The sequence below is a fragment of the Cavia porcellus genome, unplaced genomic scaffold (genome assembly GCF_034190915.1).
Source record: "Cavia porcellus strain 051 isolate PalLab524CR breed Dunkin Hartley unplaced genomic scaffold, mCavPor4.1 scaffold_1, whole genome shotgun sequence".
NCBI classification, from domain to species: domain Eukaryota; kingdom Metazoa; phylum Chordata; class Mammalia; order Rodentia; family Caviidae; genus Cavia; species Cavia porcellus.
This window is the reverse complement of record NW_026947484.1, coordinates 173,191,332-173,440,577: the sequence shown is the minus strand read 5'-3', so window position 1 is coordinate 173,440,577 and position 249,246 is coordinate 173,191,332. Positions and strand designations below refer to the sequence as shown.

The 249,246-nt window shown below is 42.6% G+C and overlaps 4 protein-coding genes and 1 long non-coding RNA gene across 9 annotated transcripts; 3 read left to right on the top strand and 2 right to left on the bottom strand.

Annotated features, from left to right (window-relative positions):
• Nucleotides 1-47,635: 47,635 nt before the first annotated feature.
• Nucleotides 47,636-56,988, top strand: Atp6v1g1 (ATPase H+ transporting V1 subunit G1). The gene is made up of 3 exons (XM_003479146.4): nucleotides 47,636-47,839; nucleotides 52,946-53,046; nucleotides 56,076-56,988. Exons 1-3 carry the CDS (start codon nucleotides 47,758-47,760, stop codon nucleotides 56,247-56,249), a joined length of 357 nt encoding a protein of 118 aa, XP_003479194.3. The 5' UTR covers nucleotides 47,636-47,757; the 3' UTR covers nucleotides 56,250-56,988.
• Nucleotides 56,989-65,228: 8,240 nt separating this feature from the next.
• On the top strand, nucleotides 65,229-151,474 carry Tmem268 (transmembrane protein 268). 5 transcript variants are annotated; one of them, XR_010051245.1, is made up of 10 exons: nucleotides 65,229-65,355; nucleotides 69,646-69,832; nucleotides 73,249-73,358; nucleotides 75,325-75,432; nucleotides 76,656-76,805; nucleotides 80,445-80,555; nucleotides 81,792-81,872; nucleotides 82,455-82,640; nucleotides 122,098-122,304; nucleotides 124,328-126,468. XR_010051245.1 is itself a non-coding variant. In XM_063260087.1 (9 exons), exons 2-9 carry the CDS (start codon nucleotides 69,721-69,723, stop codon nucleotides 146,589-146,591), a joined length of 975 nt encoding a protein of 324 aa, XP_063116157.1. In that variant the 5' UTR covers nucleotides 65,229-65,355; nucleotides 69,646-69,720; the 3' UTR covers nucleotides 146,592-151,474. The 5 variants fall into 5 exon arrangements, 4 of the variants coding, with proteins under 4 accessions (XP_063116157.1, XP_012998536.1, XP_012998535.1 ...); XM_063260087.1 differs by lacking the exons at nucleotides 122,098-122,304; nucleotides 124,328-126,468 and adding an exon at nucleotides 146,475-151,474; XM_013143082.3 differs by lacking the exons at nucleotides 122,098-122,304; nucleotides 124,328-126,468 and adding an exon at nucleotides 101,456-101,680.
• Nucleotides 110,387-121,166, bottom strand: Tex48 (testis expressed 48). The gene is made up of 5 exons (XM_063260114.1): nucleotides 121,111-121,166; nucleotides 114,568-114,661; nucleotides 114,204-114,326; nucleotides 111,894-112,004; nucleotides 110,387-110,698 (listed from the first exon to the last, which is right to left on the bottom strand). Exons 2-5 carry the CDS (start codon nucleotides 114,569-114,571, stop codon nucleotides 110,595-110,597), a joined length of 342 nt encoding a protein of 113 aa, XP_063116184.1. The 5' UTR covers nucleotides 114,572-114,661; nucleotides 121,111-121,166; the 3' UTR covers nucleotides 110,387-110,594.
• Nucleotides 151,475-163,010: 11,536 nt separating the features above from the next.
• Nucleotides 163,011-210,510, top strand: LOC134478543 (uncharacterized). The gene is made up of 3 exons (XR_010051252.1): nucleotides 163,011-163,128; nucleotides 201,419-201,512; nucleotides 210,381-210,510. It is a non-coding gene; the product is annotated as an uncharacterized LOC134478543 (long non-coding RNA).
• A 4,463-nt stretch (nucleotides 210,511-214,973) lies between these two features.
• Nucleotides 214,974-234,761, bottom strand: Tnfsf15 (TNF superfamily member 15). The gene is made up of 4 exons (XM_013143168.2): nucleotides 234,271-234,761; nucleotides 225,349-225,391; nucleotides 224,276-224,323; nucleotides 214,974-220,354 (listed from the first exon to the last, which is right to left on the bottom strand). Exons 1-4 carry the CDS (start codon nucleotides 234,553-234,555, stop codon nucleotides 219,903-219,905), a joined length of 828 nt encoding a protein of 275 aa, XP_012998622.1. The 5' UTR covers nucleotides 234,556-234,761; the 3' UTR covers nucleotides 214,974-219,902.
• Nucleotides 234,762-249,246: the final 14,485 nt, after the last annotated feature.

The following is a 249,246-nucleotide window of genomic DNA, read 5'->3' as shown; positions in this document are numbered from 1 at the left end:
ATGGTTGGTTTTTCTACCTTAAAACCCTGTGCACCCCGCTCCCCTGCACGCATGCCGACACTCAAGTTCAACTGTTTATGTGGACGATGGTTGGGCACCTGCTGTGTGCAAGAAACGAATGCAAGTGCACACAGGTGCCTCCTTGTGGGTGCCAACTGCTGCACACGGTAGATCAGACGGGACTGATCCGTGTCCACTGGGCCGTCTCCATTGAGGAGAAGAGCCGCTTTAAGAAATTCAAAGAATACGCCACCTACGCACGCGTACTTCGCACTCACACACGCACACGTAAAACAGACGAGGTCTGAGTAAGGTGGGTAGGGTGATGTTGCTCACACTGACGGACACTGGGTGAAAGGTCAATGGGCGTCTACCTACCATTTCTTACCATTGCCTCCAGGTCTACAGTTATCTCAAAATTACATGTAATTTTTATACACACACACACACACACACACGAAGTGGGCTGTGAAAACAGTATCCTTCACCTTCCCATCCCAAAACACAGTTGGGAAGCTGCTCTGAAGCATGGCCAGTCTGTTATCAGGAACCCACTCCCCAAACAGTGTAACCGTACTGTCCCATGCTGTGATTCAAAGATGGTTTTCTAAGGGGCCCACAGCGCCATATCCACACACCTCACACACATGCACCCCTTCCAACCAGAATTGCCTCTCCTCAGCTGTTCTACAGAAAGCTGTATTTTTCCTGGAACTGTTCTGGAATTGCCAAGCCAGAACCAGCTGACTCTGTGGTCGGGGTGTGGGGAGTGTTACCTTGCTTAGGTTTGAGCTCCACGCTGAAGGATGGAACATTTACTGTTCATTCATTCATTTATTCATTTTCTTATTCAATCAGTCTTCAGTCAACATTTTCCAAGTCCCGATCTGTGCTGGGCCACTGCCAGGTGCTGGTGAGCCAGGACAAAGAGATAAAACCCCTGACTTCCAGGAGGTCACTGTCTAGCAGGGGAGAAAAATTATACAAATAACTAAAGTTTAAAACAAGGACAAGAATTCTAGTGACCTGGAATAATGGAGAGAGAATAGGACCTTATTAATAGGAGAAGAGACCCTGAATGAAGAACCTTTACAAATAAATTTCCTTCTCTGGAAAATGCAGATCATGGAAAGATTTCTAGCACTGTTGACTTAATGCATTCCCAAAACCAAGATTAAGAGTTGCAGCTCTATTTTCCCTAAACATCTTCACTTCTCTGCCTCACTTCCCTAATACAGATTTAGGTTAGATTAATACCCAGTGAACATACATGACAGAGTGTCTAATGGAAAAAGTTAATAGCCGGCTGGACCACCCTCCCACTACGTACCCTACTCCACCTTCCTAATTCTAGTTGAAGCCTTTAATGTAAGTAGCCCAAGATATTTAAGAAAAAAAATTAATCTTCTCCATCCTCCAAATGTATTAATGGTATTTATCAAAATGCCACCAAACAGGGCTTAAGTGTATTCGGTTCAGGGTTTCTGCAAATGTATTTCATGCCTAGCTTTCACTTAGTTAGTGCCCTAATTATAATTACTGTGGTTGGCTTGAAAGATGCATCCCAGGAGATGAGATCCCCATTCCCAACATTTTATTTCTGTGCAAAGGATGTTTTTGGGGAAGGTATTTTGCTTCAGGCAAGCAGAAGTCGTGTTGCCCACAGACTTCATAGAAAAGGAAACACTTTCTTCTGCAAACATCAGCGACCATCTGGGATGCCGCACCATTGTTTAATTTTATAGAGGCCAAATGCACACAAGTGCGAAAGCACAGAAAAAGAAAGCACTGCCTTTCATCTTGCATAACCACCTCAGGATCAGTTTGCACCATGTACCCTCAGATGAGAGGGAGTGTGTAATGTGCTCAAACCTCGAGAATCCTATTTCATGTCTGAAGATGTGTTTGTTGTTCAGAAATAAACTCTTGGAAACCCAAGCTGCCTGGGCTCCTGTGTGCTGCACAACTCATAGGACCTGAGAGGAAACTACAGGTATGCAGGAGGCCTGGCCTTGGTTGCACACTGCCCTCTTCAGAGGAAACGCGGTATTCTCCTGTGGCTTCCTCGCGTGGCCTTGGCGTGCTTCAGCAAAGCCATTTTAATTGTTCCGTGTCACTCCTCAACTCAAGCCAGTCAACGCCCTTGCCCACGGATGTTTCTGGAAACTTGAGCACACTGTGGCAGGTGAAAGACAGAGAGAAAGCAGAGTAAATTGTAGTTTGTGTTTAACAACTTACGAGTGCTTTGTGCTGAGCTGGCTTTTTGTTTGTGTTTGTCTTTTAGGTGTTTGTTTTCACCAAGCAGCAACCTATTGAGCTGAACACCGGATACCCAGCAGAGCCATAATTCTAGTCTTTGAACTTCCCTGTAGCCAGTTGTGTGACCACAGCAAGTGGCCTTACCTCTCCTCTGTGGGACAGGCTTCTAACCTGTTTCTGTCTCCTGTTTTCCTGGCTGTTCAGATTCTGTACAGTAAATGAAATCAGGTTGCTCATCCTAGAGTAGCATAAAGTTGCCAACTATTGCCTCCATGTTTTATGGCAGTCTTAAAAGACTTTTCCTGTTTCACAATCATTTGGGGCTTCTTTCCTTTCTCTCCTTTCCTCTTCTCTACTAGAATATATTTTTAGAAGGTGATAGAGATTAATTTGAGATGCATTTCCCATGGGACATATAGAAAAATATAGCTAAGGCTTACTGATCATCAGTGTTTGAAAGATCCATATTTTAACTGACTCATTCTTTCCATTAACCCATAATTGAAGTAGCATCATCATCATCATTATCACCACCATCATCTTCCTGGTAAAACAGAGAAGAGGCTCAGATGGAGAGAAGCAACTATACTCAAGGTTACAGAGGTAGTTCAAGACAAACTTAAGATTTGAAGCCAGAGTCTGCTCCCCACCTCCAACCTCTGATTCTCACTTTATTGTGTAGTCTGACAAATGTTTGATTCAAAGACACAGAATTGCACCAACACTCCTGCTGGGGCTGGTTGAGGACTATATTTTCCCATGGATGGACATAGTATGAGGACTACTTTTTTTTTTTCTAGAAAGCTGGATTTGAAACTCAGAAGTTAAAAACAAGTCATACACTAATGATTCCTGATAGATGAGCTGACATTTTGCAGTGGAAGAAATGAGCAGGGGTTTAAAAAAAAAAAACATCATTGAGAGAAAAGGATATAGAGGAAATTTGGGGACCCCTGAGGATCTCAGTTGGGCACAGGAGGAGGAGAAGGTTCAAAGCTATCTGATGCCAGGCATTGTGAGGAGCACTTTCCAGCTCAGGAATCTCTGCAGAACGGACATTAGCAACTGGAATGGTCACTTTTGCTCCAGGACCACAGACTGTTTTCCCTGCAATGTCAGCCGGAGGGGAGGGTATCACAAAGAAAAAGAAAAATAGCCGCTTCTATGACTAGTAGATAATGCAGACAATATTGATGGAAATGCAGGAGATAAGAGAGAGGCAAGAAAATGAGAGCACAAAAACATCAGGAGAAGAGACACAGGTATTTATCTTGGCTGGGCTCTAATCTGCAGAGTCAGTTTCATGGTTATAAAAAAATCCTGCGATGTATACTTAAGAAAGGTGTTAGAATATAGAATAGATCTCTAAGTTCAAATCCTTCTGCTATCTGTATCTTTGTGACCTTGGGCAAAACATGGGGAAATCTTGCACCTGAATTCACTTAAAATTGGGTCAATTGTGCCACTGTGGGCATTATTGCGAACGTTGCTTCTGTTCACATACACATGATGTTTATCACAATGCCTGGCACATACTATGAGCGCCTGGAATATTTAGCAACATCCATCCCAGGTATTGCTCTTCATAATACATTAGCATCTACTCTTGAAAAGGGGCCATGACTCTTTTTTCTGTGTCTGGTGCTCAGCCCAAGGACAGGCACATGGGAGGTACTCAGTAATTATTTGTTGAAAGACTCCTTAGCTCCCTCCTCCTCTGGCATTTGGGTTACAGATAGAGCAATCAAGAGCCAGAGAAGACTGCTGCCTTGCTCAGTCATCCTGTAGCCACCAATGTCTGTCTCAGATTCTTTCATAGTAGCTAAAAGGAAAATGTATTGAAAACTAGCAGAGGACTAAGCGCTTTGCAGGCATCATTTCCTTTGAAACAGATACTACCACTACTACCACTGCAGACAAGGAAACTGAGTGTCTGGGCTAGGAGTAGTTTCCCCAAATTCTGTATTCTCACTGCACTCTGTAATAAGACAGATGGAATTGAAGCTGATTTCTTACACAGCTTTGGGGGAAATAGCAAACTATCATGATAGCAAAAATAAATCACAGAGAGCCAACTTGTGGGCTGTAAAGAGGAAGAGTGGAAGTGACCTTATCAGGCCTGCTGTGCTGTAATCCCCCTGTTACAAAGTCTGGGAGAGCTCCTTTAATCAGGGATTATTTGTTGGTTACACTGGGACACTCACTCCAACACCAGCTGGGTTCAGATTAGCAAGCACCTAGTGAAAACATCCTGGCCCAGACACACATCAGTAAGGTTAACTGGGGCACACACGCGAGCATTTACCCTGTTCCCTCATTCATCATTCAGAAGGTACTTAGCTCCTCTGCTGTGTCAGACGGTATTCTGGGGATTCAGTAGGAGTAAGACCCCTGTGGTCCCTACTGTCCTGGAGTTGAAAGTCAGGATGTATCACACTGTGTGCATCAGATATGACCATGGGTGGCAGGGAAGAGCACCAGGAGATGCAAAGTGAGAGTCCCAGGCAAGTCTTTCTGGGTGACACTGCTTTCTCGGAGCCTTAGCCCCCCAACTCACTTTAGCCTCACAGCGCGATGGTCAGCACTACAGACCGACTTGGTTAAATAATTCCTGGTTATGTAACTTGGAGAAATTGCATCATCCTTCTGAGCCTCGGTTTCTTCACCTATATAAAGGAGAGCTAAGAAAGGAATATAAAACGAGGTGGTTGGAAAGTTAACAGATAGCACATGGAAACAGAGAGCGCATCACAGTGCTTGGGACCACAGAAACACTGTAAACTGGGGCAACCATGAGCTGGCTGTAACAAAAAAAAATTAAAAATCACTGCTTAGCTTTGCTTTCTGATATAGCGCCCATCAAACTCCTTTGTTTTTTTCGATACTGAGATATCTAATGTTCTGTAATAATTGATTGCTTCATTTCTGCACTGCTCCTCAGGGAAGTTTTTTGTTTTGTCTTGACTTCTAACTTCAGTTTTCTGAGAATTCTGACTGTGACTGCTGTTCTGGAGACCCACTGTGTCCTATTGACCAAGTCCTTTCTGTCTGTGCCTCAGTTTCTCCATTTGTATAATGAAGGGCTTGGAGGTAGTGAGCTGCAGCCCTTCCAGCTCCGAGAATCAGGATTCTGTCTCTACTGCAGAGAAGTAGGGGAAAGGGGAAGAAGGGGAAAGCAAACCCGGGCTCAGGGGAGCATGGAGAGTTTTCTAGGGGTTCTTGGCCGATGTAGATTTGGAATTCTGTCCCTGGCTCTACAGCTGACTGATCAGTCTTCCTCTGACTGGTTCCAGGCTCTTAATGTCTCTTTGCCTCCAGGTTTCAAATAGCAACTAATGATCCTAGCTGCCTTTCAACCGTTTTGTGATTTTTGCCTTTGCCTTTGACCATCTTCAAAGGCACTCGTCAGACATTGTTATTACATTTACAGGGCCCAGTGTGCCCAACAGCTTGGCAAATCATGCCAAAGAATCTATAACTGTTACAGAAGAATGCCTGTTCTCTGCATTCATTTTTATTCCTTGTGAATTTGATATTGTCATTGACCTTCACTGAAGGTAACAGTAAGTGGAGTTTCAATATCCTAGAATCATAGTTCTGTTTTTTAAAAGCCAGATGGAATCTTAAAATCACATTTGTTTTCATGTACTAAGTACCTACTATGTGCTAGGCACTGAATGGGACTGAAAGATCTGAACTCCAGTCCTTGCTCTTACACATCTCATCTAGTCAGGAATAACATAAACAACTCTGGCTATGTCCTCATTGGAGTATATTAGTTTCACAAATCGTTTAACAAATTGTTACTCATTTGATGGCTTAAATAATGCACTTTTATGTTATTGCAACTTTCCTGAGTCAGGAATCTGGCTTGATATAGCTGGCTTTTCTGCCCAACATCTCATAAGACTGCAATTCAGACATTGGCTGGTCCATGCTGTCATCTGAACTCTTCACTGGTGTAGGGTACACTTGTAAGCTCAGGCAGGGGATAATAGTGTCCGTCTTACGTGGCGACGTGACAGAGGGCCTCACCTTTTTGTTGGTTGTTGACTTCAGGCTGCTGCCTGTCCAGCAAGTCACTCACAGTCCTTTGACATACGGCCTGCACAGGTAGTCAACATCTTCAAAGCCAAGGAGAGAATCTTTCTCTTTCCTGTCTAAAGTGGCAAATGGTGTCTTCTAACACTGAATGGAATAGATAGGAACTGCACCCCATCCTCCTTATCATGTAAAGTACCTCATGAAAGCAGTGACATTCTGTACCCTTTACCATAGTCTATTAATTCTAGCAATTCACAGGTTCTGCCCAAAGTGAAGGAAAAGAAAATGTACAAAGATTTCACTGTGGTCACCTCTGGGCATGCTGTCACACAGAAGATAGTGAAGAATAGCATGTGCCAAGAGAAAAACGACCCTGGCTCTTCTAGACTTACTGAGAGAGGGCACACTTGAAGGTTGAGACTTGAATGAGGGAGGGTCACCAGATGGGCAAGATAGAAGGTCACTAACTAGGTAGAACATGAGCGAAGACATGGCCAAGGGGAGCTGGGCAAGGGCAGAATCATGGCAGACAGGGAAAGCTAGGCTAAGCCATTCTGACAGTGATCTGAAAACAGCCATCAGTTTGCAGATGCAGGATCTGATTCCTCCTGGAGAAGCATCAGGCACATTCTCCAACAGCTCTCCAAGATTTATAGACACATTTGCAGCTCCATAAAGATCTTCAGTGAGGGTGGCACCCTTTCAAGAATGTGATAGACATCAAGGCTTGCTAAAAATATGCCTGAGCCTCCAAGGCACAGTGAGCCATACACTGATCCTGTTGGAAAAGACTTTCAAAATTCATTCCAGCCAGTTGCTGCCATTTCCCTACCTGCGTGGGGTGTGGCAGGTGTCAGTCAGGAACCTGGGATCAAGTTTTCATTCTGCCACTTGTCACCTGGTAATATCTTCAGCGAGTGACTATTTCCTCTGGCTCTGTGTGCTCATCCTTACACTGGAGATCATAGAGGATGCAATGGAGATAAGGTCCAAGCTTATGTGTCCAGCAGTCATCTGACAGATTGGTGTCTATTAGTGGTTATGGCTGCCATAACACACTACCACAGGCTGGGAGGCTTAAACAACAGGTATTTGCTTTTTGATAATTCTGGAGACTGCAAGTCTGAGATCCTAATGTGGGCAGGGTTGGGTTCTCCTAAATCCGCTTTTCTTGGCTCAAAGATGGCCACCTCTCCCCTATGTCTTCATATGGTCTTTCACCTGGTTGTATGTACATCTCTGCCCACTTTTCCTCTTCTCATGGGTCATATTGGCATTAAGACTCTTCCTAAAACTTATGTTAGTTTAATTGTCTTTTTAAAGACCTTATCTCCAAATGTGGTTTCATTTTGAAACTCTGGGATTTAGGACTTCAAAGTACAAATTCAATCCTGTTCAGCTGCATATATTCTCAACCAGCATAAGATACTTCCTCCACTTCCAGTGAGTGAAAATCCTCAAGCACCAATTCCATGCATGATTTCTCAGCCTCTTCCATTCTAACTTCTCCAAGAAAGCACGACTGTCTTATAAGCAACCTTCCAGAAGGACATGTGTCCATCCCTCATCCTGTAAAGAACAGCAACGGCCACAAATAACAACATCCCCAGCATTGTTGAAATGTGTCTAGCGAATCAGCTGAATAACCTTCTTTTAACACAATCGATGGCGGTAATTTTCTGGAACACACCATTACAAGGGAGCAGTATGATCTCCAGGGCTTTGTGATGCCTAATTAAAAAGCACTGTAGCAGGAAGGAGATTGCAGTCGTACTTCAGAATCACATTGTTGTGATTTCAGAGTTGGAGAAAATGAGGATTTTTTTTTTTTAAAGAACTGTGAGAAGGTTGGAAAAAATGGTCCAGGGAGTCTGTGGCAGTCTTTGTTGGTCACGTGGAGAAGACCTTGGGCTGTAGTTTCTGCTTGTCAGAAGAAACCAAGGGCATCCAAGTCCTCTTTCCCTATAGGCAATGAGCCAGGAAGGACTGACCAGGGGCTGGGAGGGCCATTGGCTGAGGAGTTTCTGGAGAAAGTGATCCATTTTCAAAATTAACTCATTCAGTTGTATTAAACATTTATTAGGTGCTGCTGATAGAGGGCGCATTAATAATATGATGGACATTTATAAATATCTCTAAATTATGGGCTCTTAATTTGGGGCTGTGGCTTTAGAGCTTCTGTGAAGTCCCTGAAATTGTGCACGATAGTCTGTACATGTGTGTATCAATGTTTTATCTTTCTAAATTCTGCAACCCATCACCCAAAAAGATTAACACCTCCCTATTCTAAGTCTACTTGTTTCAATTTAGTGACTGCTTACTGTATGTCAGGTATATCAGACTCCTTCATTTAAAGCTCACATCAACTCTCAAGAGCTACATCATTCTCATTTAACAGGTGAAGAAACAGGCTGTGAAGCTAAACTTTAAGAAGTAGAGCAGGGGTTTTACCCATCCGTGCAACAAACATTTACTGAACACCACACAAGAAGGTGTGATCTCCGGTAGCATGAAGTGCCTTGGGGCATGGACCAGGGCAGCTGCCCAGGGTGGGGGCCCCAAATCAAGAAAAGCTTCCTAGGTGAGGAGACTTCTGCATTGAGTCCTAGAGGAGCCACAGAGTTGGCAGAGACTCTCGACAAGTGAAGCTTTGCTTGCCTCTCAAAGAGCATGTGGGAGCTTGCCAGACTGAGGAGGTGAAGAAATATAAATTTGACTAAGGTTGCAAAAACCTCACTCAATCAATAAACTTCAGAAAGGATTCTTAGCCTCACTGCAAGTTAAAACAACAATGAGGTACACTTTCACACATACCAGTTTGGCAAAAACCAAAGCATATGACATTCTCAAGAATTGCCAAGATTGTGACAAAAGAGGACTATGCTTGCAGCACTGGTGGGTATGTAAATTGGCTTAACCACAACTGCCTGGCAATTTATAATAGACTTGAAAACATTCCAATTTGATAGCCAGGAGCTCCATATTCTGGGATATTCTCTGGAAGAACTCACACACTTGTACCAGAAGTGTGTCAGTTAGTCTCTGCTAACAACCATCCATTGTAGTACGCATGTCTGTGCATCAGGTGGGCAGTTCTGCCTGGTGCTGCCTGCCTGATCACTGTTACGGTTTTGCACATGACTGTGGTCAGTTTAAAGGACAGAGGATAGCTGAATGGCTTAAGAGGGCCTCATCTATAGGTTTTCTGGCTGTTCCCTGGGGTTAGAGGAATAACTAAGTCACTTCACTTGTCTTTTGTCCTTCGAGTCTATGTCACACCTTTGTTTGGTATATAGGAAAGGACATCTTTACAGGACACCTGTCATACTGGATCAGGGACTCATCCTACTTCACTATGATCTCATCTTGACTAATTTCATCTACAATGGCTCCATTTTCAAATAAGCTCGCAATCTGAGGGAGTAGGTGTTAATATTTTAACTTTTTTGTGCTGGGAAAGAACAATTCTATCTATAACGATAACATCACATTCCATTGTTTTTTGATTGCCAGTAAAATTGAGCATTTTCCCACATACAACTTAATTCAGTTTTTGCAAGGGTACTATTTATTTATTTACAAAAATTCTTTATATAATAAAAATACATTCTTAAACCCCAAAGTTTTTTCCTTTAAACAGCAACATCAGTCCAGATTGCAGAATATTAGTAAAGTTGTCAGTGTGTAGTGTGCTCTGGGGGTAGCTTTTTTTCCTACCGAAGGTGACTTTTATGGTTTCCTATCAGTCAGGACAGACTAGATTATTTCCCATCAAAAAATGACCCCAGAAATCTCCATAGGCTACAGAGCTCATCTAAGAGCTCACACTTCCTGAAGTTTGGCTCCGACTCTGTTCCACATCACTGCTCCAAAATGAGCCCCACCCAGGACACAGCATTAGGGCCACAGAAACAATGCTATTACTTCAAAGGAGAGAATTTAGCACAGGAGTTGTTTTAGGAGTCCTAGAGGACCCCAAAATCCAGAGAGAATGATGAAGGAACACTAAGAAAGCTGCCTGTAGGAATCAAAGACCACTCTGAGGTCTGGGAAAAGAAAAATCAAGTTAGGCTGCACTGGGAGGACTGGAAGACCTGAGGATTCTGCTGTGTGTGTGTGCTAGGAGGAAGAGCTGCTGCCGTGGCCACACTGACAGTTGCCAGGCACACAGATGTAAACAAGACCCTTTCCTCGCCCAGCTATGCAGCTTCTGCCAGTGCTCACCATGGCAATGCTAAGGGGAGCCCCAGCCTTACAGATGGAGGAGTGTGTCTGCAACTAATCACTGGCAGAGCCAGCCTGGGGCAGAGAAAAGAGAGAGCATGATGGGCCAGGCAGTGGTCTGCTGGTCGCTTCCCAAAATGATGCCATTCATATCTCCCTGGCCAGAACAGGACACTGAGACAAGTCCTGTTGTTGATGGAGCAGGATAGTATCACTCTACTCCATGAAAAATCATTCCATACTGTGGAAGCTGAATACAAAATAGTGTAACACAGCATTGGTGAACCTATAGCATGCAAGCTGCAGCCAGCTGTTTGTGTCATTGAAAGCTCTAAAAGGTTCCCCATCACTGGTCTAACACAACTTCAATTTGGCTCCAGATTCTAGCAAGCTTGCACCTGGAGAATACCCATCTCATCAGCAGAAACTGGGACTTCTACCTATGCCTACACCTGCTACTGAAGCCATTTAGGGCCTTGTTCCCCAAACACCTGATTGTAAGGCTTCTGAAGCTTTGTTATTCAGGGCACAGTCCAGCAGCTGGAATCTTTTGGGAAATGCAGACTCTTCACCCTTCTTCCAAACCTGCTGAATCAGAATCTGCCTTCTGCCAAGGTCCCTAGGTAAGCTGAGAGCATTCAAGACTGAAAGGCTCTTCTCTGGGGCTGGGGTGTACCTTGATGGCAGAATGCTTGCTTAGCATGCACCAGGACCTGGGGTTCCTACCCAGTGCAGCAGAAGTGGGTGAAGGCTCTTCTCAGGCAGTTTCTCCTGGGCCGAACTGAAAGAAGAGAACAAGCTGCTTTGGTCTAGGTCTGGTTCTATAGTTTGTCCCTCTGACACTCATGGTGAAATTTAAACTCCATTATGAGATATTAAGAGGTAGAACATTTAAGTGGCGATTAGTGCCCTATCCTCATGGATGAACCAATCCATTTATACAGTTAATGGATTAATGGGCTATCTCAGCAGAGGACCTGCTAGAAAAGCCAGCTTGGCTAGCTCTCTTAAGTGCTCCCTGTCTTTCAACATACTGTGCTTGGCAGCCCCTTGACCTTGGGCTAGAATCATGAACCAAAGTAAAACAAGTTCTTCTTTCTCTTCCTCCTCCTTCTCCTTCTCCATCTCCTTCTCCTTCCCCTTCTCCTTCACCTTCCTCTTCCTCTTCGTCTTCCTCTTCTCTTTCTCCTTATCCTTCTGTCTCTTCCTCCTCCTCCTCTTTCTTCTTCTCCTTCTCCTTCCCCTTTCTCCTTCCCCTTCCTCTTCTCTTTCTCCTTCTCCTTCTCCTTCTCTGTAGTGGCAGTGCTAGAGATGGAACTCAAGGCCTTGTGAATGCTAGGCAAGTGCTCTATCATTGAGCTACATCTTTGGCTCAAGTTTGTCTTCTTTATAACTTGTCTAACCTTGATACTGTGTTAGTAGCAACACAAAACATACCTTTGACACCTGGACAGCGTTTTCCCATTCTGTCCATATCAGCAGTCTTGAATTGGTTCCCTCTAGATTCTGGTCTGCACTGGAGAGCTTATCTTAGTCTCTCACACTGACAGGAATTTTTTTGTCCTTATGATGTCCCCATCATAAGGATTTAGTGAGAAGCTGGGAGTTAGACCCGCGATGGGGAACCTTTTAGAGCTTTCACACATTGAGGATTGTTAGCCTATTACCACTACTTTTGAAATTTCTTGACTTTAATCCATGGCTCTGTTTTGCCTGGTACCTGGTCTGTAACCTCATCTGAAGGCCTTCTATACCCTCTTAGAAATATGAGGTTTGCTAGTGCCGCCATAGCCAAATACCACGAGCTCGGTGACTTGCAACAGGCATTTATTTTTTCATGGTTCTGGAGGTGAAAGTTCAAACTTGCAATGCCAGTAGGGGCTTCTCTGTCTGAAGGCTCTGGGGGAAAGCTCTTCCTGTCTCTCCTTAGTTTCTCGTGGCTCCCAGCCATTCTTAGCTTTTCTCAGCATGCAGGCACATCCTTCCCGTCTCTGCCTCAGCTGTCATAGCTTTCTTCCCTGTGTCTTTGTGTGTCTCCTCTTCTCTTTTTACAAGGACATCAATGATTAGATTCAGAGCACACCCTAAGCCTAGGATGATTTAATCTCTAAACATTTAGCTAATTACATTTTCAAAGACCCTATTTCCAAAGATTGCAGATAGACCTGGCTTTTGGAGGGGACACTATTCAACTGACTACAGGGTATATGGTAGGGATGGGGTTGAGACCTACTCCAAGTCCAAAATCTTTTTATTGGCTCCATGGTTTTTCCACATTGCTGCTCTGGAACCCCCAGTCTCTTGTCATAAATCTATGCAGTGACAGGGCCAAGTGTCTCCCCTGCAGCTGGGATTGCACTAAACCTCAAATCCAAATACTGTAAGATAAGTTAATTAAGAGCAAATCCTTTTGCCTTTACAGCTTGCAAATCCATGGATGTCTACGGCAATTGATTGTACAAAGCTAATTATTTTAAAAAGTGCTTTTAATTTTCCATATGCTATGGATTCCCTTCCAAACAGCAGTCTTGGGCAGGTCTGAGGAGCAAGGAAGTTGGGGCTGTCAGTAGAGTGCTAGGGACACTTCTCCCTTCTTGGGTGATGCCCAGAGGTGGCACAGTTATTCGCGTACAAGGGCCCAAAACTATGTCTTCCTTCTGAACTGAGCCCGAGGTGGGAAGAACAGTGGAAACCATGTCTTGTTCTTATTTGGACGTAAAGAACAGTTTCCAGAACAGGGCAGTGATTTTTGGTCAGATTTCTCCAATCAGATCCTGAGATGGAGATTCAGGAACATATGGTTTGTTATAGAAATACCCCTGGGAGACTCACAAAAATGCAGAGGAAGTAGATGGGGAAGAGAAGGAGAACCAGAAACTAGGGCCAGAGCTGGGGACCAAGAGGTCATGTGCATCAGGAGGCTTGTATGTGAGCTGAGAGTCGTGCCTCCTTACACCTTGCGCCACAAGGTCTCACCCACTTAATCCTCAGCCCAGCCTTCTGGGAAAGGATGTGATTTCAGACAGAATCACTCAGAGGGCCCCAGTCTGGTCCTGTGGGGACCCCAGAGTATGTATGTTACACCTCAGAATTTTCCCGATTAGGTCAGGGTTGTGGAGTTTTAAGATTCCTATATTCCTCAGTTCCCAATTAGAAAAGCACCTTGGGGAGGATATAAATCCCCCCAAATAATCCTCCTTAAAAGAGCTCTAGGTGGCAGCTATTGGAAGGGGAGGCAGCTCTAAGGAGCCAGTAAGTAGGGAACTAGGTAGAGCATTTGTGAGGGCCACACAAGGTAGAAATTCGTAAGTGAATCAGCAATGGAACAGATGGAGAAATGCACCAAGATTGAGAATGCTCATCAAAATCCTGTCTTACCACCAACCGGAGCTCTCACCCCACTCATCCAGTGGCTTGTGTGGAGTGAATAGTTATTTAATGGGAGGTGGCAATCGAGGTGGTGGATACCCTTAGGGCAAAGTCCATCTCTGCTCACTAGGAAACTTCCCATAATGGGTGCACACACAGAATGTCTGCTGATGCAATCCAAAAGCTGGTGTGCACAGCCAAAAAAAGACAGCAGGGCAGAATGTCTTTGTGGTTCCCGGGAGAATCCCCTAGAGAGGAAGGCAGTGGAATGAAATCCCTGGCTTATTAGTACCTTGGCCAATGTGGTCTTGCTCTCCCGATCCTTCCACTCTGCCAAAAGCAGCCTGACATACTGTGTCACCATTTAAATCCCACCACACCTTCTTGCTGACTGTCACCACATTCCAAAATATTTATTCATCTGATGGCTTAGAATAATTTTTTCTCTGTCACCCACCTCTGAGACTGGCAGTACAGAGCAGAGAGAATTCCTACCCTTGCCTGGCTCTTCTGCTGCAGTGGTGGTGCCACAAGTTGTGGGGGCACATGAAACTTGCAAACAGTTGTCCAGCAGAGCCCTTCTCACCCTAAGCTGCTTTCATTATCCATGCTTACTTCCCGTTGGGGACACCATCATTGCCCCATTGCTCAGGGCTTAAGGCTCAGAGCCACCTATTAATTCATTCATTTACTGAGAAACTTCTTGAGGCTAAGTCTTATGCTAAACCCTTATTCTGCCCATTAGCAGTTTTACAGATGACCTGTACATAAGTACTTACAGCTCTTAGCATAGAAAAACCTCCAAAGAAATTCTTCTTAGATACACAAATGGACAAATATCCATAGGTGGATGGATAGATAGATGAATGGAAGGACAGATAGGTGGTTAGGTAGATGAGTGGGTAGATGGGTACATGGATGGAGGAGTGGGAAGATGGATGGATGGATGGATGGATGGATGGATGGATGGATGGGATGGTGGAATTTGTGAGACTGATTGATTGATTGAGACAAGGTTTTGTTATGTAGCACAGACTGTCCTTGAACTCTTATGTAGCCCAGTCTGGCCTCAAACTCACTGTGATCTTCCTGCCTTAGTTCCCCAAGTGCTGGGATTACAGGCATCTCAGGCATGTGTTATCATGCCTGGCTGTGAGTTATGTTTAATCAGTATGATTTCTCCAGTCTTCTGGAAACAAAGTCTCTCTTTTATAATGCATATACATTTCCTGTGAAGAGGTGGGCTGAACTTGACCCTACCCTGGACACTTTCCACCCACGGCCTGTGTCTCAGACCCGGCCCATCAGATTGTTACAAACCTCTGACTGCAGACATTGGTCAATGCTGTGACACAAGCCAGATCTAGAAGCCTCCCTGGGACTTTCTGACTGATGTCAGCAGTAGACAACCTTTCTCTCTTGGGTTGCTAAACTGCTAGGAGGTTGGTTTTTTGTTTTTTATTTTTAGGATATTTCATCCTCTTTTACTTGTTATAAAGAAAAAACCTGGTGGGGAAAAGAGGCAAGAGAAGGAGGGAAAAAAAGAGAGAAAGAAGAAATTAAAGAAAGGAGCAAGAAGAGAAAGAGGCAGAGGAGTAGGAGAGAGAGAAATGCACTTAGCAACATAATCTAAATCCCCAATGTGGAAAGTCAGTGGAATTATTGGGCTTTCCAGCTATATGAGCTAATAAATCTCCTTTCTCTGACTTATTTCCTTTCTCTTGTTTAATCTTTATTTTTATTGGTACGTGTTTGTAGTACAGAATGATTGCATTCCTTGAGGGGAATCGGTACATATACAACACATTGTAATTCTTTTCATCCCTTCCTCCTCGCCTCTCTCCTTCCCTTTTACTTGAGTTTTTTGTTTGTTTGTTTGTTTGGTTGGTTGGTTTGGTTTTTTGCTTGTAGCCAAGAGAAACTTGTCAGTACAGAGAGTGAGTAAATAAGTGAATGCATGATTAAGTGATTGAATGAGCCGCATTTGTATCCACCTAATTGATGCTACTTCCTCTCTTACCGGCTAGACCTGCAGATAGGACTTAATGAGATAGCCATGGTTTCCACTGGGGCCTACCCACTGGCTTCTCTGTGTCTGGTGTTGACTCTTACTCTGAAAATAAAAATGGAAAGGAAAACGCAAAAAACAGCACACTAAATTTTTAGACTGATGTTTAACTCTGGCTGCAGATTGCAGACTCAAGAGTTATTATAAAGGATGGACTGGGGATAGAGCTCAGTGCTGGAGCACTTTCCTAGAGTGTACGAGGCCGTGGGTTCAATCTGCAGCAGCACTACAAAAATAAAAGAGGAATGATACGCAGCCAGTAAAACTTAAAAATTACCTAAAGGCCTCTTCTTCAGTCTCTCACCTCTATTCAAGCTGAAACAATGGAAGTGGGAGAGCGGGCAAAGCTGGCCCCATATTCATGTCTCTCTCTCTTCTTAGAAAGTTCCCCCATCAGAACTTCTGAAGTACTCCCTGCTGGGCATGGGCCTTGCCTGGAATCCTAGTACTCTGGGAAGCTGAGGCAGGAGAATAGCAAGTTCTGCCTCAAAACAAGAGAGAGAGGGAGACAGAGAGGCAGAGAGAACAAGCACTGGGGATGTAGCTCAGTGCACACATCCTGGGTTCAGTCCTCAATACCACACACACACACACACACACACACATGCACACACGCACGCACGTACACGCACACGTGCAACTCCTCAAGGACTGATAACAAGCCAAGCCTCAGAGTTCATAGAATTCTTCCCAGATGCCTGAGCTGCATCTTATAGCCTGAAAAGGATCCAGGTCCAGACAGTGAGAAGGGTCATCTGAATGTGAGAAATTCTGGGGAAGTGTAGGCATTAGAAGCTCCAAGAGATAAGGCTGAAGAAGTGCAGAGGCCACATTTAAATTCCCGCTGAATTCAGGATTCATGTGCTTTGCTAACTGCCTCATTGCGGTTTTTCAGAATTTGGCGTTTCTTTCATTGTCCCTAGTGGAACATCTCAGCTCTCTTGGCAGCTTTTAAACAATACAAGTCTTAAGACTGGCATGTCTGCTTAGAGGGTCTGTTGGTGGGATCTCAGCTGTGAATTTGGGTAAAATGCCCCAGCTGACTCGGATGCCCAGCAAAGTTTGTGAACTGCTCCTGTAGTTGATGGGACAGTGCATTAGTTTAGAGTGAACCTGAGCCTAGTGACAGAAGCCCAGATGTAGTTACTAAATCAAACCAAGGTTCAGGAAATAAGATGAACATTCCCAAGGATGTACAGCTAGTCAAGCTCAAAACCAGTAGGTGAATCCACGTCCAATTCCAGAGTTTTAAATTTTAGCCACTGTGTGATACCACTTTCTAGCCTGATACGTTTTCTACCACAGGTTCCAATTAGGTACATCCTTGTCTTACATCACTGATTGAACTCCAGCTCTCAGAGAAAAGGAGATTATTGCAGAGCCTTCCCTATAACTACTGAATGGAAGAATTAATGCAGCTCCAAATTATGATCCCAGGTCTACAGGCAGACCTGCTTGTTGAACATCGTGGATTCTTTCATTGTCCAGTAAATGTACCACCTTCGTCAGGCCCAGATCCAGTCCTTTTTGTGAAGATTCAGCTTGTGATTCTCATAATTTCAGAAATGAAAAAAGAGCAAGTGCCAGTGTGTTAATGAATTGCAAATACCCCTAAAAGAAACCAGCGTTCCAAGTGTTTGCTGCTGATCTGAGATAAGAACTTTAGTTTCATGATGACAAAACATCTTTTCTTAAACAAGAAAGAACAGCTGAATAGATACGAGTGGACATGTGCTTCTAATGTGAGTTTCAGGGGGAACTTATAAGCCCCTGAGACACAAGTCTTTACCCCTTATGGGGAGACGTGGACTAAGAGGAACAGACCCTGTGTTGACGGAAGCAGAGAGAGGGGAAGGGCCTTCAAGAAAACTAAAGTGTGACTTTGTCTGAGCCTTCCTGGCATTCGGACAACGCACTGTAGCCTACTTAGGCCTCAGGAGGCTGTGGTCAGGTGTCTGGACTACAGAGAGCTATGAATATTGTGTCTGAGACCAACCCCATCGGCACTGAGGGACAATTCTAAAGGCCAGGGCACAAAATTAAAGGGACGGCAGGTTGGAGCCAGTGTTTGCATCTTTTCAACTCATATCCCAAGTAAGTTCCTCTCCTTTTCTTTCTTTTTTAAAAAGCACTTTGCTTTTGTTTTTATACCACTTGCCCACGTGGCTAGTCTGGGAAGGACTGGAGTAAGTCCTTTCTCTCCTGCCCTGAATTCCTCCAGCTCAGCCAGAGACCAGCCACCACTCTCATGGATTAAACTCCGGTCTGCTCTTCAGCATACCCTCGTTACATTAATTTAGGGAGCATTATAAATCTGGAGTGAAACATGTTTGCTGCAAATGCTAATTTTCTTGATGAGAATATCAATTAGATCTCCCGAGGTACAGAAATTATGGCTGTTAAAAATCTCAAAGGTCACTCTTAGCCTGTTCTAAAGTAAGAAGATAAGTGATTATCTGCCAAAGGAATGGGGTAAGTAGAGTAGATGATGAACAAATATTTAACACCAGTGAGATGTCAGGCACTGTGCAGGGGACCAAAAATGCAGGAGTCCCCCCAACATACCCATAGGTCCTGGTTATGTCTGACAATGACAACAACACTGATAGCTTCTACTTATTGATCAAATATCAAGGACTAAATAGTGTACTAAGCACTCTATATTAGCTTATTTAATCCCTGTAACAGCTCTGTGCAGTACTAGGTATTGTTATTATTCTCATTCTGTAGGCGAGGAAACTGGATCATAAAGGATTTAGATAATGCCTGTGATTTCTACTTCTGGCTAAACTGGAAGAATGACAAAGGTAGTTATTTTTCCTCCTGAATAAATTGAAATAACAAATAAAAGCTCTCAAAACACTGGGCTTGAGTCAACACAGTGACTCTGGACAAATGGGAAGCAAATGAGTGGGCCTGATCATTGCTGAGCTTACTGCCTGGGGAGTTTTTGTCCACACTTCTGATGGACTCTAGGAACAGCCTAGCATATCCCCTGCATTGAGGTTGTGATTAGGGGGTCATTGCAACTGAATGTGCCTTGGAGTCCGCTCCAGGGATTGGTGGAGCAAACTTCTAAATGTGTCTGGGTTGCATAAGTATCAAGTTCTAGATTCCATACTATTCACGGATGCATGAGTACTGTATCTTGGGTACTGTGTCTGGTCCCTTGCCCCTTCCTCTTTGGTGCTGTCCCCATCCTGTGCTCCCTGGCCACTGTGAACTAGGCAGTTTTCCTGCACCATGATTTTCTGCTGTGATGCCGCTGCCTTGGAGCCAGCCAGTCATGAACTAAAACTGAGCAACTAACACCTTCATCTTCAAGTTGTAGGTGTTGGGCATTATGTCTCAGTGACAAGAAAGTTGACTAATGCAGTTGAACATCCAGAACTGGGAAGTTGAGTCAGTGAGAGTTTGTAAAGAATTCCAAAAGAGTAGAAAGAATTCTGCCACCCTGCAAAAGTAACCCACAAGTGCTCAGGTTAATGATCATCAAATGTGTGTGACAATAGCACCAAAGCCAGTGGAAGATGCCCTAAAATAATTACAGGGAACATGACTCAAGGGCCACAAAGACCTGGGAATAGTGCCTGTTTCTAGCAGCCAGAGTAAACTGCCCTGATGTATGGCATATGGGCTAGAGGAATGAGAAGGTATTTCCTCATTAGGTGAAACATGATATGAAAGGCTGCTCTGGTCATGCCTTACATTAAATAGCAGCCCTGAAAGGACCAATCTGCTTCCAAGGGCTTAACCACATCCTAGAAAACCAGCCCAGTATGTTGGAAACAAAAGCTTGACCTGATAAAATACTGAGAAACTCTTTTAGATTGTCAGTGAGAATGTAATCTAGTACAACTACTATAGAAATCAGTATGGAGATTCCTCAGAACATCAACACTAAAAATTCTATTTGATTTAGCTATTTCCCTTCTAGATACTTTCATGAAAGTGTTAAATACATCATGTTACAGAGATACATGCATTACACAATTTATAGTAGCTAAATCTTGGAAGCAGCCTTTATGTCCATTAACAGATGGACAGATAAAGAATGGAGTACTAGTCTTCCATAAAGAAAGATAAACTTGAGTCATTTATTTAAAAAAAAATGAGTGTACTTTGAGACCATGATGTTAAATGAAATAAATTAAACCTACAAGCCTAAATACTGCATAATTTCTCTTATATAAAAAATCCAAAATTTAAATAAAGAACAAAATAAAGGATAACAGGAAATGGGGAGACTGATCTTTTTCAAATGGCAAAGGGATCAAGAGATGGAGAGTGTGGGGAAGGAGAGGAAGCGGATGAAAAGAGAATTGACCAGCGTTATGTGCGTGCACCAACCCTCCCCACAGACTGCAGTCATTCTGTACTGCAGATATACTAGTAAAATATAAAATTGGGAAAAATTATTTTAAAAACAAAATGAAAAAGTTCAGGTGCAAAAAGTTAAAAGCTATGTTCATTTTATCATCTCTGGTGGTGAGTATACTACCTTAGTACACTCTGTCCAAAGTCCTGTAACAAAATGCTCTCTACTAGGTATCTTACAGTTACTGCTCAACTCTTGGGAGATGGGAAGGCCTAGACTAGGATACTGGCAGATTCCGTGTCTGGTGAAGTCTTGCTTTCCGATTCACAGATGGACAGCTCCTTTGTGCTGTGTCCACACATGTTGGATACAAGGTGGAAGAAACCTCTTGGAAACAAAAGTTCAAGAAGTGGCTACATATACATGGTTGATTGTGGGTTGTTTTTTTTTTTTTTGACAAAGATGTGAAGACAATTTGATAGAAGAATATTTTTTCTGCAAATATTTCTGAAACCTCTGTGAAGAGATGGGCTATAGTCTATACCTCATTCCATGTACCAAAATTAAAATGAATTACAAGGCCTAAATGTTAAACCTAAAACTATAAAACTTCTACCAGAAAAAAAAAAAAAACCAGGAGAAAAATCTATGTTACTCACTGTATTGGGCCAAGTGGTGTCTTTCCACATGTTCCTCTTGCAACCTTAGAGCAAGACCTTACTTGGAAATAGGGCCACTGCATATGTAATCATTTAAGCTAAAATAAAATCACACTGATGTAGCTCGGGTCCTTAATCCAGCATGTATAATCCATCCAATATGTATAGTTTCCTTCTAAGAAGAGACACATATTAGGCTTGGTGACACGTGCCTGTGTTCTCAACACTTAGAAGTCTGAGGCAGGAGCGTGGTGAGTTTGAGACAAAACCAGGGCTACAAAGCAAGTTCAAGGCCATGCTAGGCTACATAATAAGACACTGTCTGAAGGGAGAACCATTTCGGAGGCACACAGATTGGACTAATTCGATTGCCAGTAGCCACCAGAAACTGGGAGAAATATGGAACATACTCTCCCTCAGAGCCTCCATCTGTGGAAGGATAAATTTGTGTTTTTTTCAGCCACCTACTTTGTAATGCTTTGTTAGGGCAGCCTTAGGAAGCTAACACATTTATGTTCAGGCTAGGAAAAGAGTTCTCAGAGACAACATAAAGTGCACAGTCTGTCAAAATAAATTGACATATTGTCAAAACAGCCATTAACAAAATGTGTGTGTAATATATATATATATATACATATATATATATATATGTATATATATATATATCCCAATCAAAATCCCAGCAACATTCTTTACAGAAGAAAACAGTCTTAAAATTTATATGCAACCAGAAGAGACCCTGAAGAGAGAACAAAGCAAACCTGGGCAATAAATGTAAAGCAGGAAGCCTCACAATCTCAAATTTCAAACTACAGCCACAGTGGTGAAAAACAGCACAGTACTGGCGCAAAAATAAATATGTGAATCAGCAGAACAGAATGAGGATGCAAAAATGACCTCAACCACACCATGAACTGAGCAGCTCTGTTCCTCATGATGCTTTGGCCTTGGAGCCAGCTGATCATAGACTGAAAAGTTACAGGTGTCAGATATTATATCCAGCAATAAGGAAACCCCCTAACACAGCAAATGATGTGCGTGGAAATATGTTCAACAAGAGAAATACAGATTCCAACCTCAGTAAGGTTCCAGCACACATCAATTACAATGTTCAGAACTAAAAACAAGGACCACATTGATATGGTCTGAATTTTTATGCTACCTCAAATTTCATATGTTGAAAACCTAATCACCAATGTGTTGGTATTAAGAGAAGGCACTTTGGCGAGATGATTAGGTCTTGAGAGCCTAGTTTAGCACATTTGCTACGGCAACCCAATCTCAGACACATATCAAAGAAATGTGAAGATGTGGCCCAAGCAGAGCTCATGCTGATGGTGGGTTGTTTGGAAAACAATGTGGCAGATTTTGTTTTCAGCGCTGGTGACCAAACCAGGACCTCCTAGGCCACTGCTCCACCACTGAGACCTGAAAGATCTTAAAAAATTAAGCATGCACATGTAACACGACCTAGAAATTCTTTTTCTAGATATTTACTCAAGAGAAATGAAAGCATACATCCATATTACCACTCATGTGTAAATGTTCATAAAAATATTATTTGTAATAGATGAAAACTGCCTGTAGCTCAAATGGCAATCAACAGGTAAATGGATAACAAATTGTGGTATGTCCATATAATGGAATATTACTTGGCAATAAAAAGCAATAAACTATTGATACACAAAACATGGACGAATTTCAAAACAAATTATGCTGCTATGTGAAGTCAGCCAGTCTAAAAAAGCAGATACTGTATGATTTCATGTGTGTAAATTTCTTGAAATTATAGACTAATTTATCATGGCATGAAGTAGATCTGGGCTTTCTGGGACGAGGGTAACCAAAGAGCAGTAGTTATGTGCAGGATGAAACTTTTGGAGGTGGTGGATATTCCTTAGTCAAGGATTATATGTGTGCTTTATTGCACATTGATGCTACCTCAAGAAACCTGTTACGAATTTTAAATGGCACAAAAAAGGCAAACAAAACCAAGCCTCCTAACATAGTACATCTAATAAATGCTAGTCTAGATCCAGATACTAAATATTCAAGCACTACTTTATAAGCAAGATAGACAGATACCACGGCCATTTTATAGAATGAAAGACTGAAGAATCAAAGGGACGATGTGACCTCTTCAAGGCTACATATCTGGTAAATTACAGAGCAGGAATTTCACCCACATCTGATTTTTTGCAAACCCAGTGCACTTGCTACCGCCCATGCTGTACGTTTTGCCATTTATTTGAAGCCTGGAACAGTGTGCCCGTGGACTCCGCTTTCCGTGGGATTCAAGTCCCTCCTCTTGGCACGTCTCTTCCTTCACAATAAGCCCACCTGGACTCCAAGTCCTCACGGAGCTCGCTCAGCTGCTTATCCTTCATACCTGGAAACAGGGAACAAATCAATCTGTAAATGCCTGGAAGAGGACAGGACGCTGAGTAATTGCCAAAGCGTCTTTGTGAAAGCAAGAGCTTGCTGCGTGCCTGGAAGGCAGCCCTTGTCCACTGTAAGAGAGGAGGCATTCAGACTGAGACAAATAGGCCAGCATGCACACAGTGCTTCGCGTTGCTGAGCCTTCTCTTCTCTCCCATCTTGTTATACTCAGTGAGCTCAGTCTGTTCCCACTGTCCTCCCTCTGTTGTTCAGACAAGGCAAGACAACCATTACTGCTTATGAGGCTTGGGGAAAAAAGCCTAAATAGTCAACCCTGAACTCAGACTCATCCCTGTTAAGGAAGCAACAAGGATGCTCTGTAGTCTTCTAGGTCTCTTGTAGGTCATGGCAGAATGGACGTCTGAGGCTATTGTTACTGAGGTCCATGCAGAGGCCAGGTGGCTCCTACCAAGAATTATGCAAAGGAGACACCCCACTGACCCCTGCTCCCGGCCCCCCCTCGGCAAGTGATGGGCAGCTGACAACTTCCAAGGTCCCTTCCAGGAATCTGGACCTGGTGGTCTCTGGATAGCAAGGGTGCTGAGCTCTCTGTTAGAAGGCTGGGCAGTTACATGGAGGCTAGGGGTGAAAAAGGATCTCCACTTTGTCCCTCATCCTCAGTAATTCAGCATTGCTCAGCCCCTGTGCTGTCTTTATCTGTGTGATACAAAGCTTTCGTCATGTTAAATTGTTTTCCTTACACAATAATCAAGAAAAGGTGCTGGTATTACTGTCTGTGGGACAGAATATGGAGTGTGGTGGTTGCCAAATGTACGACAGCACAGGGTGAGCCATTTCTTGTTTCCAAAGATAAGGGATTCTGTAAACTGAAAATGCTGTGATGTAAAACACAGGTAAGCATTCATTTTGTGTGCAAAGTTTAAAATGATGCAAGTTCTTCTTAATTGAAGAAAGCACACTGTGCAAAAGAATAACTTCCAAATTAAGAAGGGGTTGGGGTAAACTGTGTCCTGGGTTTACACACTGGCTCAAGGTCCTACCCACTTTCTTTGGGCAGGGTTGCAATGGGTTAAACATGGTTTGAGAGTGTATCCCCCAGGTTTTAAGTGTTGAAATTTAATCCCCACTGACAGGTATTAAAAAAGCAGACATTCAATTCCACAGTGGTGTTTAGAGGTGGGGCTTTTGAGAGGTGATTAGGATTAAAGCTATCAGAGTCCCCGTGATGGAGTCCTGGTGACTTTGTAAGAAAGGAGTTCTGGGTGTAGGCAGGTGGATTGCAAATTCAAGCCCCATCTGAGCAATTTAGTTACTTAACAAGAGTCTGTCTCAAAATAAAAAATAAACAGATTGGGGATGGGCTCAGTGAAGGGCTTGGGCTCAATTAACTACCCCCCCAAATGAAAAGGAAGAAGAGGGAAAGAGACACAAGAGACAATTATGATGCTGCAGGATGCCTAAGATGCCTTGAGACACTGCCAAGAAGACTGTTATTAAATGTAGCCTGGCAAGGTTTCACCTCCAGAATCATGAGCTAAAATAAACATTTTCTTTATAACGCACCAAGTCTGTGGAATTGAGTCACTGGCAACAGAAAATGGACTCATAAATCAGATTTGATGGTGCATGCCCGTAATCATAGCTACTTGGGAGGTTGAAGTGGGAGGGTGGTGAGTTCAAGGCCAGTCTGGGCAGCACAGTGAGATTCTCTAACCCTTTCCAAAAACTAAAAATGAAAGAAAGAACAAAATAAAATAAAATGGCATAATGAACAGCATCAGTCTTGCTGTCTCCAGGAGCAACACCCCTGCATCGCCCTGTTAGACACTAAAGACATCAAACTAGCTTTAGTGGAGTGCTATCAGTTTTATGGAGCATAAGAGGACTTGGTCCTACATCAGTGCTTTCCAATAAGAATGGCATAATATACACAGCACATGTCATCCTAAATCTTCTAGTACCCATATCAAAGAAGTAAAAAAAGAAGCAAAATTAATTTTAATAATATATTTAGTTTAACCTGATATAATTCAACACATGATTTCAATATGTAATCAATAGAAAAAATAGTTTTTGAGTTATTTTATATTCTGTCTTTCCAATAACATTTTCAAAATCATGTGTATAAATTCTCTATGATGAATGTGATCCTCATGGATATCTAAAATGTACCAATAAGGTCTGATTGAAAAAGAAAAAAATACTGTGTATTTAATTCTTAAAACATGTCTCAGTTCACAAAAGCCACATTTTAGGTAGGCAGTAATCACACCTGGCAAATAGTACAGGAGAGGGAGTGTGAACAGGAAACAACGTGATAACTTCCTCCTTGAATGATGTTCTAGAATGTTCTCCTACTCTCGAGCAGCCACTGTACTCTAATTATTGCTTTCTTTCTCTTGTTTTTGTAAATCTTTTAATCTCTCTACATAATCTGTCTCAACTCTAGTATTCAAATCTGCTCACACAAGAAAATAGACTCACTAGGTGCATTATTGGAAAGCTCCAGATTAGGTAGCTAGCTTTGCCCATAAACTCCGTATCTGTGGGCCAGTGGCACAGACTACCCCAAGAGGATAAAATGAGAAGGCTAATGTGGAAAAAATTTCAGGTAATTTTTAGATTCTTTATCATCATTTTAGAAAGATTGACATTATATAATTTGATCATAGTTGTGAGTGGTTAAAATTATATTCCTTGGCTGCACTGTTCTGTGGATATCTGCACATGATTTTATATTTATTCCTAACTTCAAAGTAGGAATTGGACTCAAAGTAAGCAAAATCACCAAATGAACCCCAAAATGAAATGCTTATTGTTTGTCAAATCACCAACAAATCAAATCCAAATATTATTTACAGTTTAACTGAGAATTAGAACCCACTTCAAGAAAAAAATAAAACAAGGGGGCTCGGTGAGTTATTTTCAGTCTGATGGTGCTTTCATTTGTGTTTCTGAATTTTGGTCCTTCCTCTTTGGTGCCTGACCTTGGTCTCCGATTCCACTCAGGTTCTCCACCCCCATTACAGGACTCTTCTAAGGCATGAAAAATCAATGTTTGTCGCTCTGGGAAGTGGGAGAGGGAGGCTTGAAGCCATCAACCAAATAATCATTATTTTCTTATGATGTGGATATGAAGGCAATGAGGCTTGTGTGTTTATTTTACAGAATGTACAGAGGGAAATCATTTAAAATGAACTTCTAAACTGCCAGGACAGGGCAGACTGTCCCTAGTCAATCACTGCTGTCTGTGCAGGTGTCCTGATTGAGAACTTGCTTAAAGGCTGTTGCCCTAAGCAAGAATCCATCCAGTGGCTGGGGATTTAGCTCAGCGGCATAAGCGCCTGCCTTGGAAGCAGGCAGTCCTGAGTTCCATCCCCCGGTACGATAAAAAAAAAAAAAAAAAACGAAAAAGACAAAAAAAAAAAAAAAAAAAAAAAAGGGGGGCTGGGGATTTAGCTCAGCGGCATAAGTGCCTGCCTTACAAGCAGGCAGTCGTGAGTTCGATCCCTGGTACCGATAAAAAGGAAAAAGACAAAAAAAAAAAAAAAAAAAAAAGAATCCATCCAGTAACCTCTGTCACTCTGTCCTGCTCAGAAGCAGATTTTCCCCCTCTCTTTTGAATGACAGGTTATTATTATGTACCTGGAGAAAGATGTGAGGTAACTGGATGTGGGTGTCATACAATCTTTTACTCAAAGCAGTTTAATGAGAAACAACCAGAATAAGTATGTTTAATCTCCTTTGCTTAAACTACCAATGGCATGGCTAAGGGCGAGGCTGTCAAGGACTGGTCTGTGTGCTGCAGTGGAAATTCTCACGGGTTACTGCAGTGAAGCAAACCTGCTTTATATCCTATTTTTGCTCCTTTCATTGTATCTGAGTTTTTCCATCAGGAAATTAGGGATAATGGTGGCTGCCCAACAAGACACAAAATGAAATCACAGAAGTAACTGCTTGGCACATAGAATGTGCTCAATAAATAGTTTCCCTTCCTAGTTGGCAAGCTCAAATTTCCCTTCCAAGCTGGTCTTTCAAGTAATGGCTGGGTCTTTGCCAAATGGGACTGCAGATAATGAACCTGTTGACTCTCTATAAATCATGACCAACTTCATTCTCCAAAAATGTTTCTGCAGGCTTGCGGCCAAGAGTGAAACCACTACCAAACCAAAAAGTTTCCAGTGTCCCTAAGTTAGTGATATTACTAACCCTCATGACTATTAGTTTGTTCTTAGAAACAGAGAGATCAATCAGAAAATAATGAGAAATTCCTGACAGCTGTATGTGGGTTAGCAGAGACTGCACATTTTAAAGGCCTTTAAAACACATGGTACAGTGGAATTGAGGAGTATGCTGCCAGCAGTGTGACAATGTTACTTTCCCTAGCAACTGTCCCCTTTCCCATAACCTTACTGAAACCATACACTGCAATTTTTATTTATTTTTACTAATATGAAACATGAGATTGCATACTGTCTAATTTGTAATGGCTTATTGGATACTTTTTCCATATGTTTATTGGAAATTTGTGTTTATTCTTTTTTGTCTGTGTATTTAGTCCATTGTTCTTTGGGGACTGAGATTTTGCTCATTGCTTTGTAAAACATTTTGTTAGTGAAATATAATAGCCCTTGACTATATATGTATATATATATATATTTTAACAACTGTTTAGGGGTTTTCCTTTTATTTATCTTTTAAGGCTTATTATTGTTTTTTGGAATGGTCTAGAAAGCAATGAGCAATGATTTGTGAATCTAATGGACATTTACTAATTGTCAACCATATGCCATGTTATGTGTCAGGCACTGGCATCAGAAGAGAAAAAAGCTCAAATCTCTGCCCTCAGAGATCCTAGTTTACTGAAGAACAGATATAAAATTTGGTGCCATTCACAGAATTACACAGCTCAAGCATCCCTAATCTAAAAATCTGAAATCTGAAATTTTTGAGTCCTGACATGATCGTTGCCTATCACATGCCACTAGTTAAAGAGAATAATCAGCAGAAGGCGATGGCTGGTTGGCTGCCTGTTTTATAAATAAAGCTTTATTGAAACAGCAATGTCTTGTGTGTGTGTGTGTGTGTGTGTGTGTGTGTGTGTGTACTTTGCTGCTTTTCTTCTGCAATAGCAAATCCTGTATTCTTGGTGGCTGGTGTGACTAGTGAAATTAAAATTGAGGGTGGGGATTTAGCACAGTGGCATAAGCACCTGCCTGGCAAGTGTGAGGTTGTGAGTTCGATTCCCCATATCCAAAAAAAAAAATTACAGTTGAGGCAATGGCATGAATTGATAGGCAAAAGCTTTAACTGGAAAGTTTACTATAGGAAAAAAACAAAGCTGGATGTCTCGTAAGTGGCCCTGATAGAGAAGTTAGCTACTCCACAGACAGGGAGCCAGGTCTTCCATTGATAGGAGAAGCACCTAATGAAGGGTACTTTCCACTTTTACAGGATCCCAAAGCAATGTCCTTAATGCTTTATGGTACTTTTTCCAAGAGGGTTGGGATCACTGGACAGAGTGGATTTTAGTAACTGCACAGGAATGTGTTTGCATATGGCTCAAAATATGCTTAAAATAAGTGATGTCCACCTTTGGGTGGAGATCTTACTATGAAAATGTAGCCTTCATGAGTGTGAACTGAAGTTAAGGGTCAGTTTTAGGTCAGATCCCTCACCTTCTTTGCTTGCCCTGGTCTCACAGTCTGCTTATTTTTACCATCTCCTACTGTCAAGGACGCCAGTAGCTTGTTCACTTAATTAACAGCTTATTTTCCTTCACTTGTTGCCAAAAGTTGCCTGCCTGCTTTCTCTCAGGCTGCTGCTTAGAAGTCCTACCAATGTCCCCCTTCTAATTATGGCAACAGAGCATAAAATACTGTCTGGTTGTTTATAGGAAAAGTTTACCAAAGTCTGTCTAGTAGGTTAGAAAGAGGACCCAGGATAAGAAAGTACTACTTGATCAAAAACTTCATGCAAGTGACAAATAGCATCCAGAAAGAAAGTCAGGATTCTCTGTTCCTTGGTCTGTGCTATCATATCATTCCACTAATATTTCTTTCTGGATGTGGTGGCACAACCTGTAACCTAACCTAACTAACCTAGCACTTAGGAGCTAAGGCAAAAATTGCCATGAGTTCAAGGCCAGCCTGGGCTATATAGTGAATTCAAGGACAGCCTGACATACACTACATAACGAGATCCTGTCTCAAATCCACCCTCACTCTCCTCCTAAAAAGATTTCTTAAACTCACACTGTACAGTAGACCTGGAGCTGCAAGTTTAAAATAGCAAGGGTTAGCTCCTCGTGGTGGTGCACCTTGTAATCCCAGCACTCGAAAAGCTGAGGCTGGAGGATCCTTGTGAGTTCCAGACCAGCCTGGGCTACAAAGTGAGCTCAAATCCAGCCTGAACTGCATAGCGAGATCCTATCTCAAAAAGACAAAAAAAAAAAAAAAAAAAAAGATGGCAAGGTTTGCAGCTGCTGTCTGAAAATAGATAACTAGCAGTAAAGACAAGCAGGTAAAAAAATAACCAACTGGGAAAAATCTGTCTTAGAAGAGAACACAGCACACAGCGAGACCAGGGCAAGGGATTTACTTCATGCTGTGGTGGTGGGAAGAGCTCCTGCATGCTTTTCCAGCATCTGGTCCCCTTCCTCAAATAATAGCACCCGAACTGTCTCTTAGGGAGCCACTGCCATCATGTCAGGCCTGTGTTTGAGTGATATCAATCTCATCCCTCAGCTCCAAGCCTGTGTTCTGTCCAGAGATAAACAGAGGACACCAGTCTGTCAAACATTTGCCAGGTCTTCTAGGTCAAAGCGGCATTGTTTCCTTTGAGTGGCCAAGCTGGTGAGGTGTCAGCCTGGAGCCACTGGTGGTCCCCATTGAAATGGCTTCACTGAGACATATGCTTCTACTGCAAAATCAGAATTAGTAACTGCAGAGTTAGTTCTTATGACACTGAAGCAGATGTAATTCTGGGCTCCTCTGTGACCCTAGTGCATTTCTATTTTCCCTTAAGCCACCTGGAACTGGGACTCTGTCATTGTAACTAAACAACTCTAGCCAATGTCTTTGTTTTCCTAGCCAGCTGTCACCCAGATCACTTCTGAGACCTTCCCTCCTCTCACCTATCTCAGCTGCCTGCTGCCAGCATCTGCATTCTCCATCTAGGAATGCAAATTGCAGGAGCCAATAATGCCAAAGGCATGTTGGAGAAGAGTAGAGCCAAGTCTGATAATGAATCCACACGAACTGTGTGAACCGTTCCAAGGTTATTCAAAAACCCTTTCAATGTTTCTCTCCAGTGACAATAAGGGCACTGCTCTTTGTATTGTGTCTGTCACCCGCTAAGTGATGGTGATATTTCTACTCAGGATTTTGATAGGCTCATGACTCTGGAAATGGTGCCTCTCAGAGGAGACCAGCAGCAGATGCTGTGAATTGAATGCACTTGGGACATCTGGAAGCAGGCAATCTGCTGCCCTGGGAGGTTTTGCTGGAGTCTAGACCCCATTCATTGTTCAAGAAAGCTTTTTCTTTCCTTTTGAATTGTGGAGTGCCTCTGGCATTTGCATCTCCAATGGGACAATAGGTGGCATAGAAGGGGTCAGTTAGCAGCACACTGGGCTGGCTCTGATCTTGGATCTCTAATACTTGTTGCTTTACAATACCCTGGGGAGCTCTTAGGGTTTGGGCCTGAAATACCTCCAAAAGCTCCTGCATCAGAGATTTGATCCTGATCAGCACTGTTCAGAGGTGGGCATGTGAGAGGCGCTATGCTCATCAGGTTGTAACCTCATCAATAGATTATTCTATCAATGGATTTGTAGCTTACTGGCCATTGGAACATAATGGAAACTTTAAGTAGTGAGGCATAGTGGGGGAAAGTATGTCCCTGAGGAAGGTGTGTCCTTGAAGGATATATTTTGTCCCCCAGCCCCTTTCTTCTGTTTCTCTTTCTGCTTCCTGGCCACCATAAGGTGAGTAGCTTTGTTCTACCTTGTCCTTCCTGCCGTGAATCTGTTTTGTGATAGGCCCACAGAAACATAGCCAAGAGACCCTGGACAGAACCTGTGAGCCAAAGAAACCTTTCCTCCTCAAAGTTGATATTGTTGGATATTTTGCCATAGCAATGGAAGCCAGCTAGCACAGCTGCAGTACGAATGTCCAGGTTCCAGTTTCCATCCTATGCAAGACTCAGAATCAGTATTTCTGTGAGAAAAGCAATCTTGATTTTTTTTTCTTTTTATAAAGCTCTCCAGCTCCCAAGCGCACAATGAAATATGATTGGAATTATTGGAACAAAATATCAAGGCCACAGAGTCCTTCTCCTTCAGGAGACTTCTCTGTTGTCCTCTATGATGCCAACCCTTTCATCTTCTAAGGCCCTGCACTGGGAGCCAGTGTGGAGTCACCTTTGTTGGGAAAGCAGTACAAAAAATCAGCAATCTAATGTAACCATGTCACTTCCCATTAGGGAAACTGGCCGAGGACCAGGGAGGCCAAATGCATTTCCTGAGGTCTCATGGGGATTTTGGGGCCCGACAAGCAGGATGCAAACCTGGGAGACTGGATAGTAAGAATGCTACTGGGTTTGGTCTCATGCTCTTTGAATTCCAAGGCTGAACACATCCTACAATAGCTCATTCAGGCTTCCCATCCCTACTCAGCAGTCATTTTTCCATCCTGGTAAATAGAAAGTCGCTGCTTACAGAGGTAAGAAGGGGCCTTTCCTTCCCTTCTCCCTGCCCTCACCCCCACTTACATGCTATTAGTTAGCTATACAGGGGCTGCTTGGAATTTACTATTTATTGTACAACTCTCTGGTGCCAGCATTTATAAATAAAACCCCCTTCTCTCCTGCAAGATATGGTAAGGATGGTGGGCACCTGCTCTATCTCTAACTCAGCTCCCCACCCCCATCCAAGTTTTGTGCATTCACTGAGCCACTGACTGACTCAGGAGCAGCTCTGTCCAGTCCTGTGTGTCAGCAAGAGTGAGTGATGGTGCCCGCAGACCATTACTCAGGGGAGGATGGCGGTGAGTCACTATGAGAGGCTCCTTCCACGGTCTGGCCACTACTCCAGGCTGTGCCTGGAGACAGAGAATAATAACACCCTCTGGACTAGACTCCTAAAAATAGAACAAATGAAGTCTGCAGCTATGGCAGAAGGAGGCCTGGGAATCAGGTGTCTTGGGTACTCAGCCCAGCTGGAATGCAACTCACTTCAAGCCTCTGGCTCCTGTTCGGTGCACTTGTTGTTAGAGAGTGTGCTCTACGCCATTTGAGGTGGGGTGTCCAAGTCTTGGAGTGGGGAGTTGCAGAATCTTTCAGAGTGCGACATAAACCAAAGACACAACCCACTCACAATTCAAACATGCCTTTGTGCAAAGTATTCTATATATTTTTGGAAGTTGATGAAATTCCCTGACACACTTAGTTCTGGCAGAGAGCTTCTGATCTAGGGGCTCTGTTTTTTTCCATAAGTATATAGAATACATTCCTCCCACATTCTGTACCCTTCCCCAACCAAATGTTTTGTTGTTGCTTATTTTGTTTTATTTTCATTCTTGAGTCTTGGTGCTGACCAATCCTTGTGGAAATTGTAGTACTCATGAGAGGGAGGAAAGAGGAGGGACCTCCATTTGGGGTATCTGCAAGAAGGGTTCAGGCATTGGAAATGCACATAAACTGGGAAGGTGACTGACAAGGAAAGAGACAAGGTCAAGACTGGGTAACTTCAGAACTATCACCCACCCCTTGGCTTCTTGTAGGATCAAGATCCCTCCTTCAGGACCAAGAACAAGTCATCATATACCAGCCCTAGAAATCCCATCACTCTTTGTGAGTGTTTCAAGCCCATTTCTGGCCAAAGGGACATAAGAGAAGTCTGCTCAGGGGTTTTTGTGCCTAGAAATGAGGCAGAGCCTCAGAAGAAGTTTTTGTTTGTGTCTTTTTCTTTCTTCTTTGGGAGATTGGTAATAGGTTTTGCCTAGCTCCTATAGCTATCTTGAAACCTTAAGATGACAAGAGTGAAAAAAAAAAAAAAAAAAAAAACAACAACTAACATTTTAAGAAAGAGAAACCAGAAGCTAGGAAGACCTGAGCTCTAGGTGAGCGCACTGGACTTCTAAATCACCCTGATCCCATGGCTCTTAGTCTCCTTCTAAAGAGACATAGTAAGTGGCAGTTTCCTCTCAGCCACAGATGAATGGGATTCTGTTACTTGTAGTCAACAGCATTTCTCACTGAAACAAATTCAGTTTCAGGTTTCTGGTAAGGATACGGCTTTTGTGTACTATCAGAGCTAAGAGAAAGAAGTAATCCTCTTTGGCAGAAGGAGGGGAGGGATGGACAAAATCATTGACCATTGGTGACTTAATCTCCAGCTTCTCTTCCCTCCCCAGGGGTTGGGTGAGCCTGAAACTTCCAATCCGGTAATCTCCTCACTAGTTCCTCCAAAGGTCAAGCTCCATCCAAATGCTATCAAGGAACTCACTAAGATTTACTTTATGAACATACATTTTTATATATAGTATGGTTGGAAAGGGCTCTTATGAACAATAAGAGATGTTCCTACTGCTCATGAAATTCCAGTAGATTTAGGAGCTCTTGCCATGAACCAGAGGACAAGACAAAGATCAAATATATATTTCTAATTATATCATAGGGTGCTTCACCACGTATTTATTGAGAAGTCTCAACCTTTTAGAGTATAAATGGGCTTCTAGGACTCATTTGAAAAGGAAAGGGAGCACATGAACCTGGACTGTGCTGGGCACATTGGCATGTGCATTCACCTTAATCTAGAAACAGCTTTATTTCTTTCAGTACCACCTCTGCCCTTTACCTTGTCTTCCCATTGAGTTAGGGTCTCATGTATCATTTTGACCAGATTCTTTAGTTTATTTTCTCTGGCACATTGGACTGTGAAGTTGCAAGGACTTATGGAGAAATGGACTCCCTTTGCCTTTAGAGTAGCATCCAAGAGCACCCAGAGATCCTGGCCAGTTGTTGTGGATCAAGAGTGTTTAACCTATATCAACCTTTCCTATGAGGTTTGCTTTAGGTTATTAATAAAGTCCTATTTGGACATGTTATGGCTTGTGTCTAGATATACCCCCAAAGCCTCATGCATTCATAAGTGAGCTTTTTCAGAGGTGGTTGAATCTAGGGTGTGTGGTTGATTCATGGTAAATGCTAGGATTAAGGTGCTGGAATTAAGAGGTGTGTGATTAGTAAATCAGTTCACTGAATTTCTTGGAAAAGCTCTGGCTAGGATTAAAGGTGGCAGTGCTACATCCTCAGGGCAGGGTGGCCTGCTTACAATAGAAGGACAGAAGGAGGTTGTTCTCCCTATCTTGCTTGCTTTTTTGCGTTCTACCTGCTTTGATCTGTTCCTCCTCTGTGATGCCACCCAGCCTTGGAACCAGACAACTATGGATTGAAAGTCTACCGACTATGAACTGAATGAACCTTTCTTCTTTTAACTTTAGGTATCAGGTACTTTGTGTTAGTATGAAAGAAAAGTAACTAAGACAGGGCATGTAAAGGACACTTCTGTGCATTAACTTACGTCAAGGCCAACATAATTTAAACTTCTTCGCCCCTTCTTTGATGTGCGCTGAGTTAAGAATTAGAAGTCACTCAGGGTGGCGAACAATATCACAGGCGTGGTAAGCAGAATACACAGCCCTGGATCTCATACACCCGCATCTCACTTGAGATCCTTGTGCTGGGACCAAAGCAGTCATGGCTCTGTAGAGAGCGACTTTGCAGAACACATACTGCATGGAATGCCATAAGTTCCAGCCAGCCTGGGCCAGTTAGGGAGACCCTGTTTCAAATAAATAAAAAATCTAAAATAAATTAATAAATAAATAGATAGATAAAAGCTTCCTTGCCTTGGTACAGAATTTTTACTCCATACCACTCAGTTCTGTTCAGTTTTGGGCAGCTTTCTGGTTTTATCTAGTGTGTCTTACAGACAAAATCACACACAGGCAAATGCAAAATTTGCATTGTGCTCAATTGTCTACTGTATTAATTGCATCAGAACAAAGTTGCATTTTCAAAACAGGTATTAAAGTAGAATAGACTATAGACATCTGGCTCAGGTGTTCTGTTGTTCAAAGGCCAACAGAATTTGCTTGCCAGGGTTTTGGTTAGAGGATTTTTTTTTATAACTTAGAGAAAAAGAGGTAGATGTCATGTGAGTGTTTTGATAATATTTACAAAAGTCTGTGACATTTCTATCGTCTCCTGTCCTTATGTATTTTTCATCCACAGAGCTTCGTCCAAGAATTGACTACACAAAAATCATAGGGACTCAAAGTTCAAAGGGATTAAAAAATCTAATCTAACCCCTCCATCTTACAGAGAAGAGAAGCGATGTTGCCCATGAGCTGCTTGAGATAGGTGCTGGCTAGATGCATTTCTGAAACCTTCACGCTCATCTCATGACTTGGGGAGCTCAGACTGTGCTTACTGCAAGGAATCAAAATGAATTAGGAAACCCAAGGGAAAGTGGAGAGAGGGCAATAAATAGAGGAGCTTTCTGTGGTCCTTAGATGGAACCAAGTGACCGAGTGTTCCTCCTTCTGTGTGGGTCCATGGCTGGGGTTTAGCTCAATGGTAGAATGCTTTCCAACAAGCATGAGGCATGCAGTTTGTTCCCCAGCACTGCAAAAATGAATCAAAATAACTAAATAAGTAAGTAAAACAATACCAAAGCAAAAAATTCCCCTGGTTCTCAGCTCACACTCCAGGTGTTTCCTACACAACCAAAAATACAGAGGGAGCTGAGTGCTCTAGGAAGATGGATGGAGCCTCCTCTATTTTTCCTGTCGAATTGTTTTTGCCTCTATCATAGAGCTCATAGTTGGTGACACGGATTATAAATGGTCAGTCACACTGTCTAAAATGCTCCTCCTATGGGAGTTTTCAATCTATCCAAGACCCAGACAGGCACAGCAGGGAAAAGTGAAAATATCTCAGCTTCATTAGGGAAAATTTATAGCCTGCTTAAGGTTTCCATGGTGATCGAAAGCCAGGAACTATTTGTAGATGCCAGTATAATACTTGTAAAAGATCTCAGGTAAGAGCGAGAGCTAGACTGACAACAGGCTCTGTATACACCAGGTTGCTTAGCACATTCCTCACAAGTACCCACGAGGTGGTTGTCACCATCCTGTGTAAAACTGAGGAAACTGAGGCTCACAGGTGCCAAACCGTTTATTGGAGACCACACAAAATTGATCTGAACTCGGGACTGTCTGACCCTGCAGTCCCCATGCAGCCCTGAAGCTGTGGGCCAAAATAAATTTTTCCTTTCTCAGGTGGTCTTTTTCAGGTATTTTGTCCACAGTGAGGATACATAGGTATGTATAAAAGAATGCATAAAAGGCTCTATTCTATCTGAGGTTTCATGTATCCTGTGAGTGCATAGACTGTGCCCTCAGATAAGAAAGGACTTCTCTATTGAGCCGGCTGCCACCATGGGAAACTGGAGTTCAATTTCCTGAGAGAAACTCAGCGCAAGCATATGCCTGAGAATCATCTCACTCCAATGTAGAAGGAATAGAGATATTTATACACCAATTCCCTGAGCTACTGGTTGAGGACTTCTCTTTGTTCATATTAATTTTTGGTCATTTTCAAGATGCCCCATTCTGGGAAGGGCCATGTTCCTTGATTCTGGGAAGAAAGAACTTTTTGACTGATATATGCAATACTGGCAATGGCCTAGAATCTACTAAAAGGTTCCAGGGAATTAGATTGGATAATGACAACTTCTGCTACACAAGGGTTATATTGTTCTATGAGCTAAAGTGTAGTAACCTGTGTGCAAGGAGCTCTCTCTTAAATGGGCTGGATGAGTGGCAAATACTGAGTATGACTCTGTTCTTCTTAAAGTCAGAGCAAAATCTTTTTTCTGTACTCACACTGTCACTGGATAGGGTCTGAAGAGGCTCCCCAAAGAGGAGGTGGGGACCTCAACCACCCCTCCCACAGGGTAGGTTGTAGGTTTTCTGACTTCTGTGGCAGAAAAAGAATTTTTGAGATGTGTCAGTGAAAGCACAAAGAGGCTTAATAGGTGGAAAGAAGTTTACATTCAGAGGGACGTGCAGGTATTTGCAGGGTGAGCTGCACGGCAGTCTGGGTGGGGTTTTATGTGGTATTGGGGGTGTCTTTGAGACGAGTGATCTAGGTGAGGGATCCTCAGCTCCCAGGCCACAGAATGACACTGGTCCATGGCCCAGTAGGAACTGGGCCACACAGCAGGCAATACAGAGAGGCAGGGGAGGGAACTGCACCCTGTTGTTCATGGTGCTGCCTGGACTCTACCTCCTATCAGATCAGCGGTGGCATTGGATTCTCATAGGAGTTTGAACCCTACTGTCAACTTCATACCCAAGGGATTTAGGTTACACAACCTCTTTTGACTCTTTTGCAAGCCATCCTTTGGTAACAAAAGGCTGGGGACCACTGGTCTAGGATATACATTTCTGCTGCCTTTTTGGCCACTCATTTGGGGAGCTAGGTTAGAATGCAAGCCATTGGCATGTGTTTGAATGTTAGAGATCTTCTGTGCACTTCAGAGTGCTGCTTTCTAGGTAGTCGGGTTCTGTGAGAGGAAGATCAATTTATAAGGTGAAAAACATGGGCCATGGCCCACTTTACAGGCTCCTGCATCTTAAGACTCATAGGAATTTTTTTTGAAACGTATTTCTTGGAAGGGAAAAAGGCAGCGCAACCTTGGGTAACTTCTGGGTGCTAAGCTACAGTTTTTCTTTAAACCCACAATTTTAAAATTATGATTTCTTTGTCTCTTTTATATCTTTATTTCTTCTATTTTACCTCAATGCTCTTAATATGTAGAGTTTTCCCTCACATTAAGCAATTTCCCACTGGAAGCCAGCAGAGTGTCTTGCAATTTAATGGTGACACTCATTGCCCAGGGTTAGTGCAGACTCTGTAGATGAAGGGCTCAGTCTCTTAAGACTTCCCCCCCAACACAGTGGGCTCCTAGGTACACACGCTCCTGTTTGACTAACTAATGCAATGGGCAAATGTCCCGCTAAGGCTCATGTGGTACACGACTTGTCCCTACGGTGACACTACGGTGCAGTGTGGTGGAACAGGTGGAACTTGTAGGCAGTGGGCCTGTGTGAGGGCCCTAAGTGGATGGAGTTGCACCCTCAGAAGGGACCCTGGGATTCAGGGCTCTTCCTTTTGCTCTTCCTTTTTTGCTCTTCTGCTTTCTGATTGGTGCTGTTCTGCTGCATGCTCCTGCAATGAGGTGCTGACCACTCCAGACACCCAAAGGACAGGGACTACCTGAACATGGGATGGAGTCTCCAGAGCTGTGAGCTAAATAACCTTTTCTGTGTATAGCAGTTGCCTCAGGTATTTCATGGTAGTGTCAAAAAGCAAAGAAAGCAAGAGGCTGTCCTGAGGAAACATACACATATTAATATAGGAAATGCATCACATTTCTGAACATGCTCAGTTCAAGGCCATGCATCCCACATTTTAAAAATGGATGGGACAGGAAATTTAGCACTGTAATGAATACATTTTAATGTAGCTCACCTGCAAGAACCTATCACAGCAACTTAGTGGTTTAGGTTGGTTTTTTTTAAGCTTCCCTGAAGGATCTTTGCTAAAACAAAAACAATTTTCCAGGAACATTAGCAGTCCTTTAAAGGGACAGCCTTCCTTTCCAGCACAAATAATTGCCTTTACAAGTACCTATCTGGTGACTAACAATTTCAGGGCTGTCTCATTGACTCCTCCCTACCTCTCTCTAGAATAGGTGCTATTATTTTCATTTTACAATTGAGAAAACAGATAACAAAGATACTAGCTATCTGGGAATTTCTTTTTCTGAAGGGTGTTGTAAATGCTCAATAAAAGTTTGCTGATGATAATTTACTTGGAAGGTGATAGTATATTGCTCCTGGCAGGTTTTTTTTCATTCTATAATTTATGGACTAACAAAGTGCTTTGTACACAGATTATGCTCACCCAATGGTTTGTTCCACTGGATTGAATCCACATTTGCTGAATTGCACGTAAGGGCCAAGATCGGATTTTCCAAACCAAGAATTTCTGCTTTATGAATTCATTTATCTGAAAGATCTTGTCAAAGACAAACCATGGGGGGCAATTAAAGAGATGACTTTATTGAAGCTGTTGCAATAGGGAGAGCCATCCAGATGGCAGGATGGAGTGTGGCAGTGAGGTGGTTTGCAATAGACTTGTACAGGAAGGATTAGACAAGGGCGGGTGGTGTACAGTGCGATTGCTTGCAGACAAAGAAAGTCTCAGCAGAGCAGGACATGTTTATCTAAGCGTCTGCTGGGGTGGCAATCTAATCTTTAAATTTGGAAGCTTTGGTATGGCCTTTATCTCAGATAAACACGGAAATGAGGGCAAGTGAACAATCTTAGCTAAAATAATGCGAGGAGTGATTGTTGTAGTTCATCACTTCTAGGGACACAAAAGGATAGGGAAATTTTGGAAAACAAAAGGTTGAAGGATTTTTTTAATCATTGCTGGTTCCCAGGTAATTTCAATGTAACCAGTCTCTTGAAAAGAAATCTGAAAATTCAACTACATTTTATTACCTATTAAACCTCACTTACAAAAACAAAACAAACCCCCTTCCCGTCTTACCCCTCCACTGCAGACGCAGCAAGAGCAGTCTTCAAATGCATCGCTAGCATATTCTGCTGTCTTCTCAGACTTGCAAAATAAAGATCAAAGTCCTTGGCAAGGTCTCTAGGCTCCACCTGAGCTGGGCCCCAACTGCATCCCTGGCCTCACCTCAGAGCCCTCTATCCGCTCTCTGGGCATTCCAACCTCATTGCTCTTTCTGGCATATTTCATGTTTGCTTTTGCCTCAGGGCCTTTGCCCAAATTGTCCTTTCTGCTTCAAACACTCTTCACCTTTCTGACTGAAAACTATGCCTTCTTAAACTCCTGAAGCTTGACTGGTTATCTCCTCATTCTCCACTCTGTAGGGCAAGTCCTTTTGTTAAAAACCCTTGGAAATTAGGATTCCTTTCCTTAAATCAGATATCTTATATTAAATTTTCCCTTTGGAACATTTTAAAAGTAGAGAGAAAAAGTGATGTTTTTATTTTAGAATTTTTTCTATTTTTAATTGAGGACAATACAATACACATAACAGTTTACCATTCTCACCATTTTAAAACATATGGTTCATTCACACGGTTGTGGAAGTAATCTCCAGGGTTTTCAGAACTCTTTTATCTGGCATAAAATGACATTCTATCTCATATAACAGTAATTTTCCATATCCTGCTTTCTCTAGTTCCTGGAAACTGCCATTGTATGATACGTGAATAAAACTGTTACGGAAATGACACACAACCTCCAAATTGAAGTGGGTTCACGAACAATATAGGAATCCAATCAACCAAATTGATAAACTTGGAATTTTATTAGCTGAGCTCACCAACCACCTGTGGATCCCTGTTTCAGAGCACCAATGAGTGGCCCTGAGCTGGAAAGTTACAGAGCTTTTAAAACAGAAAACCACAAAAAGACATCTTGTAATTTTTGGTTGACACCTGTATCCTGCTTCTTTGTTGAGCAGGTTAATTTTTCTCTTGTGGGTGCAGCTCATTCTGCTTTTCTCATGGGACTTGTACCCTCAGTCATTTTTCAGTCTTCTGGATCAAATACAGAGCACAAGATGGCATTAGCTATGCCAAGCTACAGCACAAATAACATAAGGGAAATGTACTTCTCAGCCTGCTAGATGTCCAATATGCCAACATTACACTCTCCCAAACTGAAGAATGAATTCTAAAGTATAACTGAGGTTAAGAGTAAGAAATTATTTATTGGAAGATAGATGCTTCCTGCCTAAGAAAGACAGGAGACAACCTGGAAAGTGGGTTTTCCACAAGCTCACTTCTCAAAAGAAGTTTTATAGAGTAAAATTGTGAAATGCACACAAAATCATGAAGTGACAAAGCTATGGTCAACCAATAAGATTACAAATATAGTCACTTAGGTAGTATTGATCCAACAGGGATGCAAGTCACCAGCAAATGTGCATAGAAGAACAAGGACCTTTTCTGGAAGGTCTTGTTCCCTCACCCAGGTGAATGATGCCTATTTAGAATATCCATCATTATTGTTTGTCCCTGGGGAAATATGTAGGTGTCATCATTCCATCTTTGTCTTGAGGCCTGGCCTTTAACAAATGTGGTGCCACTCACAGTTGTGATGTGTTCTTACCTTCTGCACTGACTTCTTCGAGGGCATTGCCCTGTCTACCTACAACAATTTCTACCTAACTTAGTTGCCTGTAATAAAAATATGAAACATGTTTAAATTTAAAAAGTGTTATAGTAAGAGATGTATTGCTATTATTCTTTGTCCAAATGTTAACAGACAGCTAAGTTAGATAGACTATTACAGGCCAAGGCAGAAGACCAGTTATCTTGCAACCTTGGAGGAGATAGACAGGACCCACTGTGAGCCAGATCTCAAGACAAAAAATAAAACACAGGCACCTACACCCTAAGGATAAACATCATGGACTGATCATCTAAATAGGTATCATCTTGATACCTTGATCACCTTGAGGAAACCAGAAGGAACCACTAATCCAACCCTACAGGCAAAGGATCTATTCCCACTTGCTATGTGACTTGTTTCCCTATTGGATCCCAATTTAATCAGTCTTACCTGAGCAATTATATTCGTAATCTTATTGGTTGACCATAATTCTGTTCCACTTCATGCCCACCTTGTGAGTTCCCATTTTTCCCCACCTTGGACCAGCCTCACCTTGTGGTTTTGCTCTATGAAAGACAGTCTTTGCTCTAGAAAAGACAGCCTTTGGCAACCCACTTGGGACTCATTCTTTTTCTCTCTCTCTTAGGCTTTCTCTCAGTAAATATATTCTGCGCTTAATCTCCATTGTTCCTAAAATTCAATTTTTCAATTTTAGAGAACACAAGTCATACCGTCCATCTAGTAGGTTGAGAGTTTCTTTCCTTTATAACACAAATGCTCCTCTTAATTTAGAGCACACTTATCCCATCATTCTTGCCACTTTAAGAAACAGCTCTAGAAGTCCTTGCTGTATCTCTTTTGTTTGTTTACTTTTTGTCTTTTTGAGACAGAGTGTCACTATGCAGTTCAGGCTGGCCTCGAACTTGCAGCAGTCCTCCTGCTTTAGCCTGGGATTACAGGAGTGTGCCACCATGCCCAGCTGGTGTGTTTCTTTCATTTTACAGTGTGGCTGCCTCATTGTTCTAAACTGATTCAAAATGTCTGCCTTTCATGGTCATTTGGTGTTCAGGAAAGAGCCAAAAGACACACAGTGCCCCATCTGGTGAAGATGGTGAGTGAGGACACGCTGCAGTGCTTTGACAAGCCAGCCCTTCTGCTGGGCAGCATCGGGCAGCAGTATTCGCTGTAGTTTTGGTCATGTATTGTGAAGATCCTCATGAAAGAGGACTTCCAGAACTGCTTCACAGAGTGGTAAGGGTATTTGAAGTGAGGGAGATTAATGACAATGTGTCTTTTACTATAACAAATCTTTAAAATTTAAGGATTCACCATATATTTTGATCACACTTTGTGTGTGTGTGTGTGTATGTTTTTGGCCTTTGGAGACAGGGTCTCACTTTGCAGTGTAGGCTGGCCTTGAGCTCACTGTGTAGCCTGGTCTCAAACTCCCAATGATCCTCCTGCCTTAGCCTCCAGAGTACTAGGATTACAGATGTGCACTACCATGCCTGGCCACACTTTATATCCTTATGAGTTGTGAGCAAATTATAAGATACTTCTATATATTAACTGATATAATCCTAATAACCCACTGTATTATTATTAACCTCATTTTCAACATATAAAAAGTCTGGACTCATAAGCCAGGCATGGTGACACATGCCTATAACCCCAGCACTCAGGAAACTGAGACAGGAGGATCCTTGTGAGTTCAAGACCAGTCAGGGTTACAAAGTAAGTTCAAGGCCAGCCTGAAATGCATAGTGACACCCTGTCTCAAAAAGACCAGCAACAAAAAAAAAAAAAGTGTGAACTCAGATACGTTAATTCAAGGTCACAGGATAAATGAAGGGCAGGACTGGCACTATGACCTAAGCCATCTACTTTTTAACCTCCTTGAGTTACTACTGAGCTTGTTCCTGTCATCTTGGTTCCAGCTTGCTTCTCATCTCACCTGAGAGGACACACATTTTTTTTTTTCTTTTTCATTTTTTTTGAGATAGGGTCTTATTGCATAGTTCAGGCTGGCCTTGAATTCTTTATGCAGTGTAGGCTGGCCTTGAATTTGAGTGATTCTCTTGCCTTACCCTCCTGAATGCTGGTATTATGGATCACCACACTGACAGCACATTCTTTTCTTAGTTATGCAAATACGTTCTTGGGTCACAAGGGGCACAAGGCCTGGAACTGGCTCCCTTGAAATGACTATAAGTTTTGCAAAGCATGGTAGTACATTGTAGTAATCTCAGCACTCAGGAGGCTGAGGCATTAGAACATGAATGAGTTCAAGGTAAACCTGGGTTACATAGTGAGATCCTGTTTTAGAACAGTAATGATTTACATCTAAAACAGCCACTAGGCTGGCACGGGGTGCACTCCTGTAATCCCAGCACTCAGGGAGGCAGCGGCAAGAGGATTGTTGCCAGCTCAAGACCAGCCTGAGCTACAAAGTGAGCTCAAGGCCAGCCTAAACTGCACAGTGAGAACCCGTCTCAAAAAGACAAAAATAAGTACAATAAAATGGCCACCAAGGCCTCATGTGGTTGGAAGGTGATTGGAGTACAGGGCAGAGAACGATAGCTGACTTTCCTGTAGGAGGCAGGGTCTATCTAGCAGGAAGATGCAGTTCTGGAAGTGCTCTTTCATGAGAGTCTTTATAATAACTGAGATATGATCAAAACCACAGTGAATGCTGCTGCCCAGTACCATCCAGCAGAAAGCCAGGCTTGTCAAAGCATTACAGTGTGCCTTCGTTGACCTTGTCCACTGTTGGAGACCACTACCCAGCGGCTCTGAGCAGGATTTAAATTTTATTAATTGGCTTTCTATGTTTATCTGTGAGTCTGTCCTAGGCCTAGGCCCCTTGCCTGACGACTTGAGCTGATTCATAGTAAGTAAACCTCTGTGAATCACTGGTCCTGGCTGAGACCAGAGATACCACAAAGGGCAAGATAAGGCCACAGCTGCGGGCACTCTGGCTCCAACCCCAATTAACAAGGTAGAGACTGCAGCTGCAAAGGTTACTCCTACAGTCTCACTTCTACCATGTCTTCATGATAAGATAGTGCTACTAAATTGACCTGATTCATGACTTGGAGATGTCCTTGAAGTGCTCCGGCTCACTGCCTGCACTTTCCTCAGTCTCTCTGACCTTTATCCTTGGTCCTAATATAAGCAGACTGATCCAGAGAATCCTTTGTCTTTACCCTGGAAGTCTAGAGCTTAATTAAAAGAGTTTTGACCCTCCTGGAGCCCTAAAAATCATACAATTTGTCTCTTTTTATTTAACCTCCGCCATACACTCGTTTGGGAGATCGGGGATCTAGGACAGAACCTGATAGTCCACCACACTGGCAGTGTGACCTAGAAGGGTGTATCCTTCTTGCCAGTTCCTTTCTCTTTGCTTCCTGGCCACCGTGGCCACCGTGATGTGAGCAGATTTGCTCCATGCTGCCAGCAATCCTGCCCTGGAGCTGGATGGTCTCCGACTAATCATCAGCCAAAACAAACCTCTCTTTGCTTAAATTGCAGGTGCCGGGTATTGTGCATTGTGTCTCAGTGAGGACAAAGTGACTAAGACACAAACAAAGGCCTTTGTGAATCTAGCCAGCTGGCATCCCCTGTGGGGCAATCGCTTCCCCCTCATTTCCTAGTTATTGTGGCACGCCTCCTCAGGGTACCCGAGTTCTGATAGCAAACACCCACTCTGATCATTGGGAAATCCAAACCAGTATGACATTTCAGAGGAGAGACTGGCTAGTGTTTCTCTTGCTAACCCAAATTTGGAATGCTTCCAAGAACAGAATTCTGGAATTTGTAGATATGTAGATGCTCTGAGGAACCCTAATGTGAAGGCTTTTGTTAAATATACGGCCAGATTTGTAAATCAAACAATTTTCCCTCAGTCAGATAAAAACATGACTCCCATGTGCTGGTGCTTATTACAGATTAGAAACTCTGTGAGGGTCTCATAGCCAACTTATTTCTCCCTTTTTTGAATAAAAAATTTATTGAAATTTAATTTGTATATCATACTGTCCATTCTTTAAAATGTACAACTGAGTCTTTTCTATATATTCATAAAGAGATCTCAACATCACTATGGAGGTCTGGAACATTCTTTTTTTTTTTGTCTTTTTCATTTTTATTGGTACCAGGGATCGAACTCACAACCGCCTGCTTGCAAGGCAGGTGCTTATGCCGTTGAGCTAAACCCCCAGCCCCTGACTGGAACATTTTTGTCACCCTAAAAAAAAATTCCTACCGGTGAGTTGTCATACTCTACCTCTCTGAGCCCTGGATAATCACAAACCTATTTTCAGTCTCCATAGATGTGCCTATTCTGCATACTTCATATACCTACATACATTTATTTACTTTTTGAGACAGTCTCACTCTCTTGCCCTGATTGGTCTCCAACTTGTGAACTTAAGTGATCCTCCCACCTTAACCTTTGGGATGGCTGGTACTGTGCAGCGGGGCATTTCATGTACACGGAACTGTACAATACATGGCCTTTCACATCTGGCTTCATTTATTATTTATATAATATTAATATAATATTACCAGGGCTTTATCCTTTCCTTGACCTTACCTAGTACTGATCATTGAATACAGAGGTGCTCTACCACCGAGCTATAGCCCCAGCCCTTTCAAAAAAATTTTAAATTTTGAGACAAGGTCTCACCAGATTGCCCAGCCTGGGCTTGAACTTGGAATCCTCTTATCTCAGCCTCCTAAGTTGCTAGCATTTACAAGTATGAGCCATTGGGCCAGCACTTTCATTCTATGTAACAACTCAATTTTCCTATTGCATAGATATGCCACATTTTATTAGGCTACTTATCATAGGTGGAGATTAAGTTTTTTTACTTTTTGGCCTCCTTCATCTTTTTTTTTTTTTTAAAAACAGGGTCTCTCTGCATAGTTCAGGGTGACCTCCTCTTCCTCCTCAGATTACATTTTGGAGGTCTTTTCCTTCTATGTCCTCTTCTTCTTACTAAAGGTGTTTTTAAAAGCGTAATACATGCTTTATTCATTACTTCACTGCAGTCTCTAGTTGCCTATTTGTTTTTTTTTTTCCTTTTGTCTTTTTCGTTTTTATCAGTACCAGGGATCGAACTCACGACCGCACACTTGCCCCCTAGTTGCCTATTTGTTCTAATTAATCAGTCTTTTGTCAGAATCCTTGTCTGTCTTGGTTTTTACTCTATCCTCAGTACCAAAGGTCATCTAGGATCATAGCAAGCATTCATTAAACACTGATGAAAACAGTAAAACTCTTTCCTAAACTCTGAAAGGGAGAGCAGCTAATCCAAAAACTACATGTAAGCAGCATATTTAATCCTAAATCTATCTTTCTTTTCTTTTGGTGATACTGGGCATTGAACCCAGGGTCCCACTCAAGGTGGGCAAATACTCTACCACTGAGGCACACTCCAGCCAGAGTCCCTAACTACTTCCCTTGCCACTTCACTGCCCATGCTGGCATCAAACCAGGGGACTCTGTGACATCCCAGGCTCTTTTTATTCATTAAATTCTGAGACCGCGGCTTGCTAAATTGCTCAGGCATGACTAGGATTTGTAACTTTGTCTCAGCCTCCTTAAATGCTGATATTAGAAGTACGGTGCCTCCACACTCAGCTCAGTTCCTACTTCTAATCTAGGACTCCATCTCTACAGCCGGCAAGGATTCTCCTGAACTGCTCAACAGACTTGAGTGCCAGTGTAAGCTCCACGGAGTAGAAAGTGGTATGGTTTGCCTCCTTGTCTCTGGACACTAACGCGGGCATACTGTAAAATGACGAACCATAAGGAAGGAAACAGGGCTCACAACAACGAAGAGACAGCAGTACACTCTAAAGGACTAGGGTAGACTAGATCCAGAGTTTACAAAAAGACTTGCGCAGGCGCACTGGACTCGCTCCGCTGTTTCCTTCCGCCCCGCTCCCGCGCAGGAGTTACTGGCCTCCTAAACGGTCAGCTGACAACTCTGCGCGGGTCACGTGACGGAGGGCTGGGCGCCTGCGCCCCGCGCAGGCGCAGATCCTGCGTGGCGAGTCAGCTGATTGGCGGTTCTGTGTCTCTGGTTTAGGGTGCTCAATTGGCCTTGTGAGCCGCGGCAGCCATGGCCAGCCAGTCGCAAGGAATCCAGCAGCTGCTGCAAGCCGAGAAGCGGGCCGCGGAGAAGGTGTCCGAGGCTCGCAAGCGTGAGTTTTGGGGCGGCCAGGCGTGGCTGGAGGCTAAGGCGCCTAGGCCGCGGAGGTGGTGGGCAGAGAGACCCGGAAAAGCCCCGGGAACAGGGGATTACAGTGGCGGAGGCTGGCGTGTTAAGAGGAACTCTGCTGCTGAGGCTCTGGAAGGCTCGTGGGTCTCCTGGGAGAAGCGGTGTGGGATTTAGTAGGTCGGGTGTAGCGCGTTCTTTTTGGGGAATGGATGCGTATGAAATGGGCCAGTTCAAAGGGACCTCGTCTGTGTCCCTACACCCCCCCCCCCCGCCAACCCCGTGAAGCTCCAGCCCAGTGAAGGGGCCGCCATCAAGAGGATCAGACTCGAGATCTGGAGCCTCTGTTCGTCCTCGTTCGTTTCGTAACAAGAGACAATGCTTGTGTCCCTTCACTCTGTTCCCGTCATTACCGGCAGTGTTATACAGTGTTATAGTGCAGGGCAACTTTTCTGAAGTTCCTGCAGGAGCCTGACTTGCTAATTCCTTTCACGTATGTATTTTTAAGTGCAGGTAACAAGTGCCAGCGCAGTGCCAGGTGCATCACCATTGTGGTATCCCATGTCCCAGTGAAGGAAGTAGATATTGGATAGGATAATTGTAGGTGGGTGGGAAGGCTGGAGTTGAGAAATACAAGATTGCTAAAGAATGGGACACCTGGGTCCAATCTAGACTGAGGAGTGGATGGAAACCAGTCTTAGTGTCTTCCACATTGTTTTCCTCATTATAGTCAATAATCTGTATGAAATGCACAGATGATGTGGCACCATCTTAGGAAAACGGTGTTGGGTGTCCCCAGAATAAAACTTCAGATTCTTTTAGGGGGAAAGATAATAGGAGATTGAACCTAGGGGTGCTGTACCTGTGTGCTACATAACCTTTTTCAAATTTTATTTATTTTTTAACATTTTGAGACAGGGTCTTGCTAAGTTTCTCAAAAAGGACCCAAATTTGTAATCCTTCCTCAACCACCATAAACGCTGGGATTGCAGGTGGGTGCTACAGCACTTGGTCACAGTGAGTTGGACGAAGCTTTGTTGCATCACCATTTTGCTTTTTTTTTGGTGGTGGTACTGGATATTGAACCTTTGTTGTTGGCACTGAGCTGCATCCCCGGCTCTTTTTACCTTTTTTTGGTCTTTTTGAGATGGGATCTTGCTATGCAGTTCAGATCGGCCTTGAACTCATTTTGTAGCCCAGGCTGGTCTTGAACTCATAACAATCCTCTTGCCTCAACCTTCCGAGTATTGGAATTACAGGCATGCACCACCACACCTGGCTGTTTTTACTTTTTGAGACGGGGGTTGGTAAGCTACCCAGAATGGGCTCGAATTTGGGATCCTCCTGCCAGCCTGCCAGAGTGGTGTGGGATTATAGGCAAGTGACACTACTCACAGTTTACACTTTTGAATTTGATCTGCTCTCATTTATGAACTCTCCAGTCATACTGAATTGTGATTTCTCAAAAGTAACTTCATTTATTTTCCAGGGCCAGCCTTTACATCCCATTTCTTTGGGTTGGAAAGACCTTTTCTTACATACCTCCTCTTGGTTCTTTAACCCAACTTTTCAGACCTCAAGGTTAGGCAGTACTTCTCCCAAGAATCCTTTCCTCATTCATTATCCTGCCCTCAGACTAGGTTAGGTATTCCTCCTTAGTGCTCATTTCTGTCATTATAGTATAATAGCTTGCCTATCTATATGTCTTACTCAACGAGTTTAGGCTACTGGAAACAGGTAGGTTTCTAATTTATATGTCCGGTGTTCCATCGGATGAGAAAGATGTTTTTATCCTTATTTTTACAGGTGGGAAAACGAAGCTTAGGAGGGATGATTTGACCAGACCTGGGAATCAGTAGTTGTGATTTAGAGACCTCTTTTTCTATGCTGGGGTAAAATACCAGGAGAATTCTTGGTGTTTCTTCTCGAATAATACTTGTGTGTTGCTTAGAGTTTAGCTTAGAGTTTGATCCCTGTGATTTAGCTTAGAGCTTGATCCCTGGTACAAACACACACACACACACAAAAGACTTGTGTATCTTCAGGTAGATTTCAAACATGGCTCTGAGAATGGTTGTAATACTCTTTTATTTCCAACAAAAAGCATTCTTCCAAGGTGTTGGGGATAAGGAGAAGGCTTTTCTTTCTGCTCTGGTGACTAGAAGATTCTGTATTCTTTGTAGAATGTTTCCAGTCATAACCTTGATACAGTAATTCCTGAATCACTTCTTAGAATTTTTCCAGTGATGACTCACAATGGCAAGCTGTTGGAAAGGATGTGAGACTGTATGAGGGAAGTGCAGTAGCAGGTACTTGCACGATAGTGAGAATAACTTGAGTTCCTTGAAAGTCATCTTTCACAGCTTCCTTTTCCTTGTGGCTGTTAATTATTTGTGGAATGAGTTTGTTTTAAAGGGATTATTAGCTTATGGCGAATGCACATTTCAGGGCTTTCAGTATTTGGGAGGACAGTATTCCAATGAGCTACAGTTTGAAAAAAAATTGTAATTATGGTTGATTTGCCTAGTAGGAATTGAGAAGAGGGTACATGGTGTGATACAATGGTGAAACCCAAATTTTTCATTAAACTAGTGCATTGCACCTTGAAGGAAAAAAGTGGGCATTGTGGTACATCCATGTAATCCTAGCACTTTGAGAGGCTGAGGCAGGAGGATTGAGCCCAAGGCCAGCTTGGGGAATTCAATGACTTAATGAGAACCTGTGTCAAAATGCAAGACAAAGTCAAAAAGGACTGGCAATATAGCTCAATGTTGAGGCCCTGAGTTCATTCCCAAGTACTGCCAAAAAGTACTAGGGTTTATTTTATGGGCATGCAACAAAGCATTAGCTCCCATTTGTAAGGCTCAAGAAAAACTAGTAGAAATGCAAGGGCTGAGCTCAGTAATAGAGTACTGGCTTACTTAGGTTGTGCAAGACTGAGGGTTCAGTCGCAAGCATTGCACAGAAACATTTCTCTGTGTGATTTTCTGTTCAAATACGTTTTAGTTTTCAGAAAAACATCAAAATTTTACTTTGAAGATGTTTGCCGAAAGGTAGCAGCGCTGTTACCTGGAGTGATTCAGGGAGTTGTGAGTTAGGAGTGATGAGATTTGAAATTATGTGGGCTGTTGCAAAGGATTTTTACTGAATATTGTTTGTAGATTGTTGGTTTGGAAAATATCTTTGGCTTTGAAATATTGACAAAAAGCTGAAGGGGAAAGATAACGTGAAGGATTGGGGTGCAAGAGGACTGAAGGTCCTCAGTAGTAGTATAGTAAATACACTTGTACAAGTAGATCTTGGGGTGTTTAGGGGGAGATTTGTCATCTTAGTTCTCTCTCTTTGCTGGGACAAAATACCGGACACCCAAAATGAAGGAAGGAAAGGATTATTTAGCTCACAGTTTTTGGAGGTTTCAGTCCATAATCAGTTGGCTGCAAGGCAGGGTGGTGTGGCAGGCAACACTTCAAGGTGGCAGAAGACAGCAAGAGCAAAAAGGGTAGAGCACAGTCTCATATCCTCCCTTATATTGTAAACAGACTACCACCCCCATGGCCGGGGTAGTACTCCCACTTCTGGGTGCCTTCCTCTTGCAGGGGCTGAGGATATTTACAAAGTAAGGGGCCTGGCTCCCTGCTAAGTGTTTTTAGTTAGACTTCTAAACATCTCAAGTTTACACAGAGTACTGGCCATTACTGCCTGTTAATTGTTTTAGACTGGCCACATGAAATGTTCATGTCTTTACAGGTTCAAACTTTTCTTATCTTGAAGTGGAAGATTAAATTCAGTTTTTCTTTTTGCCCTTGTACTCGCAGTTTAACGCAGGACTTTGTGTTGTAGCACTGAGTTATACCCTTAATGCCCTTTTTACAACTGCCCAGTCTGGCCTCTAACTTCTGTCTCCCAAGAGCTGGGATTACAGGCATGTACCATCTTGCTAGGTTTAAATTCAGTTTCACTTACCTACATGGGTTAAATGGACTGGATAGCTTATGTATAATCATGTACAACAAAGTTTAGTTTTATTTACAAGGTGTTTTTTGCTGTGCATTCAGTGAAAACTTGGGATAATGATCTAGCCCCCCACCTGGTGTCTGTGCGCGCTCGTTCTACCGGACCTGGAACTCGTGGCCTGTGCATGCTAGGCAGATGCTCTTCCACTGTGCTACCTCCCCCTCCCTCTTTCCGTTCTCCTTGGGTCTCCATGGAGCTTGGTGAGCAGAGATGCAAAGCAGCGAGTCTGTATTGGCTAGACTTGTGGTCAGTTTCTATGCAGGCTCTGCCAGAGCCTAGAGATCTTTTCCAGCTGTGTGTTACACTGTTCTTTTGCTCTTTTCTGGAAACCAGACCCAGATCTCCTCACCTCTCAGTCACTGTTTTATTTACTTCTTGTCTGAAGTGTGGGTTTTAAGTTTCCAATATTGCATCATCTGTTTTGTTAGTTACATTTTAGAGTTGCATCCCTTGGGAGCACATTAGGGTCCTTGCTAGTCTCCTGAGCAGAGCTCTGGTCATCAGCCGCAGCACTCTTAGGTGTGTTTATTTCTTGGGAAGAGGAAGAGTACCCTAGATGGCTGTTCCTCATGTTATGTTGGTTCTTTTAAAATTTCAAAACAGTCTTGCTGGGTTGCTGAGCCGGTGTTGATGCTGTCACCTTGCCTTACCCTCCTGAGTGCTAGGGTTATAGGTTTGTACTACCTTGCCTGTTGAAGTTGGCTTCTCATAGTTGAGGTTGAGTGAATACTCTGACACATTCCGCAATTTTTTTCATCATTTTTATGGGCTGTAGCTACAGAAACCAGGCCTTTTTGTTTTTCTTCTCTGTGATGCTGCAGATTAAACTCTGGGCTCACACATGCTAAGCAAGTACTCCACTGGTGAGCTGCGAAGGCATTGCTTTTTATCACTCCTTACAGCCTGTAGAGGCAGAAACCTCTACCTTTAGCTCTGAATTCCCTTTTTATTTTGTATTTTACGATCACATCTTAAATATTTTTCTTTATTGTTAAAATTCACCATCTTAGTGTCTGCTGACTTTTCTGCACGTCTTTTAACCACTTCCTGATGATAGCCCTCTCTCGTTTGAAAACAGGAAAGAACCGAAGACTGAAGCAGGCCAAAGAAGAAGCTCAGGCTGAGATTGAACAGTACCGCCTGCAGAGGGAGAAAGAGTTCAAGGCTAAGGAAGCTGCGGTAGGACCTGTTTGTTTTATTGATTTCATTTTCTGAGCAACACACACACACACACACACACACACACACACACTATCCGGCATAGTTTAGAGATTCTGATTCTGGAAGTTCTGAAAGTTGGATTATTGTATTATTTGTATGTGGTGCTAGAGACTAAGCCTCACATGCTAGCAAGTGCTGAGTACCACAAAGCTACACTCTCCCTTAGTTGCTGGTTATTACCTTCTTTGTTGGAGGCTTAAGCTGGGTTTCTTTAAGATGATCAGTTTTTATTTACTTATTTACTGATATCGCATCCTAGTCTCTGTGTACTCATTTAACGAATAATCCTTTAGACTGTTAACGTGTACCTGTGCTGTGTATGCACAGTGCTGGAGGGTCAGCTGAGGGCAGAAAGAGACATGGTCGTTGCCCTTGTGGAGGTGCTTAAAGTCTGGGACTCAGTAACAGAATGCATGTCATGCCCACTCACAACTGAGAAGTGCCGGGACGGCTGTAAGCTTAGATAAGACAGAGCCCACTCCAGTAGAGTGTGCAGAGAAACATTTGTCACAGTGTAGGTGCTACGGGGCACATGGTAGTGGTACAGAAGCAGATCTCAGCAGTGCAGAGGGTGCAGGGAAACTTCTGGAAAGGCCAGGAAAGGAGGGAGCCTTCCTAGGGAAAGGAAACACTGTTCAAACTGGAATAATTTATTACCCACATAATTAGAAACCCAAGTGGAAGACAAAAGCTTATCTTGATTCAGAAGCCTAAGTAATGCCGTCAAGACTGTTCTATCTCTCAGCTCTGCGTTTGGTTTTATGTCCTGCAGTAGTTTTAGGCACATACCCTGGTCCCCAGCGCTGCTCCAGTGATTGCTACCCATGTTTCCTTCCTAGCATCAAGTAGCAAAGGTTTCGATCATCATTGCACTGCAGGATCACGGAGCCTTGAAAACTGAAGGTGTTTCTCTGCGGTCAGTACTGCTGGCAGACTACACACCTGTTACTCTTGGGCCAAGGCAGCCGTTTCCTGCTCTCTGCCGTAGTTGCCAGTAGAGGTGGTGGCAGTGTTGTACTGTAAAGCACATGTGCTGAGGTGTTGCTTCCTAGCACTGTTCCTTGGTGACCTCTTCAGTTTTGAGACCACTTACTGGGGCTTGGCATAGATTATATTCCTAAAACAGAGCTAGTGGGGCTTTTCTCTCCCCTTCCTCAGAGTTTTATGTATAAACGTTTGAGGTAGCATCTGAGCTGTTATGAAATGCTCAGGGTAGTCCAGTGTGTGTGGTGAACAGTGATGATAAAGTGTGAAGAGCCCACTCAACTCTGGGCTCACATTTGAATCTTTGCGTGTTCATGTTGCTCTAATCTGTAAAATGCGGAGGGACAGCCTCCTGCCTTTTGTGAGGATCAGGTAATGTGCAAGACTGCTTCGAGAGCTAACATGTTTCCAAATACAAAGGGACATTTTTAGCATATGTGAATATGTGTGTTGATGTTAATACAACAAGGCACAAACGGGTTAAGCAATAAGAAAAATAAAAAATGTGAAAAATTAATTCTTCCAGAACTTGATTGGTCAAGTTCTCATGAGGTGAGCATGGCATTAACAAAAGCCAGCCAGACATGAACACAATAGAAGGTAAAAGGGAATTCGTGAATCAGGGCTTGTTAATTTGTGAATGGAAAAGGGATAGAAAAGGTGTGCAGTAAAGAGTTCAAAAAAGAGAAGTGGTTAAAAGGAAAAAAAAGCTGCAGTGAATAGTTTCCCTCTCATCTAGACTTGCAATTCTTTCCAGGGCCAGTCATTTTTGTTTCCTGTGCATTCTCCTGGAAGTATTTGAAGGCACAGATACATTCTCTATTTGTGAATCTGCTGAATTTAAAAGAATTAAAATATTAACCATTAATGATGAAATTCCTTATATATTCCTATAGAATTGTATTTTTCTTACTGATTTTATTTTATTTTTTCTTTCTTTCTGGGACAGTAGAAGACATTGAACTCTGGGCCTTCCTACTAAGCTGCATCCTCAGCCATTTTAAAAGTTTTCTATTTTGAGACCGGGTCTCACCGAGTCACTACACTGCCCCACTTGGGTTTGAAGTTGCAGTCCTCTTGCTTTGGCCACCCAGAGTGCTGGAATACAAGTGTGTTTTGTTTGTTTTTTTAAATACCATGTATAGTATCTTCTCACTTTTAAAGTCACACCAAATAGGGGCCAGGGTTTTAGCTCAGCAGCATAAGTGCCTGCCTGCCTGCCAAGTACTAGGTTGTGAGTTCGATTCCTGGTACCAAAAAAAAAAAGCACACTAAAATGTATAAATACTAACCACACTGATACATTGTATATCTTGCGCCTCCCTCTTAACTGCATATTTTATGGTTTAATTTATATTGCTGAGCAGTTTTTCTTGTTAAGATACTGGGGATTGAACCCAGGACTCTGCACTGAACTACATCCCTAGTCCTTTCTTAATTTCTTAAATGGTTGAGGGAGGCTCTCACTAAGTGGATAAGTTGCCCACACTGTCTCAAATTTGTGACCCAGCATCCCAGAGTGCTGGGACTAGGTGTGTTCTTTTGCACCTGGCTCAGGATATCCTTCTGTATGAGAGATTATGTAATTTGTTTAACCAGCCCTCAGTTTTTGAATTCCTGGGCTCGAGCCATCCTCTTGCCTTATCCTTCCCAGTAGCTGCAGTTACAGGTGTGTGCCACTGTGCTGGTAGCTGCTGAATTGTTAGACTGATACCAGTCTTCGGTTAAAGCTGACCATTTGATTCTAGAGTGGTGTGTCTCTGGGGTACTTTTCTAGTAGGGGACTGCTGTGCACTTTACATGAAGATGCATTTGGCCCCGTTAACTTTGGGAATGCATCTCTGTTCACGTGGCCCTTGGTCACAAGATGACATCGTCTGTTACTGATTGGTTGTTACTGATGAACTTGGGAGTCTCCAAACTCAACGACTTGCTTGCTGAATGTTCCTGGCTAACAGGAGCATCTTTCTGATGCTTCCTGGGTCTTCTCTCCCCCACTGCAGGCCTTAGGATCCCATGGCAGTTGCAGCAGTGAAGTGGAGAAGGAGACCCAGGAGAAGATGGCTGTCCTGCAGCACTACTTCCAGCAGAACAGGGAGGAGGTCCTGGACAACCTCCTGGCCTTCGTCTGCGACATCCGGCCAGAGATCCATGAAAACTACCGCATCAATGGATAAAAGAAAGAAGTACCCACTTCGTGGATTGGCATTGCAGAGGCTCTCATGGAATATGAAGCTTTAGCAAAGTTGATTTCTCCTCTTAAGAAATGCATTAAATTATTTCTTACATTGTATAATAGTTCCTTTCTCCTTTGGAGAGTACCTTATCTTGCTTCTTTGGACAAACATGTACCTTTTCCAAAGATTTCATCTTTTACCTCATATTTCTTAGAAATGTAATGAGTATATGTTGTCTATTTTCCTGTACCTTTTAGCTCAAGCAACATGTATATCAGTATTGACTTTTTCTTTCTTAGATTTAGTAGGAAAAAAGAAAAAACAATTCTTTAAAGAAAGGAGGGAATAAATAACTTGTTTCCCTTACACTTTCTTCAAGGTCAGGAGCTTTATCTATGAAAAAGTAGTAAATAGTTATCTGTAACTTGTGTGAAGCAGCAGCCAGCCTTAAAGTAGTATATTCTGAGGAAGGATTAGAACAGTGAATATGAATATACTTCCTTGGGCTGCACTTAGGTTTTTTTAACCAAAATTACTAGCTGAGCGGGGCGTGGTGGTGCATGCCTGTAATCCCAGCACTCTGGAGGCTGAGTGAGGCCAGAGGATCACTAGTTTGAGGTCAGCCTGAGCTACACAAAAGAAAACAAAACAATTTACTAGATGATAGGACTCCAGAACTTGTTACTTCTTGTTATTTGGTGTTATCATTTCCAAGTAAAAGTAAAGACTTTGTCATCCATTTTTATCCCTCTGGTTCATTCTTTTTGATACTGCAAAGTGTACTTTGATCAAATGTTCTACAGAATTTCACTTAGGAAATTGTATGTGTCACATTTGCATACATCAGAAAATGTTCAAGCGGTGCATTTTAGGGGGAAGGAAATGGCTTGTGATATCACTGTTTTTGAAAAACTGCAAGCTACCAGACAGTGATGTCTTTCTCTAGAGCACCTTGTGACAAGGAGCCTGCTAGAGGCCCAAGGGGAGGCTATCTGGGGGGGGGGGGCACTGTCTTTAGTGTCTTTATACTTCACTCCTAGGTGTAAGTGCCCTGTGGGTCTTGTAGACTGACAGTCTTTCCTTTGTTGCAGAATTCATTTCTGGTAGGTAAAAAGCATTGAAAAAGAACATTAGGGGTTTTCCTAGCTTGTTGTGAAATGGTATGAAACAAGTACATAATGTTTTTTTTTAAACTCCTGTATTGTCTCAGGGTGGTCTGATCTTAGGCCACTTATGTCTCTGGTTACTATTTCACTTCTGTTCCTTTTTATAGTTGAAGGCTTGTTTTGTACAGTTAAACACTGCAGATGTGCAGCTCCACTAGAGCTGCCTGTGCAGCTCAGCAGTGCTGTCCCAAGTGCGGAAATCCCGTTCTGTGCTCCCTTGATCTCCAGTGCAGTTTGTGAATGCTGGCCACTCCTTCCTTGGACCTCTTTGCTTCCTCTGCATGGATGCACTTTTTCTTTCGGTGGTTCTCTTTGTTCCTCTGCCTTTCTCAGTGTCTTGTTGGACTTTACATTCCTTGGTCAGATCATCTTCATTTCATAGCTTTTAGTACCATCTGTATTAATTGCAATTTGTATTTCCAGCCCAACTCTTGGATTGGTTATTTGATTCCCCCCCACCCCCCACCCCGAACTGGGGAGTGAACCAGAGCCAGGACACTGAGTTACATCCTAGCCCTTACTTTTTATTTTGCAACAATCTCATTAAGTTAGTAAGTTACCCAGGCTGGCCTCAAGCTTTTGATCCTTCTGCCTCAGCCTCCCAGAGTGCTGGTATTACACACATGTGCTACCTCACCTGGCTGCTGGCCTGATGAATATCTGGCCTGATCTGCTCTGTGGGCCTAATGAATATCTCCATCCTCTCCTGTCCCAAACGCTATGCAGTTTTTGTTCACTATTTGTTTTTAGTATGGTAAACGTTGGTAGTACCTAACCTTAACATACTGCCTATACAAATATCCCAAACTAGAGGAACATGAAACAGTATCTTCATTCATTTAGAGCTACTTTTTAAAAATTGTGCTGAGAATAGAACCCATGGCCTTGTACGGCCAGTCAAGTGCTCTGTCATGGGTCCCTATTCCAACCTTTAAGAAAAAATTTTTTTACTTTGAGACAGGCACTGGCCCAGGCTGGCCTTTGTCTTTGATCCTCCTGCCTCAGCTTTCTGAGTAGCTGGGATTACAGTCCTGTGGCATCGCATCCAGCTAGTATAATTTTTAACCTTGTTGATCCCAGAATACTTCCTGTGGATTAATAGGGTTGTGCGTGTGTGACTGCTTTTCTGAGCCAGGCAGCTCACTGAAGCCAGTGGGAGTATTTTAGAAGCACCTGCAAGGACAATGTAAGCTCTGGAAAGTAAGGAGTTTGATAACGTGGAGAGGAGCCTGAATGGTTTGAATAAATGAGTGAAAAAGTGCTGTGGAGAGCAGCTGAGCAGTGGCTGGTGGGGCTGATGTGCTTTAGTGCTGGTGGGGAAGGTTTAGGATGAGGGTGTAGGAGTGAGATCCCGGAGTGGGCTGGGGACCCTTGTAGCCAAGGGCATAGGTGAGGGGGTCCCCATAGTCTCCCTGACTGTTCTTGGGGAACTGGTGGGTGCTCAGGTCTTCGGTGGGCCATTTGGGTCTTAGGATGGGGCCAGGGAGTTTAAGGGAAAGGACTTGAGTCTACTGAGATTTTAGGTATATAAGGCTAAAACCACCGGAGATAAGTGAGGTAGGTGGATAGGTTCTCGGAATAAACTCAGGATACATAATGCAGAAGAACATGTAGTTTATTTTCATTTGAGCATAGAAGGATAGGATATGCACATAATTTACGTTTAATGCAGAGTATAATGAAGTAGAAGAAATGTAACGGTGAACCCTGAAGACCTTGGACCTCAAGAGGGTTTTTGTTACAGTGTACTTAATCCGTCACAGCCCTAGCAGTGTCCCTGATCTCTTACTGTAGATGCCAGTAAAAACCAGTTAACAACAGCCATGACAACCAAAAATGCAATAGGACATTGTGTCATATCCTTCAGGTGCCCAAAGTATCCCCAGATTAGAACTGTTCTTGCAGCAACAAGAAAGGAATTATTAAAAATAGAGCAAAGGACTACATATGGTTCCTGGAACATTCTAAGTGCTCAACAAATGTTTCCTGTTTCTGAAATAAAGGTTTATTTCTTGCAAAGTTTGGTACAATTTGGATGATTTCAGTGCAGCTGTTCTCTGTGTGGTGACTTGGTGGTTCAGGCTGCTTCCAGTTTCTGGCTCTGCTGTCTCATTCTTCTTATGACTGCAGATTCCGGAAGAAAAAGCTGGTGAATGTGCACCAATTCTGCTTCAGACCTGAAATGACACATGATAACCTGTGGTCAGCTTGTTGACCAATACAGGTCACCTGACCCAACCTGACTGTAAGGGAGGCTGAGCAAAGGGAGCTGTGGATGGTCACTGAAAAAGAAACTTTCTAAAGTGCCAGCAGTCACTTTTTACATGGCAGCTAATGTTCTAAGAGCTTGTAGCTAACAAGTTTAATCCTTGGCCACTCTTTACTGGATTTGAGGCAAAGGTTTAAGGCACCAGCCCATGGTTGCAAAGTAATAGCCAAAGTTTTTAATCTGCACCCTGAACTGCTGTGCATACAGCGTCTAGCTTATAATTGTATGCGTTTTATGAATCTTGTGTGATTCTTTACCCTCTGCTTTCTCCGGTTTCTAAACTCCTGGCCCGTAATAGTCCTTTGGGCAAGATTGCAGTTGCCTGCAGTACTGCCTGTTACAAGCATAGAAACTGACCATTTCATTTGGTGTCATAGTTCAGACTTCAGATATCCCTGATGGAAAGTGTTAAATAATTTACAGTAAGGCATTGTATAATCTTGTGGGTAATTTACACAAATTGCCTGAATATTTGGAAGAACACATTTTTTCCTTCTATATGAAGATGGAGAACTTGGGACCTCATGCATGCTAGACAAGGGTTCTGTCACTGAGTTACAGCCCCAGATTCGTATATTTTAATTTGAGATGGAATCTCGCTAAATTCCCAGGCTGGCCTTGAATTTGCAATCATCCTGCTTCAGTCTCTTGAGTAGCTGGGGTTTCAGGCGTATACCACCACACCTGGCAAAAACAGCTTCTGACAAGGCATATATGGAATCCGCATGTGTCTGGCAGAAAAGACTTGTCAGGTTATGGGAACTTCATAATTACCATGGCCTTGCAGGTTAGGCATTGCAGTCCTACCTCGTGGATGAGACAGCTGAGGCCCAGAAGCTTGTCTGATGATCACAGTCAGACAAAGGACAAAGAAAGGACACCCAAAGTCAGATGAGCAGCCTGCAGGTTGAAGCAGAAACCTACTGTGGCTGCGGCGGCAGGCTGTTGGCGAGGCCCAGGGGCTGCAGGGCTCAGCGTCCTCTAACGGGAAAGCTGCTGGGGCTGGCTGAGTGAGACCTGCAGCTTACATTCTGCAGTTCTTGGCACACTGGCCTTTCTTCCACTCAGGAAGACTGATGGCAGCAGAAGTCCACTAAGACTGTCTGATGGCAGGATGAGCTGCGATGAGTTCTTTATGTTTCTCATTTTTCACTGTTATTTTTTTTTTTTTTCTCTCCTTCAGGGACAATCTGTCAGATGCCAGTGTCTTTCTTGTCAGCTGATCTCCCAACACTTCAGTTACTGGAAGTCCTGCAAAAGCCTCCAAGCAGACGGTTCTAGCTTTGCTTTTTCCTCCTTCCCATACTAGTAGGAGATCTTGGAAGGGTTAGATACATTCTTTACTGACCTAGCTGGCCAGTGATGAGAGGAGAGGAAGCTGCTAGAGCACTGTATCAACATTTACCTTCTCTGGCTTTTTAAAAAGCATCAAATGATGCTGATTGGCTCCTAGATCAAATGTGAATTCAAAGCCACAGCTTAACTACATTTGGGGGAATTTCTGATGGAGGTGGGTGGGCTTGGAGGGTTTGGGGACAGCTTTCCCTTTCCTCTCTGCTTGACGGCTTACGGAGGAAAGAGTGGCAGCATTCTGGAACAGATGGCAACCACAGTTGAAGATGCATCAAGAAAGAAACGGGCTGCCTACAGTTCTCCCCTGTGGTTTTGTGGAAGAGGCAGGCTGTCTACTGAAAGCCTGGTTACTTGCGGTTCCCCGCCCTCCTCTTCCCAGCCAGGTGTGAGTTCTCCTCTTCTGTCTGCCCCACTTTTCTCCTTTGTATCTGCCCCTGGCACTCTTCTTTCTTAATGTTACATAGAAACAGATCTGTAACACCCCTTGGGTGGATTGTGGCCTTTCTGACAGAAATTCAGAGTACTTTTTTTTTTTTTCTGGTTTTGACCCCAAACTTCAAACTTCTCTGATGAATAGCGTGTGATTTGTCCTACTCCTGGTGTGCTGAGTCCCAAGTTCTCAGGTGCTGTCAGCTTATATCACGCACCCCCACGATGGAGCTCATCATTCGGCCAGTGATGTCCAGGAGTTGAAATGGACATCATGGAGCCACTAGCAGTGGAACCGTCTGTGAAACAGTGTTGGAAGTAACTTTTAAACAGTTCACTTTTGTAAAAATCAGTAACAATTCAGAATGCTTTTTATACATAATTACATTCATTTTCTGTCTCTCTGAGATGGGTGTTATTCCTATTTATAAATTAGGAGGATGAGGCCCAGAGAGATCAAGTCAGTTGCCCAAGGTGAGAGAGGTAATTAATGGCAAAACCTCGTCTGAATCCAGGTCTATCTAACTTCCCAGGCTGAACTCTGATTGATGCTATTTAAGTAACCACAATGTTTCATACACTATGTTTCTAAAAACGTTTAGGAATGTCATTGAATCTGTAACTGGTAGACTAGTTCCAGAAAATCAGACCTAATCTTTGATCTTTGCCATTTCACTCACCCAGCTGTTCTCAGGCTCCCTCCAAGATTATGTTGTGTGACACTGAGATTCTGCAAAGCCAGAACACAGTTCATTCTGTTACTTCATGCAGGTTGCTAAATAGGGTTGGCAGCCAGCCCTCAGTTGTAATCTGTGACTCTTGCAAAAACAGCCGGACAGATGGAGCAATTGCTGAGTAATGGTGGCTTTGGCTGGGATTTGTGATTATTTGGATTAGTCTGTAGGTAGGACCCTGATTTTATTTCTACCTGATTTCATCCCCGTCTGTCTAATCAGTACCTAGATGCACTGGAGGCAGCATGCTGGGGTAGCTGTGAGCATGGGCGTAAAGAGCCTGGTACCCCAGAGGTTGGTTCTGTTTCTGAGAAGGGAGAATTGCATGATGACTAGACACTGTCTGGTAGGGGTAGTTGGAAGTTGAACAAGGGTACCACTGAGAGGGGGGACTGATCTAGGCCCAGGGCAGAAAAGGGCTCCCAGATGAAGGCCCTGTGAATGAGGTGATGAGGTGGAGCTGAGCTCTGGGCACACATTCCAGATGGTGAGGGAATGGCAGCCCCTGAAAAAATGAAAGTGAGAGAACTAGGGTAGAGGAGGAACTGAAAGAGCCTTTGTGTTTGTGGAGCTTAGGGGTTTTAGGGACTTGGGAAAGCCAGATTAGTCCAGGATAGGTCTGGGATAGGGAGTGGCTTGATGTCACCACAGAGGCCCTCTGAGTCCCTTATCTCTGAAGGGACTTTCCAGCAGTCTTGACTGGATTTACTCCCCTTTTGCTGGATTTTGTTGCCATTTTTTCATGAAACCTCCCCCCACCCCCTTACCCCCACCCCTGCCCCCATCCAGGGCACAGTGCCAGGGCTGAGCTGGCCCACCAGCTCCAGAGGCCCGCCTTCTGCACCTCCCTGGTCTTGGGGGTTGATGTGTCAATGTGTCAGCTGGGGCTGGGTGACCAGCAAAGGGGAGGAAGTGTGAAAGTAGCCTGGCAGAAAGGGCAATAGGACCGGCTGGCCTCATGGAGGAGGTAGGTCTTGTTGGATCCAGGGGCCAGGCCGCACCCACTGCATTATGATCCTTTTCAATACAGCATCAGCATTTAGTAAAGCTCCCTGGGTCTCTTGCTCCTATACCTTTCAGTTGCTTTTTGTTAAACACACTTCATAGGGACCTTATAGGCAGTCTTCCCTGCTGTCCAGTACTCAGCTGACACTCATGTGTGGCTTTGCTGGTAAAGAAATGAACTTCTTTCTTAGAGCCCTCAGCTTGGTGAATAGTAACGTCGGGGTAGTATCTGCTACTTAAATTTTTTATTACTGCTTGTTGCCTCCAACTGCTGAACCTCCCGGCTGGATGTATATGCAAGAAACTAAGTCCTGTGGTCCTGTGGTAATTTTGCAGAATTTGTTGAAATTAAAACAGTGCAAGTACCCTAGTATAAATGGAAGTAGTGGTAATAACATGAGCATGTACAACCTTGAACTTATCTGGCTGAGTGGGAACCACTTACAGGCTCATCAAGAGGACTGGGCTGGGAAAGGCGAGCTCTTTGTGCTTGTGGAAGTTTAAAAGAAAACCTTAAAAGAAAATGAACTTTAAAAGAAAATGGGATAGAGTGTTTTGGCAAGGGATGTACACCCCACTACTTTGTTGAATAAAAAAGCAGGATCCCAGCAGGTTGGGACACAAGCCTGTCATCTCAGTGCCTAGGAGGCTGAGGCAGGAGAATCCAAAATTTGAGCTTAGCTTCAGCAACTTAGTGAGACCCTGTCTCAAAATGAAAAAAAAATTTTTTTTAAAAGGTCTGAGGCTGTAGCTCAACGTAAAGGTCCTGAGTCCTTTCTCCTATTCCTCCCTCAAAAAAACACAAAAAACAAAACAAAAAAACCCCCAGCAACTGTTTGCTTTGTATAAATACACACACATGCACACACATACACATGCACACGCACATGCACACATTCCACATATGTGATCCTAGGAAAAATGCACAAGATCAGTGCTTTCCAAGAGTGACGACATGGAAGATGGTAGGCAGCATGCAGTGCCAGTGCAGTTGTGACCATCAGTGAGCAGGTATAACATTCCAGTAGTTTCCAATACTCCGGATTATCTCATATTTTTACACAACACCATGAATCTAACGAATGACTTTTAAAGATAACGAAGACATTGAGAGGTTAAATAATTGCCAGAGATGATGATATTATAACAGGAATGAGAGGCTAGGCCTGCAGATGCCCAATGGGTAATTAAACGCGGGGTACAGTTTGGCATCTCTACCTTCAGTTGAGTACTTTATCTTAAAACTCTGAGTAATCTATCTTAAAAACTGAGCAGGACAAAGCCCTGCTCAGCTCTGTGAGGCAGGTTAAACATTTGGAATGTGTTCTATTACAAGGTTTATTAGCCCTCAATTTACATAACTTATCCCATCTCCCTTCAAGGCAGCAGGACATCAAAGTAAGAGTAACACACATGATTTTCAGGGTTTGCAGGGACATGTAATTTTTTTCTATAAAACCCCAAAGCTCTGCCAGGCTTTTCCAAGATAGATCTCAAAAGTCTATCTGTGCTTCCTAGCAGGCCATGATGAATAAAGTTGGAGTGCTGGGTCAGCCAGCCTAGTCTGGTTTGTTGGGACCCCAGGGACCGCGGCTTTTGCCCCCAAACTCCAGAACCAGAGGTGCAGAGACCTGGATTGACACGCAAATAAAAAGATCCGAAACCCATCCTCTTACTCATGACCCTGGGTACCAATTTTTCATTATAAACAGGCCGCTGAAAAACTTTTGATCTCAAATGTTGCCTCAGCCACCGTATCCCGTGGTTCTGTGTCATCCGGGAGAGGTGAGCCCGCGGGAGCGCGTCCTGGCCCGGGCGCGCTGAACCCCAGGTCGGACGCACGAGGTCGGCGCGGGCGCGCGGGCCCTTCCGGCGCCCAGGGGGACGCGGCTGATGAAACGCGGCCGCGCAGCTCGGCTGGGCCGCGGGCCTGGAAGACGCGCTCCCTCCGGGCCGGGGCAACCTAGCGGGCGCCTCCTCCCGCCAGGGTGACGGAGCGCGCCTGCAGGGCCGGGGGCGGGCCCAGGGGCGGTGCGGCGCCCGGGAGGCGGGCTGCGTGAGCGGCGGAGCGCGGACGCTGCGGAGCTGAGGGGCGCGGTGCCCCCGACTTTCCGCGGCCCGGGCGGCGGCGGCGGCGGCCCGTAGAGGCGGTGAGTGTGCGCGCGCCCGAGCGCCCGCGATCCCGGGTCGAGGCCGCGCGTCGCCTCCGGCTCGGCCTGGTTGGCGCTAGAGGGCGGGGGTGGTCCGGGCGGGCGGCGGTGTCCGGGCTGCTGTGCGCGCCTCTGGGCCTCCTCCCGGAGAGTGGCCGTGGCAGCTGCTCTCCCTGGGGCGATTCCTGGGGTGAGGGAGACTCCTCCATCCCTGTCCCAGGCAGCTGACCTGCACAAGACAGGGGGGCAGAAATAGGGGCGAGAGCTGGCTGGCCTACGCCGTCCACAGTGGGACATCTCGAGCCTCCAGGAAAGGGGGTTTCAGTTCTGGCTTGCTCTGGGTGGCGTCTTGATGTTGGGTAGTTCACTTTGCTTTCTGGGTGTTAGTGTGCTTATCGGTAGAACCGGGAGTTGGACTCAGCTTTCCAGGTTTTTCCACCGCAAAACTTTTGGTGACAGGGCCTCTTATGGTCTCTTGTTGGATTACTGGTTTAAAAAAAAAAAAAAAACAACAACAAAAGGAACCAGGCTGGGGAGGAAGATGGTAGTTTCTCTTTCCCTGTGAGGAATCTCAGGCGGGCACATAGTTACTGGGGAGTCTGGGCAGCCGGTGTCAGGAGAGGAAACCCTCTGGGGAGTTGAACCTGTGTGAGGAGGTGGAAGAATGGAAAACTGCACTATAATGCAGAATCCCCCAAAGCAGCTGTTAAGTCTAGACTGTGCCCAGTTAGTGACCCAGGTCTCAAGACTCTGCTCTGCCGTGTTCTCTGCCTGCACCCTGGTGCCTGGCGCTCGCCCTGTGCTGCCCCAGGGCTGAGGAGGATGGAGCCTTGAACACCTACAAGGGTAATAGTGAGGTCCCCTTCCTGTCTTGCCATCACCCCATTCTATCCTCTGCAGCTTTGGTTTGGGAGAGGGGCTGTCTTCAAGGTGGGTGTATAGAAAACTGGGGTCACTGGGCACAGTCCCAGCTGCCCTAAAGGGCCCATCTTGGCTTTTGATCTGAACCTGTACCTGCTTGGCACTGGCTGCTCTCATCTCTGCCTTTGCCGAGCCCCGGAGCCTCCTTGAGGAAGCCTGCAGAACCCGTCCCCCTACCCCAGGCTTCCTTCTTACCACCTTGTTTGGTTCTTGTCTGCTTGGTAGCTCTGGTGAGTCCGTCTTTCCCCAAGCCAATGGTGATCCCCAGTACAGAGGACTGAATGGGAATTTGAGATTTTATCTCTGGTTTCTGTAAAAATAAAGACAACTATATTCTTTTAGCGATTGCTGTTTTCCCAGTTCTGGACTAAGAGATTTACCTGTGTGGACGCTGAGCTTCACAGTTGAAGGTTGCTGTTATTATGCCCACTTCCGAGGAAGGATATTGAGGCAGAGAGAAGTCCAGTAATTTGCTCAGGGTCACCTAGGTGGGAAGTAGCAGGACCGGGCAGGTTACTTTTAGCCACTGCACAGAACTGCATCTGATGAATAAATGAAGTCTGTTGGTTGGGACTTCATGGAGCCAACTGCCTTTGGTGGAGTCTGGAAGCCCTCAGACCTCTGTGACTCCTGCTTGTGTGAGGTACTTCCTCGTAACTGAGTCCCCCAGGAATCTGTGAGGCTCCAGTACAGCTTCTCTGGTTGCAGGCTCCTAGCTACAATGTCCCTGGGTTCTTTGGAACTTGAATGCTAAGGTTCTGTTGCCTCATGGGCCTAGCAGGTGATTAAATGAAGCTGAGAAGGGCTTCAACAGTTATCTGTATCTGTGGGGGTACAAGGTAAGAGGAAGGAAGTGAGGCACCGTAAGATTGGCTGGTAAGTGCTCAGTGTTTATGAGAGTGCTGTGGCACGGTGAGGAGAAGACCCTGCTCTTCCCAGGGAAGCATCTTAGGCTACCTGGAGTTTGTTTCTGGATCACACCTGAACATGTGGTCTTGTCTGTCCTGTTTTGCTTCAGGGTATTCTAGGACCAGTCTCAGAAACAGCCGGGCCAGGCTGGTCCAGAGTGCAAGGCTTGGAAGTTGTGAGCCTGGACGCTGGAGCCACACAGCTGGAGTTCTTCCCTGGCTCCTGAACTCACGTTGCCCAGCTTATACATCACGACATTTTACTCTCAAGTTTTCTTTCCTCTGAGAAAGGGGAAGTATTTTGAGGAAAGGGGCCTGTAACGTAGACAGAATACTGGATGTCGTGCTTGAGGTACCTCTGTCACATCTCTAGCAGCCGAGCCAGGCAGATGCCCCCACCGCCTTTTACAGATGGGAGCAGCAAGGTTCAGGTTGGATTCCTTGACAGTGACTGTCACAGGCTGCGTGAGTGGCTGAGCAGAAATTCAAGTCCAGGCATTTTGAGTGAAGTCTTTAACTTCTTTATACCATCTTGCAGCTTTCTGGCTTTGGAGAATCTGGGCAAATGTATAACCACTGTTTAAAAGATCTTTTATTTATTCCCCTTCTCCCCTAGTAGTGAGAATTGAGCACAGTATTGCTCTGAGGAACATTTCCAGTCTCCTTTTAAATTCTAGTTTTTCCTTTGAGACAGGGTTTCATGTCACTAAGTTGCCTGGGCTGTGCTTGGTCTGCAGTTTGCATGCCTCCCAGAGTGCTTGAATTACACCACACCCAGATCCATCTTTTATATATTTTTGTTGGGAGATGGGACTCCTGAGTAACCGCTTGCAGCTGAAAGTCAGGACCAATTTCAGGTATTATGTAACCAACTGATGCCCCCTATCCCCTAGGCCTCTCCCCCAATTTGTTTAATTTGGTTTGGTTGCTGTCACCATCTTGAAATTCTTCATTTCTGAACAAGGGGCCCACACATTACGTGGCGGGGCCTGTGTTAGGTGTTGAGAGAGGTGGAAGGTGATGGGCGCATGGGTGTCCTGGGTCTGGCTTGCTCTCCAGCAGCATGTGCCGCCCGGATACTGCATGGCCTCCATAGTACCATCAGCCATGGCCACAGATTCTGCTGGACTCTCAGCAGGACTTTGCGGAGGCCTGGGTGCCGTTCCAGGGAACTCATCCTGATTTTACCAGGCAAAGGGAAATTCTCAGATTCCTAGGTGGACTCGAAAAAGGGTGCAGTGTGCAAGCAGCTACCTGAACACGTGGTCTGGAGGTCCAGTTTTTCATTCAAGAGAGGCCCACAAAGAGTGTCGCTGCCGATGCTGAGGAAAGTGACCAAGGGTGGTGCCCACTGTGCTTCTCAGTGTCCTGGCTCTGGAGGCTTCGAAGGCGTTTCCAATCCCTTTTAGAGCCAAAGGCTGGCACGATGCATTGTTCCCCTTTGCCTGCCTTCTTCTTTGACTGTTTTACTGCTGCTGTTTCTACATTAGCTTTGGCTGCTTGGGAGCTCAAAATGAAATTCTGGGCTCATGCACGGCGGCTCGGTCACATATCCAAACAGCAACCAGAACAATGTGTTTTTAAAGAGCTAATATCCATGTACTGCATCATTTGGTCCAGATGCTGCTGCACGTCCTTTGATTTAGTTATTTTTGGTGGTCCTGGGGATTGAGCTACTTCCCCAGCCCTGTTTTTTATTTTTATTTATTTTTTTATTTTGAGGCAGAGTTTCTCTAAGTGTTAACTTTTGCAAGGCTGGATTCTGACTTTCAGGCTTCATGCTTCAGCCTCCCAGAGTGCTGGGATTGACCTGGCTGTGCTTTGTGTTCTTTATTCCTTTATTCTTTGCAGAGGCCCAGTGAGGAGTGTTTTTTGATTTGCAGAGGTGGAGGTGTGAGGTTAAACCATGTGGCTAACTTTCCATAATCAGTAATGGGGCTAGGATTTTACCTGGTTAGTCTGACTCTGGAGTCCTCCTCCTTGAACATGCGATCTCAGCTAGGGAGCCTGATTGCTGACCATCTGGGTATTTTTCTGATGCTTTTCCTGTGTAGTTTGCAGTGTCTGGGAGAAGCTCCTTGAGACCTATGGGTAAACAAGGTTCCTGTGGTATCTGTGCCTACCCCCTGCCTGGTCACCTGGGGCATCCTCAGGAAGTAGAAGCTCGAGACCCCTGCGGGTGGGACCTGGTCAGCCTTCCAGTGACCAGCGGGTCTCTGGCGTGTCTGAGGAGCTGCGAGACCAAAAGGGAAGTTCTCAGTCAAGGCCTGGTGGGGCGGGTGGTAGTTAGTTCCTCTCCTTCTCCCTCTAAGAAGTTTCCTAGGCCTGGTCAGAAACACTCAGGTCAGCATGAAGACTCTGGTGCCCCTCCGTGGCCTTTTCTGGCTTTGGTCTCAACTCCAAGAAGCCCAGCCTGCCCAGACCCCCACCTGAAGTTCTTTTTCGTGTTGTATTCTGCCAGGAAGTGGAGCTGAGCTGACGGCTCCAGCAATGAAGCACAACTCTGGGAAGAAGTAGAATCCGCCTGGCTCCCTCCATGGCCTGTGAGCCGCAGATGGACCCCGGCGTGGCAGCCAGTCCGCTGCCCACCTCCTCACCCAGCTGGGGCACACTGCCTGGCGGGGGTCCTCCTCCAAGGTGGGGACAAGGTAAGGTCATGACCTTGCATCTCCTTTCCCCACTGCCTGCTGCTGATTTGAGCTCACTTGCCAACTTCCAGGGCAGAGGAGGGGTGCAGAGACCCTTCCATAAGGGTGGGTGGCTTCAGAATCACTTCTAGGCTACTTTGTCTCATTTCTAGTTCTCTGTATCCCCACATCCCTTCCTCACTCTTGCCTCCCAACTGGTCTTCATTTCTCTTTCCATGGCAGCAGGAGAAAGCGTTCTCAAAGGCACATCCACTTCTGCTTCAGTGTCTCCCATTGGGCACTTCGTGAAGACCCATCATTCACCAGCTTGCACGGCCTGCCCTAATGGCTTCTGTTGCCCTTTTGTTTTTTGCCCTGCTGTTCTGCCACAGGGCCCTTGTACATGCTGTTCCTTACATTGTAGAGTACTTGCCTAGCACTTGGGAGTCCCTAAATTCCATGTGTAGGCTGCAGAAGGGCAGGGGCTTTGTGCTGTGCTGTGCATGCTTATGTATCTGCAGCACCAGTGCAGGGCTTGGCCCGTTGCAGATGCTCAACAAGTGTTTTGCGGAATGAAGGAGTGAATGAGTGAATGTGTGTGTGCCGGGTATAGGCAGGGAGAAGCAGCACTGTGAATTGTGGGGCGTCCACAGGAATGTGGCTGGTCACCTAGAGAGCTGGAATCTCCACAGCTTCAAAACAAGGGTTTCTTTTATGCGTACCCTAATTAAGGAAGCAGTTTATCCACGTACACATCCAGCAGTGATGGAGCGAAGTGGTTTACCTGCAGGACTTTAAGACTTCGCTCTCCTGGTGTTTGGCAAGCCCGTTCTTGCTCCTCTGTAGCAAACTGCACCATCCCACATGCATATGTCTGCGTGTGCACACAAGTATTTTTCTTTGGTAGCTTTTCTTAGCCTAGGTGTAAAAACAACTATTTCTGAACGGAGGACTTGCTGTCCTCCTTTCAAAGGGACGTAGGAGAAGCAGGATTGCTGAGAATTCAGAACTCTTGGTTTGAAAGGTGAACAAAGACACAGTGAGAGGTTTTTGCACACCTGCTGGGCAGAGAGCGTGGCTGGGGAGAGAATCGAGCCACGTGGGGCTCTCGCCTGGCTGTGCGGTGGGAGCCAGGCTGAGACAGCACCCCTTTCCACGTGAACACCCCTGACTCCAGCGTCTCGGAGGAGTCGGGGAATATGGGATGAAGCTCGCAGCCTGCTGCCTGGTGCAGAGTTAGGCTGCCACGCCCAGGGCCTGTTCTTGTTCTCTGCCTTTCTTTTCTCTCTGTCTAGTCTTCCTTGTTTGCATATTCTTCCATTTCATTTTTATGAAGCCCCTTGCGATCCTTCTGGGATGGATGGTATGGGAGGATCAGAAAGAAAAAAATACAGCTAAGTCAGTGCTGGTTTATGGTAACTTTAGAGTTCTGACCAGTTTGGTTTTTAGATATGAGAGCAGCAGGCCAGTGATTTGGCGCCTGTTTTATCGTCTTGTGATGATTGGCAGTGTCCTCTGCAGTGGCCGTGACTGTCCTCTAAGGGCAGATTCAGGCCAGGGCTTTAAACTGCGTCTTTAAGTTTGTGATGTCAGTAACAGGTTGGGTTGTGAGTGGAATCTCAAGGCTGTTTGGCTGTGCTTTCTCTGCGTCCCTCATTCCTCCTCAAACGAGCGGGGAGAAGGGAGAGGGGGAAATAGAAAGATCCTTTTGACAGGATGCAGACTTTCAAATGTTATGGAATCCTGAAAAGAACCCTACCAGCGGGTGTGGTGGCACAGGCCCGTAATTCCAGCACTCAGGTGACTGCGATTGGTAGAGCCTAAGTTTGAGGCCAGCCTGGATGAGTTCAAGGTCAGCCTAGACTACATAGAGAGACCTTCTGTCAAACAAACAAACAAAATCCTATCAGGATTCAGGATTGGGGACCAAAGTCCTTTCAGATTTTTTTTTTTTTTAGTAGACAGGGTCTCACTTTGTAGCTCAGGCTGACACTTGAACTCACTGTGTGGCCCAGACTGGCTTTGAACTCAGGATGATCATCCTGCCTCACTCCCCTGAGTGCTAGGATTATAGGCGTGTGCCACCATGCCTATGTTAAATGTTAATTATTTATCATCAGACCTGTGTGCTAGGCACTGCAGTCAGCTCTGGGGATTAAGTGATGAACAGTTTTATATGGAAGTGTATAATCTGATGAAGGAGGAGGATAGACTTAACCAAGTCATTGCATACTTACATAACGGAACCATTGCATGCATGTGCATTGTGCGAAGGAGATGAGTAGGAAGTTGTGGGTAGATTGTAGGACCTGATCTTCTAAACGTTGTGAATGTTGCTGAGGGCCCCTTGCAGAGTGATTGGTGAGCTGGCATGTAGAACGTACACAGGATTTAATCAGGAGAAGCTAGATGGAAGTGTTCTAGGGAGTAGAAAAGTATGTACAAAGATCCTGGGGCAGGAGCGAATAATACTATTTAAGGACCAAAAGCAGCAGGTGTGGCTCAAGGTATCTGGCAGAGGACTTTCTTCCTTTCAGCATGGTCAGAATGAATCTTGTAAGCAGATCTCAGGAGAGCTAGAGAAAGCTTTCCTTGAGGGACTGGTGTCATCTGATTTGTGCTGCATCTACTGATTTGTGGGGAATGCATTGTAGGAGAAAGAGCAGGTGTGGAGAAGCCCACAAAGAAGCCTAGTGCAGAGGTGAAGGGAGCCCTAAGGATGCTAGGAGGTGTGTGGAGTTTGCCGTTTCGTTGTACCTAGTAGCAAGACTCAGCAACAGAATGAATGAGGCAGGGGACAGGATTGTGCTTGGTGGGCAGAGGAGTCATTTGGATTTAAATCCTCTGGTATAGCTGGCTGATGTGATGGGAGCTTTGGGCCAGCAAAGAATCTGTTTATGGTTCATTCCCATCTCACTGTGTAGGTGGTGGCCACAGCCAGGGTACACAAGAGTGCATCTACAGCTGTGGATGCTCAGCCTGGGATCCTGCTGTCTCAGGGCTGGTGGACCCATGATTCCTCTGGCTGCTGACCAGGGTTCACGGTGAGGGGAGGAGATCCCAGTGGTTTGGTCTGGAGGCTGAACAAGAGAGTTGGACTTGGGGGATTTCAGGTCTTTCCCTCAAACCGGCCTCACCCACCACTCTAGGCAAGACTCTGGGTAGCTCTTTTGACCAATTGGGTTGATGGTGTTTTTTAAGTAAAGACTTCATATGTTAAATGTGCCGAAGATATGCTTGGAGCTAGTTGGAGTGTCCCCTCCCAAACTCACGTAGGAGCTCTATCGCCACTGTCTTGTGTCAAGATGGGGCCTTGCAGAGGTGATGAGGTCAGGGTGGTTCTGCACCCTGCCCCCCAGCATGGATTGGGTTAGTTACATGGAGAAGCCCTCCATGAGGCTCTCACTCTGTCAGCTGAAGCTCTGGTCTCCTTGCAGAGCTGCACAATGGCCAGGTCCTGTCAGTCCTCCGGGTGGACAATACCTGCGCACCCGTCAGCTTTGACCTGGGAACCGCAGAGGAGCAGCTGCAGACCTGGGGCATTCAGGTGAGTGCAACTTTCATTGCGTTTCTGCTTTCTACCTGACCATCCATCTGTTCATCTGTCCATCCATCTATCTGTCCAATCATCTAGTTACTCAAATGTTTGTTGAGCACTTTGTGCTTGTGTGGGCTCAAGCTGTCCTGACTTCCCAGTTTGTTGTGTTAGCACCTGTGTGCTCTGGGCTGCCCACTCTGTGCTAGGCACTTAGCTGAATGGCATAGAGGTGGGCAGGACACAGTACCCACGTTCCTGTGTCAAGATAGATCAGGACAGTAGAGGAAAGTGCAGGGTTTTGAAGACAGTCACAAGAGAAAATGATAAAATGGCCTGCAGATGAGTGGTTATGAAAACCTCCCCGAGGAGTGGAGTTGCTGTGGGGTCTGCAGGATAAATAGGAGCTTGCTGCGTGGGCAGGAGGAAGGGCATGACAGGAGAGGGAATTGCATTCTGCATTTGCAAAGGAAATTTCTCTTGAATTTACTACATTGTGATACAGCTCCTTTCCATGTAGGGAACCCAGACCCCCACTTCACATACCCCTGCCTGTGAGTGCGGGTCCAGTTTGGCTTAAAGTTTCCCTCTGGGAGCCTCTGTGTCATCATCTTCAAGTGAGGACAGCGTTGTTAGTGCCCATTAGGTGATTTTAGTTAGAATTAAATGAAGTAGTGCTGGGGAACAGGTGCACTGCCCTTGACACACAGGGAATGCTCGGTGATTCGCAGTGCGTGCTCTTGGTGTGAGGCGCCATGGGTGTGGTGCCTGGGGGCGCACGCACCTCATTTTGGCCTGAAGATTTTAGAATTTTCTGCTTTTTCTGTTTTCAGTACATGGCATTGTACGCAAGGCCTCGACCCTGAGCTACATCTTCAGCACTTCATTTTCCTTTGTTCTGAGTCAGCATCTCCCTAGATCACTAAATTGCCCAAGGTGGTCTTGAACTTGTGATCCTCCTGCCTCAGCCTCACAGAGTGCTGAGTTACAGATGTGTGACTCCATGCCTGGGTTGCTTCTTTAAAACTGAATTGCATTTTGTGTGTGTGCCAGGGATCAAACTCATGACCTTGTGCTTGCTAGGCACACGCTGTGCCACTGTGCTCAATCCTTGGCCTGAATTGCATTTTTGCTGATACCATTTTTCTTACCATGGAAAGAACAACTTCCAGACACAGTGCCAACCCCATGAGGACAGCTGGCTCCTTCCCTCCTGTTTCCTTTCTGCCTTTGTGCAGAAGAGCATCTTCCTCAAACAGTTTTTTTCAGATTGACTTTGCCTGCTTGTAAACAGTTTGTATGTTTTTCTGCCATCTCCCTTCCTGCCTTTCCTTTCCTCCCTCCCTCCTTTTCCATTCCTCCCCACTTTCCTTCCTTCCTTTCCTTCTTAAGATCAAGTCTTGCTATTCCAGGCTGGCCTTGAATGCACTGTGTAGCCCAGGCTGACCTCAAAATCATGGAGATCCTCCTGCTTCAGCCCCCTGAGTGCTGGGATTATAGGCATGCCCTGCTATGCCCAGCGCCATGTTACCAGCTAAAATTTTTGGTCTGTTAATTCTGTGTTCTCAGTCTGCCTTGGGGGGCCCTGTGTGTGTGGTAGGTAGTTTGGGGTTGAAAGATGAGTAGGCACTTTAGACTGTGTAAATAGATGTCACTTTTTGCCATATGGCTGATAGTATTGTCTGTTCCGGGTTCAACATGCAGCCAGCACTGTGCCAAGCAGTGTTTCTATATGAATTTATTAAATTTGCACCTAAACCTGACATGGTGGGCACCCTCCCCTCCCGTTGTTTGGAGGAGGAAGCTGAGGCTAGGAGAAGGGGCTAACTTGCTTTAGGTCACACGGTCCATACCTGTAAGTGGCATAATCGGAATGTGACCATCCCTGGAGGTGGGTGTGATATGCTGCTTGCTAGCTGGTGGGACCCTGGGGGCTTCCCGTGGCTGATGGATCCCTTTCTCTTGGCTGGCTGTGCAGCTCCCTGCCGACCAGTACAGAAGCCTGGCTGAGAGCGCCCTCTTGGAGCCACAAGTGAGGAGATACATCATCTACAACTCCAGGCCCATGCGGCTGGCCTTCGCTGTGGTAAGGGGGGTGCAGCGTTGTGCCCAGGGGCTGGGGATAAGGGATCGGGGACTGGTGGCACAGGTGCTTGGGAAGGAGCAGTGCCACATAGACCTGGATTTGGTACAGGAGGAGGCCTGTGGGAGGATGGTGTCACAGGTTCCTACAAAGGATGGGCATTATGGATGTGTATACACAGTGTGATCAAAAACTACAGGAGAGGGCCGGGATTTAGCTCAGTGGTGTAAATGCCTGCCTGGCAAGCGTGAGGTCATGAGTTTGATCCCCAGGTGTACCAGGGGAGGGAAAGAGAAACGATGGTGAGTGATTAAATTAAAAATAAATGATTACAGTAAAGGACACATTGTCTTTAATCCCCCTCAGTATCCCGTAGCTTTGAACACACTCATCCCATTGTTCTCACCATTTTCTCAAGCAGGTCTGGAAGTTTTTTCGTGAGTATCTTTAGTTGCCTTGTGGCTGTGTTCATGTCCCGAGTTCATTCAAACCATTTCTCTTTCGTGGTCATTTTGACTGTGGGGAAGAGCGGGAAGTTGCACAGAGCTGGACTCAGTGGCTAAGGTGGATGAGGACAGGCAGTCAGGTGTCTTTACAAGCTTGGCTTCCTGTGGATGGCACTTGGCAGCGGCATTCACTGCGTTTTTGATCACACCCAGTAAAGATACTTGTACGTGGCTGTGCACACACATGTGCACACATAAACACACACATGCCTGACTGAGCTAGTGTTGGACCTCAGGTGATCCAGCTTCTCACCTGTGCCCTTGGCCACTGTGAGTCACTGCTGCTTCATGTGTCGGTGGTCAGACTGCATAGCCAGCTCCACCTCTCACTGCTGGGGACAAGGACGGGGGCAGAGCTAGCATTAATCAGTTCCTAATAAGTGCTGGGTTGTGACATAGGTCGCCTCTCAAACCCGTGTAACAGCTCTGTGAGGACACTGAGAGGTGTCATAACTTGTGAAGGCTGCATGGCAGAGATCAACACATTCACTCCAGAGACCCCTGCCTTTTTCTAGAAAGAAGGATGAGGAACTTCTAAACTGTGGCCTTGACTTCTGCTTATAGACAAGAAACATGAGCTCATGACCACAGACTCAGTGTCAGCATAGGTCACTTGACTCTGAGACCTGTGGGGGCCCAGGAGGGTGGCAGGATGTCCAGAGGGGGTCCCTTTAAGTTTGGCTCATATTCTTGACTGTGCCCTCCCCTGGCTCCTTGCAGGTCTTCTACGTGGTGGTGTGGGCCAATATCTACTCCACCAGCCAGCTGTTTGCCCTGGGCAACCACTGGGCGGCTGTGCTGCTTGTGACTCTGGCTGCGGTGAGCCTGACCCTGACTCTTGTGCTTGTCTTCGAGAGGCACCAGAGGAAGGTGAGACATCCAGGGCCTCTGCCCTGCTACCCCGGAGGGGCTGTGTAAGCCTGAGAGTCCCAAGCGAGACTTTCCTCTTGCCTGCTTTGGAGAATTTCTCCAACCATGAGAATTTACTCCAGCCCTTGTGCCCAGTGACTTTAAAAGAAACAAATCAAATCATGTGCATGATTACATCTCTCTCTCCGTTCATCACAGTCTCTTAGAAAAGGTTTATGTTTGGCTCAGAGTTTTAGAAGTTTCAGTCCATGACCTGTTGGCCCTGCTGCTTTGGGGCCTGTTGCACTGTATCCTGTCATGGTGGCAGCCCACGATGTGGCAAAGCCTCTACCTTGTGGCCCAGAAGCAGAAGACAGATCTTTTCTGTTTTTCTTATCTGTGGATTGACTTTTTCTTTTTTTTTTTTTGAGCCGGTATCTCACTATGTATCTCAGGTTGGCCTCAAATTCATGATCCTCCTGCCTCAGTCTCCTGATAGCTGGGATTACAAGCCTGCACCCTCACATCCAGCTCTGTGTGAGCTGCTTCCTTGGGAAGAAAGCTGTGTTAAGAAACAGTCTGCAAGAAGGGCAGCTGTAGCATTTTGGTTAACTGAGCCTTTCACATACCTCCTCTCCCTGGCGCTCACAGCAGTCCTGTGAGTGAGTGAAGGTTTCCCTCCACTGGGGAGCAGATGTATGCTGTTCCCCCTGTGATGGTGGGTGCGACCTGGTGCTTATGGCAGCCCTGCTACACTTAATCCCAGCCGATCTTAGAAGCTGCTGTGACAAATCACTATAAACGAGGTGGCTTTAAACCGTGCAGGCTTAACATCTTCCTTGTGCGATGTAAGCAACTAGTAAGCATTGTAGGCCCGGCTCTGTGCTCTCTGCAGGCTGTCGGGGAAGAACTGCTTCCTGGGCTCCTCCAGCTCTGTGTCTGCTGAGTCCTTCACACTTCCTCCTTAAGGCCAGCAAGGATGGTGGGATCTTTTTGACAGCTACCTGTCCACCTCTGATTGTTCTGCCTCTTCCACCTTTTTTTTTTTCTTTTGGTGGTACTAGGGACTGAACCTGGGGCTTTTGCACTGAGTTTTGTACCAGTACTTTTTGATTTTTATTTTGAGACAAGGTCTTCCTAACATGCTAAGTTGCTCAGACTGGATTTGAATTTGGAATCCTGCCTCTGCCTCCTAGAGTGCTGGAATTACAGGCATGTGACATTCTGCCCTACTTTTGAGGACGCCTGTGTTTACATTGTGCTAGCTGCACAGTCTGAGATAATCTTATTTTGAGGTCAGCTGAGTAGCAGTGTTAATTCCATCTTTCCCTTATGTATATTTAACAATACTGTCACAGGTGTGTGTGTGTGGAATAGGACTGAGATGTGTTAGGGCCATTATTTTGCCCAGTGCACTGATGCTGTCTTTGCAGAGACTTGGGAAGCTCCTGCCCCCACCCCATGCAGTCCCAGGCCCAGTGCTGGGGTCTGAGATGCTTGGCAGACCCGGCTCCTGCATGGTAGAGAGGGAAGGGCAGGATGCTAGGAAAGAGAGTCAGGGTTCATGCTTGTGTTTAGGGGGACAAGTAGGAATTTTATCATTTTCAAAAGCTCTTTGTTGGGCTTTGCCACCAGGCTGATAAGAGAATGCTACCCAGGGACTCTGTTGATGCTTTCATAGCCCTTGTGCTTGGCCTACAAAATAAAATGAGCCAGCTGCTCCTGCAGCAAGAAACTTCTCTTGGAGAGAGGAGAAAGCAAAGCCATTTGCTTCTGCAGAAGCAAGCAGAAAGTATGGCACCTGGCAGGTGCTTTAAGGATGCAGATGTAGTTTGTGCAGTCTGGGCAATTTGGCTTAGGCACTCTGCCTCCTGCTCTCCCAAGTGTCTTTATTCAGCTGAGATTTGTGTGTCCCCGTGAGTACCAGGTGATGAGCTCAGCACAGGTGGCAGGGTATTTATTTAACCTCTCACAGCCTCAGTTTCCTCATCTGTGTAATAATTGTAGCTCAACCATACAGTTATAGTGAGAATTAAATGGCTTAAACATGAGCAGTGCTTAAAAAAGTATTTGGCATAGGATAAATGCTGCCTGGCTGTTAATATTATTGACTTCATTTACCAGTGTGGAGAGTGAAGCTCGGAGAGATTGAATCTGTGACCACACAGCTCTGCCGAGGTTTTTCCTTTGGGTCTCAGCTCAAAGACTTCTATATCCTGGGACTTCTCATCACTCAGGACAAGCAGATCTCCCTCCCTGACCATGTTCATGTTCAGTGTTAGGGCCCGGCATACATTACAGTCTCATCCAGCGGGGCCTGTAAGTTTCACACACTCTGTCTTGTGTTTCCCTTGGGTGATGCTTCCTTAGCCTTTCTCCAGATTGGAGGATTTGCGGAAGTAGAGGAGACTCTGCCTGTGTCCCCTGCGGGTTACATTGATAGGCAAGTCCCTAAAAATACTTGTTTGTGGAGGTTGTGGCACAGTGACAAATACAATGTTTTTACTCCAGCTCCGCCACTGTGGTGATGTGCTGAGTACCCAGGCTGCTGTGTCTCCCATGTGAATTCACTGGCTTCATCTGTGTTACCCATAAGACAGGGCTGTTACTGTCACCACTGTGGGAGGCAGACGGCTGGCGTAACTTGCCCAAGGTTAGATGGTGCTGGGAGGTCGGGTCAGGCCTTGAACTGTTGTGGAGTGGGTTTCTGAAAGGATGAACACCCCCAGGACAGACTATGACCAGTTTCCATGGCACTGACTTTCCTGGAAAATTCAGTATACATTAGACCCAAATCATGAGAAATGGTGAATGTGTAACATGGAGTTAGGTTGGCCCATTAGAAAATTCTTAGTTTGGTTTTACCTGCATTCATGTGCTGTGTGGCAGGGCACAGTTCCTTGGCAGAGTTGTCTTGCCTCGGAGGTGTGTGGTCAGCATGCTTGGCCTCCACTGTGTGGTACCACTGACTGTCCATCACTGTGACAACCCAAAGGCCTCACAGCTCTCCCTTCGGGAGTCTGATGAGCACCCTTATCCTTGGATGGGCCGTGTAATAATTGCGTCTGGAGGCTGCCCACATTATGGTCTCTTCCCCAGACTGCTCTTGAGTTGGGTCACTTTCCTTTCCCTTCTACTCCCTGGCCTCCTTGTGTCTTCTCTGTCTGCTGTATGTATGGCAGAGGTTGGTGTGGATGGGAATAGAAGGAAATGCCCTTCTTAGGACGGGTGCTGTGCCATAGGCTTTTGCAGTAGACCCTTTATAGATGGAGTGCGTACTTTTCTTATTGTGAGTGCTCAGCCCCATCGGTCCCCCTACCTCCCACAAATATCTGTTGTACCCTGACTGTGTTCTAGCCCTGGATCAGGTGCTTCATACGTGATCCAGTGATGTCACCCCACAGTCCGGAGGGTAAGGGTACTCTTTTTTTCTTATTCTACAGCTAGAGACAAGAAGTCCAGAGATGGACTTACCTTGGCCAGGACCATGCAGCCAGGCAACACAGAGCCAGGCTTCAGCCCAAGGCTGTCCGACACTACTAAATTTGCGATCCGAGAGGAAATGGAAGAGTCTCAAGGGCGAGGATTGCTGCACACCATGGAGGGCTGGGACAGTGTGTGGCCCAAGAGCTTCTTGGCAGCATGATATTTGTCTTACAGGCAAACACCAACACTGACCTGAGGCTGGCGGCGGCCAACAGAGCCCTCCTGAGACACCGGGTGCTGCTAGGGGTGTCAGACACTGTGGAAGGCTGCCAGAGTGTGATCCAGGTATAGTGTCTTGCAGTGCCCTGTCTGATGACCTGTGTTTGGACTGGGTTCTAGAGGACAGATGGCCTTGTGATGCCAGTGAAATATATCGAGGCATTTGGCCAGTGACCCACCTCCACTGGGTCCCACCTCCTAAGGGCTATGAGCATCACTGGATAATCTGCTGAGGAGGATAGTACCCCCAGGAACATTCATTTTCCAGGAATCTCCTAACCCAGCCAAGTCAACAACTGGCATGCAGTCTTTTCATTTTTAAGATAATATCTTGGCCTGTAAAAGTTGATTGAAAACGAGTCTTTCCCTGGAGATGAAACTGTGGGAGAGACAGCTGGCAAGAGAGACATGACCTTGGGTCACGTGGGTCAGGCACTGGGAGGTGGGAGGGGTGGGTGGGAGGAAGGTATAAAGCGGGACCTCGCTGTGGTGCAGAATTTCAGCATTGATGTGTGGCATCCCCGTGGTGTCCTGATGTGCAGACACACAGAGTCTCAGCCTGGCTGAGTTTAACCTGGCCTCCGGCTGTTCAGTTGAGCAAGAAGGGGATGTAAGGGTGAGATGAAGACATTTTTTCCTACTTCCCTCTTCACAGAGCACCCAAGGGTATTTGCCTTAGGCCCAGGATATGTCACTTCAGAAGGCTTCCACTCATTTGCATTCTTTGGGCTTCAGACAGAAAGATGCCCTAGCCACTGAGGATGGATGAGGGTCCCCTCCCAAGATGAATATGTGATATCCAGATATTTGGAGTCTGTCTGGAGTCCAGTGATAGGTGGGAGATGGACCATTTTAGCCATTTGTATGACGTTGAATTTTTTTTTTTCCTTTTGGTGGTGCTAGAGATTGAACCTAGGACCTTCACCCCAAACTACATCCAGCCCTTTTTAATTTTTTATTTTGAGAGAAGACTTTGCTAAATTACTAGAGTTACCCAGGCTGGGCTCAGATTTGTGATCCTCCTGCCTCCACCTCCCAGAGTGCTGGGATTACAGGCGTGGATCACCCCCCGACACACCACACACACCTGGGCTGGAAACTTCTAAATTTGTACCCACAGCCACTTTCTGCCATCTGTGCAAATGAGAAGAGAGCAGAATGACTTGTTCCTGCAGGCCAAAGGACACATTAGGCCATCCTCAGAAGGTGGGCTCCTGTGAGAGGAGGATGTGAAGCAGATGCTATGGTTAAGGCTGGGTGATGCTGAGCCTCAGTGACCCAAGCTGCTGCTTATTTCCACAGCTCTGGTTTGTCTATTTTGACCTGGACAACTGTGTGCAGTTTTTGTCTGACCACATTCAAGAAATGAAGACCAACCAAGAGGTAAGGTATCCTAAGTGGAAAAGGACAACAAGCTAAGCCAGAAGACTCATTACTGTGGCATTGGAAAAATGTCTAAGAAAACGTTCCAAACAGACCCACCATAGCTGACAGCTACCCATCACCCTGCTTCAACTATTGTCACTTCATGGTCAATGATTTCATCTCAATCTTCTGAGTGTCAGAAAGACACTTTAAAAACCAAGCACAATGGCACATGCCTATCATCCCTGGTGTAACTGTTTTAGAGTCTGACACAGGAAGATCATGAGTTTGAGGCCAGCTTGGGTTTGGAAATTTATACTATAAAACCTTTAAAAGGTCACTGTAAAAAAAGCTGAGGCTACTCTGAGTGACTATTGAGAGGCTGGAAGGAAAAGTCCATTAGAAGCCCTTAATGACCTTTGGAAGTTCTTATAGGCAGTGGTGTATGTCTCACCGATGTGGGTCTGTTTTAGGTTTTTCTGAGGTTGGTGCTGGAGTCTGTAGCTGGATCCACCTTCCTTTGGTTCTGCAGCTCAGAGTCACATACCTTCCATTCTCCCCCAACTTAGGACAACATCTGCCCCTGTGTTTCCTTTGCAGTCCTTGCTGAGAAGCAGATTGAGCCAGCTATGTGTTGTCATAGAGACAGGGGTGAACCCTGTGATGGCAGAGGCGCCTGGGGACCTGGAGGATGCTCCTCTCCTGCCCAGAGGAGAGACCAGTCCCCAGGAGAGACCAGTCCTGCAGACGGAGCTGCACCAGCTAGTGCCAGTAGCCGAGCCACAGGTAACGTGTCACCCTGTGTGGGCAGCTGCCCAGACACACCCATGTGGCAGCTTCCAGTTCCATGGGCTCATGATTTCTCTGAGGTCGGAGAGACCATCGTATCTTACAGATCCTATCTTTCAATCTTGTTTTTGTTTACCTCAACACATTTAAAATAGTTTATAGAAATCATTTTAGAGTTACTAGGATTTTTGTTCCATTCTAAAATATCTTGTGCATTTTTTGATAGTTACATGGAGTGGGTAGCTATTTTGATGGAGTATAGCTCACTTCAGCAATAACAATAACTAAGCTGATAAGCCAGCTTACCAATCGATTGATCAGCCATCTGTCCAGCCAGCTATTCATCGTCAATTTGAGTGGCAATTAGATATTTGGATCTGATATGATTCTTAGAATTCTCTTGAGTTCTTTCTAGTTCTTCCATCCATTCAGTGTACCTGTTAGGTCTTGTTAATTTCGGTAACTAGAAATCTGGTAATAGGTTTTGCAGCTCATGCTGCTTTGTTTAAACCATGGGGGCAGACCTGCTATCAGGGAAGCATGCCGCAAGGAGCAGCTTGGAATTTAAGAGGTCACTTGCGTTTTCTTTTCAGCCAAGAGCCTTGGAGATTGAAAGTCCAAACCAACCCAAATTACTTTTGTTTGCCCTGGTGGGAAGTGGGAGGGCGGCCAGAAGGACTGTTTAGAAGAGAAGAAGATGAATGTAGTAATCTCTTCTCTTGCATCCCATTTCCTTTTTTTAAAATTCAAAGCAGAAAAGATTGATATGGTCACGTAGTTTATTGTGGCATGCTTGCCTGGGTTTATGTTTAATAGCCTATTAGAGCTGCGCCTTTTAAATTATTTTCTCAAATTCATTCAAACCAATAGGCATGCAGTTTCCCATTATGAATATCAAGTGTGTGTGAATATTGTTAAAGCAACCACCCTTATCCTTTAGCAAGTGGAATGCAGTCACCGCCTGCAGCTTGGGATGGGCAGACCTTCCTGTTCCATCAGAGCCATTATTTGTGAAAGACAGACAGAGTGACTGCTTAGATTTTTACAGATTTTCATCTGGCATCAAATTCTTGAGCAAGCCATGTGTGGTGTGGACTGCTTTTCCTTCTTGGAGGGGTGAAATAAGGTTCTAAGAGGTCAGTTGACTTGCCCTCACCCACAGATGGTTGGAGAATCGGCAGAGCCACACGTGGAAGCAGGCCCTGCCAGCTCCTAGCAGCCTACTTCTTGCCGCAGTTCTTTGCTGCTTCTATTGTTGACTTCAGCCTGCCTCGTTGAGGGGTCAGTCTGAGTTAGAGAGTGGTAGATTATTTGAAGTTTTCAGTATTTTGAAGCACAAAGAACAGCTCAAAACAAAAACTAGTCCTGTGAATCATACACAGTTTCTGACTTTGTGACTAACAATGATAATTAATAATAATAATAATGGGGATGTTGTTGAAGCTGGCTGAGCACCTGTCACTGGACTAGTGCTCTCCATCTGTGCTTCTGCAGCCCTCGCCATCTCAGCATGATGCGTGCCCTTGCTAACTGGGGTCGCTCCCGGAGATGAGTTGCAGCAGTGTGATTGCAGATTGCAGATTGCAGAGTGGATAAGCTAGGGCTCCCTCTTGGCTGTGTGTGTATGTAGTGTGTGTGTGTGTGTGTGTGTGTGTGTGTGTGTGTGTGTGTGTGTATACACTAGGGGTTGAAGCCAGAGCTGTGCACTGAACTTCATCCCCAGTCCTTTTTATTTTTATTTTTTTTAATTTTAGACATGGTTTCTGTGAGTTTCTTAGTTGCCCTGATTGGCCTCAAGTGTGGAACCTCCTGCCTCAGTCTCCCATAGGTCTGGGGTTACAGGCATGTGCTACCACACCCAGTTCCTCGTAGCCTTTTAAATGTTTTCATAATTACTAACTCTATCGGCACAAGTAGCTTCTATGCTTAAAAATGAAAAAAAGTGCCTGAGGCCTTGGTAGTTTCTGTAGTTCTCTGAGGTTGCACAGCTCTTCGTGCGTATTAGTGGTGCTGGGAACTGAACCCAGGGCCTCCTGTGTGCTAAGCGTTGGTTCCGCCACTGAGCCACACCCCTGTCCTTGTGCACATTATCACCAAGGAGCAGTTGGTTCTCCCACCTTGATTCTGAAGAAATAGGCTGCATGTGCTCGGAGCCAGGGAGCTGCAGAGCTGGGCTTCTAGACCAGGCCAGTGTCTGCCCAGAGCCACAGCTGCTGGCCTAGCCTGGTTCTTAGTGAATATCACTGCTGGGCCGGGGGCAGGAGGACAGCTGATGTCCCTTGTGCCTAAGTTCTGTTGCCCTCCAGAACCTCCTGTTGCCTCATTCTGATTCCCTGCCTCTTCTAGGAAATGGCTCGGCAGCTGCTGGCAGTGTTTGGTGGCTACTACATTCGGCTCCTGGTGACCTCCCAGCTCCCGCAGTCAGTGGGGACCCGCCACATGGACTCTCCAAGGGTTCCATGCCCTTGCCAGCTCATAGAAGCACATATTCTGACCTCCGGGTGCTGCCCCTTTCTGAACAGGTGACCTAGGGACAAAGGTCTTTATCTTCCTCCAAGACTGAAAAGTAAGAAAGGCCTCCAGAACTGAAGATGACCCATGGTGTCCTGGAGATGGCATCAGGAGTGCTCCTAAGGTTGCCCATGACATCTGCAGCAGGGATGTCATGTCTGCCTCTGGACCCTGTGCAGAAATGCCTCGATGGGACCCCATGCTGACTGCAGGGCTTTGCTAAAGCTGATGGTTGGTGGGCTTGTTCCACCTCCAGCCTCTCTGTGTGCTGTGCAGAGTTCAGGCGTGGATGGAAAGGGCACCCCACTGTCCACAGGGCCCATGAGATGTGAAGATGACCTTGCTGGGGCACATCACGTATCCAAAGCTTGGTCTCACAAGCTGCTCCTATCTCCAGCCCCTTCATGACAGAAGGGGAAACTGCAGCTCAGGGTGAGCACTGCTCTTTATGTCTGCCTCTCTCCAGTCTGTGAAAAAGGAACAGTCTCAGGATGTCCTCCATTCTTAGGCTGCTCTCCTCCACGTTTTGTGAACAGTAGTGGTGCCTGGGCTGGTATGCTTGCAACAGGCTCCAGAGACAGGATTGAAGGACGGGAGACAGAAGAAGACTGAGGAGAGACCACGGGAGACCAAGGAGGATGCCACTAACAAGAGTATTTGCAAAAGGTGGATCGACCCGGTTTGACTTGAGGACTGTTTGTTCAAACACTTTCTTCCTTGTGGCTGTGGTTTTTATCCTGCAGATGTAAAACACTAGTCATGTTTGCTGATACTGATACTGCCCCACAGTGACATCTGATCAGCCACTCCTGGAATTCTGTGAAGAGTTCTCAGACTGGCCAGTGTTCTGCTCCCCCAAAAGTTTGAAGACCTGTTGTTCCTAGGCCCGAGTTGTAAAGCCATGGCCTGGTATTTGGAGGCTCCAGGCCCCAGCACCCAACATTTATCTGTAATTTTTCCACCATCTTTCCTGAACTGATAAATCTGTTATTTTCTATCTGTTGGACTCTTATTCATGCTTCAAGTCCCACCATTCCTTATCCCTTCCACAGGAAGTCTTCCAACACAGCAGCCCTGCTGCTCACTGCCAACTCTTAAGTTCTTCTTACCTGTATTGTGTGACTACCTGTATTGATGTTTCATGTTATTGGTTTTGATTTCCTGTGCACCTTCATACCTGCTTTCTGGCCAGATTGTGAATTCCTCAAGGCCTAGACCTGTTAAGCGGGGAAAATCCTGTGGATGGACTGCTTTGTTATCTGTATATCAGCATCTGCAGATTGCCTCCAAACCCAGTTGGATGGTGAGATCTGGGTTATCATGGACCTGGGTTCTGTCTTGATCTTTTACTCTCAGCTGTGTAACTGTTGGCAAGTCGCTTTATTTGGCTGGTCCTTAGTTTGCACATCTATATGATGAGTGGGTTGGATGATTCTTACGGGCTCCTGTAGGGCCAAAGTGCTAGTAATTTTCATCTTACTCTTCTTTCTGTTACAGCTTTATCTACATACAGAAAGTCTTCCTCTCCCATAGGCCTGATGTATCTTTGGATAGGATATTGGTTTGCTAGCAGGAGACCTGGATTCTTGTCCCAGATCTTCTGCTTCCTAGCTCTGTAACCTTGGATAAGTCCCTTACCCTCTCTGAGTGTCGGTTTACTCCCTTATAACGTGGACCTGGTGAAGTTGAAATGTCTTCCTGCAGAGGTCTTGCTCTGTGAGAGGCAAACCCGACCGCTTCCTTGTGCCAGAGAAGAGAGCTCATGCACATCGAACAACCCCTGGACGTGGCTGTCACAGGCCTAGTCTTTAGCCACGTCCTGGGCAGCTTTCCTCCACAAAATTATTCATGAAGGCCGTGTCAGGACACTGAGGAAATGTTGATGAGAATGTGACCAATAGAAGCCTGTATTTATCATCCCAACCATAAAACCCTGTAAGTGTAATAGGAGAATAAAAACGTGTTTGTTAAATGACAAAGCAGCGGTTTTTCAATTTCAAGGTCAGCTCATGGAGGCTGTGATGTGTTCTTTTCTGCTTTTTTTCCTCTCTTGAGAATTGCTGATGTCCCCCCTCCCTGGGTGGGTGGGCCGTGCGGTGCTTCCCACAAATGTGAGTCCTCATTAATAAAATCCCTGTGATCCTGGGGCCTCCTGCTTCCCAAGGTTGCTGTGAAGATCAGATATCTGATAGGAGCAGTCTCCTGTGTCAGAGGCCCTGCAGTTGTAGAGACAGTGGATGTAGTGACACAGCAGGGGAGGTTGTGCCGCTGCTTGGATTCTGGAGTCGTAGTTATCCAAATCCAAGTCCTGCTACTTCCTGGCACTGGACCTCAGCCATCTTCAGGGGACTAGGGGGAGAGGGACCTCCCTGGCAGGTTGGAAAGATAGATGAGCAGATGTCCAGTGCTCGTGACTCAGAGCTTGAAGCTTGAGTAAGAGTTCAGAAAACCGTTGCAATTAAAAACAAACAGCAACAACAAAAACCCAAATATTCACCATGTTGTATGTTGAAGGTACCTGTCTGTATTTTTGTCAGTGTCCTTGTCAGTCTCAATTACCCCAGTATTGTGGCTTTCATTCCTCTATGAGTAAAAGTTCTAGTCAAATCTCTAGAGAAATAATGAATTTAATACTGAGGGACGATAACTAGATCAGGGCAAGCTGGTAACCTTTTGAATGAGTGCTCCCCCTCTCTGTACTCCTGTACCCTGTTTCTGCATCTCCCAAGAGAGAATGTGACAATATGGGGGAGTGACAAGTGCTGCAGCATGAACCACCCAGCAGCTCCCTGGTGTGTCCAGGGCTCAGCCAGTTGCGGCTTTAATTCAGCTGTATGTCCATCAGCAGCTGAACGGGTAAAGAAAACACAACATTTAAGCACAGCAGAGCACTGTTCTGCCATGTGGAAGGAGACACTGGAGTCTTTTGTAAGAAAATGGGTGCATCTTGTGACCGTAATGTTAAGTATAATTAAATCAAGACACACAAGCTCAAATGTTACATGGTTTCGCTTGTATGAAAAACTCCAAATATAAATAAAAGATAGATGCTACAGAGACCCAGGATGTAGCTGAGCAGCATAAGCACCTGCATGGCAAGCGCAAGATCACGAGTTTGATTCCCAATTATTCCCCCAAAGATAGATACCACGAAATAAAGGCATAGAGCGTCCTCCAATGGGGAGGGGATGAAAAGATGGAGGGAGAGGGTGTAAAAAGGATTAAGATGTGTTAATTCCACACATGGAATGTAAACATTCTGTACTGCAACTATGTACTAATAAAAGTAAATACATAAAATATAAAATAAAATATTAAAAAAACTGATTTTACTGTTTGCAGTGCTGGGGATGGACGGAGCCCAGGACCTTCTAAATGCTAACGTGCTCTGCCACTGAGCTACAGCCTCTGTGGTAGCTTTTTGTCTTAGCTGCTGAATGTAGTTTTCTGCTTGTGTCTGTAAACACGAGTCTTTTTTATTTTCTCCCTGTAATGGAAATTGAACCCAGGGCCCTCAGTACTGAGCTATATCCCCAGCTCTTTGTATTTTTATTTTGAGACAGGATCTTACTAAGTTGTCCAAGCTGGTCTTGAGTTTGCCAACCTCCTGCATCAGCTTACTGAGTAGGTAGGGTTACATGAGTATCACCAGACACAGCTGTAAGCACAGGCTTTTGTGTTCAAATCTTTACCCACATTGCTTTTGGCTTGTTCTATCAATGATGTAAAATAGAAATTTTCCAACTCTGATTGTAGCTTTTCTCTTTCTTTTACTGCTGACACATCTTTTAATTTTATAATTTTAAAATATGGAGATAGAATTCATATACCATAAGATTCACTATTGAAAACCATAGTTCAGTGGTTTTCACTATATGCCCAATGTTTGTATAACTGTCACTGTTATTCTAGAAGATTTTCATCCTTGTTAGAAAACCCATCCCACTAGCAGCTCTTTTCCAGCCTTCCTTCCTCTTGCGATGGCAAACACACACACAAAAACGACACCCGGGATATGGAGGCAAATTTATTTATGTTTACAGGAATCGATCAGGATCTTTCCCAAAATATGAGGCCCCAAAGACTCAGGGAGGGAGGTTTTTGTGGAGTTGCAAAGAGGAGTAGAGAGGTAGGGAACTTGGCTGTCTTTGATTGGTTCTTACAATGTGCATCATAGTGACCAGCTGTGCATCACAGTGAGTGACTGGCTGTTTCTAGGAGACAAAAGCAACCAGAACTGCAGTAGGAATTATTACCTGGGCAACTAAGAAACCAGAGTATATTAGCTAGGGGTGCCACTTTTTGCTACATTTCCCTCCTCTTTTAGTTTTCCTGGCAAATCTTTGCTGGGCATACTACATGTGATCTTCTGAGACAGGACCCAACTAGAAGCAGTAACATTAGGGTTGTCGGAGATCCCAGGATAGGGCCTAGCCAAAGTCCCCAATTGTCTTATTACAAAATTTTCCTCTAAATTGCTTTCAGAAAGAGACATAATTTAGGCCTGTTCTGTAACATTACTCTGGCAAGGTAGTGAAGGAGCTAATCTGATCTAGGAGGGTGTCCATTGTGCTTGGACACTCACTGAATCTTTCTTCTTGTGGCAATCATTCATAGAGGTAAGGCAAAGCAAGAGCTGGAGTAATCATCCTAAAAAAGGCACAGAAATCAAGGGGAGTCATGTAGTGAGGTATGGGGCAATCCTGTGAGTGGTGTCCTCAGGTTTCAGCTGTGTGTGGACTGGTCAGTGTTCGGAGTGACTAGAGCAGAGCTTTCAGTGCATTGTCTCTTCAGTGTGAGCTGTCTAGTCCAGGTAAATTCTCCAGAATTACGGAATAGTGTTGGATTTCTGAAACTTGTGGAGGTAGTTAATATGTACCTGGGTTACATGTGCATGTGGAAGTGCTTACAGGATCTTTTAGCCAAACTTTTGTACAGCTAGTTACAAGTTGTTTCAATGGGGTTATGTTTTATTTTCTCAACTTTTTAGAACTTGTGGTCTATGTGCTGTATCTCTGCTACAAATGCAGGCCCATTATCTCTGTCAGTAATCAAGAGTAGGCTGTATCTAGGGATGATTTTTCACAGTAGGACCCTACAAACTTTTATTGCCCTCTCAACTCAGGGAATGCCTCAGGCCAACCCAAGTAGGTGTAGATAAGCACTAAGTCTATCTGTACAGTTTTAAATGGGGGGAAGATAGAGCCAGTGACACAGATGCTGAAGCCTGAACTGGCTGCAAGTGTATGGTTGCTAGAACTGTGGCTTGAGTCTGTAGGATGTGCAGTGGAGGGGGTTTGGTAGTACAAGTTTTGTATCATTGGAGGCAGGTTTCTAAATAGCAGCAGGAGAGTTTTGGCCAAAATACTTTTGTCCAAGGTGACCACAGAATATCTAGCCTTTTGAACTCCATTACTAACAGTGGTCAGTGTTTGGAGTTGGAGTTGAGCTGCATGTCTGGAGTTATGGATAGAAACTGCTATTTCCATCCTTAAAAATAATGTACTCAGCATCTGTCAGGAGGCTTGTTTTTCAGTCACGGTCTGGGGGCCCCGCGTGGTAGGCAGATACGCAGCAGGATTGAGTAAACACACAGTTACTCAGGAGGCCCAGTATAGCATGTGACACCTGAACATTTAGATCTCAGCCTGGGGTGAGCTGGTCAGCTTTCTTGATCAGAAGGACAGTGATTATTAGAGTGTGAAGGCAAAGGAGGGGGAGGCCACCTTTAGCAACTGGATCCAAGTATTTGTGCAGGTGGGCCACTGGGCATTCCCTGCAGCTGACCGTTGGAGTAAGCATCACTGTTTTTATGAACCTGAGGATCTGGATTCTACAGAAGCGAACAGCTTCATGGAGTTTCTTTCTGACAACCAGTTTCTACTGATATTGTAGCAGAGCTTTTGTGTTTTTCCAGCAGGCAGGTGTCATTAATCAGAAGTGCAGTGATATTATGTGCTGGGAAACTACTGAGGTCATTTAACATACGTTCAAGATCCATCCATTTTCCTGCAAATAACATGAATTCCTCCTTTTTCATTCAGTTGTGTGTATGTATTTATATGTATATATGTTACTATATGCATATATAATACATATAATACATATCTGTTATATATAATATATAAATATCAGTAATACTGCTATCCTAACATTGATATAGTATTAAAAGAACAATAAATCATTGGTGTCAGCTATTAACCATTAGTTGTTATAAATGATATTGACATAATTAATTTTAATTCTGTTATATATAAATAACATAATATATAATATTGACTAACATCTATTACATGTTGTATATCTTACAATTCTATATTATATATGATGTATAAATTCTATTTGTACATATACCACATTTTCTTTATCCATCTGTTGATGGGCATTTAGGCATTTTTTCAGAGCTTAGCTGCTGTGAGTTGCACAGCTGTAAAAATGGGGATGCCTGTATCATTATAGTATAATGACTTTAATTCTTTTGGAAGGTACCCAGGAGAGGCAGAGCTGAGTCAAATGGAGTTTCTAGTTTTAGTGTTTTGCGGAGTATTCATTTTCATAGTGGTTGGACTAGATTACATGCCCATCAACATCGAATGATTTCTTTTCTCATGCATTCTTGCCGGCATTGTGTGTGTGTGTGTGTGTGTGTGTGTGTGTGTGTGTGTATGTGTGTGTGTTCTTGGTGACAGTCTGACTGGGGTGAGATGTTTTGGTTTGTATTTCATGTACTGTTTAGCCATTTTTGCTACTTTTATGGAGATGTGTCTGGTCAGTTCATTTGCCCATTTTTTTTGATTGGGTCATTTGATTTTGGGGATCATTTTTCAATTCTTTATTTCACAAAGATAAAAAGGTCAACTCATCCAGAAACTATAACAATTCTAAGTTTGTATACGTGAAATAACAGTTCAAATCTTACCAAATGTGAGTATAAGATGTTATTCTAAAATATACATTCATATGAAACTTGTATACACGTGCTCATTGTGGCATTACTCACAATATCTGAAAGTTCAAACAGGCCAACCAGTTAAGGTATGAATGAGTAGAACTCCAAGAGCACAAGAATACCCATATATCAGACATAAACACTTCGTACACTCCATTACTTGTTCTGTTCCACTGAACTGCTTGTCTGTTTTTGTGCCAATGCCATGCTGTTTTTGTCAGTGTACCTTTGTAGTATAATTTGAAGTCAGATAGTGTGATGCCTTCTGCTTTGCATTTGTTGCCCTGGATTGCTTTTGCCATTTTGGGTTGTTTCTGGTTCCATACAAATTTTAGGATTATTTTTCCTAGCTCTGTGAGGAATGTTGTAGGTATTTTGATTGGGATTATGTTAAATATATATCAGTATTGGAAGTATGGCCATTTTGACGATATTGGTTCTGACTATCCCAGAACACGGCATCTCTTTCTATTTTCTGATGCCCTCTTCAATCTCCTTTTTCAGAATGCTTTAGTTTTTTTCACTGTAGAGGTTTCTCACTTCCTTGGTTAAGTTAATTCCTAAGTATTCATTTTTTTCTCAGTGCTAATGTGAATGGTATTGTTTTCTTAATTTCTTTCTGAGTGAATTCATTACTGGTATACAGGAATGCTATGATTTTGTTTTGTTAATTTTGATCCTGCTACTCTGATGAATGTGGATATTCTAGGAATTTTGGTAGAATATTTTGGATGTTCTATGTGGAGGATTATGTCACTGTCAAATAGTGATAGTTTTACTTCTTTATTATAATAGCTCTTTTCTTTCTTTCTCCTACCAGATGGCTGTTTTTGAGCAGCTTGGGTGGTGGTGGGCATCTTTGTCTTGTCCCTGAGTTTAGAGGGGAAGTAGCCACCTTTTCCTTACTTGATATGATGTTGGCTGTTGGTCTGTCATAAATGGCTTTTATCAGATTCAGATAAGGCCCTTCTATGCCTGCTGTCTTTAGAGTTTTTTTTTTATTTTGAAGATAGTAAAATATGACAAAACAATGCAGAACAAAGCCAATCAAGATACTGCAGTAAAACTGGTACAGAACTTCAGGGCAGGATACTGGGATAACAGTAATAGGTACCATGGTGTATCTTGTTATCTTCACAGTAGTTGTCCATGCAATCAGGTATAGCAAAATCAAACCAAAAACACTATAAAGCCAATCAAAACAGAAAATTGGATAAAGCAAAACAATTAATCAGAACAAAACAAAACAGTGAAAACAATATTGGCCTTCAAAGATGAGCTAGAAGGAAATCCCCCATATTTGTTATATTGCATACTGTCACCCTCCCAAGAGATGCTCAGACCAGGTCAGCATAATCAACCCACCAATACAAGCACTTAATTGCTTTATGATCAACTCAGGCTGACCTGGAAACCATCCCATTGCTAACATGGTTGAGGGTGCATGGGGCATATAGACTCCTGGGAGACACTGACTTATTCTCTCCCTAGAGTGCCCACAGCTTGCACCACTTATCAGAAAGGCTAGCTCTGTGCTTTCTTGGTCGATCCCTCAAGTTCCGGCATGGCTGATACTCTCAGACGCTGACTTGTTCTGTCTGTCTGTCTGTTTGTCTGTCTCTTTTTCTTTCTCTTTGGGACAGGATCTTATTTTGTAGGTCTGCACTTGAATTCACTATGTAACCCAGTATGGCTTTGAATTCTTGTGACCCTCCTGCATCAGCTTCCTGAGAACTGGTATTACAGGTGTGTGCTACCATACCCAGCTTTAGTGTTGTTTTTTAATCATAAATGGGTATTGGATATTGTGAAAAGCTTTTTCTGAATCTATCAGTGTGATCATGTGGATTTTGTCTTTGCGTCTGTTTATGTGGTGTATTATGTTTGTCTGTGTATGTCAAACCATCCTTGTATCTGTGGTTGGATACTACTTGGTTGTGATACATATCTTTTTGATGATTTTTTAAAATTATTTTTTATTTTATTTTAAGGAGCATAAAACAGAATAAAACCAATCAAAACAAACCAATGTAAGAGATACAGGACTTCAAAACTTTACAAATAGTTACCATAGCGCCTCTAGATGGCTTTAAAATAGCTGCAGATAACTTGGGACATAGTATAAATCAAATAGAACAATAGATTAGAAACAATAAAAACAAAACAATGAATGCAATAAAGGACTTCAAAATAAGCCTATAGTAAATCCAAAATAGCTGCCATAATGTTTATTGCTACCTTTGAAATAGCTGTCAAATCTGTTATCAGATTTGACATAAACAAAACAAACAAAAATAAAACCCAACCCAATAAAACAATGGAAATGATATAGGACTTCCAAAACAAGACCATAGGGAACCAACAATGGCTGCAACCCTCAGAAGGAGATCCCCCTAGATGCCACACTGTGCACCACTATCCTCTCAGCCTATCATCAGACCACTGGCCCCAGACCTGCAATGTTAGTGAAACACCAAAGCACCACAGGCATCCAGTTGCATTTCACCTATCAGCACAGCCTGTGTTTCTGTGGATAAGCTGGTCACTTACAGTGGAGGAGGGGGTTGGTACTTCATGTTTGCCAGCCGGTGCACTGGAAGGGGCTGGGGTCTGTCTGTTCCAGTCCGGCAGCGGGCCCACGTGTGGCCCCGCCTCCCAGACTAGGCTTGCTTCATGCTGTGGCCTTCTCTCTACCCCTGGTCTGCAAATGGCCCTGACTCATGGGAAGAGGCTGGGGTCTGTCTGTTCCAGGCTGGCAGTGGCCTGCACATGGTGCTGGTTCCCAGCTTTTTGCTGATTTGCAAGATTTTATTTGCCAATATCCGGTTGAGGACTTTTACATTTATGTCCACTAAGGAGATTAACCTGCACTTTTATTTTTAACAAGCCACATAAACAAGCTGTTCTAGCACCAAGAAGGCAAGGGGCCCAGGCCAGCCAGCAAATAAGTTGCTAGGCAGTGGGGTTGAAATTACCATCTTCTTTGGAAGGTATAAACAAACCTGCTACAGTGGTTGAGCAGTTCCTTGTCTCCCATCAGGAGAGTAAGAGTCATCTGACCCCAGCTTTGTCTCTTCTGTATTTTCTCATCCTCTCACCGTCCTTACCCCTGGGAACTTCTAGAGCTGCAGTCAGCTGCTACAACTCACTATGATTGTGTTGGTTTTACTGATCTTTTACGTCATCAGTATTTGTTTTATGAGGTTAGGTGCTCCAATATTTGATGCATATATATTTGTGTTATTTCTTCCTGTTGGATCATTTCCATTATAGTGTGTAGAAATCTTCTTTGCGTCTTTTGATGAGGCTTGAGGCTTCCTTTTTCTGAGAGTAAAATTGCTACCCTGCTTGCTTTTCAGTTTCTGGTGTGTGAAATAATGTTTTTCACCCATTGATTTTTAGTCCATGAACTTCTTTTTTGGATTAGATTCATTTCTTAAATTCAACAGAGTGTTGGGTTTGCTCCAGGCTACCAATCTGTGTCTTTTAATGTGGGATGTGAGGCCATTTACATTGAGACGTGTTATTGAAAGGCTGATTTATTCCTGTCATTGCTTTCTTTTTCTGTAGATGACTCCTTCTTTTTCCTTCTCTGTTTAACTTTTTGTCTTGCTTGATGCATTCATCCCATATGAATTTTTAACGTTGTTAGCTTTTTTGTCTCTGTCTAGGACATACTGAGCATTTTTTTGAGTGGTTTGATGTGCATGTGTCTCTTAAGGCAGTGATCACAAACCTTGTAGAGATTTAGTGCCCAACTGCAACTCAAAACATATTTATTGCACAGTGCCAACACTGCCATTAAACCTGAATACTGTGTTTTAGTTTAGAAGAACAGCTCTACATTAACATCTTTTGTCTTAAAAAAACACAATAGCGCATGTGCCATAGGTTCACTGGTGCTGTCTTGAGGTGTTTTTGTTATGGAGTGTCCTTATTTCTCCATCTATTTTGAAATGAAGTTTTGCAGGATATATTAGTCTGGGTTGGAAACTGTTTGCTTTTTGGGTGTGAGATACTTTACTTGATGTTCTTTTGGCTTTAAAATTTATGTTGAGAAGCTTGCTGTAATAGCTTTCTAATAACTTTACATTTATATGTGATTTGTTTTCTTTTTGCTGACAGCTTTTATGATTCTGTCTTTTTGGAAACCCTTCTGTATTGTTGGTGGGAATGTAAAAAATAGTACAACTATTATGTAAGTTTTTAGCATGGAAATTCCTAAAAGAACTAAATGAAGAAATTCTATTTAACCCAGCTATTCCTTTCCTAGTTATTTTCCTGAAAAAAGTTAAAGGTGTCATATTACAGTGACGCATGCTTACCCATATTTATAGCAGCACAGTTCCTAACAGCTAATCTTAAGTGGCCCATATATCAACAGCAGAGGCATACATGAAGAAAATGTGGTATTTATACCTAGTGGAGTACTACTGTGCTATACAGAAGGATGGACTTGAATCATTTTAGGAAAATGTTTGTACTTTGAAAACATAATGTTAAGTGAAATAAATCAGACACACAAGCTTAAATACCTCCTATAAATACCTCTTATATGAGAAATAAAGAGCAAAATAAAAGACAGATAATAGGAAATAGTAAGACAGGGTTTTGCATATGTGGAGGGGATCAAGAAATAGAGGGAGAGGAGGGAAAGAGGATAAAAAGGAATGAACATGTGTAATGTACATGAACAACACTTCACAAGGAATGTGATTTTGTGCGACAAAGATGTACTTATTATAAAAAGTGAAGTATTTTGAGGGGGATTAATGGCAATGTGAGTTTTACTCTTAATAATTTCATTTAATTTAAACACATTCAAAAAGAATTTGTCTTTTTGTTGGACATCTGGGGTTTAAACAAAGGTGTGACATGGAGAGCTGCTTTTCTTATGTTTATTTGGTGTTCAGTAAACCTGGCTTACCTGTGTGTGGACAGCTTCCCACATTCTTGCAAAATCTATATCTGTAAACAGATTTTTTTTAATTCTGTGTGTGCTGTCTTCTAATTTCCTTCTAACTTCATTTAGCTTTAGCTTGCTATTCTTAGCGTCATCTTGTAGCTGTTGGATGAATTTTTCTTATTCTCTTATTGTTCTGAAGCCTTTTCTGAGTGATTCATCATGATTTCAGAAACTCTATTTTTGCACTGGTCATTTCTACAACTTATGAATTCTGTATAATTTTTTATTTTCCATATTGCTGTCTGATAACTTTTTCATGGAGTCTATCTCTTTGGTAAATTTATCATTCAAATTTGGTAATCTGAACTGTGTTCACCAGCGCTTCCATTTTTTTTTTTTTTCGATTATTTGATTCTTCCATATCCACGTTGGTCAGTCTGTATGATAGTTCCATCCTCTTTCGGGTCATGTCCTCCTTGAACTCCTTGTTCTTTAATCATCTTGTAAAGCTCCGCTATCTGACGTTTACTTTCTTCCACACTGTTGCCCCCTGGATCTGCCTGGGACAGTCGGGGACTTGTTGGTGCCTTATTTTCCCAAAGAGGATTTACTGTTACTTCTGGGAAAAGTCGGGTTGAGATAAAATTGGTCTTGGACTTCAGTTTTGTGAGAACTGCTTTATTTCTGGTTTGCTTTTACTCTTTAGGAGTTTTAGCTGAAAACCCATTTTTAAAATTAGGTTTAACTGGGACTCCACCTGCATGGTGATCCTTAAACCTCTAGCTTTCATTATCCCATTGAGACTGCTAAAAGCCCTGCTCAACTTTCTGGCTTCTCAGACCCTGCTTAAGCCTTGGTGGGCATGAAGATATCCAAAGTCCTTATCTCTTCTCTCTGCATTTGCCTTCCCTCCAGGGTCATGGTCTCTCATGTCCTTACTGCCTTGATGTATTCAAATAGATTTAAGGAAAAGAAAAGAAAAGCCAACAGCTGTCACCAGGAGGAGTGGTCCAATATAAGCTGGCTTGCCATAAGCAGATAAATCCAGCTTGTGGTTTCCATGAATATTTTTATTGATATTATTTGAAAATTGCTCAAAGAAAGTTGTCACGCTGAGGCTCAGAGCCCTTAGAAAAAGTCACAGGACGGAGCCTTTTTGTATACATTCAGTGAAAGTGTTTCCAAATTATCAAAACACTTCCCTTTTATATGCAAAGTACTTACTATATCTGTTGCATGAAGCAGTTCCAAGACATAAGGAATGTGGGGTTTTCTGGGAAGGGAAAGTGGGACTTTGGCATAAGAGATGGTGAGGACTGCATAGCATAGGGACTTGGTCAGAAGATGGGCCTGGGGGATCTGGTGTGAGAAACAATAATGGACAGGGACTTTTGGAAAGTGCACTGTATCTTCCCCAATGGAAAAGGATGCCACAGCTTGCTAAGCTGATAGCTACACATACATGTAAATCCGTCGTTTTGCTCCCTTCTGGTCAGACTTCTTTTACCTGGTTCTGCTACATATTTCCAACCTCTGCCTTATTGTGGCTGCCCATTTAGATGTCCTGTAGGCTCCCCAATGTGAAATGACCTGCTATGTGTTGTCAGTGTGGTCTCAATACTGCAAAAACCTCATTCTCCAAAGTCTTTTTAACTTTATGGTTCTGACTTAGAGTTGTCTAAGTAAGAAGTAAAGACAACTCTTATGAGTATAGAGATAATAGACACAAAGAGAAGGCTGAGACAAGGCAGGCAGGGGAGATCTTTCTGTGTTCTTCATCCACTGCTGAGACCCAGTCTTGAAGAGGAGGATGTGGTTGTGGTTCACAGTGCAGAGAAGGCTGTGAGATGCTGTGTTCCAGAATGTTCTAGAAGTATTCCCTGTTGGATTCCAGGGAAAGATGTCATGGAGAGGTATCTCACTGGGAGTGTGCCACTTGTGAGAGACACTAGGGGAAACTGCTAAGTGCTGCTGTTTTCCTTTTGCAGCAGGATCCTGTGCTAGAAAAGTTGCCTACATTGCATGAACTGGAAGTTGGAGAAGCCATGTAACTGCAGGAACCTGTTGGGAATAACACAGCACCAGCAACTTCTTTGTTCTCTCCAGCACCCCCTACCGATAAAGTTAGGTATCAGGGAAAAATAGAGCACTGTGCTTCTTCATTTGAGACAGGGTCTTGCAATGTAGTTCAGGGTGGTCTTAAACTCACTGTGTAGCCCAGACTGGCCTCGATCTTGCTATGAGCCTCCTGCCTCAGCCTCCCGAGTGGTGGGATTAGAGGTGTGCACCATCATGCCTGGCAGCCAGCTCACTGTTTGAAAAGCAGATAATGAACAGACAATTTGGTGTCAAGAGATAACTGAAGGTCCTCTGCTGCTGTTGAGGGGCAGTAAAACCGAATAGTAGAGAGTATGGACACTCAGCCTGCCATTTACCATCGGTGTTATTGTGCTGGTTGGCTTTATATTTAGGAAGTATTTAAAGAGCACCTAACAGAATGAGCAGCGTCCCAGACCTTAAGTTGTTCTTCTCATTACTGCATTCAGATCCAGCCTCCACATTGCCGCTAGGATGAGCTTTGCATTGTAGGGGTGAATTCTAGTCCACACACTGTGGCACAAATTTCATGGCCCTTTATTCCTTTCCTTTCTGAGTCAGAGCAGGCACAGGGACTGTGACACATTATTTACTAACTTACCTTGTCTATTGTGGCTTGAATGCTTGTGTACCCCTTCCCCCAATTCCTGTTGCAATCCTAACTCCCAAGATCATGGATATGAGAGACTCCTTGCCCCTTGGCCCCATCTGTGAGGAGGGGGCCTCACCACATACCGAGTCAGCCGGTGCTTTGACATTGGGCTTTCCAGGCTAGAAGTGCGATGCATCATTTCTGCGATTGATTTGTCACCCAGTTAGGCTATTTTGTTATGGCAATAAGAGTGGACTAAGCTCCTGTCCATATTTTAAAAATCAGATATAGGGTTGTATCACATTGGTATTTAAAGCTCACCTTGACTCCCCCTGGCATCAGGGTATCCCTGGGTGCAAGGCACTTACTGATGCTCCACACCTCTCCTTGCCCCATGCCCCAGCTCAGATTCCCACTGCCTCACCCAGCTTTGAAGTTCACTTCCCTCACACCTCCCCCCAGCTGGCTCTCTTTTGCTGACTGTGCACCCTCCTCTGGAGTACTGTTCCTCTCCTCCTGGCTTTTCTAGTTCCCTTTCAGCCTTTAGGAAATTTACATACCATCTCATCCAGGGAGCCTTTCCTCAATCTCCAAATTGCTCATCATTCTTTTGCCCTCAAAGTATTGGCCTATTATTTCAAAGGACTGGGCTTCTGTGCCTGCCTCCCTGGCTGATGTGGAAGGCCCTTGAGGTCTCTTGCATAGACCTTGTGTTTGTATACCCTGTGTTGCAGCCCAAGCAGATACGTAGGCCTGTGCTCTGTGTTCCGCATGTCTCCAGGACTGCAGATCACAGAGCTCCGTGCAGCCAGCCCCACCATTCTCTATGCCCCAAGCACTGGATGGAGCAGAATCAGTAGGTGAACAGAGTTGTCTTCCTGGCTCCAGATGGCCATGACAGGATCTGTCCGCAGCTGCCTGGTCCACTGTAGAGCTCTCCCAAGCGTTTCCTTTCTGGGTCTATTGGGAGTGATTATAATATTCCAAAATGATGAAACCACATTTTCATACAAGAGATGCCAGGGTTGAGTTGCCCCATATTCATGGGAATGTCAGAAATGGACTGGGAAAGGGGAAAGAAAGAAGAGAGACATCCTCTGATGTGAACAAGGACTTTAATTGGAGACAGCTCCTCCTACCCTGGCTCTGTCAGGAGCTGGTGGCACAGGGATGACTCTGACATCTTCTCCTCCTGCATGGAGTTTCTGAGTTAGTCTTCATGACTCCTGTCCACTGCCCTTCTCTTCACTGAGACCCTCTACAGCTGGGCAACCGGAGACCCATTGGGGTACCCCAGGCTAGAATAATCAGCGTCGTCCAAGGTTGCATGCCTTGGTTGTCATCCAGTTGTTATGGGAGTGGTGTTGGTGTCTCTTTTGAAAATCATTTTGGTAACTGTGTGCATTCAGATCTGAAAGAAAGGAGGAAAAAAATGTACCTTGAGTAAAGGCCTTGAATGAAATATGAATAAAAAGTCTTAGTTTTACTGGAGGATTCTAAAAATTATTCATAGTTTTAAGAACAAATTCTGCTTGACCAAGTGTGGTGGTATACACCTGTAATCCCAGCTATGTGGGAGGCTAAGACAGAGGATCTCAAGTTCAAGGCCAGCCCAGCCAATTTAGCAAGACCCTATCTCAAAGTAAAGTTAAAAAAAAAAGCGGTATGTGAACAGCGGAGGTGGTCATTTATAAGTGTCCTTCAGATGGCTCCTGAGAGAATCACCAATTACTCTTCTTCCTCCTCTTCCACAGCAGGGCCAGCAGAGCCCCCTGAGTATGGAAAGCCAGGCCCGACCTCAAACAGGGTCATGGTGACCCGTCGTCACCCCACAGTGCTGCGCATGGTGCTGGAGGCCCTACAGGCAGAGGAGCAGCGCCTGGGCACCTCAGTGGCAGCCATCAAGCTCTACATCCTGCACAAGTACCCCACAGTTGATGTCACCCTCTTCAAGTACCTACTGAAGCAGGCCCTTGCCACAGGCATGCGCCGTGGCCTCCTTGCCAGGCCCATCAACTCCAAGGCCAGGGGTGCCACTGGCAGCTTCAAGCTTGTCCCCAAGCATCAGAAGAAGCTGCAGTGCAGCAGGAAAAGTACTTGGACAGGACCTGCTGGCTCCAGCAAGAAAAAGATTGCAGAACCATGTGAAGCAAGAGCTCCCCGAGAACAAGCCAAAGCCCTAGAGACAGCCCCTCAGGGAGGCTGCAAGGCGAAAGGCACTGGGCCACAGCAGGTTGTAGCCAAGAAGGACCCCCCAAAGTCAGCTGGGGCTTCCTCAACTGTCCACAAGCTTAGCAGGAAGCCCAAGGTCCCAGGCAGCAGGAGCAGGCAAGAAAACACAGGAGCCCCTGGGAAACTGCAGCCTCCAAGGCTGGAAAATGTGCTGCCTCCCTGAAGGGTACAAAACCCGCAGTGAAGGCCCCTCCAGGGCCTGGACCCAAAGCCACTGCTGCCCCCAAAGCCGCCACTGCTTCCAAGGCTGGGGCCCCCAGGACCAGGACTCTGTCTCCAGCCAGGAAGGCTGGGGGCCCCAAGAACCTCAGGCCACTGGTCAAGAGCTCATAGTTATTGTGCTCAGAGCTCAGTAGCTATAGGCCGGTGGGACAGTGGGTGGCTGGGCTGGAATTTTTATTCCTCCAAATCATCGCACTACTTATTTAACCCTAACTTATTTCTTAAATCATGATCTAGTTATCAATAAAGACACTGATGTATCACAAAAAAAAAAAAAAAAGCACTTGTTATGTCATTCAGCGTAGAGAGTGTGCCTTGCATGTGCAAAGCTCTGGGTTCAGTCTTCAGTGCCACCTAAACAACATTCACAAAAAACCAAAATACCAAATTCAAATTCTGCTTGTCAGAGCTAAGAATGACCCCAAACTGTGTGAAACAGTTATGACTTGAGCATGTGCTTGTTACCTCGGTGTAATCTGGCTGATCCTAACACACACAGGCACATACATGTACGGTTTCCATTTGCTGAGTACCCTCTGCAAGCAGGGTCACATTCTAGGCACTTGTGTACCCTGCTCACTTGATTTTCCCTGCACAACAGGCTGCATCTCACTGCTTTTCATGTTGCGGGGAGAGGAGGAGGCCCAGGTATAAGCACTAGCTAAGTGGTAGAGGCAGAATTAAACCAGGTGGGACTGACACTAATACCTGATATCTAACAATGAATGTAGGCTGTAGACTGTTTTGTCACAGCTTTAGATAACTCCACACCCCCAGAATGCTGAAAGAGGTCAAAGTGTCTAGAGAGACCAAAACCCCAAGAAGTTACTTGGGTGTTCTCCGTGCTGTCTCCGGCTCACATCTGGAACCCACCGAAGGTCCGTGGATGATGCTGTTGGGACATTCTTGGGCTGCGGGAACTCCCAGTGTTGGAAGCCCCCTCACTGTCCTTGCAGCAGCAGCAGAAGATCTTGGATGCCATGTTTTGTTGGCTTTGGGAGAGGAAAGGGCTCTGGGTGTCTGGCTGGGTAGCCCCAACCCCAGAAGCCCATTGTTGTTTAAGCAGTGAGTCACACTGGGCCCCACCTCCTGTAGCTCCCTGTGGCCTGGCGGTCCAGGCTCACCTGCTTCCACTCCCCTCTCTGAGGACTGGTTCTTCCTCTGCTGTGCATAGTCCACCAGCAGAAAGGACTCAGGGCCTTGCTTCTGCCAGCCCTCCTGCCCAAGGGCACCTTCTTTGATGAGCAGGTCTTGGGTCTGGCGCAGTTCTCTGGGCAGCATTGATTCCCACATGAACATATAGACGTGGCTGGAAATGTCTGTCCTTTCGTCGCTGGATCCCGTGGCAGTGAAACACCAGCAAGTGTAGTGGTGCACGTGGACAAGCTCGAGGGTCAGGTTTACTTCTGTTTTCCACGGCTGTGCTGGTGACTGGGCCCTCTCTGGGAGCCTCTCTGTGTTATGTGGAGATGGGAAGCATACGCCTTGGGGGAAGGAGGGTCTCGCTGTAAACCTCTCTGTGGTGTAGGCTCTGAGAGGTCCCATCTGCTCACCTCTCCCCATCCCCTCCCCTCTTAGTGGCTCCTGTTTATTCCAGCTGAGTTCAGGCCCATGCGTCATGACGATGAAGCTCTGCTTTGCTGCTCAGTTCCTGGGCTCACTGCCCTGCTGGGTGACTTTGGGCTGGCCCATGCCTGTCTCTGGATCTAGAGTTCTTGTCTGCAGCAAAGGTGGTTGGCCATCTGTCTTTCCAAGGCCCCTTCCAGCTCCAATGACCCAAGGTTGTAAGTCCATTTTGTTCCTAACCTCCTTTCTGTCCTCCAGGGCATCCTTCCCATCTTGCTGTCCTTGCTCTGTGACCAAAGCCACCTCTGGTGATCATATGCCAGTCACAGCACACTGCGACCAGTCCCTGGCTCGTCCCTGGGCAGTGACTTCCCATCTCTCAAGCCTCTTCTGCGGCCCATCATCTCACATCTGAATTACTGCAGTGGTCCCAACTGGTCCTCTGCTTCTCCTATTTGGTCTCCCTTAAGCGTGTAAACCACATGGTGTCCCTTCTGCCCAAAACCTGTGGTGGTGGCCTCCCTTGTCATGCAGAATAAGACCCAGTCTGTTTAGGGCGCAGGTCTCTGTTTAGGGCCTCCCCTGAGAAAGATCATGGTGTCACCATTTCCTTTGCCTGCCCCTCCTGCTATTTCCTGCCAGCTCCTTCCCTCCCTCCCAGCCGTGCCAGCCACTGTTACTGTGGCTTCTGCTGCTGCTCATCCCTCAGGTCCCACCAGGCTTGTTTCTTCTCCCCTTCTAGCCTGTGCCCCACCCTGCCTGGCGGGGCCCTCTCTGGCCTATTTGCCGTATGAAATTCCCTTCTCTCTCCCAGCACTCCCTGTTCCCCTTTCTCAGCTCTCCTTGCATCCTAACACATCCTGGGATTTATTCATTTGTGGGCGTCCCATCCTCCTCCTGGCAGCCTAAGAAGTCAGGGCCTTTTTGCCACTGCTGAGTCCCCAGCACAGGGTGTAGCCGGGCAGGTATTTTGTGGACATTGTGGCACAGGTGGATGAACCCGTGCTCATCTCATTTTGGTCATGAGTACAAGCAGATGCTCAACGGGGAGCAGTGAAGGGTGAGGTGAATTATTTTTGTTCCAGGAGTGTCACAGTTGGTAGGATGTCGCCTGCCTTATCCACCTGCCAGACTGACTGATGACTTTGCCCATGACTGATGGGCTCTCTGGGGGCCTGCTGGTGGGATTCTTCCACTCAAACGTGCTTCTCCTCTTCCTGTGGTCCCTTTTCAGGGACAGATTCCACTGTTCCCTTTGTGTCTAGAGACAGAAATGGGGAGCCCTTTCTCTCCTTATCCCTGCTCCATTCCCCTTCTTGCCTCTGGTCATTGACCACAGCTTCTCCTCTGGTCCCTCTGGCTCACTTGCAGCCTGCAGCCAAATCCACTCCAAATGTCACTCCACTGCAAAACCTCAGTGTTCTGAGGACCCTGTTCTCTTGCTTTCTTTACAGCCACACACTCACTGCTTTTCAGCGACGTAGCTGCCAGCCAGCAGTGCACAAAATGCACTTCTCCTGTGCTACCACTGGTCTCTGTGGGTTCTGCACCAGGGATTTAACCAATTGTGGGTTGAAAATGTTTAAATATTTAAAAAATGTGTCTGTACTGAATATATAAAGACCTTATTATTCCCTGAATAATATAGTAGAACAACTATTTTCATAGCATGTACATTGTATTAGATACTGTAAGTAACTTAAAATGATTGAAGATTTAGAAGATGACGTAAATAGGTTTATGGGCAAATTACAGATGAGTTTATGGAAGGGATTTGGGCATCCATGAGTTGGGTGGTGAAGGGTGGCCTTGGAACACATCTTCCAGGAACACCAGGACAGATGTATTTATTGAGGATGCACCGGTGACAAGCTGTATGTTTGGGGCTGAGGATCCTGCAGTGAAGAAGAGTGACAGGTTCCTGCTGTCCTGTGCATAGAGAAGGCTTCTCTCCATGTTGGCTTAACAAATGCAGAAACGTTCTCTGATTGTTGGACAACACAGTGCCCAGTTCTTTCCCTATTCCCCTTTCCATGATCAGGCCTTCACTTCCCACCCCTAGAAACAGAAGTGTCCTCAGCCTTGCGTTTCTCTTTGGAAGAGAAAGAAGCACTGTGAGGAGAACACGGCATTTATTCGACATCGTAGGCAGACCATTTGACATTTATGAGCTCGTTTCTCTTTCATCTCCACTGTACCATGCAGGAGTGTCACATTTATTTTTTCTGTTGGAAGAACAGGGAACAGCTGGGTTTTAGTGCAGCTCGTTTTCTGCTGTGGAGTAGTGCTTAGGATGGGATCAAGACCTTGTGCATGCTGGGCAAGCGCTGTCCTTTTGCGTGACATCTGCAGCCCTATTAGCATACCTTTGTCTGAGCCCGGAGTCTGTGCTGCCCAGGCTGTTCCAGAGGGGATGTTCGGACCATCTTGTCTTCTGATAGTGGGTGGGTGGTAAGCGGTTTCAGTGGCCACGCTCTGTGTGAAGCTTGGCAGAGGGGTGCCACAGTGCAAAAAACTTTTACACACTCTTTACTTGGACTTGGATTCCTGATTCCTGTAGCACCTCGCTGTGTAATTTGGAGCAACTTTATCGCTTTGAAGCTCAGTTTACCTACGCATGCAAGGAGGATGGCAAAACCCAACCAGAATTATGTTGTGAGGATTGGGTGATGTAGGATAGACAGTGCTCAGCATGGTTTCTTTTTTTAATTTTAAAGAGATTAAGACAAAAGAGGACATAACAAAGCAGATCAGATCAGAACAATACAAGCAACATAGCATTTCACCACAAGACAACCCATAATTAACAGTAACTATCATAGTGTGTCTTTCTTTGAAATAGTTGAGCATAGCTTCATATACAATAGTATCAAGCATAAAAAAACAGTATAAAACCATTCAAGAAAATGAAAGCATTCAGGACTTTCAGAACCAAATAACACAGAACGAATAATGGCTACTATATTATCTCATTTTCCATAGAAAATTTGTTTATCACACATAATATTCAATAAGATACAACAGGATAGAAACAAAGGCATCAGAAAAATCAGCATGGTTTCTTGCATGTAGTAAGTACTCAGTAATTCAGGATGGTGACAAGGGGAGTCAGAAGTGGAGCGTCTTGCACTACTGGTGCCCTCCTCTAGATGGAAGCAGTGGTCCGTGAGCTTCAGGTCCCACAGCAGGTTGCTAGAACAAGCCAGGTCAGTGAGGTCAGGCTGGAGGGTTTCTGGTCTGGGAAGCCCTCTGGGGTCATTCAGCACAGGTGAAGGACTGGAAAGAAAGTTAGGTCATGAAGGGTGTCATCTGATGATGTGAGCAGGTGTCCACGAGTGGTAAGCATGCTTTTAGTACAGAAATCTCCCCACCTCTGGCTTGTGGGTCTGAGTTTTGAACCTTTCTCAACTGCAGCTGGCAAAATAGATGGGAGGATGGGTGTGATTTCACAGGGCTGGGAACCAGGGAATGTTGGGGGGGCATAGGAGCCTGGACTGGACCATGAAGGTCAGAAGGAGGGAGGGTCTCTCCTGACCTTCTCAGTAGCCCTTCCCTCTGTCCCCCGTGTCCATCACGTTGGTTGGGTAGTTTTGCCTTGTGTGTCTCTCATCCTTCTTGGATTAGCAGGACATCTAGGCTATGTTCTTCTCGCCGAGTGATGGAGGCAAGAAGGAGGTGGCCTCCCCGGGAAAAACACAGTCTGCTAGCAAGCATGTGGGTCTCATTCACTAAGTTTCTACTGGCCAAGCAACATGTGACAGAGCCCAGGGGAACAAAAACACACTTCACTCAAGAAGATGTGGCAGAGAAGAGTAGGATTTGGGGCCAATATTTCATTATGCCGCAAGCAGGTACCATCACTGTGCTCATTTGACAGCTGTGGAAATGGGCACAGAGTGTATTAGGTATTTTAGACAAGGCGACATAAAAGGAGGCTGAAGCATCTTAAAGGTTCAAGGTTGATACTATCAAGTCGTTTTACACATAGTTTGTGCCCATGTAACTCTATCTCTTCCAGGAAGGGACTGTTGGTGAATTACCGGTGGCTGCTGCCGTCTTCCTCCTGTTCCAGTCTCTGTGCTACTGTGCAAGAAATCTGCCTGAGAGCTGGACAGTTTTGCTGCAGAATTTAAGAAACAGGAGAGACCAAATGGGAAACAGGAGGATTTTACTGTTAGGTGTACTCTGGCTTAGCTGATAAATCTAAGTGGCTGAGCAAAGAACAAAGGACAGGTTCCAGCTATTATACACCAAGGGGGTTGATTGTTGGCATGAAGCTTGTGGGCATCCTGAAGGTGGATCAAGGTGGTTTGCCAAGCTGTGACAGTTTTGTATCTTGGTGGCCCTGCTTGGACATAACAGGAAGTTATGGGAACAGAAGGCTATAAAATTTCACTTGCAGGGACAAGATCTACTGTTTCAGTTTCTCTCCATGTGACTGGATTGAGCCCACCCAGATAAGTGGAGGATTATCTTGGGGTTAAGTATTTTTGTTTTTGGAGTGAAATAAATACCTGACATACACAATTTAAAGGAGGAAAGGTTTATTTATTTAAAGATAGTAAAATACAACAAAACAAGACAATACAAAGCCAATCAAGACAACGCAGTGAAATTGGTACAGAACTTCAGAGCAGGATACGGGATAACAGTAGTGGCTACCACAGTATATCTTGTTATCTTCACAATAGTTGTCCATTCAATCAATCTCAAACCAAAAACAGAACACTATAAAACCAATCAAAACAATATTGAATAGAGCAAAACAAACAGAACAAAACAAAACAGTGAAAACAGCATTGGCCTTCAAAGATGAGATAGAAGGAAATCCCCGATATTTGCTATATTGCATACGGTCATCCTCCGAAGAGATGCTCAGACCTCTGGCCCCATTATCAGCATAATCAACTAAGCAGTACAAGCATTTAGTTGCTTTATGTTGCTTAGTTGCTGTCAACTCTGGCTGACCTTGAAACCATCCAGTTGCTAATGGTGTGGGGAGCGGGGAGATGACATGGGAATTTAGGCTCATGGGAGATGCTGGCTGACTTGTTCTCTCCCTGGAGCGCCTGCAGCTCATGCTGCTTACTAGGAAGGCTGGCTCATTGCTTTCTTGGTTGGTCCCCCAACTTGCAGCATGGCTGATTCTCAGGAGGTGCTTGAGGAAAGGTTTATTTTGGCTCAGCATTTCAGAATTTTCAGTTCATGATTGGCTGGCTCTAAGGCAGAAACACACATCATGGCAGAAGGAGACTGAGGGAAGGGGGTGAGGTCAGGAAGCAGAAAAGTAGGGAAAGAGTGAGAGAGAGGAAGGGACTGGGGAAAGAGCATTCTTTCTAGGTCACACACTCAGTAACCTGCTCCCTCCAACCATCCTCTACCTCATAACAGTGCATTTAGCTATAATGTCAGTGGATTGATCCATTGATGTAGTTAGCACCTTCCATACGTGGTGTTTGGGGGGACACTTCCTATGTAAACTGTAACACCCCTTTCTCAGCATCACTGATTAGCAGCCTTGATCAAATCTGTTACCTTCACCTCCCTTTACATGTTTTCAGGGTTCAGCAAATGGGATGAAGACAGTTTTGGGAGATGGGACTTTATTTTGTCCCCCAGTTTATAAACACTTGTGTCAAGCAAATTAAAGAATGAAGTAGAATCCCAGTTCAGTTCCCCCAAAACAACTACAAACTAACCAAAAGACTGTAATAAGATTAAAAATAAGTTATTAGGCTATAAAAGGGTTTCTGATAATTTTTAAAAAATCAACAGAGTAGAGAAGTAGAGTGGCTGGCAGGGGGTCAGATGGTCTCCACTGTCACCCACATGTCACTCTGTCACATGTCTCCGTATACCATGCACTGAGGAGGACCAGGATGGCTTCTGTGGTGTTCCAGCCCCAAATGGAAAGCCGGAATCTACCAGAAGGAAACCTCACATAAACCCCAACGGAGGGCTGTTTTATAAATAACTATGTCTGTTGTCTTCAGAAAAGTGAAACTCAGAAAGACAACACTTTTAGATGAAGGGAGCATGACAACAATGTGTCATTCTTGATCTTGGATTAGATCCTCATCTGATGAAAGTTGAATAGTATTGTGTCAATGTTGGAATTAATGTTTTTGATAGCTTCATGGATAGCCTTGCTTGTAGCAAACCTACATTGAAATGTTTAGGGGCAAAAGGACATGACGAATCTCCAGTGAGCCAGGAGAAAATAACAAGGAGAAATGGGAAAATGATAAAGCAAATTGGGGAAATGTAAACAATTGGTGAATCTGGGTAAAGGTAAAAAGTCTTAGCAGTTCAGAGCTGCTAAACAGTCTTGCAACTTTTCTGCAAGTCTGAAATTATTTCAGGTTTGCAAATGGAGGAGGATATCAAGAGATGGGAGAAGGGGAGGGAAGGAGAGAAAGGGGATGTAAAAAGAATTAGAATGTATTATGTTCATGCACCAAGCCCACACAATGAATGTGGTCATTTTGTACTGCAAACATTTTGTACTGTAAAAATGTAGAAAAAAAAGATGCCCAAAACATCTTGTCTGGGTTAGTTAGATGTGACAATATGTTTAAAAATGTAAGACCTCATTTGTAAGGGTACTCCCTGATATAGGGAAGGGGAAAAGAAAAGATGAGGGACATGTCCTCTTGTGTGACCAAGAACTTTAATTGGAGGCAGCTCCTCCTGCCCTGGCTGTGTCAGGAGCTGAAGGGGTCTACAAGGTGACACAGGAATGGCTCCAACATCATCTTCTCCTGTAGGGAGTTTTTGAATCAGTCTTCATGACTCCTGCGCACTGTCCTCTTCCTCGTGGAGACCCTCTGCAGTTGTGCAGCCGGAGACCTGCGTGGGTGCCCCTGACTAGAAAGCTCAGGGTCTCCCGATGAGGCAGGGCTGGAAGGGCCAGTGCTCCTGATAGTAGCGGTTTAAATTTCTCTTGTAAAATCTTCCTTGGGAAACTTCTGCATTGAGATCTGAAAGGAAGAAAGGGGGGAATTAATGCCATGTGAAGGCCTTGGAATGGGACCTGCGTAGACTGTCTGGGTTGGTCCTGTCCCTCTCTGATCGGTCCTCAGGCTTCTGAGTCCCTTGGGAGGCCATGCACCCACAGTGTAGGAGTTTCTTACTGTTGATGTGGCATTGTACACATTGGTGGAGTCAGTGACAGCAAAGAGTCTTGCAAAGCACAGTAGCATGGAGAATGGGAAGCTTGGATCTACCCTGGCTTGCATGCTAATGTCATTTCCTGGAGACCTTGTGAAAAGGTCCCCTTTCTCCTTCATGGGCCTCATATTGAGGGAGTGGGGAGGATAGAGAAGGTGGTGGGTAAGCTATTGGGGTCCCTACCTCCCAACTTTCCTTTCGGTTAGAACTGGTGCCCTGTAAACTTTTGTAGAAATTTGATCTTGAGTGAGATTTCCTTTGCAAGAATGGTTTGGCTGACAGGACAGTCACTGAAATGACAAGGCTGGGTGACCCTTAACTGTCACTCACCCATTGTCACTGGGGGTGGCATTGATGCCCAGAGTGTGTCTGCATTTCCTTTTCCTGGTTTTTGCCACTATCCTAGTTTGGACATCTGGCTTTCCATGACCCAGAGACATATCGCCCATGACCGAACTACACTCAGTGCACAAGCATTTCCAGGCATTGTCCCTTTGCCATGCACCTGGCTGGACAACAGGGACCAAAACCAATGTGGGTCCTGCCCTCTTGGAACTGAATTTCTGTCAGTCCAAGTAGGAAGCAGACAGTCCCACAACTGTACATACATGATGATGCCATAGGGCCTGTAAGAAAGAATGGCCGCATGGGGTCCTTTCCTCCCAGACCTCCTCCTCATGAGATTCCTGGTTTGGAAGATCATGGAGTGATACTGAGACCCCTGAATTCTGCCAGTATGCTCTAGAATGTGGCCACAGTTTTCTGATGAGAAGGGGCTGGGGATTTAGCTCAGTGGCATAAGCACCTGCCTTGCAAGCAGGCAGTCATGAGTTCGATCCCCGGTACCGATAAAAAGGAAAAAGACCAAGAAAAAAAAAAAAAGTTTTCTGATGAGAATGGTTATTCTCCCCACATCCTATTAGCTTAGCTCAGATATGGGGTCCGGTGATCAGGGCAAGGTCTCTTTCCTGAAGGTTTGTATTTGGACTCCAGTTGGTGACTCACCCGGAAGCTCGCTGATGCTGGAGGATGTGCTCTTGGCTGGGTACATCAGGCATCTGGTGTCAGTGTGCTTGGAATTTTGTCTGTCGAGCTCTTCCTTCTGAAGCTGCAGACCTGACAGTGAGAATTCCATGAGGTTCCACAGGGAGGCTCAGAGACAGACGGATCATGGGTGTGGAGCTGTTAGCAGCTCTTGAAGCGGCGGTACCCACAGGCGGGTTAGGGTAATGGGGCAGGGGAGCATCTAAATCTACCTGCTTCTCTCTCAAGTGTGTTGTCCTGTGAATGGGTGCTGTATTCACAATATACAATCTTATTAAAACATTAATATTTTATCTTTAAAAAATGTAATTGGTTTCAATTATAGAAAAGTTAAGAAATATTCAATAGTAGGAAGCAGAAAAAAAAACACCTCAAACCTTTCTCCCCAGATAATGTTTTTTTTCCTATGAATATTTTAAATCTTCCATTATGTCTTATGTATTATATATATTTTTTATTTTTTCATATGTTATAAACATTTTGTTATGTCATTAAACTTTAAAAGTAATGATTTTGCAATATTGTACTTTATGGCTAATTCAATGGTTGTATAAAATTTTACATCACAGCTTATTTAAACAACAACCTGTTAATGGATGTTTCAACTCTTCCAATTTTACTACTGTAAAGACTGTTGTAATGAACATTGTTGTTTATAAAGCTTCATTTTCATGCACTTCTAGAAGTGTCACAAATGATTTTTATCAAACTGAGCTGTGTTCCATAATAGGATAAATAGCTCTATCGTGTCTAGTGGTTTATGTTGAACAAGTTGTTTAACTTTCTTCTGCATCTTCTCTCACACTTGCAAAATGAAATCTTAATTGTGTGTAATAAAGCCCATTTCTTTTGGGGAGGGTGAGTACAGGGGATTGAACTCATGACTGTGCTTGCCAGGCAGGCATTGTGCACTGAGCTCTCTCCCAGCCCAAGCTCATTTCTTAGAGTGACTGGACAAGATTACATAGCATTTTACTAGTACCGTGTCAACTATGAAACACTAGAGGAGTCATCTGACCACAGCTAGTGCCTAGACAGTGCTTTGCATGTGGTAAGGGCTCAGTGGTTAACATTATTATCATCTTAGGAAAAAGTACTGGCATTAAGGTCCTTGATTTTTATTGTGAAAGTGTTTCCAAAAGAAGTCTTTTGAGAGCCCCAACTCACGGATATCTGGCAAAATATGCCATGCTGTTTTTCCTTGACGTTGTACTGCTCTCAGTGGGATTGTGACAGATTCCTGAAAGCCTCCTGCCTCATCAACTGTCTGTCAGTCCTAGCCTTGCCTGATCTTGATGATCATGCTTTTATTTATCTGCCTGAAATTGATTTTAACCCCAATCTTCTTTGGCTTGACCTACTGTCTTGGAACATTAAGGATTACAAACTGAAGCCCACCATGCCTTCTGTCCCTCTCTTCCGCTGACACCGTGAGCAAGGAACCTCATGCTCCAGATGGCTAAAAATGAAAAGCAAATGGCTGATATTTCCTAGACTGCATGAACAGAAAGATACTTTGTAAACCACTGGAGTTTCAAAACTTGTTTGTTTTAACAGCAGAACTATCCTAACCTGACTAATTCTCATTTGGGTTCCATTTCTTAAGTACCTATTTTTATCGGGTCTTGTGATAGGTGCTTATGCATCTTTCTTCATTTTGCAATGATCCTGAAGAATGACAATGTATTATAAATATTTCCACTGTACAGATAAGGACAATTGTGGCTCAGGGAAGTTAAGTGACTTGCTCAATTTCTGTGGGAAAGCTGAGACTTGAACTAACATTTACTTATCCAAAGGTAGTGATCTTTTTAACTTTTTTAAAAAATTGGTACTGGGGATCGAACTCACGACCGGCTGCTTGCAAGGCAGGGCTTATGCTGCTGAGCTAAATCCCCAGCCCCCAAAGGTAGTGATCTTAATTACTATCTTTATGGTCTTTAGCCTGGTGTTTCTCAAACTGTAATGCACACTCAGACTTACTTGGAGATCAGGTTAAACTTCAGGTTCTGGTTAGGAGGTCTGGAGTAGGTTCTGAAAATGCATTCTAACAGTGACTTGGTGATGCTGATATCACTGTGCCATAGAAATACTTTAGGTGGTAAGATGTTAAACTTTTTCATTAACTGGTTTGGGTACTTAGCCACCAATACCTCACTGTAGGTTGCCAGTATCATAAGACAAAGGAAATGTAAGGGGTGTCTCAGCAGGAGGCAGATAGTGAACTGAGGCTTAGAGGGGCCAGGTGGGGTGCCACGATCTGCTACATACTGTTGTTCAATGGCTGCTTCTCCTGGGTTTCACTGGGAACCTTGGGATCCTCAATGCTTTGGGGCTGCTCACAGTCCCTGCAGCAGAAGCAGAGGATCTTTGAAGCCAGGTTTTTGTGGGCTGCTGTAGAAGGTAAAAGAATAAGGGCCATGGGTTTGGGGATCCAAATCCAACACGCGCACTGGAGATGTACTGTGGTGGGAGTCGATTGGACTTCCCTCTCCCAAGTCACAGTGTTCCTCCCATTTTCCAAGTCCCCTGTGGTTCCTCATGACCAAAAGATCCAGGATGGTGACTCATGCCTAAGTTGGGTTGTTTTAAAACCATTTTTCTTTGGGTATTTTGTACCAAAGAAGTTTCTTACCCATGGCAAGGAGTTGAAGTCTTTTTCTGCAGAGATGCTGTGTTGAATGAACTGATCTTGAATTTGAGCCCAGGTCACCGCTCAGGGCTGTTTCCTAAATGAACACAAGGCTGTAATTTAAGACATGTTAGTACTCAGTGTTTACACACTAGCCAGGACCCATTGCAGCAAGATACCAGGTCCTGCAGAAATGCAGATATTATGCTTAGGTTTTTGATAGATCTGCATTCTACCTGACTTCTACATTCGCCTTTCTGAACCTTACTTTTACCATATGGAGAATGGGAATTTTTATAGGGCCTACCTTGCAGAAGTAAATGGTTAAAAAATACCAAGTGACTCCTGTGGAGGTGGATAGATTATAGGTGCTCAGTTAATGGTCACTGCATTTCCTTCTCAGCCTACAGCCTCCAGGGCCCACAGGGATGCGGTAAGGAAAGGCAGAGTTGCATATGTTCAAATCCCAGATTTGGGGCTAACTTGCAGAAATGCTTCGGTAAATCCATGCTTGTTGCTGTGTTTCAGGTTCCTCCAAAGAGGAAACAGGAAGTTAGGCAAGATGGTCTCATCAGGGATCTTTTAGTACAGATGACCCAACAATAGGAGGATTTTAGTGCTAAACTCCTTTGTGAAGGAGCTTTTACAGATCTCTGGACACTCCCCATTCTTGGTCTTTTCTGGTGATAAAAGTTCCTTTTATCACATTATTGGTTGGTTGTCCCTCTAACACTCCATTCATTTGGTGAAGTATTCCCCTCAGTGGTTCTTTCTTTTCATTTTTTTTTGTCTGTGATGATCTAGTCTGGTCCGAGCTACCATTATCTATTGTTCCAATTATTTCAGTAGGGTCCTTAAAGATTAATACAGAATCTGGGGTAGTTCTATTAAAAAGTGTTATGTCACACAATAACTGCTTACAATTTCTGGTGACAGGAAAAATTGATAGAATAATTAGAAGGATAATAGTACTAAAAAGGAAACAAAAACTCTGAAATAGCATAAAATAGAAATTCTAGTTCTAAGAAATAATGTATTAAGGGAACACTGATGACAAACTGGGTAGCAGAAGGAATGAGCTGTGTGAACTTGAAAAAAGCTCAATAGAAATCCAAACTAAAGCAAAGAGCTAAAAAAGATTTTAGGAAGGCTGAGGAGAGCAGCCAGAGTCAGAAGGACCTGACACATGCATGTGACTAGACTCTCAGAAGGAGAGGAAAAGGGAAGAAAATACATTTGAATCACGAATGGTTGAAAATTTTTCCAAATTTAATGGACTATCTACATAAATACTTGATAAATGCTTGATAAAAACATGAAAAACATAAACTTATACTGATGCAAATTATAATCAAATAACCAAAACCAAATTACAAAAGGAAAAATTCAAATCTTGGGGGCTGGGGATTTAGCTCAGCGGCATAAGCACCTGCCTTGCAAGCAGTGAGTTCGATCCCCAGGACCGGTAAAAAGGAAAAAGACAAAAAAAAAAAAAATCAAAATCTTATTCCAAATCTAAATCCAAAGAGTCCAAATCTTAAAAGTAATCAGAAAAATAAGGAAAAGAGAACAAGCGTGACAGCTGATTTTGCATCAGAAGCAATGCAAGCTAGAAGACAATTCAACACATTCAAATGTGGAAAGAATCTTAGAACTCTTTATTAAGTGAAAATATCTTCCAGCAATGAAGATGAAATAAAGAAATTTAAAAATAAAGAAAAATGGTGATAATTTGTCTTCAGAAGATCTAGGCTTTTAAAAAATGCTGAGAGGCGAGAAGAGTGCCAGAGGAAAATGTAATGTGCTCTAAGTATGTGTGTGTTTGTGGGTACAGTGCACAAACACACCTTTTTTTCTCTTAACCCTCCTCCCCCCAAGTCTTTCAGTGGTTTCTCACATTCTTCAGAAGACCTGTATGTCAGGATTCTCTCATCATCAAATTTCCCTTCTCTCACCACCAACTCCCTGCCTTCAATTCCTGTTTCCTCCCTCTGGATTCCTACTAAGCACACTGGCCTCCATGATAATTTTTATTTTTACTTTTTATATTTGGTACTTGGAATTGAACTCAGGACTTCTCTCTTGCTGGGCAGGTGCTGTGCCACTGAGCTATATCCCCAACCCTCCTCGGTAATTTTCAGAGCACACTAAACTCTCAGTTCGGGAATTTGTCCGCATATTACCTTCCCGTCTGAACTGCTGTTCAGTTGGATAACTACTGGGTGTCTTTACCTTTAAGTTTTTGCTTAAGTGTGATGTGGGTGATAGAGCATGAGTTCTTTCCATTTAGTTCATATACATTTATTGAGCACGTACTATGTGCCAGCTACTATTTGGTGTTGGAGATGCAGTAACAAGTTAATAATAGGCAAATGCTCCACTCACATGGAGGCATGGGTTGTATTTTCTTTTCCTTGAATCCCAGCATGCAGTGCAGGGATAGATGAAGAATGGGGACCTTATAATTATTTGTTCATGAGGCTTCTCTGACTGCTGTATAATAACTATGTGTCTACAACTTTTTCTCCCTTGCACTGACAGATCTTTAACTTCCTATGCATCTGTTACTCCTCATGGTTAGAGGTACTCAGCAGGCTGGACACTCAGCAGGTGGGGGTCCTTGGCTGTAAGCGGGGTGTGGTGCTCACCTGGTGCATTTAGCCCAGTCTCTAGTCCTCTTTCTGAATCTGCTGCCGGTGAATTTGCTGATTTGAGCACTGATGTATTTTTATGTGCTCTCTTTTAATGGATTCATTTTGCAAGATTTATAAAATGAATAGAAATGTATATAAAGTAAGTAGATCTTGTTTTGGAGATGTACCATTACCCTTGCCATTAATCTGTGTAATCTTCTGCTGATTGCTTTAACTTCAATATTCTTCATCTGCTCACACAAATGTTTGCCTCGTGGGGTTTTGATTTGTTCCAGATTGCCTTCCTAAGAAAGGAGCAGAGCGTAGAATCTGACAGGCTCTCACCACAGTCTCACTGAAGACTAAGGCTTAGTCTCTACTAGGCCGGTGACCCACTGGTTTACAGGAAAGTGCTGAAATTTTTACTTGGGTCCTGCAAGCATTTGTGAGCACGTGTTCTGTCTTGTTGTATCACACACAGTGTCACTTCACTCAGCCTGTATCTTGGAGTTAGAGATTTCCGGTGTGCCAGAATGTGGCCTCTTTCAGGGGCTGCTGGTGTACCCTTCCCATTTGTCATGGTCTCCTCTACATTAACATTATAAAGGAGAACCTACTTTGCACATAAGCTCCCATTTTGTGTACTCTTAAGGGCATATTTTAATCAATGATAACATGTCAGTAGATAATTTGGATTTATCATGGCCATTATGGCAAACTTCTGTTGTAAAAAATAAAAGCTTTAAAGATGGACTTTTCTTTAAACAGAACAGGAAAATATAACAGCGAATACTTAACATAGAGCTTCTCTGATTGTCATACTCTAGCCTCAGAAAGGGGGAAAAGGAAGAGAAAAAAATGCAAGATTTTATCCTACTCAAGCATTCTGAAATCTATTTTCTTTGCATTTTTCTCTCTCCACCAAGGTTTTTCTTTACCATCTACTTATACTCATCCTATACTTCCTCATGGCTGCCTAATACTTTCTTCAGGGAATCTTTTTCTAGAAAATAGTCACACATACTAATCCTTAAATCTTTGACACCAGAAAGTGAATCCAGTGAATCCATGGATTTAAACCATGGCTGAGAGTTAGCTGTCAGCAAATATTTAGAACTGTTCCAAACTTTAGAACAACAGAATGTTTCTATACAGTACAGGTTTCTGTTAGTTACTTACTGCTCTGGATTATAGTATTTGTACCAAAAGCTCATTCTAATGTTGACCTTCAGGGATGCTGAAAAATGTTTAAAAACAGTTTGATGGAATTCTGGAATGTTTAAATAGCCCACTTATGTATAATTTAGTAAAATCAGATTTGAGAAAGTAAGGAAAATAGGAAATGTGCTACATAAAACCATTCTGACAGTCTTTTCATAGAGGAAGACAGGATGATGATTCAGAAGCATAAGCAAAGTGAAGGTGAATCATTAGTGTAGCACAAAATGCTGGACACTGTAGGAGAAAATTCTGTGGTAGACCAAGAGCTTAAATAAAGGACACCTCTTCTTCCATTGCAAAGGGCTCGGACATTAGGAGGACTCAGAATAAATACATTAGAATGGGAAGTATAAATGTAGATATCCTAGTTATTTTTAGAGTCCTAAAATACTAACTAGAGCCACTTTTCCTCCCACTGTGGTGCTTAGGATTGAACTCAGGTCCTCATATGTGCTAGGCAAATGTTTTACCACTGAGCTACCGCTGCACCTATCTAAAATATCCGCTAGAAATCAAAATGATCTTGTAGTCTCTTGGATAAAACAGTTGGCTCTCAAAGCACACACAGGGCCAGATTCCTCTATAAGAATGTGGAGATTGGATTAAGGACACTTAACATCTAGTATGTAGAAAGGCCATTGGGAGAACTGATACTCCGTATCAGAGGGACAGTTGCGCACATCTGTCCACTGATGTTTCTTCTAGATCTTAGCACTCAACACTTTCCTATTTCTCTTCCAAACTTCCAAGGAAATCATCTGTAATGGGGATGGCCAAAAATACTGCCTGTGGCTTATTCTTCAATGCTAAATGGGACTAAGCTAATTGTTCCATGGGACAAATGCATCATTTCAAGAGGATGGCTCAAAGCCCCTCAATTGAACTGTCTTCTCTCGGAGTCTCAGTGAGTGGAACCCTTCTCAGGGCTGTCACTGCTGATGGGGAGCAGACTGCTGAGGATTGTAAGTTGGGCCATCAAGATGTGCAGTTTTCTTTACAGTGGCTGACATAGTGAATAACATAGCCCAGTCTTTGGGGTACAGCCAGTTTAAAACTTTTATCTCAAGTAACTGTGGATGATAGAATGCTACTGTGTTTTATTTTGGCTAATCAGGGTAGCCTGTGCCACTGCTAACACTCTGCCCCCTAGATTTATGGTTGGCTGAAGTTAATCTGTGTCTCAGCCAAAGGACTAGGCAGCTTAGCTCTCTCAAATAAATGGCTGTGTCTCAGAACTCATGGGTGGTGATTCCAGAGATCCCTTTGGGTTCTTCTTAAAATATGCCAATCATTACAGCTTATCTCCTGTTGCTCTGTATGTCGTATGCAGAGAATCGAATGCCTTTAGGCAGTCTCTGATCTAATGAGTAGCCAAAAATGATTCAGAGACTAAAATGAAGAGGAGCCAAGCTGAATGACAAACCAAACACTACACATCTCTGTGAATGGCAAGATGGACTGTGTTTTTTTTTTTTTTTTTTTCAAGCAAGGCTGGGACATTGAAGAATCTTGCCCACAGCTGTGGTGGAGGGAGGACCTGGGGATGGAGACAGAGTAAACTATGAAGCACCCATACTCTCAGGTAAAGACAGATGCTCTGTAATCCCCAGAACCTGTGATAAACCTGTGGACCCATTAATGAAACTTTGTCACGGTCACCAGTCTCCTGAAAGTGAGAGACACATTCCAGTAGTTAAATTTACAATGAGCTTTTGGCCTGAAATAGGACAGTTTGGGAATCTAACACCTGCCCTACCCCTTATTCATCAGCAACTGCCTATGAGCATGTTTAACCACCAGGGGATTTGCTTCTGTTCCACATATTGAGTGACAATTTCTTCCTTTAAAGCATCTTACTGATGTAGAAAAAAATGTAAATATTTATCTTGCCTTTTAAATATGGGTCACATGGGTGACTTACTAGTAGTACATTTTAAGTCTTTCCGGATCATTCCACATGAGCAGGGCCACAGGGGTTGATGATGGATTCTCATCTGAATCCAGGACTTCACCAGGTGGTGTCACAGGAAGGACAGCGGGGTGGAGCCACTTTCCCTTCCAATGCTGCAGTGGAGGGCTTTGAACTTTTGAACCCTCTTGAGAAGTGGAAAGACTCCTAGTGAGAGCCCAGCAGCAGTTACAAGCACTTGTTTAGGGTGCAGTTCTTAAAGATCAACTTCTTGGAAGAACACTGTAGGAGAATTTAACCTTTCTGAACCTCAGTTTTCTGATTATGAAATGAGAAAAAAACAGCATCTCCAGGAGAGGGCTTGTGAGGACTGACTAATGGTGGAAAAGGCTTCATAAATGTAACTGGTGATGAGGATGGAGATGCAGGGGGCATGCTTGGGGGCGTGGGCAGTGTTGCACTTCCAGTGTCTTCCTCTAGATGGAAGCAGGAGCTAAAGAAAAGTCTCTGGGGTTGTTCCCCAAAGGGCTGTGGGCCTCAGATCCCCAGTGATGCCACACCATGTTGATCAGAATGAGCCAGGTCAATGAGGTTAGGCACAAGGGGATTCTATGGCTGGAGAGGCCTTTGGGGTCATTTGCCACAGGTCAGGGGACCACAGAGAGAAACAGGGAGGTCATGCGAAGCGTCTGTTTCTAGAGAAGTGAACAGACCTCCATTGTCCGTTTCAGTACAGAAAGGCTCTCCCTCCACTCCTGGGAATGACATTTGAGCCTCACTCACCTGCAGCTGGCAGATAGGCAGGAAGCTGTGTGTGATGTCACAGAGCTGGAAACCAGGGAATGCTGTGGACGGGGGAGGGGACAGTCTGGGCTGGACCACAAAAGGGAGGAGGAGGGAGCGTGTGCTGACCCTCTCCCCAGTGCTCTGACTCTCGCCATGACATCAGTCTGTCTGCCATGCTGTTGATCAGGGGCAGCCATACAAACCCTGGAGCTTCTTGGGAAAGTATTTTGAGAGGCCAGGCCAGAAGGAGGGAGCACAGCGCTGGGTACAGAAACCTGGGCACAGTCTCTCAAGCAAAGTGACTCTATGCTTTGATTTCTTCTTCGGCAAGATGGGCATAATAATAGTGATGAGTTCTCTGTGTATCCTTAGGAGTTCACAAGAACAGGTCAGTAAACACTGAACATGGGGCCTGGGCATAGTAAGGACTACACAAAAGGGGGACTGTTAATCTTAGGTGTAAAAACACAGGGACTTTTCATTCCTGTCTAACTTTCAGAAAAAGAGGAATTGCTTCCTAGTGGAATCCTGACAAAATCTCTCATCCCATGGGGCACTCTTTCAATTCCTTTATTTAAGACAACTCGGTACTATTTAGGGAAGTCAAATTAGTTGAAAATGTCCCCTATCAGTGCTATCTTTGGATGTTCCTAGAGGCCACTGGATACAACAGAAACAGAACAAAACAAAGAAACTCAGCACACTTTTGGAGTCACTGGATGTGCCCTTGTCACCACAAACACTGGAGGGTAAAACACAAAGCTCGCTGGTAAAGCAATACCCTTGAGTGGTAATATTGAAGATTCTCAATTATGGCTGCCAAAGAGATCCACTAGAATTATTAAAACTAAGACTGCCTGGGGCCTAACCCCAGAAAAATTATTATCTCAGGATGAGGCTAAAACCTGGGCAGTAGAACTTGTGGCTCCAAAGCTTTCCAAGTAATTCTTATGTGTAATCAAGAACTTGCAACTTACATTGCAGGAGTTGTCATTGTACCCTGAAGTGGTGGTTCACAAAACCAGGCTGCACATGAAAATCACTGAAGAAGCTTCAGTAAATGGCAGTCCTGGGCCGGGGATGCAGCCCAGTGGTGGAGCACTTGCCTAGCATGCACAAGGCTGTGATCTCCAAAACCACAAAAACAACAAACAAGCTAACAAGCCGCATAGAGCCAGTCTAAACAACCAGGTCAGTAAAACCACTCTTTTTTTTTTTGGCAAGTACATGAGGCAGCATTGGTGGATTTAAAAACTCTCCAGCCAAGAGGCTGTGGGGAAAAAGGAACTCTCCTTCACTCTTGGTGGTAGTGTAGACTGGTGCAACCATTGTGGAGGTCAGTCTGGAGATTCCTCAAAAAGCTGAGATTGGAAGTCCCATTCAACCCAGCTATTCACTTCTAGGCATATTCCCAGGAGAACTGAAAACATCATACCACAGTGATATTTATGTACTCATGTTTATAGCAGCACAATTTGTAATAGTCAGATCTTAGAAACAACCCAAGTGTCCATCAACTGAGGAATGGATAAAAAAGTTGTGGTATTTTTATACAATGGAATACTACTCAGCTATAAAGAATGATCACATTGAAATATTTATAAATAAATGGACACGGGGCTGGGGATTTAGCTCAGCGGCATAAGCACCTGCCTTGCAAGCAGGCAGTCATGAGTTCAATCCCCGGTACTGATAGAAAAAGACAAAAAATAAATAAATAAATAAATGGACACAACTTGATACCATACTCATAAGCAAAATAAATCAAACTCACATGTATAAATACCATATAGTGTCTCTAGTGTAAGAAATGGTAAGAGTACATAAGATTTGATGGTAATCATGATTCCCCATTACATTGCTTTGAAGCCTTATAATGTTCTCATTCATTAGTGGGAATGGTTTTATTTTGGGTTGTTTGATTTTATTATCTGTGATGATATGAACAGTTATTTTAAAGAAAACAAGACATTATAATAGTTAGTGCTGATTTAATATCATCTTGTTTTGAAGTCCCACCAAGATTTTGTTCTTCTGTCTCCATCAGTTTTATCACGTTGTATCTTAATGGATTTTATTATATGTGATAGTATAAACAAAATTTTTTATGGACAAGGAGATAATATAGTAACCATTGTTTGTTTTCTGTTAGTTGGTACTGAATATCCTATAAAATACTGTCTTGTTATGTTTGATACTATAGTGTATGAAGATATACTCAAATATTTCAAGGAAAGAGACACTATGGTAACTACTGTTATGTTGGGTTGTCTTGTGGTGAAACACTATGTTGCTTAAATTGCTCTATTCTGACCTGTTTTGTTATGTCCTCTCTTATTTTAATCTTTTTTTTAAATAAAAAAAAAGTTTAAAAATACTTCTCCAGCCAGCATTGAGAACTACTGATTTACAGAGCAAATTTTTAAAAACAATTTGTATATTTTCTTAATGTGTATAAATTGGCCCTTTTAGCTTGGAATGTGCTTTTCATGGACAGTATTATGCATAGACTCAAAAGCTTTACTTTTGAAATAACATAGAAATGAAGATGGTTTATGCTGAAAATCTATGTTTGATAAAAACTATGAACACAGGTGTTAAAAATGGATATGAAACATTTGAATTAAATTATTTTAGAATATGGGAGAGTGAGGGTAGTAACAGTTCCAAACTATATTTCATGCTCTGTCATCACAAGTGCGTGTCATGTGAATCCTTGTAAGTTGATGAGTGCTTGTTTCACCCATAATACTGAACATTTACATATTCAAGTTGATAAAAATGCTTAAAATGTTTGCATGAGGAAGCCAGGGGACAGCCTTACATGCAGGGTGCTTTACCTTGCAAGTGTGTATGGCACAGCTGCATCCTAATTTACTGTGTAACCTCAGTCAAGCCATCAGTGTTTCAAATCCTCAGCTTCCTTATTTTTAGAATATGAAGAACAAGAATTGATATCAGGAAGAAATTCCACCAGCCACAGAAATGTGTAAATGTAGTGCCTGGAAGAAAGGAAGCATTCAATGTTGCTCAGATTATTACTGTATTATTTGTTGTTGAGAGTGAGGAGGAGGAGGAGGAGGAGCCTAGGCTGATATCCATCTGGCTTTCACAACTGTGGCTGTGGAATTAAGGAATTCAGCAGCAGAAGTAAATTTCAGGTAAAGATAAATTTAACTTTTTCAAAAACTATTTTTTTTTTACATATTCGCAGGAACGTGCAAAGAAGCAAACAGTGAACAGAGAGGGACCCATGAAGCTGTCACACAGCCTCATCTATGTCACAGCTTATAGCAGCATATAGCACTACCACACAAGATCGAAACCAGGAAGGTCATTATGTGATCCACAGAGTTTATTCAACTCATCAGTTACACATGTCTTCATCTCTGTGTATATGTGTGTGTGTGCAGCTGTGTACAATTTTATCACATGCAGAGCTTCATATTTACCTTCAGAAACAAGAGAATGACTTGTGTCATCACCCCAACTGTCCTTTGTGTTACCTCCTGAAAGTCACACCCACTTCTCTCCCTACCATCTCTAACCCCTGCAAATTACTGGTCTACTCTCCATGCCCATTGTTACGTCATTCAGAATGTTACATAAATGGAAACATGCAGCATGCGCACACCTGCTGGGGTTGGCTTCTCTCACCGACATACTTTCCTTAAATTTCATTCTAGTTACAGTATGTATTAACAGTTAACTCGTTTTTATTGCTAGCCCATGGTATGCATGAGCTATAGATATTTTGATCATTTTGTCCATTAAAGATGTTTGGATCGTTTCCAGTTTTGGGTTATCAAGAATAAAGTTACTAATGTGAACATATTTGTACTAGTTTTCATGGAAAACAAGTTTTCATTGCTGTGACATAAATGCTCAATTTATCCTACAATTGTTGAACTGTATGGCAAATCTATTTTTTGTTTTGAAAGAAACCACTGCATCATTTTCCAGAGGGATCATGCCATTTTACATTCCTGACATCAACGCATGAGAGTGATCCTGTTCTCCTCTATCCTCTCCAGCATTTTCTTCATTATATATATTTTTGGGTACTGGAGAGTTCAACTGAGAACCATGCACTTACCAGGCAAGCACTTGAGTCACTGGGCTAAATCCCCAGCCCTCTTCATTCTGTTTTATATAAGCTATTCTAATAGACATGGTCCGGCATCTCATTGTGATTTCCAGTGTGCACTTCCCTGCTAGCTGATCATGTTGAATGCCATGTGTGTATCGGCCATCCTCACATCCTCTTTGGTGAAATGTCCATGTCTGTTATCCATTTCTAACTGAACTGGTTTTCAATCTAGTTTTAAAGCAATAGCTTTATTGAGAACTAATTCATGTATCATGTTTCACATTGTTTAGAGTATACAGGTCAGTGGTTCTTAGTATATTTATATAGTTGTCCAACCACCCCTGCTACATAAAACCTGAATATTTTTTGTTGTTCCCAAGGGAAACTCCATACTCACTGGCAGTCATTTCCATTTACCTTCCTTCCAGCTCCTGGCAAGTAATGACCTACTTCCTGCCTGCTCTGGACGTTGCTTATGAATTTAATTACACAATGGGTGGCCTTTTGTATCTGGCTTGATGCTTTCAAGTTCATCCACATGGTAACACACAGCACGTCTTCATTCTTTTTATTGTCAGGCAACACGTATTCCATTCTATCCTCTGGATAGATCAGATTGAGTCTGCTGATGGACATTTCTGTTCCTACCACTTGGCTCTGTGAATTGTGCTGCTGTGGATACCTGTGTGCAAGTTTTGGTGTGGACATGTGTTTTCGTTTCTCCTGGTTATACACCCTGAAGTGAGATTGCCGAGTCATGCAGTAATTCTATGTTCAGTATTTTGAGAAACTCCCAATCTGTTTCCAAAGTGGCCACACCATTTTGCAACCCTTTCACCAGTGTTTGAGGGTTCTAGTTTCTTCACATCCTTGACCACACTTGTTACTATCTTTTTTATTTTAGCCGTTCTACTGTCTGAAATGGTACTTTATTGTGGTTTTCATTTGTGTTTTCAGGTTGAATAATGACACTGAGTGTTTTAAAGTTTATTTATTGGACATTGCCATATGTTTTCTAGAGAAATACTTAAATCTTACTTTAAAATTTGCTTGTGTTCCTATTTTTTAGTTTTTTAATGTATTCTAAACACTAGGATTTTATCAAATATGCAGTCTGCAAATATTTCTCACATACTGTGTGTTTCCTTTTCATTTTCTGGATACTGTCCTTTGAAGTGCAAAAACTTTTTTGTTCTCAATTTATCTATTTTTGTTGTTGCTTATGCTATTTGTGTCATGCCTAATAAACCACTTGCCTAATCCAAGGTTATGAAAATTGACTTGTGTTTTCTAGTACAAGTTCTTTAGTTTTAACCTCTATATGCGGGTCTCTGGCCCATTTTGGATTAATTTTTTATGTGATGTGAGGATAAGTCCACCTTTTTGCATGTGAATATGCAGTGGCCCCAGCACTATTCACTCAAGAGACTACGGTTAAGTTCTCTGCCCCCAAACTGAGAATCAGTTACTTCTAAATGTAAGAATTTCAGGCTAGCTTTGAGGAGCCATCAAATGAAGTTTCCAGAAAGCTGGCAGGCTACGTACAGTGTGATGGCCTGCAGTATTATTGAAACTTATTGTCCTGCCTTGGGTCCTACCTTCATGGCCGCAAAGGGTTCCCCTGCTTTTGATTTCAGCTTTGACTGAGTGACTTGTGTTGATCCGTAGTCAGTCAGGAAGGACAGTGTTAGAATCTTGAACATGAGACTCAAAAGCACCCCGCTTGTTGCCATTTATGCTCTTGTTTTCTGCCATTGCCCAATAGCTCTTTAGTTCCAGAAGGATGTGGTAAATCTTTAAATTAAAAAAATTTATTACAGTAAATGACACCTTGCCATTAATCACCTTCACTTTGAACACATTTGTCCTACCATTCTTGCCATTTTCTGAAGCAGTTATTGAAGACCTCTTTTGTGTCTTTATGAAGTGTAATAAGCAGTGGGATGTGCTGCCTTTAGAGACTGGCAGATTGGTAAAAACCATTGTAGCTGTCCTCAGTCACTTCATTCACCTGATTTGGTACCATGTAAACTCTGGCTCTTCCCTGAAATCAGAATGCTCATGAAATGTATACATGTTTCGAATTGATTCAGAAAGTTGAGACAGTCATGACAGGACAACTAAGGACATTCACAAAAGAGGACGTGCAGAACTACTTCCGGAAGTGCAGGGGATGATGGGATATGCATATGTGAAGTGAGGGAGAGCATTTTGAGGAGGATTGATGGCAATGTGTCTTTTACTGTAATAATTTTAAAATGTAAACACATTAAGTCGTTCATTCAGAGCCACCTGCCACAAGCATCCCTAGGAAGCCCACCCACCTTAGACCAGCCAACCCCATGTACCTCTCACAGAGAATGATAACAAATTATGGCTGCCACTGAGTCTGGGTATGGCTTCTTGTGGTGGCTACGTGACACATGGGGTGTGAAATGTTGTCATGGTGAAAAATGTGACTCTCTATACCTGAAAGCTCCACATTTGTGGATTCAGTCAACTACAGATCAAAAATATTTGATAGATAAATAAAATTGCACCCATACTGAACAACTATATTCCCCCTTGTCATTACTCCTTAACAACATAATATAAACACTATTTATAGGGCTTTTACATTGTGTTGGGTATGAAGTGATCTAGAGATGATTTGGAGAATGTGCAAATCTAGGCACTTGAGAACAGGAGTGCCCAGGGTAAAAGACAGATGTTCCAGCTCAAGACTCAAATTGCATCTTCTTTTCTTCTACCTTCCTGTGCTATTCAAACTCCCAGCAGATGGGACAAGGCCCACTCACATTAGGGAGGGCAATCTGAAATACTTCATCTGCTGATTCTAATATTAATCCCCTTTAGACATACCTAGAAAGAATGTTTAACCAGGTATCTAGGTGCCTTGTGTCACTGTCAAGTTGACACATGAAATTAATGATCATAATCATTGTAGCTATGACCTTTATAATAAATGTTATGGAATAAATTGTTTTTTATTTCTCTTCTAAGAAGCTATGACTCATGGTGTAAGCTCATCTCTTGTCCATGCATTTCGAGCTGGAAATTTCTTTTATTCTTTCAAAAGATTTAACAATCTCAATTTCCAGGAATCTTAGCCCTTAAACGGTCCTCAAAGCCACAAGGTGTTGTCACAAATAAAACCCCTCTATAGGTCTTAATTGATACTGAAGAACTTTCTGGAAAAAAATCCTCCCCTGTACTTTCACATTCTAAAAATAGGTTTGACTTTTGGATTTTTGCTTAATAAAAATATATTTTTTGATTGCACTGTAGACAAAGAAGAATATTTCCAGTATCAATTTGAGACTTGTGGGAAAATGGAGCGAATAAAAGTTTCACTGTTCTCATTGAAGGTTGTGCTATTAGAATTTTGCCATTCTGGCTGACTTCTGAATGTGTTGAGGCTGGGGAGGAAGGAAGGGTGAATACTGTCACCAGTCATTTAATGTCACTTATTACTCAGATCTGACACTAAAAAATGCAAAGGCTGTAGCAGGAAGACAAGGCTCTCAGCACCAGGCAGGTTGTGGTCATGGAGAACATCTCTAAAGTTCTATGGTTTCTCTGAGTAATTACTGAATCATCTCTGTCCCGCAGTGAAACTGCAGTGACAGTGTTTGTTGTGGAGCTAAGTCAGAGAGCATCACTCTTGCCTTCCCAGGTGGTACCCAAAAGAGCTTAGATTCTGGAGAGGTGATGTGGGTTCCCTTTCCAGGGAGCTTGCTCATTCTTACTAGATGGCCCCCAGAGTGATGGTACGGTGGCTGGTCAGCTTGCAGGGACACCTGGTGGGCAATCCTCTAGTCCTGGTGGTGGTTCTCCTTTCCTCTCCTTTTGGAAGAGTGGGTGGGGAGGAAGGAGACTTGGCAGTGCAGACTGGTGTGTGATTGAGAGTCAATCTGTGGCTTCCCTGTTCCAGAGTTTTCCCTCTTGTCGCCAAGTCTGGCAGATCCATGGCCAACACTATCACTCACTCTCACTTGGAATCAAACTTCTGCCTTTGCCACTCAGAGCAAATCGCTTTCCTCCTCTGAGTCCTGTCTGTCCTTTCTGTTCTTTACTCAGATGGGACCTATAGTTCCCATCTTGCCGAGGGACAGAAAGAACCAGCATGTGTGAACCGTACAGTGTATCTCAGAAGGACTTCTGTGTGCCTCCCTGATGTCATGCTGTGCAGCGTTTGGGTAACACCACCTCTTCAATGCTTTTGTGCTCACAGAGCACCATCATACTTGACTTTAGTGGGACCGAATGATACATGGACCAACTTGGGACTCCACCCTTTTCATGACAATGTTGATCCCCATGGATATAGAAGAGATAATTGCTTAAGACTGTTCTGATGAAATCCTAAAAAGAAAAAATCATATTCTCATATGCCAACAAAATAATCCAATCCTTCAGCTTTGGCAGGAATGTGGGACCTCACAGGAGAGCTTATGGGCAGCCCCAATGGCAGTTGATAGGACCCTGTGGGATCCCTGAGACCACCTTCATTATAGGCAAGGATCATTTTTAGGGGAGTCAGCATGAAGATAACAGTTCAAGTGTTCGTTGTGCTGTTGTGTCGCATGGGTCATAGTCATTTGTGAAGTCATGTTGCATGTATCAAGAGACACCTAGAGGACTGATGGAACGTAGTTCTGGGTGCGTCTAGATGATTGACATGTAAACTGCAAACAGGGAAGGAAGACCACCCTGGATGTGGGTGGCACCAAGCAAAAGGCTTGTAGCCTGAATAGAACCAAAAGAGAAAGCAAAAGCCTTCCTTTTTACTTCTTCCGAGGGGTTCCAATCTTCGTCTTTGCCTTTGGATGTTCACCTTCAGTTCCTCCAGGCTTCCAGCATAGACTCTGCAGCCCTGCAATGCAGACTCTTCAGCTTTACCACCGGACCTGCACCAGCCTCTGCAGTGAGCTCCAGGCCTTTGACTTTTGGCTGGATCCTCTAGATCTCCAGGGTACTGATAGTCATTTTGCATTCTTCTTCCTCAGACTGTGCTCTGTAGGTGGCTACTTAAAAAAAAAAAAGAAACAAAATATATAGTCTATTACTTTAGTGAACCCTAACTGAAATACTGTGTGCTGGGTGCTGTACTAAGCGCTTTTTTTTTTTTTTTGCTTGGGGCAAAAGTTTCATGTCATTCAACCTTTTGGCTGTGTAACTTTGCACAATTTGACAAATTATGTAGTTTTGAAGAAGAAGAAGAAGAAACAGGAAAGAGGAGAAAGAGGGGAAAAGAAAGAAAGAAAAAAAAAGAAAGAGAAAGAAAGAAGCCAGCTGGGGTAGCACACCTGTATTCCCAGCACTCAGAGGGTTGAGGCAGGAGGATTCCCATGAGCCGAAAGACAGTCTGGGCTCCACAGTGGATTTGAAAAATTATGTAGCTTCTCTGAGCTTCCATATCCATGCCTGTGAATAGGATCCTGGTGCTTAACAGGATTTTGTTACAGCTGCACTGACTCACTGAATGCAAAGTTTTAGGCATAAACAATCACTTTTGTTGATGTTCTGTCATAATAATTCATACATTTTAGCCAAATCCAGGGCAGTTGAGACATTTGTGCCTGGTGGAATATTCTACTGGCCCTAGGTTTTGGTGCTGCTTTAGTTACTTTTTTCCTTAAGAAGAGAGAAAAATATTTGAGTTTTTAGATTTTATTTTTATTTTTCAATATTAGAGATTAAATTTAGGGCTAGGGTCTTATACAAGCTAGGCAAGTAGTATATCATGGATTTATACTCCCAGTTCTTGTTTTTTTACTTTTATTTTGAGACAAGGTCTTGCTAAATTGCCCAGGCTGGCCTTGAGCTTCTGATCTTCCTGCCTTAGCCTCCTGAATAGCTGGAATTAATAGGTGTGCGTCATTGTACCTGGAAATACTTGAGCTTTAAAATAAGAGCATTTCTCAGTTATACATTAAATGAGTGTGATTTATAAAGTGAAAAGTACATAATCTCTTTCATCACAGAATTCCAAGACTTTTAGACTTTGAGCAAAGATTTCCTTTCTCTTTATAAAGTGCACAATGGGCTATACAATTTGATGATGGTAGATTAGAACATAGTTTTGCCCACCATCCAGTGATTCCAGAATAGATGAAGACACAGCCATAGACCTAGGCTTCTTCTGGATGAAGACATTCTTACCTTTTATGTATATAGGTAGAAGAAACCTTTACCCTACTAGGTTTGAAGTCTTACAGTATTGGGAGTGGGCAGTAGCTCTCATCACAGAACTGAAAGACTTTACAAGAGTTTTCAGAGACTATAATTAGATTCTGTTTTACAGTACCCAGATATGCTGTATAATTTGATAGTGGTAAATTAAAATGTACTTTTTGCTCTGTTCTTTCTTCAAGGCTGGATTTGGAGTCCCTTGTCACTCCTTCCCAAACTTTGGAGTCTTACAGCTTCCGTGTACTGGGTCCAGGCCAGGAGCCGAGCAGCATGCTTGACTCTTTGTTCTATGGCTGCCCTCTGGCCTGGGATCTGTGGGTGAAGATCCTGCTTTCACACTTAAAGGAGATGTCATTGAGATGAATAAATAATTTTTCCCCTCTCTTGGCATTCAATGGGAGGTTAACCTCCGAAGTCTTCCCTCTGTTAATTTTTGCAAAGAGCCAAAAAAGCCTAAGAGATGGTGCAGATTAAATCTCTCCCTTAACCTCATGGTGTATATTGGAACACTGAGGCAGAAGAGGGAAGAAACTTGTCCAAGGTCATAAGTTGAGCTGTGGCATACAGTCCCAGGTCTGCTTGAGTCAGAATTATTTGCCTCTGCAGCAGAAACTTCTAGTATCCCCCCTCACCCCACCCCATTTTCCATCTCTACTTATGTCTTGGTAATAAAACCTCTAGTTGATAGCTGGATATGCAATTATCTGGAATATGGCCTACCATTTTTCAGTCTTTTTTGCACTACAAGTGGTTACAATACTAAGTTCTGGCCAATGGCAAATAAGCAGTAGGGTTGTAAGTGACTTTGGAAAGCACTTTCTTATCCTTCCTGCTTCCTGATGGTTGGAATGTAGAGGTGATTTACTGCCTCAGTAGTGTTAAGTAACAAATAGCCATAACACCTCAGTGGTATATGACGAAGACTGTTTATCACTCCTGTTTATTGTTCAGATGATCAGCTGAGCTATTCTGGTGGGAGTGGCTGTACTTGGTCAATGCGTGGACGTGTGTCTGGCTACAGGAGAATTTACAATGGTCACAGCTGCGTTAGCTGGGATGGTTCATTTCTGCTTTCCCCATTTTGCCTCTCAGCAGGCCAATCCATGCCAGTGGAAAGTCCATGAGAGATGGGTGGAGAGACACACAGGCAATTTTTCTTGCCTCTGCTGTGTTATGTTGGGTAATATATTGGCCCAAGTCATGTGGCTGGACCCAGTGAAAGAATAAGATAAGAAATTCATTGTTGTATGACAAAGTTATGGGTACAATGTGGGATGGCGATTGGAGTCTTATCCAGTCTATTATAGATGGATGACCAAATGAATAGAGGGATGGTTGGAAAGAAGAAAAATGAGGGTGGAAGTTCCACTTACTGTGCCCAATGTGAGGGGAAAGAGGTAACAAAGGGCAGTTTCCCGATCTGATGATTGCTGAGGCCATCTTGGGCTGAGGATATCTGAGAGCACCTGGAGCTGTGCATAGACCCAGGCTGAGGGTGTTTATAGTGTGATTTGCTCCTTTGCTGGGGAATCTTTGCTTCTGAGTCATTGTGAAAGCTTTCATGAGCTTTACCCTGTGGCCTTTTCGGTGAAGAATCTATTTTGGAGTTGAGAGTCTTTTCAGAGGCCCTGTGTTCATAACATGAAAACAGTCATGCTGTGCCCTCCGAGGTGAACTGGAAAGCCAGGGATGTGTGTGTCACTCCTGCCTCTGTCAGATCCGAAGGAAGCAATTCTCACATCAGACGTGGGTTTCTACTGAGCAGTTCTTCACTCTCTAGAATTTGTCAGCGAAAGAGAAAGCTTAAAAAACAACAACAACAAAAAAAACATGTTTTAAATAATGTATTTTCCCCCTGCTCTTCCTGGTTCTTTGAGTTTCTGATAATACATGTTTCTGAAGAGAATAAAGATTTTTCTAGTGATTATAAACTTAACAGTTCAGTTCTGTGTTATAGCCATTGAAGATCTTTTGCCATTGATTGTTTCAGATATCATGAAAATGATGCTTAAATATTTAAGTCATAAAATGATGTTTATTATGAAAATTAGGGTCATGAAATGGTAGTGTGAAAACTAAAGTCATGTAATGATGGTTTATGTGAACATTAATCAGTGTTAATGTAAAAATACTATAATTTTAAATTCTGCAACAGCATGAGAGATTGACGAGTGACCAAGTTTTCTTCAAAGATGAGAAAGCAGCCTCCATTTGTTTTGATGGTGTTAGGGGGCACAAGTTTCTGGGTCACTTTCCTTCTGTAGTAGAAATAAAAGTGGTTCTGGAAACATCCCAGAATCCTAAACAGAAAGTAAATGCTCTATTTGTTTACTTGGCTTAAACTCAGGAGAATTAGATCCAGTTTCTTGACATCTGTTGGGCCAAAGTCAAAGGACATTGAAAACCGGCTTATTTCTGAGAGGGTGAATTTTGCAGAGTGTCCATGAAGCTTTCTGATCACGTGTAAAAGCAAGCCAGAGAGACTGTCACCAAATTCCAGAAAAAGGGTATTTGAAGATAAAGATTTATCCAACTACTTTACCTGACTGTGCTATTCTAGGGAACCCTGAAGACTCGGAGGAAGAAAGAGCCTTCTGTACAGGAATCTCAGGGACACCCCAGGAACCTGGATCCTCATCCTGATTCTCTGCATATCCTAAGGGCTCACCTCATCCCACCCCACACAACTTGTGTTCTTTCAAATGATGATTCCCAGTTCCTTGGTGCACTATTTCAAAACATCTCTCTATCTACTTTCAGAAGAGAGGAAAAGGAGTTACCATAACAACCCCCCAAGGGACTGTGACTGTTTCATTTTCTTGTTGCTTGAAAATACCCAGCCCAAACTCCATAAGACCCAGAGCCTGTCCTTTTCTGTCTCTTTCCTTTTACCCTACTCCTCCATGGCTTGTCTTGAGCTATATCAAGGACATGCATGGTATGTGACTTTATCGTGAATTCAGGATGGGTGAGAGAGTGATGGTGTCCACACCAGATGCTGAAAGCTACAAGAGGGAAGGAACCCCGGGAGCATGTCAAACCTACACCATGAGGCCAGCTGGATCTTAGAAGAGGCGGCCCAGAGATTGTAATGCGATCAGCTTGATTCCTGTGGGACAACAGTTCCTGCGGGCAGAATGATGGGTTCTAACAGAAGAGAGGGTCTGGAGATTGAGATTTCTCAACTGATTTCTTGGTTTGAAGCTTGTGGCTGGGGTCTTGCTTCATTACAGGGGAGCAATGGTTCCTGTTTCAGCTGCTAACAGTGACTGGGATTGGAATTGCTCCTGGTGTCAAAAATCTATGGCCACTTCTTTATCTTGTGCTCTTCCCAATAAGATGAAAGTGATGACCTCCAGCTTACTAGTGTGGAAGGATTCCAGTGTTTAGAATGACTCTTCAGAGATGCTAAAATCCCATGTTTTCTCTCAGCCTCACATGGGAGGGTCTGTGTAAGTCTGTATCAGAACAAAGCTTTCTGCATGAGGAAGCTCCATTTCTTCCCTTTTATGAACGTGGGCCCTGCTTAGGAACTGAAAGCCATCATTCTTCCAGGGAAACGTGAGGAGTACAAGGAACATAGCTGCTCAAACTACACTGTGCATAGCACCTTAGCAACAAGTGGGCTTTTGTAATACTTTGGTTTGTCCTTTTATATATAAGTCCTTTTCTCATGCTTCTGGTGATTGAATCTCTGATTCTCAAAAATTCTGAGTATTTCTTAAAAGCATACTCAGTAGTAATTTTTTCTTTCTTTCTTTCTTTCTTTCTTTCTTTCTTTCTTTCTTTCTTTCTTTCTTTCTTTTCTTCCCTTCTTTTTTGCCTGTAACCTCTAGGAGGAGTAAAAGATGAATAGCCCTTGCCCCTCCTCTGGGGTCCCAGGGCCATTCAAGAGGGTGAAAGGATTTAGTGACAAACTCATTTTGTCCAGGTTCATAAGTGTCTGCTGTACAAACTAGATGCAGTGGTGTCAATTTGTAATCTATTCGCATAAACATGAGCATTGTTCTGATATTGTCTTGGGCTGGGTCTCAGGAGGCTTGGGGGTTCCTTCCTGTTTGACTTGGCATGCTTTTACAAGGTCTCCTCCCAGAGAAAGGGAAAGTTCCCATTATCACTTGGTGGTAAGAATATGAGAGTTGGGGTAAAAAAAAAACCCCAAATCCCACAACAAAACCTATGTCTTTTGCTATTTCTGGGATTTCTGGGACTACTACTCTCTGCAGGAAGAGCTTAGGGTCGCCTCAGAATGGAGAAAGTGGCAGAGGACAGAGCCCAAGCTGCTCTGCACACGGTGATGTGACAGCAGCTCAGTTATCTCAGGACTTGGGGTGCTCACAGCCCTGATCCTCGGGCTGCTTGAAGGTCAAACCAACTTCGGGGCACTGGAAAGCAGCTCAGAGTGTGTGTTTGCAGGTTCCCTGTGCACCAGAGCTTTTCTTGCCGCAGTCTGGCTGTCTCCAAGCACCTACTGCTGGCCCTGCCCAAGGACCCTCTTTGTGAGGTCAACTTCTTTACTTTTGTTGGTACGCCCCCGCTCTTTTTTCTGTGCTTCCTTTGAAATTTGTTAGGGCCAGCTGGACGTGGAGAATGTGGCAGGCCCTAAAAACCCAGGGCCAGAAATTAGAACCCTTTCTCCATGAACAGAATCCAAGCTAGAAAGGAGCCTGTGGCTTATCCTGAGTGATAAGCTGTGGTTTCTCTCTCTCTCTCCCCCCCTTCTTTTTTTTCCTCCTTTCCTCCCTCCCTCTATCCCTTTCTTCCTTTCTCTTATTTCATCTCCCCTCTCTCCCTCCTTCCCTTCTTCCTTCTTTCCCTCCTTCCTTCCTTCTTTCTTTCTTTCTTTCTTTCTTTCTTTCTTTCTTTCTTTCTTTCTTTCTTTCTTTCTTTCTTTCTTTCTGTAACCTCCAGGAAGAGTAAAAGATGAATGGTCCCTGCCTCTTCTCTGGGGTCCCAGGGCCACTCAGGAGGCTGAATGGAAGTGATTTCTCTGATGCACCTGCTCGAGGCCAGGCATTCTAGCTGGATCGTCCCTTTAAAACCTCACATACATAGCCAGAGAGGCACTTCCCGCCCTGTTTTGCAGTGCGGCTTAAGGAGGACACAAAGTTCCTTGGCATCCCTGCTCTCTGCCTCTACACGTATATTCTGTAGAGTATAAGGTGTCATTCCTACAATGCTCTTCACCTCTAGGAAAATCCCTGTTCCTCTCTGATCCATTTCTTCATCTGTGAAATCAAGTCCTGATGTTCAATCTCTCCGAGCTTAAGGCTTCAGTATTCCATACCCTCTTCTTAGTCCTCACATTACCTTTCCCTTTCTTGAATATGAGTCTAGCTTTCTGGAATGTTTGGGAACATCCCAGTGAGCCATGGATGGTGGAATTAGTGGGAAATGTGATAGCTACTATCAGGTATTGTAGGACAAATGGTGAATGACTTTGAAATGGATCCAAAAGATGACTTAATATCTTTATCAGCAAACCAGGTGGTTTTGTGCTTCTCATTGCCTGTGGAACTTTACAGAACTGTAAATTGTGGATAACTTGGAGCCATGAAAATAGTTATGGCCAATATATATGCAAAGGAAATTTCCTGATGAAAATGTAATTGGCTGACCACACCTCCTGTGGAACAAACCTGTTTGGTTTTGTTTGTATATACTATAGGTCATTCTTTTTTGAACCAGTTCCTATATCTTACTATTTCCTTCACAAATTAATGAACTCAGTAAGAACTTTCACTATGCATTTGTGGTATAGTTTGATGAAAGACATTATTATACTCTTAGAAATTATTCTTTATCAATATGTAGCTAACTACAACATGTGTATGCTTTGGATTGCCAGCAAATGAGGATTAAAGTGGGCATCAATCTCCCTCTGTTCTTCCTGCCTAGAGGCTACTTTTCTAGTCCAAGCAAGGCTTCATATGTCTTCTATTTTTCCCTAGTGTCCCTGGGATTCCCTCTAGGCCCCTGCGATCCTCTGGATTCCCTGGAAGGGAAACATTCTGCTAGCTCCCTACTGCTAAGAGATCCTAGAAGTACAAGTAGCCATCTCCTGACCTCTGTGTTCAAATTTGACCCTTCATGATGGGAGACAGAACTGCCTACTCTGGGGTAGTGATGAGGATTTCATCACATCACATATATCTGAGTATACTCAGACACAGACATTCCAGGAACCAATTGAGATGGTCACTCAAGGGGATGGTATCCTGCTTTCTGCTCACTGATGAGAATTGGGGTCTCCAGTCCTCCATCAGGGCCCTTAGCAAGATTGGTAGAGATTTATGTAGCTCTACCGATTTTATCTAGTGAAGATAAAATTCAGACTACAGCAGTATGTCATGAATCATTTTTTGCTTCTAGGTGATGGGAATTTCTGAGGCTCTAGTCTTTCTCATGATGGTCTTTTCCAGGAGTCATCTTGCTGTTTTCAAAATGGGTTTACAAAAAAAAATATGGCTTTACACTCATTCCGATTGGATCCCTACAACAAGTGCTTGTAGGCAGGAGGTGTTTGTGCTCCACACACACACCAGAGAGATGCTGGTCAGAGTGGGAAAGTGATTTGCTCAAGGAAGCTGTGGCATGAACAGCACTCAAGCCAAGACAGAGCAATGCCCAGTACTGATAGTTGCATGATTCACTCTGCCCTAGGCTGCGAGCTCCCATTGGAATGTTTGAGAAGTTTCTGCCCTTACACAAAGAGAGATGTGAGTGAGTGAGTGTCCGTGTGTGTGGCAGGACTCTGTTTCATCATCCTTTTCAGTCTCTCTCTCTCTCCCTCTCTGTCCTTGTATCAGAATACAGTTAGCTGCAGGTGAGAAAGTGAGGGAGCCACCAATGCTAGTACAATTGTGGGGCAAAAGCACAAAGGTGAAGACCAAATAAGCCCTGGGTACAGTAAAATATTAACCTATATAGCATGTACATTTATCAGAGCTGTGGTGAGAACTTGGTAAAACCACAAAAACAGATTGTTTGCATAAAATGAGAAATTGCTACAAAGAAAAAAATAAGCCCTCTAGCTTCATTTGCTTGTAGTTGATTTAAACCCAAAGTATAAATCATTTAAAGTGCAAAATAAAAGATAGACAATAGGAAACAGGGAGGAAGATCCTTTGCAAATGAGAAACAGACCTAGAGATGGAGGGAAGAAGAGGAGAGGGGAAGGAGAAATAAAAAGAGTGAAGTCACATAATGTACATGGAGCAGTTTCACACAGTAGTCGTGATCATTATGTATACTGCAAGCATATACAAGGAAAAAATCACTTTGGAGTGTACCTGGGCCATACATCATTAGTTCCCACCGGCTTTGCTGTAGATAATACCTCTGACTGTCGAGCTGTGGTAACAGTTGCCTAGGTTACTTTCCATGGACTTGAAACCACCTGAATTGAGAATACAGGCTTCTCTTTTGGGCCTACAAATATCTGATGGATGTTCAAAATGGGATAGATGATTGGCATCTCTGCCTTCATTTTGTGCCTGTGTCTCCATTGCTGAACTTGGCATCAGATTTGAACCAGCTTTGCATATAGACATGTTAATCCCTTAAAATACCTCTGCTTACCACATGGAGGGCAAGAATGCTTTGTGCAGGACGGTGGTGCCAGATCCAACAATAGTCAGCTGCTTCCAGGATAAGTTGACTGTGACTACTTGATGGTCCAAGAAACATCTTTTGCAATCATGCCTCTGGCCAGTGAAAATCATCAGACTTAAGCCCACCCAGCAAATCAATAAAATCTATGGCTCTTTGTCCTACAAGCCGAAGCTTGTTTTGTCTCCCCCCCCTCCCCAGTTGTTCACTCCTTTTAGCCAAAGCCCCAGTTTGGTCACAGTGTCTTTTTTCCAATAATGCTGTGACTGTACAGGACTGTGTGTACTTGCAGTATGTGGTCCAGTTTCTTCTCTACCATCTCTGGGTCAAGAGTTCCCATCTCCAGCATCACAGGTGCCAGAAAACCCACTTTATGGTGACTTAGAAATTTGGAATTTCTCTTGTATAAACAAGAAGATAGAGTGCTCAACATCACAGCTAGAGACTATGATTTTTAAGCCCTGTCTAATAAGGTAGCCAGCAGTCACAGGTGGTTAAATTTAGATGAGCTGAAATTAAGGTAAGTTGAAAAAGAACCAGTGTTCAGTTACACTGGCTTATAGGTAAAGTATTGGGTCAATGGCAGCATAGATGTTCCCATATGACACAGAAAGTTCTAGTAACCTGGCAAATGTTCTCTGCAAAGAGAGAAGGGAGGAGTCATGATACTATCTATGTTTGTTCTTATTCTATCAAGAAGGAAAATCCTTTCCGGAATTCTTTCAAGGCTGCTGCCAATATCTTATCAACCTGGATTATGTCAATGTCTATCCTAACTTTCAGGAAGAGTGGCGTACCAAGAATCTTGAACAGGGCTGGGTATTTTGTGGCTCCAAATAGAACTGGGATTCAGGAAGCGAGAAGGGGAAGATACTGAGCAAGGAGCTCTGCAGTTGGGTGAGGCTTCTATTAGCTTGGTTGAGCTCTTCTTTCTGCTCAGTGTGTTCCTCAAGCCCGTGATCATCCCTATGTGTACTCTTCCATTCCTCCTCCCTCTCCCCAGAAAATTCCAATTTCCTCAAACAACAATGACCACAACTCCTACCACCACCACCACCACCACCACAACAATCATGAAGCAAAGAAAAATAGAAATTCTCAGGCAAGGTGTTTTGTGCATCATGCTAGAAGTTTGGGGAACTGAAGGGACCTTAAATCAAGTCAATGCAAAGCATGTAATGCCAACATCACTCTGTGTGATCTTCCTCCTCCCACAATCTCTCCTTAGCCATTCTTAGGCCTCCCTTAGACCATTCTTTTATTGAGTAGGTAATTTAGGCTGATGCTACAGGGCATGTGGAATGAGTGGGGTCCATCTGCATATCCCCAAAGCTCTGCAAAGAGCTTAGTAGTATTTTCCAACATCTCTGCCCCTTTCCTACCAATTTTTCCAGGCCTAGAGAGCATGACACAGATTTATTTCCTCTCTGAATAAAGATGACATTACCTGTCATAGAAATCAGGCACAACCACAGCTAATTTGGCTTTTAAATACTTTTATCTTCTATTGCCTTCATGTGCAGAATTTGCAGGGTTGGACACTGAAAGAAGCAACTGATCAAACATTTTGATTAAGAACCAGGTGTCATCAGACTTTCAAAGAAATAGAATAAAATGAAGTATTCTTAATTTTGGAGGCGGAGTGAGCCAGGAGTCAGATCTGAGTATGTATTAATGGGCCTGTGTATTTAACCTCTCTGGAATTCAGTTTTGCCACCTGTGTGATGAAGAGGTTGGATGAAGAAGGGGCCCATCAATCATGGGCTGTTTGGGTAAGCAGCCCTCAAATAAAGCATTTTCTATATTCCTAAAAGGCTCAGTAACAGGAGAATAAGAAGATTTGACAGAAACTGGATATGACCCACCAAACCTGGCATATTTACTTTTTGGTCCTTTACAGAATGACTTTGGCCATCCCTAGATTAGACAGGGCCTGAAAATTTTCCTAAATCTTAATGTCTGTGAGTCTGGGTCTTAGTGGGCTATTAAGTCCAGGGCTTTGGTGACCTCAAATAATGACGATGGTTGCCCTCCTTTCTGGGATCTCTCCATCCCTACGTCTGAACTGAAACCAAAGGGAGAATGACTAATCAGGGCCAGTGCAGAAGCTGGGAGATGCTGGTGACTTTACAGTAAACTTGCTGACGTGGAGAACAGTTTCCCTCAGCAGGTGAGCAGTGGCACTCACGTCAGATCCTGGAAACTGCGGGGCTACACGCTCTGCCTTTCCAGCCACAGAGGGCAGCCCAGGCGCAGTTGGCAGAGACGGTTTCCCGGAAACACGGAAGCTGAAGGCAGAGCGGCTGGGGATAGGTGTCCACAGCTGGGACTATAGTCAGCTGGCAGTGTGGGGCGCAAGGCCTCTGCTCAGATGGGTGGGTGGGAGAGAGTGGATGGGGAAACAGTCATGTTGGCTCCTCCATGGGGGTACTGAGATCTTGGTTGCTGCCCTGACTTTGTTGCTATCCTCTTGGCCTCTTGCTATGTGGCTGTGGTAGCTTGGGGCCTGTTCCTTGGAGCCTGGGTCCAGGCTTAGTGCCCTCACACTGTTCACTCTGGGATGACTTTGGGTGAGTCATTTCGCTTTTGCAAGATTTAGTTTTCTAGACAGTGAAGTGGTGCTAGTGAGGCTTCATCCGTAGCTCTTCTTAGGTAATCAGGGAAGGTAAAAGGAAGTACTGGTTAGGTATCTGTTACTCAAAATATTTGGGACCAGAAGTATTCCAGAGTTTGGAGACTTGTGAATCTTGGAATATTTTCATGGATGTTACCATCTGAGCCTCTCTAATCTGAAAGCCTGTTCTGAGACCTGAAACTTTTGGAGGGTCACATTGGTATCCTACAAGTTTCAGATTTTGGATTTAGAAGGCTCATTTTCTATTACATGGAAGGTCAGTTACAAGCATAAATGTACTATAAGGCCTCCAAATTTCAAGCGGAGCTACTTTTAAAAAGTCACTTATTGAGTACTTACTGTGTGGTACGTGCCTTGGTAAGCTCTTTGCATGTTTTGTTCACTTAACCCTAACAACAGACTCTAGGTCCACCTCCTTACCCCTGTTTGTGGATGAGGAGTCTCTGGATCAGGTGCCTTTTGGAGGGCAGCACTGGGCTCTGACCAGCATGCATATGGCACTACAGCTCTTGCTTCTGATCATTTTTCAAGACTTGGAAGGCTAGCACACTCCCAGAACTGATGCTCTCAGGTAGCTCTAAATATTCTTGAGATTTTTTTTTCCTCCTTTTGGCTCCTTCATTCTATTTGTGGGAACAACCAAAATTGCTTTAGACTGGCCTTATGTGTGTTGTACCATTGAATTTTATCTTGGCTCCTGACTAATCACTCAAAGGAATGCTCCTACTAAAGCTCTTGACCAGAGCATTTAACTGTCTAATAACACTAGAATCAAGAAAAATGTTCTCAGAAAATAGATAAATCTGTCTAAAGCCTGAACTACCCTAACAGCAATGACAGAACATGGTTTTGGATGGGCTTTCAGTGTTGTACTTGGAGTGCTATCTGTGCTGCTGGAGGTTTCAAAATCCTTTGATTTTTATCTTAGCCCCCCCACTGCTAATTTTCATTTCTTTCCTGCCTGCATTCTGGATAATGGTGGAATGAAATCATTTTACAATTGAGAGTTGTCCAGTAATACAGAGTTAGGAAAATGCTTTTATTTCTATCATCAGAAGCTTCCAGAGGTCTGGATAATGAAATAGATGTTGTCTAGAGGAGGAAACAGAGGCTTAGGGAGCTAAATGACTTGCTTCGGGCCACATAGTTACCACCCAGCAGAGACAGGATTCCTGAGACCCAGTCCCCTCTCTGACCCTATAGACAGGAGTGGAACCTATTCTAGGCAGCTGATTCTGTTTCAATCACTGTTTCCTCTTTTAAGCTTCACAACAACCTGAAAAGTAGGCACTTATTACCACTGTAGTTTACAGATGAGGAGACCAAGAATTAAGAGGGCTTCCCACTTTGTCCAACTCTACTGGGCCAATTAGGGGCAGAAGCAGGATTTGAGCTCAGTTCAGCCTGACCTTGGAGCCTTCTTTCCTGCTCACTGTTTGTTGTCTGTGCTGTCCATGGCACAGCCAGGAAAGGTTTGGATGAGGGTGGGGGAAAGGCACAGGGTAGTTTGTCTGTGAAATCCACTGAGATTTTACCAGGCTCACCGGAGAGCTGGGGAACAGTCTGGTGGTGGAGCTTCTGGCAGGTTTGATGGACTAGATATCTGTCCCAGAACTTACATGCTCAGGAAGTTTGTATGCACTAAGACTACTGAAAGGATAAGCCTACAAACAGCCTACCTGGTCAGTCTGGGCAGGTGATGTGTCTGTGTCCATGCATGGGGTGTTTTACCCTTTTCTTAGTTCAGAATTCAGGAATTAAAAGCAATTGTTAAGCACTTCCTGTGTACTTTGAGCTCCCAGGAAGCTAAAATGCATATTTATTATCTTTATTTTAAAGCCAAAGTGGGGGCTTGGAGAAGCATAGTGATTTGCCTAAGGTCACACAACTGGATTTGTACCCAGGTCTGTCTGGTTTTGAATCACTTTACCTGCTGCCTTTTTATTCAGCCTAGGGCCATTTCCCTTTCAAGTGGCACTTGCTGCTTTATTTCTGAACTGACTTGCTCCCAGCCTTAGTTTTTGGGAAAGTCCATGTGGGGCCCAGAGCTGAAAGAAGTCAGTTCCCAGAGACCAAGGTGCTGGTCCTGGTCATGAGCTCTGCTTGGTCTGGAGCTCTTGTTTTCTAGAGCTTGTTCCATTACCAGCACCTGTGTGATCTGGGTGGGTTTTCCCCAGGTGATACTGGTGTTGGTAGCTAATCAGTGCCCACCTCCTAGCACACATGTTCACCCCCATTTCAGTGGGACACATTTAAATCCAGTGCTCATAGGGGCTTCCCCTGGAAGGTGACCTTGCTATGACCTTGGCTCCACATTTCCCTTTTCTGAACCTCAGGGTCCCATCTGGTCATGGAGTGGGTCTTTAGAGCCACTCTAAGGGAACAATTTGGGGCCTCTGTGACTTCAGTGTAAAATGCTAAGTTCTATTTTAAATTTTGATCTGTTAAAACACTTAAAATATTATAAGTCAAACAAAAATATCATAAAATGAAACAAAACAAAAGGACAACAACAAAAAACTCTTTCAATCCTTTTTTTTGTAGAAATTGCACTTTTTTTTATTATAGTGTGGTCCATGACCAAATTACTTATTCTGTCCTCCATCCCTGTCCCCCAGGAATGGGGACAATAGATTGTATTAGCTCTGGGGCAATGACTCTGAATGTGGTACATTGCCTCTTCACCATGGGCTTGAGCTAAACTCCTCCTGGAGTTTAGAAGAATGAAGATACACATTTTTCCACCCAGGGGACTTTCTGCTTCTGTGACTGATCTTACCCCTCTCCCTCTCACAATGCTCAATTCATGGACAATTTTAAAAGCTCCTTCAGGGAGAAGCCAATTAGCCACCTGGAAGCAGGGCTCTCTTTTTGAATGAGCTTTGGATGCTGCAGTCCAGGGAAAAGATTGCTTCCTTTGCTGTACCAGATGCTTTTTCTGTTTCCATCTAATTGTTTTCCAGGCATCCTTCTCCTCTTTCCCTCCCCATCTTCACCTGACTCCCAACCAGAAGCATGGGTCTAGGGTGGGACAGGAGACTTCAAACCTGGAACAGTGTCTTACCAGCTGTAAGGAGAGCTGTAAGGTTAGAGTCTTTGGTTCCATTCTTGGCCACTTGGTCCCTTTGGACTGCTTGGTATGTCCTGGCCCAGGATGAGGTACTTTTTTTCTTCCCTCTTCTCTGAAATGTCAAAATCAGCTGCCTCTTCTTTGTGCCCACCTGAGCTCTGGAGTTTGCAGAGAAACTTGAAGTTCTGCTTCTTGTCCTCAGGAAGTGGACCCTGAGGCAAGCAGATTTGACTGGAAAAAACAACCCTGCAGAGTTGACCAAGAGGGTCTGCTGAGGCTGCATCAAAATCGTTAACTCTGTGCCTGTCCTGCCCACAAAGCTGGGGCCCCGTTCTTCCTGGTTTGTGCTAACCAGCTGGGACTTTTTAGGTCAAAACCAATTTTAGCTATTTGGTCCTCAGGAGGCCACAAGAGAGTCTGGTACTTTCATAGTATCTTGGCCCTTGCTCAGGAACACCTAGTCATACCTCAACGGTTTTCTCTTCCTGTGTAACTAGTTACCTTGTACCTAGCAGCTTATTAGAACAATAAATATTATTGTTGTACACAGTAGTGGGGGTCTGGGAATTTGGCAGCAGGTTATCTGGGTGGTTTTAGCCTCAAAAAAGTGTGACCTCTTACCTCAGCAGTGGAGATAGGATCAGCAAATAGGATCACTGTAACTTGTCTCACCAGTTTTGGGTGTAAGCCTGGCCACAAAAATTATTAGGAAATATATTTGAAAGCAATAAGCCATAAAGAATGTGTCATGTGGGTGCAGTCAATCTATCCTGAGAGACTAGACGTTTCCAGGACTGTGACATTCCTGTGTGTCCTCTCCCTGTTGCATCTTTCTTGGCGCCACCTCCTTACTCAAGAAGGTGGCAGGTTCTTGAATGAGGTCTTTATCTTTCCCAGACATCTTGCTTATTCTTTTACCCTGCCATCCTGTCTGGGTCCCTAAGCATTGCTTTGCAAACTTTTAAACCATATCATTTTGTTACAATTTGATTTGATTTTCACTGGACATGTTCTTTTACATGTGGTTCTGTTTTATATTTTCATCTGTTATTCATGCTACGTGGTATTTCACCATGTGCCAACCATCATTTATATTTTTATTCTCTTGTTGATGGATAGTTTGGCAGTTTAAAATTCTCTCCAGATTAACTGCAGAAGCTCTTCCTATGCGAATCAACAGGAAATTCCTGGCTCCTCCTTCAGACTCCATCTTATCCTCAAGATGTCCAGGATCCTTCACGACTTTCATAGTCCCTAAAGGGTTATTCTTAGTTTCTAAAGGGTTTTATTGAGTCACTGTGTGGCTACCTTTGCTCCCCTGAGTTAGCTGGTGACATTGCTCAAAGTGTGTAGTACAGGTCCTTTGTGTCCTTATCTGGTGACACAGAGGCACCCTCAGAAGAACAACTGGCGTTGTGAGTATGACCCAGAGACTGAATGGGGAGCCCCATTGAAGGGGCACAGTCACGAGTGGTCCCAGCAACCTAGAAAATGCTGGTCAAGATAAAGCCATCAATAACCTCAATCAACAACCATTTGATCCTGTGAAGTTGAGGAACTGCTGTTAGGCCCCTGGACAAGCAGTTGGGTGGCTTCATTGTCAGCAGTAAGGTCTCATCCTTTACATCTTAGCTTCTTCATCTGTAAAGAGTGTTACTCACATAACAAAGGAAGTCATCACCACTGGGTGTTCAGATGGAAGCAACCTCAGTGGGGTGCCCACCCTGACTGACAAGGCCTCTTTCCTTTTTCTTCTTTAGGCACTCTTCTCACCTGGGTTTCCCTGTGGGGCACCTGTTTGGCCCAGAAGCATCTCACAGGGAAGTCATGGCCAAAAGACTATTCTTGGGACAAGAAGACAGGTTCCCCATCTGTAAGCACAAGGTGAAAAGTCTCTCCGTAGAACTGCTGTCAAGGTGAACTTGAGGGAGTTTGAGATGGTGTGGGGAGGGTGAGGGTCTATCTTTGGAAGCAGTGTCCTCTGTTGTCAAAGGGTCTGACTTTGCAAACATCAGAGTCAAGACCTGCTGCCCCACAACTCTCTTGAGTGTTCTAGAAGCTGTGAAGACAGACTCTGGACTAGTTTTTGTGAATGTGAAGATTCCTAGCATCAAACGTCAAAACATCCCTGAGTCTTTTCCTGAAGACCTTTCTGTATTTCTTTTAAATATGACTTCATTTTCACAATATCCAAAAACGAAAGAAGGTTGTGCAGTATAAACTGTTTGCAAAGGTATAGAATGCCATATGTTTTGAAGGTGTTGCTAATGATACCAGATTTTTGTCACATTGGTGAGAGTGACAACCTCCCCTACTGGGGTCCAAGATCATTGGTAATTTTTATGTCTCTGTCTTAATTACTTTGCTCTTGTTGCTGAGACAAAATACCTGACACTCAAAGTTATAGGAAGAAAGGTTTATTTTAGCTCACAGTTTGTGGAGGTTTTAGTCCATACTCAGCTGACTTTAAAGCAGGGTGGCATGGCAGAGGGGCAACAATTCAAGGCAGCAGGAGACAGCAAAAGCAACAAGAGCAAAAAGAGGGCACAGCAAGCCTCTTTTCCTCCCTTATATTGTATGAAAGCTATCGGCTCTAGGGAAGGCATAGCACTCACACCATCTCTGTGCCCTCCTCTTACACAGGCTCAGGATTTTTACAAATTGAGGACCTTGGACCCCTGATGAGTCACTTAGTTAAGCTTCTAAGCCTCTCAAGTGGACAGAATGCATCAACCATTGCAGTCCCGAAATGCAGTGAATAGCTTTCAGTCCTTATCTCATTCAATGTCTCGTCTAGCTATAATTTTTTTTCTTATTTCCTTTATTGTTTTTGTCCCCATGTCACTCATGGGTTCTTCTCAGCCTCCTTTGCCATCTCTTCATAGCAGCCTTAAATGTTGTAATCCTTGAGAAGCATGTTCTATGCTCTCCTTTTTGTTCTCTGTCCTCACAGTATTTTAGGAAGTTCATCTTAGCTGATATTTGACAGTGGCTTCAATTACTGATCACATAGTGATGACTTCTATAGTTATCGAGCGCAGGTTTCTTCTGTAGGGGTCAGGTCTAGAATTCAGTTGCCTGCTGAACACCTCTGTGTAATTGTCTTGTGGATACATCATTCTTCAGGAGTCCAAAGCCAACCCTCTATAGTTCATCCCAACCTCCTCTGTTCCTCTGAAAGTTTTACAGTGTTTAATCCATTGCTCAAGCCAGAAACCCTGGGATCATTGTCCTGTTTCTTGCCTTTTGTCTCATATCTAAAGACCCACTGGGTCCTATTAATAGCATCTTTCTCCATTTCCATTGCCAATAACTCATTTATTGCAGTAGTCCCTTACCTACCTTCTCTGCCTTCAAAATTGCACACTTCTAATTCAGTTACTTATTTATTTGTTTATTTTGAAGGTAGTAAATACAAAGAACATGACAGAGGAAAGACAGTCGAGATAATGCAGTGAACTGGTACAGAACTTCACAGCAGGATACTGGGATAATAGTAATAGGTACCATAGTATCTCATTATCTTCACAATTGTTGTCCATTCAATCAAGTAGAGTGAAATCAGACCAAAAACAGAACATTATAAAACCAATTGAAAGAGAATATTGAATAGAGCAAAACAATCAGAACAAAACAAAACAGTGAAAATAATATTTGTCTTCAAACAGAAGACAGAAGGAGAGCCCCCATATTTGCTAAATTGCATATGGTCATCCTCCCAAGAGATGCTCAGATCTCTGTCCCCAGTTGCTAACGGGAAGTGGGGTAGGGTAGGGTTCGAGATGTTTGATTCTCAGCCTGAGTGCTGGTAGACTCATGGGAGCCACCGACTGGTTCTCCCAGTAAGCACCAGAGGGAGGCGCTTACCAAGAGGGCAGATGGATTGCTCTCTTGTGCAGCCGCCTAAGCTCCACCTCTAATTCAGTTTTTCCACTACAACTGGAGATATCTTTGTAAAGCACAGTCAGATCATGGAGATTTCTGTCATGTCAATCATTCACTTGGCTTCTGCCATCAACCCTTGGGAGGCCTTACGAAAGGAGACAATGGCATGCAGGACTGAATAATCAGCGCCAAACCTGCAACTCTTGGGAGGAAGGACATACTCTTTCGGATGTGGAAGGAATGTGAGACAGCCTCCTCAGAGAATGAGTATGACTCTTGTTCTTTCCTCTCACCCATGGTTTGCCTTGGAACACTGGTGCACCATGTGAGCTGGAAAACTACAGGGGAATTTTGAGTTATCATGACAGCTGGAGTCAGACGAAAGCAATGGGTAATTGCTATGGGCTGAACTGTGTCCCCAGTTTTATATGAAAGTTCTAAGCACCACTGTATCAGACTATGAATATATTTGAGATTGCCTCTTGAAAAAATAATAGCATTAAATGCAGTCCTTAATCCACCATGATTACTATCTGTACATGAAGATGAAGATTCATCAAGTGAAGAAGGAAAGATGTGAAGACATGTGGAGGTGAGCACGTATAAGAGAGGGGCCTCAAAACGGACCAGCTCTGGATACATCATGATCTCAGACTTTAAGCCTCCCAAACTGAGAGAGAAAGAGAGGGAGGGAGAGAGAGAGAGAGAGAGAGAGAGAGAAATTGCTGCTGTACTTTGTTATGACAGCCCCAGTAAATCGTTAGTGGGGTATGAAGACTGGAAGAGAGAGAAAAAGCTATCATTACTTGTAGGTTTCATGATCATCTACATAGAAAGCCTACCCAATCAGTGGATCCTCCTTTAGGACTAATAAGAAATTTCAACAGTATTGTCAGACACAATATCAACTATTAAAACACATGTCTCTTCAGCAGCAAATGCCACTCATAAAACATATGTAGAAATCAATTTGTCAAATTAAAGAATATAAAGGAAGGAAAAATTAAAGAATATAAAGGAAATTTTGAATACATCTTTTATTTTTTGGTACTCGAAATCTAACTCATGACCTCACACTTGCCAGGTGGGTGCTGTGCTGCTGAGCTATATCCCTGGCTTGGAAGTTTTGAATAAATGGAGAGATATTCCACATTTGTGATGAAATAACATTGTACAAATGTTTATTCTTGTCAAATTAATGTATAAGTTTGGTTCAATTGAATGGGAATTTCAGATGGTTTAATTCTGATATGAATAAAGCTCCATAAAGAGCTGAGTCAACTTTTAAAAACACAGGGTACTGGGATAACAGTAATTGGTAACCCCATAGTATATATGTTATGTTTTTAGTCTCCTAGACATTAAGATGCATCACAAATCATGGTCCTAGATGAATTGTGTGCTTCAGCTGAAGAGACTGGGGATCTCAGGGATATAACATACAGGCAGATTTTGAAACTTGATTGATGAGTAAAGCTGATATTGTCAAAGATCAAAGAGAAAGATCCCACTGACTTGTAGACGTCTTGGAAAACTGGATGACTATGTAATTAAAGTATCACTGGATACGCATTTTACTCAGAATATGCAAGTAAATGAAATGCTTAAATATTAGAAGTTAATAAAACTAATAGCATATAATAGAAGTGAACCTTTTTAACCAATGAGAGGAATTGTTAAGACCTCTCAAACACAAGGTATAATATGAAAATGAATTTTATTAAAATTATGGATTTCTAATTAATGAGTTATGTAACTATTATTCAGTGGAAGACATTTGGCAATTTCTGAACGTATTGCTGGTTTGGAGTGGTAGATACTATTGTCACTTTTTGAATAGAAATGAAAGGTGCCACTAAATATCCTTCAATGCAAAGGAAAGTTTCACAATGAGAAATTATCTGGCCAAATGTAAAGAGCTCTGAGCTTGAGAGGCCACACTGCTATATACTGCCACATATGATTGCCACATGTAAAGTCAACACAGGGCTGACACTAATGTGCAAGAGGTCTTATGAATTGTTAAGAAAAAGATACAAAATCAGGCAAAATATCTGAATAAGCACTTATCAAAAGGAGAAATCCAAAATGGCTCATATGTATATGAAACTGTGCTCAAACTCACCATAAGGGCTACAAGTGAATTCAACAATGGATTATCACTTTGTACCTGCTCGCCTGGTGAAATGAGAAAGTTAGATGATGCCAAGAGTTTACAGGTACATGAGGAACCAGGGAACCCCGTGTGTCACTGCTGTAGACTGACCAAGTGGTTCTGGAAGAACCACTCAGCATCTAGTGAAGATATTGCATCCATATGTAAGGATCCGGTGCTCACACTGGTGAACATCTCGAGTTCAAAAGCATGTTCAAACATGTTCATTGCTTTTGGTCAGGACATTGGAAGTCCCTAGTGTCCACTCCTGGGTGAATGGAAAAGTAAAATGTGATACAGGCAATAATAAAATATTATGCAGCAGTCAGAATCTGCAAGTTGCATGCATTCAATGTGCATAGTTCTTAATTATTAGTATTAAATGAGGTTAATTAGATTGATGTTTGTCACACAGTGTTAAATGATATCTTTTTATATACCATTTAGATAAATTTAAAAATATGTGTTATATGTATTTTTGCAAGCATACACATGCATGTTATAAATTTACCTAAATTCATCTGATGTCTTGCTTTGTACACTTAGTACTATGATGAAAATTAATACCTACACGTAAAGTGTGCCAGGCACAATTACATTTATTACCCTCCTCCTTGTGCCCTCATAGGTAATTTTTATGGAATTTAATATATCTCTTGTATGTGTATGTGTGTGTATGTGGGAGGATTAATAAAACTAAAAACTATATAAAACAGGAAATTGGCATTGTACTCATCTTCTGAAAGGGCTGCATAACCCAAATATCATGCACTGGTAATTTAAACAACAGAAATTTATTTTCTCACAGTTATGAAACCTGGAAATTTAAGATCAGGATGGCAGCAGGCTTGTTTTTTACACAGACTGTCTCCTTGGCTTACAGAAGGCTGTCTTCTCCCTGTGTCCTCATCTGGCCTTTCGTGTATGTGTGTGAGTCCCTGGGGTCTTTTCCTTTTCTTACAAGGACACCAGTCATCTTAAATTGGGGACCTATTTTATCACCTCCTGCAACATTAATGAAATATGGTTTAGATCTAGATGGTTCCCCAAAGGCCCACGTGTTAAAGGCATGGGTCCTCAGTTATGCACTATTGGGTTATGGTGGCACCGTTAAGAGGTGACCCCTGGTGGGAGGTCTTAGGTCATGGGAGTGCCCTTGATGTAGACTGTGTGACCCTAGCTCCCCCTCTTCCATTCTGTTAACTCACCAAACTGTGGTGCATGCCACAGGCCTAGAGGCAATGAGGCAACTGACCTTGGCCAGACCAGCATCATGAGCCAAAAGAAATATTTGTCTTTGTACACTGATCATCTCAGTGATGATGACTGGTGTCCTCAGGTGCTTACCATGATGATAACAAGCTGACTGATCCAGGATGCATCACTGTGAAGATTAGAGCTTCAACAGGTGGCCTTTATGGGGCCACAACTCGGTCTCAGTGGTCTAGCAGAGGGTGTGAAAAAGCATCTGAGAAGCTGGTCAGCTCTGTTTCATGATCCAGGTGCTGGTTACACAGTTATGTTAGTTGGTGAAAATGCATTGTATTGTTAGAATGTGTAGACTTTTCTGTAGGTATGCTATCCTTCAATGGAAGTTTTAAGAGGTGCTGAACTTTAGCAATTGGCTTTTTTTCTGTGTTCATCGATGTGTTTATATGGTTTTGTTACTTTAATTTTTTTATGGTCATGTTATATTAGCTTGCTAGAGTTTCCATAACATATTCCCTGAGGCTGAGAGACTTAAACTACAAAAAGGTATTTTCTGACAGCTCTGGAGGCTAGAAGTCTGAGACCAAGATATGCGCAGGGTTGGTTTCTCCTAAGTCCTCTCTCCTTTTTCCTTAGCTGTTTTCTCTCCGTATGCTCACAGCTATGTGTCTGTGTCCAAATTTCATCTCCACACAAGACCACCAGTCCTACTGGACAAAGATCCTGGCTTTATTTTAATTAGCTCTTTAAAGGCATTGTCTCCAAATATAGTGAGATCTGGAAATATTGAGAGTTAAGATTTCAATATATGAATTTTGAGTGGACGCAGTTCAGCACAGATATTTTAAAGGTTTATCTGAAGGCATATCCCTATGAGACTACTTGGTCGTGAGATGCTTTACATATTGTTAAATTCAAGTTGCCAGTATTTTAGCTAAGATTTAAAAAGAATCTATGGCCATATTTAGATTTATGCTTTATTTTATGTTACTGTGCCAGTCAGGTTTAAGTTTCACAGTTATGATAACTATAAAATGAGAGGTAATTTTCATTTGTTGTTCTGTTCTGCAAAATGCCAGTTATAACCTCATTTTATGTATGCCTTGGAGGCTTGGTGAAAGTGAGCAGGAAAACTATTACTTCAAACAAAATGTAAATCAAAGGAGTGAGAAAAACGAGGAGAGTGCTCCTAAAGGTGGATGGTGAACTACACACACCATCAGTGTTTTCTACACCCAAAGTCCAGTTCCCATCCTCAGAACACACAGAGGAGCAAACAAAACACATTGAACGAAGTCACCCTTTTGCTCAAACCCTTCAATGGCTCCACATTGTCCTCTGGACACTCTGACAAGGTTTCCAGATCCTTTGCATTCTGGTTGCCTTCTAGTCTTCCTCTACCTGGGGCGGGGGTCCAATGTATTAGGGTCATCTCACCACTAATGATTTTGCTTGGAACATGGCCCTTCCCCGTACCCTTCTTCAGTGCAGCCAGAAGCACCTTCTCCAGAAAGCCTCCCAGAGCTCACCTAACCTCTTCTTGCCTTGTCCTGCTCTTCCTATCCTGTGTCTCCTTTCAAGGAGCCTGAGCTCAGACTGTGGGATAAGTGATAATCTGATTGAGGAAGCCTCACTGAATCATATGGAAACACCTACCCCCAGTTAAACATTCAAAAAGGTAAAGTTGGCCTTTGCTTTGCTTTTTTAAAATTTTTTTTATTTTAAAGAGATTAAGACCAAAGAGGACGTAACAAAACAGATCAGATCAGAACAATGCAAGCAACACAGCATTTTACCACCAGACAACCTGTAATTCACAGTAACTACCTTATGGCAGCTCTCAAAGTTGCATTTAAAGTTAAAGCTCCACAGGTTCCTACTTAGGACTGAGGCAGGGCCGAGGGAGGGAGGGCTCTTCCCTTGCTGTGCTGCTGCCCCGTGGAGGAGTCTCCTGGATCCCCCTCCTACTCATCTTTGAATGCCTTTCTTCTGGCTGCCCTGCTCTCATCCTTCTTTCCTCCCAGCTCTGCCTTCTTGCTGGGACTGAACTGCCCACTCACGTTCATGTGTGGAGGCCTAACCCCCCTAATGGGGCAATATTTGGAGAAAAGGTCTTTACAGAAGAAGTTAAAGTTAGATGCAGCTATACGTGTGGATTCCCAATCTAATAGAATTTTGGGAAGGGATATTAGTGAGTCCTTCCCATCCCAAACCTATCCCCTACACTATGTGAGGACCCGTGAAAAGGTGACTGTTTGAAAATGTAGAGACCCTCCCAAGAACCTGGCCCTGTTGTACCCTAATTTTGGGCTTTCAGTCTCCAAAATTATGGGAAGGTAAATGTGTATTGCTTAAGGCACCCAGTCCATGGCTGCGCAGCTCAAGATGACTAAGACACCTCCCTCTCTTTCATAGATTTCCCTTTGTTTCTGACAGCAGCATCTCCCTGGTCCTCTGCCTCCTCCTCTTCCTAAGATACTAAATGTCATAGAAAAAAAAAAGCAAAATGAGATTAGCCAACTGACCAACCCTGCCTGTCAGCATCCTCCGAGGTTTCACCTTTTAGCTATTTCTCTTCCAGCCCCTCTCCTCTCCTGATCCTTGTGGCTTCAATTCTAGCCTCACTGCAGTTGTCATCTCCATTTATTCTTTCTCTCCTGACCCCAGTCTACCATCTCCAGCCATCTCCTGGACATTTCTCCTTGAATCTTCTTTTCAGGGATGGGTGATCTGCTGTGTCACCAACTAGAGTATCTTTGTCCCTCCTGACTTCCCTGTTTACATTCTGGACACCCCACTCCCCAGCGATTTGCAGGTCTCCAGGTCCTCTTTGGCTGTGGTGCCTCCTTTCTGGACCAGAGGAGAGAGGGTGCGAGTCACAGCCTGGGGGAGTAGTTAGCAAACAGTTGAATAGTCAAAAAGCACAGTTCCTGTACCCGCAGGATTTGAATACAAAGCAGGGGTGGCCTCTGTGAGTCATGCAACCACACGGCCCTGCCTCTTAGTTTTCTTGGAATCGGGTATGGTGTGTGGGTGTGAGTGCTTTCTCATGAAGGCCTCTGCGGCCCTGCATCCCGAAAGGAGGGGGACCGCTGGCCCGCACAGGGCACGTTGCCCCGTACAGAGCATTTTCTCACACCTTCTCTCATTTCCCTCTTACGGGCACCCAAAATGTAGGATTATCAGCTCTAGTCAAGAGATACTTTGCCCAGGATCAGTTTGCAGATGGCCAAACTGGAACCTAACATTTGGTTTCCCACCTCATAGGTAGAGGACAGAGTACCCATTGTCACCTCCCACTGCCAGGCCCTTTCCATTTGTTATCTTACCTGTGCAGGCTCTCCGTAGGTATCTGCTACGCAGAAGGATCGAACCCATGTGGCTCTGGCTTTGAAGCCAGTGGCTGCATGATTCATAGGTACAGGGCCTCCCATGTCTTTCTGTTGACCTAAAGGGACTTGTGATGGGCCTTGAGCTGTGGCTTTGTCACTTGTTAAAGTGGCTCACACCCTGTATAGCCATCCTCCTCCTCACATTAGGTGTGACTTGAGTGCTTGTTGTGTGCCAAGCACTGCACCAGTTGCATTACATACTTGATGCTCTAAGCTGAATCATGTCCCTCTCCCAGTGATATGTTAGAGTCCTAACCCCCAGGGCCCCAGAATATGCCTGTGTTTGGCAATAGGGTCTTTACAGAGGTGATGAAGTAAAAATGAAGTCGTTAGTCTGAGTCTAGGAGACGTGCAGGGTGGGGTGCTCAGGAGCGTTGGTGGGGTTTTTGGGCTTTGACATGCTGAGTTTCTGACCTCATTCTGCAGGAAAAGGGTGGCAGATAGTGGGGTGGGTGGGTAAGGATTCCATGAGAAGGGCTTGGCTTCTTTTTTCTTCTCTCTGCTGGCATCTTCCCTTGATCTTCTGATTAATCTTGGGAGTTACCAACACCAAAGCAGAGAGACAGAGCTATCAGCTAGATCTTCAGGCCTGCCCTTCTTATTTATGATGAGATCGATGCCCAGAGAGGTGTCAGGATGTGCCTGTGATCACAGCATAAAAGGGAAGAGAACTGGGGGTAGAGTCTAAAAATAGCTTTGGTCCGCAGACAGAAGCCTTTGGGAGTCCCTTCATAGTGGTGGTGTTATAGTAATGGAAAGCTAGGAACAGTACAATGTGGAATATATGGATATGAATGTGGTGTCCAAAAGAGTTTAAATACTAGGTGGGTGGGAATTTTAGTGCAAAACAATACCCAATAATAGGGGAGTAGCAAATGAAGAGTGGTTTGTTTGCACACAAGCATCCTATGACATCATTACCTAAGTAGTAAGTTAGAGAAATCTCCAAAATACAATGGTGGACAGAAAAAGCAGATGTAAGTTGATACCACTGTAAAAATATGCAGTGTTGGAAGCAGTCTGACAGTTCCTCAAAATGTTCTGAGTTATTATCCAGCAATTCTACTCTGAGGTACATACGCAAGAGAATAAAAATATCCACATAAAACACTCATATGAAATTTCATAACAGCATTATTTATAATGGATGAAAAGCAGAAATGACACCTTCAAATGAATGAAAAAATAAAAACGGTATGACCAGCAAATAGAGTATTATTTGCTCATGAAAATGGATTGTCAATGCATACACCAACATGAGAGTATCTTAAAAACATACTAAAGGAAATAAGCTAGACACAGATGGTCACACATGGTATGGTTTACTTTGTATGAAATGTCCAGCATAGGCTAAACTGGAGAGAAAAAAATTATGTTAGTGGATGCCAAGGGCTGCATGGACAGGTAGACAATTTCCTTCTGAGATGATGAAAATGTTCTGGAATTAGAGGGTGGTGAGAGTTGCACAACCTAAACAGCCACTGAATCGTTTACTTTAGGGTGTTCCAGTGTTAATGTTATATTCATCAACGTGGCAAAATCCGGGTTAGTATGTTAATATTTATTGTATCCTACTTTGCATTTTTCTGAATGTTTCACATATGTCATAAGTTAAAGAAAAGCAAGCTCAGTGGCTTCGAAAAGCCTGTTTCCTGGCAGCTAAAAATGCATGTCCTGAATCCTACTGTGCTTTTGGAGCAGATGACGTGGGGAACAGGGCACATTAGATTTCCTCTGCCCAGCTGCATCCTGGGGAAATGGAATCTGCATTATTGCAGATTCTATTGAAATTAATGATGCAGGCATTTTGTTTTTTTCCATGGGACCTGGCACTTAGACTCTGATCAATGAATTTCATCTTGCGGAGGCCTAGTGCTGGGCTGGGGGTTTTCATCTCAGATGATTGCTTTTCCCCCTTTGTTTAGTAGATGGCAGAGTTTTCCTCTCAGGCTCAAACTATTCAAAGATAAGGCAGTAAACTTTTTCTCAGTTTACGATTTTAAAATGAGTTATTTCATCATCATCATAACCAATTCGTCAATCTATAAAACCTCTCAGAAATGTTAAAGTAGGAGAGAGAGGAAGAGCAGGTGCTAATTTTAGATGTCACTGATTATGTTGCTGAACAAACACATTCTGAGAGAATTCTGGGGATGAAGAGTGGTCAGAGTCCATTTCTTCTCAGTAAGCTTTAATACTTCTCTGGGTTCTTCTCCTTTTCTCTGTGAAACAAAGTAATTACCCTTTGTTTCAGAAATATAAAGAAGTTAACAATAAGTTAAAAAAATTGGCTAAAATGTATATATTTCACAACAGAACATTGCCACTGGGGTCATCATTGTCCAAACAATTCCTGAAGGTTATTTCGAGGACATGTTTTCTGAAAAGCCCATTTTATAGAAGAGGAAATTGAGCCCCAGTTTGGTAATAAAAGTTGCCCACGCTCTCCTACTCTGTTTTCTATTTCACGATTGTACTTCTACATGATTTTTCTTACTGATAAAACTCTGTCACCAATCTTGACTTCAAACAGATTTTGTCTTATTTTGTAAAACAAACAAGAAAAAACCCCCACTTTTTACTTTCAAAGATGTAGATTTCTCATAAATTTTTTTTTCTATGTGACACTTGTACTGTGTAAAGAACTCTACATGTCAGACCAGGAAGCCTGGCTCAAATCTGTGTTGTAGATGGGACTCTATGATTGCAACCAGCTGTTCCTCTCGTTAGAGAGCCGGCTCCCGCTCCAATAAATCAGGCTAAGGATTCCCTAATTCAGTAGTTACTACAAGAGAGCAGGTGTTCCCTATGTGTGAGAATCTAGGAGTAAAACAAGGAGCCCAAAGGTGGGAGCTGGGAAAGCACAAGCGGGTGTGAACTCCAAGTGCATCAGTGTGTCACTGGTGACGGTGGTTTCCCTCCATTCCTTATACACGCTAAGCCCCGAAAGTTCATTCAAGTTTGTGGACTTTTTTTGATTCTCATGTAACTATACAATGTAAGCATTTTGAGGAGGATTAATAGCAAGATGTCTTTTTACTGTAATACTTTTATTAATTTAAACATTTATCATATACATTGATCACACTTCATGAGGTTCGAAGCTATAAATCCCTTAGAGGAAAATATAAGGGGAAGGTTTCCTGGTATGAGTCTTGACAGATTTCTTGGGTAACGCTAAAACATAGGCAACAAGAGGAGAAATAAGCAAGTGAGACTATGTCAAACAAACAAACAAGCAAAAAAAGATCCTCCATGGCAAAGGTAAGCCTTTTCATGAAGGGGGAACTGTAGGATCTGTGCACCTTGTTTATAATAAGCAGTTAATATCCAAAGTGTGTCAAGAAATCCTACAACTTAATTCAATTATACTATGGTCAAAGGATTTGAGTAGCCTTCTTTCCAAAGAAGACATCCAAAGGTCCAGGAGGTATATGAAAAGACGGTCAGTGCCATCAGTCACCAGGCAATTGCAAATCAAAACCACAACAGCATCACTTCACACCTTTAGAATGACAGTTGTCAAAAACCAAAAAGATAAGTGTTGGTGAGACTGTGGAAAAATTGGGAGCCTCATACCTTACTGGTGGGGGTGGAAAAGATACAGCTGCTATGGAGTGCAGTAGTGGGTTCTTCAGAAAATTAAAAACAGAACCACCATATGTTCATTTATTTACTGTTGCTAATAGCACAATGCCACAGAGCAGGGAAGTCGAATACCAGAATGATTTGTGTCATGGTTCTGGAAGATGTACAGTTGAGGTGCTGCATCTTGGAATGCTGCAGAGCTCTGTGGGGGAGCAGGCATCATACAGCAAGAGACAGGGAGCGTGTGTGTGTGTGTGTGCATGCTCTGATCTCTCTTCTTATAAAGAAACCCTATTCAACTATGGGGATCCACCCTAAGGACCTATCTAATCCTGATCACCTCCCAAAAGCTCTGCTTCTAAATACCATAGTTGAATTAAGTCAACACCTTAATACCTCACGATGTACCTTAAATTTCACACCTGAAGCCTGTGGGAGACACACTCAATCCATATCCAAGCCACCACACACCGTTTGATCCAATAATCTCATTTCAGACTGCATCCACAGAAATTGAAAATGGAATCTTGAACAGCTCTGCACACCCATGTTAGCTGTGGCATTCTTCACAATAGCCAGGAGGTAGAAGCACCCAATTTATCAAGAAATAAATGGGTAAAGAAAATGTAACACATACACAAGGGAATCTTAGCCACAAAAAGAAAGAAATTCTGCCACACACAACAACATAGATGAACTTGGAGGATGTTATGTTAGGTGAAGTTAGCCAGAAACCAAAGGACAAATATTGCATAACTGCATTTACATGGGGTATCTAAAATACTGAGACACAGAGAGCGGAATGGTGGTTGCCAGAGGCTAAAAAGAAATGAGGAGTAGCTGTTCAGTGGATATCAAGTTTAAGTTATACAACATGAATACATTCTGGAAATCTAATACTCAAAATAGTGCCTACACCTATTGATACTGTACTGTGCACTTAATTGTCTGGGAAGATGCCTTATGTTAAGTGTTCTTATTACAGTTTAAAAAAGAGCTTTTGGAGTTTAACTTTCCTGGGATAGGGAGAGACTAAAGAAAGAGACTGTGTATTTCAAAAGACACAGGATAGCTCCATGCGAACCAGAGCCCTGCCAGATCCAAGCCTTTCCCTGTGAGTCAGTGCCATTCAGGGACTGCGGGGCTTTTGGGGAAGAGAACAAGGATTCACCAAGAACTAAGCACTCCCTGCGAACCAGCACCATGCTCAGGGCTCTGTCAATAGGGGGACAGCTAGACCCCAGCCCCTTCTGACATGCAGGCTGGCAAATAAGAAGAGCCAATCCCTGCCCCCTTAGCCCCCATAAGTGACCAGCTGATCTGGAGAAAAATGGTGCAATTATGAGGTGAAACGCAGTTCGATGCTTGTGGTGTTTTGGTGTTTCACTGACCTTGCAGGTCTAGGGCCAGTGGTCTGATCAGCTGTTCAGAGGATAGTGGTACGCAGTGTGGCGTCTAGGGAGGGACCTCCTCCTTCCTTTGGGGTTATTTCCTTGGGTTCATTTAGAATAGAAGTACTTTATCAGAAGGTAGGAGTAGCTTTATAGATCATTTGCCTGGTGCCAAATTCGGTCCCATGAATTTTAGGTTTTTGGGTGCTCCTTACACCCAGAAAGGCCCCTTGTACAAGATGCTGTCCTGTTCAGAGATGGCTGGGAAGGTAGGTAAGTCACAGGAGTGTATATAAATGATTAGCTGCCTTGTGAATATTTGCTTGGATTTCCTGGGTGCAACATGGTCTCCTCAAATCTGTTGGCTGGCTGAATCACAGACTGCAAGCTGGATTTCAAGGGAGCATCCATCCATCCATTTATCCATCCTTCGTGGCATATTAAGAATCTAACTCTTATCTGGGAACCAGAGATAAAACAGCAAGCCAGAACAGTCAAGGTCCTTGCTTTCATGGAGTCAATAGTTTTGTGGGGGTGGGGAATGGAAGACAGGCAATAAGCAAGGTTATATCAGATAGAGTTTAAGTAATGTAATAGAACTAGATAACGGTAGGGAGGCTGCTAGCTTGGACAGGTCATTAAGTAAGGCTTCCTGGAGCTGGTGGTATTGATATGTTGCCTAGTTGGCTATAAGGAAGCCATCGTGCGATGACCTTGTGAGGGGAAGCTTCTAAGGGGAGGAAACAGCAAGGGTACAGGCCTTGAGATGTGAAGGAGTGACTGGGGAAGGAGGAAACGGGAGCTGCCAGTTATTGCCATCCGCCCCTCCCATGCCTGAAGCCCACCATTCCGAGCTCATTCCGCGTCTATTTAGATGCCTCACACATGGCCAGCCCTCTGTGTCTGTCTGTCTGTGGGTTCTGGGTCTGGAGATGCAACCAACGATGAGTCAAACATGCAGTTAGGCCCACAATGGTGGTCATCTGTCTTGAACACAGTACTGACTTTTCCTTCCTCATTATTCCCTCAACAATGCGGCATGACAACTATTTACTTAGCATTCATATTGTGTTAGGAGTTATAACTAATCTGGAGATTTGAAGTAGACAAGATGATGTGGGTAGGTTCTATGCAAATGCAGTGCACTGTTAGGTAAGGAGTTTGATGATCCTGGATTTTGGTGCCCTCGGCTGTCCTGCAGTGATGTCCTGCAGGTCCTGAGGGGTGGGTGTAAATGGAATCATGGTGTCTCCTTCCCTGCCTCCCTCCCTGCCATCCTCCCTCCCTCCTCCTCTTCTCCTTCCTTCCCTTTCCCTCCCTGGGTCTCTACTTCCCTCTTTTCTCCTTTCCTTCTTTCCCTTTTCTGTTTTCTCTCCCTCTGCCTCTCCTTTTGTGCTGTACTGGGGATTAAACCCAGGGCCTCTGCACTGAGCTACATCTCCACCCCTTTTTGAAATTTTTAAATTTTGAAACAAGGTCTTGATGAGTCACTAAATTGCTCAGGCTGTGTTTAAACTTGTGCTCCTCCCGCATCCCAGAGTGCTGGGACTGTGGAACTGCCCCAGTACCCAAGTTTCCTCCTCCTCTTCCCTCTGCCTCCTCCTGCTTCTCTTTGTCCTTCCTGTTCCTCTTCTTCCTCCTCTCCTACTCTTCCTCTTTCCTCTCTCTCTCCTCTCCCTCTCCTCCCCCCTCTTCCTTCTCCTTTTATTTCTTCTCCTCCTTTTTCAACTTTGTTGAGATATAATTGATATATAAAGACCTTCACGTATTGACATGTACAATTGGATGATTTCTTTCTCCTCCTCCTTTCCAAAAATAATTTTACTGAAATATAATGATCTAAAAAGACTTCCCCATAGTAACAGGTACAATTTGATCAGTCTGGACCCGCAGACTCCCATGCAGTCATCCCCACCAAGGGAATGGACATGGTCAGTGCTCTCATTGGGCAGGGCAGGTTTAAAGCAGTTCCATCTTTACGAAACGACAGCCAAGCTATTCTCATGTGAAATACAGCCAGACTTGTTATTTCCCAAGGCGGCATTTCTTGGTGTTTATTTTGTGTACCCTCAAAATTTATATGTTGAAATTCTAACCTCCAGCCCCTCAGAAGGTGACAGTATGTGGACACAGTGCCTTTAACTGGGAAATAGAGCTGAAATCCAGTGTGACTGGTATGCTTACCAGGAAGGGTGAGAGGGACCAGGCTTACACAGAAGACCTTGTGAAGACACGGGAGGAAGGCAGTGCATACCAGCCCGAGGGAAGCCCTCAGACAAAACCAGGCCTGCCCACACCTTGATCTTAAACTCTCAGCCCTCAGAGCGGAGAGAAAATGATTTTCCCTCTTCAGTCCTCACAAATCTGTGATACTCTGTTATGACAGCCTGAGCAGATGAACCCAGTGATCATTTTTTGATCTGCTCATCAGACAGGAGGGCGCACTGGAGTCCTGGGAATTCCGTTGTATGCACTTGTGGCTGGTGGAAATGGAAATGTACCAGTCTCAAGAACCTTGGTGTGATGTTATCTGAAGTCACCTTCTGCATGCCAGTGCGTCATCCTTACTGTTCAGGGCGGTTATAGTCTCACCCGAAGTCAGGGTATGCAGTAACCTTTGTAGCTTGTTTTCTTCCTGTAATTAAGTTTATAGCCTTTAATAGGCCTCCTTTTTAATCAGTAACTCGATTGTACAATCCACTCACAGAGTGGACGTTAGAAAAAACTTCCTAAGACAATAACAATCTTGAAACAGGAATGGAGAAACCAGATTTCTAGTTCAACACTGGATAGTGTAAGTTAAAAAATGTTGCTATGCAATATATAATTATGTGTAACATAATATTATATATGTATGCATGTGTGTATTTCTAAGTATAGTTGTATGTTGAAGAATCTTATTTATTTATTTAAATTAATTTTATCAGTACATTTTAGATACACATTATGCTAACACTCACCATAAGGAATTTGTACTTGTACATCATATATCATAATTCTTCATCTTCCCACTCCCCTCCTCTCCTTTCAACACCTCTTGCCTTCCTTATTTACCAAGGCTTTGTTTCCACTTTTCCTTCTATTTGTTTCTCATTTTTCCCTTTCCTCCTCCCTCTTTCCTAGTTCCCCTTCCCATTTAAACATTTTCTTACCATTTCACAATATCTGTTATGTATTTTGGTGCTTATTTACACTTTTATTTTCTCACACTGAGAAACAATGTGATACTTAAGCACGTGCATCTGATTTATTTCATTAAGCATGTGGTCTCAAGGTGCATCCATTTACCTAGAAATTTCTCAGGTTTACCCTTCTCTATGACTAAGTAGTAATCCAATGTATAAAAATATATCTTCTTTATCCATGCATCAGTTGCCAGAAATTTGAGCTGTTTCCATTACCACGGTATGATGCTTTTAATTCTTTCAGGAAGATATCAAGAAGAACGACAGCTGGGTTAAATGGAACTCTAGTCCTAGTTTTTTGAGGCATACCTACCCTGATTTCCACAGTGGTTGCACCAGACTGCATTCTCACCAACAGTAGAGAAGTGCTCATTTTCCTCGCAGCTCTGCCAGTATTTGTTATTGGTCGGTTTCTTGATGATAGCCATTTTTTCTGGAGTGAGATGGAGTCTTGCTGTTACTTTAATTTGCATCTCTGAAATGGCCAATGATGTTGAACATCTTCTCAGGTATTTATTTGCCATTTCTACTTCTTCATCTGAGAAGTGTATGTTCATTTGAGATACCCTTTGTTGGATTGGGTCTTTAAATCTGGGGGGGATCTGATTTTTGAGTTCTGTATTTGTTCTAGATATTAGTCCTTTGACTGAGGAACAGCTGGCAAAAAGTTTTCCCCACTCTGTCTCTTCACTCGGTTGGTGGTATTTTTTTGCTTTACAAAAGCCTTTTTATAAGATGAGATCCCAGTTGTTGATTCTTTGTGATATTTCCTGTGCAATTAGGGTTTTGTTCTTAAAAGTTTTGTCTATACTTATGTCTTCAAGAGTTCTATCTATCCTATCTGTCTGCAGATTTAGTGTTTCTGTTTCAATATTTAGATCTCTAACCCATTTTGATTTTAGTTTAACACATGGTGATAGACACAGGTATAGTGTTAGTCTTTGGCATATGGAAAGGCAGTTTTTCCAGCACCAGTTTTAAAAGAGGCTATCTTTCTTCCAATGAAGGTCTTTGGCCCTTTTGTTAAATACAAGCTGATTGAGTGTGTTTGGAGTTGTTTCTGCATTTTCTAATCTGTTCAGCTGATCTTCAAGTCTGTTTTTCTTCCAGTACCATGCTGTTTATATCACTGTAATTTTGTAGTATAATTTCAAATCAGGGATTGTGATGCTCTCTGCCTTGCAGTTGTTGCCTAGGTTGCTTTTGCTACTTTAGGTCACTTATGGTTCCAAATGAATTTTAAGATTTTTTTCTCTAATTCTGTGAGGTATTCCATTAGTATTTTGATTGGGATTGGATTAAATCTGTGAATCAATTTTGGGAGCATGGCCTTTTTCACTATATTGATTCTTCCTACCCAAGAGCAATGGATATCCTTCCATTTGTCTGATATCCTCTTTGATCTCCTTTTTGGAGTACTGTAGTTTTCAGTGTAAAGGTGTTTTACTTTATTAGGTTGATCCTAAATATTTAATTTCTTTGATGTTGTTGTAAAAGTTGCCACCATGAAATTTTAAAAAAACATTCTTTTATTTTTAAAAAATATGACTTTAGTATCTCTGGATGTACCCTTAAACATTTTTCTCATTTAGGGCTTGTCTTGGTTACTTTTCTCTCATTGTTGAAACAAAATATTTGACACCCAAAGTGAAGCAAGGAAATGTTTATTTATCTTATCTCAGTTGGCTCCAAGGTGTGGCTGAGGGCAGCTATTATTCATGGTAGCTATAAGTGACAAGAGCAAAATAGCAAAAGTAGGGAGAAGCATGCTTCCCCCTCATATTGTATGTCCATTACCCACCCCTGGGCAGGTGCAGCACTCATGCCACTAATCCCAGTGCTAGACAATGAACCAATCACAAATGCTAGATTCAGCTGTGTCTATGACTGCATGAGGCTTGGGGGAGCACCGAAACACAAATCATAACAGGGCTTTTTTTTTTTTACCTTTATTGAAGTGATAACAATCTTACATGTAGTACTCCACATGTAACCAGTTTAACCAATTTCTTTCATTCAAAGTTATCCATGTTGCTTATTGCAATGATTTCTTTTTTCCTGCTGCACAGTATTGTATCATGTAAATATTCAATAAATTATTCATTGTCTGTTAGTGGACATTCAGGTTCTTTATAGCTTTCTGTGTTACAGAGTTGTTTGGCATGTTTTTATACACATCTCTTAAATATGTTTATATGCTTTTTAATTAAAAACATTAAAGAATTTTTACAAATGTGAAATATGCTTGAAAATAATTACATCCCATTTCAATACAATTGAGTGATATTTTGTTTGAAAGAATTTGGGCTTGGTACTTGAGATCCTTGCATGAAGGCCATTAGATTTTGTCAGTAGCTCTGGGAGGGCTGCAGGGCCTAACAGGCGGCTCCTTATTATTTACGGGAAAGCTAGGCCTAGTAGGCAGCGGGGAGAAGTAAACTCATTTGCTTAAGGATCTCCTCTTTCCCTCTGTCCGGCCCTTCCCCCTTCCAATCGACAAAGCGTATTTGTGCATATTTATGGGCCACACTGTGATGTTTTGATGTACGCACACATTGTAGAAGGATTAAATCTAGTGAGCTGACCTAGCCATCATCTCTTACCTCTTGTTACCTACTTCTCATTTCTTCCCCACTTGTCCTTTCAAATAAAGTGTCTTATTTGAGCTCTATGCTAGATAAAGTTTTCCTTGTAGCTTTTTCAGGTTTCAAAGGGACTCAGAGAATAGAAACACAGACTAAGAATTCCATGGAGAAAGGCAATTCCTCTTCACTGCAAAGACCCAACATAACCTAATTCTTTTGGCATTTGTGAATATGGTGAATTGGGGCACTGTTAGAGAGCAGATGTAAGTACTTATGTAAATACTGCTCAGGTTGGCAGCTGTGTTTGTGTTGAGATGACAATCTGTGGCAGAGACTGGCATCTGAAATTGAGGGTTTTGCTTTGCTTTATGGAGAAATTGGACATTCTGTTGTTCTTTTCTCTTGGTATGACCCAGAGTATGCTTGGAAATGTTTCTTTCATTTTTTCCAAGAAGTTGCCATGGTTATAGTTCGGTTTGTTAGTGTCAAAATAAAAACATGAACACGGTACATTTTATAGAGAAGCGACATTATTTTCATCAGCATCCCTGGGTGGGGAATTACCCAATCTTGGGCAGGGTTTAGCTAATGTGCTGTGAATGACAGTGTGTCTGAACTGTGTCCAGGGGTCAGGGACATAGGGACAGAAACCACGAACTGAGGGATTGACATTCCATGCTAGTGGGACGATCTTGGGCCTGGAGGGGTTCATGAGATTGAGCCATGTTTCTTACTCTGACGTTGGTCCTTGGCATGACCTCAGGCAAGTCACTCTCCCTCTTGGGCCTTTCACTGTCTCTTTTGTCAATAAGAATGCTAGACTACGCAGTCTCAAAGACCTTTACTTCTAGAATTCCAAAATTCTGTGGATTTTCTTTTCATAGCTGCTTGAAAACTATACCCTTTCCGTTTAAATCCACCAGAGGGCAATATGTCCCATGTCGTAGCCCCAAGCCTAGTTTGAGAGTCTCAATGACTACCCTAAATGCCTCCTAAGAGGGAAACTACCATCCAGTGCCTGCCTTCCTTTGATGCCCACAGATGAGAGCAGACAAAGTTCCTTAGATCTACTATTGGTTGAAGGTCTTTACACTCCTTGCCTCTGACCACATTTCAGTTCCCTGGGTCCAGAGCCAGCCACCCACTTCCCAGGCCTGGACCCTAAAAGCCTAAGGAATCAAAAGGACTTGCCGTGGACCACAGGCTTTCTACTGGTGGACTTGAGGCTTTCTCTTCCTCACCCTGATTATCCTCCTCCAGTGGACCTTCAGTAGCCACCTCTGTTTCCAAGGGATTTCTGCTGCAATGAGAAGACAGTTTACATGTACATTAACTGGGAGAAAAAACCCTGAGATTATGTTAGGGTCAGGGTAGGAGCTGAGTTGCACAGATAGGCCAAAGTGTGTTTACAGTGTGACTTTTCTTTTGGGATGTGAGCTATACAGCGGGAAAACATGGTGGCCATGTATGGATGCTTTGTCTAAGTTGCTGACAACAGAATCCACTTTGGCTCATCTAAGTAGCAAGGGAATTTTTTAAAGAGTATCAAGAAATCCTCAGAATCTCCAAAGGGGCAAGAGATAAAAATCTGAAGTGACATAGCCAGAAACTATGACCAATTAATTACACTGTGGGGATTTTTTTGGAAAACAAACAAACAAACAAACAAACACACTACACAGCTTTTGTGACTTGAGATGGAAACTCGAATAGAAACTAATTCTGATGGAGCACCTTCTGTTTGGGGGAGGCTGTGTTCTGGCACCAACCTTAACTCATTTTGCCCTGGGGATTGATGTCATTATCCTTAATAAACAGCTAAGGAATTCAGGCTTGGGGAATTTATGACTTGCTCAATTAAGTTCACTGACTTCAAAGTTTGAACTCAGAATATGATGACACAGACCTTGGGCGGGAGTTAGGGATTGCCCAAAGGGCGATTTTAGGGAGGAGCGGTTTCTTGATGCTTCTTACTCTTTGTATCTCTTTTGTTTTCTAACACTATGGAAAGAAAGGGAAAAATAAATGCTGAATTTTCATCTTCTACTTATTTTATTTCTTGTGCTTCTAGTCCTGCTGACAAGTAGCATTAGCTCCAAAGGAAGGAAAGGAGAATTCCCACTTGATGCTCCATGGGCATTAGCTTATTCTGGCTCTCATCAAATAAAACATTGCTGGACTTGTTAAATACCATGACATGGATGCATCCAATCTCATTAGCCCGAGGCCCAGAACAGGAAATGATTTGCCCAAGTCACACAGTAAGACAAGGACTTTCACATAACCACCAAATGTTGAGTGACTACTGATCTGGCAAGCATGGGACAGAGATTCCAGAGGCAAAAGCAATTTGGAGAAAAAATGCTTTTGAATCTTTTTCTTATTTAAAGAAAGAAGAATGCCCAATGGCAGATGGGCAGAGATTTTTTAAACTTTATTAGTTATCCATTCCCCTATCTATAAAGTTGTAATATTTAATGACTGGCTAGTGTTGAACATGTACATAAATCTTCAGTCTTATACACTGTTGATGAATTAACACATGCGAGTATAAGTTAACCCTGGTGCAGGAAAACAATGTCTCAAAACGTTCTCACCTGACTGGGCATAGAGGCACAAATCTGTAAATCTCAACAATCTGGAAAGCTGATGGAAGCAAGAAGATCACAAGTTCAAGTCCAGCCTGGGCAATTAGTGAGATCCTTTCTCAAAATGAAAGATTCTTCTCCTAGGATCTACTTCTCAGACTATCCCTTAGGAAAATGACCATGACTGTATATGAAGAAATAACTCATAAGTGTGGTTCGTAATTGTGAAATCTGGAAATGACCTAACCATTCAACACTTGGTTGATTAAATGAAGCTTGCTGTAGCCACTCAACTGGTCTGGATAAGATGCAGCCATGTGGGGCTGAGGATACACTCAGTGGCACAGCACCTGCCTGCTAAGCACAAAGTAGCAAATTTGATTCCCAGTACCCCTCGCCTCCCTGTCCAAAAAAGACATTTGGCCACATATAAAAGACAGCCCCAAATAATAGCATCTTAAACATACACGGGTTTACTTTTCTCTATCTTGAAATCTGGAGGTAGATAGCTGCATTTTGGGTGGTAGAACCCAGTTCCTTGTGCCTTTAGGTACTGCCAGTTTTGTCAGTTTTAGTGTATAGTCAGGGGCTTTGCAGGGGCTCTAGCCATTGTGCCCACATCCCATATGAAGCAGCAGCAAATGTGAGCATGTCGTTGTCTGGAACAGCTGTGAGTGTCTGCAGAAAGAGTTGGGAGGGGAGGTTTTCGGGAACATGGCCTGCAGTTTTGGCATAAGGAAGAAAGAATGTGTAGGAGATAGATCTATAATTTTCAACTATGTTTGCTCATCTACTACTTAAAAGAATTTTGAAAACTTCCTTGCTTCTTTATACACTTTAAAATCATGTCTGAAAAACATCTTTTGTCATGGTGTATATAAATATGAAGTGTATAATTTCTGGTGTGTTATACATATTGACATAGAAACCAATTTTATCATCTTTTAAAATACATTCGGTGGAGCCAGGCACGGGGTGCTTGCCTGTAACCCCAGGACTTTGGGAAGTTGAGGCAGTAGGATTATGAGTTTGAGCCCAACTTAGTGATTCTCAAGGTACTTGTCTTGAAATAAAATTTATACAAGGGCTGGAAATGTAGCTCAGTGCTAAGGTCCTGCCTTAATATTCAACCCCTGGTAACACACTAACCCCCACACCCCCAAGCCCCCACACCCCCAAACCCCCTCACCCACACCCACAGCCACAGCCACACAATACAGTGGAATACAAATATTGTAGAAATGCAATAACCACTGTCCTCTACCTCAAAAATAGATAAACTTTTAGGCAGTTAGTTGGAAATTTTCTTTCATTCCTGTTTTCTTCTTCTACTTCCTGTATAGATTTTCTACTTGAAAATTTACTGATGGTGAGATCATACTTATGAGCCACAGGAAAATGTGCAGAAATAGAATTTAACTCATGGCTGTAGTGTTCTAAATATGCTAAATTTTTAAAAATTATTATTGAATAATACTGTACAATTGATTAAAATGAAATAAAACAGCATGCATCCTAAAAATGGTGAGACATAAAAGTCATCCCTTGATGAGAAGGATAAATTAAAAAAAAAAACTTATGTATCTATGGGTGACCTATAGGTGTTAGGAAGGGTAGACATCGCCATCAATTTTCTTGTTTTTATAAATTTGGCAGGGAAACCTCATTTAACTAAATAAATGGAAATGGGAATACTTGATTTTAGAGCAATGTCTTTTAAATTCTCTGACCTCTTTTGAGGTATTCATCAAAAATCATACAGTAGTCTACCATCAAACATTATTTTTAATGATTTATGAATTTGTAATGCACTCTTTCACTCTTAAATTCTTTTTGAGATGAGGCCTTGATACGTTTCTGGGGTTAGTGTCAAAGTCCTGAGCTCAAGCGATCCTCCTGCCTCAGCCTCCCAAGTAGCTGGGAGCCTGGGAGTGTGCCACAGCAGTGCTGGCTTCCTCCTTCAATTTCAGTGCAAAGAACTGGGATGCAGATGACTTAAAAGGAACTTTACTCAGTCCTGGCTTCATTGATTATCTCAACGTTGACCCTGACATTTTGAATCCCCCCTTTTGCTAACCTGCTTCATCATTTTCATAACTGTGATCCTATTCAGGATAAATGAAAAGTGAGCCTCTCTTTTATAAAGCGGAAAGAAAGTGACTTTGAAAGGGAAAGTGAAGAAGGGGTGAGGCTCAATCCTTGCCTGACCGGAAGAGGCGGTTTCAGGCAGGTCTGTTTTAGTGCCGTGCACACATGGACACGGATGATCTGCGCTGATTTCCTGAAAGGTCATGTTCAGGTTTCCCTCGGGACTCCCGCCAGCATGGAGACTGCGGCCGGCAGCTGGTTCAGCTGCGTTTGCTCAGGGTTGGGGAATGCCACGGAACCACACCACACCCCCGTGCCAGGACATGCTGTTAAACACGTTATAAAGTGACAAGGTATGAGGTACAGAACTCATTTCAAGAGTGATTGCAATCCAGTGTGAGCCGCACCACCCGTTTGGGTTATGTAGACATCTGGAAGGTTTCTCCAAGGCAAAGGAATTAAAACACAATTTTTCTTTTTCTCCTAATTCAAGTGTCCTAGGCCTCAAAACATGTGACTGCATCTTCCTTTCTTTTTTCCCTGTATAACTTAATTGCTACTTAAAATTTATGATCTGGGCACGGTGACACCTACCTGTAATCAGTACTTGGGAGGCAGAGGCAGGAGCATCATAAATATTCATGTAGGCTACGTAATGAGTTTCAGGCCTGCCTAAAAATTGTTTTTATGTATTTAAAAACTGAATGGAGGGTTCCTGGATAAGATGTTATGTACAACAGCCTCCACTTGTGGGTTATGTTTTCTGATGATTTTAGACTAGGGTTACGAGTTTTGGGGACGAAGATCCCACACCTAAGTGGGTTTATTTATTTATTTATTTATTTAGATTTTAAAACAAGACACAACAGAAGACTAAAATCAATGGTACAGAATTTCAAATCAACATAATAGGAGATTAACAATGCTTACTATATTGCGTATTGTTATCTTCAAAGTAGTTGCTCAGATTACAAGATATAGGCATGAAAAGAAACTGAATAATGAAAGCACAGACTGTTCTTTTGATGAATTAACAGAGATAAGAGTATGATTATCTGTCATATATATGTATAGATGTATCTTTTCCCTTCCTTCTTTTCTCCTTTCTCCTATCCAAGTTGTTCTTTCCTTTTGAATAGTTTCTTCCCCTTTTACAAATCTATCATACATTTTGGCTCTTATTTATTCTTTCAGTTTTTTACACTGAGAAGTCTCAATGTCCTGGCATTGCTCGTATCAAAGGCACCGGCCCTCAAGCTGAGAGTTACTGCTCATGATGCTAAGCTTGACCACTTGGCTGACAAGAACTGTCAGATTTCTCCACTGCAAAATTACTAACTCCGCAAATTTCCTTAATCTGCTCTTTGGAAGGAAGTTATGGTTCTCAGCCTATACCTAAAGGACTGTGGAATTATGCTTCAGTTTTTTCAGGGCAGAGTATGTAAATTATTTGGAATTCTTTGGCATGGGTGATTTGTTTCTTTTGCACTATTTGTTGATTTCTTCACTTTTATTTATGTTAATACAGACTCATGAGTATTCATTTTATATTCTGAGCAATAATCCAATACTAATATTTTTCGTTCATTGCTCAAACAGTTTCACTTTTGGATTTTGGGTACTATGCTGTGTCCCTCTTCTCTTCCTCTCCCCTCCCCTCCCGTCCCCTCCCATTACCCCTTCCTTCCCTTCCTCTTCCCTTCTTTCCCCTCCTCTTTCTTCCCCTCTCTTCTCCTGTCTTTTTCTCTATACCCTCCTTCCCTTCCTTTCTTCCTTCTGTCCTTCTCTTTTAATATTTTCTTACTTTCAAGATTCAAAAAAGATGGCAGATAGATAACAGCAAGCTACAGAGGCTCCTTGAGATAGTCAATTTAGATTCCAAAAATAATACAGCATGAGGAGTCCTGAACAGAGGGAGATAGACCCTCCCAACCCAGAAACAAACTAAGCTGAGAGAAACCAATTAAAAATACAGTCCTGGTGCTACTACTGGAAAAGCTACATTCTTGGCACTGCTGCTTGAACTCACTGCCACTGCTGCACTTGAACCCATGCAGCCAAAACTTACTGAGTTACCCCAAAGCCTGCCAGTTTCAACTCACTGGAGATGCATTCACACAAAGGATGGGAATCAGCGAACTGAACTGAGAGCTGAGCTGGCGGGGAACCCTGCATCGACCTGCGGTGAGTGACGGGATGAAAACCCTTCCATAGACAAAGAGGCTCCAACAGATGACATTCTGGGACTGGGCAGACTGGCCAGAACAAGGAACTGCAGTGACTTCAGTCAGCTGCTCCTTTCACAAGCAGGATTGGTGGGGAGCACTTGACCTGGGTCACGCCCTGGACTGAAACCCAGTAGGCTAGCCCAAACCAAGTCCCTACGCCTGGCAGTGCACCCTAATGCAGTGAACCCCTCAGCAGGTTGACTGACCCGGAGGGTGGGCCCAGCATAAGCTGCTCTGAGCTGTATCTCTGTAGTACACTGCAGTGGGTGGGAACACCTAGCCAGTACGTTTCAGACAAACTATAACCAACAAAGAAAGAAGCTGGGCCTCCTATATACACTTATATGGGAGGAACAAAAAATATGAGAAGAGGAAGCAACAAGAAAGGGTGGCCAGTTCCGAATCCTAAGAACATTGATCCAGGAAAGGTAAATGCAAAGGAGAATGAGGACAGCAAACATGCAATATCAGACACGGCACCAGTAGACATAAGGTGATATCTTAGGGACCTCATAGACGAGTTCAAAAGTGAAGTATTTAAACAAGTAAAGCAAGATATAAATGGAATAATTTAAGAAATGCTAAGCACATCTCAAGAAAAAACAGTTGGAAGAAGGGGAAAACACAAAAAAGGGAGAATTGTTTGATAAAGAAAACAGAGAAAATGTAGAATACATGAAGCAGATTCAAAGAGATTACCAGGAAATTAAAAATTCCATTGAAAGCTGGCAAAACTGCTTGAAAGAAACTAAGGATAGATTATCTGACCTAGTGGACAGGTTTGCAATGTAGGATCATGAAAGGAAAAATTTCTTAAAATAACAAGGAAACAAACAGAAACAATACAAAGGATAGAAGATGACAAGAGGATCTATAACTTAAGACTAAAGAGTGTTAATGAAGAAGCAAGAGTACAAACAAAGGAACTACAAAGGCTATTCACACAAATAATTAAGGAAAACTTCCCAAACATAGGAAAAGGAAAAGATATTCAAATGTATGAGGCATACAGAACTCTAGCCACTTACAACCAAAACAGAACTATACTCAGTCATATAATAATCAGGATCCCAGATTTCCAATATAAGAATGGAATATTAAAAGCTGTGAGACAAGAAACAGATTATGTACAAGGGAAAGCCCATCAGAATTATGGCAGACTTCTCGGCACAAACCATCAAATCAAGAAGAGAGTGGAGCGAAGTATTCCAAGTGCTGAAAGAAAATAACCTCCAGCCAAGATTGATGTATCCTGAGAAAATGTCCCTGGAAATTAATGGAGAAACAAGATGCTTACAAGAGAAAGAGGAACTGGGGGAATTTGCAACCACCAATCCAACGCTACAGAGAATACTACAGGACATTCTAAAGAGAGAGAAAAGCACCAGGATTTCAGGAACAGTGGCAGAGAGGCCCCAATGAATGAGTAAAAAGTGAAATGAAAAAGACATATAAACAACTACTGATGGAAAAAGAGCACAACAGAAATGAGTCAGAGAGGGTTGGATATAATTTCTAATATAGATGGCCTAGATACACTAAATTAAGGAAAAAAAAAAGAATCACAGGCAGAGTGGATCAAATGGTAGGATCCAATGAGATGCTATTTATAGGATGTATAATTAACCTGAAGAAGGGTGTACAGACCAAAATCAAATATGAGAAAATAGAACTCTATGTGATAGGGAAGCAGAGAGTAATAGGGACAACTGGACCAGTATTTATGGATAGGTTGGAAAGACAGGCTTTAATAAGTAAATAAATACAACTAGAGATCAAGTCCAGGAGTGAGAAAGTTTGGAAACACTTAGTAAATAGCAAGTTCCCCCCTCCCCAGTATAAAACTGAGGGTTCTGGGGAGGCCCCAAAATGCACAGTACACGCTGAGGGAGTGAAAGGGCAGGAATAGTTTTAAAAAACACAGCAGAAAATATTGCTAATAGTGTATCAGGAATTAAAACCCATATTACTCACACCACTCTGCTTAGATAGAACTTATTCCATCCCAGTTTGTATACAAGCACTAGAGCTGAGGGCACAGACAGCTATCCCCAAAATATCAGGACATAGCACAGTAATCATCTTTAATTTCCTATTAACTTAAGCCAGATCCCTGTATAACTTAAACTGTTATATCATGACTGATCTTAGTTAAAGCTGATTTGTTTGATTGTTGCTTGTATTCAAAACTGTTAGGTTGATAGTATCAAGTCAGAGAGTATACTGAAAATGACAATGATTCACTATGATACCCATTCTAATTTGATTACCACCTGTTTTTGTAGTTATACAGTATCTACAAAGTTGTATTTCTATTAATACTGTTATGTACTGATATATTCAATTATACTTTATCTGATGACATAACCAATTCTATTGATGATAACAAGAGGACAACACACTAACCATGGTAGAACTCCTTATACAGCAGTTTTATATGTCTTTTTAGTTTTAAGTGTTTATAGGAATATGTTTTGTTCTGTCCTGCTTTGTTCTGTTTCTCCATCTAATATAGAAACGATTGAAATACATGTTAGACTCATGCTTGCATAAAACCTATAAACAGTTTACAAGAACTGATCTTATGACACATGATGAAATGAACAAATACTTTGAAGGAAAAAAAGGCACTACAGTATCCAGTGCTGATTCCGGAGTGTCATGATGTGAAATCCAGCAATACTATTAATCTTTGTTCAGAGCAATTTTAGTCTGCTTTTTTATTTAATCGCAACATAAATGAGGATATGGATAAATGCATACATGTTTAAGTGTATAGGATTGATAGCCATATTACTAAGTTTTTATTAGATAGTTGAACAGAACTATTTGCAGTCTCCCTGTTTGAATTCCCATTTATATGTTCCACTTTTGTATCTTGAACAATTATTTGTAAGAGGACAATATGTAAACATCAACAAGTGATTTATTACTATTTTTTCTTTGAAAGTATGTACTATTTCTACCCATTTTCTGTTTTGTTTTGTCTTTCTTTAAATAAAAAGAAAAAGAATATTTTCTTACTTTCTAGCAGTCTAGCATGCTCCAGGCTCATCTTATGTATTAGCTGCCTAGAATTCACTGTTTCCTAGAAGCAGCTATTTCTCCTGGATAGCTTTACTGGAGAATAATAATATAAAGCAGTTTCCAGGTGTTGCATATATATTTCACTTTATCACAGATCATGGTCACCTGGGCCCATCTCTGAGCAGAGAGAGTTGGCATATTTTGAGCAGAATAATTATGCTGACATGTTACTTCCTTTTTGCATGTTTACTTTAAGAAGCAAGGTGAGTGGACATTGCCGTGACACACACCGAGACCACTTCTGCCAAGAAAGTGTGTGAGGAGAGGCTAGGGAGTGGGTGGGGGCAGTTCTCCCGCAGGAGGAAATGCTGCTCTTTGCCTGATGTTTTCTACCCACGCACACCGTTTTAACCATGGGTAAAAGCCTGGCAATTTGTGCAGAGGAGATAAAGGAAGTCCAGACCCTGACTTTGACTAGTGGGGAATTTGCGTTGAATAAAAATGACAGTGGGTGATATCTCTTGGATTTTTTTCCTCTGTTCTCCTAAACAGAAGTGGGAGATTTTTGACGGTACTAGTGATCAGCTCTATGTTGGTTTTAAGAATTTGGCCTCTTGGAGTTCCTTTGTGCCTTTGGGGCTTGTCATCAGGAGGTATTTGTGCTTAGATTCACTTTATGACCTTTTACTTTACACACAGTGGTATTTGTATTTAAGGAGTGAGAAGCATTACCTATCTTATGAGGATGATGTCAATGGTAGATAAATCATGTGTAACAGTAAATGTACCATCTTCTTGTCCTAAGCCAAAGCTTTGTTTTCCCTTTGAGGTTTTACGTCTTTAATACTTGCACCATCACAGAGGCAAATACTAACGCAAGAAACCTAGGCATCACGTGTGTGCTCGTTTCTTTTCGAGCCTTACATTCTGTCAAACACTGAGGGCTAGTAATTTAATATTTAATATTTAATATTTCTGGTCCTCACTGACTGTTCCAATACTTTAGTTCAGGCCACTGTTACTCAATCCCTGAACAATAGTAATCACCTCCAAAAGGTCTTCTAACTTTGCTCTTCAGTGTAGCCAGAATAATATATCTAACCTGTTCCCTGGAGCCGTCTACTTCCCCACTCTCATCTCCCTTTGTGGCCTTCATGTCTCCTGTTACCCCAGAACTACCATTTCTGCTGAATTCCCTCCAGGTTTCCCAACACACCACTCAATCCTGGGCCTCCAGGCTCCTGCCTGGCTCTCTTCTTAGTTAAGTCAGACTCTTCTGGCCAGGATAACTTGCTCAGCCTTAGAGTTGTTCTTTGTGAAGGGTACTTGTCCTTCACCACTTCCCAATAAACACTGTTCATGTGTTGTCTGTCTCCCATATTAGGCGTCATCTCCTTGAAATAAGTACTGGTCAAGTATTTAGGAAACATAAAGTCATTAACTGATAATTGTTATACGATACCAAAATGAGTTTAACCACAGGTGGTCCCTTTTCTGAATGAATTGGAAAAAGGACAGTGAATGTTGTCAGAATAAAATGGAGTGGAACATGGTACACCTTGACAAAATGGAGCCATGATAGGGGGGGCCTTGTGCGTGATTATCTGATAACAGAAACTGTCACAAAAGTCTCTGACTAAATCACAGCCTTGCACAAAAGTAATCATAATTCCTGTTCAACTTCAGACTAATGCCGTCCTTGTCATTGATCCTGGTAACCAAGAATAATTCTTTCAATGCAATTTATGCAACCCTACTCATTTTTCTTTGTTTTCCATTGTTTCTTTGAGCATTCTCATAGCCCACTCACAGTAATGCCCTACTATTCTTGATTAAACCCTTCATTTGGGAGAATCACTGCTTGTGTTGTTAAGTAGTTCAGAACTACTACTATTAACTCTGTGCTAGGTACTTATTATCTCTCTCTCTCTCTCTCTCTCTCTCTCTCTCTCTCTGAATCAAAAAGATTAGTTCCAGGCAAGGAATTTTCATGTCTTTAGAGTTACCAGGTATTCTGGGGTCGTAGCAGAGATGGCTCCCTTCTGAGTTACTAGGTTTCTCCAAACACATCTTAAAGAAAGTGTAGGTCTAGATGAAAGACTTCCCATAGGCTGGAAATAGTGTGGAAGCTTTATTGGTGAGAAACGCACAAAAGGAAGGGAAGGCCTGGGAAAAGAAGACTGCTTTTCAATTTTCCTTCTCATTCCCCTCCTCCTAAAGGGGCACTGACATTTTTCTCTTGCTTTAATGCTAGGAAAGTGCACCTCTTCTTCTCTCATCCTCTGCAAAATACCCTCGAAGGCCTACTGCCCACTTCTGAAGTCTTTTAAATATGTGGCCCTGTATATTGAGAGCGTGGGCTGAGTCACCGATTCCCTAAAACTAGTGTATGGTAAAGGCTTAAATAAAAGAGACCAGTAATATGGCTTTGGGGAGTTCAGGAAGATCAGAACTCTCTTGGGGTTAAGTCCAAGACTTCTTAAGATTTCTGTATTTACTGGGTCCTTCACAGTTTAGGGGGTACAGGAAGTGGAGGGCACATCTGAGGCAAAAGCCTTAGAAATGGTCAGGGCCTGGAGAAGTTAGATCAAAAGCAGTAAATCTTGCTAATTAAGACAACTGGGATGTCTAAGGTGGGCAGTTTATTGCTCCGGAATAAGGAGTGTCCGTCTCCGCAGGTGCAGCCTTATTTCGTCTTCAGGGGCGAATACAAGGTTCTCAGCACATCCGGAGAGCACTGTGGTCGGCAGCTTAGCCCTTACACAACCCCGTCCCCAACACCTGTAGAGTACGGATACCCTGGACGGATGGAGCTGGTGTGGCAAAGGGGCAGGTGAGAGCTGGTGGAGCTGAGAGAGGAAGTGTGGGTAATCTGAGTTTCCAGGGAAATGCTAAAGAAGCCTCCTTGGCATGGAGTAGACCTTGTGAAGGTCCCTGGGAGTTAAGTCTTCTTGCTCTTTCTGCTAAGTGAGCCACCAACTGGGCAAAGAGGCTTTGCAGGAAGATGCTATAAGATGAAACTCCCAGAGATGGTAGAATAAAAAGAGAAGACTGAGCCTCAGTTAGATCTACCATGCCTGGAACCTGGGAAAGGGCAGTCCACAAAGACACCTCCAAACCCCACAAAGTACTTCTACAAAGGAGCCTGCACTTGACCACAAGTCCTCTAGAGGGAACAGTCATCCCTTTGAGGGGTAAACTGAGAAGCAAAGACACCAGTAAGAAGAGGAGTCAACTGCACTCCAACCCAGTGGGTTTGCTTATTTAAGGAACAGGAGTTATGAGCAACGTAGAGAACAGCAGTACCCCGTACCAGTAGGCAGATGAGGACACACATCAATTTCCTTCCCCCTCCTTTCTGCCCCAGCACTGTGGGAAGATGGGCAGGGAAGAACAGTAGGCCAGCAGGCTGACAGTATATAAACACAGCTCCCTCTACCCAGAGGAGCAGAGACCATAAGCACCACCTGGACTGAAGGGCAAAGGGAGAGGGGGATGCCATCATATGAGAATCTCAAAAGGTGGTGGCACGCACTTGTAATGCCAGCCCTCTGGGAGGCTGAAGCAGGAGAGTGGCAAATTTAATCCAGCCTGGGAATGTAGCCACTCAGTGAGATCCTGTATCAAACAAACAAACAAACCAAATAAAAAGGACTGGGATAATATAGCTCAATGTGAAAGCTCTGGCTTCAAACTCTATTACTGAAACAAAGAGAAGGAGGTTAAGCTATAATGTTAGACAACAAATGACTTTGATATTTAAGCTCTTTGACAAATAGATAGAATGAAGCGTATGTAAGGGAGCCCATCGTCCAATAACAATGAAAAGACTGGAGAGAGCATGAAAATAGCAAGAATGTGAAACAGAATCACTTGTTTATACATCACTTTAAGAGCTTCTGAATCCTTCCAACAGCCCTGACAACTAGCGGTCATATCTTCATTTCCAGATGAAGAAACCGAGTCACTGAAATGATGTGGTAATGACTGCTCAGCTAAAAAGTGGATAATTACATTATAGCATGACAGCCAACAGACTTGAGAAAATGCCAATGTAGTGAAAGGGTAAGAGTGCTCCTGTCAGAGGACAACAGGTTTAAGGAAGATCCCCTGGAGGAGCTGCCACCCGAACATGGTTTTAAATGGTGACTAGGAATTTCCCAGGCAGTGGAGGGTAAGGCTGCCCAAGAGCAGAGGGGATCTGCCCAGGCAGGCTGAGGACAAGGAACCAGCAGTGCATGGAGAGCAGCAGTGCTCTCTCCACAGCTGCCAGTTTGGATAAGTATTGCAGAATTTTCCTCCCAGCGGGTGAGTTCCAATTTTCACATGCTCGGGCAGTGTGTGGCACTGTCATTTTCCCTAAGCCACACCTACCATGGGTACTCACTTAAAACATCACTAATTCAAATTTCAGAAAATGCCATCTCAGTGTTTTAAGTCAATTTAAAAAGTTTTTAAAATTAATTTTATTGGTACATCACATAATTCGCCATGGGGAACTCGTGCCCGCCCATGATATATGTTGATTCTTATTCTCCCTTTTCCTTCTCTCTCAACCCTTCTTCCCCTCCTTATCTGCAAAACTTTATTTCCATTTTCCTTCTGTTCTCTTTTTATTTCTTCTTTCCCCCTCTCCCCTCTCTAGTTCCATTTCTCATTTGAACATTTTCTTCCTATTTGATAATATCTATTATATATTTTAGTACTTATTTATGCTTCTGGTTTTTCACATCAGGGAAATCATGCAATAGTTGAACATGTTTGTCCAATTCATTTTACTTAGGAATATGGTCTCAAGCTGCATCCACTTACCTAGAAATGACTCAGGCTTATGCTTCTTTATGGCTAACAACACTCCCCTGTATTAAACCACATCTTTATCCACTCCTTAGTTGATGGGGATTTGGGCTGTTTCCAAGATTTAGCCACTATAAACGTAGATGTGGATGCATCACTGTTATATGATGCTTTTAATTTTGGGGGGAAGATACAAAGAAGGGGAATAGCAGGGTCAAATGGAAGCTGTAGTTTTAGTTTTTTTGAGGAATCTCCATCCTGATTTCCACAGTGATTGCTCAGTCTACACTTCTACCAACAATGGAGAAAGGTTCCTTTTTCCCACAGCCCCACCAGTATTTGCTATTGGTTGATTTCTTTATGATAACTTTCTTTCTACAATGAGATGGAATTTCATTGTTTTAATTTGAATATCTCAAGTGACCAGTGATATTAAACATTTTGTGATATATTTATTTGCCACTTCAAATTCATCTGTTCTTAAAGTTTTTGCCTACACTCGTGTCTTCCAGAGTTCTATCTAGTCTATCTCCAGCAGAGTTAGTGTTTTTGTTTTAATATTCAGATCTTTGACCTATTTTGGTTTTAGTTTGGTGCATGGTGAGGGATAAGGGTCTAGCTTTTGTCTTTGGCATATGAAAAGTCAATTTTTACAGCACCATTTATTAAATACAGTCTCTTTAATAAATGATGCTGAAAAACTGCCTTGCCACATGTCAAAGACTAAGACTAGACCCGTGTCTCTCACCATGCACTAAAGTCAAAATGGATCAAAGATCTGAATATTAAAATAGAAAAGCTAAATCTATTGGAAGACAAGGTAGGTAGAAATCTTGGAGACATAGGGGTAGGCAAAGAGTTTATGAACAAAACACAAACCATAAGGGAAGTACTTCAAATAATCAACAACTGGGATCTCATTTTATTAAAAGTTTTTGCACTTCAAAAGAAATCACCAACAAAGTGAAAAGAAACCCCGCAAAATGGAAACAAATTTTAGCCAGCTGTTCTTCAGACAAAGGACTTTTATCTAGAACATATAAAAAGATCAGACCCCCCCCAAATTCAAAGACCAATCCAAGGGCATCTGAGATGAATATGCATTTCTCAGATGAAGAAATACATGAAGGAATGTTTCACATCACTAGTCATTTGGAAATGCAAATTAAAACAACACAGATTCCATCTCATTCCAGAAAGAATGGCCAAGATCAAGAAATCAACTGACAAGAAACATTCACAGTGCTATGGGGAAAAGGAACATTTCTCCACTGTTGGGGGGAGTATAGGCTGTAGCAGTCACTGTGGAAATCAGTGTGGAAATTCCTCAGAAAACTAGGATTGGAAGTCCCATTCAATCCAGCTAGTCTGCATTGGGCATTTTCCCAGAAAAGTTGAAAAAGACATGCTACAGTGATATATGTGCCCCTATATTTATAGCAGCGCAATTTGTAATAGCTAAATCTTGCAAACAACCCAAATGCCCATCAACCACAGAATGGATAAAAAAGATGTGGTATTTTATACAATGGGATGTTACTCAGCTATAAAGAAGGGTAATCTTGAGGCTTTTATAGATATATGGAGGTAATTTGAAACCATCCTCTTAAGTGAAATAACTCAAACTCACATTTGTAAATATCATATTGTCTCTGTGGTGTTAAAAAAAAACTGAAAGAGTAATAAGAGCCAAAATATACAATAGTTATGGTGATAATGAAAGAGAACAAAGTGCTCAAAAGGAAAGAACAATTGGGATAGGGGAAAGGAGAAAAGGAAGAAGGGAAAGATTATATGTGTGTGTGTATATATATTATATATATATCATAGATAGCTACACTACTAATCTCTGTTAGTTTATCCAAAAGAAGTTTGTGCTTTCATTGTTTATTTTTTTCACGCCTAAATCTTGTAACCTGAAAAACTTCTTCTAAGATAACAATATGCAATATATTAATTAATGTTAATTTCCTACTAGTTTTTGAAATTCCGTATCACTTCTATCTTTTTTTCTGTTTTGCTTTTTTAAAATATAAAAAAAGAGGCTCTCTTTCTTTCAGCGAAGGTCTTTGGCTCCTTGAGTAAATACAAATTGGCTGAGTGTGTTTGGAGGTGTTCCCACATCTTCTAGTCCATTCTATTGATCCTAGGTTCTGATTTTTTGCCAGTACAATGCTATTTATGTCAGTATAACTTTGCGGTATAATTTCATATTAAGGGTTATGATATCTTCCTTGACTTGCCTTTGTTTCCCAGGATTGCCTTTGCTATTCTAGGTTACTTTTTCCGAATAAATTTTAGGATTGTTTTCTATAATTCTGTGACGTATGCTCTTGTTATTTTGATTGGGGTTGGGTTAAACCTGTATAAAATGTTTGGGAGTATACTATACTGACTATTCCTATAGTATACTATATTGACACTTCCTATCCAAGAACAATGGATATCTTTCAATTTTCTGATATCCTCTTTGATCTTCTTTTTCAGAGTACTTTAGTTTTCAGTGTAATGTTGTTTCACTTCCTTTACTAGGTTGACTGCTAACTATTTCATTTTTGCATGGTATTACAAAAGGTATGGTTTTCCTAATTTCTCTCAGAGTGAGTTTGTTAATTGTGTATAAGAATGCGATTGAGTTTTGAGACTTGATTTTGTATCTGGCTATGCTCTGAATATTGTTACTAAATTTAAGAGTGTTTTGGTGGAATTTTGGTTTTTTTCTAGGTAGAGTATCTTGTAATCTGCAAATGGTAATTTATCTTTTTCCTTTTCTATCTTTATTTCGTGTCCAGTTGCTCTGGCTAATTTTACAGAACTATATTGGGTAAGAGGTGAGTGAGCATCCTTATCTTGTTCCTGATTTTAGAGTGCAAACATTCAGTCTTTTGACCATTTAGTGTGATGTTGGCTATTGATTTGTCATAGATGACTTTTTTTCAGATTGAGATAAAGACCATTTCAATTTTCTGCAGTTTTTAAAAAAATCATGAGTAGATGTTGGACTTTGTCAAATGGATTTTGACAAATGTCAAATTTTCTGCATTTATTGAGGTGATCATGTGCTTTTTGTCCTTGGCTCTGTTTATATGGTGTATTACGTTTATTGATTTGTGGATGTTGAACCATCCTTGCATTCCTGAGATGAATCCTGCTTGGTCTTGGTGTATAATATTCTTGGTGCTTTGCTGCATTGTCTTTGCAATTATCTTATTGAGGATTTTTGCATCTTATGTTCATTAGGGAAATTGGCCTGGAGCTCTTTTTTTTTTTGGTTGGATCATTTTCTGGTTTTGGTATCAGGTTAATTCTTGCTTGCAGGAATGGATCTGAGACTATTGCTTCTGATTTAATTTCATAAAATGGTTTCAAGAGTAGTGGAATTAAATCTTCTCTAAATTTAATGTAGAATTCAGCAGTGAATCCATCAGGACTGGGATCTTTTTGTTGGTAGGTTTTTAATTACATTGTTAGTTTCATTGGCTGATATTGTTATTTAGAATCTTTATAGCTCTTTGATTCAGCTTTGGTAATCCATATGTATCTAAGAATCTTTCCATTTGTTCTGTATTTTTCATATTATTAGGATACAAGTTCTCAAATTAGGTACTAGTGATCTCTGGATTTCTTCAGAATTCACTCTGATTTCACTATTTTCTTTTTTTTATTTTGAAGAGAATAAAACCAAACCAAATAAAACAGAATAGAATCAATCAAAACAAAATGATGAACATGGTACATGACTTTAAAACAAAATACAAAGGAACCTATAATGCCTTTTGTTATCTTCAATAGAATTGTTCATATCATCAGGGATAATAAAATCAAACAAAATAGTACAGAATAAAACCAATAAAAATAAAACAATGGAAACAGTACAGGAGTTCAAAAATAAGACAATAGTGAAATCACAATGGGTACCAAAATGCGTCTTGTTATCTTCAAAGTAGTTGACTATACCATCAGACTTGATACAATCAAACAAAACAAAATGGAATGAAATCAGTAAAAACAAAACAATGAAAGCAATACAGAGCTTCAAAACAAGCTAATAGGAAATAAAAAAATGGCTACCATAATATATTTTGTTACCTTTGAAATAGTTGTCCATGCCATCAAATGTAATAAAATTAGACAAACTGAAACAGAATAAAACCTAACTAAACACAACAATGAAAACAATATGGGTTTCAAATCATAGTAGATTAACAATGGCTACTGCCTTCCCTTTTTAGACACTTCCTCTCCTTTCACTTTCACAGGCTATATTATGCATTTTGGATCCCACTAACTCCTTTAGTTTTATACTAGGGTGACACCCTATTCACCCGTGTGACTATGAGTCATTTCACCCATGAGCGTGATCTCAAGTTGTATCCATTTACCTACAAGAGCCTCAAGGTTATCTGTCTTTATAGCTGAGTAGCTTTCCATTGTATAAAAGTACCATGACTCTCTTGTCCACTCTGCAGCTCATGGGTGAGCTACCCCCACTTCTGTCTGGTTCCCTGTCACATAGAGCGTTGTTCTCTCCCCTTTACTTTCAGTCTATGAACCAGCTTTGGGGTTAAACATGTTGCTTGTATAAAGCATATTGTTGGACACTATCTCCTGATCCATTCTGCCGGTGTTTCTTTTTATTGGTGAATTCAGGCCATCTATAGTAGTGATTATGGCCAACATGCATTGCCTCGTCTCTGCCATGCTGTTTTCCTGCCACAGGCTGCCTACTTTTCCCCTCCATTCAATTGTCTGCCCATTTGGTGAACCCCCTCTGCCACTGTTTCTGGATTTATGGTCTTTTTAAAAAAAATCTCTATCTAGAATGTCCTTCAGTATTCTCTGTAGGGTTGGTTTGGCAGTCATGAATTCCTTCATTTATTTTTTGTCATGGAAGTTTCTTGTTTCTCCATTAATTTTTTTTCATGACCAAATGGCATTTTATCTTGAAGTAAAGGAAGAATTTTACATCAAAAATATTAATGCAATGTACCATATTAATAAATCAAAGTGGCAGAATTATAAGATCATCTTTGAAGATGGTGAAAATGCACTAATACTACTTAATATCCATTCTTCATAAAGAACCTATAAACAGGGGCTGGGGATTTAGCTCAGCAGCATAAGTGCCCGCCTTGTAAGTGTTCAGTTGTGAGTTCGATCCCTGGTACTGATTAAAAAAAAGAATCTATAAATAAAACAGAAATCAACAGTTGGTTAGTTGGTTTATATTAAAGAACCCACTTCTACTCAAGGTAACATCATGTTAATTTAAGATTTTACCCTGGCAGTAAAAAATGATAAAAAGAAGTAAGCTTCCTGAACACAGATAACAACTAAAGTTGTGAAGCCCACTACTGGTAGAGAAGGCAGCATTTCCAGTAATGCATTTGGGACTTTTTGTTTAATGTACAGGCATACTTCAGAGATGAGTTTTCCAAATCTGTAATCTGATTTTTGTCTCTAGTGACTTCTAGAATTTTCACTGTGGCTTTAATAATTTCAGTTTTGCTATGATTTTGTTAGATAGTCATTGGCTTATTTGTTCTCTTCAGAACTTAGTATTTCCTTTCATTTACAAATTGTCTCTTGGTGGAGCTAAAGATGGTGGATCAGTAAGTAGTGAAATAGGGATCCTCCCTGAGAAAAACAGCTCAGATGTTGGAATAAAGCATCCTAGAGAAGACCGGATGGAGGGAGATAGATCCTCTTGACCCAGGAAGAAACTAAAGGGAAATGAGCTGGTCAAATGAGCAGTCCTAGCACTCTCGCTGGGGCCCAATCAGACTTGCAGTCGCGGCACTCTTGCGGAGCTGTAGTCATACTGAGCCCAGTGGAGAACAGAGCCAGTGTAGAGACCTGCACTAACCCTCTTGGGGTGAGTTCTTAGAATCTGACTCTCACATGGGCAGTGATTTCAGTTGATTGTTCCTTCCCCAGAGCAGATTGGTGGGATCTGCTTGGGCTGGGACATGCCCCTGGCTGGGACCCAACTTCTCCCCAAAGTTGTCCCGAACTGGTTCCATCTGTGGGGCACATACTAAGTGGTGAAGGTCCCCACTGGTTGACTGGCTTGAAGAGGAGGGGTCAGCCTCTACTACCCCTGCTTGCACCCTAATGACCAACAGCAAGCTGGAGAGGGCAGAAATCCCTAGCCAGTGTGCTTCAGAAGAACCATAACCAACAAGGAAAGGGGTTGGGACCTCCAGCATACACCATTTCTTACACTAGGGAAACTATCTGGTATTTATATATGCGAGTTTGATTTGTTTTGCTTATGAGTATGGTCTCAAGCTGCATCCATTTATTTATAAATATCTCAATGTGATCATTCTTTATAGCAGAGTAGTACTCCATTGTAAAAAATACCACATCTTTTTTTATCCGTTCCTCAGTTGATGGACACTTAGGTTGTTTCCAAGATCTGGCTATTACAAATTGTGCTGCTATAAACATAAGTGCACATATATCACTGTGGTATGTTTTCAGTTCTTCTGGGAATATGCTTAGAAGTGGAATAGCTGGAACAAATGAGACTTCCAATCCCAGCTTTTTGAGAAATCTCCAGACTGACCTCCACAATGGCTGCACCAGTCTACACTCCCACCAACAATGCAGGAGAGTTTCTTTTTCCCCATAGCCTCTCCAGTATTTGTTGTTGGTAGTTTTCTTGATCCTGGCTATTCTTTCAGGAGTGAGATGGAATCTCAGTGTGGTTTTAATTTGTATTTCTCTAATGAGTAATGATGATGAATATTTTTTCATGTATTTATTTGCCATTTGTATTTCTTCATCTGAGAATTGTATATTCATCTCAGATGCCCATTTTTGGATTGGATCTTTGAATTTTGGGGGTCTGATTTTTTAAAATTCTTTATGTTTAGACAGAAGTGCTTTGTCTGAGGGACAGTTCACTAAGATTTTTTCCCAGTTTGTGGGTTTTCTTTTCGCTATGCTAGAGATTTCTTTTGATGTGTAGAAACTTTTTAATAAGACGTGATCCCAGTTATTGATTCTGGGAAGTATTTCCTGTGCAGTTTGATTCCTGTTCATGAATTCTCTACCTACCCCTATGTCTTCAAGGTTTTTACCCAATTTGTCTTCCAATAGACTTAGTGTTTCTGTTTTAATATTCATATCTTTGATCTATTTAGATTTTAATTTAATACATGGTGCGAGGCATGGGTCTAGTTTTAGTTTTCAGTACAGAGAGCCAGTTTTTTCAACACCATTTATTAAAGAGACTGTCGTTCTTCCAGTGAACATGTTTGGCCCCTTTATCAAAGATAAGGTGGTTAAGTGTGTTTGTAGCTGTGGTTGTATCTTCTAATCTATTCCACTGATCTTTGGCTATTTTTTTTTTTTTTGGTCTTTTTCATTTTTACCAGTACCAGGGATCGAACTCACGACTGCCTGCTTCCAAGGCAGGTGCTTATGCCACTGAGCTAAATCCCCAGCCCATTGGCTATGTTTTTATTCCAGTATCTTGTTGATTTTATTACTGTAGCTTTTGTAGTATAACTTCAAGTCAGGGATTGTGATGCCTCCTGTCTTGCCTTTGTGGCTTAGAATTGCCTTTGCTAGTCTAGGTCTCTTCTGGTTCCACATGAATTTTAAGAGTGATTTCTCTAGATCTATGAGGTACATTGATGGTATTTTCATTGGGATTGCATTGAATCTGTATAACAGATTCATTGGGAGAATGGCCATTTTCACAATATTTATTCTTCCTATCCATGAGCAAGGGTTGTCTTTCCATTTTCTGAGATCATTTTCAATTTATTTTTCAAGGTATTATAATTTTCCCTGCATAGATCTTTTACTTCTTTTGTGAGATTAATTCCTAAGTATTTCATTTTTTTGGATGCTAGTGTGAAGGGTGTGGCTTCTCTTATTTGTCTCAGTGATTTTGTTGTTAGTGTATAGGAATGCAATTGATTCTGAGTATTGATTTTGTATCCAGCTACATTGCTGAATCTATTTAATATATCTAGGAGTCTTTCAATGGAGTTTTGGGGGTCTTCTATATAGAGTATCATGTCATCTCCCTTCTTTTAGCTTTGGGCTTGACTTGCTCTTCATTTTATAGATGTTTGAGGTGTAGCATCAGGTTAGTTATTTGTATTCATTCTGTTTTCCTGATGTGGGAACTCAGTGCAATAAATTTTTCTCTGAGGACTGTTTTCATTGCATCCCACAGATTCTGGTAAGTTGTATTTGTATTTTCACTTGCTTGTAGGTATTGTTTAATTTCTTCTTTAATTTCCCCTGTGACCCACTGATTGCTCAGGAGTGTGTTATTCAATTTCCATGTGTTTGTGGAATTTTTGCAGTTTCTTTTATCATTAATTTCTAGTTTCATGGTGCTATGATCCAATAACATGCATGGGATAATTTCAACTCTTTTGCATTTATTTACATATGTTCTGTGCCTAGTATATGGTCTATTTTAGAGAATGTCCCATGTACTGCTGAGAAGAATGTGTATTCTGATGTTGTTGGATGGAACACTCTGTATATGTCTATCAAGTCCATTTGTTCACAGGTGTGATTCAGTTCTGTTATTTCTTTGCTGATTTTCTGTCTGGTTGATCTGTCCCTTGGTGTCAATGGTGTGCTAAGGTCACCTGTTATAATTGTGTTATTGCTAATTTGGTTTTTCATTTCTATTAATACTTGCTTTATATAACTGGGTGCTCTGGAATTAGGTGCATATATATTTAAGATTGTTATCTCTTCCTCTTGAAGTTTTCCCCTAACCAGTATGTAATGACCTTTATCTCTTCTGATCATTCTTGGTTTGAAGTTCACATTGTCTGCAAACATAATAGCTACCCCACTTTTTTGGGGGTTCCTGTTGCATGAAGTATTGTTTTCCATCCTTTGACTTTCAGTCTGAGAGTATCCTTTTGGGTTAGATGGGTTTCTTGTAAACAGCATATGGTTGGATGTTGTTTCTTGATCCATTCTGCCAGTCTGTTTCTTTTAATTGGTGAATTGAGATCATTTACTTTAATGGTTATAACTGTTATATATTGGTTTATTGTTGACATGTTATCTTTCTGCTGTTGCATCTTTATCTTTCCATTCTGTTTGTCTGCTTTATTTAGTGTTTTTTTCCTAAGTGTATCTAAACTGTCTTTCAGTATTCTTTGTAGGGTTGGCTTGGTGATCATGAAGTTCTTCAGCTGTTATTTGTCATGGAAGTATCTTATTTCTCCATCAATTTTGAAGGACAGTTTTGCAGGGTACATCAGTCTAGGTTGGAAATCATTTTCCTTTAGGATCTGAAATACTTCACTCTATGTTCTTCTTGACTTTATTGTTTGTACTGAGAAGGCTTCTGTGATTCTGATAGGCTTTCCTTATAGTTGATGTGTCTTTTCTCTCTGACAGCTTTTAATATTCTATTCTTATGTTAGATTTCTGGGATGGTGATTATTATATGTCTGGATGTAGTGTTATTTTGGTTATGGCTATTTGGAGTTCTATATGCTTCACTGATCCTGATGTCAGTTTCCATTCTCATGTTTGGGAAATTTTCAGCTATTACTTCTCTAAATATCCTCTTGAGATCCTTGATGTTGTCCCCTTTTTTTCATTTATCTCTATCAATCTTATGTTTTTTCTTTGCATCATCTTGCAGCTGTTGAATTGTTACTTCCTGATTCCTTGTTATTTTTAAAAGATCTTTCTTTGCCTGTTCACTAGCTGCAATCTTGTCTTTGAGGTCTGAAATTTTATCTTCACTTTTGTTGAGGCAGTTTTGACAACTTTCAATGGAATTTTTCATTTCTTGTATATCACTGAATCTGTTTCATGTATTGTTTGTTTCTTTTATTGTTCATCCAGGAGTTCTATCTTTTTGTTTAGTTTCACCAATGTTTTAAACTGTATCTTCTTTAGATATATTCAGCATCTCTTTCATTTCTTTTATCATTTTTTTCTTTTACCTTGGAGATTATTTCTAGTTTGAATTCCTTTAAAGCTTCCCAGATTTACTTCTTTATTTCAGTTGCTATTATTTCAGGTATTTCAGGTGTATGACATATATTTTCTTCTATGTACATAGCTCCTAAGGTTTCTGGGAATGTGCTAGAGGTTTGAGATTGTATTTTGATCTTTTGTTTTATCATTTTCCCTATATTTCTGTGTTTCAAATGTTATTCCAAGGTTTCCCCTAGGCCTGTTGGAAATCTTCTTCTATGTCCTCAGCTCCTGGGACTCTGGCTGCCCAGTTCCCTGGATTGAGAGAGGATCACTGTGGGTGGGACAGGCAGGCCCAAGAGCTGCGGAGCCAGTTGAGTGTGGCAGAAAGCTGTGAAGTTCCTTGGCCTGTGGGATCAATGATCTTAAACTCCCAGTGCTCGGGATGGTGCCGGGCCACCCACCTCCAGCTGCCCAGTTTCCAAAATTGAAGGTGCAGGGAGGGCCAAGATCCCTGGAGCACAGCAGGAAGGTGGGAAGTTGGTGCAGGCAGGCCCAAGACCCGCAGAGCTGGTAGAGTGTGGCAGAAAGTTGTGAAGTTCCTTGGCCAGTGGGAGCAAGGATCTTAAACTCCTGGGGCTCCAGATGGTGTGGGGACACTCACCTCTGGTCGTTTAGTTTCCAGAATTGAGGGTGCAGGCAGGACCAATATCCCCGGAACCAGCTGAGCACGGTAGGAAACTAGGAAGTTGGTGCAGGCAGGCCCAAGACCTGCTGAGCTGGTCAAAGTGTGGCAAGAAGCTGTGAAGGCTCTCCGTTAATTTTGAAAGATAGTTTTTCAGGGTAAATCAACCTGGGCTGCAAGTTGTTTTCTTTAAGGACTTGCAATACTTTACTCCAAGCTCTTCTTGACTTAATGGTTTGTGTTGAGAAGTCTGTTATTATTCTGATGGGTTTTCCTTTATAGATGATGTTTCTTTTCTCTAACAGCTTTTAGTATTCTGCTCTTGTGTTGAATTTCTGGGGTCTTAATTATTATGTCTGGGTGTAGATTTATTTTGGTTATAGCTGGCTGTAGTTCTATATGCCACACTTATCTGAATATCATTTCTATTTCTTATGCTTGGGAAGTTTTCTGAAATTATTTCTGTAAATAGACATTTAGTGTCATTTTGTTGACCCCTTTTTCATTCACATTTATTATTCTTAAGTTATGTTTCTTTTGGTTGTCATGCAGCCATTGAATTGTTACTTCCTGGTTCCTTGTTATTTTTAGATTTTTTCCTTTCACAATCGCAAACTCCTCCTTGTCTTCAAGGTTTTAAAGTCTATCTTAGCTTCTTTCAGGCAGTTTTGCCAGCACTCAGTGGAGTTTTTAATTTCCTTGATATAAACCTTGGATCTGTTTCATGTATTTCAAGTCCTTTTTATATTCAATCAAGGTTTTTCTCATTTTCCTGTGCTCCTCTACTCTTTCATCTGTGTCTTCTTTGGAGGTGCTTAGCAACTCTTTCACTATATTTTTCATTTCTTCTTTTACCTAAGATAATATTTCTGTTCTAACTTTTTATAGCCTCATGAAGTTGTTTCTTTGCTTCTTGTTTGTCTCTTTACTTTGCCATCACTTTAGAAACTTTGGGTGTGTGAATCCTGATCTTTTCTGCACAATGCTGGACCAGCTCTACTTGGGTTGAAGGCCAGAGACTGCCTTTGGTTTCTTCATCTTGACATATTCCTGGGTTCTTCTGGACAAGTGTGTAGTGGAGTCCCAGGAACTTCCCATACTGGCTACAATTTCTCTGAAGTGAGACTGTTTGATTTTTCAGTCAGTGTTGGCTATGAGTATCTGATGGTGACCATTGGGTGTGCTGGTACAGGGCTGTCTGCTCATTTTCCAGCTTGCTTTGGCTTGCATGTGGCTGGTGAAGTGCACGCATGGGCAGGGGCAGCCCCCTGCCTCCTAGCTGGTTACCTGCACGGATATAAGATGTTGGTTGCCAGATTGCATGTGCAGGAGGGGGATCTGGCTGCCACCTCCTTACTGAGCTGGTTAACAGCAGGAAACCCCCACCATGGCTGTTAGAGTATGTGTAGGGGTGGGGCTGGTCTCTGCCTCCAGGCTGCGCTGGCTACTTGGTGGGGAACCTAGGTAGTGGCTGTTGGAATGTGCACAGGGGCAGGACTTAGTCCAAGCAACTTCCACCAGTCTGCTCCCAACTAGGAACTTCTGGAAGGAGCCTGCTGCAGTTCTGGTTCTGGGCTTATCTAGCCCGATTCCAAAATAGCTGCCAGCCAATTGCTGTCTCCTGCAGGAGGACTGAGCCCTCTGCAATCACTGCCAGCCAGTGCAGTGCTCAGCATCTGCCACTCCCCTCCCCCACTGGGTCTCTGCCTAGGTGTTCAGACTTCAGAGCCACCACCATCACCATGACCGTGCATCCCCAGGTTCCAACTGCTCCTCTCACACAGTGGGTCAGGCTCTGGGCAAAGGCACAGCCAGCTACTACCTTCTTCTTCATTTAAGTTTTTCTTTTTTTCTCTCTGTGTGGGCCTCAGTTCTCACTTTAGGACCCATTTCTTTCCTTCTTGTCTTCCCCATAATGCTATGTTACAGCATTTGGACTGTTTCTCTCAGGAAGGCTGTTTACTCTGTGACTTACTGTTCTACCATCTTCCCAGAAGTCCCTGATTTCACTATTTTCATTCCTAATTGTATTGTCTTTTCTTTCTTTAGTAAGCTTGGCTCAGGGTTTGTCAATTTTATTTAACCTTGCAAGGAGCAAAGTCTTCAATTCTTTGATTCTTCATTATTTTTAGTTGCATTAATTTCTGCTCTAATCTTTATAGTTTCCTCCCTCATATGAGTTTTGGGCTTGACTTGTTCTTTTTTTTTTTCTGGAAGCTTGAGGTTCAGCATTAGGTTATTTATTTGAGCTTGTTCTGTTTTTCTGAGGTGGTAACTTACCACTAGAAATTTCTGTAGGACTGTTTTCATTACATCCTATAAGCTCTAGTCTGTTGTATTTGCATTATTGTTTAACTTACAAACTGTCTCATTCCTTCTTTAATTTCACTTGTGACCCATTTGTTGTTCAAAAGGGTGTCTGTCATCTAATTACCATATGTTTATGAAGTTTTTGTGGTTTCTTTTGCCATTGATTTACAATTTCATTGCAGTATGGTCTAATCATATGCATGGAATAATTTCAGTTCTTTTGCATTTAGTTAAGAATGTTCTATGAGCTAGAATGTAGTCTATTTTAGAGAACATCCAGTGTGTAGCTGAGAAAGATATATATCCTGATATTGTGGTTGGAACACTGTAAACACTAAGTCTGTTTGTTTAAAAAATTGGTTCAATTCCTGTATTTCTTTGTTGACTTTTTGCCTGGCTGGTCTGTCTATTTGTGATACTGGATATGGAGTTCCCCCATTACAATTGCATTAGTGCTTATTTGATTTTTCATGTTTGTAAATATTTGTTTTATACAATTGGATGCACTGGTATTTGGAGCTTATGTATTCATGATCACTGTCTCTTCCTTTTAGATTTTTCCCTTAATAAGGATGGAGGGACTTTCTTTGTCTCTTTTGGTTAGACTTGGCTTGAAATTTATTTTGTCTGCAAATAGAATAGCTACTTTTGCTTTTTCCAGGGTTCTTGTTGCATGGAATCTTTCATGCTCTGACTCTCAGTCTGTGAATTTCTTTTTGAGTTAAATGTGTTTCTTGTATGCAGCATATTATTGGGTCATGTTTCTTGATCCATTCTGTCAGTCTGTGTTTTTTAGTTGGTGATTTGAGACCAATTGAATTGATGGGTATAATTGATGTGTATTGACTTATCCTTGTCATGTTACTTTCCTATTGTTGGTTCCCTTTCTTTCTCCCTTTAATTATTTGCCTTGCCTGATAGAGTCATTCTTCTGGGATTCATGGAGTTGTAGTACTTGTTATCTTTTCTAGAATGTTCTGCAGAACATTTTGGAGTCCTGGTTTGTTGGTCATGAATTTCTCCCAGAATCCTTTGTCATAAAAGTATCTTATTTATCCATCAATTTTGAGAGACAGTTTTGCAGGGTACATTAACCTGGATTTGAATATATTTTCTTTCAGGGTTTGAAATAGTTCATTCCAAACTCTCCTTCACTTAAGGGCTTGTGTTGAGAGTCTGCTGTAATTCTGATGGACTTCCCTTTATAAGTGATTTGTTTCTTTTTCTCTCATAGCGTTCAAAATCTTGTTTTTATTTGAGTTTTTGGAGTCTGAGTTCTGACTTCCATTGGTCCCCTATCAAAATGGCTCTTGGTCAGTAGTGTTCTCCTGGTAGGCATATGAACAGAAATAACAACAGCTGTAGTCTACAGCATCCACTGCTCTGTTCCACTGGTGAATTTCTCCATGGAGGCCTCTGGGCTGACCAGTAGCCACCATGCCTGTGTGGGTTCAAGTTGCTCCTCTCAAACTACAAGTGGGGCTCAGGGAGAAACCAATGTTGTCACCTCCCTTCTCCCTATTGTGACCCTTCTCTTCACTTTCCCTATGAGTTTTATTTTATTTATTTATTTATTTTTTGTCTTTTTCCTTTTTATCGGTACCGGGGATCAAACTCACAACTGCCTGCTTGCAAGGCAGGTGCTTATGCTGCTGAGCTAAATCCCCAGCCCCTCCCTATGAGTTTTAATTCTCCCTTTAGATCCTTTCTGAGTCCCAGGGACCTACTTCTCTGTTCCTCATGCTGCTTTATTCTTATGTCTGGATTCCAAATATTGGAGAAGCTGCTTCTCTGCTGCTTATCATTCCACTATCTCAGTGGAAATCCATCAATTTTTTGTTTAATTTTTTTTGTATAAAGAATTGAACTCATGACTGCGCTTGCCCGACAGCCACTGTGCTGCTGAGCTAGATCTGTAGCTCCTTAAATTTTTTTTTTGTTTTTTGGTCTTTTTCCTTTTTATCGGTACTGGGGATCGAACTCATGACTGCCTGCTCGCAAGGCAGGTGCTTATGCCGCTGAGCTAAATCCCCAGCCCCGCTCCTTAAATATTTTAATATCTGTTTATTGCCTAGTTTTTCTATTTTTGTCTATCTAATCTTTACTCATTTTCCACTGAGATGTTTTGGAGTTTTTTGCATTGTAAGAGTTCTTAATAACAATTTTGTAAATTTTTCTCAGTTTTTAGTTGATTTTGATTTGTTAAAATTAAGAATATTATTCTTTATGGCTCTCTTGTTGTAGTTTTTTAGGAAGTCATTCATCTTTGTGTGTGCAACCATTTTATCCATTTTTCAGTGATTTTAGTTTTTTAAAGGCTACATAGTTATTTCATATTTTTTAATTTTGGCAGATTTATAGATTGAAAGCTAAACTTAATTAAGGTAGGTATTTTGCTTTTCTTTTTTTGGAACCATGTTCATGAGCTTGTGTGCATGTACTTGTGAGTTTTCTTGGGTCTCCTCATACATCAGATTCTCATACCTACCTACTTTCATCAGGCTATGGTTCTGTGAAAGATTAAAGATGGCCACAAATACTTTGTTACATTGATATTGAAAGGTAAAATTATCAGCCACTGAGAGACACAGGTGCCTTTAACTCCTACATTAGCATGTCTTCAAAATTTCTTTTCCTTTGCTTCAGCTAGTAGCAACATGACCCTGAACTGCACATGCCCAGAAATGTTTGTGTTCAGCATCTTAATCTAGAACACATCGTCTCTGTTCTAAGCAGAACATGACCAAATGTTACAGTACCAGGCCCAGTTACTATACTCCCTCCACCACCTATAATACCTGACCAGACACTTAACTTGGTCACTACCATCTTTATCACAAGAGTCTCTAATAAATGACTTCTCAAAACTAATAGGTAAGATATTTTCAAGCAGGAAAGACCTCCATCTTGTAAACTGCTAAAAAAGTATGGCTTCTAGATAGTCGTCACTCTATAGTTAATGGTCATCTTGGGCTGCCTGCACATTGGACTCTGTAAGAGACCATTTTAGTGAGACATGAACTCAAAAGAGCTTGGACAGCCCCACCACTATGACCTTGCTAGCTGCAGCCTGCTGGCCTCTCTCTTGGTCTTGCCTTGCTGTTTTCCTAAGCATCCTGGCATCGTTGGTTTCCTTGGGTCACTAATGCATCTTTGGCTTCATTCCCATAGCGTCATGCACTGATGTCTTTGGAGCTCCTTGCCTGGCTTCCCAGTCCTTCCTTTGAAATCTGGATGGAAGTTTCTATGACCCCCCCACAATCTTTGCATTTTACATACCTAAAAACAAGCATCATGCAGATGATGCTGAGGTCTGCCACCAGCTTGGGGAGTAGTCAGGTCTTTTGAGCTTCTGAGTGCCTGGATGGCTGAAATGAATCTTGGGGAATTGTTTCCTGTATGGTCCTTCCCTAGCAGAGGGCTTATGGGCTTTCTTTTAGATAAAATTTTCACACTTTTCACCTATTAGTCTGCCATGGGAGGAATCTTGCTAGTTTCTGTGGCATCCTCAAGGCCTCCTGCCCCAGTCCAAAGTACTTGCTTCTTGCTAATAATTATAATTTCTTTACCAACCTCAACTCCTTTGACCCTCAACTATACATGTGATTCTTTTCAGGCCAAAATTTAAAATTTTCAAATACTTTTGCTCATTTTTTCAATGATCACTATAAAATTGGCTAAAAGCAGTCAATCATACCCATGCCACAGGCTGAACATTGGGATGCCTTGGTCAGTTTGTTTTATCTAAATTCATGAAGTATTAGGACATGGATAAAATATAGACTCATTTTTTTCCTCAGGGTATAACACACATAGTCTCTAGTTCAATGTCCAACAAAGTTCTCATTGCAATCTGCAAACTGAAGCCTAATGGCCTTTACTGTCCATATTCCCCATCAGCATTCTGGTCTAAGCTTTGGCCAGAATTATCTATCATTCTCTGCTTACAGCATTCTTCTTCTTCTTCTTCTTCTTCTTCTTCTTCTTCTTCTTCTTCTTCTTCTTCTTCTTCTTCTTCTTCTTTTATTTTATGGATAATAAAATACAGCAAAATAAGACAGAACAAAGCCAATCAAAACAACTCAGAGAAACTGGTGCAGAACTTCAGGGCAGGATACTGTGATAACAATAATAGGTACCATGGTATATCTTTTTATCTTCACAGTAGTTGTCCATTCAATCAGTTATAGCCAAATCAAACTTAAAACAGAACACTATAAAGCCAGTCAAAACAGAAAATTGAATAAAGAAAAACAATCAGAGCAAAACAGTGAAAACAATATTGGTCTTCAAAAATGAGCTAGAAAGGAAATTCTCCATATTTGCTATACTGCATACTGTCATCCTTCCAAGAGATGCTCAGACCTCTGGCTCCAGGTCAGCATAATCAGTCAAACAATACAAGCATTTGGTTGCTTTGTGTACCTTAGCTGCTATCAACTCAGGCTGACTTTGAAATCATCCAGTTGCTAATGGGGGGAGAGGTAGGTAGACAGAGACACAGGGTGTTTGATTCTCAGCCTGTGTTCTGGTAGGTTCATGGGAGACACTGACTTTTTCCATCTCTGGCACACCTGTGGCTTGCACTGCTTTCTGGGAAGGCTTGCTCATTGCTTTCTTGGTTGGTCCCCAAACTTCCAGCATGGCTGAGTTTCTGGGAGATTCTGACTTGTTCTAGCATTCCCATTCTTCTATAGCCTATCTCTAGTCCTTTCCAGACTTCTGCAAACTGTTTCCAAAGGCACCTGAACCAAATGATCAAATACAGTCAAAGCAATGAACCTTACTTCTCTGGTACAAATTTTCTCAATTAGTTAGCTTTCCAATTGCTGAGGAAGAATACCTGACACCCACAATAGAAGGAAGAGGTTCATTTTGGCTCATGTCTTCAGAGGGTTCATTCCGTAGCTGCTTGTAAAGCAGAAGTTAGAATGTCATTAGTTCATGGACTAATCCACTGATGGGTACAGTATTCCTATTACCCAGTCACCCCTGAAGCCTACATCTCTGAATATATGGGACTTTTGGGAGACATGTTAGTTCTAAACCATCAGAGAGGATTTACTAGGTTCTATATAAAAAAAAAGTCAACCTTGTGAGGCTCTGACTCATGAAACTGCCTACATCAAGTCTGTCAGGGCAATAACTGTATCCTTGCCCTTTATCTGGCCTAATAAAAACTGAATATTTAGGAAATTTAAAGCACATATTCCTTCCATTATAAACCTTTAATGACTTTTTCCATAATTCCAGACCCTTTAAAACACTGATAAAAAAATTCTAACCCTATCATTACAGACTTCTGGTTTGATCTAATCCAGAAAGTTTTGCCTTAGGTCTCAAAATTTAATTTGGAGAATTTACTGGGGGTGAGTCCTGTATGACCCATGAGAATACCTGTTTGTTTGCAGGAGCTTTGAAAGAACCCTGTGTGCATGCTGGTGATTTTCATGTTGCCAAGTTCTTTGCTCACTTCTCACTTCTTCAATTTTACCTTGTGTGGCCATCCAGTAGTATCGCTTCTTAAAACACATTTTTTTTCTACCTATTCAGACCCATGTTCTCAGCAAAGCAATCTCCCAGCTGATGTCCTCCTTTTTACTCTTGTACCTCTAAGTCTGTTCTCTAATCTTCAGGTAGATAGGTCTTTGAGAAGTTAATTGAGATCTTGTCATTACCTTGCTCACTTGCAAGGAATTTTGATTACATTTAGGCAATTATTTTTCCCTCTCCAGTTTACAAGATATGTCCCCAACTATCTGCTCTCCTCTTCTCTCCTCTTGCATTCTTTCCTGCCCGTTCTTCTTGGGCTTTCTGTTGGCTCACTGAACACTTCAGACTCATTCATATTTTAAAGCCTTTATATTAGTTATTCTCTATTCAGAGTTGTCTCTCTTTTGGTGCTCTATGATTCTTTCTGCCCACACAATCACTGTACATTTTTCCCATGTAGTGGTTGGTTTGTTAACAGTTTCCTCCTGATGTGGTTATCTCCACAAGACCACATACTTCGTTTCCCTTGCTCACTATGATATCTCCAGGACTTCTAAAAATGTCTGGCATGCCACGGTTATTCATTGAATTAGCATTTTTCTTTTCATTGCTTGATTCTTTTCTGTTACCTTTGAGCCACATATAATAAAGTGTGACCATACATCAAAAGCATAATGAATCATCAGGCCAGGAAGCACACAGGAAGCAAGTAATTTTCCAGAAACATTATTTTGCCTTACAATATTCAGTGACTCTTATAACCCTCACAATAAAGCCTGAACTCAGGAAGTCCAGCCTAGCTCCATCTGTCACTTTGGACTTTGGTATTAGTTAACTTTTCTGTTCTGAAACCAAATACCCACAGTTTAAAAGATGAGAGGTTTAACCTAGCTCACCTACAGAGAATTCATTCAGTTGATAGTCTGCTGGCTCTGAAGCAGGACTATTATGGTGGATGCATGTGGTGGTGCAAAATGTCTTAGTTCATGCTTTCTAGAGCACAGAGCAGGGCAACAGCCGTACCCAAGAGGAAGCGAGAGGGGACCAAATATCAAGCCTCCATGGTTCACTTGGACAAACTTAAAAGTGCGCTCCACCAATCCCTTGGGCAGCTCTCAAAGCCAATCAAGTTGACCTGACCAAGATTACTGTAACTGTCACAACTTTGCTGCTCCATGCCAATAGCTCTTCTCAGTAAACCTATCTTTCCCCCTAATATTCAGCACCTCGCCTTCCTGCATTTTTGACTATTGTCTTAACTGGAATGCCTGTCCTTTTTATCTTATTATAACCTTCTAAATCCGCCCTTCACCCCACTTTACCAGGTTTACCCTTCATACAAGCAAATTTTGTTTAGTCATATGATCTCAGAAAGTCCTCTCACACGTACCATACCTTTCACTTATTTTACACGTGTTCCTGATTGTGTTCACTAAACAAGTGAAGAAAGCTAGGGAAGGTTGCTTTGGTGAGGGAGGCTGCATTGTGTGAGAGAGGCTCCAGGAATTTCTCCCTTGTCTCTGTATCAGAGGAGTCTTACTCCTGTTTTGTACAGTGTAAACCCATCCTAATCACAATAAGATTTGAAAGTCAGCTGGTGGTGGGAAGAGACTCACAAAGAAGCCGAAACACACTTTCCTGTGAACTAGGGTCTGCCATGGAGAACAGGAAGAGACCCAGCACAAAGACAAACCACATCTTCCCCTAAGCCAGCCAGTGGGAAACCAGAAGCACATCACTCCTCCACCTCGGGGAAGCAACGGGCTGATTCAGAGGACTCAGGTTGAGATGATAGCAGCTGAGGTGAAAGGAAGAGCTCTATGCTTGTGTTGTTTGATGGACTTTGCAGGCCTGAGCTGGTGGTCTGGGCATTTATTTGGAGGAAGGCAGTGTGCACTGTAGCAACTGGGATTTTCTCCTGTCTCGTTTTGAAAATTCAATGTTTTGTTCCACTTAACTGTTTTGTTTTATTTCTATAACTGGTAACAAGCAAATATTTTGAAGATAACAATATGCAGTATAACAACCATTGTTAAATTCCTATCATCTTGTTTTGAAATATATATAGCTAATGTTTTTTTGTTGTTGTTGTAGTTATCATTTTGTTTTTGTTACTGTTATTTTTTAGGTTTATTTCTTGATTTTTCTTTTTTCTCTTTATAAAACTAAAATAGAACCAGCTGGTAGAAACTGGATGGCTCAGCTGTGCAGAACAATTAATGGAGAACAAAACCAGTTTTTGCTTCAATGGGGCTACTATTTACATAGGTGGGTAATTTTGTTTTCCATTTACTGGGCATATGGTGTGGGCAACACTTATCTGTACCCTCAAAGGATGGAAACACCTTCAGATCACATTTTTTTTTTCTTTTAAAAGCACTGTTTGAAACCTTCCAAGGTTCCAACAATAATGCACCAGAGTGGCCAACAGAGTCCCGGAGACCTAACTTGTTTCTTTGTTTTCCCAGCAAGTAATGATAGCTTAGGATCTTGCCCACAGACTGCTGCAGTTTCAAAGCCTTTTCACTTTTCATTTAAACGAAAGCTCTGCCATTAATTCATTGAAACCATAGCTCCACACCTCATTGTCTTCTGTACTTCAACAAGTTGTTGAATTTGCATTATACAATATGCATGTATAATATGTCTTGGAGAGCATCTAAGACTCAGAGTGATTATTGCTTTGAAGTTCTAGAAGCAGGGAATTCATTATCTTCTGCTATAAATACAAGCCTTTGTGACACACCACTCTATGAAAAATATGCATCTATTGAATTAAGTTGCTTTGGCTAAAATGAATGCTATCAAGGTGCTTTTAAAAATATTCTAACTTCTCAACATTTAAGAATATTAAATCAGCAAGGTTGAGAGGAAAAGGGCCTTAATTGAGTAAAGTGAAAACATCTTTATTAAGCATGCATGAACTGAATAATGAGAACTGTCTTAGTTTCTTTTCTCTTATTCAAAGACAAAATACCTGACAACCAAACTTAAGGAAGGAAAGATTTACTTAAGTCACAGTTTGTAGACTCTTCAGTCCATAATCAGCTGGCTCCAAGGATGATTGATATGGCACAGGGGCAACAATTCACAGCAGTGGTGGAGAGAAAAGGCAACAAGGCTGTGAAAGGGAAAAAAGGAGAAAAAGGAGCAAAAGAGAGGAGACTATTTTGCACTAATAAGGAGAAAGGCATGAAAATACTAGCTGGTGTTTAGTGCATGGAAGTAGAATTCGAGGATAAAGATAGCCCTGGATAATGTTCTCAGAGGCCTTAGAGTGTGCTAAATAGTACACGTGGGACTTCTTTAGCACTCAAAGTAACTGAAAGAGTAGGCATAACTATTTTATATTTGACTAATTTATTATTTGACTAATGATGTGGCTGAGGCTCTGAGGAGTTGCCCATGGTTATGTAGCAGGTAGAACTTACACATCTTAGAACTCATTGCCCACAGATTCTCAGCAGGTGAGGAGATGAGAGCAGAACCCTAGTTTGGTTCCAGTTTTTGACTTTCCAAAGTTTATCCACTGCTTGGGGCTGGGGATTTAGCTCAGTGACATAAGCACCTGCCTTGAAAGCAGGCAGTCGTGAGTTCGATCCCTGGTACTGATAAAAACGAAAAAAAGCCAAAACAAAAACAAAAAAAACCCACCAAAGTTTATCCACTGCTGAGCTTTTTCTAAGATTTATAGTCACAGTAAAACTTCATTTGGAAAGATGCTCCACACTTTGCCTTCTAATTGACTAGAGTAAAAATTTTTCTTTAGAGCAAAATCCTCAGGGACTCATATTCTTCTGAGATTTGTTTGGAGTGGTCTATGAATCAAGCACTTGGAAGGGCTTAAATCTGTTATGCTGAGTCCAAGGGCAGGCTGGAGATCATCACTGGCGATATTTAGGGACACACCTCTGGTTCATGTGCTGGGCCGTTGTCCAAATGTCACACGATAGAGAGTTTTGGGTTAGTAATTCTGAACGCACAGTGGATGTATTTTTATAAGTCAGGCTTGGGAGGTACATTTTCCTTCACGGCATTCTCAGGAAATCTAATGTGCAGGGATTCTAGCTCCCACTTTAAGAGAAAGAACAGGCCTCGTTAATTCATTCTCCAACTCCCAGTTTTGGTTGGTTTGGTGATCTGGTGTCTTGTTAGAAAGATGAGCTCTTGTACCTTAATTATAAGCCTGTGGTTATTTTTAAGTTACTGTTATGATTTATCTGATGATTCACTGAGAACGCATTATGTGTAACTGTGTGCCACTGTTGATCTAGGCACAAAGAATTTGACACATTTCCTGCCTTCACAAATTCACAGTCTGGTGAATACTAACCTAAAATTTGATGAATACAGGCACTAAAATTCGATCACAATATGCCTATATGAAGCAATTGGAGTCTATAATTTAGATCTTGCTCCTCCCCAATGCCATATATTAAAGGCCTGTCATCAAACTGTGGCTTGATTGGAAAGTGGTAGGACTTTCCGAAAGTGGAAACTACTAGAAGGAAGTTAGGTTTTGGGGCCGTACTAGGACCACAGCCTCTTCTTCTGTGTCACAGCAGTGATGAAATGAAACTTCTTCCTCTGCCCTGTGCCTCTGGCACCATGAAGTACAGTGCCACCACAGGCCCAAAGCAACTCATGGGTCAAGTGTCCATGAGGTAAAGATAAAATTTTCCGGTGTGCAAGTTGTTTATTTTAGATATGTTGTCATAGGGGAGAAAGCTGACTAATACAGGGAACCGCTTACAGAAGCACAGAGTAGGCCTCTAATGCAGTAGTGGTAGTGGAGGAGGAGAAGGATATAGAACATGTCGAAAACTCTTGCCCAAGATCTGAATGAAGAGGAGTGGGCTGGGTGAGGAGGTGCGTGTGTGTGTGTGTGTGTGTGTGTGTGTATGCGTGTGTGTGAATACTGAAGAAAGAGGGAGCAATTGTTAACTCACATATAGGCGAGTCAAATGGACTTTAAGACAGATTGCAAAAAGAGCTGTAAGTATACAAGCAGTAGGTCACAAGGGGTCATGCCTGGGGGAGGGAATTTATCTTAAAAAGCAATAAAAAGTGACAGTGGAATTTTCCAATTTCTGAGCAATCACTGACTGTTGTGTGAGGGACTCACTGGAGGTGTTGATTGCTAGGCAGGACAGGCTAAAAGCAGTGATTGAACCTCAGCTAGTGTGCAGGAAGAGAGCTGCAGAGATGGAGTGGAGAGATGCTAAGGAAGGATCCCATCTATGTTCTAAAGCAATTTGCAAGTTACAGTGTGACCTTTGTGGTGACAATGTCAAGGTCTTTTTCTTATTTTAAACTGCAGTGTAATTTACCTATAGAGAAATACATAGATCTAAGTGTATATTGTGATGAGTTTTGACAAGTATTATGTAATTCACATTCCTATTAGGCTATTGATATTTGTTCCTGAAAGTTATTTCTTTTTTTTGGTACCAGGGATCGAACTCATGACCTTGCACTTGCCAGGCAGGTGCTTATGCCACTGGGCTAAATCCCCAGCCCTCTGAAAGTTTTTTTCTATTTCTCCTCAGTCCCTGACTCTCCTCTTCCTGCAGGAGACTATTGTTCTAAATTCTCTCATTGCAGAATAATTCAACCTATTCTACAACTTCATGTGAATGAATTCATACTGTGTTATTCTTTTGGGTCTTGATTTTTCACACAGTCTGTTTTTGAACAGTATCATACAGTATGAGTATACTGAAGTTTAGACATTTGGGTTTTGTCCATTTTTTGGCTATTATAAATAAGTCTTTTCTGTAAATACTTTCTGGGGCCATATTTTAAGCTTTTATAGAATAGGTAAATACCTAGGTATAGAAATAATGGTCATAGGTGGATATATAACTGACAAAGAAACTGTCAACATTTTTCCATTAACACTCCTTCCTGCAATGTGTGAGAGTTTACAATGGCCACAAGTGTTGGACAACATTTGGTACTGTCAATGTTTTTAATATTTGCCAGTAGGTTCTTCATGGTGGTGGTATTTGCACTGCTCTAATGACTAATGTTCTTAAGAACTGTATCATGTGCTCAATGGCCATTTATGGGACATACTCAGTGACATATATATTCAAATTTTTACCTATTTCCCTTTTGGGTTGACTGATTTTTGAAAAAATTCAGCTGTAAGAGTTTTCGATATAGTCTGAAATCTTTTCTGGTGAGCATCTTCTGTGTTCTGGCTAAAATATTTCTGTTTATCCCAGGGTTGGGAAGATAGGATCCTCCACTTTGACTTTTACGTTTAGATCTATTATCTGTTTCAAATAAAATTTTGATTGATGCCATTACTTTATATACACATCTAGTTGTTTCTGTACAATTTGTAGAAAAGACTTTTTTCCTCCTTTGAATCATTTTGGCCTTTTAAAAAAGGAATTGAAGGTATAAATGAAGAGTACTTTTGGACTGTATTTCACTGGTCTGCTTATCTGTTTTTGTGTCAATACCATACTGTCTGGATAATTTCACCTTAAGTCTTAAAATGTGATAAATTCTTCAAAGATGTTCTTTCAAAATATGGTGTTAGATATTCTAAGTCCTGCGCCATTCATTATGCAATTTAAATCAACCTATTGACTTTTAATCCAAAGAAGCCTACTAGGATTGTGATTTAGATGGCATTGGGTTTATCAATCAGTAATAGCAAACTGTGACATCTTAGCAATATTGATTTTCCAACCTGAGCAAAAGTAAACACCTCTAGTCTTTTAGGCCTTTAACTTCTCTCAACATTGTTCAATAGTTTTCAACAAGGGGTGCAAGTTGGCAGACTTTTTTGTAAAAGATTAGGTAGTAAATATTTTAGATTTCATGACCAAGAAGCAAAATCTTCAATTTCAGCATAATATTTAACATAATATTTTTTATAATCAAAAGCTATGAAGTGAGCCAATACTCACCCTTAAAGAGGTATGGTATGGTATCTAAATTCTTTCTTTTAGCAAATTTTTTTCCAGGAGAGTATTTCCTCATTCTGCACTTTTTCATTACACACCTATTCTGTGCAAGGACCTAAGCTAGGTGCTGGGGTTGAGAACTGAAAAGTCAGGTGTGCCTTATAAACACATTTCAAAAACCACTAAGTGATGTTAAGGGAACAAAAGAAGTGTGAAGAAAAAAAGAGATCATGCTAGAGAAAGAGATCAGAAAAAGCCACATGAGGAAGCTGATCAGGGAAATGGCCTCTTTGAATAGGTATTGATACATGCGTGGATGAAAGGGATGCTCTCAGAAAGCCATCTGGAGAGCAGCAGGCTCACTACAGGTTGCTGGTGACCATGAGGGATCCGGTTTCTGTTCCTTATGTCTTAGAAGACTTTCTCTATGAGGCTGCAGGCTGCAACTAGGGTACATTCTTGCTGTTGAGTTGCATTAACTGCTGAACTGTGAGAGTGATATGCCCTAAAAGAGCCACTGCAGGAATTATGGCCTAAGGAGCCCCTAGGAGCTTCTGGAGAGGCCACTGGAACCTGCACACAAAGATAGTCCAGCTATCAGGAATCCAGACTGGCTTACTGCATGGACTCCAGAGTCAGTCTTTCAGGATCTGAACATTCTTCAACTAGTGGTTTAGGAGCTGTGGAATTAGGGAGAGGTCTCAATCTGGGGGTTAGTCCTGGGTTCCAAGCGCTCAATTACTCCAGTTGAGATATGTGACACCTTCTAGGAGTATAATTAAATCTTTGCAGTCAGCATCCCTTCCACTTGACACTTCTTTTCATTTATTTAGAAGCACCATCATTTCCCTGCTTAATACAAGGAATGATCAAGATACACAGTCAATGCTTAAATAAAAACATTTATTGTAGTAAAAACACATTGCCACTAATCCCCATTAATGTCAATAAAGACACATTTATTATAGTAAAAGACACATTGCCATTAATAAGTACTCCCCTTAGCTTTGAACATACTTATCCCGTTGTTCTTGCCACTTTTTAAAGCAATTCTGGAAGTCTTCTTTCCTGAGTATCTTTACCAAGGTATGATGAAAAAAACAGTGAATGCTGCCTCTGCGTGCTATCCACAGAAGGAAAAGCTTGTAAAAGCATTCTAGTGTGCCTGCGTCTACCTTCTTCACTGCATCTGGTACCATGCAACTCCCAGCTCTTCTCAAAATCAAGGCGACCCTGAAAGATGAATGTTTGAATTGATTCAGAACATCAGGGCAGCAGTGACAGTGCAACAAAAGACACAAGAGCCTCCAGAACTGCTTTGGAATCTGACAAGAACAATGGGACAAATGTTTCAAAGCAAGGGGGAGGATTTCACAGAAAGTTTTTTTACCATAATATTAGATGCAGCAAGTATGTGTAACAACTCCCAACAAGGAATGTAGTCGTTATGTACTGGAATATGTACTAATAAAAATAAAAACTGAGAAAAGCAACAGTTAATAAGTCAAAACAAGAAGAAAAAGTTCATCATTTGTTTTGGTCACATCTCATATATCAATATTTTCTTTCCTCAAATAGAGAAATCTTTTTTTTATTAAAAAGAAAAATTAAAAAAGGAGATTAAGATAAAAGAGGACCTAACAACATAACAACATAGGTCAGAACAGAACAATTTAAGCAACATAGTGTTTCACCACAAGATAACCCGACATAGCAGTAGTTACCAAATAGAGAAATCTTGCTGTTATGGTTTATGTTGGTGGCCCCCAGGCCTCACATATTTGCAATATGCATTCGTGATTGGTTCTTAATTTGGAGGGGTAGTTTCCCTCAGGACAGAATTGGGTTAATTTATTTTTTCCTTTGGTAATTCAAAGAGATTATTTTACTTTTTCTGTTAAAAAGTTAGAAGTCATTGTTTTTCTGAATGTAATGTATCTTTCCCCCCACTCTGGCTGCTTTTTAAGATTTTTTTCCTTTTTTTCATTCATTTGACTATGATGGGAATTTATTTGGTTTTCTTTCTTTTAAAAGTTTATTCTTTTTGTAGCTTATTGAGCTTCTTGGGTCAGTGGGTTGTTTTTCATTAAATTTGTAAAATGTTGGCCATTATTCTTTGTGCATATTTTCTGCTCATGTTTCTTTTCTGTTTCTTTCTAGCTGTCTAATTTAAAATACATTGGATCCAACTTTGTCCCAAGTGCCACTGAGGTTGTGAAAATTTTTCTCTTTATAATTTAGTTTTTGGTATTTTATTTTTTAGTCTGCATATTTTAATCATCCTGTCTTAAATTCACCATATTTTTCCTTCAGTGTACTTTAGGATGTTAAATCCATCTGATGAAATTTTAAATTTTTGACATGGTGCTTTTCATTGCTAGAATTTTATTTGGATTGTATTTAAAGTTTTCATTTATTTGCTGAGTCTCCATGGGATACTTATATTTTCATTTAAAACTCAATATATAGTAGATATTTAAAAGCCTTTACCTTCTAATTCCAACAGCTTTGACAATGTAGAGTATGTTTTTGCTGTTTTCTCTCATATGACACATTTTTTGGATCCTTTCCTTGTCTAGTGATTGTTAATTGTGTGCTGGATATTGTAGAAGTTATGTTTTTCACAGAGTTGAATTCCTGTTGTCTTCCTTTAAAGTACAGAGTTTTCTTTTTTTCTGGCATATTTGATCTTGCTAAGAACTTGTTTCAAGGACTTGCTGGAATGGGGCCTGATGTACTGTAGTACGGTAGTATAACATATGCTTAAACATGGCCTTTCCAGAGTTTCAACTGGATGTCCAGAGTTAAAATGACCTTGTTGTCCTCTGACTGATGCTAATTCCAGGGGTATGTGATTTCTGTTGTCTCTGTTTAGCCCTTAAGCTCCTGTAGCCATTTGATGCTGTGACTCTGTACTTGTAAAGCCTAGCATTCAACCAAAGGGAAATGCATGAAGATCTCTATAACTTCTCTGTATAGCATCTTTCTTTCTTATACCATGCCCCCCAAATTCTAGCTCCTCCATAGCCCCCAAACCTAACATACTTCACAAAACTTCCTGGGCTCCACTTTGCCAGGCCAGTGCTTGAAAACTCCATAGCCAGAAAGCTGAGGTAGTTGTGGGGGCTCATCTGGCACTTTTATCTCCCCCAGAGTATCACAGTAGTATATTATTTTTTGTCCTGGTTTTATGGTTATTACAACAGGAAGGTAAGACCTTTAGCTGTACTCTGTCATGGCTAGCACTAGAAGTCCCAATGTCTACTTTACAGTATCTTTGTTTTTGCAGAGGTTAAAACAGTGGCTAGATGTAGGTGCTTAAGCTTACTTGAATGATTATGCAACCATTTTATTATATGACCTGGCCAAGGGAACATGGCAGAATGAAGAGCAGACCTCAGTCTGCTGGTCTGGTATTAAGTAGGGCTTCTTTTTTCTCTCTCTCATGGTTTTGATTGAGGGCTCAGAGTTCATCCAACAAACTCTTTTTGAAAGAAAGCTTAACTTCCCCATTAATGTCTTTTTCTTCCTTCCTTTGTAAACTTGACACCCACACTTGTGTTGAAACCACATTTAACCTTTTGGGATTCACTTTGAAGGGCCATGGGGGAAACACAGGGAAATGTCCAGGATTTTTCAGTACGCCCTTCTCAGTTTCCTTCTTCATTTTATAAAGCTGCAGAACACTGCTGGGAGGATCTAGCTGATAAAATCAGGAGTCGCTTTCCTGTTTTATGAATAATCTTAATTATTAACCTGGTACTCCTGGGGCAATTTTTTTTTTAGCTTCCATTCTTTCTGCTTAATATTGAAAGACTGATTTTTATTGAAGCAACTTTCTGGGAGTGGCTGCTGAGGGCAATGAGGTTGGAAAACGTATGTTCGAGTGAGAAATATGAACTAGAAGGCCCCTAAAATCTGAGTTCCACTGCTCACGAGATGTGGAATACTGAGTAGTTTTCTCAAGCTCTCTGAGCCTAGTTTCTTTATGCATAAAATGGGAATAATAATACTTTTTGGTAAGGTTAAAACAATTGGTGAACAAAGGTGAAATACTTAGTGTTGTAGCTGAGGTGCTTTATTGCATGACTGTTTTTTTTTTCTTTTCCTTTTCTTTGTTGGTGTGTTTTCTTTTTCATCAGGGAAGCACAGGACAGAGATTTAACAATCAAAAAAGCATAGTTTTTGCAATCAACACGTCTTTTCTTTACAGCTCATGACCTTTGGGACTATGGAAAAGTCACAACACCACCTCAAGCCTCAGTTTATTCAGCTGTACAGTGGAAGTTCTGATCCCTGATTGGTAACATTATTATGAGTTTGAATAAAAATTGAGTACCTTAAATGTGGCTGCCTGGGCTCATTTTGTGGCAGGTGCACAGGGCTTATCATTTCTCACTAGCTCTGAGCCAATCCTACCACGTGCTCTGGGACCAGCTGTGTGATGTGTCTAAGTTCCTTCCATTCTGCATTCATTCTGACCCTGTCCTCTTCCTCTGTGGGTGCTTTTGGGAGAAATGATATGCCCTGGTGATTTGCTTTTTGAGATATGATTGTGTTTCCCAGAGCAAGGCAGAAACCAGGAATGCTCTCTGGCACATAGTTGGGAGTCATTCTAGAAAACCAACAGGGAGTGCCTAGGGCGATATCAGCCACCCCTGCTGCAGCCTCAAGAGAAGCCTTTCTCATCTGAGAGGACAAAGCAGCACCCTTGGGGTTCATGAGGTGTTCGCCATCAGGCAGGCCAGCAGAATCCAATGCCTGATTGTTTGCTTAGGCCCAGGGACATCTGGCAGCTGACCAGTGCTCAGCTACCTCGGTCTTTGGCCCATAGGTCCTAGTAAGCAGCAGTGCCCACAGAGTGATTCATGCCATCAACCAGTGATTACACTGTGAAGACACATGGCCAGATGTTAACTAAACAAAACATACCGTGCAGAATGGACTTGCAGAGGCTTGCTATGGGCCACTTGTGGAATGTGGAATATATACACAATTTTTTCTTTATACCACTTATAACTGTTATAGCCTAAATCTAACCGTTTTACCTCATTGTCTGTTCTGTATGTGTCATTTGGCCTCCCCCTCCCCATTTCCCCTTTTTATCCAGCTAGGTTAAGTTTCAATTCCTAAAAGGCTGTAAAAGCCTTAGGTATCAGTTTCCTGTAACCCCCTCCACTACCCCTCATTCGGCTATCTGTAATAAAATTTGCTGTTCATTAAAAAATGCTCTCCTCTGTAAAAGATTGTAAGATCTTACCTAGTTGATATGTTAACCATTGTTGCCCTCTGCAAATAACAGATGTGGTGCTAAAATAAGCTAACAGGGGCTATTAATTACTGCTAGGTTTCTCTATTCTCTGCTAAGGAAAAAAAGATGTTTGCCCAATCTAAACTTGCTTGAATGCAGGGAAACTTGCTTGTTAGCCCAACCCTTATCTGAACTTTGCTCTTCCCAATGTAATTGCGCCGTTTCTGTCCTATAGTACACCCCAGCCCCCCTTTTTACATTGTGAGACCAGCAGCTGTTTTTGGTTTTTACAGGATAAAAGCCCTGACTTCTAGCTGTGAGGCCCACGTAGTCTCCGAATTGGCTCCTGGAGACTGTGACGCCAGGCCTGGCCTAAAATAAAGCCTTTGCTCCTCAAATTTTAATTTCTTTAACTTCTTTAATTAAATTCTTTAATTTCTTAATTTTATTCCGGGGTCCGAGTTATCACAATAACAATTTACCACTTAGTAGTCCCTTTATTGTCTCCCTGTCTTATTTGTTTTCTCATCACTGAGACACAGTATCTGATACCCACAGTTGTAAGAAGGAAAGGTTTATCTTGGTTCACAGTTTGTAGAGGTTTCCGCCTATAGTGAGCTGGCTCCAAAGCAGGGCATCATGGCAGAGGAGAATTGCTCATAACATGGTAGTCGAGGGACCAAGAAAGAGATCAAGAGCAATGGGAGGGAGATAGACCCTTCCAGGCCACGCCCATAATGACCCACTCCCTCCAACCAGGCTTCGCCTCCCAACATCACATTCAGCTACCAACTTACAGTGAACTGATTCCCTGAGGATTATCATACCCCAGTGATCCAGTCACATCCTAAGAGTCCCACCTAAGAGCACAAGAGGCTTTGGGGGGACATTGAGATGTAAATCATAACATTACCCCACTCCAACTTCAACCCAATAAACAGAATTGTAAAGGGCCCAGTAGCTCTCTGTCATTCATGGCACCAAACCGTGACACATTGACAATACTTACTGTCTCTTGAAAGAAAGAATGACCAAGTCCTCAAATCATTGTTTACCATTGCATTATAATTTTATAATGTCCATTAGTTGGTGTTGCTTTCTTATACAGAGAACAGAATTTCCAGGTCATTTCCTGATATACTGATTATTGGTATTTATTGAGCATGGATCAGGAGCCCTGGAAGGATCATTTCCTCCCCCCTCTATGGGTATTATCTCCTTTTGCCTTCTCAAGGGCACTGTGAAGCATGTACTTTAATGATGCCACTTTGCAGATGAGGGAAGTGAGGCGCAGATGGACTAATTCAGCTGCCTGAGATCTCACATCTAGACCATGGCAGAGCAGAGAACACAATGCAGGTATATTCAGCTTCAGAGCCTTGCCCTTTCCCTCAGATGCCAGTGCCTTGAAAATCTGTTTCTTGACTCTGGCAACACATTGGAATTAGCTGTTTTTTGCCTGGGCTGTGCCACTGTAGACTCTGATTTAATTATTTAATTAGTCTAGGATTTATCCTGGGCCTTGAGATTTTACTGTGTCCCTAACCCCTGTTCTCACTATGTGCAGGCCAAATTGAGAGCTATTGCTCTGAAGGGCAAAGAGATGGACATGGAACCAGTCAAACACTTTTCTTTGCTGGGTCCTGTAGGCAGAGCTCCCTGAAAGATGATTGCCTATCATGGTTTCCTCAGATAAATGGACAGCTTGATGTGAAGAGGGCTCTGTGTGAAAGGTCACCTTAAAAGGCAAGAAGTGATTTACTCATGGAACACTAGAACAAAGATAACTCTGGCATAGTGTAGCTGGGACTCTAGAATTTAGGGCTGGAAGTGAATTTGGAGATTGTCCCTGAGACCCAGAGAGGTTAAATGACTTGCCCAATGCCAAACAGTAAGGATGTGGGCAAACTGAGAAACAGCAACGCAGTCGATGAGATGTGGGTCACATTGACTGATGGCTCCTGATCTAGAAAAAGCCTTCAGTCTTTGTGGTCTCAAGCATCACAGTCAGAGGTCCCTGATGGGCACAGTGGGGAATGAGGAACACTGTCAATGTGGAACATCGAGGCCCTGAGATTCACATGTTGGCTCCAATTACCTTTCTCTTTCCTGCACTGAAGAATTGAAAAGTTCTCATGTGCTTGTTGGAGGCTTTTGCAGTGTAAGGTTACATGGGGAATTTTGCTTTCTCTTGGAGAAACCCCAAGTGTCCTTCTACATACTCAAAAAGGGAAGCTCCTTTGAAATTTGAGTACTGTAGGTATAGAATTGTTATCTCTTTCTGATCAGAGGATAAAACTGAAACCTATACACATATTTAGCCAGGCCTCACAGTTTGAAAGTTGGCAAATGTGGGCATAAAACATGACTCTTCTGCCTCTTGACTCATTGTATTTTCTAAAATTCCATTTTGGGATGTAATTATTGTTATTGTCTATAATTATGATGGTGCCTGAGACAATGCATGGGTAGAAGCAATATAAATAAGGATAGTTGTCAAAATATCTGACAACCAATGTGGAATCAGCATCAGTCAGTCAGAATCAGGTCCAGGGGAATCCGAGGGTACACCACCTCTGTGCATTTTGACTGAATGTTAGCTGGGCTTTAATTGGGTACTAAACTCCTCTGTGGACACTGCACCAGCATCGAGAGAGGCAATGGAATAGTTTTCCTCTTTGCTCTATAGTTCTGAGGGATGCAACTTCTGAGAATTGATTAAAATTTTGATTACCTAGATTAGACTTTTATCAGTACTTTTCACCTGGAAAACTGACATACTGATTTTGGCAGATAAGTAGTTTTTAATGAATTTAGAACAAACAATTCATTTCTTGCTGCAAGTATGAAGAATATTTTGCTCTTATCACTCTTAGGTGTGGGTGCAAGCTAATGCGAATAGTGAATTTTAGAAAGACATCAATATACCCTCAGGTTTCCCACTGGGAAGGAAAATTTTTGAGGCTAATGTTTTACAGGCAAGTCTTATCCCCTTTCGATTCTATCCATGGCTATTAGGTTCAAACAAATGAAATTTCTGAAATGTGATTATTTTGACCCTCAGATATGAAAGGAACAGCAATCCTGTTCCAGATACCGCTCTGTAAAGTGGACAGAGATAGATGTGTTGCATCTCCTTGATTTCTGCCAATGGCTTTCTTATGTGATGCAGTAGTTCCAGTGTCAGAGACACACTGGGACCAGTTCCGGCCCCAACAAGTGCTCCTGCACTCTCTTTGGCCTTCTGTTGTCTTTTCCAGGATTGCTCATGATGAGATTGAGCCACTTGATTATAGCACCCTAATCTGTACAAGGGACCCAATACATTCTCTCCTGGTCTCCCTTCTCATCATCTGACCAGGGTGGCACAATCTTTGGTGATTCACAATCAATTTTTAAAACTAAGATTTATTATAATCTGTGGAAATCAGTTGCCTTGAGGAACACAGAGGACTAGGTGTACTTCTAAAATCCCAAGAGGCTTCCCTTAGGTCCTAATACAGAAAAATAAATGAACAAATAGACACAAATAATTGACTTCATTGACAAAATCCATCAGCTTTCAATGCCAGTTTATTAAGTTATATCTATGAAATACATTAACATATAAAACCTTTGGAATTCATATGGCAGTGTCCAAAGGCATGGAACACGTACCAGTTAATTACATATCCGACAACATACAATATGCATTTTACCTTGCGGTTGTGGCGTTTTAACATAAAACAAAGTTAATAAAAGCACATGGGGCTTATCACTAAAATCACATAAATACTTTCATTTGTTCAATCTATACACCCCTGAAACAAAGAGGGGAAAATACAAATCTTAATGACTTTAAAAATAAAATCATTTAAACTCAGCTACTTTAGTTACTCAACAGTATATATCTCCTTTCTCTTGCATGCATAGGTCATGACAGCAGCACTTGCCTGTCCGTATCCCTCTCAGCCCTGCAACTTCTAGATGAGGTGACAAATGTTCAAAATCAAATGATTCATGCATGAGGTCGAGAGATTACTGGGCTTGGTGTCAGGGGATAGGAATTCTAATCTCGGCGCTCCAGCTAGCTACTGTCTGGCCTCAGGCCACTTATGTCTTCTTTCTAAGCCCAAATTTCTTTATCTTTGAAATGATACAATCTGGACTAGATAAACTCCGTAAGTGATGTCAGCCCTTGAATTTCATGACATTTCTCTATCATTCAAGATCTCAGGGACCATTTGTGTTGGACACTCATTGAGAGAGTGAGAAATGACAGCTACTTATGGACTCGGAACCTCTGAACTCTTGACAAGGCTCTTCATGATCAAATAGAATGCACCCAAGTCACTCAAAAGATGTTACACAGCGTTAGATTAGGAAAGCAAAATCCTCAGAAACCTTTGACTCAATCAGGTCTGCAGCCTAAATGAAGAATGGATTCTGCAAAACTCTTGGATTGAATATCTTGAGTGGGAGAAATCACTACCTGAAAAGCTTCTACTTGGTGGAAAAAACATGAGGCCAGGAGGCTTGTTCTAGAACCAACTCTTTTCATTCCCAGCTCTTTCCTCTGGGGACACATGGGCAACATCCATTCCCTGCTTCTCTATTGACCCATGGAGGATATTTCTGCTTTTCTTCGGTTTTTCCCTTCAGTCATTACACTGGATAGTATTTGCCAAGAGTAGACAGGAATTTAACTAGTCTGAAATTACGAATCAGGAAGACAGAATTCCAGCTCTAGATCTGCCATTAACTTACTGTATGGTTGGGGACAAGTAGCTTCTATTCAAACTCAAGTAGCATTTTCTTCTTGAAAGAAAGATGATGGAAGAGGCAGGAGCAAGTGAATCTTAGAGCTTGGGGAGCTGTAAAATGGGGATTTTAGTGGGGCCAGGCATGAATGTGGTTGTACTGACTTCCAATCTTACCACTGGTGCAAACTGTTCCTAGAGTTAATGGTTCACTGAATTTTTCAAAGGGTTAATGTCCAATATGATATAATGGCATTAATATCCAGAATAATAATGTGCATTTAAAGAAAATTCTGCTGAAAATAAAAAGCAATTCCAGCACCGTGGCTCTAAAAGTGCAGGAAATCTGGAGGCAAAAAGACATCTGTATATGTTTTGCAAAACACGGAATGTAAACAGGCCCATCCTAAAAATTAATCCTCAATGTCACAATCATGGAAAGAGGGTTGAGTAAGCACTTGAGGAAAATACCTTGCAAGAGAATGTTGGCAGCAGCCACCCCTTGTGCATAGTGAGCTAGCTGAATATCATTCTGAGGGATTATTGAGAAGCACAGAGTTGGAATTTCCTCCTGAGTGACTGAAATGAAGCCAAGGATTCTGGAATGCCCTGTTACTGAACTGAACCTGAGATGTTTCAGGAAATGAAAATATACACTTTTCTTTCCTGTTATACTTTAATAGAAAAATTAGAAATTTTAGTAACCTATCAATTCTGCTTTCCCACACAGATTTAAACCCTGTTAAGGTCAAAATGCCAGTGACCCAAGAATTTTGACAATTTTTTGTGCTGGTGAGGAGCACAAACTTTTCAAGGCATCTTGGTCACTCTAAAAGTTCTAGTGTTTTCAAAAGTGTTGAATACCAGACTTGAGACTAGCGACAGCCTTTCATGTAGTTTTAAAGGGTGGGTTCCACCATATGATTGTGTCTTTTTTCTTTCCTTTCTATACTTAGGAAAAACTGTTCGTAAGTAGCTATTTAAAAAAAAAATTAGAGTAAATACACATCACTTTGTTAATAACACTCCCATCAAGTGACACTCATTTTCACAATAATAGAATATCCCTGTGCCTAAAGTTAGCTAATAGATCAACTAATATAAACATAATAAATTACAAACTCTGCAGATAATGGAGATGTTAGAGTAATATGCCTGTACTGAAATAATTTACTTCTGTGTTAAAAATAATTTACAGGGCGATTAAGTAAGTAGTCAGTGAATGTTTTTGGAATTGATTTGAGGTTAGCTTTTTGAGAGACATTTAACCAGCAAAGCATTCCTCCCTCTAAGTGAGCTATTTTCTAAGCTCTTTCCCAAATTCTTGAATACATTTCATTAGCCCCTTTTAGCAAGTCATCACATGTTCTTAAAATGCATTTTTCCACCTTTTAAAAACAGTGCATTAATGATTACTATGGAAATAACTGCCTCGGAGCTCTGACTTGCGTCCTTTTAGGAATATTTGGTTGGAGCTTTCTCCATAGAGTAAGACATCTCACTTAAAATTTTAAAAAACCAACAGTAAAAACTTGAGCTACATTTTTCAACAAATAAAGATGCCAGAAGGATTTTCCCAAAGCCTTAAGTGGCTTAGGATATAGGAAAACTTGCGCGTTCTGTGTTCCAAATCCCCTAGATCCCATGTGGGCAGGTTTGAAAGCCATTGGAATAACTTCCTTTCAGTGGAGATGGCGAACAGTTATTGTGGCCTCTTTGGTGGAATTTCTTTTATGAAATTCTGAGTTGCTTGATGTTCTCATGCACCCAGGAGACAAATGGAGTCAGGCCATTCGAACTTTCTTAATGGAATGTTAATTCTGATCTTGGAGCAGTCTAGAGAATGATGAAGCATTCTGAATCTACCAGTAAATATTTTGCTCAGGGTGGGTTGAGGAAGCATTTTCCTGTCTAGGTAGTTTTGGAGTTAATGAGAAGCTTCTCCTTTCTGCTTTAAACAATGGGTAATTCCTCCTTTGAGATATTCTCTCTCTCTGGTCATCTTGGGGCTTCACCTTCTTTCAGGCTTCACTTCCTTTCTGAAGACTCTGGGACAGCCAGGGGAGGTAACCGCACCTTCTCTTGGGCGCTCAGTCAATGCTGTGCTGTTTTGGGAAACTGAAGGCAAGGAGGAGGCCTGACTCTAGCAGAGGTTAGAAAATACACTGAGCTTCACCCGTTCAACGAAGGAACTCAAAATTAATTTGTATTAATTGAGAGTCAACAAGTATTGATCAAGGCCTGCTCCTCAACCAGTCACTCTGTTCAGGAGTCACATCACATGTCTCTCTGTTTTTGTAGTTTTCTGGCAACCAGAGGAAGTGTGATTTCAGGGCCAAGTTTGCCCTTGGATCTACCTGTAAGGTCTCCCATGCTAGAGTATTTATGATAGAGCCCAAGGGCTGGAGGTACCTGGCTAGGTTACACGGAACTGTTCTGACTACACAGAATGCAGAGAGTTAACCTGTTTCATTCCAATGAACTCATTTGGCCTTGGGAAACAAATGGTTGGATTCTTGACCTTTACAAATAGGTCAACACAGGGTAAGGAGAGCAGAACCAGCCCTCCTGCCCTTGATACAGCAGTGCAGGAAAATCTCTCTGGCTAGAAGACGTGAGCCCACTACAGCACAGAATATCCAGCCTCTCTTCGCATAACAAGAATTGGCTGGTTTGATAAGCGAATTTCACATTCATATCCTTTTGACTATTTTAAGGGAAATGTACCTGCATAACACTCAGCATATAAAGGTGCAAATCAAACCTCAAAGCAGACTATGGAAACTTCTCCAGATTAGATGTTTTATATCTTTTTCTTTCCCAAAGAATATATTTGTGGCTTGTTGACAGTTGTTCTACTTCACTAGAAATTTTTGATCAAGTTTTCTGAGTGACCCACTGAACAGTTTTCCCAGGACAGTGCCAGAAATAACAGTTTCAGGTGATAACAGTTTTCAGACTTATAAGTTATTCTTTGGCATAAGTTGACTGATGTTGAACTAGGAAGCATCCGTAGTTTTTATAGAACCTTTGTCTGGAACCTGTCTTTGCTCTTCCAAGTGTCCTCTAGGTACAATTAGAATCCAGAATAAGTACCCAAGAAAGGTGTGCTGATGCTGTGTTTTTGATAATGCATGTGGGACTCTCACTTATTTTGACACCTGTGTGCATAACTGAAGGATAGGCAGCTTTTCTCCTTGTCAATACGTGGCATGAAAACCAACTCCTTTTTGGAGAAGATTCATGAAAAACATCAGTGATTTTCATTTTTTTTAGGCTAGGCATGAAAGTACATGGAAATACTGATAAAAGATATTTGCCTCTAGGTTTATACTATTTTCTTGGATTTTCTTTGCATGTTGTCTGAAGGTTCTGAACTGAAGCAAATTTATGATCAAGTTGAACAATAACTGGACCTATTGGTGACAAGAGTGGAAGACGAAGGTGTGGGAATATTCTTTAAATCCAGACCCGATTAAACCATACAGTCATTTGATAGTCAATGTTCAGAAACTCAAAACTCCTCCAAGCAACCACAGTCCTCTAGCTCTTCTCTTCTGCTTTTTTCCCCCAATTAGAATTCTCATTAGGAAGGCATATACAGTGCAAATTTAAAGACCATAAATTTCATAGCTAAATCTTCTATCGCTGACCCAGAAAATCCATGGTTATAACTTATACATGAATGAAGAAAATTGGAAACCAGGAGGCATGGCTCCTTCATGCAGTAATTTCTGATTTCCCCTTATAGCAAAAAGGCTCCAAAGAAGGTTTTGTCTTCTTTTGTGTAATCCACCAAAGAGATATCACTGACATTCACCATCAGCTTGTCACCTTCTTGCAAGGAGAACATGGCCCCAAGGTACAGAGGCTGGAACCAATTGCTGCTTATCTCACACACTGACTTGGTCCCTGTGAGCAGCTGGGAGGGCTCGGGGTAGCTGTCTGTTACCTTGGTAATGACCACGAAGATGGAGTCTGGCTTGTTCTGTTGTCTCCCTGGACTGATACCACACTCAGAGGTGGTCCCGCGGAATGTGATCTGGGAGTAAACAAAGTAGTCTCCTGTCTCTGGGATGACCAGGAATTTGTTGGTGTAGTTCATCCGGTTCTTGGTGAAGGCCAAACCTAGTTCATGTTCCCAGTGCAGAGCTGGGAACTGATTTTTCAGGTGCTGTGTAGGAGTTTGTCTCACAACTGCAAATGCAAGAGACAGATCCAGTAAGCTCAGGTTAGAATCTTTGGACTTTGTTAAAAAAAAAAAAGTCTTGTGCTAATCTCAAAGAAGAGTAAAAGGATTAAACATGACCAACAGCTAACAGGTGCTTGGGGAGGAATCTGGGGTGGGTATGTGCAGGCTTGTGTGGGAGGAGATGAGCATGTTTGTTTGAAGAGAACGCAAGATATCTCATGCAGGTGTCCAGGGGAAATCACTTTGCCTCTCTGAGGCTGAACTTTCTGATCTGACAGCTTCAAATTTTATCTGAGTCCTGTGATCCTGGAAAGAGTAAAAGTTAAGGATTCCTTCACTCAGGCCTCCATGTTCTGGAAACCACTTAATGAAGAGTGATTTATCTACACAACAGATGAGTTCATGGGTACCCCCTTTGTTTACTGATGACAAGGTCAGATGCCACAAGGTCCCATGCTTCACTGCATGCATGATGAGCCTGACTGTTTTATCCTCACTGGCCAATTGGAGCAAGATGCTTGTTGACCAAAATGTGAAGCCTCTCTTCTTCTTCAGGCCCTGAACTTTGTCCTACCCTCAGACTGAGCTACCTACAGCCGCGCCCCCTAGACTAGGCTGGCCTCAGAGTCAAACCTCTGACTCAATCATGTCACCTTTCATTGCATGTCCCCACACTTCGTACTTTCTAGCTTTGTTTGCTGTTCTCACTATACATATGAAAAACCTTTTAACCTATCTTTTGAGAGTGGGCTGACTTTAGTTTCAGAGTGTTCTTCCTAGTGCTGTAGTCTCCTCCCTGTCACAGTACAGCTTACTCTCCTTATCCTTGTTTCCACATTTACAGACTCAACAAGCTGAGGATTGGAAATACTGGCCCAAATGTATGTCTGTACCGAGAGTGTATAGACATTTTTCTTTTCATGGATTCCTAAACAATACAGGATAAAAACCATTTTTATGGCATTTCTACTTCATTAGGTAGTAAACATCATCTACTGTGACTTAAAGTATAAGGGAAGATGCAGGTCAGTTAATGTAAATACTGTCATCTTACTTAAAAGATTTGAATGTTCTAGGTGTGAGTGTCTGCAGGGGCCCTGAAACCAATGCCCTATAGGTACCAAGATGAGTATAATCTCTTTTGTCCTCTGCCCTCCCCTCCTTCTGGCAATAATCTTTCTGCATAGGGTCTTTCCTTACTAAGTCTGTGATGTTTTTTATTTGATACATCTGGGTGTGGCATTTGTGCGCAGTTCTGTTTGGCTGGCTTTGGGATCCCTCCTAGAAACTGGTGGAGCACACTTCTAGGTGTGTCTAGCTGGGTCATGGAAGTGTGGCTTTGGTTCCCTGCCTGTTCTACTCTGACACTGTTTCCCTCTTCTGCTTCCTGGCCACTATTAACTAAGCAGATCTACCACACCTTTCTGCCATGATGTCTTTGCTTTGGAGACTAATGACTGTGGATTGAATTCTTTGTGTGTCAAATGAAACCTCTCCTCTTTCATATTGCAAGTGTTGGGTATTTTGTGCCAATGCAGTATGATGGGCCTGACTGCTTCGTCCTCACTGGCCAACTGGAACAAAATGCTCTTTGACCAAAACTTGGTGAAGTCTCTCTCCATCTTCTAGGACCCAATTAATACACTTTAATTAAAAAAAAACAGAGATAATAATTCTTGTGGAAGGGATGACAGCTTGTGATGTAGTCAAATCCCTGGCTATTAGGAATAGCCTCTAATCGGCATTCACTTTTACTCGCCTTCTGGTTTCAGACATACTATGCACCAAAGAGGACATTTCAGAGGAAGTTAGATGTTCCCTGTCAGTGCATTCCAATGCTGTGATCCAAACACATGCTGTGATTAATAAAGAATTATCTGGCAAGACATGTTGGAAGAATAGTCTTAAAACATTTTGGAAATTCTTCCTCCACAGTCACAGGGCCAAAATACTGTGTACCTCACTCAGTGCAGTGGGGGGAAGGATCTCGGCTGTAGGCTGCTTGGGCCCACTACCAACTCTGATTCTGCAACTGTGTAGGTTAATTCTCTTTTCTGAACCTCAGTCTTCTGTCTGTAAGCTGGGAATGAAGCTGTTTCAGAGTCTTACTCCCAAAATAAAGTGAATGGAACAGACATGAAGATTTTTATTACAATGGCTGGATATAAATGTATTCAATTTTCCCCCAAAATAAATCATCATCTTTCATTTTGACACATTAAAAAAATAAGCCTATTTCATTTTATGTCTCTTTCTCTGTTCTTATATTTGCATACTCGTGAACATATCTTATATAGAAAATATTAATGAATGCTTTTATGAAATATGTCTTAGCAGAAGAAAATGAATATAATCAAACTTGATTCAAGTCATTAAATTCAAATAAGACAAACTGCAATAAAATGAATGCTTTTCAGGAGAAGGAAAAACAAGCTGATTTTCTATAACTACTTTTGAAACCCACAGTCATCTGTGTGATGTGCCCACACCACAGTATTGGGATAGATTCTGACTTAAAAAACCATCTGGCAACCTGCACCCCCAGTAAGTGACCTGAAATTGAATTCCTGGATTTTCCACAGTGTCTGTCCCATTTCTGGCTGGAGCAGGGTTTCTTTTGCAAATGGTGGCACTTGTCCCAGCTGTGTGTAGACTCTTTTGGCCTCCATACAAAGTGACCCCTGGAAAGTTTTGGTGCATTTTGCAAATGCATACAAGGAATTTTTATTAATCTCCTCTGACGATGAAATAATTTTTAAGAGTTCCTTAAATTATCCAAAACCAAAATTCACATTTCTAAATAGGGCCAGCTCTATTGAACTGGTGTGCAGTTACGTCAACAGGGAAGAAAGCAGGTACACACACAGGAAGTTATGTTGCAATGAAAACAGTAGTTTCCAAGAGGCAAACTCAAACTCTTACACCACCTAATCATCTGAGTTGGGACACAGATTTAGTTACCCAAACCTCAGTTTCCCCATGTGTGAATGGGAACAACTACTCTTATTTCATTGGCCTGATATGCAAATTTTCATGGTATGATAGAAGCAAAATGCCTGCTACAGTGTTCGACACCATTGAGGCCTCAGTAGCAGATGGAGTCATCCTCAGTTTCTGTCTCTTGTTCTTAGGAAGAGACGTGACATCTCCATACTCAGGCAGTTTTCAGGATTTTCCTCCCTGTCCTGTGATGCTTCTCCCATTTTAGACAAGAGGAAGTGATTATAGCGTGGTAACCCCCTGGTCTTAAAGTCGACTCAGAACTCATTGTAAACAATTCAAACAATTGTTTCTTGGTCAGATACAAATACAAATGTGTTGGACCCCACGGGTATTCTCCTGCATGCTTTGAAACTCTCTAGTTTCTCAGTGAGTTTTAGACACACACGTTTCTGCCTCATCTTGCTCTGCTGTTTGGAGTATCAGGTGTTAGACACCTGGAATTTCCGCATAAACCCTAGGAAACTGGTGACATTGACAGATCCTCTTAATATCTTCACATTGAAAGATCCTCTTAATATCTGGAAATTCTTTAGAATCACCTTCCTGAAAGCAAATGCTCAGTGACAGCATCTTGATTTGGGCCCATATGGACCAAATAAATTGGAAACACAGGAGTCTTTACATCTGTGACCAGATCCAGAATTACCTGAAGTTCATAGGTTGAGAGAAATCATTTCTGAATGGGTGTGAGAATGCATGAGAGAGAGACAGGAAAGAAATAGAGAAGGCTGACAGAACTGGAAAGAAAGAGTCCACAAGATATAGAGGAGGAAGGCTTTTGAAAGCCATTGACTGAGAGAAGTCTGTCACCAAGGGCGGTGGTTTTTTCACTACCAGTTCTAAATTACCATTTCTGGTTAATGTGTGGAAAGAAACTTCAGGACCATGGCCAATGGTCATCTGAAAAACACAGAGACGCTTACCTGTCAGGTGTGCCCTCGGTTTGTCTCTGTCATCTCTGAGTGGTGTGTCTGTAAGAAAGGAGAAATGAGCTTGCATGAGTCAAGGGTGGCTGGAGTGAAGGCAGGACTTTGGTAGTTGCCCTGCACCTGTGATGGGAGGCAAACATTAATCTCCTCCAGTTTGGTCTAGTTTCACCCCTTTTGGGGTTCAGGTTGGTACGTGTGCGTGTAGTAAGCACCACTGGGCACAGGGATGACTCCAAAGAAAGACATCTATCTGTTCAGTTGAATAGATAAGAGTCTTGGACCCTGACTTGGGGCAAACTATGTCTGTTTTCTCATCTCTACGATGGGCACAGCAATCTCAGTGTGGCTGAAGAGTGCGCAACAGGCTCTGGTACATGGTCAGGGCTCAGTGAGGCACAGCTTGCTTTCCTTTGGGCAAGCTATTCCCATGTTAGGATTCCCATGAGAGAGAATTGGCCCTTGTCTTCCTCCTGATCCCTTTAACTACATTTACCAAGAAGTAGGGGAAAGTGGGAGTGCTAAGTTCATTCTGCAGCTGTATGAACTTGACAGGTCCTGCACCCCTTTTCCCCTGCTGAAATACCTTAGAATTTCCCTTTGGTTCTCAAAGATGACTATATGGAACTAAGCATGTTCTAACTGCAGTGAAGATGATGTTGATCGTTAATAATTCATTTAAGAAAACAAAATGCATTGTGTACCTTTGATGTGTTAGGCTTTGTTCTTATTCCTTCATTGGAAATAGCTAATTTAATTCACACTGACTCTATCAAGGAAGTGTTACTGTAATGCTCTGTAGAGGTGACTAATGGGAGACAGAGACACATAACATCGTTTGCCCAGAGGTCCTATTGCTAATGACTTCTAGAACATCAGCTCCTGGGCCATGTACTTGGCCATGGCCTCATTTTACTTTCTTTGTGATGAGGGGCAAGTTCAAGTCTTCCTCTAACTATGCTCCTCAGCTTGAGTGATGTGAAGGCCCATCTCCAAAACTCCCACATACTACAACTGTTAGAAGTGCTCTTGTTCCTCATAATAAAAGCATCAAAGATAAATACACTTACAAACTCGCTGATACGAAGGTCCGAATCTCTGTTCATTTATAGTCTGTTGAGGAAAAAAAAAGACATAATTTAGACCACCGGCACCTCCCAACATCTACCCAGCCGCTTATAAGGTGATAAGATTAAGATGCTGCTGCTCCAGCCTGAGTCCCCTGCCATGAGGAAAGCAGCATGAGAATAGTTTGGTTGATGAGAATCTGCCTCAACTCTCTAAGTCCCTCTGCTAGGACTCCCCTCCCAGACTTCCTCTGATGCTTGTGTCTGAATCTGAGCTTCAGAGTTCTGTCGTCAGTACATTTCCTCTTCTATTCTAGGAGACCTTGTTGTCTTGTCATTGCTTATTTGAAGAAATAATGGTACCTGCTTTATTTTCTTTTTGCCATGAAAGTTTAAAAATTAGAATTACTCTTGAAAAATAATAGAGAAGAAGAAAGAATGACCATGTTCTCCTTATTATCAACGTCACCACAATTCTGCCCCATTTCTGTGAGTTGAGTATGTGAGGGAAGAGTCATTCCTGTAATCCAAGCTGGATAGACCTTTCAGACACCATGTAACAAAAGAGTACCTGCTTGGTGGCAGACAGACCCTCACCGAACTGTGGTTCTATTTTTTATGAGCCATATCATTTTGAGAACGATGCTTCTCTCTGAGCTTTGGTGTCCCCATTTATAAAATGGGAAATATTATTCCTCACCTTAAATGATTTGTAGGGTTAAATCAGAAAATTGATGAGTCAGTGCCAGTAACACTTGGAAAAGGAGAGAATCACAATTCATGAAGCTTGGGGAAAAAAACCCATGATCTTGCCTTAGGCATAATATCACCTACTTACATTTTACAAGGATTTTGTAAGAATCCTTTCTCTAATATGATTTTGACTCAATCCAGGCTTCAGAGTTGGTTGTTGTAACTGCAAAGCCCCTGCTAACGGGAGACCCTCCTGTTACCATGAACATTGATCTATTTTACATCTTATAATATGCGTGAGCTCTGTGTTTATGAGTGGGACTGTGTGTTTGTGTAAAGGTGAGGGAACAGACTTTCTCAGCAGGAAAGGGTATAAGCTGTATCCGTGTCTATGTGGTGTTGTGTGCATGGATGTCTCTGTGTGGTAGTGTGGATGTGACTTGTATGTCCCCATTGAGCCCAGCTCCCGGAGCAGGTCTGTGATAACATGATCTTGTTGCATCCACACCTCATGCTCTTTTTGCTCTCAGGCTTCCTTACTTGACCTTTGCTGGAAGCTCTTTTGGGTGTGAATCAAGTCTTGTTTCTGAATGATTAATTGTGAAGCCAATGTTTCTCCAGCTCTTTTCCATGTGCTTCATAAGTCTGTCACTGCCATCTCTCTAGCTTCCCTTTGGATCTCAGACCTTTCTTCTTCCACAAACTCTCAGTCTGTAATTTCTGTTTGATATCTCTCTCATATATGCATCCACTGCGGACCTTGCTTGCTGCTTTCCTGGATTTTGCTAACAACTTCCAACAGGTCTCCATGCAATCTGCTCCCTCCCTTTCTCTCATCCATCTCCTGCCTGCTTCTGAGTGCTTTTTTGGAAGCATCACTTTTTCAAGACACAGTTCTGCTCATAATGTAGTTTTATCTTGTCTTGACATTGAAAGTCCCGATTTACCTCCTCAGTTTTGTTACCCACTATTTACTCCTCTTGGAGCCTCTGTGTTGCTACTCATGACAGTAGCCACATGCATGACTCAATGCGTGACTCACAGATGCAGAAAGTGTAGCTTATTTAGTGAATGACCAGTGACACTGTGTTATGCTAAGCCCTTCACAGGCATCACCTCCTTCAGCTTAGGGACCATACAAAAGGTGTGATATTATTCATATTTCCATACTGACAATAGAGGCCAGAATGGGTAAACAACCAGGTGCAATCCTATACTTGAAAAGTGGAGGTGTAGGATTTTAACTCAGGCCAGATGGCTACAAAGTAGCCCTTGCATCCCCTGGCATCCTCCAACTTCTGGTCAAGCTCCTCAGAAGCTAAGTACCAGCAATTCCATGCATGGTGACAGCAAGCCCAAAGTTCAAAAAACAGAAACCTGGCCCAGATGTGGGAGAATCCAGGGTAATTACCCTGAAGTGAACCTTACATTTCCTGCAGAGATTAGCCAGGTGATAAAGAGGTAATGGCTATTAGTTCCTGCAGATATTAGCCAGGTGATAAAAGAGGTAATGGCTATTCCAGACAAGGTCAATAGCTTGTGCAAGTGTGAGGAGGCCCAACAGAACATGAAGACACCTAGAAAACCAAGACTTTCTGCTACCAAATGAGTACATTATGTGACTTAGCACAGGGGCAATAAGTACAGTGGCCTTTGAAATATCTACACTTACGTCAATGACTTTGGGGTGGAGAAAGGGATACTTAAGGGGTGGAGATGCAGCCCTCACATGAGCTTACTCTCTGGTCTGTTGCCTGACTTGCTGTTCCTAGAGCTGACAAAGGAACTGGCCCTTTGCTAATGCAGAAAACTGAAGGTGGAGGTTTTAAAGGGAATTAATCCAGAAATGTAGGAAAGAGAATTTTTATATGAAAATATTTTAAGTACATAGAATAGGTGAACATAATCTTTTAGTCTTAGAGTTTTCAAAGGCCTTCATCAGGCCTTGTATGGAACATAGCCATGGGTGTTTACTGAGAGTTGTAAGACTAGGCCAGAAGCCAAAGTCAGAAGAGGCAGTGTGGGTGCCCATGGGTGTACATCCATCCGGGTGGGGGGATGCCTTGATCACTGGTGTGTGCTCTGGCAACACAAAGTGGGGCATCCTATTCCCCAGCTCCTCACTTTTCCTATGGGTCAAGGAACTTTCACTGTTACTTGATTTTCTTTCTTTTTTATGTTGACTGCTAGGCCATGACTCAAATGGACCATGCGTATTACTACAGTCATTTGTGGAATTACTCAGTCCTTCAAACTGGGAAGGAGGCAGCAGCTGTTCAGTTGAGTACTTCCCATGTGCTAAGCCTTGTACTGAACTGTGATGTGTGATCTCTGTTTCAAACTTCTGCTATGTCCAATGGGGGTCAGTGGTTGTGCGCTTTGAGGGGGATCAGCAGCACCTTTTCATAGTCTGAACAGCGCTTTGTAACAGGGTCTCAAAGAGGTTAGGCACCTTCTCAAAGTCAAAGATAAACAGGGGACCTAGGATCTGAACCTTTGGACCACGTACAGATCCTGGTGCATTTCAGGAGCTTCATAAACATTAGCAAGAAACAGCAAATGAATGAGTTTGCAATGAGATGATCTTGAAGACATCCTGGCATCTTCCCAGACCACTTAAGCATATATTTTTTTTGTCTTTTTCATTTTTTTATTGGTACCGGGGATCAAACTCACGACCACCTACTTGCAAGGCAGGTGCTTATGCCGCTGAGCTAAACCCCCAGCCCCTTTCTTTCCATATTCTGTAGCCACTCCCTTTATGTTCATGGATACGTGAACAGGAAGATATATTCAATTCTTGTTGTCATAAATGCTAAAGTTGCAAAAGCATAAATATTTTATAATCCATAACATCCTCCTGCACTTCTAGGTGACATATGTTGATATTTGCTTCTTTGTCATTACCTTGGGCTTCTCCATTTTCATTCACTCACAAGCATAAATTCAATCTGGAAATATATTTAGAGATCATTTCATTTCACCCTCCTCCCAGGGTCCCTGGACAGTATGGCACAGAGTAAAGATGCTGATGTTTGCAGCCTAGCAAATTTGAATATCCTGTCTCCACTACTTCCTGGTAGCCTGATTTGTAGATGTCAGCTAAACTTTGTGACTCTGTTTCCTCATCAATAAGAGCCCATGATAATTCTCTGCTCTCATGACTCCCGAGCTGGCTCAGAAAGATCAAATCCATATAGCAAGTATTTAATTCAATTGCCTTCTATTTTGGGGCACCATAAATGCATATGGTATGTATCGCTGGTTCTATACACTCCTTTCTTTGGTCTTATAACTTCAGTTGTAAATAGAAGAACCTTTGTATCTCTCATGACAAACAGCAGTATTTAAGATCTTTTAGGAGATTTGGAGACTTCCCTCTTTCCCCCAAAAACAGACATTCCATAGATTTCCTAAGGCCATAGTTTGCTTTTCATCTCTTCCTTTTCCAGGGTGAAAAAGTGATTAGGGAACAGGTATTGGTCTGCTTCCACCTCATTTCAAATCTGTTGCTTATATTTGCTGCTGTTGTCTGGGTTGGTTAAGGAGCCGCTGGGCATGTCTGGGGTTTGTCCCCCAGCTGGCTCTCCTTTCTTCCTTTATACTCCACAGTGTGCCTTTGCTACCTGACTCTGGCTTCCCCGCCCTCTGCTCACAGCTGCCCTTTGCTCTCAACAAGTTGGCTTCCCTTCTAGTTGTTCTGGGGCTTCCTCAGGCTATAACAGGGCCACTTTATGGAAGAATCAATTCCTTGGGAGTCGGACTGTACTTTTATCTCAACAGTCTATTTCTTTCAGAGGGCACTGAAAAGGATTTTTCATTATTATTTTCTTCCCCCACAAGAAAACAGCTTGAGAGAGATAAAAAAAGATCATTCCAAGTACAGAAGGCCAGGAGACCGGGTCTGCTGAGCATCTGCCCTATGGCAGCAGGTCTCTGGATGCCTTGCAAGATTCTTCCAGCAGCACATAAATAAAGTTCATTGAGCTCCCTCTTCTAGGGTCAGTGAGTCTAAGGCTCAGGTTTCTCTGAGTGAGTCTAAGGCTCAAGTTTCTCTGCATCCAGAAAACACTTCGTGAGTGCTTTCTGTGTGCCAGGCATAGCAAGTTGCCCTTGGAGGGAAAAGAGTATTAGCGTTTACTGAGTACCTACTATATGTAGGCTTTTCAAGGTTAAATCTTCCTGATCACCCCAAGGCAGACAAGTACAGTGATTAGGAGGAATGAATCTCAACATCACATTCCTTACCTGTATGACTTTGAGCACACTGATAAATTTCTCTAAATTCAGTTTCATTATCTCTAAAGTGGAGACAACTGTAGCACTTACTTATTGTTTAATTTTGAGGGTTAACTGAGATGATGTGGGTAGGAAAAAGAGCAAACATGTGTTACATATTGTTATATGCCAGATGTCATACTAAGCAATTGATAGATGTGATTTTTCAAAGCCCTTGATATGGAAGAGATGAGTGTGGTATCTGCTATATAATAAGTGATTAGGAGGCCATAGCTGTGTGAAGCTGTGACTTTCCTCAAGTCTGTGTGACTCTGAAGCCTGCACTGCATCTCCATGGGGAGTTTGTCTAGGTAGAGATGGGGGGAAGGCAGCTAATACACACTGTGGAGTAAGAGGAGCTCAGGGAACAAAGGCTCTGCAGGGGGTTTTAGGGAAGGGTAGAAGTGAGATAGGAGGGAACCAAGGAGAATGCGGAGAGCATGTATGACAGTCTTTCTAGAAATAGGACCTTAAAGGGAAAGAGATGGCAGTGGTACAGCTCTAGGTAAGGGACCCTCTAAAACCATCCCCAGAAATTCACTACACGGGACTAGGTGTCCATGGTGTGCCCATGGTGTGCCAGGCTGGGAGCCACAATGTCACTGTGTCTGGGAAGCCAGAACCATGCTCTAGGAAAGTGGGGGTCTCACTTCAGAGCTCCTGTGGGAAAGTGGAGCCTATGGTTCCACATCAGGGCCAGTGGAAGTCACTGAGGAGCCCAAAGATGGTGAAGTGCATCAGGTAAAAAATAGCTTGGGGGTGGGGAGTAGTAGTGGGGCAGGACTGGGTGGTGAAGGGAGAGAGGAGACAGCTTGGAAATATCAGAGACCAAAAATAATCACCTACATCATCCAAACCCGCCCTCTGACTTGGTGATGGAAGATTCCAGAGCAGGTGAAGCTGCCATGACATAACTTCCTCGAGTAAGGAAGTTCCTGGTTGTGATGATGATAATTGCTACCATCTACAAATTCTCTCTCCTCTGCCAGATGTCTTAAATACTTTATTTCTAATCATCCCCATTTGACATGTAAAGAAACCAAGGTTAGGCAACATGTTAAGCAGGGGCCAGGCCTGAATTCAGCACAAAAATGAGCTTTTGATCATGATCTTTCCAAGACAAAAATTTACTTAACACCCTCCATAAAGATGTGAGAATATTTGACCAAGTTTGTGTTTTTTGTATGTTACACATACATTTTGGTAGAAGAGAGCACATTTTTATAAATGTGTCCCCTGTTTCCCTTGAGGTCTAGTCCCTCAGTTCTTCTACTAGTCAATAGCAAGAGTTTCCAATTTCTGACATTTCTATGCCTCTGGAAACTCATTCATATATGCAAATTCTTTCATAGAATGAAGTGTGTCTCCTAATATGTGCTGTGATATAGTTGCCTGTCTTTGCTCAACTTGTGTATAACGAGTGGTCTATTTGCCTGCATAAAAAGGTGATTTCTTCCTGTCTTTTCAATGGCCTAGCAGATAATCTGTGTTGCATATCACATCTTGGCTTAAAATTTATTCAACAGCAAAAGCATTTGATTTCTCTACTGTCTTTGTGGAGATGATTTCTGAACTGGAAGATTTTTAAATTATAATTTTGTAATGTGGACATGTGCAGCTACCTCTCTGACCCTTACTTTCTTTTCTGGAGGACATGAACAGCTCCAACTCCCAGGCTTTGGGCTGGAAACCAAAGCCTTCACGCTGAGCCACATCCTTAGGTCTTCATAAAATTTTTAATTTTGAGATTGAGTTTTACTAAATCACTAAATTACCCAGATTGGATTTAAATTTGTGCTCCTGCTGTCTGAGCCACTCAGAGTGCTGGGGTCATGGCACATACCATGACCATGTTCATCTGGTTTTCCTTTCTGAATGTCCCTGCCCGACACTAGCACATCCCTCCAGATCTGCTCTCTGGCCTTCCTGGCCCTGCTCTGTCTGGCATGGCTGACCTCTAGGCTGGATTGCCCCCTGGCTCCTTTGTGTCCTGGCTCCTAGGCAGGGCTCTCCTAGGTTACTGTTCTTGCTGGGGTCCTCAGAGATGGCATCAACCCCTATGCCCAGGGATGGTGGGTAGCTGGCTTTTGGCTCCTACCCCTAGATGTTTCCAGCATTTCGCTGCCTTGCAGTTTGTGCATCTCCACAAACAAGCTACTCTTCAACCCCATTCCCTCTCTTCTTCAAGTGTTCTCCACATTACATTCTTTTCTTGAGCGTCCAGCTGCTTCTTTTCAGGATCCTGATTGCTCACCATGACCCTGCTTCACCCTTATTTCTCTTTCTTTCTTTTCTGACGCACTAAGAGTCTCAGAGCCTGGACTAAGGACTGTCCCAAATGTTGCCACACATCCTCTCAGGGGAAGGTGCTTTCCCTACAAAAGGGTGCCTAGTATTAGCCTGTTCATTCCTCAAGCACTCGAGTTGGGCAGGGGTGGGAACAGACATATAGACATTCAAACTTCATGTCCAATGATGCCTCCCTTCCTTAGACTGGCATTGCTCCATGGTTTTCTAAATGGACAAAGACCCTCACTGTCTTCTGCTGGCCGGGGGGAACCTCAGACATCACCCTGGAGATCCCATTAAATATTGGGGTTCCCTTTAGAACCCAGGAATGCACAGGATACTGGAGGTCACTTGGTGCCTCAGCCAAGAACAGGCGTCTCCTTCTGCCTGAAGACGGATAGCATCCCCACATGCCCACCTGCTTTTTGTGGGAAGCAGCTGCCAGGTGGTTCTGTGGATTCACTTCTCACATCAGCAGCATTTCCTGGTTGAGTGCATATTTCTACAGTTTATGAGCAATGGCTAGTGGCCAAGACCGCAGCTGTTTGCCCCTTGTGCGAGTGGGGCCATGAGTCCTGCTGTCCCTCTTCTTGGATGCTGGCCAGGACTGCTTACAGTCCCGCTGCTCCAGGGAACCAATTATTTTCTCCTTTGGAATTTAATATATTGGACTGAAATTCAATCAGGATTATGCAGGAGCATTTGTTTTAAAGTTACTTAACTGTTATTTTAGGTCTTTTTCTGAAGTTCCTACTTCTAAGTTGTAAGTCTTCTCCTTGATATCTAGAGCCTTAACCCACTCACCATTGGTTTCCCTGGGCTCTATCTTCCTTTTTGGTTAATCTCTTCCCAGTCCAGTGAGATCTTAGAGTTAGACAATCAAACACAAGGTTCTTTATCGACTATTGAAAACTAACATTACTGAAAGAATCAAGATGCATTCTGAACATGCACCAATTCACCGCAAGGAAGGTAATCATTATATGCTACAAAGATGCATTAATAAAAATATTGAAAGAAAAGAAATGTTAATATTTATAAGCCAAAGAAAGGAAATGGGTTCAATAAATTATAGCACATACACACACACACCCATATCACCATACTGCTGTGAATTTATAAATGTATAAATAAAATCACAATATATTAGGAAACTAAAATGACAAAAGAAGGATAACATGGCAACAAAGCTTTTGAATAAGCAAGGGAAGAGAGATTGAAGGGGGGAGCGAATTGAAACAAAAAGAGGAATCAAGATATATCATGTACAGGTACAAATTCCCTATAATGAATGTGATCATTATATATATTAAATGGTACCAATAAATCCAATAAAAATTGATATGGAAGTATACATGCCAAATTGTTAATAGTCACCCTCTTTAAAGGCTTATGTTAGTGATAATTTTCATTTCTTAATCTGTGACTTCTTTTTTCAATGATGTGTCAGTTATGTAATTTAAATATTTTTTTAAAGAGAAAGAGTGTTCCCAAATAATGAACACATCAGTTCACTAGGATTATAGTTCTTTAAAAAATATGGAACTTGAAGTTATTCCCTTATCGCCACGAGGAAGGACAAGTCATTCCCCGCAAACACGCACTGAGCAGAGCCAGATGCAAAGCCAAAAGAGGTGGATGCTCAGCTGGAGCGGAGCTGCTTACCTGCTGGAGCTGCACGCAGTCCTCGCCTTGGGCCCAGAACTGGCTGACCAGCAGGTAGGCTGTGAGTGCTGTGAGGACCGGGAGCAGCACCAGGCAGCAGGTGAGAAGGCAGCGCATGCCGTTGTTTCTGGCTCCCAGCCGGGCTCTGGCCTTGGGCCCACCACTGCCGCAGCTTTCCTTGGACAGCATTTCCATGCTCGCTGTTTCCCCAAAGCCCAGCTCCAAGTCTGCCATGCTCGTGCTGTCCTGGAGGTGCTTCTGACCTGACCTGTGAGAGATCTCCATTAAATAGGGGGAGAAGCTTGCATAGTGGGAGTAATCAGCTGCCTTCTCCACCCCTTCCCTCTCCCCCTGGCCCTGCCCTGTGAGGGAATGCACCGCCTACAACAGAAACTAAGTTTGGTTAAAGAGGGGGGAAAAAAAGAAGAAGGAGAAGGAGAAGAGAAGAAAGCTTTCCCAAGCATATTTATATACAGGCTATTTATGTGCTCCTTCCTTCGTTTACAGAAGGAAGTTAGGAAAGTCCCTGGAGGAGGAGAAAAATAATTCATCTAGGCAGTGTGGGAGGGGCAATGAATACATACCTGTTGCTGGCGCTGGAGCCCTGCAGCCGGCTGTGGGATGTGCTAGCCTGCAGAGTGTGAGTGTGCTGCTTCTGGAAGTGAAAGTGAGGGCAGGGAGGTGTGTGTCTTGTGGACAAGGAAATGGGAGTCGCGGTTGCATTAGGGCTTCCAGTGCTCCGCGAAGTCCTCTCTGTGTCTCAGTGTCTCTGATTCTGTCAGTGTCTGTCTCTGTCTCTCTGTCTCTCTTTCTCTCTGTCTCTCCACACCAAAGGCTGAATTCAGGGCTTTGGCACTGAGTCAGATCCCCAATCTTTTTACAACTTTTTGTTTTGAGACAGCCTATTGCTAAGTCAGTAAGTTTCCTAGGCTGGACTGGAACTTTGATCATCTTGTTTCAGTCTCTCAACAGGCTGGAATGACAGGCAAGTGCCACTCTTCCAGGTCCCTTCTTCTTTTTGAGGCTGATAGCAATTCATTACCACTGTGCAGCTGGGAATACTGACTTTCTTGAAGGTGAAGGCACTTGCCCTACGTCATCCAGAGTTTCAGACAGTGGAGCTACGAGACAGCCTTCTCCTTCTATGTCATGGTTTGGGGTCTCAACCACACATAAATACCTATGAGAAGAAAGGATATTTCTAGCCTGTATTGACAACAGTCTAAGCAGAGAGCATGATGTTGTAATAAGAAGTTGTAGTAAGACTTTCAGTGAGGGGAAGACATTTACTCCCACACCCTGATGAGTGTGAAGTCTTGCTATCTTGCCAGTGTTGACTGTGTATGGGGGTCATGCCATATAACACAGGGTAACATTTGTTAAACACTTACTTTGTGCCAGTGAGTGCTAAAGTGAAATGTGTTAGTGATGTTATTCAATAACATTTTGAGCTAGCAATATTACGGTTCTCATTTGCTGATGAGGCAACTCAGTCATACACAGTCAGTGACAAGACCAGGATTGGGACTCTGACAGGCTGGCCGTGCAGCTTCCAGGCTGTCCCATCACACTGCATGTGCTGCTGCTTGGTGCACGTGCAGGTCTCTTATCCGGGAGAAGATAATTCCTTGGGTGAGGCTTTGAGGGGGCTTCCTGGAGAAAGACTTGGTGTTGGGACTAGGCCTGGAGTTAACTTACACAGGAGTGATACTGGTGGAGGGAATCAGTCCCTGCACCCAGGTGGGCTACAGAAATAAGAAGGCTTAGGGAACGGCATGGAGCATGGGGCAGAGACCAGCTCTAGAGAGCCTCCATTCAGTAGCTGATTCTGCTGACCTCCAAGTCTGTGCCCTCCAGGCCACATGTTAAGAGTTTTCCTGCCCTTGCCTTTCCTCACTATCATCTCCCCAAGGCCTGGCCTCCTGGCTTCCTGCTTTCCCAGGCTGCAGCCTCTCAGATCGACCGTGAACCAACTGGCTTTGCACACACTGCTTCCTCTGCTGTGGAAGCTTCCTGCTCTCTCTCATATCTCCAAGCTTCCTGCTTCTTTAACTGGGTGTAGAAACCTTGCTTATATCCGCCTCCTCCAATGGGGAGATGCTCATCTTTATGCTCTGGCAGATGTCTGTTCCTCCTCCGTCACTGAACATTTCATCCTAGACTGGGCTTGCTTGCTTTTCCGTCATTGTCTCTCCAGCCGTGAGACCAAGCAGGATGGAGGACAGGTGCTAAGTTGTACCATTTCCCTATGGCTGATGATTCTAACACAGTAATTGTCAGTTAATAGGTTCAGAACCAACAATCACCAAACAGAACATCGTATTTCAAAAAACTCCAGCAAAGGATTGTTGTAATGTCTGTTAGCTACCCTTGTTTCCTTTAACAAATCTACTAAGAATATTCTTTGAGAATAGTCTGAATCTTGCTATTGTAACATTTCTCTTGATGACTGACTAGTGTTTCATGGTATAAATCAATCAGAATTTTGTTTCACTGTTTACACATTGAAAGACATTTGGGGTATTTCCAGTTTTGAGTTATTGTAAGCAAAGCTGTTATAAAACTCATGCACAGGTTTTGTTCAAATTTATTTTCATTTCTCTGATATAAGTGCTCAAGAGTGAGATTGTTCAGCTGAATGGTAACCACATTTCTACCTGTGCCCTGCTCCAGAGGGCAGTTAGACATATGCTTTCCCCAGCAATGTGTGAAACATCTAACATCCCTCCCCAGTGCTTGGTGCCATTACTGTGTATTATTTTTATCCTGATGAATGCGTAGTAATTTCTTTGTGGTTTTAATTTGCATTTCCCTAATGGCTAATAATATTGAGTCTCATTTCATGTGCTTGTCATCTGCACACCCTCTTTGATAAAATAGACATCTTTTTTTGTTGCCACAAGTCCTTCTTTCTTTGTTTTTCACTCTGAGTGGATTCAAAGATAAAGGCTAAATAGTTTACAGTTAAATGATGAGTCAGTGCACTTGAGCACTTATTATATGTAAGACAATGTTTTAGATACTGGAGGTGAAATTTTCAGCAATTCTCAATATTGAGAATTTTTTGCAGTACTGTGGATTGAATCCAAGGCCTTTGCACTGAGCTGCATTGCTAGTCCTTTTTTGTTTAGAGATAGGATCTCTTTTTGTTGCTAAATTTCCCAGTCTGGGCTTAAACTTGCAATCCTTTTGCCTCAGATTGCTGGGGTAATAGGCATGCATTCCTGCACCTGGTTCTAAGTGTGTTCTGACCTGTGCAACATTCACAGCCTTTCTGTAAGGTCCTAATCCAGGCCTCAACTTCATTTTCCTGAGATGGCAGTGATGGTGGCAGATCCTCCCTTCTCTGCTTTTTTTGGGAAATCAATAGTTCGATGAAGGAGAATTTTTAAATGGCTGATGCACAGCCTATGAATGACAACAGAAAAATGTAACCATTTTAAATGGAAGGCTTTGTAAAATATAGTTTAAAGCACTGTGGATGTGTGTGTTTGTGTGTGTGTGTGCGCGCACACACACACCGCTATCCACCGGGTCTTCTATAGCTGTTGAATCACATGCAGCAAAGTTCTTCCTGGGCTGACTGTACCCTGAAAATTAGTCTTTTACTTTTTGTTCCTTTCCTAATCCCTTTCTTTATGTTTAGCCTATGTCCAGCTGTCCTTTGGATTGATCACGTTATCAAGTGAGCTAGAGCCAACCATTTCACTTCTAGGCATAGAAAATTTTGTTTTAAAAAACAAATACTTTTTTTCCTTAATGATACCATTATGCAACACCTGTCATCCCAACACTCTTGGAGGGTGAGGCAGGAAGATCATAGGCATGAGTCTAGCCCGAACAATTTGGCAAGACTCTGTCTCAAAATAAAAAAAGGGGGGCTGGAGATGTAACTCAGTAGCAGAGAACCCCTAAGTTTGGTCCCCAGAACTGGAAAGAAAGCAAGACACAGTTATTTATAGTAGATATATTCAATAAGGCCTTATACAAAGTACATAAAGAACAAAGTACATATTACAAATCCATAAGAAAAAAAGAGAAGTAACTATTAGGAAAATGGACCACAGATTTAATCAGCAGACTCTTCAAAAAGGACATTAAAAAACATTGAATTACATAAAGATGCAAAGATTCTCAATCTCGTAGTAAATGAGAAACAAAAATCATTAGGAGACAGCAGTGCACACAGGTCCGAATTGCTGAGAGAAATGACCCCAATGCCCAGTGTTAGCAAAGCTGGGAATGGCATTGAAAAACGAGTGTGTTTTCAACAGGGGAGATGCAGGGGGAAGTCTTTATTCGACTTCTACTTTAGTAGTCATTGCAGTAGCAGAGAGCTAGATGTGTACCTCATGCTGTCACTGGGAGAGGAGGGGAGGACCCTGTGGCATACCCACACAGAGGAGTCTTGTATGGTTAGCCAGATAAAGGGAAATCAGCAACACACCTTAATACAGCTGAGTGTTAGCACAGTAGTACTCAGGGAGGAAGAAGTCTCTCAAAATTATGTAGAGCAATGTTTACCTAAAGCTAAAGATAATGCACAGGATAAAGGGACCAGTGAGGGACAAATTCACTGACTGAATAAATAAATACAAAGAAGTTCAAGCATGACATCCAGATAAGGTCCAAGGACTGTCATGATTCCAATTCAGGGTAACTGTGTGGTCGTAGCCAACATACCAGTGAAGTGTGTGATTTGGGGGTTTATTTTAAGTCTCTGGAGGAACTTGTAAAATTACTTTTTAATTCTTGACTCTGGTTCAGATAGAAGATGTTGCCAAATCCTTGACACCGTGTTGTTAGCACTAACAAATATTTCTTTAGAAGGGCCTGGGTTTAGGGATTGTATTTGTTGACTATGTGTTTCTAGTCATCATAAAGGAGACCTGTGTCTGGAGAGGTTGGGAGAGGAGTGTCTGTGTGGAAATAGGATTGTCAGGGTTTTGGGAGGGAGTGAAGAGGACAACTAGGAAACAGAGAGATGTGTCAGTCATGTTGGGCATGTCTGCATGTTCTGAGGATGCAGGATGCAGTCTTGGCCTAGCGTCCAGAGCATTTCTTTGGACTCTGTGTTTCTTCTGTGGCCCATATCTGTGGGCATTCTCTCATGCCCAGAGTACCTATTTGATGACTTGAACTCTACCAGCAACTGGAGAAGCAGATGTCACCCAGATTTGAGGTTGAAGGTAATTAAGGCCTGTAGTGTAAGATGGGCAGTGTCCTGGGGTTGGAGCGGACAGGTGTAAAATAGGAATGAATGCTTCAGTATCACAGCTTATACTCCAGCTGTGTATCCGGATCTTTCTGTACATGATCATGCAACTGTGGTCGGTAGGTAGTACCACTGCAACTTTAAAGACGAGGAAACAGATTCAGAAAAGAGCTACTGTTTGCTCATTATTGTTCAAAAGCAAGGGACAGAGCCAGAGCTGAAATTAAACCTAGACCCCTGAGTTCCTGTTCACTCTGAAGGGTGTGTGTAGCCAGTAAGTAAGGCTTAGGGTGAAGGTCAGAGTGAAGGTCAAGATGGGAGGTGGAAGCCATCACCATAGGCAGTGCAGAGTACATGAACAAATAAGATACGGAATTTCAGCAAAGGCCGGGGTGGCCTACTAAGGCTGTGTATGTAAAGCACTCTTTGGGGACATTCTATCTGGAGTCTGTAAACCTCCACTCTTCATACCCAAGAAGTTTGCAGTTGAACACACCCTTGTCATGGCCTTTCAGGGGAATGTTGCTGGAAATTGACATAGAGCTCAGGCTCTGTGGAAGCAAAAGTACTATACCAGACCCAGACCAAAGGAAATAATTTTGGAATTTATTGGGGAGAGTTTAAATCTAAAGTTTCAGTCCCATAGGCTGGAGATGAGTAATGTGTGGTTAGGGAGGAGCTCTGCTATTGGATTAAAGGGAAGTGATTAAAAAAAAGGGAAAAACAAAAAGACTCAATCTGAAGATGTGGTTGAACAAGTAAATGGTTTTAGTATCAGCTGTGGTGACAGAAAAGCTCAAGAACCAATTGCGTGGGGGCCAGTGCTTATAAAAATTTCAGAGTTGCTGTATATATTGATCCAGGCAATATCTGTGATAGATCAAGAGAAGCTTGGGAAAGAAGAGGGAAAATGCCCCAAAACATATGAACTAAGATGCAGACAGAAATACACAAAGACCAAAGAAATACAAATAAATGATGTAGATACACAGAGAAACATAGCAAACCAGGGATTAAGCACAAGTGAAAGCCAGGACGGAAAATCAGACGGAGGTAGTGAGAAAGATGGCAAGAGGGGTGGAGACATAAGTATTCAGTGCAAAACAGTATCTGATAGTGACAATGCGTGACCTTCTTGAGGGTGACTGTATCCTTTGCTTCCTTGGCAGGCTGGGTTCTTTGACTTAGCTAAGGTGTTGGGTAGGCTTCAGGTCTCTTCTCATCATCTCAATTCACTCAGAATGGTATGGTAAAACACCTTGGATTGGTAATTTATAAACAGAAATTCATTGTTCATAGTTCAAAACTTTTTCTTTTTCTTTCAGAGGCTCTGAATTTTTCTCCATTAGGCTGAGCAATCTCCCTATTACTTTCACAATTTGACAGCAATGCACGCAAGTCTAGCATTGCTTTTCCTTATGGGTCTTCCAGTCATTGACGACAATGACCTTGTTGGCTGTTCTCCAGGGCAGTCTTCCTGGTGTTATCACTCATCACATGCTAGTTTTTGTTGCAGAAACCAACAATTCTAAGATCTCAGGGACTCTTCGTCACATTGCATGTCGATTGCTGGCCAGAGCAACTCTTCTCAAACTCAAGTTCACTCCAAGATTCAGGCTGGTCACATGGCTGCTGTCTAAAGCATTGCTGATTATAATAATTTAATGAAAAGAGAAAACAAATGTTTATTTCCTGGTTCTGAAAGTTTCTATTGGGAATGACATGATCACTTTCACTTATGATGTTGTGTCCAGAGCCCAAGTCAAAGAAGCAGATCTCTTGATCTAAATTTAGGAAGAGACAGTGAATATTTGTGACTAATACATCTCTGATTTCCTTCACACCATACTTTCCAGTTCTCTACTAAAGTTACTCGTCTGTTCATGGAAGCTCCAAAGTTTATTGACATTCCCCTTGATGTTTGGAAGCTAGTAATTTTGTAGGTTGGTGATGTTAATGAGCAACCATGCATGGTCCTTCTATATCTTATGCTGTGACACACAGAGTGTGGGTCCACTGAAATTGTCAAGGCCATGTGTAGAGAGGATGTGCGCCTGTTTTAGTTATTTTTCTGATACAAAATATTTGAGCTAGACAACCTTTCAAATGTAACCCAAAGTTAAAGGGAAAAGGTTTATTTAGCTCACATTTTGTAGAGGTTTCAGTCCATAGTTGTCTGGGTCCAAGGCACAATGGCACTAGCAGAGGAGCTTCTCAGAGGAGAATAGTTCATAGCACTCACAAGATAGTAAAAGCAACAACAGGCCCTAATAGAATCATTCTGCCCCATTTATTATATCCACGATACTTAGGGTGGGTAGCACTGCCATTCACCCTAGTGTCCTTGACCCTATTCACAGGGTCAATTTCAGCAACACACACTCTAGATTTAGCCACTTCTGAAAAAGGCTTGGGGGACATCTACACACAAGCCATAACAGCACCTTTGAATAGAACTCTCTACCTGAATTCTATTGGATCATTATCCTTCAAAGCTTTTTAAGCAAACTTTTATTGTTTGATCTCCAAAAGTAATTGGCTGTGCTATAACTCTAGGATGGAAAAGGATCTGCCTGCCTCTTTGGACTTTAAAAGAATGAGAAATAAACCTGTATCACTGAGCCACTGAAATTGCCAGGATTTGGTTGTTCTAGTTCCCAGCACCAATTAGTCTCATGAAGAAATAGTACTGAAGTTCTTCATAACAAATGTGAAATACATGATGCTAACTTGGTGCTCAAGTGACAGGAGATAGAAAACTGCACTGGGGACTAGAAAGATGGAGTCAGGTTGCACAATGGTAAGACGTTTGTACAATTGCCACTGGTGGTGATGAAAGGTAGAGTCTGTGCTCCCTGAACTTGTCATTCTAGGGGGGAAAGCAGTCAAATAACGTGATGCTAGCAAGACTGTAGATGTACTTACGAGTATTCTTGCACTCACAGGTTATCAGATAAGTTGCATGGAGGAATTGAGAGGAATACAGAGTGCAGAAATATGAGACCTTGGAGTTGAACAGGCAGATAGACACCACACAGTGAGAGATGGGATTTAAAAAGGATTTCGAGGCAGAGTCCAAGTTAAAATAGCCTAAAAAAGTGACTTAGGGCAAGGATCAAACTGAAAGTGTGGCCTTCTCATTGATTTTTCCATATGGTGCCAAATAGCTGTCATTAGCTAGGTAGGGGGAGGAGGGAAGGAGAGAAGGAAGGAGAAGGAGGAGGAGGAAGTGGAGGAGAAGGAGGGGAGAGACAGAGAGAGACAGAGACAGTGACAGACAGGGACAGAGAAAGGGAGAGAGAGAGTCTCGGAGATGAAGAAATGAGACAGAAGGCAGATTTGAGAACTGTCTTAAAGAGACTTTTGCTCATGTCTCTGACACAAATGGAAATGCAGTGCCATGGAAACCATAATCTTCGGCTAGACAATCTTTGAAATGTTAAACAGTCTTGAGACAACAACCTCCTGTGACTGGGAAGCAGATTAAGAAAACTAGGCACATTAGAAGGTAAAGCAAATCTGTACCTCTCCTTAGGTTGTCAAGCAAGACTATGTCAACAAGCTCCTCCCACCCAAAGACTCTAGGGATCATGGGAACAGTGGTTTAGATCCCAAGGCCCAGCTTACTTGCTGCCAGTTGCTGACTCACAGAAAGAGATATCAGATGCTAGATGCCTGCCCAGCAGGGTTTCAGAACTGCCCTGGTTCTTTGGCACTAGTGCGTACCCTGTACTCTCGAGTAGGTGTTTATTGTGGCTTTTTGATCCCTTTCCAACCACTGTATCTTGGGTGTGTGATGAGCATAGTGAGGAATAGGGTTGCTGGGAAAAAAGGGCAAAAGAGATATGCTTTTACTTATAGGACAATAATTCTCAACTAAGAGCCATTTTGACCATGGGGACATTTGGCAATAGCTGGGGGCATCTTTGGTGTCACAACGAGAAATACTGTTGTTACTGCCATCTATCAAGTTGGAGCCAGGGATGCTATGAATCACCCTACACTGTACAGAATAGCTCCACACGTCAAGGAATTATCCCATATAAAATATCAACATTATTGAGGTTGAAAAATTTTGGTCTAGGAAATAGTAGGTGCAATATCTTAAACGAATAGCCATGTTTTGGTATATCACCTGAAAATCAGAGAGCCTAGTGTGGAGTTGGTGCTCATTCCTTTAGTCAATAGGCAGGAAGGTCTGCAGGACGTTAGGACAGGTTAAAGGTGAGGATTTGTCAGGGAAGTTAACTCTAATTGCTGCAATAGGTGATCTCAAATCTCAGTGTTCTAAACAATCTAAAAACTAATTTTTCACACATGGCAAGGAGTACCAGTTTTTTCCTTGATCAACGGATATACGTATTTTCACTTATGAATACAGGGAACCTGGTCATAGGTTGATTTTCCTCATTTATTTGGCTTCTAGGCATTTCATTAAGACAACTGTTCACTTTTTCTTACTGATATTCCATGTCTTGGTTACTTTTCCTCTCATAGCTGAGACAAAATACTTGACACCAAAAATGAAGGAAGGAAAGGTTTATTTAGCTTGCAATCTGTGCAGGCTTCAGCTCCTATTCAGCTGCTCCAAGGTAGAGTGGCATGGCTAAGGGGCAGTCATTGATGGTGGCTGCAAACAACAAGAGCTAAAAGGGCAAAAAGGAAAAGTGTGTCTCCTTCCTTCCCTTATATGGTATGCCAGCTGCCCATCTCTGGGCAAATGCAGCACTCACACTGCTAATCCCAGCAGTAGACAATGAGCCAATCACAAACACTAGATCCAGCCAACTCCATGACTGCATGAAGCTTTGCGGGGGGGCACTCAGACACAAACCATAACATTCCACCCCTAGTCCCCCAAAGACTCATGCACATCATTTATGCAAAAACCATTTAGTCCCATCTCCAAGAGGTGCCAAAGTTCTAACAGTTTCAGCATTGCTGAAAAGTTCAAGTCCAAAGTCTCCTCCAAGATCTAAGGCAAACTCTTAGCTATAACCTCCTGTACAAATGGAAACAAAGTTAAACACTTCCAACATTCAATAGCACAAGATAAACATTACCATTCCTAAGGGGACAAATAGAGGGATACAAAGGAATGGGACCAAAGGAAGTCCAAAACTCAGCAAGGCAAATATTAAGTCCTGGAACTCCATATTCAGCATCTGAAGCAATCTGGTTTTGAGCTCCAAAGGCTTGAGTGACTCTACTCCAACAGTACTTCTGGTGGTTGTAGCTCCCACAGTTTCTCTCTTAGGCCCTCTTTGCTCAATCCTTGAAGCTTTCCTTAGATAATTCATATTCCTGGCATTTTCAAAATTCTGAGTTCTTCATTGCACCTTTGGCTTTATACTCACAACTTTACACATCACCGTCTCAGGGACACACTGCCTGGCCTTCCAGGCCTTCTGAAATTGAGGTGGAAGCCTTTTTAACCTCAGAACTCTCGCATTCCATATGTGCCTAAAACTAGTGTCACAAGATGTGCTGCTAGTTGGAGCAATAGCCAGGCTTTCCACTTTCCTGGCTGTAGGAGTCAAGTACCTGTATCTAAATCCAATTCTGGGGAACAGATTCTCTGTATCATCCCCATTATGGAACTTGGTTTGGCTGCCACCATTCTGGAACCTTGTGTAGCCTCTGCTGTCATTTTGAAACATGGTACTCTGCAGTTTTCTCTCACGAGCAAAGTCTTTGACTTTGCAGTAGTGAGAATGCAAAAAATGTGGAGATCTACTGCTTCTTAGGATACCCCAGACTATATTTTCTATTCTTCTGTTCCTTCTCAGCAATCAAGATCTCAGCTCTATCTTTGTGGCACACAGCTTTATTGGAGTTTTTTTTTTTCTGATCAAACTCACAAAATTTTAAATCATTCTGCTGAATTCTTTGCTCTTGATTCTCAACATAAGTCTGGCAAAAAGTCCCCAACAATAGCCATGCTACTGCCTCAACATTCACTTGCCTTGAAATTTCTTCTGCCAGATTAGTTAGTTCACCATCCTGAATCTCAGTTTCAGGCAAATTCTCTTGACACTAGCAAAATGCAGACAAGTTTTTTGCCAAGCCATAAGTCACATCATCTGGAGTCCATAAACCAATGATGTTCTTCCCAGTCGAAACCTCTGAGCCTGGTCTTTACCAGCAGGGTTTCTATCAGCCTCTTGGTTTTCTGAGCTCTGACCAATATCTCTCATACAAAACAGCCTACGGCATTCCAGTTCTATTCCTTCAGGTTACATCTCTGAACTTTTCCAAACTCTTCCCACAAGCCATTTCTCAAAGGCTTTTGAACCATTTATTCAGGTATAGTCACAGCAATGACCCCATTCCTGGTACCAAATTCTGTCTTTGTCACTTTTCTGCCATTTCTAAGACAAAATACGTGATGTCCAAAATGAAGGAAGGAAAGGTTTATACAGCTTACAGTTTGTGGAGGCTTCAGCCATACTCAGCTGGTTCCAGGGCAGAGTGGTATGACTAAGGGGCAGCCATTCATGGTGGTTGCAAGCAACAGCAGCTAAAAAGGGTGAAAAGAAAGCACATCTTCCCTCCCTTATATAGTATGCTGGCTACCCATCCTTGGGCAGATGCAACATTCACACCGCCAATCCCAGCGGTAGACAATAAGCCAATCAGAAACACTAGACCCAGCCACCTCCATGACTGCATGAGGCTTTGGGGGGACACCCAGACACAAATCATAGCATTACCTGACTCATTTCACTGTTTGACTGTCATTTTCCCATTGCTTTGATGCTCCCTCTCTTGCCATTTGTACATACTTTTGCTTGAATATCTTTGGGAATAGATGAACTATGGACCAAATGAATGAATCAAAAGCATTCTTGGTAGGAGGTGGCTTCTGTGAAACAGAAATCAGGGAACCAGTAATAGCCCTATTCCTTGTTTAAAAAGGAAAGTGGAGCCTTGAGTCCTGATTTGAAAATTTACAGAATTGAAACTGCTTGGGCATGGAATCTCAGATAGTCTTTCTTTTTTAAATTCTTTTCAAGTTGCTATTTTAATAACCCCGAATCCCCTTTGCTTTAGCTGGGGCAGTAAGGAGACAAGGAAGCTTTTCTTCAAAGTCTTTTGTGGGAATTGATTCATGCAAATATCTTTCTCTCAGAAAGAAACTGTGAAGGTCAGTTTTCTGCTTACTCCTAAAGAGGTCACATTCAGAGTGGGCGTTTTTTACTTTTGCTTTTCTGTTTCCAAGTAGAAAACACAAACAAGGAGTCAGGAGACTGACTTGTCACAAACTTTCTATGACTTCAGGTTAATCACACCCCCTCTCTGGTCTTCAAATAAACAAGTGGGCTGATAGCTGCCAGATCCTTGATTTTCATGTGTACCAAGGGATTTGGCTATTCCAGTGAAATATACTTTCTGATGATTTTTGCCTGAGTGAGACTTTAGTGGCATCCAAATATTATTTTCAGGAGAAGTTGGCTCAGTTTCCTAGGAACCTGGAGGAATGAAGGGTTTGAAGTTCCAGGCTGGGGTCTTCATAGTGAGTGGTAGTTTGCAGTGAGTCATAGGTTGCCACTTCCAGTGTTCTCTTTCTCCCATCCATTCCCTCCTACAAACATGATTACCTTTCTTCCCTGTGCCTCCCTTTGCCTGTTCTATGACATGAGTAAATCATTAGATCACCACTATTCTAATTGATTTCCATCCTATTCTTGTTTAGATAATTGTGTTCAATTCAAGCAGGATTTCTTAACCTTGGCATTATTGACTTTTATTGTCCTGTGTACTCTAGAATGCCTAGCTGTATTCCTGACCTTTTCTAGTAGATACTAGTATCAGCACCCTTTCTTCAAGTTGTGACAATTGAAAATGCCTCAAGACATTGGCAAATGTTACCTTGGGAGTAAAACTGCTTAGGCTGAGAACCATGATTTAAAGGTGCTTACACTTAACAATGCCAAATGCTTTTACTATGTATTGCTTTAATCTGGTAACTGTACTAAGAGATTTCTTGTCCGTAACCTTAACCAATTCTTATATCCTCCTTGTGGAGTGGGTGTTAGCTACCCTTTGCAAATGGGCAAGTGAACGATTTATAAGTGATGAAGGTAGGATTTGAATTTGCGGTTTGAAGAACAAGGATATATGACTTATTTACAGAGTATAGGATTTGGAACCAGAAAGATCTGATTTGAAATCTCAGTTCCATGTTGATGAACTTGCTACTGTCACAATGATGATGAACCCCTTTTTGTCATAATTATATGGGATAGGGGACACCAGCTACACAAATTGTTGGTAGAGTGGTACAGAAAGACATCTAGAATACTGAGAACATTGCTTACATGCCTTCCTGCAGCTTTGGGTGTTGTGTTGGGTTTTTTTTCAGTACAAGAAAGCCTCAAGCTACAGTATCTCACCTCATTCCTGGTCCCATTTCCCATTTTTTTCTGAGCTCCAGAAAGCATAGACAGTGACCTGATGGAAAACTCACACTTAGTACCCTGAGGAGTAGAATAGTTGCATTGCCCTTAGATTGCATTTGCTCTGGTGTACCTTTTCTTGGGTCCAACAGTGTGGTCTTAGCAGTCTTTCTGAATTTCTCCCAGCTTCTCTCTTCAAATGGGCAGGCAAGACCCACCCATGATGCTTTCACTTACTAAGTCCCTCTTGCTTTTGCTGGCATCTCTCATCATTCCACTTTTCCCTTGGACCTGGCCACCACGTCTCTCCCTTGGACTTCTAACAGTTATTTTCAACCAATTTCCTCATCTTCACTCTTACTATCTTCCACCCTTTCACTGCACCCAGAAGGAGCCTTTTACATCTATCTAACAGGTTCTCACTTTCTTGTGCTTTGAATAAGTCCCAGCTACTTATCTGGAATATAAAACTCTTCCCACCTGGCTCTATTTCCTTTTTTGTGCTTGCCTTCAGTCTCTGTTCTTATCTTTGTCTTGGGTTTATCCATAAGACAACTCTCAATTTCTCTAAGACCCTGTATTCTAAGTTCTCTTCAATCATTTGGATATGTTTTTTTCTCAGCCTAGAACACTTCTTTGCCACTCTAGATTTGATATAGATAACTTCTTTTTAACTTCAGTTTAGAGTTCATGTGCCCTTGGGAATCTTGTGTGGTCCATAACTTGGGGGTCAAGTACCTCCTCAGTATGCCTTTTTTGTCCTCTACTACACTGAGAGCTTTTGGGTGTCTCAACCTTGTCTTTTAAAAAATGATCCACAGCAAACACAGCACTGGTGTTATTACAATACATATTTGTAACACAGAGCTCAGAAATAGCTGGTGTTGGTGGGTTTAAAGGGTATCTGTGAGAGTGAGGGAGAAAACCAAGACAATGTTCTGTAGACTCTGACAATGATGTATGGTTGGTTCTGAAACTAGCTTGGGGTTCTCTCTTAACATCATGAAATCTCAGGAACTCAACAGGAAGTTGATCCCATTCAGTGGAAATGTGACTCAGGTTAACTATTCTTGCCATTAAGATAGATAAGAAACCAACCTGGCATCCGTTGGGAAGGTAGCGTTCCCTTCCTGTGTTCTAAATTTCAGATGGGGAGAAGCTATGTGATCTACGGTTGACTCACCCTTAGCTTAGCCATTTAGGATTTTGACACATCTACCTGATGATGGGACTTGAAAAACCAGGTGAGCATTTGGTATGCTTCAGAGAGGGATTTCGCAAACTTGGCAGGGATGACCTTTAGGGCCAGATTACTCTTTGTTGTAGGAGCTGTTCTGCATGTTGTGGCATCTCTGGCTTCTA

Bases quoted from the DNA above. Each gene is read 5' to 3' on its own strand.
- Atp6v1g1 (XM_003479146.4), top strand. From the start codon at position 47,758: ATGGCCAGCCAGTCGCAAGGAATCCAGCAGCTGCTGCAAGCCGAGAAG. The intron at 47,840-52,945 runs GTGAGTTTTGGG...GTTTGAAAACAG, and splicing joins GGTGTCCGAGGCTCGCAAGC to GAAAGAACCGAAGACTGAAG. The intron at 53,047-56,075 runs GTAGGACCTGTT...CCCCCACTGCAG, and splicing joins TCAAGGCTAAGGAAGCTGCG to GCCTTAGGATCCCATGGCAG.
- Tmem268 (XM_003479145.5), top strand. From the start codon at position 69,721: ATGGCCTGTGAGCCGCAGATGGACCCCGGCGTGGCAGCCAGTCCGCTG. The intron at 75,433-76,655 runs GTAAGGGGGGTG...GGCTCCTTGCAG, and splicing joins TGCGGCTGGCCTTCGCTGTG to GTCTTCTACGTGGTGGTGTG. The intron at 80,556-81,791 runs GTATAGTGTCTT...TTATTTCCACAG, and splicing joins GCTGCCAGAGTGTGATCCAG to CTCTGGTTTGTCTATTTTGA.
- Tex48 (XM_063260114.1), bottom strand. The intron at 112,005-114,203 runs GTATGTAGCAGA...TCTCACTGTCAG, and splicing joins GAAGCAGCCATTGAACAACA to GTCTGCAGCTTCAGAAGGAA. The intron at 110,699-111,893 runs GTGAGTCACCAA...TCTTCCTTTCAG, and splicing joins CAGCATCAGCGAGCTTCCGG to ATCTCAATGCAGAAGTTTCC.
- Tnfsf15 (XM_013143168.2), bottom strand. From the start codon at position 234,555: ATGGAGATCTCTCACAGGTCAGGTCAGAAGCACCTCCAGGACAGCACG. The intron at 225,392-234,270 runs GTAAGCAGCTCC...TTTCCTCAACAG, and splicing joins ACTGCGTGCAGCTCCAGCAG to ACTATAAATGAACAGAGATT. The intron at 224,324-225,348 runs GTAAGTGTATTT...CCTTTCTTACAG, and splicing joins ACCTTCGTATCAGCGAGTTT to ACACACCACTCAGAGATGAC.